The 288,358-nt window shown below is 41.6% G+C and overlaps 2 protein-coding genes across 4 annotated transcripts in view; both read left to right on the top strand.

Annotated features, from left to right (window-relative positions):
* Nucleotides 1-77,777, top strand: part of EPC2 (enhancer of polycomb homolog 2) — a 127,960-nt gene extending 50,183 nt beyond the window's left edge. The window contains exons 2-14 of one of the 2 annotated variants that reach the window (XM_027561240.1): nt 3,378-3,537; nt 36,264-36,409; nt 43,780-43,986; nt 50,715-50,863; nt 51,523-51,655; nt 53,757-53,948; nt 57,153-57,242; nt 60,787-60,932; nt 61,042-61,385; nt 71,934-72,070; nt 73,465-73,624; nt 74,550-74,883; nt 75,882-77,777. In XM_027561240.1, the coding sequence (XP_027417041.1) occupies nt 3,378-3,537; nt 36,264-36,409; nt 43,780-43,986; nt 50,715-50,863; nt 51,523-51,655; nt 53,757-53,948; nt 57,153-57,242; nt 60,787-60,932; nt 61,042-61,385; nt 71,934-72,070; nt 73,465-73,624; nt 74,550-74,883; nt 75,882-75,954 (2,271 nt within the window). In that variant the 3' untranslated portion in view covers nt 75,955-77,777. The remainder of the gene's footprint in view (nt 1-3,377; nt 3,538-36,263; nt 36,410-43,779; nt 43,987-50,714; nt 50,864-51,522; nt 51,656-53,756; nt 53,949-57,152; nt 57,243-60,786; nt 60,933-61,041; nt 61,386-71,933; nt 72,071-73,464; nt 73,625-74,549; nt 74,884-75,881) is intronic. The other variant, XM_027561247.1, reaches the window with a different exon arrangement.
* A 50,646-nt stretch (nt 77,778-128,423) lies between these two features.
* On the top strand, nt 128,424-287,835 carry KIF5C (kinesin family member 5C). Of its 2 annotated transcripts, none has more exons than XM_027561223.1 (26): nt 128,424-128,962; nt 182,952-183,042; nt 191,127-191,200; nt 198,352-198,456; nt 203,436-203,484; nt 203,744-203,799; nt 204,476-204,563; nt 208,440-208,564; nt 211,146-211,250; nt 211,619-211,767; nt 221,931-222,079; nt 232,468-232,643; nt 237,816-237,884; nt 239,509-239,715; nt 241,873-242,019; nt 248,442-248,630; nt 251,998-252,115; nt 254,673-254,749; nt 256,053-256,162; nt 258,127-258,228; nt 258,742-258,802; nt 263,285-263,356; nt 266,291-266,395; nt 268,255-268,471; nt 269,580-269,693; nt 284,074-287,835. In XM_027561223.1, exons 1-25 carry the CDS (start codon nt 128,837-128,839, stop codon nt 269,684-269,686), a joined length of 2,874 nt encoding a protein of 957 aa, XP_027417024.1. In that variant the 5' UTR covers nt 128,424-128,836; the 3' UTR covers nt 269,687-269,693; nt 284,074-287,835. The 2 variants fall into 2 exon arrangements, with proteins under 2 accessions (XP_027417024.1, XP_027417032.1); XM_027561231.1 differs by lacking the exon at nt 284,074-287,835 and adding an exon at nt 279,511-279,980 and having other exon boundaries at nt 128,433-128,962.
* The last annotated feature ends 523 nt before the right edge of the window (nt 287,836-288,358 follow it).

Genomic DNA, 288,358 nt, shown 5'->3' with positions numbered 1-288,358 from the left:
ATGTTAAATCTTAATCTATTAAAGATGTATTTCAAAAATTAGATTATACCTAAAAATGTATTTAGGACAAAGTCAAATATACATCAAAAGAATCTCTTCAAAAAAAAAAAAAGTGCATACTGTTTTTGTTACCTGTGTCTGTAGATTTATTAGCATTATAAGAACCTGTTTTGTAATCTTTATTAGACTTTTCTAGTAAGGGTGGAATAGTCAAGAAACATTGGAATCAGAATCCTGAAATTTCTCTCTCTTATATATCATTACTATTTGCTAAGAGTAAGTCACTTGTTTCTTGAATGCCATTTATAAAAATGGAAAATAATATCTACCCTTGTGTCCCAAGATTGTAAGGAGCTAATAGGCATGTGATTGTGGGTGTACTTTGAGAACTATAAAATATTACATCAGTGCAGGGTGACATTGCATACTGTATCACTTTTTTTAACCAGGAGAGGTGAAATATCATCAAGGTAATAGAAAATAGAGCTTCCCAGGTGGCTCAGACGGTGAAGAATCTGCTGCAGTGTGAGAGACCCAGGTTTGATCCCTGGGTTGGAAAGATCCTCTGGAGAAGGGAAGGGCTACCCATTCCAGTCTTCTTGCCTGGAGAATCCCAGCCAAGAGGAGCCTGGTGGGCTACAGTTTATGGGGTCACAAACAGTTGGACACAACTGAGCAACTTTCACCTTCAATAGGAAAATACAGGCTTAATTAATGCTATAAATTGCTGGCCTCATTCAAGGCCTGGCTTTCTAGTTTCTTGATGTTGTTTGTGTGTTTGATCCCCTCAAAAGTTCTTAGTCAACTCGAAAGTATTTACTCCAAATAACTAAATTGATAGTAATATTTGTATGAAAAGTATACTTAGTGCTTCAGCTTGGGATTCTGTCCTATGAAAAAAAACATTTTCTGAAGGTGAAGAAGCTGTCCTGTCCCTTGGTTCAGCTGGTTGCCTTTTTCTGAATGTCTCTGGGCTCTAGTCCATTTTGGATAGTCTGTTCCCTGTGCCTGGATTGTTTCTTCTTTTCCTCTTTTGCCTTGCTAAATTGCTATTGATCCTAAAACTCTTAGTTTATATTTTACTGCCTTTGGACATCTTCAGCAATATGTGAACCGTCAACTTCCAGATGTTCAAGCTGGTTTTAGAAAAGGCAGAGGAACCAGAGATCAAATTGCCAACATCCGCTGGATCACCGAAAAACCAAGAGAGTTCCAGAAAAGCATGTATTTCTGCATTATTGACTATGCCAAAGCCTTTAACTGTGTGGATCACAAGAAACTGGAAAATTGTTCAAGAGATGGGAACACCAGACCACCTGACCTGCCTCTTGAGAAATCTGTATGCAGGTCAGAAAGCAACAGTTAGAACTAGACATGGAACAACAGACTGGTTCCAAATAGGAAAAGGAGTACGTCAAGTCTGTATATTGTCACCCTGTTTATTTAACTTCTCTGCAGAGTACATCATGAGAAACGCTGGGCTGGAAGAAGCACAAGCTGGAATCAGGATTGCTGGGAGAAATATCAATAACCTCAGATATGCAGATGACACCACCCTTATGGCAGAAAGTGAAGAGGAACTCAAAAGCCTCTTGATGAAAGTGAAAGAGGAGAGTGAAAACGTTGGTTTAAAGCTCAACATTCAGAAAATGAAGATCATGGCATCTGGTCCCATCACTTCATGGGAAATAGATGGGGAAACAGTGGAAGCAGTGCCAGACTTTATTTTTTGGGGCTCCAAAATCACTACAGATGGTGATTGCAGCCATGAAATTAAAAGACGCTTACTCCTTGGAAGGAAAGTTATGACCAACCTAGATAGCATATTCAAAAGTAGAGACATTACTTTGCCAACAAAGGTCCATCTAGTCAAGGCTATGGTTTTTCCATTGGTCATGTATGCATGTGAGAGTTGGACTGTGAAGAATGCTGAGTGCCGAAGAATTGATGCTTTTGAAGTGTGGTGTTGGAGAAGACTCTTGAGAGTCCCTTGGACTGCAAGGAGATCCAACCAGTCCATCGTGAAGGAGGTCAGTCCTGGGTGTTCTTTGGAAGGAATGATGCTAAAGCTGAAACTCCAGTACTTTGACCACCTCATGTGAAGAGTTGACTCATTGGAAAAGACTGATGCTGGGAGGGATTGGGGGCAGGCGGAGAAGGGGACAACAGAGGATGAGATGGCTAGATGGCATCACCGACTCGATGGACGTGAGTTTGAGTGGACTCCGGGAGTTGGTGATGGACAGAGAGGCCTGGCGTGCTGCAATTCATGGGGTCACAAAGAGTCGGACATGACTGAGCAACTGAACTGAACTGAACTGGACATCTTTATCTGTTTTCCCAGAATGAGTGTTTTGACCAATTGTGAAGAGACATGGTTGTCAAGCTCAGACATGATTGCATACTTAGATAATCTATCTTCCACTAGCTAGGTTCTTTAATGGCGAAGTCTGTCTCTGTCTCATTCACTCATAATTCTCAGTGACAGGAATAGTATCTGGTGTCTACCAGGTGCTCTGAAAAATGTTGAAATGATGGCTTCTGATATATAAATCTTAATTTATGCAATGCAGGGTAGCCAGATGAGATTTAAGGAATTTCTGAAGCAATCCATTTAAATATTTAGGAACCTTAAAGAGAGGAGGCAGTGCGGCTAGAATAAAGTTTGGGAGGAGAGAAGTATGAGAAGTCTTGTAAGTCATTGAGTGATTTTAACCTTTGAATATGAAGGGGATCCTGCATGGCCTAGTTTACATTCCAAACAGTAAAGGTGCTTTGTTGGAAATTATTCATAGTGGGTCAGAGAGAAAGTATCTGTTAAGTGGTGAGGTAATGAGAAGTTACTAGAATCTGGATGTATATTATAAGAACTATTTTTTCATCTTTGTTAAAAAATGCTTCTTGCTATGATACTAATATAGTCTGTTGATTATAATTTTCTCTTGTCTTTGAGTTATTGAGAATTTTGTACTTTTGAAGTTTGAGGTGTATAAACGCAGAAGATACTTAGAATCTGATATAAATTCTTTTTCTGTTATTTGCTTTTATTTGTGTTATCTGGTATTGGTGATAAGCACCTCAATTAATTTAACAAACAAGGGATCAGTTTTCTTGTAATTGAGATGTTAAATTCTGCTTTATGAATACTTAATTCTGCTTATTAAAATTGTAGTCATTTAAAGTGATACCAGTATGTATACAAGTATTAAGGGAGAATAATGGCAATGTTTTCTGAAGGTCTGTAGTGTAGGAACTACTGTTTTTTAATTGATTCTTAAAGTACTTTGCAATTATTAAATAAAATAAATTTTAAATAGAATTTTGTATTGAATTGACATTATTGAAACAACTTACATTGCCTGCTTTACATTTTCCAGGAACATCACTTACAGCGAGCTATTTCGGCACAGCAAGTGTTTAGAGAAAAAAAAGAGAGCATGGTCATTCCAGTTCCTGAGGCAGAGAGCAACGTCAACTATTACAATCGCTTGTACAAAGGAGAGTTTAAACAGCCAAAACAGTTCATTCACATTCAGCGTAAGTTTGTTAATTCATTTTTTCTGTTTGTAATTTAAATGTATCAAACAGTGAAAAATCCTTTCTCTCTTTTTACACAAAGAAATTTGAATTTTAAAATTCATACCCACTGATTTATAGAAATGTAAAACATGAAAGAATAAAATTCTTCTGTGCTTACATCTGAACTTCAAGATCATTTTGATTGTGAGTTACATTTGGAACAGTTGATGGTTATGTTGTATAGGATTTTCTGCAGAACTTAAACTTATACAGCTGGAACATATAATATATTACCTTTTTATATATTTTTTTGCATATTATACTGTTTTTATACACTTACTATACAGCTATAAAGTATAATGGATTACCGTACCCAAATAAGGTATGTTTTTCAAGGCCTAGTGGCTATAATGCTGATTAGGGGCAAATCTGAAATTTTTTTAGAATTAGATCCTACACCTCTACCTTCTTGTAATTTTTATGGAATTCTAATTCTTCCTCCTTTGATCCTCTTATTTTTCTCCCCATTGTTATTTTTTAAATGATCACCATCTCTGATCTTAAAACTGTTTCACTAATCTCCTAACTGTTCTGTTATCCATACCCTCTTCTAATCTTCTCCACAAAGTCCACTGGCACCAGAATGGTCTTCCTGAAGTGTCTGTCTGATCAGATTATGACCTGGACTTAAAATTGTACTGTGTTCTTTATTTTATAGTAGCAGTGTTCAGCTAATTTTGCAGACAGATGCTAGTGTCTTAGTTTCTTGTCTGGTTGTATTTGGGAAATAAACTTTGAGTCGTTTGTTAAAATAGTGTTGAGGGCTCTGCTTCACGTGTACCTGTATGAGAGTCTCTTGATTTGCAGCCTGGTAATAGTTATTTTTAAAAAGTTGTCAGGGTAATTCAAAACCTCTCCAGATTTAATACTGACTGTAAAATCTAGTATTTTTCATTAGTTCTCAAGATATACATTTGTCATATTTGAAATGAGATTGCATCTTAAATTGCTTTACTTCTCAATTAAAGTATGGTTTGTCTAAAGAGAATTTCTACTTGTTTTTGCCAGGCATCTGGGGACCAACCTGAGACCACCTTAAAGTCTTTGCTTGTTTTGTTTTATTTGTTTGCTTTTGGACCACACTGGTAGCTTTAGTTTTACTTGTTTGTTTTTAGACCACACAAGTAGGCTGTGGACCTGCTTGGAATTCAGTTCTCAGGAAGAGATTTTCTTCCCCCCTCCTTCCACCTAAGGGCAATTTGAGAAATATAGTTTCATGTTGTTCCTTTCTGCATGGCTGTTGTATTTATCTTATGCTGAAGTTCTTGCCCTTTGATATAAAGCTTTATGTAGGGATATTATATAAATTTAAATATAAAGCTTTTTCTTTTTCTTTCTTGCAGTTCATAAAGTAATGGTGCATCTTGTAATTGCTGGCATTATAGATTTAATAGAATGCAATAATAGCCAAAGTCTCTGATTTGAATGCAAGGCCATTTGTGATTTGTTACCTGCTTCCCCCTTTAACCTCATTTCCAGTTGCTCTTTCCCTCCCACTTTATCCTGTAGGGAATAAAATTATCCACATTTGCCTTGTTTCACACTTCACATTTCCTTGCATGTGCTGTTCAAGTCTTCTTTCCTTTTCTATAGCTTAAGATCTTCGAACTCCCTTTTGCTGCTTAACCCTGATATCTCATTCTACCTCTCCTTTGCTTTATCTCAGTAGCTTGCCTCTGTCAGAGGACTCACCATGCTTTATTGTGATTATTTGTAACCATTCTGTCTCTCCTTTTAGATTGTGAGCCCCTTGAGGGCAGGGACTATGTTTTATTTTCCCTTTGTATCTTTAGAGTCAAGTGCATGGCTTATAAATGCTCAATAAAATGGCATGTTTGTTGACTGGTTGAGTTGTTTTTAAATGGCTTAAAAGCCTTTAGGTGTCAGAACCATTTTCCAGAGACTGTTCCCCTAAGCATTCAAGAGAAACACAGTTGCAAAAATTATTTGTGTGATTTGTTTTCTCTGTGTCTTTGACTTTGAAATCCCTTAGCTTGTTGAATTTTCCTTGTCTTTGTATCAGGAATGAGATAGCTGTTCATAATAGAAATTTTAGGCATTTTTTAAGCCAACATATCCCCACTCTTCCTTTTTTTTTTATTTTTATTTTTTCCCACTCTTCCTTTTTGTGTATTTTAATAACAGTATAGCTGGACAGTAGGACCATTTGTAAAACCCATTCTTGGCAACCAAGAACCAGAAATTGGATGTAACCCATCTGGGTCAGACCCAATAGATACAATAAATATTAATCTTGTGTTGTTTTTTCTCCATTTCATTTTATTCTATTGCTGTAATAAATGGAATAAAAATAATAGAAGATTATTTTAGCTACTTCCTTTTTTCTCATTGAGTCTTAGCATATATATTTTATATATACTATTATATACTAAATTGTGCTGCACAGTTTTTTTCTGCCTTTTCTATTTATATTTTAGTTTCCTCAGGTTTTTATGTAGTCTTCTGTTGTCATTTTCAATGTATATATAATTTTCCATCAAATGTATATTCCATTATTTGCGTGCCTTTTTGCCTACTATTGGGCTTCCTTGGTGGCTCTGCTTTAGTCTTTGTACCTTCCAATCCGTCATCCACATTGCCACTTTTGTGATTGGTACCCATTTAGAATGTTTCCAAGACTTACTGTTGCCTATAGGATAAAATTTTAACTCATCTGTGTGATGTTTAAGGCTCTCCTTTGTGCCTGTCTCGTCACAGTCTGCTATGTGTTCTTCCACCGTGACATCAGCCTGTCATTGAAATGAACTGTTGACAGTCTGTTCCTCCTCTAAACTGTAAGTTCTTTGGGAACAGATGCTGCATCTCATTCACCATACAGTCCCACACTACAATCTCAATATACTGCACACCCAACCTCCCCCCACACCAATTCCTCTAACTCTTCACACTTTCAGCTACAATAATAGATCCTTTTAGCTCTATGATTCATCCCTTATTTTCTCATCCAGGCCTTTACATAGCCCTTTACTTCTCTTTTCCCATTGTTAAAGTACAGTTTATTCTCCAAGGCTCATCTCCAGGGCCACCTTTAAGAGCCTTTTCCTAACCCCTTTAAGCAGAGTTCCTAACAGTGTTTACCTCAAGCCCTCTTGTCGTGTGTACACCCTCACTGTGGCATCAACCACCTGTAGTTGCAATTGTTTGCCCTCTGTTGCTTCACAGGTTATAAGGCTCATTGAGAGAAGGGACTTTTTTTTTTCTTCTTAATTTTACTGCCTACTGTAGTACCTAGCATATGACTAGGTATGAAGTTAAATATTTTGCCAAATAAATCATGAATGAATGGTGAAGATAAAAGCATACACATCTTGACATTTTTGAGACATTGATCTTGTAGGAGTCAAAATTGTATACAGAATTAATAATATAAGAATACAATTATTGACATGTACAGTAAAATTGAGAAGACCTGCTATGTGAATCCAAGTCAAGAATTGAGCTCAGTTACTCACCAACAATGTCATTATGTCATTTTAAAACAAAAAGTGTTTGCCTAGGAGTTAGGAGTGGAATGACTCCAGTGTGGTGTGGATGTGAGATAAACCTGATATTCTTTCCTGTTCCTTTTGGTAATAGTTCTACTTAGTAACCTGTATTAGTGTTCTGGAGAACTTAATCACAACACGTTGTGGTATTTTGCCCAGGTTTAAAGCATTTTGGTGGCATATAGTCTTTGATGACCCAAGATACTCAAACTGTTCCTCATTTCAGCTAATTCTACATATTGGTCAGTTGTGTGACATACGTAGAAAATGCTACCTCCATTTTACTTACTGTTATAATGGATTTACTTTGGGTACCTTCAGTTCAGTTCAGTCGCTCAGTCGTGTCCAATTCTTTGCGACTGCATGAATTGCAGCACGCCAGGCCTCCCTGTCCGTCACCAACTCCCAGAGTTCACTCAAACTCGTGTCCATCGAGTCAGTGATGCCATCCAGCCATCTCATCCTCTCTTGTCCCCTTCTCCTCCTGCCCCCAATCCCTCCCAGCATCAGAGTCTTTTCCAATGAGTCAACTCTTCGCATGAGGTGGCCAAAGTATGGGAGTTTCAGCTTTAGCATCATTCCTTCCAAAGAAATCCCAGGGCTGATCTCCTTCAAAATGGACTGGTTGGATCTCCTTGCAGTCCAAGGGACTCTCAAGAGTCTTCTCCAACACCACCGTTCAAAAGCATCAATTCTTCAGCACTCAGCTCTCTTCACAGTCCAACTCTCACCTGCATACATGACCACTGGAAAAACCATAGCCTTGACTAGATGGACCTTTGTTAGCAAAGTAATGTCTCTGCTTTTCAGTATGCTATCTAGGTTGGTCATAACTTTTCTTCCAAAGAATAAGCGTCTTCTAATTTCATGGCTGCAGTCACCATCTGCAGTGATTTTGGAGCCCCAAAAAATAAAGTCTGACACTGCTTCCACTGTTTCCCCATCTATTTCCCATGAAGTGATGGGACCAAATGCCATGATCTTCGTTTTCTGAATGTTGAGCTTTAAGCCAACGTTTTCACTCTCTTTCACTTTCATCAAGAGGCTTTTGAGTTCCTCTTCACTTTCTGCCATAAGGGTGGTGTCATCTGCATATCTGAGGTTATTGATATTTCTCCTGGCAATCTTGATTCCAGCTTGTGCTTCTTTCAGTCCAGCGTTTCTCATGACGTACTCTGCATATAAGTTAAATAAGCAGGGTGACAATATACAGACTTGACGTACTCCTTTTCCTATTTGGAACCAATCTGTTGTTCCATGTCCAGTTCCCAATGTTAAAATTCTTTCATTCGTTATGGAGTTTAAAAGCTTATTAAATTCAAAATCCAAATTTTTCGTCTTAAGGAAATGACTTTGTTTACATTGCAGTAAATTCTTTATTTTGACTTCCCATTATCCCTTTCATTTAATGTAATATTTTACAGTATCTCAGAATTTTAGAATATGAAGGAACTTGAGATACTGTTTCATAAGTATTCTGAATATGTCCTGTTTTGAACTCAATTCAATGTTTCTTTGAATCAGGACTCCTTTGCATGTTTTCAAATGAAGGTTTACTTAGCCTTCTCAGTGCATTGCTCCCACAAACACAGGTAAGTAGAAAGAACGTCACCTGTTAGCTGAAAGAGTCCAGGAGAAAGGATTGGTGAGATAGCACCCTTTGTTATCTGTCAGGCAGGGAGATGAACCCACTCAAAGGAAATTGAATTCTGCTCTTTGTGTCTGCAGCCCACATCTGAAGTCCTGGGAAGGTACCTGTCTGTGTGTGTACACTACTGTACACGTTCGTACTCTTGAAACTGACTCCTCAGTTCAGTGAAGCCGATCATTGTCAAGTCTTGACTTAAAAAAGAAGAAAAATTACACTTGTTTAGTATCACGTGGATTGTTTATTCTACTACGTTTTCAGCAAGAGTGAGACAGATGCTGATCTAACATCCAGTGTCAATCTCATTATCCTTGAAATGTTTATTGCTGTTCTCCTCATTAAACAAAAATGATGATAACTGACTGTTTGCCTTCATAGGACAAATATGTTTTGATTGGAAAGAGTTGAAAAATATCCCAAATGAAGAACATTGTTTGGTTTTTACAATAAAACTTTTTGGTGAAAAAGATACATTCTAGGAATATCATTTCTTATTTAAAAATTCCTTTTTTTAAAACTGGATATCTGTTAAGAAATCAGGTTGAACAGAAATGATATCACACAATTAAATACCAGAAAAGCCATGCCGGAAGTACAGAAGTGGATTATATCCGATTTGTGGAAAAAACGTTCCAGGTGAAGCTAGATTCCAGGTTGACGTGGTTAGAAAGATACTGGGGGCAGTGAGCAAGGTCAGGCCATGAGGGCAACCTACATTCAGACTAGCTGTCTTTAAGGATCTTCCTATCTTCTCTGAGGAAGCCTATACTTGTGCTGAGCCTCTTATCTTTGGATAAAGATGTGAGTATGGGCACTAGTTCTGAAATGGTAGAATAGTATCTGGGTGAGTACGAACCCAGGAAAGGGTGAAGAGCCCTAAAACTTAGAAAATATTAAATAATGAGTAATGACAGATATTTGGGAAAGCAGTATAATCATTTGACAGTCTGGGATAGAGAGGTGAAAGAGAAGTCTAGAGGATAAGGAGCATGTGCCTTGGGCTTGTGTGCCTTTTCTTATGTCTGCTTATGAAAAATACCAGAGACATTTTTCACAGAACTAGAACAAATACTTTTAAAATTTGTGTGGAAATACAAAAAACCCCAAATAGCCAAATCAGTCTTCAGAAGATTATAGGAATCATGCTCCCTGGCTTCAGACTATACTGCAAAGCTAGAGTAATCAAAACAGTGTGATACTGGCCCAAAACAGCTGTAGATCAATGGCGAGCAAGATAGAGAGCCCAGAAATAAACCCACTTGCTTATGGTCAATTAATTTGCAACAAAGAAGGAACGAATGGAGAAAAAACAGTCTCTTCAGTAAGTGGTGCTTGGAAAATTGGACAGCTACTTGTAAAAGAAAGAAATTGTAACATTCTCTAACACCATAAACAAAACTAAGAATGGATTAAATGTAAGACTGGATAGTATAAAACTCCTAGAGGAAAACATAGAACACTCTTTGACATGAATTGCAACCATATTTTCTTGGATGTATCTCCTAAAAGAAACAAAAACAAATGGGACCTAATTGAATGTAAAAGCTTTTACACAGCAAAGGAAACCATTGTCAAAATGAAAAGACAACCTACTGAATGGGAGAAAATGTTTGCAAATGATAAGACTGATAAGGAATTAATATCCAACATATATAAACAGCTCGTGTAACTCAACATCAAAAAAACAACCTGATTTAAAAATGGGTAGGACTGAATAGACATTTTTCCAAGGAGGACGTGCAGATGACCCAACAGGCATGTGAAAAGAAGCTCAACTAATCATCAGGGAAATGCGAATCAAAACCACAATGGGACATCACCTTGCACATGTCAGAATGCTTGTCATTTAAAATTTAAAAAAAAAAACATTGCTGAGGATATTGAGAAAAAGGAATCTTTGCACATTGTTAGTGGGGATGTACCTTGGTGCAGCCATTGTGGAGAACCATATGGAGGTTTCTCACAAAACTAAAAATAGAACTATTTCAACAGTTCCACTTCTGGGTGTATATCTGAGAAAAGCAACACTAATTTGGAAAGATACATGTACCCTATTGTTTGTAGCAGTATTACAACTGCCAAGATATGAAAGCAACCTAAGTGTGCATGAACAGGTGAATGAATAAAGATGTGGTATATACATACACAATGAAATACTACTTAGCCATAAAGAATGTTTTAAGAGCAGGCTTCAAAGACCTTGTAAGTAGGGGACCCAAAATTTGAACCAGGCAGACAGATTCCAGAATACATGCTTTTTTTCCCCAGCTTTGTTGAGATATAACTGACATACAGCACTGTATAAGTTAAAAGTGTGCAGCTTAATGATTTTCCCTATGCATGTTTTGAAATGATTTGTTGTTGTTCAGTTGCTAAGTTACGTTTGACTCTTTGAGACCCTGTGGACTGCAGCATGCCAGGTTTCCCTGTCCTTCACCATCTCCTGGAGTTTGCCCAAGCTCATGTCCATAGAGTCGGTGATGCCATCCAACCATCTCATCCTCTGTTGTCCCCTTCTCCTTCCTTCAGTCTTTCCTAGCATCAGATTTGAAATGATTACTAGAATGCATTTAGTTAACATTTATCACTTCATATACAGAAAAAGGAATAAAAATATTTTTTCCTGTAATGTGATCTTAGGACTTACTCTCTTAACAACTTTCATATGTAACATATTAGCTGTGTTATATGGTCATCATGTTGTACCTTACATCCCCAGTACTTAAAACTGGGAATTTGTACCTTTTGACTACCTTCATCCCCTTCTCCCTCTCCCAATCCCCCATTTCCAGTAACCACAATATAATCTCTCGTTCTGTGAGTTTGGGATGGTAGGGGGTAGAAATTTTTTTTATATCCACTTGTGAGATCATAAAGTATTTGCCTTTGTCTGTCTGACTCAGTTCACTTAGCATAATGCCCTCAAAGTCCATCCATAATGCCCGTAAATGGGCAAGACTTCTTGTTTTTTAATGGCTGAATAGTATTCCATTATATACATGTACCACAGCTTCCTTCGTTCACTTACTGTTAGGCATTTAGGTTGTTTCTGTGTCTTGGCTATTGTAAGTAATGCTGCTGTGAACATGGTGGTGGGGGCAGGTCAGCGGGGGGTTGCATCATATGTCTCTTACGTAGTTTTTTCATTTCCTTTGGCCATATTTCAAGAAGTGGGGTTGCTAAATCATATTGTAGTTCTATTTTTACTTTTTTTGAGAAAACTCCGTACTGTTTCACAAAGTGGTTGAATTAATTTGCATTCCCACCCACAGTGCACAAGGGCTCCACATACTCACCAGCATTTGTTGTCTCTTGTCTTTCTGATGCTAGTCATTCTGACAGGCATGAGATGATATTGTGTGGTTTTGATTTGCATTTCCCTAATAATTAGTGAGGCTGAGTATCTGTTAGCTATTCATGTATCTTTGTTGGACAAATGTCTATTCAGGTCCTTTACACATTTTTTATTGGATTGATAATCTTTTTAAATTTTTAGATTTACAGAAAATTGAGCAGATAATACAGCAATTCCCCCCCCCCCCCCACACACACACACACAATTTCCCCTATTACTACCTTGCATTAGTATGGTACATTTGTTACAGTAACGTAGTCAGTACCTTATTAACTAAAGTCTGTAGTTTGTGTTACTGTTTGCTGTTTGTTTTGTATAGTTTTAATGAATTTTTAAAAATCCATATCATAGATTCATCATTACATTATCCTACAGAATAGTTGAATTACCATAAAAACTCCCTGTATTTTCACCTATTCGTTCCTCCAGATCCCTGGCAATCACTCATCTTTCTGCTCTTTCTATAGTTTTGCTTTCCAAATTGTAATTTAAGTGAAATTACACATGACATGGGCTTTTCAGACTGGTTTCTTTCACTTACCATTATGTATTTCAGGTTCTCTGTTTTTTTTCTTTGACTTGGTAGTTCTCTTTTTAATTATTGAATTAAAAATAATTATTAATTATTCCATTATATGGATAATTCCAGAGAAGGCAATTGCACCCCAGTCCAGTACTCTTGCCTGGAAAATCCCATGGACGGAGGAGCCTGGTGGGCTGCAATCCATGGGGTCGCGAAGAGTCGGACACGACTGAGCGACTTCACTTTCACTTTTCACTTTCATGCATTGGAGAAGGAAATGGCAACCCACTCCAGTGTTCTTGCCTGGAGAATCCCAGGGACGGGGGAGCCTGGTGGACTGCCGTCTATGAGGCTGCACAGAGTCAGACACTACGGAAGCGACTTAGCAGCGGCAGCATATGGATAATTCAGTGTTTGTTTATTCATTTACCTATTGAAGGACATGTTGGTTGCTTCCAATTTTAAAAAATTATGAAAAATCTCTGTCTTCATTTTTTGTGTGGACGTTGAGTTTTCGGCTCTTTTGGGTAAACACCTGGGAGCACAGCTGTTGAATTATACAGTAAGGCAGTGTTAGCTTTGTAAGAAGCTGCCACACTGACTGCTTTCAAAGTGGCTATTTCATTTCTCATTTTTCATTTTTACTAGCAGTGAAGGAGCGTTCCTGTTGCTCTGTATCCTCGTCAGCTTTTGGTGTGGTCAGTTTTAGAATTTTAGCCATTCTAATAAGATGTAGTGGTATCTCATTCTCTAATAACCTAGGATGTTGAGTACCTTTTCATATGATTAATTGCATTTTGTGTATCTTCCTGGGTTAAGTGTCTGTATCTTTACCCATTTTAAAGTTGGATTCTTTGTTTTCTTATTGTTGAATTTTAAGTGTTCTGTATATATTTTTGAGTACTTTATCAGATCTGAGTTTTGAAAATATTTTCTCCCAGTCTGTGACTTGTCTTTTCATTCCTTTAATATATCTTTCCTAGAGCAGGAGGTCCAGCTTAATTATTTTTCTTTCATGGATTTTGCTTTTGGTGATATTTCTAAAATCTCATCACCAAATATGATATCATGTAGGTTTTCTCCTATGTTACTTTCTAGTAGTTTTATAGGTCAGTGTTTTTACATTTAGGTCTGTGATTCATTTTGAGTTAAGTTTTTTGAAAGGTGTAAGACCTGTGCCTAGATTCATCATTTTTAATATGGATGTCCAATTGTCTCAGCACTGTTTGTTGGAAAGATTATTCTTTTTCCTTTCAATTGTCTTTGCTTCTTTTGTTAAAGGTTGATCGACTGGATTTATACGGATCTATTTCTGGGCCCTCTAGTCTCTTTCACTCATCTTTTTGTCTATTTTTTGGTCAGTAGCACACTGTCTGTATTACTGTGGCTTCACAGTATATCTTGAAATCAGTCCTCTGACTTTATTCTTCAATATTATGTTGACTATTTTGAATTTATTTGCTTCATATAAACTTAAGAATCACTTTGTCAGTACTGACTGATACACAGAATGGCTTGCTGTAATTTTGATTGAGATTTCATTGAACCTTTAGATCAAGTTGGGAAAAACTGATAGGTTAACCAAATTGAGTCTTCCTTCCAGTAACCATAACTCTCTTTACATTTATTTAATTCTTTGATAATGTTTCACCAGAGTTGTTTTGTTCTCCACATGTAGAACTTTATTTATTTTATTAGATTTGTATCTTAATGTATCATTTTGGGGGGGTACTAATATAAATGGTTTTGTGTTTTTAGTTTCAAATTTCACTTTCTCATTGTAGTATATAGGAAAGTGATTGATTTTGTATATTAATTGTGTGTTCTGCAACCATGCTATAATCACTCAGTTCCAGGAGTTTTTGGTCACTTCTTTCATAGACTTTCAAATACAGTCCATGGGATCGCAAAGAGCTGGACACGACTGAGCGACATCACATCACTTCATAGATTGTATTAACACCTGTAGACAACCTTGTCATCTGGGGGCAAAGTTATTTTTTTCGTCTTAAGTATTAGCTGGGGTTTCCAGTACAGTGTTGAAAAGCAGTGGTGAGAGGGAACATCATCCTTGCATTGTTTCTGATCTTGGTAGGAAAGCTCTTAGTTTCATACCACTAAGTATGAAGCTTGCTGTAAGGTTTTTGTAGATGTTCTTTATCAAGTTGAGGAAATTTTCCTATATTCCTAGTTTGCTGTCAGTTTTTATCATGAATGGGTGTTGGATTTTGTTAAATGGTTTTTCTGCATCTGTTGAAACAGTTTTATTTTTTCTTTGTTGATGTGGTAGATTACATTCATTGATCTTTTCCAACTTTTCATACCTATGATAAATCCCACTTGGTCTTGGAGTATATTTCTTTTCATACATTGTTAGATTCAGTTCATTAGATTCAACTTTATTGAGGATTTTTGCTTCTACATTCATGAGTGCTACTGGTTTGTAGTTTTGTAATTTCTTTATCTGAGTTTGGTGTTAGGGTAATGCTAGCCTCATAGAAGGAATTAGGAAGAATTCCTTTGGCTTCTATCCTCTGAAAAATGTTGTAGCAAATTGATACTATTTCTAACTTAAATGTTAAATAAAATTCACTAGTGAACCCACCTGTGCTTGATGCTTTCAGTTTTGGAAGATTATTAATTGTTGATTCAGTTTCTTTAATATATACAGGCCTATTCATAGTGTATATTTTTTTCTTATGTGAGTTTAGGCAGATTGTGTCTCTAAGGAACTAGTCCATTTCATAAAGATTATCAGATTTGTCGGCATAGAATTGTTCAGTGTTCTTTGACTATCTTTTTAATATCCGTGGATTCAGTAGTGATGTTCCTTGTTTTTAAATTTCTGACATTAGTAATTATGTTCGCTCTCCTTTTTTCTTAGTTTGGCTAGAAGCTTATTGATTTTATTGATCTTTAAAAAAAAAAAGCTCTCGGTTTTATTGATTTTCCTCTATTATTGTGTTCACTTTAATTGATTTTACTCTATTTCTCATTCCACATCTTCTGCTTACTTTGGATTTAATTTGCTCCTTTCTTTCCAGCTCTCACAGGTAGAAGACTTGATTTTCTATCTTTCTTGTTATATTTCAGTGTTGCAAATTTTCCTCTATCACTGTTTTTACGTCCCACAAATTTTGGTGTTACATTTTCATTTAGTTGAAAATATTTTAAAATTTTTCTTGATACCTCATCTTTGACCATATTTTTAAGAGTAATGTTTCAGTTCAGTTCAGTTCATTTGAGTCACTCAGTCGTGTCCAACTCTTTGCGACCCCATGAGTCGCAGCACGCCAGGCCTCCCTGTCCATCACCAACTCCCGGAGTTCACTGAGACTCATGTCCATCGAGTCAGTGATGCCATTCAGCCATCTCACCCTCTGTTGTCCCCTTCTCCTCCTGCCCCCAATCCCTCCCAGCATCAGAGTCTTTTCCAGTGAGTCAACTCTTCTCATGAGGTGGCCAGAGTACTGGAGTTTCAGCTTTAGCATCATTCCTTCCAAAGAAATCCCAGGGCTGATCTCCTTCAGAATGGACTGGTTGGATCTCCTTGCAGTCCAAGGGACTCTCAAGAGTCTTCTCCAACACCACAGTTCAAAAGCATCAATTCTTCGGCGCTCAGCCTTCTTCACAGTCCAACTCACATCCATACATGACCACTGGAAAAACCATAGCCTTGACTAGATGGACCTTTGTTGGCAAAGTAATGTCTCTGCTTTAGAATATGCTATCTAGGTTGGTCATAACTTTCCTTTCAAGGAGTAAGCGTCTTTTAATTTCATGGCTGCAGAGTAATGTTTAATCCATAAGTATTTGGGGATTTTCCAACTGTCTGTTACTGACTTTTTTTTTTGTATGACTGAAATTCTAAACAGTTCCCTGTTACACCCTACCTCTAGTACCTGACAGTCACCATTCTACTCGTTTTATCTGTGAATTTGTCTACTTTAAGTGGAATCCTGTAGTATTTGTCTTTTTGTGACTGGCTTATTTCACTTAGGATAGTGTTCACAAGGTTCATCCATGTTGTACCATATGACAAGACTTCCTTCTTTTTAAAGGCTGAATAATATTGCATTGTATGTATGCATCGCATTTAGTTTATCCATCCATCTGTTGATGGACATTTAGGTTGTTTCTGTATCTTGACTGTTGTAAATAACATTGCAGAGAACATGGGTGTTCACATATCCCTTCTAGATCCTATTTTTAGTTCTTTTGAATATTTGCACAGAATTATGATTGCTGGAAGTGATAAATAGATTTAAGGGACTAGATCTCATAGACAGGGTGCCTCATGAACTGTGGACGGAGGTTCGTGACTTGTACAAGAGACAGGGATCAAGACCATCCCGAAGAAACAGAAATGCAAAAAGCAAAATGGCTGTCTGAGGAGGCCTTACGAATAGCTGTGAAAAGAAGAGAAGCAAAAAGCAAAGAAGAAAAGGAAAAATATACCCATCTGAACGCAGAGTTCCAAAGAATAGCAAAGAGAGATAAGAAAGCCTTCCTCAGAGATCAATGCAAAGAAGTAGAGGAAAACAACAGAATGGGAAAGACTAGAGATCTCTTCAAGAAAATTAGAGATACCAAGGGAACATTTCATGAAAAGATGGGCTCAATAAAAGAGAGAAATAGTATGGACCTAACAGAAGCAGAAGATATAAGAAGAGGTGGCAAGAATACACAGAAGAACTGTACAAAAAAGATCGTCATGACCCAGATAATCACAATGGTGTGATCACTCATCTAGAGCCAGACATCCTGGAATGTGAAGTCAAGTGGGCCTTAGGAAGCATCACTACGAACAAAGCTAGTGGAGGTGACAGAGTTCCAGTTGAGCTATTTCAAAATCTAAAAGATGATGCTGTGAAAGTGCTGCACTCAGTATGTCAGCAAATTTGGAAAACTGAGCAATGACCACAGGACTGGAAAAGGACAGTTGTCATTCCAATCCCAAAGAAAGGCAATGCCAAAGAATGCTCAAACTACCGCACAATTGCACTCATCTCACACACTATTAAAGTACTGCTCAAAATTCTCCAAGCCAGGCTTCAGCAATAGGTCAACCATGAACTTCCAGATCTTCAAGCTGGTTTTAGAAAAGGCAGAAGAACCAGAGATCAAATCGCCAACATCTGCTGGATCATTGAACAAGCAAGAGAGTTCCAGAAAAACATCTATTTCTGCTTTATTGACTATGCCAAAGCCTTTCACTGTGTGGATCACAGTAAACTGGGGAAAATTCTGAAAGAGATGGGAATACCAGACCACCTGACCTGCCTATTTAGAAACCTATATGCAAGTCAGGAAGTAACATTAGAACTGGACATGGTACAACAGACTGGTTCCAAATAGGAAAAGGAGTATGTCAAGGCTGTATATTGTCACCCTGCTTATTTAACTTATATGCAGAGTACATCATGAGAAGTGCTGAACTGGGAGAAGCACAAGCTAGAATCAAGATTGCCGGGAGAAATATCAATAACCTCAGATATGCAGATGACACCACTCTTATGGCAGAAAGTGAAGAACTAAAGAGCCTCTTGGTGAAAGTGAAAGAGAAGAGTGGAAAAGTTGGCTTAAAGCTCAACATTCAGAAAACAAAGATCATGGCATCCAGTCCCATCATTTCATGGCAAGTACATGGGGAAACAGTGGAAACAGTGGCTGACTTCATTTTGGGGGGCTCCAGAATCACTGCAGATGGTGACTGCAGCCATGAAATTAAAAGACCCTTACTCCTTGGAAGAAAAGTTATGACCAACCTAGACAGCATATTAAAAAGCAGAGGCATTACTTTGCCAACAAAGGTTCGTCTAGTCAAGGCTATGGTTTTTCCTGTGGTCATGTATGGATGTGAGAGTTGGACTGTGAAGAAGGCTGAGCGCTGAAGAATTGATGCTTTTGAACTGTGGTGTTGGAGAAGACTCTTGAGAGTCCCTTGGACTGCAAGGAGATCCAACCAGTCCATTCTAAAGCAGATCAGTCCTGGGTGTTCATTGGAAGGACTGATGTTGAAGCTGAAACTCCAATACTTTGGCCACCTCATGCAAAGAGCTGACTCATTTGAAAAACCTTGATGCTGGGAGGGATTGGGGGCAGGAGGAGAAGTGGGTGACAGAGGATGAGATGGTTGGATGGCATCACCAACTCAATGGACATGAGTTTGGGTAAACTCCGGGAGTTGGTGATGCACAGGGAGGCCTGACATGGTGCAGTTTATGGGGTAGCAAAGACTGGGACATGACTGAGCGACTGAACTGAACTGATGATTGCTGGATCACATGGTAGTTCTACTTGTAATTTTTGAGGAACATTTTTTTTTTTTTTACAGTGGGAACACCTGTTTTACTATCATATCAACAGTGCACAAGGGTTCCAATTTCTCCATTGTCACACCAAGTGTAATTCTTTTGTGTTTTGTTATATTTTAATAGTGGCCATCCTAGTGAGGGTAAGATGACCTCTCCTTATAGTCTTGATGTATATTTCCCTAATGTTTAGTGATATTGAGCATCTTTTAGTATGCTTGTTGGCTGTTTGTATATCTTTTTTGATGAATTGTTTGTTCAGATCCTTTGCCCATTTTTAAAGTCTGATTGTAGTTTTTTGTTTAAGTTATTGGAGTTGTTTATATATTCTGGTTGTTAACCCCTTATCAGACATGTGGTTTGCAAATATTTTCTCCATGTTTTCACTCTTCCTTTGCTTGTTTTCTTTGCTATGCAGAACTTTTTAAGTTTGATGCAGTCACATTTGTCTCTTTTTGCTTTTGGAGCCTGTGCTTTTGGTATCATATTCAAGAAATCATAGACAAATCCATTGTGACAAAGTTTTCTCCCTCTGTTTCTTCTAGGCGTTTCAAGTTGATATTTGTATATGATGTAAGATAAGGATCCATCTTCATCTTTTGCATGTGGATTTCTAGTTTTCCCAACACTGTTTGTTGAAGAGACTATCCTTTCTCCATTCCGTCTTGGCACCCTTTTTGATCATCTGGTCATATGTTACATGACAGTTTATTTCTTGGCTCCTTGTTCCATTGGTCTTTATGTCAATACCATATTGTTTTGATTATTGTGTTATTATGGTATGTTTTGAAATCTAAAATCTATATTTTAAAATATGGTATTTTATATCTACCATAGGGATGATTTTTGAAAAGAATATTTGGTGACATTTTCTTTAAAGAATCTCTTTTTGTAAAGGAAATTATGTCTTTCTTTCTAACTCGTGTTTTATATATTTGGATTTTTCTTCAGGTCTATTAAGATTTCTATTTTAAATCCTTCTAATATCTTCTGTATATTGAGTTTATTTCCTAGTCCAGTTAATATTTTGCTAACATTAAAACAAGTCTGTTTATAAGAATACTGCTGTTTAATTTCTCAAGTTCCTATCCATTTAGTGGGCTAGAGACATATGTTCTTTTTCTGTGACTTGTTTATTATTTTACACTATTAGATATTAATAGAATGTGTGTTCTTACTCATTTATTACATTTAATTTTAGGATTAGTTTGTACTGATTAAGCCAAGATACTGTATGAACCCAAAGGTCTTGAGTGAGGTTTTTTGCTGATGTACTGTACTGGTTGAAAGATTGACTGAAAGTGAATAAGAAAAATAAGAGGTTTGAATTGAAGAATCTTGGGGAGAATATGAGTACATAGGGTTCACTGACCCAGAATATTTTCTTAGAACACAACATTATTTTTAGAGTCATGGAGTAACATGATTTTTATTTTTAAATAGATAATGCATTTAGAAGTTTCCAAAATAAAAGATATACAAAAACAACCTCATCCCTATCTACTCTCTACTCTGAGTCACCTTCCCTTTATTAGTAATCACTTTTATTAGCCTATCTAATTTTTAGGAGTTTGTGATACAGATTCACATACATAGGAAATTATATTTTTATACCCCTTCTTTCACAAAATTTAGCACACTGTATGTACTCTATAGCATATGTTGTGTGTATGTGTGTATAGGAGTGTGGTCTGGGAATTATCCTATATTAGCATGGAGAGTGTGTCCCCACTCCTTTTTGCTGCTGCATAAATAGTCCTTTGTGTTTGAGATGTGCCAGTTAATTATCCAGTTTCTTATGGAAGGAAACTTGGATTGTTTCTAGTCTTCTGTTATTACAGTTATTGACTTAGTGAATGATGATGAATATAAAGAATTTCATAAAAGTATAATTATATCTTTTCTTCACAGAAGTTGTCAAATTGCCCTCTGTAAGGGTTAATACTATTTTGGATGTCTTCTAGCAAGGTATGAAAGAGCTTATTTCCCCATATCCTTGTCAAAAGACTGCTTTTGAATTTTCTGATTTTAGCAGTTCAGTAGGTACTAGATAATACACCTCAATGTAGTATTTTTTTTTTAATAAACTTCTGATTTTGGAAAAATTTTAGTTTTTACAGGAAGGTTGTGGCAAAGTGTTCCTATATACCTCTCATCTAGTATTACCTAACACACAGACTTTATTCTGATTTCTCAGTGTAGTTTTAATTTAGATTTCTTATAAATGAGGTTGAGGTTCTTTTCATATGTTTAGGATTCATTAGCATTCTCATGTCCTGAACTGTTGCTTATCCAGTTGTCTCTTGAGTTATTAGAAAACAAGGGAGGAAGAATCTGAAGGAAGAGATAAGGGAAGACTAAGAAAAAGCATAATTTGAGAGAATAAAAGGATCATTATCTTGATACACCTGACTTTTTTTAAAAAATCAACTATCACATGCCGTGCTGCTGCTGCTGCTGCTAAGCCACTTGAGTCGTGTCTGACTCTGCCACCCCGCGGACAGCAGCCCACCAGGCTCCCCCGTCCCTGGGATTCTCCAGGCAAGAACACTGGAATGGGTTGCCATTTCCTCCTCCAGTGCATGAAAGTGAAAAGTGAAAGTGAAGTCGCTCAGTCGTGTCCGACTCTTAGCTACCCCATGGACTGCAGCCCACCAGGATCCTCCGTCCATGGGATTTTCCAGGCAAGAGTACTGGAGTGGGGTGCCATTGCCTTCTCTGATCACATCCCTTAGGTCCTCTCTAACATCATTAGGCTCTTTTCCCTCTCGAATGATGAAAATCTCTACCTGAAAGTTTCAAAGTACCCCCTTACTCATTTTCATGGTCTGTAGTTTCATGAAAGTAGCTCATTGCTACCAGTTTTCACCAGTAATACTTGTCGTTTATATGAAATGTGAATTCTTCAGAGTGGGAGAGGAATGTAATTTGTTGGCTATTAGCAAAAAGACTACAGGAATGAATAATCTTGCTGCTACTGCTAAGTTGCTTCAGTCGTGTCCAACTCTATGCGACCCCATAGATGGCAGCCCACCAGGCTTCCCCGTCCCTGGGATTCTCCAGGCAAGAACACTGGAGTGGGTTGCCATTTCCTTCTCCATTGCATGAAAGTGAAAAGTGAAAATGAAGTCGCTCAGTCGTGTCTGACTCTTCGCAACCCCATGGACTACAGCCCACCAGGTTCCTCCATCCATGGGATTTTCCATGGAGTGGGTTGCCATTGCCTTCTCCAAATAATCTTAAGTATGATACAAACCTAGAACACTTATTAGAATAAATCAGCTGGTGGATGGATTTGGATCACTATGTTATCTTGTAGAAAGTAGCCTTGGATGCTTTTGCACTTCATTTTATTTTTTTGTACATTGGGAAGAAAGTGTAAATGAGGTCTCTGGTCAAGTCTTATAACAGTAGAAAATCTCAGAGAAGCAAAGTCAAGAATTCTGACTTAATTAACATTTGTATGATCTATTGGTACAACATTTAGAACTGCTAGGTTTGCAAGTTATCAGAACCTTGGAGAGCTCCAAGCAAAGGACTGGGTTGGTGCTTGGGTTGCCTCTGAACTTTGAAATGTACTAGTTTGTCATTAACTTACTTTGAAAGTAATTTGAAGCCTGAGGATTTTAACAATACATGAATTTCATAAAAGTTATGATGAAATAAAAGTTCATCGTATTTCACATTAGGCATAAGTAAAGTTTTATAATCTAGAGGTTTGCAGAATGTCGTTCAGCATCACTTCGGAACGTGTTCACAGACCCCACTTCAGATCTGCTGTGTCCGAAATTGTTTGATTCAGTCATGCAAGCTCGGCAATCTGTTTGATTCAATCAAATGATTCTGGTGAGTGCTTAAGTTTGAGAAGCACTGTTTTAAAGTCTTTGATAATAATAAAGTAAAAGAGAGGCTTGTGAGCCTTTGTCAGATTCCTGGGCTTCTTAGAGTTAGGTATGTGTGATCTTAGGAAGATGATTTATTCCAACTACTTCTTAGTTCATAGATCTACCTGGTCAGAGCCTATGTTAGTATACACTGGCTTCCATTTCACTGGCATTTAGATATGCAGTAGCACTGCTGATGCTAGGTTTGTGAAACTGATCAACTCTACGTTAAAAATATATATATACTTTTTAATATTTTTGTTTTATATTGGAGTATAGCCAATTAACAATTTTGTGATAGTTTTGGGTGGATAGCAAAGGGACTTAGCCATACATATACATGAATCCATTCTCCAAACTCCCCTCCCACCCAGGCTTCAACATAACATTGAACAGAGTTCTACATGCTATGTAGCATGTCTTTGTGGTTACCCATTTTAAATATAGCAGTGTGTACATATCCATCCCAAACTCCTAACTATCCCTTCCCTGCATCCTTCTCCCCTGGCAACCAGAAGTTTCTTAAGTCTGTGAGTCTGTTTCAGCTTTGTAAATAAGTGCATTTGTATCATTGCTTTTTAGATTCCACATATAAGGGATGTCATACAATGTTTCTCATTCTGTGTCTGCTTTGTTTCACTCACTATGACAATCTCTAGGTCCATTCATGTTGCTGCAAATTGCATTATTTCGTTCTTTTTAATGCCTGAGTAATATTCAGTTGTATATACGCACTACATCTTCTTTACCCATCCCTCTGTTGATGGACATTTTGCTTGCTTCCATCTTTGCTGTTATAAACAGTTCTGCAGTGAACTTTGAGGTGCATGTATTCTTTCAGATCATGTTTTCTTTTTGAGTATATGCCCAGGAGTGGGGATTGCAGGGTCATATGGTAGCTCTATTTTTGTTTTTTTAAGGACATCCATAAAATATTTTCTACCAGTCTGTAGGTCAGCTTCTCATTTTGTTTGTTTCCTTTGCTGTGTAAAAGCTTTTGAGTTTAAGTAGATCCCATTTGTTTATTTTTGTTATTTTCATTATTCTGGGAGACGGATCAAAAAAGATATTCCTGCAATTTATGTTGAAGAGTGTTGTGCCTATGTTTTTCCCTTCATATGTTCATTTTATATATATGCTTACAACTTCAGTGGTCATATGGTTTTGAATTTTTGTCCTACTGTTTGAAAGTGCTTTGTAATCATCTAGCCTACTAGCCAAACTCATCATTGATAATCAATATATTTTGTAGTTAAGCATATTCGCTTTTTTCCTCCTACTCTCTCAGTCTGGAATTACCTTTCATCACTTATCCCGTGTTTTATGGTATTGTTATCTATCTTAATTTAGAAGGGAGCCTGTTACACATGTTGTACAGTCAGTGTTTGTTGTTACTGGATTCAGTGGATTAAAAAACATAATTTTGGAAATTGTATAGGAAAGGAAATGCAGAGCTGGAGGAAGAGATAGATCAGAGTTTTTAAGTGAATGACACTCTTACAAGTGTTACTGTTAAAAGACGAACCTTTACAAAATAAGGTGTACTGGTCCTTCTGTCTTACTTTATTGCTTGCATCAGAGGGATTGGATATTGACAAATAGTCCAGAAATAAGCATTCAGAAAATTTGAAACATGGATGAAAATAGGAGCTTTGTATAATATTGCTTCTTTTAACATTAAAAAAGTATCAATAATTCATAAGTAACTGTTGAAATTTTTCATAATGTAAAATAACTTTAAATGGGGAAGTCTTATAAGAGTTTGTTTTTATTTTAATTTTTAATGTTTGTTTTTAACAAATCCTTGAGTGCCTGGTGCACTGGGCCCACAATAACTTGTTTGACATGCATGGTAGTCAACTTGCATTTATTTGTAAATAAATCTTTTTATTGTTTGCTATTAAATGCTTGTAATGTATTATTTTAAGCATTTAAGTCCATGGCTGAACAGAAAACAGTCTTTTAATTTATCTCCTTTTGACCATGAAGGAGCTTTTTATTATAGTTATAGTGGAAGAATCACTGAGCTCTATGAGTTGAGATCCTGAAACCTGTGCTCAACTCACCACCATTTTTAACCTCATTTTTCTGATGTATTAGATCTAGATATCATGTAGCTTTTGTTATTTGTAAATTTTTTTGGTCTTGCTTTTAAATATAACCCTGGTGGTCAAAATGTACTAAAAAAAAAAAAAAAAAACCTGTAAAAATGAAAATTACCCAGATTTTATGACGCTGAAATATTTACTTTATGAAATATTGCTTGGGTAACCATTTAGTTATGTAATTATGTGATTAAACATCTGGGTTCTGGTCTACGTCTCCCCTTAGAAACTATTACTTTTTAAGATTTTTACCAGCAAAGAGTAACTACTATATGACTTGAGTCATAAAGCTAATTGGCATCTAGATCTCCGAGCATATGTTTGTTTATTCTAGTTTTCCTCTTGACAAGTTGCCATAGATTTTTAAAATTGGGAGAGGGGGACTCAGGAAACAATCTGAGTATCCCTATTCCTTTCTTGTAAATTTTTTGACTGCTTTTGTAAATTTTCTTCTTAGGAGTCAGCTTTTGCCTTTTGCAAAAGCCCCTTTTGCCAGGGGCTCAGGGACTGTGTGGAGTGAGACTTGGGAGTTTACCAAATGTTGGTGCTTATTGATAAGCACAGTGCAGTTTCTCATTACGATTTGGTGCATACGAGCTTATTATCAGATGTACTGTAGACCAGACAGACGACCCTAGTTTACCCATTGTTTTACAAGATCCCCAGTACTCTGTGCTCTGTGGAAAGAAGAAACGCAGAGCCTTCTAGTCTTCATATCTGTAGGGTGTTCTCCAAGTTGTTGAAAGTGAGGATATGTACCTAGTTGACCAGTGTATAGTGCTTCTTCAGGGAATCTTCATATTAATGATGTTTTCTGAATAAGCATGCCCAAATATGGTAGGGTACAGTCCTAATCTTTTAGTCCAGACTGCGTCATTGAGCCTGTTAGCAGATAATATATGAGATGTGTCCATCTCCTTCACAATTCGTTTTCAGATTTCTCAGTATATGATGTATTTGTGAATATTGGTAGTGTATTCTCTGGTCACTGTTTTTTTTTAATAGCAGTATGGCCTTTTTTCTCTTTATTTCCTAGAGCCATATAACCCGGTAATTATTATTTCTGGTAGGAAAAGAAGAACATGAGGGATACGGCCAAGCTTGTTTTAAAAGGGTTTACTCATTTGAAATGGAAATAAGCACATGCTATCCATCAGTGGTGTAAATCCCTTCCAAAGAACTAAAATTCAGAAATATGTACACAAGTTAGCCTCTTTACTATAAGTATCCAAAAGAAGCAGGACATACAGCCATACCCCTCTTCTAAATCAGAGGACAGAAAAGACATTCACTGGGCAATGGTCAATGGCAACCCACTCCAGTACTCTTGCCTGGAAAATCCCATGGACGGAGGAGCCTGGTAGGCTGCAGTCCATGGGGTCGCTAAGAATCGGACACGACTGAGTGACTTCACTTTCACTTTTCCCTTTCATGCATTGGAGAAGGGAATGGCAACCCACTCCAGTGTTCTTGCCTGGAGAATCCCAGGGACGGGGGAGCCTGGTGGGCTGCCGTCTATGGGGTCGCACAGAGTCGGACACAACTGAAGCGACTTAGCAGCAGCAGCAGGGCAATGGTCATGTAATTCAAAGATGGAGCATAATACTTTGTTAAGGCAAACAATGTTCTGAGTCCTGTCTGAGCAAGGTGCTTGGCAAAAATGGAGCTGAGTGGTACTGGAAGGGACTGCTTTCCACATTTCCATCTCTGGACATGGCCCATGCCCTACAACACCTCAGCAGGTCTCTGACAGTTCCCAGGCTCATCTTCAGGCAGCTGTGTTGCTGGACCAGTTTTGAGGTTGAATAATTTTGGAACTAACCAGATGTGGGTGAGACTTGGGACATACTGCAGGAGAAATAAAATAATGACTTTTTAAAAAACATACCCACAGAAACAATGTTTAAGCATTGACCACCAGATATGTGTGTTTGGGAGGAAAACCTTGAGAGACAGGAAGTTCTTTTTGTATACAGGAGTGTTTACAAGTGTAATATTTTCATACTCAAAATGAGGAACTGTGGACAGAGATTCCTCTGTTTATCTCTGGTTATTATACCTAGCTTTCTACCTGACCCATTAAATAAACACTTAATAAGTTGAATTCATGCTAAACCAGGATTTTATATGTTTTACAAACATCTGTTGATTCACTCTGTAAACTATTTCTCTGGTATGTGTAGGAAATAGGTATTATTTCTACACAGTACTTGGTTGGTTGCTCAGTCATGTTGGACTCTTTGCTACCCTATGGGCTGCTGCACGCCACACTTCCCTGTCCTTCACTATTTCCCAGAGTTTACTCAAACTCCTATCCATTGAGTTGGTGATGCCATCCAACTGTTTCATCCTCTGTCCCCTGCTTTTCCTCCTCCCCTCGATCTTTCCCAGCATCAGGATCTTTTCCAGTGAGTTAACTCTTCACATCAGGTGACCAAAGTATTGGAGTTTCAACTGCAGCATCAGTCCTTCCAAAGAATATTCAGGACTGATTTCGTTTAGGATTGACCGATTTGATCTCCTTGCTGTCCAAGGAACGCTCAAGAGTCTTCTCTAGCACCATAATTCGAAAGCATCAGTTCTTCAACTCTCAGCCTTCTTTGTGGTCCAGCTCTAATACCCATACATGATTACTGGAAAAACCATAGCTTTGACTATATGGACCTTTGTCAGCGTAGTGATCTCTGCTTTTTCATATTTTGTCTAGGTTTGTCATAGCTTTTTTTCCAAGGAGGAAGCTCTTTTAACTTCATGACTGTAGTCACCATCCGCAGTAATTTTGGAGCCCCCCCAAAATCAAGTATTGTCACTTTTTCCATTTTTACCCCATCTGTTTGCCTTAAAGTAGTGGGACTGGATCCTATGATCTTAGTTTTTTGAATTTGGGGTTTTAAGCTGGCTCTTTCATCTCCTTTTTTACTTTCAAGAGGCTCTTGAGTTTCTCTTCGCTTTCTGCCTTTCTAAGTTGCTTCATGTTTTTGGCAGCTTGAGCAAGAAATAGTAGTAGGAAATTATGAAACCCTTCCGGTGCTTCTAGAGATGGATGATGGTGATGGTTGCATAGCATTGTGAGTGTACTTAATATCACTAAGCTATATGCTTAAAACTGGTTAAGAAAATAAAAAATTCTCCCTTACATGTATTTTACCACATTAAAAAATGAAAGTACTTTATCTTGCCATGCCCATCCCCAAAAAAAAGCCCTTTAAGTGAAAATTCTATAATTATATAATATAAAACTGGGAATTATACAAAAAAAGATCTTAATGACCCACATGACCACAATGGTGTGATCACACTCATCTAGAGCCAGACATCCTCCAATTAGAAGTCAAGTGGGCCTTAGGAAGCATCACTACAAACAAAGCTAGTGAAAGTGGTGGAATTCCAGCTGAGCTATTTCAAATCCTAAAAGATGATGCTGTGAAAGTGCAGCACTCAATATGCCAGAAAATTTGGAAAACTCAGCAGTTGCCACAGGACTCGAAAAGGTCAGTTTTCATTCCACTCCCAAAGAAGAGCAATGCCAAAGAATATTCAAACTACCACTCAATTGCACTCATCTCACACACTAGCAAAGTAATTCTCAAAATTCTACAAGCTAGGCTTCAACATTACGAGAACCAAGAACTTCCAGATATTCAAGCTGGATTTAGAAAAGGCAGAGGAACAAGAGAAAAAATTGCCAACATCCATTGGATCATAGAAAATGAAAGTGAAAAAGTCAGGTTGCTCAGTCGTGTCCAACTCTTTGTGACCCCATGGACACCAGGCTCCTCCATCCATGGGATTTTCTAGGCAAGAGTACTAGAGTGGGTTGCCATTTCCTTCTCCAGGGAATCTTCCTGACCCAGGGATCGAACCCAGGTCTCCTTCATTGTAGACAGGCGCTTTACCAACTGAGCCACCAGGGAAGTCCATAAGCTACCAGGATCGTAGAAAAAGCAAGAGAATTCCAGAAAAACATCTGCTTTATTGACTATGCCAAAGCCTTTGACTGTGTGGATCACAACAAACTGGAAAATTCTTCAAGAGATGGGAACACCAGACCACCTTACCTGCCTTCTGAGAAATCTCTATGCAGGTCAAGAAACAACAGTTAGAACCAGATATGGAACAATGGACTGGCTCCAAATTGGGAAAGGAGTATGTCAAGGCAGTGTATTGTCACCCTGCTTATTTAACTTCTATTCAGAATACTTCATGTGAAATGTCAGGCTGGATGAAGCACAAGCTGGAGTCAAGATTATTGGGAGAAATATCAATAACCTCAGATATGCAGATGACACAACCTTTATGGCAGAAAGTGAAGAGGAACTAAAGAGCCTCTGGTTGAAAATGAAATAGGAAAGTGAAAAAGTTGGCTTAAAACTCAACATTTAAAAATGACGGTCATGCATCTAATCCCATCACTTCATGGCCAGTAGATGGGGAAACAATGGAAACAGTGACAGACTTTATTTTCTTGGGCTCCAAAATCATGGCAGATGATGATTGCAGCCATGAAATTAAAAGACACTTGCTCCTTGGAAGAAAAGCTATAACCAGCCTAGATAGCGTATTAAAAAGCAGAGATATTACTTTGCCAACAAAGGTCCATCCAGTCAAGGCTATGGTTTTTCCAGTGGTCATGTATGGATGTGAGAGTTAGACTGTGAAGAGAGCTGAGTGCTGAAGCACTGATGCTTTTGAACTGTGGTGTTGGAGAAGACTCTTGAGAGTCCCTTGGACTGCAAGGAGATCCAACCAGTCCATTCTAAAGGAAATCAGTCCCAGGTGTTCTTTGGAAGGAGTGATGCTAAAGCTGAAACTCAAATACTTTGGCCACCTGATGCGAAGAGTTGACTCATTGGAAAAGACTCTGATGCTGGGAGAGATTGGGGGCAGGAGGAGAAGGGGACAACAGAGGATGAGACGGCTGGATGGCATCACTGACTCAATGGACATGAGTTTGGGTGAATTCCGGGAGTTGGTGACGGACAGGGAGGCCTGGCATGCTGCAATTCATGGGGTCGCAAAGAGTCGGACATGACTGAGCGACTGAACTGAACTGAACTGAACTGAGGTAGTAGCCAGCTATTCTAAGTCACTTACATGACCATCTGTTAAAATGTTTATGGTTTCTTTGGATTCTGATAAGTTATATGGACTTTACATAAGCCTGTTATTGTTGATGTACAGTTGTACATATAGAGGATTTTTTTTTTTAGAAACTCATATCATGTTATAGCAGAGATGTGTATAGTTTTCATAGTGTTAATGAAAGTGAAACTATGGTTGTTGTTCAGTCGCTCAGTTGTGTCCAACTTTTTGTGACCCCCATGGACTGCAGCACTCCAGGTTCCTCTGTCCTCCACTATCTTTCAGATATCTTTCAGAGTTTGCTCAAACTCATGTCTGTTGAGTCAGTGATGCCATCCAACCATCTCATCCTCTGCTGACCCTTCTCCTGTCCTCAGTCTTTCCCAGCATCAGGGTCTTTTCCAGTGAGTCAGCTCTTCACATCAAGTGACCCAAGTATTGGTGCTTCAGCTTCAGCATCAGTCCTTCCAATGAATATTCAGTGTTGTTTTCCTTTAGGATTGACTGGTAAAAAGATCTTGCTGTCCAGGGGACTCTCGAGTCTTCTCCAGCACCATAGTTTGAAAGCATCAAGTTTTTGGCACTCAGCTGTCTTTATGGTCCAACTCTCCATGACTACTGGAAAAACCAGTAACCGGCTTTGACTATGGGCTTCCCTAGTAGCTCAGACGGTAAAGCATCCACTTGGAATGCAGAAGACTGTAAAGCATCCACTTGCAATGCAGGAGACCAGGGTTCAATCTGTGGGTCGGGAAGATCCCCTGGAGAAGGAAGTAGCAACCCACTCCAGTATTCTTGCCTGGAGAATTCCGTGGACAGAGGAGCCTGGTGGGCTACAGTCCATGGTGTTGCAAAGAGTCAGACACAACTGAGCGACTAACACACACAGCTTTGACTACATGGGCCTTTGTCAGCAAAGTGCTGTCTCTGCTATTTCATACCCTGTCTAGTTTTGTTATAGCTTTTCTTCCAAGGAGCAAGCAGTCATTGTCCACAGTGATTTAGGAGCCCAAGAAAATAAAATCTGCCGCTCTTTGTACATTTTCCCCATCTATTTGCCATTAAATGATGGGACCAGATTTCATGATCTTAGTTTTCTTGAGTGTTGAGTTTTAAGCCAGCTTTTTCACCCTCATGAAGAGGCTCTCTAGTTCCGCTTTGCTTTCTGCTTTTAGAGTGATATCATCAGCATATCTGAGGTTGTTGATGTTTCTTCTGGCAATTTTGATTCCAGCTTGTGCTTCATCCAGCCTGGGCATTTCACATGATGTGCTCTGCATAGACATTAAATAAGCAGAGTGACAGTATCCAGCCTTGATATGCTCCTTTCTCCATTTTGAATCAGTTAGTTGTTCCATGTCCAGTTCTCACTGTTGATCTACATACAGATTTCTCAGGAGGTAAGTAAGGTGGTCTGGTATTCCCATCTCTTTAGGAATTTTCCAGTTTGTTGTGATCCACACAGTCAAAGGCTTTTAGCCTAGTCAATGAAGCAGAAGTAGATATTTTTCTGGAATTCCCTTGCTTTTTCGGTGATCCAACAGATGTTGGCAATTTGATCTCTGGTTCCTCTGCCTTTTCTAAATCCAGCTTGAACATCTGGAAGTTCACAGTTCTCATACTGTTGAAGCCTGGCTTGGAGAATTTTGAGCATTACTTTACTAGCATGTGAGATGAGTGCAATTGTGTGGTAGTTGGAACATTCTTTGGCGTTGCCTTTCTTTGGGATTGGAATGAAAACTGACCTTTTCGAGTCCTGAGGCAACTGCTGAGTTTTCCAAATTTTCTGGCATATTGAGTGTCACACTTTCACAGCATCATCTTTTAGGATTTGAAATAGCTCAGCTGGAATTCCATCACTTCCACTAGCTTTGCTTGTAGTGATGCTTCCTAAGGCCCACTTGACCTCATACTCCAGGATGTTTGGCTGTAGGTGAGTTACCATACCATCGTGGTTATCCTGGTCATGAAGACCTTTTTTGTGTAGTTCTTCCGTGTATTCTTGCCACCACTTCTTAATCTCTTCTGCTTTTGTTAAGTCCTTGCCCTTTCTTTCCTTCATTGTGCCTGTCTTTGCGTGAAATGTTCCCTTGGTATCTCTAATTTTCTTTGAGAGTCTAGTCTTTCCCATTCCGTTGTTTTTCTCTATTTATTTGCATTGTTTACTTAAGGCTTTCTTATCTCTACTTGCTGTTCTCTGGAATTTTGCATTCAGTTGGATATCTTTCCCTTTCTCCTGTGCCTTTCACGTCTCTTCTTCTCTCGGCTATTTGTAAGCTTCCTCTGACAACCATTTTACCTTCTCGCATTTCTGTTTGTTTGGGATGATTTTGGTCACTGCCTCCTATGCAGTGTTACAAACCTCCATCCATAGTTCTTCATTCACTCTGTCTACCATATCTAATCCCTTGGATCTGTTTGCCACCTCTACTGTGTAATCATAGAGGATTTGATTTAGGTCACATCTGAATGATCTATTGGTTTTCTCTACTTTCTGCAACTTAAGTCTGAATTTTGTAGTAAGGAGCTGATCATCTGGGCCACAGTCAGCTCCAGGTCGTTTTTGCTGACTGTATAGAGCTTCTCCATCTTGGCTGCAGAGAATATAATGAATCTGATGTCTGTTTAGGTGCTAACTGACTCGTTTCTGACTCTTTGTGACCCCCCATGGACTATAGCCCACCAGGCTCCTCTCTGTTCATGGGATTTTCCAGGCAAGAATACTGGAGTGGATTGCCAATTCCTCCTCCAGGGAATATTCCCTACCCAGGGATCAAACTCGGGTCTCCTGCATTGCAGGTGGAATTCCTTACCTGCTGAGTCTCATTCTGTACACTGCTTATGTTTCATTTTATCACGTTCTTCATTCTGACTTGCATTAGAGTTGGAATAAATTAAAAGAATAGAAAGTTCAACTGGAGGTGGTTGCCAGTTCAATTCAAGGAGGAGATTCCCAACAATTTAGACCTTTTGAAAAAGCTTTCTTTAAAAAAAAAAAAGTTCTTTTTTTATCTTAGCTGTGCTCTGTCTTCACTGCAGTGCACAGGGTCTTCACTGTAGTGTGGGCGCTTTCTCTAGTTGCAGTGTGCGGGCTTCTTGTGGAGCACAGGCTGCAGAGCTCTTGGGCTTCAGTAGTTGTGGTGCTGGGTTAGCCGTTCTGGGGCATGTGGGATCTTAGTTTCCTGGCCAGGGATTGAACCCACATCCCCTGCATTGGAAGGTGGATTCTTAACTACTGGACCGACCACCAGGGAAGTCCCTAAAAAGCTCACTTTCTAATATGACTCCCTCACCATACAGAACATTCATGTTTCGGGACTCCTGAGGTCAGGATTGAGTGTAGGTTCAAGAAGTTGAGGACGGCTTCTGCCACTGAGAGACGTGACCTGAGAACTTCTCTAGGAATAAATTTTCATCTCTGAAATGAGGTAGATTGAATGACATATTTCGTCTGATTCTCACATTCCATGGCTTTGAAAATTTGAGAGAAAAGATGGCATGGAGCCAGAAAGAACTTTAGTTTCTCAGTTCTGGATAAGGAGTGGGTCTGACCATGTGTCCTGAATAATCAGGAAAGTTTTTTAGTCGGTCAGTGCCAACATATGTAGAGTTTACCCCAAACGTTGGTAAACTTTGTGTACAGGGACAGATAATACACATTTCTGGCTTTTCAGGCCATCTGATCTGTCACACATTCTAAATTCTGCTCTTGTTTCTTTCTGGATGCACCCTGTGGCAGGATCATAGTTTGCCAACCAGGGATTGAACCTGTGCCCCTTGTATTGGAAGCACAGAGTCAGAATTTACTGGACCACCAGGGAAGTCTTTAAATTCTGATCTTGTAGTGGGAAAGCAGTCACAGATGATTGAGATTTGGCTAACAGTTACTTTGATGACTCCTGGTTTCATTCTAAATACCTATTTTTCTAACTATCTCAAGTTAGGCAGAGAAATCAGTGGAAAAACACTATTAAGGCAATTTTATTAATTCCATGTACATAATATAACTAGTCTTTCATATCTAAAGATAACAGTCCAACCAGTTGTCATAATTTCATGGTCTACATACCTTAAGTTAATGGAGTGGATTTATAAAAGATACAAAAATATTTCACTGGCTTGGGAAAATGTGGTTTTGAGACTTCATTATGAGGAGGGATATAGGATGTGCTAGAGATTTTTCAAACCTCAAAGGCTTTTCAAAATTTATACTGTTAATAAAGTTCTTGCCTATTCTATACTTTATCTTCATTAAGAGCCTGAATTAGAGCAGATTTCTGTATTGACCATCTAGTGATGTCCATGTGTAGAGTCATCTCTTTTGTGGTTCGAAGAGGGTGTTTGCTATGACCAGTGCATCTCTTCGCAAAACTCTGTTAGCCTTTGCCGTACTTCATTTTGTACGCCAAGGCCAAACTTGCCTGTTACTGCAAGTATCTCTTGACTTCCTACTTTTGCATTCCAATCCTCTGTGATGAAAAGAATGTCTTTGGTGTTAGTTCTAGAAGTGTTCTACTTTTGTTTCTTTGGCATTAGTAGTTGGGAGCATAGACTTGGATTACTGTGATGTTGAATGGTTTGCTGGAATCAAAGGAGATCATTCTGTCGTTTCTGAGATTGCGCCCAAGTACCGCATTTTGGACTCTTTTGTTGACTGTGAGGGCTACTCCGTTTCTTCTAAGGGATTCTTGCCCACAGTAGTAGGTATAATAGTCATTTGAATTAAATTCACCCATTCCAGCTCACTTTACTTCACTGATTTCTAAAACGTCAGTGTTTACTCTTTCCCTCTCCTGCTTAACCACGTCCAGTTTACCTTGATTCATTGACCTAACATTCCAGGTTCCTATGCAGTATTGTTCCTTAGAGCATCAGACTTTACTTTCACCACTAGACACATCCACAACTGGGCGTTGTTTTTGCTTTTTTTTTTTTGACATTTTAATTTAATTTAATTTTTTAACTTTACAATATTATATTGGTTTTGCCATATATCAACATGAATCCGCCACAGGTATACATGTGTTCCCCATCCTGAACCCTCCTCCCTCCTCCCTCTCTGTACCATTGTAACATGTATAATATCATGTATGAAACGAGTCGCCAGTCCAGGTTCAATGCACGATACTGGAAGCTTCTTCATTCTTTATGGAGCTGTTTCTTCCCTCTTCCCCAGTAGCATATTGGACACCTACAGACCTGCGCTCTCATCTACAATGTCATATCTTTTTGCCTTATCATACTGTTCATGGGGTCCATTCAAAATTGTGGGGGTCTGTTCTAAATGTTAGTGAGTACCTCATCCTGATTGTTGTCAGTTCATAAAAAGAAGCAGTTGACTTCAGGGGCCCAGAAATGAATTTCTGGCCAAATTTAGAATTCAGCTTCTCAGAGCTAGACAATCCTTAAAGATGATTTCATTTGAAATAGCAAATTTATTGCACACATCACTAAGAATATTTCAAGCAATAACTCTTAATAACCTGCCATATTGGTTGTTCTCTTTGTTAATGGGTGATAAAACCTAACAGCCAAGAGAAGAAACTGTACCCCCAAAAGTGAAATTTTGAAAATTTTAATTTCCTAGCAATTTTTCCTTATCTTTCATGCTCCTCTACCTTCTGTTTCCTCCTCATCCCACCCTCTGCCTCTGGTAACCACAAGTCTGATCTCTTTCTATGAGTTTGGGGTTTTTTTAGGTTCCACATAAAAGTGAAATCATACATTATTTGTCTTTCTTATACTTATTTCATTTAGCATAGTGCCTCAGATCCATCTATAATGTTGCACATGTTAAAAAAATTTTTTTTAAAGAAAATTAGTTTGTCACGTGAGTGCCTCTTTTTTTTTTAAGTCTGTTTTATTTCCAATGATTTGAAATGCCATTCTCATCATATATTTTGTACTTGAATTTATTTCTGGATTGTTAATTTTGTTCCATAACTTCTGATTATGCTGCCAAACTACCATGAGAATAAGTATTATCTTTTTTAATATATTTGTTATTTTTATGTTTTAATATATATTTGTGACCCTTTGTTTTTAAAATAAAAAATTCTAGTTGCTATTTTAGTGTTCTGTTAAACTTTAAATCATATATGAATTAAAATTTATTTTCAGCTAAATCTCTAAAACCAATTTTTTTATGTCTGCTTATGAACTCTGGTCAGTGCTTTATATACTTTGGGAGTATTCTGTGGTCAAATATAAACACTATATAACTCCATGATTTCTCCTGAGTTTGAAGATTTTTTTTTTCTTTTCTAGCCTTTAATCTAGACAATGAACAACCAGATTATGATATGGACTCAGAAGATGAGACCTTATTAAATAGACTTAACAGAAAGATGGAAATTAAGCCTTTGCAATTTGAAATTATGATTGACAGACTTGAAAAAGCCAGTTCGAATCAGGTACTGTACCTTGTAAAAATGTCTCTTGTCTTAACATTTCATCTAATTAGCAGTTTTATTTTGCATTTTATTTAGACCTAAGTATATTACATTTTACTGTCATTTATATTATTTTACTGTCTCTTGAATTTCTTTTCCTAAGATCCTTTAATTTCTATTTACAATATTCCTTGACAGTTCAAGAAATACTTAAGCATACTGTCTTTGAATAAGAGTATGAAAAGTACAGTTCTGACTTTTTTCTTGTTTGGATATAAAAATAATACTAGTTACATTGTTATAATATCTTCTTGATCCTTTTCATAGAACTGTCTTTTTGACACTTCAGTAACTAAATTTGCTCAGTTGAGTTGCATTGGTAGTCATCTCATATCAATAAAGTTGCTCAGATTTGTATTAAGGTGCTTTTACCATTTAAGATTATTTTAGTTTTGCTTATTTATATAACATAGAAAATTTTAAGTGAAAGAATTATTTACAAAAAAAGGAATTTTCTTTAGTGGAACATTCTATACATGATACAAGGACTGTAAAAACAGAACAGAGAATTGCTAAAGTGGAAAACTCTAAGGTTTGTTTAAAGCATTTCTACATGTGCATAGAAAATAAGAATGTGCAACAAAATGCCAGCAATGGTTATATTTAGGTACTGGAATTATTGGTGATTTTTATGTTCTTTTTCTTTGTTTTCCAAATTTATTATAATGAGCATGTATTGATATTACAGTTAAATTTTAAAAATAAAAGTAATAGTTGCTGTGCCTATGTGGTATATTAATATGCTAATTTTTATTAATGCAGTAAGAAGTTACTAATATAAATAAGCTTTTTACACTAGACTGTTAAAACTTTTCACTTGTTTAACTATACAAATTCATTATTTTCTCCCGACTTCCAAGTTAGTCCTTTAAATCCCTGAGGTATTACCAGCTCTTCAGAACATTTCCCACACTTATCCATTGTAGAATGACTTCACTGCATATTTAGCCTATCAGTCTCCCCACAACTCATTTTGATGGAAAGTAATATGAAGTATACTAACCCAAAAAATGCATTAAAACTGAATTTTATAAAATTCAACTTAATTGTATAAAAATTTTAAAAAAAAGAAAAAGAAAAGATGGATTATTTTGACTGAATTATTAATAGGTTTTGTATAGTAAAAGATCTCCTCTATGAAAAATAATTCTACTTGTATTTTTGAGAGGTTGTCTTTTCTTATTGGAAATTTGTTTTAATCATCAAGGTGAAAGTCATTATAATTAGTCCTCACAGTTTTCCTAGGATTTTGATCACTGGCATCAGATATAGTTTCAGTTTTTCTTCTTTATGTGTAAATTTTCCTAGCAATCCTAGGCTTGATCAGACTTGTGTTATTTCTACTGTTTTCCATGATTGCTCAGAAATTCTCATGGTGGCTGAAATTATGTCATCAGAAGCTTGCAGCTGTTTTTTCTGTAGTTTGCTTTCTTTCATTCAGTTAGTAATATTTATTTAATGTTCAAGTGAATAAGACAAGTGATAGAGGCTTTTCCTTTGTGAACTTACCATCTAAGTGAGTACAGGATAAACAAAAAACATGTCAACAATGCAATTAACTATCCACTATAATCAGTATCACCAACTCAATGGACATGAGTTTGAACAAACTCCAGAAGATGGTAAAGAACAAGGAAGCCTGGCTTGCTGCAGTTCATGGGGTTGCAAAGAGTCGGACATGCCTGAGCGACTGACCAACAACGATAATCAGCATCATCCTATTTCAGTTCTCTTTGCTCACATGCAAATTTCCAGGCCATAAAACAATTGACTAGGTTCTCAGAGCATAATAGTATCTACTTTCTGCAAAGAAGATGAAGGTGAAGGTTTTGCCATAGGAATAAAAAGTTGGTCTTATTAATAGAACCAGAGATTAAATAGAACCAAGCAAAAGCCAGACCTTATTCCAAGTGTCTGATCTGGGAATTCATGGGTTTCTTTATTTGCTTATTTTGCAAGGCAGTATAATACCAGAGTCCAGGGCAAGGAATCAAGTTTATGGTTAAACTGGTATTAGATTGGTAGAGAAAGACATAAAAGATGGACTGAGGCAAAAGCTTCTGCTGCCACTATTCTGTGGATACTGTTGCAATGAAGTTATTGAAAACTACTGTTGCCAGCATCCGTGATTATTTTCAGCCCCCATCCTTTTGTCTTATTTGAGCTCTCATTTCTTAAAACTGTCATCACCTTTGGTCTTTCAAATATAGATCATTTCCTTTTGGTTTCCTTAATGATTTTTTATGACCATTTCTTCTAACTTTATTTTACTGGCTCCCTTTTCATTCAACTGCTGTGAACATTAAGGTTTCATAAAATTTTGTTCTTGGTATTCATATCCTGATTATTTGGGGGTTAATCACCTCATTGCGGAGTTTTGTGTGTATTATAAAATACGTATGCCTTTAGCCTTGACCTCTTTCTTAAGCCCCAGGATATTCTTTTTTCTCATCTTGTGCTGCCTTATGGATTCTCCATCTAGACCCACAGACCCTTAAGTTTAATCTTTCTAAAACTTAATCTCTTAACTTCAGATGATCTTATACTATATTCATTCTCTCTTCAGTGACTCCCAAAATTTAGGATCTTGTGGGTTTTTAAAACCCCTTATCTTTAGTTGCTAAATTTCTGACTCTTTGTTGTGCACCTGTGTGTTCCTTGAATACTCAATCTTCAATGATTTCTTCTCTCATTTCTTCAGTCTTTTTCTTTTTGCCCAAAAATGTGCCAAGGGGCCCTATTTCCAAAAGAGCCCTTTCACTTGAGCCTGTCTTTCTCAATAAACTACCACCTTCTGTTTTTTGGCTTTTTTTTAAATCACAGTTACATTTTCAAATTACACTCATTCCACATGCTAACAAGGTAATGCTCCTAATCCTTCAAACTAGGCTTCAACAGTATGTGAACTGGGAATTTCTAGATGTACAGATTTAGAAAAGACAGAGGAACCAGTAGTAAGTTGTCAACGTCCATTGGATCATAGAAAAAGCAAGGGAATTCCAGAAAAATATCTACTTCTGCTTCAGTGACTAGGCTAAAGCCTTTGACTGTTTGGATCACAACAAAATGTGGAAAATTCTTAAAGAGACGGAAATACCAGATCACCTTACCTGCCTCTTGAGAAACCTGTATGCAGGTCAAGAAGCAATAGTGAGAACTGGACATGGAACAACAGACTGGTTCAAAATTTGGAAGGGAGTGCATCAAGGCTGTATATCGTCATCTTGCTTATTTAACTTCTATGCAGAGTACATCATGTGGAATGCCAGACTGAATGAAGCACAATCTAGAGTCAAGATTGCTGGGAGAAGTAACAACAACCTCAGCTATGCAGATGATACCACTCTAATGGCAGAAGGTGAAGAGAAACTAAAGAGCCTGTTGATGAGGGTGAAAGAAGAGAGTGGAAAAGCAGGCTTGAAACTCAACATTCAAGAAACTAAGATCATGGCATCCCATCCCATCATTTCATGGCAAATAGATGGGAAAGCAATGAAACAGTGACAGACTTTATTTTCTTGGGCTCCAAAATCACTGCAGATGGTGACTGCAGCCATGAAATTAAAAGACGCTTGCTCCTTGGAAGAAAAGCTATGAACAGCCTAGACAGCATATTAAAAAGCAGAGACATCACTTTGCCGACAAAGGTCCATATAGTCAAAGCTATGATTTTTCCAGTAGTCATGTACAGATGTGAGAGTTGGACCACAAAGAAGGCTGAGTGCTAAAGAACTGATGCTTTCAAACTATGTTGTTGAAAAGGATTCTTGAGGGTCCCTTGGACAGCAAGGAGATTAAACCAGTCAGTCCTAAAGGAAATCAACCCTGAATATTCATTGGAAGGACTGATGTTGAAGCTGACGCTCCAATACTTTGGCCACCTGATGTGAAAAGCTGACTCACTGGAAAAGACCCTGATTCCTGGGAAAGATTTAAGGCAGGAGGAGAAGTGAATGACCGAGGATGAAATGGTTGGATGGCATCACCGACTCAATGGATATGAATTTGAGCAAACTCAGGGATGAGAGTGAAGGCAAGGGAAGCCTGGCATGCACTAATACTCAGTTCTGAAGTTCTTACGTTGTTCTCTTATTAATTTGTGTCTCTTACATTAATTCCCATATTGTCAGTTTCTTTAGGTACTGGATTTGTCTTAAAGTTTACTTTGTTATCTTACCCACAACCGATAGCACAAATGATGGACTGAGACTTGTTATTGGACTGTTGGGTAGTTGATATAGTAATGTTGGACTTACTGCTTAACTGGCTATTTTATATGTAAAAGCATTAATTTTTACATGTGTTTTATTCATTTGTGTATTAAATATTAAATTTATGCATTTATTGAAATTTCTAAACCATGAATTTTGTATATGTGTGCATGCTCAGTCATGTCTGACTGACTGCCACCCCATGGACTGTAGCCTGCCAGGTTCCTCTGTCCTGGAATTTTCCAGGCAAGAATAATGGATTGGGTTGCCATTTCCTCCTCCAGGGGATCTTCCCTACCCAGGGTTCGAACCTGTGTCCCCTGCATCTCCTTTATTGTAGGCGGACTCTTTACCATTGAGCTACCAGGGAAGGCTGAGTTTTGTATGTAAGCAAAGTAAATGATCTTTGTTCTCATGGAGCTAGTTGCAGTCTGTTGTTTTTCAGTCACTCGGTTGTGTCTGACTCTTTGCAACCTCATGGACTGCAGCACGCCAGGCTTCCCTGTCCTGCACTCTCTCCCTGAGTTTGCTCACTTATGTCCATTGAGTTGACGATGCCATCCAACCATCTCATCCTCTGTCGCCCCCTTCTCCTCCTGCCCTCAATCTTTCCCAGCATCAGGCTCTTTTCCAATGAGTCGGCTCTTCGCATCAGGTGGCCAGAGTATTGGAGCTTCAGCATCAGTCCTTCCAATGAGTATTCAGTCTAAAAGAAGAATAATTTTTATCTCCCATCCCTTACCCTCAAAATAAGTAAGTCAAGTAAGTCAGAGCTGTCTTGGAAATCATAAATTTATCACAGATCCCTTTGCCAATTAAATAGTAGTTTCCACTGCTTTCTAGTGGGTGAAGTGCTAAATGGCAGAACTTTTATCTTAGGATATAAAAGTAGTGGGATTCTGTTTTTGTGGATTTTCAATCATGTGGTTTAATTTGTGGCTATTTTATCTGTATATAGATCTTGCCAGTTAAATTTAATGTTGTCACCATGATAGTAGAGAGGCACTGATACTGGTTGCCCTAGAATAACTAAAGCTAATTTTTACAGAATGAGTAAAACCAAAATTATCCAATAAAATAAAAGTTGGTCATCAGTCGAGTTCAGTCGCTCAGTCGATATAACAATATGAAAACAGCAGTTGACTGAGAAAATACAGTTAACCCAGAAAAGTAATGTCAGGATGTTTAAACTGTGTATTGGGTTCTTGTTACCTCAGCTATAAAGAGGGCGCTTAACCACCAGGCAGGACATTTCTAGCAGGAGCAAGAAGCACCAAGAGAAGAAAATCTGAGGCATTGTTTTAATCTCCTGACATCTCTTGCAGAAAGATAGGAAGCAGTGTTATTTTGATAACACTGTATCGGCAATTCACCATGATTCTTCGGGTTGATGGAAAGAGATTATGTTCCTCCCCACTCCAGGATTAGATTAAGTTCTTGATTTAATCAGTGAAGGTTATAAAATTTTATCAGAAGCAGAATGACCAGAGTTGAAGCACATGCAATGTCACAGCACTGTTCCCCTTGGTCCCCAGAGCTACCAGTTATGCTACGAAGCCCCAAGCATGTGGTGGAATTTTGTTAGATCCAGAAAGCTCTGTTCTTATTCTTCCACCGTCCTTATAGACTTTGAAAGTATGCATCATCATTCCACAGAACTTCAACAGTGGGAGACTGTTCACTTCAGGCTGATGTTTGGAAAATATTCGTTCTTTTGGTTTGGTCTCATGTTTCAGGCTCTGGCTGTCCTCTTTAGAGACCATGTTACTCAGTCTCTCAGATGCACTTAAGCTGACTCCACTGAGACTGAATAAACCAAACAATGGCCATTTATAATTGTATTGCACTAAAAGTAACTGTCACACGGACTGGAATACTTGAGTTGATATTGTCAGTGTAGTCTCTTCCTGTAGTCACACCATCTTGGCAGCCAAATTATAATAAGAAACCAACTAATTAGCTCTAGTAGTCACCATCATAGGACTAAAAGTCCAAATGATCATTGTCCAAATGATTGTTACATTTATTGCATCAAGTAATACCAATATGAGAAATCAGATCATATTAAAAATACGTTTTGTAAGTCATACTTTCTTCAAATGAATTAATACAACCACCAAATTGATTAGTATGCTGATCTTAAAATTTCAGTGATATTTCCCCCCCATTTCCAAGTTTTAGGAGATATTTCAGTTTGTTTTGAAAATGAATCTTCATCTCTAAAGTAATAAAAGTAAAAAGATTGGGGTACCACTACTTCAGTAGGCATTCACAGCCCTAAAACTCCATAATATTTTTCTAAGCTTCACTACAAATGGATCTTTGTAACCCCTAATCCATCTTGTTAGCCTCTGTGATCTTCGCAAAGAGCAGGGAAACAGATGTGACCAAGCAAATTTTTACAAACTTTACTTTTGAGATAATGTCAACATATGTTGGCTGCATTGATAAAGGAGAGAGAGATCTCTGAGATGCCACTGTCCCAGACATGACATTGTCATCAGAAAGATGAATATTGAGAATAAGGATTCTCTAGTATTTAATCAGCTTTGTAGAGAAATTGTTTTGTATGTGACTGGTACAAAAAATTCAAGATTGTATAGTGTTGAAAATTCTGGAAACATGCTTAGTTTGTCCTTTTCAATTTCAGAGAAGTCATGTGTGTATTCAGTTAGCAATATATTAGAAAGTATTCATTTATTTTGGAGGGAGGTAAAAAGAAACCACCTGTAAATTCTATTTTCTGTTGAAAAACAGAAACGCTTAATGATGCTAGTAGACGAAGACTAGTAGGTCCTCCAGTGTGTGGAATCACAGAGTATCAGAATTTCGAAGGACTCTGGATATCTCTAGTTCAAGACTTACTGTAGACTTCTCATTAATTCAGGCTTCTTAAATATTTTAAGTGGTGGAACTCACTACCTCTTAGGGCAAATTTCTAATTTTGGTAAATCTTACTAATAAATTCTTTGTTAGATTGAATTGAATTGTGCTTTTTGCCATCATGATACCTGATCATAACTGTTAGACTGACCACATTTTTTTCCTGTAGACAAAGTTTAATCTTTAAATGTTTTCCCCAAGGATTGTAATTAATGACAGTTTTTATTTTTTATTTAGCTTGTAACACTTCAAGAAGCAAAACTGCTGCTAAACGAAGATGATTACCTTATTAAAGCTGTATATGACTACTGGGTGAGAAAACGTAAAAACTGCAGGGGACCATCCCTCATTCCTCAGATAAAACAAGAGAAAAGAGATGGCTCTACCAACAATGACCCTTATGTTGCCTTTCGGAGGAGAACAGAAAAAATGCAAACTCGAAAGGTAATATGCAAATTAGGTTTAACTGAATGTACCTAGATAGTATTTAAGACCAATACTTTTTTTTTCTGCCTATAGCTTGAGTAATTTTGAGTAATTTGGACATAAAGTGACGCTAATGACATTGTTGAACTTTATATTAGAAAGCCTGCTCTTCAGTAACCTCTATCCTCCAGTTGTTTGCAATGTTTGTTTAATGTTTATTTAATACCGATGAGCTTTATAAATCTATTGATTACATCATTTTAGGCTTGCAGTTGAAGTGATATGAGGAAATTCATGTTATGAGGAAACAGGAGTTTTGAGTTCTTCAGTAAGCTGTACATTCTATACGTATCTTCTATTTGGAAGCTTAAGAGTTCCTTTGAAACCATATTCTAAATCATGAATGTAAAAAAGGACTTTACTCCCTCTAACTCCTGTGGGGTCATGGGAAGTTGGTAAAGGTTCATTTTCAAGCCTGTTCTGCTAACAGTCACAAGTAAGACAGTAAGACGGCAAAATCTTTTTCCCCTTTTCTGAACTGTCAGTTGTGTCAGATTTCAAATTGACAAACTTGTCCTCACCTAGCTTTCACAAGCAAGATGAGCCAGAATTCTAAGAGAAACTGGGTCTCATGCTGTGAAATGATACGGTAAAGAAGAAAACGTTATTTTAGAGGGGGTAGTCACTGTCTTCCACTTCTCATAATAATAAACACCAGACGCAGTAACACATTCTGTAACGTTGTAGAATATTAGGAACATGCAGACGTAAAAAACGGAAGGAATTGTAATTGGAGGTCCAGCGTTTTCTCTGGATTCCTGTTTCTCCAAACATGGAGTGCTTGTCCTTGTCAGCTGTTAATATAACAGCTGTGAAGCATAACAGCTGCCAGGGAAAGTATATTTTAGGGGAAACTCTTCTGCTTAACAACTAGTTTTTATAACTATTTCTTGGATTTCCCAAATGTAGATGACCTTCCCTAACCCAGACTGAGTTTTCAATTTGGTGTTTTGGTTTTTGGCTACGGAGATATTAGATATTTCATGAAGATTAATGCCTTGTTTAGAAAAGACTATATGAGATAAATTTGTAAATACAGTAAGGTTTTATAAATTTAGATATGAGGAAGGAGAGGTTTATCTGAATTATTGAAAAATCTAAATTTCCAATTTTTAAGAGAAATATAATTGGTTCAGATGTATTGCAAAACAGCAATATATTTTGAAGGAAAAGTACTGTTGGGTTTCTTTTAATGGATAAGCATGAATACTTAAAATAGCAGTATTATTGACATAAAAAAACAATATTCCTAATACTTAAATGTGTTTTATTCTTACATAAGTTAAATCACTGTTTTCTAACCAGCACATTTTGCGAATTGCTAGAAACAAGTTCCTGTGTTTAGGCATTTCTCCATTGTATAATAACTAGGCCAGCATTTTCCTGACGCTGTGATTCCTACCCTTCCTCTTATCTGTTATTTTCTTATTCATCTCTAGCATGGTACATTTTCTTTTTCAATGGTCTTTTTATTTCTCTGTCTTTAGTTGTGGGACCAGAGACTATTCCCCTTCACATATACTATTGTTTCTTGGAAATGTCTGAGTTTTAAAATGAGAAAATTGGGAAAGCAGTCGAGAATGAGTACCCTAGGTGTTCAAGAGGTGGTTGGGCACTGGGATATGCAAAAAATGAATACTAGTTCACAGAGGTTCTCTGCTTCCTTTCCTATTCCCACAAACTTAAAAACATTCCAGAGGGGGTAGCTATATAAATAGCTGCTGCAAAGGCTAGAGTAAAGGACTTCTGAAATATTTGCTTAGAAGTCTAGAACTTAATTTTAAACATTAAACTAATGTTTAGTTTGTGAGTGCTTAAGTGCTTTAGGACATTCTTAAGTGAGATGGTGTTAAGGTGCCGGCGTGTCTGAATGCACTGACTGGGAAGGCTTGAATCAGCGTATACATTTCTGTGTTTAACCCACAGGTAAAACTGTTAACATGTGTGCCTTCGTTCTCTCCTCCTGTGTGGCCCAGGTGAAGCAAGATAGGCAGGAGAACAAACTTCCAGGGTGGTGCTTCTCAGTCTGGCTGCACATAACAATCACTTGTGAATTAGCCTTGGTTTACAAAGATCTATAGTTAACTATAAATTATAGCAGTTTGAGAACTGCTTCCCTAGAGATTTGGCAGTTGATCAAAACTGTAATATTTAACTGGAATAGGAAGACAGGAATTTGCTCTAAACAGAGTTGGTTGTGGAGAAGGGTAAAGGGAATGAGTAAATTTGAATATAGGAAGTAGACAATCTTAAAAGCACAGAAAAGATGTCACTATGAACTTACAGATTTTAATATTGCTGCAGCTAGAAATAGATATAAATCTGTGCTTGTTGATGTACATAAATGTATTATAGGCTTATTTCCTAGCTCTGTTCACTTAGAGCGTCTAGAAGCAATTAGTGGACTATAGTCCACGAGGCTCCTCTGTCCATGGGGTTTTCCAGGCAAGGGTACTGGAGTGGTTTGCCATTTCCTTCTCCATCAACCTAGTACCTTACATAAAGCTAAAATCATGACTGCCTGAGTTGGTCAGGTTATAAACCACAGTTCCTCCTCCCCCGCTGCTGGCCCACCACCATTTAGCCTTCTTGTGAAGACAATGTTAGAAATGGTCTTCAAGCCAAGAGACAGAAATGTAACTGTTCTAAAACCGTGAGGAAACCTCAAGATCTGGTTTTGACAGAGATGAATAGTGAACGAGGCCCAGATTACATAAGACTCCAAAAATTCACGAAGAAGTTATCTGAAAGGGAAGAAGCTATGTAGCTGGTATTTTGTTGTTGTTTAGTCGCTAAGTTGTGTCTGACTCTTTGTGATCCATGGACTGGAGCCCACCAGACTCCTCCAGGATTTCCCATATAGAAGCAACTAGAGTAGCATGTAAAAATACTGTTTTAAGGAAACCAGGGCTCCTTAAAAAAAAAATGGTTGATTTCAGGTCTGGTACTAGGAAAGCATACAGGTAAATTTGGAACATTCTGCTTTGCCAGAATATAAAAATGTGATGAAAGAATGTTGGAGCTGTGTCAGAAAGCCTCAGGAGCCAGCTTAAATTAGAGTGACTCTGCTGATCACATCTGGGGAAGTTTGTGTGTCACAATAAGGAGAGTAATGGATTATAACTCATAAAGTAACCCATGCATCCATACTGATATAAATGTATGGATGGATGATAGATAAAAGAGAATGCTTTTCTTTACCATAGATTTCCAACTTACAAATGTCAGTGAAATGATGGTGTTCATTTGGCAACTACCATTGTCTCTGGCAAAAGTTAGAAGTAACGGATGATAAACTGATGGGGGAAATTTGATTATATAAAGTCCCATAGTGTACTTTTTAATTAAAAAAAGAAAAGAAAAATAGTAATTTGACTAGAGAAACCTGGCAAGCACCATCTTAATCGAGTGATCAAAGTTAACATCAGCAGTAATCCGACAAATAGGTATCATTTAGCTCCTGGCATGATGAGCAAGGGACACAGTTTCACTTCTGTAATGGTCATACCAAAAGTTCACAACCCCAATTTAAATGTGGAAAAACATCAAAGAAACCCAAATTAACGAACATTCTACAAAAAATAAATGGCTTCTACACTTCAAAACTGTCAAGGTCATGATCACGATAGAAAGTCAGAGTAAGTATTCCAACTTATAGAAGATTAAAGAGACATGGACCATAAAGAAAGCTGAGCGCCAAAGAATTGATGCTTTTTAACTGTGGTGTTGGAGAAGACTCTTGAGAGACTCTTGGCTAGCAAGGAGGTCAAACCAGTCAATCCTAAAGGAATTCAACCCTGAATATTCATTGAAAGGACTGATGATGAAACTGAAGCTCCAGTACTTTGGCCATCTGTTTTGAAGAGCCAACTCATTAGAAAAGACCCTAACGCTGGGAGAGATTGAAGGCAGGATAAGAAGGAGGTGACAGAGATGAGATAGTTAGATGGCATCACTGACTCAATGGACATGAGTTTGAGCAAACTCTATGAGATAGTGAAGGACAGGGGAACCTGGTGTGCTACAGTCCATGGAGTCGCAGTCGGACACAACTGAGCAACTGCACAACAGCCAAAGAGACATGACAGCTAAATTCAATTTTAATCCTGAATCAGATCCTAGACTGGCAAAGAATTTTTTATTAATAATAAATTTTAATAATAAAAATTATTATTTCCCACCAATGACCTTTATAGCAACATTATATAAATATAGGAAATCTATATACTAACTGTTGTATTTCTAGTTGTGAAGGACATTAGTGGGTCAATTGGTGAAATATGAGGAGAGTCTATAAATTAGATAATAGTTTTTATATCAGTTAATTTCCTGATTTTGATAATGTTACTGAGATTGTATAAGAGACTGTCATTATTCTTAGAAAATATACATTAAAGTGTTTAGGGGATGAAGGCATTATATCTTCAACTTGAAAAATATTTAAAAATACTCTTGCTAATAAGTTATGTATGTATGTGTTTATATACATACATGTATGTGTGTCATAGTCCATTTGTGCTATTGTAACAAAAATACATAGACTGGGTGGCTTAAACAATGAATATTTATTTCTCAGTTCTGGAAGTTGGGAAGTCCAAGATCCAGGTATTATCAGACTCGGTGTCTATTGAGGGCCCGCTTCTTGTTTCACGGATGGTCCTTTTGCTGTGTCCTCACATGGCAGAAGGGGCAAGAGAGTTCTCTGGGGTCTCTTTTATAAGGGCACTGATCCATTCATGAGGACTCACAAAGCCCTCACCTCCAAATAAAAATCACATTGGATGGTTAGGATTTCAACATACGAATTTTCAGGAGATGCAAATGTTCAGTCTGTAACAATGTGTATATACATCATAGAGATACATAAAGCAAATACAACATATTAACCTTTGGGGAATGTGGATGAAGATAATATGGGAATTTTTTATACTATTTTTGTAGCTTTTTTGTAAATCAAATTATTTCACAGTAAAAGGTAAAAGTAGAAGAAAGGGCAGGAGTGGGGTAAAGAAAACTTAGGGAAGCTACTTATTTGGGCCTCGAGAGAGCAGGAGATGAATGAGTAGGAAGGGGCAGAAGTGCAGAGTCCAAGTGGAACATGGAGTGAGGAGGAGGACAGCTGGAAAAGGTGCTGGTGCACTTTTTCTTCAGCTGCTGTTATTTATCTTTGGGACTTACATTTCTTTCATTCTTAGACTTTAAGCCTTTTGAGGATAGAAGACATGTGTAATACTTTTTACAGAGATCAATACTAAAGTATTCAAGTATTTTGTACTTTAATATTTGCTCTTGGTTATGTTCATTTTTTTTCAATCATAAGGTGCAGCTGCTGCCTGGTTACAAAATATTTTGCTTAAAACTGTGCTTTAGATTTTTGTCTTTTGTCACATATATTACTGAAGGGGGAAAGTGATGTATTTCCTTTGGATAAGATTAAAGAGGATTTATTATTAATAACATAGTATTTTTTAATATTCAGTATGCACTGCCTTAATGAGATTTAGTTTAAGTAATGTTTTATAGGTAATGATTAATTTTTAAATGCAAGAAACTACGCAAAAGAAAACAGTAAAACTTTGTATCTTCTTCAAGTTTTATTTTATCTTTTATAATCCTCCAATACGAAACTTGGCTTTCTTTGGGTTCAGATTTCTAATGTCACATTGCTTTATTAAGTCAAGTATGGAAAGCTTGCTTAAATACAGTCTGAACATATAGAATGAGAAGTGGCAGTGGTCTATTTTTAAACAGATAGTTCCACACCTAATAGAAAGTAAGAATTCTGTGGCTATTTGATTGAACAAAATATTTTTATTAACAGTAACTTTTAGATGCAGATGATGCAGGTAATTATAACTGAGCCTTCTCTAGTTATTAGTTAGAACTTTTACCTGTGAGTTAGTTCAAGTTACTTTTGACACTTCAAAGTAAGAATTTATAATGAAATTCAGACCTTTACTAGTAGATCTCTTTTTCTACTCTGCAATGAGGTTATACTATATTCAGCATGGTAATTCCATTCCTTGAGATCCTTTATATTCTGTAATCTGTTTTATATCTGAGTTTTTTTTTTTTTTTTTAAACTTTACAATATTGTATTGGTTCTGCCATATATCGAAATGAATCCGCCACAGGCATACACGTGTTCCCCATCCTGAACCCTCCTCCCTCCTCCCTCCCCATACTATATCTGAGTTTTTAAAGTGAAGCTTTGCTTGTCATTGTGAATCTTTACACTGTAGTGTATTGAACTGTCCAGCCATGATTAGAAGGCTGAAAGGATAGCAACTCAGTTTGGCTATTTTTAGATAACCTTGATTTGACAGAACTGTTTCTCTCTGTCATTGAAAAAGACCTTATAACAATAAGAAAAGATCACATTTTTTGATATAGTAGTTTTTGTTTCAGGCAGACTTTAAAAATTTTATGTTGGAATTATCCCATCTGTGTCATTCCATCTTTTCAACAGCTGGCAACTTTTTTTTCTGAATATTTATTGAGATATTTGCTTTTTTTTGTTTTTAGTTAAATAGCTTGTCTTAATGTAATTGCTGTTTAGATGTGTGTGTGTGTGTGTTTAACATTTTGCTTTTATAGAATGAATTTAGGTCTGATAAGATTTTGATGAATGAGGCTGGAAATCTGGACAGTTGGATTTATTCTTTTAAACTTATTATTTTAAATAGAATCGAAAGAATGATGAAGCCTCTTATGAAAAGATGTTGAAACTGAGACGAGAATTTAGTAGAGCCATAACAATTTTGGAAATGATTAAGAGAAGAGAGAAAACAAAACGAGAATTATTGCACTTAACCTTAGAAGTTGTGGAAAAAAGGTAACATTGCTATTCTTACATACCAGTAATGCTTCAGTCAAATGAAAGGCAAAATGTAACCAAATTTCAGCTTTATAACTATTGAAATTGATTATCTAACAATATCTACATTTTTTGAAAATTGTGATTGCTAGTTTTTGCTTTTTGTTTTTAAACCATTAAGTTGCCAGTTTGGGTTGCAAATTTGGGAGATATTTTTGTGAATAGTATAGATCCTCTGTTACACTTAATTTCTTGTTGTTGCAGAATTATTTAAGTGTATTTAGAAAAGAACTTGGAGATCGTATTAAAGTTTCTATTAAACACAATTTGAGAGAAATAAATGTTTAATTGATTTTTTTTTTTGATTAGTTAGGAAATACTTGTTTCGGTGCATTTTGAAAATGTATTCACCAATGTAATAATCCTTTTCCTGAAAATATGAAATGTATGAAGAGTCCATCTTCTGTGTATCTTAGAGATTAGGAGAGTTTTGTTTTTTACTAAATCCCAAATATGAGCTTCTTTATTCCCATGCGTTTTCTCTCTTAAGAATAATCCGATTAATTGTTGGCTCTGTCTGATTAGTTGTGTTCCAAGTAAATGATGTATCATTGGTTTTTTATTTCTTTTTTATTTTTGAACTGTAACATTTTCTTATATATTATTTCCTTTTCAAGATATCATTTAGGAGACTATGGTGGTGAAATCCTTAATGAAGTGAAGATCAATAGATCAGAAAAAGAATTATATACCACTCCAGCAACTCTTCATAATGGAAATCATCACAAAGTCCAAGAATGTAAAACTAAAGTGAGTATCTTCTGGGGAGAAGCATGTATGATAATATTGACTGGACATTTGGTTTCTGAAATTGTCTTATAATAGTTTGGTTAAGAAGGAAGATTACTAACATGTTTGAGTTCCTACTTTTTGCACTTTGCTAGGATTTTTTATATGCATGTTGATTAATCTTACAACATCCCTTTGAGGTAGATTTTTACCTCTGTGTGACTTTTAGATCATATAGTTATTAAGTGGCAGGTTTAAGATTTTGAGTCTAGGTCTAACACCAAAAACCATGTGTTTTCAACTGTGCTATCTTGTATCCCTACAGAATAATGGTAATTACAGCTTAGTTATTATCACTGCCTTAGCAAATCCTGCATTGTGATGGCAGGCATCAAAATTAAACCTTTCTTCATTGAGACTATTCAAAGTTACTGTCCTCACTATTGCCATAACCAGCATTTATCAGTTGCTGTTTATCTTGACTTGAAAAAGTCCTATAACTTCTAGAACTCTATAGAGACTAGTAATTAGTTTCTTAGACTGAAGAGTTATATTTATTCATTATTCACTTGGTGTATAAACGCATTCAGTTGAGAAATGCAAAAATTAATAAAACCTTTGAAGAGCTTAGATTTTTACAAAGAAACAGGTTATTGGCTGAGTTTTTAGACAGTAGAGCTCTACTATGTAGCAGGATTTTTAAAACGGCTTAGGATGTTTGTGGAAAATTCATCTTTTAAAAATGTGCACAATCCTCGTTTTTCATGGGTTCTTTCTTAAAGGTCAAGGAAGAATGGAGTAGGGAGACTCCTCCATTATTCAACTGTGTCAATTCAAACACCAAAGTTCTTTCTTATTAATCACAGGCATCTAGCCCACCTACCCTTTAAATCACACTTACTTTGCAATAAACTAGACAATAAATGTCATTTTGTACATTATTTTTTTAAATCTAGTTCTAAATCAATGCTTTTCCTAGGAATATTACTGATAGGCATAGAATATGAAAATCTCAACCCCAAATTAGTGCAGAATCAGCCATTGTTATATATTGATTCTTAATCTTAGATCACCTCTAAGATTAAACACCCACACTATTTAAATACTAATTTTAGAAATATGATTGCATTTCACATAGTTAACTATGTTTCCTTTGTCACACATCCTACTTTAAAATATAAGTAATTTCTGAGAAGTTGGGGATTTCTTTTTGATGTCATAGCCATGCCCATTGTATGAAAGCATTTATAGCTCAATAACTCAGTGTTTCAGCAATGTTTTCATCATGTATAACATTTTTGACCCTAAAGTAGTTTTAATGAAAATCTGAGCTACTTGAAAAAATGTAAAACTTCCTAAATACTTTTACACTTTGTTAGCGCTTGTAATTTGATGCTTAGAACAGTCATTTTCAAACTTTTTAAAGTAGATTCTTATTTATTAAAAGGAATGCTAGTATATTAAAACAGAAACAGCTGCTCTGTTGAGGATTGCTGGGTTCTAGACTCCACCCATCAGTTAAGTCTCTGCCAGACAGCCTCTTGCGTGCCACCAAAGAACTCTGGGGTACTTGAAGACAGTTTGATTATTGTTCAGATAAGGTGGTAATTAATTCTAAAAAGTGAAGGTTTTTTCCCTAATTAATAAGCTCTTCTGTCTCAGAAAAGTTATTCTACATGTAGGTATTTTTAAAAATTAGAAATAAACATAGAAATGAATTAATGAATTTATAATCTAATTCAAGTCATTTAAAAAATAAAAATAGTTAATTTTCATCATTAATCAGTAGACTTAAATAAAATTAAAATAGAATTTAAATATGTTTTAAATACTGGATTGCATAATAAAGAATAATTTTTAAAAATCACTAATATCTTAGTTTAAAGTATTGATAACAATATAAAAAAGTAAATTTAAATGTCAGTTATTTTTCACTGTAATCTGTGAACACAAAGCACTTTTTAGCTTATCATCACATAATAGTTTCTGCATATTAAAACCAGAAAATAAAGTCACCTCCTGGGTAAAAATGTATGTTTTTTCAAAGAGCAGTATAGTTTTTTATGATTTCTAAAATGATTTTCATTTCTTCCTTTTGGGGGAAAAATCATCATGTAAACAGCACCCGCATCATTTGTCTTTGAAAGAAGAGGCTTCTGATGTGGTTCGTCAAAAGAAGAAGTACCCAAAGAAGCCTAAAGCAGAGGCTGTGCTAACATCTCAACAGCCCACTCCTGAGACCTTGCCTGTGATCAATAAGAGTGACCTTAAGCAATATGACTTTCACAGCTCAGAGGAAGATGAATTTCCACAGGTGCTTGTTTTAAAACTATTTTACAGACATTTTCTTCTAGTCTTTTATATTGCTCTATTTTAAAACATAATATATTAGAGTTTTGATTCTTGCTTTCTTCACTTAATGTTATAACATAAACGTTTTCCACATTATTTATGTAGTTACTGAAATGGTTTTTGCTTTGTTATTTTCTATCAGTTGAATATATTTTATTTCTTTTGTGTAGCATTTAGGTGGTTTTAAGCTCTCCCTTTTATAAAAATGAGCATCTCTGCCTCATCCTTCCATATTTGAAATAGATGATTAGAAACGGAAATCCTGAGCTAAAGATTATAAATATTTTAAGACATTTAACACATAATTATAAACATTCACCAATAATAATTTCCATATTCCATCAGCATTGTATTTTACAACTTTTAATGAAAATTGTGCTAATTTATTTAACAATAACTATTTGACTCCAAAGAAGATTTAGAATTGGTTCAAATTTTAACTTGTGAAAATAATTCTTTGGTTATATTATAGCAGTTTTATAGCAAATTTTAACAGTTTAAAAATCTCAATTTTTGTTTCGTATGTGCTGTCTTTTAAAACAAAACTTTTATTTTATATTCTAAAGGATTGATTTTAAAAAATACATTGTTTAGCACCTGGTGTAGCAGTGGCCTCCTTTTTTCTTTTTCATACAGTATAGGAAACCTAAAGAAAGTACTATAATGTGTTATTGTATTTCAACATTTTGACTGACTTGCTTAAAAAAATTTTTTTTAAATCAACATGACAGATAAATTTGGAAGCAAGACAGTTTATAAAACTCCTTGTTGTAGTAACTATTTAAAATCTAGAGTTTATATAAAATTTGTCTTCTTTGGCTAGATTATATTAGTTTCACTTTTTTGTAGATGATTTAGTTTTTCTAGCCCAGATAATATTTCAGCATTCACACACATTGTAATAATGCACAAAATGTGTTTAGTATGCTCTTTAAAAGCACTTAAATGAAGTCATTTATTAAAAGTTGTCAGATGGTCTTGCTCAAGGTTATGTGGCAGTCTGGATGGGAGGGCAGTTAAAAAAATATTTAAAAAATAAGTAAAATTGACAGAGGATTATGTTGTTAGACTCAGGCAGGGCTTTGAATAGTCATGGGACATGAATTAGATGACATTTTGAAGGAATGAGGGCACAAATAGTAGGTCTTTTCCAGATAGAAAATGTAGGGAAGGGTCCAAGACAGAGAAAACAGCATATTAGAAGGAATTGCTAGCAGTAAATTTAAGTGAGGAGTGAAATGGTTAGATAAATACATATATAAAAGCCAATAAAGTTCTGCTATACATTCCCAGCCTTTTAAGAATGATGCTAAGGGATACTGTGTTTAGTAGAAACTTTTTCTATATTGCTAGAATCAGTCTATCCAGTCTGATAGATGCACTCAGCATACTAGATATATTCCTCATCTATTAAGGAATCTTCATCTCTGTTCTAAATTCTTACATTTATTCATATAGTCCCCTTCCCACATGAAATTACATTTTGAAACTACTAGGTTCCTCTGAATCCTTGTACTGGGTCCTTGACAACATTAATTTTTATAATGGTATCCCTGGTTGCTAAACAGTAAGTAAGCATGGACCTATAGTTGAACATTATTCAGTGAGGCAGCTATTTAGAATGTGGCTCTTACAAAGTCAGGATTTTATTGTTTAAAAGATAATTAAAATAATCATATGCTTCTTCTGTGTCCAATAAACAAGAATAAAGGAATAAGGAGCCTTAAAGAACTTAAAGAACCAGACTTCTCCAACTGATTTGCAAAAGAGCAGAGTACAAACCAGTCTCTTCTCAGTCATGCTTCTGATTCTCCTAACATCAGCCCTGTCTTCTTAAATCTCAGACTAAATCCTGGAAACCCCTCCTTGGGTAATCCGGAGGAAGGGATGCAAAAAATTTCTGAGACTTTGTTTGTGACACTTTCTGTGTACATTGTAGAAGAGGTAGTTGCTTTATAAAGGAACCAAAGTGTAAAATTCACATTTGGGATTTCCTTTCAAGTTTCAGGTTTGAGTTTGGTTCCCTAGGAAGAAGAATCAGCCCCAGCTTACTGTTTCTGTGTCTCCCCCATAGGGTTGGTGGAGGTATATTGGAACCTCAAACAAATGCCTTTCTCCCCTGGATGATCCTGCTCAGTGGTAATTACCACAGTTTTGAAATAATGTGGAGAAAGCATTTTTCCTCTCAAAATAGGAAGAGAGGGATTTGTGAGGTTCAAAAGTTTGCAAGTAAATGTGGTTGAGCCAGCGTTGTCAGAAAAAGAGATGTACTCCAAAGTGAAATTGCGAGACAACTGAAACTTAAGTACCAAAACTTTTTTTTTTTTTTTTAACCATTATGGGTAGAAATTTATCTAAACCATATTATTTCCTGCCAAATCAGAGTATATTTGTATTTCACTTAATCTGTTTTCGATAACATAATGTTTGCTATAATGTACCAGTGCTGCCTTAGAGATCCGCTCAGATTATGGAGGGGGATTTGTCCTAGTCTCACTTGGTCTTGTGCTTTTAATATGTGACAACTTTTTGAAAGTCTTTATTCTTTAGCTGTCCAATGGTGAGATTAGTACTTCTAAACCAGTCTGCTTACCTTTTAGCAAGTCCTCTTTCCTCTTTTGATTTTCAGCTTCTGATCTGTTAAATTTTAAAAATGATTTTAAAAACAAGTAGGGAAATAAGGGACTCCCCTTTCAGTGCAGTGTATGAACTTTTCAGCTTTGGGGGATGGGAGGTTATTCATAAGCTTTTTTTATCTTCCTAGTTTAAGGCTTTATTATAGAGAAATGAAGTTATTGTATAAAAGCATACCTACCTATAGATGAAGCATAATTATTATTACAAAGTATTTATGGCCACATACAATATTTATAAAATGTATAAATGGGGTATGTAAAAACCATACGAATTATTTTCAAGCTTAAAGCATTTACGTGTTCAGAAACAGTTAAGCAATACCATGTAAACTGCAAGAACTTACCCATTAAAAATGATTATTAACCGTACAAAACTTGTGCTAATCTTTAAATATTTTGGGGAATTCACTACCTACTGTATGTAATGTGGAGTGATTCACTGTTTGTGATCAGATTCTGATTTTAGACCATTACAAAGACTGTTGACTTTTGGTAACTCCTAAATGGAACACTTCATGCTTCTTTCCTAGGTACCGTCCCCAGCATCAGAACCCGAAGAAGAAAATGATCCTGATGGTCCCTGTGCTTTCAGGAGGCGGGCAGGATGCCAGTATTATGCTGTAAGAACTATATTTTTTGTGGTGTTTTGGGAACTGGAATTAACAGATAACTCATGTCAAGATGACTTCAGTTCAATTCAGTTGCTAAGTCATGTCCAATTCCTTGCGACTCCCATGGACTGCAGCACACAGTCCATCACCAGTTCCCGGAGATTACTCAAACTCCTGTCCATTGAGTCACTGATGCCATCGAACCATCTCATTCTCTGTTGTCCCCTTCTCCTCCCGCCTTCAGTCTTTCCCAGCATCAGGGTCTTTTCAGATGAGTCACTCCTTCACATCAGGTGGCCAAGTATTGGAGTTTCAGCTTCATCATCAGACCTTCCAGTGAATATTAAGGACTGATTTCCGTTAGCATGGACTGGTTGGATCTCCCTGCAGTCCAAGGGACTCTCAAGAATCTTCTCCACACCACAGTTCAAAAGTATCAATGCTTTGGTGCTCAGCTTTCTTTATAGTCCAACTCTCACATCTATACGTGACTACTGGAAAACCTATAGCTTTGACTAGATGGACCTTTGTTGGCAAAGTAATGTCTCTGCTTTGTAATATGCTATCTAAGTTGGTCATAACTTTTGTTCCAAGGAGCAAGCGTCTTTTAATTTCATGGCTGCAGTCACCATCTGCAGTGATTTTGGAGCCCCCCAAAATAAAGCCTCTCACTTTTTCCATTGTTTCCCCTTCTATTTACCATGAAGTGATGGGACCGGATGCCATGATCTTAGTTTTCTGCAAGTTGAGTTTTAAGCCAACTTCTTCACTCTCCTCTTTCACTTTCATCCAGAGACTCTTTAGTTCTTCTTCCACTTTCCTCCATAAGAGTGGTGTCATCTGCATATCTGAGGTTATTGATATTTCTCCCAGCAGTCTTAATTCCAGCTTGTTCTTCATCCAGCCCAGAGTTTCTCACGATGTACTCTGCATATAGGTTAAATAAGCAGTGATAATATACAGCCTTGACATACTGCTTTCCCAATGTGGAACCAGTTTGTTGTTCCATGTTCTGTTTTAACTGTTGTTTCTTGACCTGCATACAGATTTCTCAGGAGGAAGGTCAGATAGCCTGGTATTCCCATCTCTTTTAAGAATTTTCCACAGTTTGTTGTGTTCCACACAGTCAAAGGTTTTGGCTTAGTCAATAAAGCAAAAGTAGATGTTTTTCTGGAACTTACTTGCTTTTTTTGATGACCCAATGGATGTTGGCAATTTTTTCTCTGGTTCCTCTGCCTTTTCTAAATCCAGGTTGATCATCTGGATGTTCACGATTCATGTACTGTTGAAGCCTGGCTTGGAGAATTTTGAGCATTACTTTGCTAGTATGTGAAATAAGTGCAATTGTGCTGGAGTTTGAACATTCTTTGGCATTGCCTTTTTTTAAGGATTGGAATGAAAACTCACCTTTTCCAGTCCTGTGGTCACTGCTGAATTTTCCAAATTTGCTGGCATATTGAGTGCAGCACTTTCACAGCATCATCTTTTAGGATTTGAAATAGCTCAGCTGGAATTTCATCACCTCCACTAGCTTTGTTTGTAGTGATGCTTCCTAAGGCCCACTTGACTTTGCATTCCAGGATGTCTGGCTCTAGGTGAGGGATCACACCATGGTGGTTATCTGAGTCATGAAGATCTTTTTTGTATAGTTCTTCTGTGTATTCTTGCCACCTCTTCTTAATATCTTCTGCTTCTGTCAGGTCCATACCATTTCTGTCCTTTATTGTGCTCATCTTTGCATGAAATGTTCCCTTGGTATCTCTAACTTTCTTGAAGAGATCTCTAGTCTTTTCTGTTTTATTGTTTTCCTCTATTTCTTTTCATTGATCACTGAGGAAGTCTTTCTTATCTCTCCTTACTATTCTTGGAGCTCTGCATTCAGATGGGTATGTCTTTCCTTTTCTCCTTTGCCTTTAGCTTTCTTTTTTTCTCAGCTATTTGTAAGGCCTCCTCACACAACCATTTTGCCTGTCTGCATTTCTTTTTCTTAGGGATGGTCTTGATCACTGCCTCCTGTACAGTGTCACAAACCTCTGTCTGTAGTTCTTCAGGCACTCTGTCTATCAGATCTAATCCTTTGAATCTATTTTCACTTCCACTGTATGATTGTAAGGGATTTGATTTATATCATACATGAATGGTCTAGTGGTTTTCCCTACTTTCTTCAATTTAAGTCTGAATTTTGCAATAAGGAGTTCATGATCTGAGCCACAGTCAGCTCCTGGTTACTACTTTGCCAGCAAAGGTCCATCTAGTCAAAGCTATGGTTTTTCTAGTAGTCATGTATGGATGTGAGAGTTGGACTATAAAGAAAGCTGAGTGCTGAAGAAGTGATGCTTTTGAACTGTGGTGTTGGAGAAAACTCTTGAGATTCCCTTGCACTGCAAGGAGATCCAACCAGTACATGCTAAAGGAAATCAGTCTTGAATATTCACTGGAAGGACTGATGCTGAGGCTGAAATTCCAATATTTTAGCCACCTGATGTGAAGAATTGACTCATTGGAAAAGACCCTGATGCTGGGCAAGATTGAAGGTGGAAGAAGGGAAAGTCAGAGGACAAGCTGGTTGGATGGCATCACTGACTTGATGGACATGAGTTTGAGCAGGCCCTGGGAGTTGGTGATGGACAGGGAAGCCTGGCGTGCTGCAGTCCATGGAGTTGCAAAGAGTCAGACACAACTGAGGACTGAACTGAACTGAACTGAGGAAATGGGAAGGCTAAGAAACGCACAGTATGTCGTTAAAAATAGAGGAAGTATGAATTTCATCTGTGCTTGCTTGCTTTTTTTTCCTCTATTTTTCAAATTATGAAAGTATGATAACACATTTACAGAAGACGTGGAAAATACAGAACAAAGTTGCATATAGTTCCACCATATATTACAATTATTTAAGTAGATAAATTAAGATTTTTAGTTGAATTTCAATATCAAACTCTTAAAAATTAATAGAATGAATTTACAGAAAAGTAGAAGCATATAGTAGACCTGAAAAGCACCATGCACCAATTCAACATAATTGAAATTTATACAGTTTTCACACAACTGTGGGATACAAATTCTATTCAGGTTTTCATTGACTACAAACTGGGTGACACTAGAACATACTCAGGTACCTAGAATAAGGTCATGCTTGCTTTCTTGAAGTGCAATTTTTGAAAATCCTATTGAAGTCTCTGTAATATATCTCAGTAGCAAGTTTATAAATTACTAAATTCATTATCTCTAGAGTCGCTGAGAGTTGGACACTACTGAGCAACTGAACAGCAACTCTTCTACATAAATGTTAAAAGCCACATTGTTCTTTAAAGATATATTTCTTTTAAAATATATCTTAAATATATTGATAGTCATAAAAATTTAAGTTATTTTGATGAGTGAACTTCTATATCAGTTTTATAGAATTTTACCTGGTTAACATTTAAATCCCGATTTTAAATTTTTATATCTAAATTTTAATTGTTCTAATACTGTAGTTACTTTATCATGATTTAACTTTTCTTCATTTCAGAATTATTCTATGAGTTTCAGTTTTTCTTTCCATTTTGTGCAGCCTCGTTTGGACCAAACTAACCGTTCATTTGGAAATTCAGAATTGGCAGATTTGGATAAGTTAAGATACAGGCATTGTCTTACAACACTCACAGTCCCAAGACGATGTATAGGATTTGCAAGAAGGCGAATTGGCAGAGGTGGAAGGTAAACTGTTCGTTTTGACATGGTATTTGTTTACAAGATGGAAGGGATGGTATCAAGAAAATGTTATTAACTTCTTGTAGGTAATATTTGGCTTTATATTGCTTTTCAGGGTCATAATGGACCGGATAGCCACAGAACATGACCCAGTCCTGAAACAGATAGACCCTGAAATGCTGAATGGTTTTTCAAGCGCTTCCCAAAATATAGACTTTTCTTCTAATTTCTCTCGGACCAATGCTTCCAATAAACATTGTGAAAATAGACTGTCCCTTTCTGAAATATTAAGCAATATCAGATCATGTCGACTACAGTGTTTCCAGCCAAGGCTACTAAATTTACAGGACAGTGATAGTGAAGAATGTACCTCAAGAAAACCAGGGCAGACTGTGAACAATAGAAGAGTTTCTGTAGCATCTGTAGCTTTATTGAACACCAGCAAGAATGGCATATCAGGTAAGTTGCTACTTGTTAAAAGTATATCCTCTTCTCTTCTTAATTTTTCATTATCCACTAAATAGCCTTTCAGGATGAATTTTGAAGGTTTATTTTCATGATCCTACTGAGGAAAGGAATTTTAGCTTAACCTATGTTTTTTTTTCCCCCAATGTAGGAAACTAAACTATTATTGTGGTTTGCATTTTAACCAAAAGTTCCAAACCAATACCTGTAAAACCACTCACTTTGACTGTGCGTACCTGGTACAATGAGTGTGCAGGGAGAATGTGTAGAGAATTCTCTCTGGGCAGAGTGATTATTAGCTACTATCAGATCATCATAGCACAAAAGTGTTTTTGTTATAGAAAGCTTAACACACTAACCTGACAGGCTCCTCTGTCCATGGAATTCTCCAGGCAAGAATACTGGAGTGGGTTACCATTTCTTTCTCCGGGGGATCTTCCTGACCCAGGGATCAAACCCAGGTCTCTTGCATTGTAAGCAGATTCTTTACCATCTAAGCCACCAGGGAAGCCTCTTTTCCTTTCACTTTCACTTATTATATTAACTTTGCTTAAATTTAAGCATTTGCCCCTCAGAAATTCCATTAAAGCTTTCTTTCTGAAAAATGTAGTTTTGGTCTGATAATATACCTCTCTAATTGAGATCAAGAAGTATTTTTCATTTTAAGAGGCATTGTACTAAAATTAATATACCTCAGCATTGTAAATAATGTGTAACATCTAGAGACTCTAAGATGTAATTTTGATTTGTTTTCTTCTGTGGATAGTCTTCTCTTTATCACATATATATAAGTGTATAATTTGTGAGTGTCTTTATAATGTATAAATTGCAAAAAAAATGCATGGTATACAAAGGCAGAGCTAGATGTGGCTTGACTTAAACTGTTGATATCCTTTCTTTCTGTAAAATGTATTTATTTCTAAATTATTTCCTGGACAGTGTATTTTAGTATATAAAATTGATATGTTATGCTTCTTCAAAGTGATTTTAAATCATTTTAGGTTGAAATTTTGTCTATGTAGTGTTTAGTCCTTTTTAATTACTGAGCTGTTTATTTTCAAACTTTACTTAGATGTTTGTCTATTTAAAGGTTGTTATGGAAAATTGGATTTGTTTGAATGATTGGAAGTTGGCATATCATTTCTCCAACTTAGTTGGTTAATTTTCTTCCAAACGAATTTAGGTAAGGAAAATGGTATCTGATTATACATAAAGTTCATGAGTGTGAAGTTTAATGACCTTTTGAAGCTGAAATGGATTAATACCTAATATGACTTTAGACAGCAGGATTCTTAGAAGTGTAAAAATAGTAGGAGCCAGACATCCTGGAATGTGAAGTCAAGTGGGCCTTTAGGAAGTATCACTAAGAACAAAGCTAGTGGAGGTGATGGAATTCCAGTTGAGCTGTTTCAAATCCTGAAAGATGATGCTGTGAAAGTGCTTCACTCAATATGCCAGCAAATTTGAAAAACTCAGCAGTGGCCACAGGACTGGAGAAGGTCAGTTTTCATTCCATCCCAAAGAAAGGCAATGCCAAAGAATGCTCAAACTACCTCACAATTGCACTCATCTCACACGCTAATAAAGTAATGCTCAAAATTCTCCAAGCCAGGCTTCAGCAATATGTGAACAGTGAACTTCAGATGTTCAAGCTGGTTTTAGAAAAGACAGAGGAACCAGAGATCAAATTGTCAACATCCGCTGGAGCCCATTCATGAACATCATCGGAAAGGCAAGAGAGTTCCAGAAAAACATCTATTTCTGCTTTATTGACTAAGCCAAAGCCTTTGACTGTGTGGATCACAGTAAACTGGAAAATTCTGAAAGAGATGGGCATACCAGACCACCTGACCTGCCTCTTGAGAAATCTTTATGCAGGTCAGGAAGCAACAGTTAGAATTGGACATGGAACAACAGACTGGTTCCAAATAGGAAAAGGAGTACGTCCAGGCTGTATATTGTCACCCTGCTTATTCAACTTATATGCAGAGTACATCATGAGAAACGCTGGGCTGGAAGAAGCACAGCTGGAATCAAGATTGCTGGGAGAAATATCAATAAACTCAGATATGCAGATGACACCACCCTTATGGAAGGAAGCGAAGAAGAACTAAAGAGCCTCTTGATGAAAGTGAAAGAGGAGAGTGAAAAAGTTGGCTTACAGTTCAACATTCAGAAAACTAAGATCATGGCATCTGGTCCCATCACTTCATGGCAAATAGAAGGGGAAACAGTGGAAAAAGTAAGAGGCTTTATTTTGGGGGGCTCCAAAATCACTGCAGATGGTGACTGCAGCCATGAAATTAAAAGATGCTTACTTCTTGGAAGGAAAGTTAGGACCAACCTAGACAACATATTAAAAAGCAGAGACATTACTTTGCCAATGAAGGTCTGTCTAGTCAAGGCTATGGTTTTTCCAGTAGTCATGTATGGATGTGAGAGTTGGACTATAAAGAAAGCTGAGCACCGAAGAATTGATGCTTTTGAACTGTGGTGTTGGAGAAGACTCTTGAGAGTCCCTTGGACTGAAGGAGATCCAACCAGTCCATCCTAAAGGAGATCAGTCCTGGGTGTTCATTGGAAGGACTAATGTTGAAGCTGAAACTCCAGTACTTTGGCCACCTGATGCAAAGAACTGACTCATCTGAAAAGACCCTGATGCTGGGAAAGATTGAAGGTGGGAGGAGAAGGGGATGACAGAGGATGAGATGATTGGATGGCATCACAGACTTAATGGGAATGCTTTTGGATAAACTCCAGATTTTGGTGATGGACATGGAGGCCTGGCATGCTGCAGTCATGGGGTCACAAAGGGTCAGACACGACTGAGCGACTGAACTGAACTGTCAAATATTAGGTCACATCCTTTTTCAGCCAACTCTAAGACATTATTCAAATTATTTAACTGAAATTCCTGTACCAAAAATTACAATAATTTTGCCAAAAAGAGAGTTTAAAAACATATCAACCATAAGCATTTATAAGTAGATTTGACCATAGATTGAATTTTTTCTCTACCAATGAATGTCATAACAAAGGATTGGTTTTAAATGTTCCTTCTCAACTTGAATATGGCCAAATATTTGCAGCTTTCTACTGTACTTTCTTGAAACACTTCAGAACTATTTGACTTGACTCTTCCAGAAAATATATATGTTTCTCTTTATTGTATCATCAGTACTTGGCATGTATGGATTCAGAATATAACAAGTCCATACAGTCAGCTCTAGAATTTTATGACACTACCATGTATCAGCATAAAATAAGCATTTGAAATATTATTTTAGGCTTGCATACACTTCTCAGGGAATTTAAATCACATATATGTGATAGATAATAAGATTTTTTCTATTTTTACCTTTCCCCTGTCATCAGAAAAAAATAGTGGTTTTGGTCTATGCCATTTTTCCTTCTTATGTTTATGTTTGTTATGTAATGGTACTGTGTCTCAATTTAGTACCATTCCATTATTTGTTATTAAAGGATTTTGTTCATGTTTTCTCTCTGCTAACTATAACCCTCTGTAGTCATTGAAGTCACAGGATGGTTTGTTTTTAACAAATTTCTTTTGTTTCAAAATATTAGGCATGGTATATAAATTCATAATGAGACGTGTTTTTAACAGCAGTTTTGTAAACAACTGAAAAGCTGTAGCAGTTATTTGTTTGTTTGGGCCACCCTACAGGGCCTGCGGGATCTTAGTTTCTCAATCAGAAATCAGACCTGGGCCCACAGCAGTAAAAGTGTAGAATCTTAGCTATTGGACCACCAGGGAATTTGCCCATGGCAGTTTTAAGTACGCCCCTTAGCAGTTATGTTCATTACATAGTTTCTCAGTTCTGGATAGATCATTTAAAGTGGATTCAGTTACACTTCAGTAAATATGGATAGAAATTCCTTTTTTACCTAAAGAGAATTTAAGGAATTTCTTAAAAGTTACATTTTTATATTTGATGTGCTTAGTCACTCAGTCGTGTCTGACTCTTTGTGACTCCATGAACAGTAGCCCACCAGGCTCCTCTGTCCATGGGATTCTCCAGGCAAGAATACTGGAGTGGGTTGCCATTTCCTTCTCCATTATATTTGATGGACATATGCAAAAGAATTGAATCCTCGTACATTTGGTTTCTTTTAATCTATGTGTCTGTAACACTTGTGCTTTCTGCTTAATTGTTAGTGGACTTGGTCAGGAGAACATACGTGTCTTTAAGAGTAACAGGACTGATTCAGAACCATGTTTTTACTTGGCAGAGAGTATCATCTGTTTCACAGCTGGGAAATTCACAGCAAATAAAGGGTTTGATCAGAAATAGAAACCTGATACCCATGACCCTTGTGTCACAAGTTCCTTAGTTCTTAAACAACAACCTTGAACATGAGAGCCACTGACAGAAAATTTTCTTACTTTTATGTTGTTAATAACCCAATTAATGTTTTTCAAGTCATAGTTGCTGTGTCCTGAATGTAATCTAATTATTATTTTCGGTACCATACTAAATGGACTTAAAGGGAAACAAATAGAATTGTGTGTCCTAGGTACTAGTAAGAACTAAAACTGAGGACTTCATTTAGTTAATTATTAAATAAAAGTATGTTGTCTTAATTGAAAACCTATTCTCAAAGAATAGAAGTAGGACAGAGAAAGGAAAGACAGATGTGCTAAATAAAGGAAGTGCATAACCAAGGAAAATTATTTTTAATACATAATTATTTAAGATCTAACATATGCAAAGCATTATGTTAAGTGTTTGGAAGTTGCAGAATTTTAGAAGACAATAATCCTTACCTTCAGGGAGCTTATAACAAGCAAATATTATATTATTTAAATAAATAGATGATAAAGTTTTCAGTCATTTGAAACTGCAGTATTTGTTCTTTTGAGATACTATTCTTAAATCCCAACCTTAAGAAAATATATTTCACATCTAAAAGTAGCATTGCTTGTTCAGACTCGAAGGGCAATTTATGTTTAATCTTGCGTTAGACTAATGCATGGTTGCAGTGTCTTTTCCCATTCTTTCTGAAAATGGTATAAAATGTTTGCAAGCATGAAAGTTTTTTAAAAAGGAAAACTATGTTTTAACACCAGCTGAGGTACTCACAAGGACTTATTTTTTAAGTTAGAGTCACTTCCAAAGGTGAGAAATAGATTTAGACTTCAGGAGTTTAAAAGATTTTAGTTTGACTGCTAAAGGAAATCATACTGAAATTTCAATTATAACTATTTAGCTTGGGTTTCAGAAGTTTAAATGGATCTTTATTCTGTTTTATCGTCAAATTTCATTTGTTCCTCATTCCCCACCCCTTTTACCCTCTCACTTCCTGTCTCACCTCTCATCTTCACCCCGGTTAGTATCCCCACAGTTTTGCAGTTTACTCATTAGTTACATTAGAGGATGTGAATAGTCCTGGATTATACTGTCGGCTTTTGTGGATCGGAAGATTTGTCCTCAGAGTAGGTCCAGTGGTTTTTTGTGAACCTTACCTGGTTGCTTGCTATTATCTAGAAGGATTAAAATACGATCTCCTCCTCCATGTAACCCCAGATCCAGCTTTTAAAACAAACAGACATTGCATATAATCAGCATTGTTTCAACAAGTTATATATTAAAACTTTTATAATAGACCTACCTGGTAGATGATGACGTGCCAAATAATCATTTTGACTTTTAGATGATTTTTACTATCACATTAGATGTTCTTCATTAAGCTGCAAAAACTTGGTCTAGGCTAGTATTTTAAAATATTCGTGGCCTCCCAAGAATCACTTTAGCCTACTTTTAGAAAAACACTGAATTAAAAGTTAGAAGATTATTTTTTCAAAGGTAGCAGATACAAGCACAAAAATCATGTGTTTATACTCGGTTGTAGGGTGGTCATCTAGAAAATCCAGATTGTGTTTCTATTCGGTGTTTCTTTTTATTAGTTTATCAATGAAACAACAGTAAAAAGTTGACTGCTGCTGCTGCTAAGTTGCGTCAGTCGTGTCCGACTCTGTGCAACCCCGTAGACGGCAGCCTACCAGGCTCCTCTGTCCTTGGGATTCTCCAGGCAAGAACACTGGAGTGGGTTGCCATTTCCTTCTCCAATGCGTGAAAGTGAAGTCGCTCAGTCGTGTCTGGCTCTCCGTGATTCCATGGACTGTAGCCTAGGCTCCTCCATCCATGGGAGTTTCTAGGCAAGAGTACTGGAGTGGGTTGCCATTGCGTTCTCCGAAAAAGTTGACAGATACTTTTAAAGATTTCACACATACTCAAGAATGTTTTCTCTGGGCCCAAGTTTAAGAAACAGTGATGTAAAGCTTTATCAATATACCAGTGTAAAATCTAGTGGAGGTACCTAGAGTATGTTTGTGTTGGATCGCTGTCAGATTATGAGAGGGAAAGGTGATAAGGGATCAGGCTAGCAGAGCACCTTGTAGGAACCACATGACTGAAAGGTAAAGAACAAAAGGAGGAATGCCTGCGATTTTTGAGAACAGAATCAACATTCTAAGGGTGGTGACAGATATTCTATGAAAAGCTACATGGATCCATCTGAGGCATAGAAGCTGACTGATAAGGCAGGTAGAAAGACAGCCAGAAAGGTTAGAGGCTTTAGTGAAAAACAGACTGTCAGTTATATGCTCAAAATATTTAGAAATGCAAGTGTGTTACTAATGTACAGAATGACAATTTGCGTGTGTAAAAGGGGAAATTCTATAATATGTGTACCTATTAGAATGTGTTACCCAGGGAGATTTGCAAAACCTCTTACTTAGGGAAAGGAACATTTCCTGCCTTTTGCCTTCATAAAACAATCAGATTGTAGTTACTTTTTTTAAAAAATTATTTATTTTTAATTGAAGGCTAATTGCTTTACAGTATTGAATTGGTTTCTGCCAAACATCAGCATGAATCAGTCATAGGTTTACCCATGTTCCTTCCCACCTGCCTCCCCATCTCACCCTTCTAGGTTGTTACTGAGCCCTGGTTTGAGTTCCCTGAGTCATACAACAAATTCCCATTGGCTGTCTGTTTTACATATGGTAATATATGTTTCCGTGTTACTCTCTGCATACCTCCCATCCTCTCCTTCCCCTGCCAGCTGTGTCCATGAGGCTGTTCTCAGTGTCTGTGTTCTCCACTGCTACTCTGAAAATAGGTTCATCAGTACCGTCTTTGTAGATTCCATATATGTGTGTTAGTATATGATAATTGTTTTTCTCTTTCTGACTTACTTCACTCTGTATAATAGGCTCTAGGTTCATCCACCTCATTAGGACTGACTCATTTTATGGCTGAATAATATTCCATTGTATATATGTACCACAGCTTTTTTATCCATTCATCTGTTGATGGACATCTAAGTTGCTTCCATGTTCTAGCTATTATAAATAGAGCTGCAATGAACATTGGGTTACATGTGTCTTTCCTCAGGATATATGCCTTGTAATGGGATTGCTGGGTCATATGGTGGTTTTACTCCTAGTTTTTTAAGATATCTCTGTGTTCTGCATAGTAACTGTGTCAATTTGCAGATTGTCAGTTACTTTTAAACTGACAGGACTTGGACGTGTTGGATAGGGTAGATTTATGACCAGCATGAAATTTACTTTTAAGCTAGCAACTTTTGAGAGCAACTAGTAGAAAGAACTTGACCCTAAGCAAGAGAAACAGATATGGTTTCTTTTTTCATACATTCCCACTTCTTTATGTCACTACAATGCATCACTGACTCGATGGACGTGAGTCTCAGTGAACTCCAGGAGTTGGTGATGGACAGGGAGGCCTGGCGTGCTGCGATTCATGGGCCCACAAAGAGTCGGACACTACTGATCTGATCTGATCTGAACCCTTCCAAAGCTGGGCCCCCATCCTATGTCTCGTTCCTAAAGAGGTATCTTCACACTATAAGTGTGACATTTTCCTGGTGTATTTTAATGCTTACCTCTTGATAACTTAAAGTCAGTGTAAGAAATAAATTTCTTATGGAAGTATTTCTGTAACTTATGAAAGGAAAAATAATTAGTGGAGAAGGTGCTTTCCTTTTGATCAGTACTATGACTGTGCCATTAAAACCATACTACATTTCTGACCACTTTTACTCATCTTAACAAAATGAAAGAGGTCAATTAGGGAGGGTGTTCTGTATGTGTTCCAATTCTGTGTCATGATTGCTATTTTTGTCTGAAGAATGTTTAATGCTCTAGAAAATTCCAAATGAGAAACATAAGCAATTTTCAAGCACAAAACACCTTATAGTGTTTAAAAACAACAACAAACTAGATGTTAAGAATGAATCTAACATGCTGAGTTTGAGGCAAAGGGGAAGAAGAAAAAAATGAATTTACTATTTTAAGCATATCCATATTTTTGAATTAAGTTTTACCACCAGTGGTTTTCAACCAGTAGCAGAATCAGGAATGAGAATTTTTGTATCAAAGCCAGCATGAGTTTTTAAGAAGTTGGACAACACTTGACCATTAATTTGAGTCATTTCAATGATGTCTTGGTTGAGATTTTATACATTTTCTATGGTGAAAAGGATGGAGTTCTTGAACAAATTAATGGTTTCAACAAGTCAGGGCAGTAAGTAGACATGTCCCTCCCCAGACCAGGAAATTTTATTAGCATCCCTTTTTGATATCTACATAAATGATCATCTTTTCATAAAAACAACTAGAATACCTCTAATTGGCAACATTTTGTTAGTTAATAACTACTAACCAAAACTAATTTTTTTGCTAAAAGAATACAATTTGTTCTTTCAAGTAATTTATATATATTTTTTTTCTGAAGTAAGATTTTATGATTTTCTGACTTAAAAGATTTTGAAAAATGAAAAAATTCTCATTATCCTCATTTCTGTCTGAATTTTTAAATAGCTGCTAAAAGTGTATCCTGTTTGGTTTTATTCCTCACTTAAAATTCAGTGCTATGGATTTCTCACCTTTTCATCACAACATAAACCTAAGCTCTGGACAAACATCATGCTGCATTTGAGAGTAGATTATACTAACACCAGATTACAAGTCTACTTCTTCTGAATTGGTACACTGGTTTATATACAGAAGACTTAAATAGATGTATTTGGGCTTAAGGTTTTCCTTCCTGCCTTTGTATGTAATAAACTATTTTTAATCTCTCCCAAGGTTCTCATACAGCTGGAAATTAATGAACACTTCACATTTTCATTTGATTTTGAAGATTTTAAACTTAGAATTTGTTATTATTTTTTATTTAAAAATAGAATACTTGCAATGAATTCAACATGTGCAAAGAAAGACATTTGATTTTGTTGGTAATTCAGTAAGATAACTAATATGTACTTCAAAAATACAGGTAATAGTGAAATTTTAGAATGAGCACTATCATAGGCCCATCTTCGAAAAATAAAATTGCTGTCTGTCTAAGAACTGTTTCTCCATAACAGTCCAATCCTAATTTTAATGATAACGTTGTGTAACAGAAATGAAGGCCTATCTAAAGTTTTGTCCATCTCTGGGGCTTAATTCCTTCATAGAAAATAAGCTGTACTTTGCACAACTTGTTATGTCTAATTTACTATCATATATATAATTTCTCATTTGTGATTATGCTAAATGGAAAACTTTGGTGGGGATTTCTAGTTAAGTAACATTAGTTGAAGGTCGTATCTAAACTCCTTTAGGTCATATTGATTAAGTTAGCTAATTTACATTTAAAGGTTGACTTAAATTAGTTGAGAATTCTTTATATGTATCTTTTCTTCCCAACTACATTATAAGACTTTATAGCAGGGACCTTCTTTTAAATTTTTTTTTTTCTCTGTTCAGCACTTTTCATTGTAGATAGTAAATACTTGCTGATGGAGTGAAATAGCTGGGAGAAAGGAAAGAAAACAATAAAGAAAAATAGAGTAAAATGGCTCTGGTAGTACCTGCATTCTGATATGATTTAATGTTTTGTGGCTCTAATAATATACTGACTTCTATGGAGATAGCTTTGTGTCCTCTAAATAAGTTTATCAGTGATGTACTTAAATATCAGTGAGTGAAAGTTTGTTTACATTGCTTTCGAGAAAAGTGTTTCTTATTATAACTTGATAACTTTTTTTAAAGTAATTTTTTAAATAAAAGTTTTAAATGTCTTATTTTTATTTGGCATTTAGTAACTTAACACAGTTGGTAACAGCATAATTGATTACATCTGAGGATGCACTGTATCTTTAATTTTCTAACATATCTCATTTCTAGCCCATGTTTTTATAGGTAGTACTTTAGGCATCTATTGGCTTAACATGTGGTTTAAGTCTGAATAAATGGAGGAATCCTCAAATTAGAGCTGTGTTATACAGTAAAAACTACAAATGGTAACTTCTTAAGCATGTAATATTAGAAGGTATAAGCTGCTTTGGCTGAAGGGTGTATCATTTTTACCCTGTTCTTTGCTGGTGATGTATAATATATACTGTGATTTGAAATTACTTTTCATCTTAATTGTGGAGCAACTTCAGATTGTATTCTACTTGTTAAAAGTACTTTAAAACATGCATATTTCTAAAATTAATGTCCTTTGCCAGTGTCAGGGGGCATCACGGAAGAGCAGTTTCAGACTCATCAACAGCAGTTAGTTCAAATGCAAAGGCAGCAGCTTGCTCAGCTTCAGCAGAAACAGCAATCTCAGCATTCCTCGCAACAGACACATCCAAAAGCACAGGTAAAGCTGTCTTTGAATCATGGTTATGTCTGTTCTTTCATAATTATGTCATTTTAAAAAAATTTTAGTCAAGTCAAGCAGATAACCTTGTTATTGCTACTCTTGATTTTGAAGATAAAACCTGTGTCTTTTTCAGTTAATTTAACTAATTTTAAGTAACTAGTTTTTGTTTCATGAGAGGAGCACTAGAGCCAAATATAGTATTTTTAATTTAGGAAAGAAATTGCTACATATTTTTGGAAAGTTCACTAAGAATTCATCAGTTCAGTTCAGTTCAGTCACTCAGTTGTGTCCGACTCTTTGCGACCCCATGAATCACAGCACGCCAGGCCTCCCTGTCCATCACCAACTCCCAGAGTTCACTCAGACTCACGTCCATCGAGTTGGTAATGCCATCCAGCCATCTCATCCTCTGTCGTCCCCTTCTCCTCCTGCCCCCAATCCCTCCCAGCATCAGAGTCTTTTCCAGTGAGTCAACTCTTTGCATGCGGTGGCCAAAGTACTGGAGTTTCAGCTTTAGCATCATTCCTTCCAAGTTTTCCTTAGGCACCATTAAATGATTGACAGTAGAGCCAAGACTGTATAAATAAATACCTAATAACAGCGTAATTGCTAGAAGAAAGAAGCCCTGCCAGCACCTTGAGATGAGGCAGTGAGACTCATTTTGGACTTCTGGCCTCCAGAACTGTATGAGAATAAATTTCTGTTGTTTAACCCTCTAAAAAGCTGTTACTAACCCTGAACAAGTTTTATACAGAATCAAAAAGAACATGACCATTAAACTTGCCTTTGTTTGCCCTTTATGAATCTCAGGTATTTCAGCCTACTGAAAAGTTAGGCTAAGATACATTTTTACATTGGGACAAAAATGGCTGTCAGTCATCTTTGTCATTTCATTTTGCCCACAGTATCTAGATTGTCAAGTATTTTTAAAAATTTTATTTATTTTAAATGAAACAAAGATGAATATTTTTAATGATGAAAGGTACAATTCACAAAGAAGATAGACATCATAAACCATTAGACACTTTAGCAACAAAGATATGTGAAGCAAATATCAGAAGAGATATAAGGGGAAAAAATACATAATCATAGATTGTCAAGTATTTTTAAAGGCGTTAACACTTGGAAAAATGAATAGGGCTTAAAGATTTGGATTGTTTATTACCCTAGCTGTTTCTTACAAATAGTTGCTTCCCAGTTTAAGAAATAATAAAAAAGTAACTTTCTTATTTCACAGATGAAAATAGTCTGTGAAGTCCTAGATCTCTTAACATAAACACTTGTTAACTGTTCAGAATGAAAAAGGCAACAGCCTCTTGGGTTTTCTCACTTCTTTAAGTGTTTGTGCACTCACATCTAAAAGTTAGAGTTTAACTCTGTTTCTCTTATAGGGCTCAAGCACCTCTGACTGTATGTCTAAAACACTTGACTCAGCCAGCGCCCATTTTGCTGCATCTGCAGTGGTCAGTGCACCTGTTCCAAGTCGCAGTGAGGTAGCCAAGGAACAGAACACTGGCCACAGCAACATAAACGGTGTTGTCCAGCCTTCAGGTAAGCCTGTTGTTTCAAGTGATACTTACTAGCTCAGAGTTGCAACTCAGTGATTTGAGATATGATTTTTGATTTTTAAATCCAGAGGGGAAACATTGTACAAGAAATCAGTTAGGACTCCATAATTTCTATGGCTATGTGTGGTGGAATAGTTCGATGTTTCTAAAAGTCACATCAAGCCTGCTCCCTGGGTCCTCCCATGCCTAGTTGATACCTACCTGTGTAACAGTCCACCCTGCCTAGTTTTATCTACATACTGTCATTTGCCTCACATCTTAGCAGTCACATCAAGCCAATTGCTAACCATCATTGTTGAATCAATCGTGCATTTATAAAAAGGAGAATTATGTTAATAGTCCCGATGATCTGTCAGTAAGTTGGAAATTGGATTTACCTTCCCAGTCTTACACACTCACAGGCCTGCTTTCTGTGACTCCTCCTTGTGAAATACAGTATTGCTGTGACACTATTTCCACTTCATACTACCCTGAGTCCTCAAAGATTTGTTCTTCCTATCAGCCTTTAACTTCTGCTCAGACCCTAGGGTTTTCCACTTGCTGTTCCATATACCTGTGATTGTGATTCCCCTTCCTTACTGGTGTTCTTCCTTGTATAAATTCTAATGGAAGTCCAGTTTTCATCTCCACCTGCCCTCAGTCTCCAGAAGACCTCTCTGTCCTGTTACACAGTGTCCATATATGAAGGCAGCAGAATACTTTGCAAAACCGTTTTATGCAGGCTAGTAGGAAGAGGGTATCTTTGGGATTGTAAAGATGAATATGTTGTAGTTATCGATTAGAAACTCTCTTCAGAGATTTAATTAGATTACAAATGTTTGCATTTCTTTTTATTTTTAAACTCCTAATTTTTTAGAGTTTAATTAATGTCTCATGAGTTGAACAATTTTTTTCTTCTTCTCCTTCAGGAACCTCTAAAACATTATACTCCACCAATATGGCTTTATCATCCAGCCCAGGGATTTCAGCTGTACAACTTGTAAGGACAGTTGGCCACACCACTACAAACCACTTAATCCCAGCATTGTGCACAAGCAGTCCTCAAACACTTCCCATGAACAATTCCTGCCTGACAAATGCAGTGCACCTCAATAACGTCAGTGTTGTTTCTCCAGTCAATGTGCATATCAATACACGGACTTCAGCACCATCGCCAACAGCCTTAAAACTTGCCACAGTTGCTGCCAGTATGGACAGAGTGCCAAAGGTTACTCCTAGCAGTGCCATCAGCAGCATAGCCAGGTGTGTGTGTGTGCGTGTGTGCGTGTGTGTGTGTGTGTGTATTTCAGATGTCATTCTGTCTCTTTCTGCTGGCTCAGATCCTGTGGGAGGAAAAGACTTTTCCTTTTTTTTATTTTACTGCTCAAGCCATAGATGTCTTGTCAACTGATTGACTTGCTTTTTAACAGATATTGAATATCTGCTTAGTCTAAAGCTGTGTGACTTAGATCATTTGTTTAAGGTCCCTAGTAGAATGTTTAAATGCCAATCAGAACTGCTATTTAAAAAAAAGGGGAAGGATAGTCCACATCAACTTGGGAACCATCAAACTGAAAAAATACATCAGCTTCAGTTATTCTTAGATTTCTTCTTTGTACTTTAGGCAGTCTGGCAGGCTAGAGTTATTGTTAGTTTTCAGAGCTTTAGTTTTCAAATCAAATTTGTATTTTTTTAACATTATACCCAAAGGGAAAGTAAATTATTCTGTGTATATTTTAGAACTGAGAATATCCTGGAATTAACTAAATCTATGATAATGTATTTCAGATTGCTTTTTTCTTTCTATGACACTAATACATGCAAACAGTGAATCAAAAAAATTGATCTGCATAGATTAATAACTACATGATCATAAACCTGTAAAATTAAACTGTAGTGGAAAGTAATTTAAGTAATATTGTGTTCCTCATTATTATTACTTATGAGCATCATATGCTTTGTCTATTGTAAAAAGCTTGAATTGTCCTGTGCTATATGTTTCATAAGTAATTTATCATTGACTGCTACTGAAATACTGTTAAGTTGCTGTTTTTCCTAAGTAAATAATTATAATCAAGTTCATAGGATTTCTTAACTAAAGAAAACTTTTCCTCATTCCTGTATGGAAATTGTAAAAATGGGAGATGTTCTTGTGCAGTATGTTTAGTTGTAATTATATAAAACGCATCTGTAACTACTAAATGAGAAACATCATATTCTAGAGAGTATTAATGTTTATTTTACTCTTTGCCTTATTATAGAGAGAACCATGAACCAGAAAGATTGGGTTTAAATGGAATAGCAGAGACAACAGTAGCTATGGAAGTGACATAACCTAAAACATGTGGCTTTGACCTGTGCTGATGGTGTGCAGTCATTCATATTCCAGCTGAATGCAAAAGGCGAAACTCTGTGGATCACAGAGCATAACAATGGACCTAAATGGACTATAGTATATCGGATGTTAAATCGATATATGATGTATATTTTGTAAAATTGGGAAAATCACTACCTTGTAAAATAGTTTATTTGTATCATCAATATTATTTCTGTTACTTGAATAGTAGATATTCATCATCATGCTTTTGCACTTGAATTTGCAACTGAATGGATTTTAAAAAATAATTCTTTAATGGGATCATGAGCATGAAATGGGATCCTGCATCACTTGTTTTAACTATTTATTTTGCCATGTTTACATTTTGTATCTTGTAAAAATAAATCCAACTTTGTGTCTAAAAAGTTAAAGATTCATAGCTAGGAAATGAAATTCTTGTAATTTTTTTCTAAAGGAACTGTAAAGTTTTCACTTGGTTCATTTTGTTTCACAATTTGACTAGATGGACTTTTTGGTAAATACTTTAGTGGCATTTCACTGTCAAATATGAAGTTCAAGGCAAAATAGTATTTTCTATTACTGTGCAGGGGAAAGGGATGGATCGATACATGCAAATTTAATGTAGTGACTCACTTTTCCATATATTTTGAATGTATATTTCTATTTATAATACCAGTTTATAAAAAATGATTACACAGAAAAAAAGGACTAGGAAAAATTATGCATCTAGTACATTTAAACTGTGCAGGTATGAAAAATTTTCAAGGATTACATTTTATCCGAAGACTGCATATTTTAACTGGCTTTAAAACTGTAACACACCACATAAAGGATATTTTACCAGGTATGTATTGCATTATATCATTGCAATAATTATTGGAAGTCTAGATATCGAGCCATCCCAGGTGTTGGGAGGGGGGGAGGGTTGTGGCAAGATTGTCTTTTCAATTTTGGAGAGATTTCCTGTGGCTACAAGGCAAGTAACGGGTTGGAAAAAGTCTGACTGTAAGCGTTGGACACCTTCATAGTGTAGTGTTTTAGTGACTTTTTTTATACGGTTCTTGTATATTAGATACGTGTAGTGGTGTTTCAGAATGTTTGTTTATGCACTAGTTCAGACAACTTTCCCTGTTACTTGTTCTTGATAAGTGAAAACTGCAGGGAAATAAAAATACATATCAAACATGGACATGCTGCATATGTGTTTATTTCACAATGTGCACTCAGTGTAAGTGAAAATTTAAGGGAGATGATAGCACTTAACAGCACTTTTCATTTTCACAGTGCTTTCCAAGCATTAATGAAAAGAACTATAAGAAGCTCATCTGTGGGCACTATTGGGTTTCAGATAATCCAATATAAACTACCTTTGATAGGGAAAAGTTCTTAAAATATTTTACAGAATGTAAGTAATTTGCAGTGTAACATTCAATGAAATCTCATAAGTGAGCCTCATTTTATAAATAAAAGTTTAGATTATATTGCAAGGGGGTTTTGTCAAGTAAGTACTGGGAAATATTTTTAATGAATATGATTAAAACCATTTCAAACTACATAATTTTATACTTTACATTTTTTATATCTGCAGTCCTAAAGGTTGTAAATTGATATGTCAGTTGAATTAATGGCCAAGATTTCTGCTGAGAGTGGTTTTTATTCAGGTCCTAAATATGTAAAGCAATTTATAGTCAAAACCATAGGAAAAAATAAATTTAATTTCTTCGTTGGTTGTGACCTGATAGGATCCATGCTCATTTCTGCCATACTACCTCTGGAGTTACTCATTGCTGATGATATAAAGAAAATAATTTTGATTTGATATGTAGTTTGACTGTATTCATTCTGCTTTTAGTTGGATGTATCTCCTTGCTATTAACTCAAAACAACTTTAGTGCTGATTTCAGAAAAAAGTTTTATTTCCATTTCACAAAAGTAAAGCATGAAACGAAGTTGCCTTGTGATACACATGTTATAAATAATATAAAACAAAAAACTGTCTACAGTTTCTGGAGATGTGGCGGATTCAGAATTCATCAAAAGCTGATAAGTTTTGTTTTTTAAGTAAAATAGAAAAATAGGCCTTATTTTCATGGGGTTGTAGCTGTTTCACAGGTATCATTTCCGTTACTTACACATACATTTTTCCAATGCTTTTCAAAACTTAAGTGACAGATACTTGTTTTTACATTATCAAGTTGAAGCTTAGTTTGTTTATTTTTATTTTTTTGACTGCGCTAGGTCTTCGTTGCAGCATGCAGACTTAGCCCCATGGTATGCGGGATCTTAGTTCCCCAACAAGGGATCAGACCTATGTGCCCTGCATTGGAAGGCAGATTCTCAATCATTGAACCACCAGGGAAGTCCCAAGAATAGTTTATTTTTACACAGGCCCTCCACTGGGCAGTTCCACCATTTCTTGGTTTTTGTGATTAAACTAATAGTTCAGTAAGCTTATAAAGTCCTTGGAATATGTTTTCTGATGGGATGGGTAATAGGTCGGTTGGTTGTTGGGTGATTTTTTAAACAAAGTGGGTAACTCATGGCTGGGATATCTTGTAATTAAGTATAGGTAAAAATAGTTACAAACTGCCTTTTTCTGCTTTCCTAGAGTACCCTTCCTTCCCTGGTAATTCAAAATCATCATTATGATTAATTAGATAAATTATTATGATATAGCTCTAAGTATATTTGAAGATATGTTGCATATATTTCTTTTGCAAAAGCCCAAGGGAAAAATTAAGATATCTAGAAGGCACATCTTTAAAATACGTATAGTACACACACCATTCTGTTTTTTTTTTTTTAATGTTGACTAGAGTAATTGTAACTGTGCTTAGTAGTTTTTTTTGTTTTTGTTTTTAATTGCAGGATTGTTTTCTTGGGGGAAAGGGGGAAGAGTAATAAGGAGAAATAGTATTTCAGAAATGTCTCCCTTGTATGTACTACTGTATTTGAGTTGAATGATGCTATATTTAGAACAAATTTTATTGGCTGGTAATGCACCTTTGACTGCTGCTGCTGCTGCTAAGTCGCTTCAGTCGTGTCCGACTCTGTGCGACCCCATAGACGGCAGCCCATCAGGCTCCACCGTCCCTGGGATTCTCCAGGCAAGAACACTGGAGTGGGTTGCCATTTCCTTCTCCAGTGCGTGAAAGTGAAGTCGCCCAGTCGTGTCCGACTCTTAGTGACCCCATGGACTGCAGCCTACCAGGCTCCTCCGTCCATGGGATTTTTCCAGGCAAGAGTACTGGGAGTGGGGTGCCATTACCTTTGACTGAGTTGCCCCTTAATCAACTTGGCAAACATACATTTCAAAAGGTTAAGGGTAATAATTCTGAATATTTTATTCTGTTAAACAGATGTTTTTCGTCATTAACCACAACATAATAACAGCAAACATTATGGAGCATGACAGTTCTCTCTCAGTGACTTTCATTTAGTCCTAACAGTTGTGTGAAGTACTATTATTATTTTACCCATTTTACAGATCAGGAAAATGACATTTAGAGAAGTTAACTTGCCTTATGTCACACAGCTGATAAGTTACTAAGCCAGGAATTAGACTTCGGTATAGTCACCACACTTTTAACATTGGCCTCCTATCTTTAAGAAGGATGTACCCTTCAGAGGACTACTTACTGGACTTGTTAGTCCACTTATTGGCAGTATCTGTATAGCAGAGTTTTAAATTTCATCTAGAAAACAACCTCCTCCATTCTTACAGCACCTGGCAATTAATGTTTGTGTTTTGCTTCCCAGACTGAGTCCATTAGATCCACCTGTGGCTTCTAGCCATCGATCGCGCAAACCCAGCCTTTCGGTTTATACTCCTCTGTCTGCCAGACTTAGCCGGTAAGTGTGAAAGCTCTCAACCAGCACAAGGCTTTGGAAGCTGGGTCTGGGCCAGGACTTGGCTGAGAGTAGCCTTTTCTGAACCTTGCTTTCCCCATCTGTAAGATGAGCAATTTCCTAAAACTCTATAAAGGAGACCACACTGACAAGCTTGGTGCAAGTGTGCATGTGGCCAGCATGTCATTGGCTTCTCACCAAGGATGTGGGAGCTAAGGCCCAGCATGCCGTTAGTAGTTTAAGTCCTTATTGTCATCAATGACTGTAAAATATTGACAGTTGGATTACATCATATAATGCAACCTAGCTTGTGCAGAACTAAGAATTCTAATCAACTTCTTTGAGTACAAGTCTCAGAAGGGCACAAGAATTTTATTTTTGGAGGAGGCAAACTCAGGAAAACAGGACAGACTACACAGTGCAGTAGAATATCAGAATTTGTTGAGCTGGGCTTTAATCGTTTCTCTACCATTAATTGGCTTGTGATTTTATCATCTTTATCTTCATGTCTCTGAACTTGTTATCATAGGACACATGGGTGGAATTAGATGACCTCTGAAATCTGCCAGCTCTGATGCCATAGGAATCAAATTTCCCTCACCCCTCTTCCCTCCCTGGATGGCTCCCTTGCTTTCCATTCCATTGTCAGTGTCCTTAGGCTTACCAGCACCATTCAGAAGGGTCAATACCAGATCAGACCCTATGTGCCTTCCTACCATGTCTCCTGTTAATCTGAAAGGGGAATTGTTTCTTATTTCTGCTGTGGTGGTGGGTGGTTTAGTTGCTAAGTTGTGTCCAGCTCTTTGTGACCCCATAAACTCTTGACCACCAAGCTCCTCTGTCCAGGAGATTTCCCAGGAGAGAATACTGGAGTTGGGTTGCCATTTCCTTCTGCAGGGGATCTTTCCAACCTGGAGATCAAACCTGTGTGTCCTGCATTACAGGTGGATTCTTTACCAACTGAGCCACTAAGGAAGCTAATACTGCAAAGCTTGACATTTTAACAGGGAAGAGGAAGGTAACACTGAGCCACATACATCTTTAGCAGTAATTTACTTGACACAGGATTCTAGGCATGGGCTGCCTCAAAATGGGATCTTGTATCAAGATTAAGAGTTCTGTGTGTAATTAAAGATGTGTTTTTATTCTCATGAAACTTCTCTGGTGATACCATATATTTGAGCAAAACTGCTTCTTCCCTGGCTGACTGAGTACAGTAACATTGCAGGTCGAGATGATAAAATATCTCTGAACACTGACTCTGCTGTGGAGTGGACACCTGTTATCCTCAGGAGAGCCTAGAATTCTGAACTTACCTTCCACTGCTAGAACAAGAGAACTTGACTCCAATCACGAAAAAATTATTTCACCTGCAGTGTATCTGCAGCTCTGTTGATCTGATGAACAGCACGTTCTAAACCAATGACATTTGCCATTGTTGAAGACCTTTAACCATTCGCATATAGAAGAACACTGTGCTCTTCCTCTGCTCAGTCCCAGGGCCGCTGGTGTTCATGGGCACACACAGCTCCCGAGTCTCACAAGTAAGCCCACATTAGGAATAGCCAAGATACAAGGTTTCAGCTTTTCACATGAGATGTCTGTATTGTCTACTGCTGAATGATAAGTAATATGAACATCACACACGTTACATTGTGGGGTGGGAGTCCACAAAGCTGAAATCAAGGTGGCAGCTGCTCTTGTGTTCTCTGGAGGCTTAAATAGGGGAGGATCTACTTTGTCAGGTCCCTCAGGTTGTAGACAGAATTCACTTGCCTGTGGCTATAGCGTTCTAATGATTTGCTTCTTCAAAGCTAGCTATGGAAGAGAGCTTCTGCTGCATGCCAAGTCTTGCTTCAGGGAAGACCTAGGCTTTCGTGAAAGACTGGTCTATAATCAAATTCTTGCTGTCTGGTCTGCTTTGATTAGCTTAGTCAGCTGATTAAAGACCTTAGTCCCATCCATAAAATCCCATACTCTATATCTTAGAAGTAAGTCACATGCCTTGCCCATACTCAGTGATTGGGGATTGGACAAAGGCATAAGTTAAGCACTGGGGGATAGGAATTACAGGGCCACCCTAAGTGTGTATGTGCACATCTGTCATTGGTTGAATTGCATCCCACTGCCACTCATCCCAGTCTCCCCATCTCAGTATACCTTGGATTAACATCAAGAAAACTACATATCTTTGTAGGTAAACAATTTAACACTAATGCAAACATTTTGTTATTTTGTAAGTAAGTCATAAATCCCACAGGCCTGGCTATTGGGCAGGGGATCAGATCCAGGCTGGAGATAAACTGGCCAGCATCAGTACGAAGGCCTTGTGGAAACTGGGTGGATGAAACCAGCTAGAGAAAGAGTAGTGGAATGAAGTGTGAATAGCAAAACTATGAGGCCAGTGGGAAAGTTGAGGGAGGAGGAGGTGGAGAAAGAGATTGGTAGCTATCTAGGAGGAAGATCTGGATCCAGGGGGCTCTAGTTTCCTTCAGAAGAACTGCAGAGATAGAGGGCAGGTTGGTAGGGATGGGTGGTTTGGGTTGGTAAAGAGGAGCTAAAGGTAATGAGCTATGGATCGGAAAGCCTAGGCTCAAGCCCTGTATAGTCCTTCTAGCCATCAGAAGCTCCCAGGAGAGCTTTTAAAAGCACAAATGTGTGGGTCTTACCCAGACTGACAGAATTTCCAAGTGGTTTGGGATACCATATCTTGTTTGCTTGCTTATATGATTGGTTGGTCAATGATTTTTTGTAAATTGACCAAATGGTGTTTGCTGATTGCAGCTAAGGTTGGGAATGACTACTCTAATCTTTCTGTTCATTAGTTGTGACCATGGATAAGTAACTTTATAGAAAAGCTCAAAATTTATTTCCTTAGCTGTTATAATAAGGGAGGGTTAAATTATTTGCTCAGTCCCATTAGCTCCAAGAGCGTACAGAGAATGCCTCTCACTAAGTGAGCTCCATGGCTCACTAGAAATATAGAAGCTTAAAACATGCTTCCTTTAAAATTTTGAGATCATATGCTTTAAAAAATAATTCTGCATTGCAGGTTATCACAGATGAAAATTGTGGCTGTGTAAATTCTCTGTAGCAATTCAGAAGTGTACCTCACATCATACTATCTCAAGCACTCTTAAGTCCTCAGATCACCCTCAGAACATCAGCATGCCCAGAGAGAGAATGGTATCCCCACATACCCACACACACACACTCCCCACTCCCCACCCCCCAACCCCCATGATGGTCTAATCATCACTTTTCAAATGCTCAGTTGCCACCAGTGTTAGGTACTTTCAGGTTGTTTAGATCAGCAGTCCCCAACCTTTTTGGCACCGGAGACCAATTTTGTGGAAGACAGTTTTTCCAGGTACTGGGGGTCAAGGGGTGGGGGCAAGGTTTCGGAATGATTCAAATGCATCATATTTATTCTGCACTTTATTTCTAATCTAATGCTGTCACTGATCTGACAGAGAGGTACTGGTCCTTGGCCCAAAAGTTGGGGGCCCCTGGTTTAGACCATGGGTTGTCAGTCTGTGCTTTCTAGTTGTATATTACTGTGGTATTCGACCACATGGACAAAGCTACTGTTCTTAAGAAACCGTCTAAGGAGAATTTTGCTTGCCTAGTATTTGCACAGCATTTGGGACTTCTCTTTTTCTCTCTACTCTTCCCTGCCATGGATTTGTATGCTGTCTTTATCCCAGAACTGTGCTCTGAATTCCATTCTTTTATATCCAGTGCTTTGTTGATGCCAACACCTGAAAGTCACAGACATGCCCAAACTTACCACGTGCTTTTGCCTGTATGTTTCCACCAGTCGCCCCAGTCTTTGCCATCTCAGATACGACATCAAAGAGTCATCTTGATTCCCCCCTTCCTCACCCCAACCCCTAGTACATTCCATTCACAAGTCTTTGGACCTGAGCTCCAAAATGTATATTGAGTTCATCTATTTCTCTCTGCACCGCAGCAGCACTTCTTCCCACCTCTATTCTTGCCTATTTCCAGTCAATTCATGTAGTAGCCAGTGTTATCCTTCAGAAATCAGATTATCTTAGTTGTCTCCTAAAACCCTCCCATTGCTTCTCATTGCATTTAAAATCTAAGATCCTGCCGTGACTGTAAGATCTCTCGTGTCTTGTGCTGCCTTCTTCAAACTCATCCATATTGCTTTCTCACCTCACGACACTTGAGCCCACTAAGGATCTGGTCCAGACTTTAACAAGTTAATTTCCTGCCTCAGTGCCTTTGCACATGGGCATTCCTTCTGCCTAGAGTACTCCTCTCTGCATATTAGCCAGCTCCTTCTCATCTTTTAGCCCTCAAGGATCCCCTTTTCAGAGAGGTGCTCTCTGGCTGTCCTCTGTTATTTTCTATCCTAGTCCCTTATCTGTGAGTGATATAAAGGAAATATTTTATATTATATTTGTCCTTTCATCTGCTCATGTGCCTCATGATGTCAAGCACCGGATATCTGTTGTATTTCCTGCACTCAGTATAGAGCCTGGCACATGGTAGTTGTTGAAATATTCGTTGAATAAATAAGTGAATGAGTAACAATTATTTTTCAGAATAAAAAAATTTACTTTTTATTCTTTTTATTGTTATTTTAAACCAAAATGTGACCACTAAACTTAGTTTTATTTCTCTTGGACTTATTAAACAAACATTTGCAGTCTAAAGTAGTTTAACTATGCTTAAAATGATTGACCCATAACCTCAGAAACTGTTTTTCCCCCTAAAGCTTCCTTAGGACGTTGCTGTCATCTTTAATCCAGAGCCTGACAGATGGTTGTGGGTGGATAGTGGCATAAAATAGGCTTTGTTTTAAGATTTCCAAAAGCTATTTTTCTGCTTATATTTATACAAAATTAGCAGCTGTGCTCAAGTATAAGAAAACCAGGGAGCAGATTGGGCAGCTGCTAGTTTTGTCATTGTGAGCTAGAAATATTTATTCATCAATAATCACTGTAAGTCTCATACCTGGGGTGTTGACTAATCACTATTTCTTTATACACTGTGTTTTCCAGGTGTATTTTTGTCCAAAAACAAAAAAAATCAGGTTTCAACACACCAGGAATGTTGTGCGTTATCAGAGCTTTTCATTTAAGCTATTTTGGAGAGAGAATTCTTGCTCACACCAAAGCCACATCAGATGTTTGTCAAAACATAGAAGTAACATTTGTACCCAGCTATTGATGTTTGACATCATTTCTCTTCCAGATGTGGCTTGACTTGGGACTAATTTTTCATCTGTAAATCATCCTCTCCTGGCTGCTTTAGAAAGTACTGTTGTCTCCAACCTCCATCACTTGTGGGTGAGATTTGTTTTGGTGTTTATGAAAAGTAGCCCTTTAACAAAGACTTTTCACCTTTTTATACTCTGTTTTGGAGAACAGATTGCATAGACTTTTTATATTAGTAACTAAAAAAAAAAAATTAACAGCCTACTGATAATCTTGTCCAACCTTCTCTTTTAAAGAAAGGTTTAACTTCTTATTTAAAGAAACAAAGGCAGCCAGCTGAAGAAGCTTACCCAGAACTACATGGTGCCCAATCTGGGACTAACCCCAGAAGGCGGGACTAATCCTGTGTGCTTAACGAACATTCATAATCTTGATCCAACAAATGCTTGTTTAAGTGATTTCCAGCTCTTAGTTATAAGTTCTGTTCAAAAATTTCAGATGGCCTTGTTACTAATGAACATTCAGAACATTTCATAGATTAGAGACCCTTAAAACTGTGTGGCTTGAAATTAGTGATACTTTAGATGTCTACATTCTACCCCACCTGATAGTAAGGCACAGACCCCTTCCTACTTTATGTTTGAATTCTACGATTTTTTTTTCCTGAGATGACATTCACATCTTAAACTTAACCATTTTAAAGTGAACAGTTCAGTGGTATTTAGTATACAATTCAGTATTGTGTCACTGCCATGTCCATCTAGTTCCAGACATTTCAGCACCCCAAAAGGAAACCCTGTAGCCATCAAGCAGTTACTCACAATTCCCTCTTTCTCTAGCCCCGGCAACCATCAATCTGTTTTCTGTCTCTATGGATATTCAAGATATTTTACATAATTGGAACCATATGTGACCTTTGCGTCTGGCTTCTTTCACTTAGCATAATGCTTTTAAGGTATATATACATCGTAGTATATACCAGTACTTCATACCTTTCTATGGCTGCGTAATATTGTGTAAGTATATACAACAATTTGTTTATACACTCCTTTGTTGATATATTCATTAAGTGCTTCATTTCAGTGCTTTTGAGTACATAACTAAGAATGGAATTGATAGGTCATATGATAATTCTATGTTTAACTTTTTGAGGAAGCAACACACTGCTTTCCACAGCAGCTAAACCATTTTACATTCCCTCCAGCAATGTACAGCATTCCAATTTCTCCACATCCTCACAAACACTTAATATTTTCCTTTAAAAAAATAAACCTAGTGTGTGCAATTGTATCTCATTGTTTTGAGTTGCATTTTCCTAATGACTAGTGACATTGAGCATCTTTGTTTTTTGTCGTCTATTTGTCTATCTTCTCTGGACAAATGTATATTCATTCAAGTCCTTTACTCATTTTTAAATTGAGTTGTTTCCCTTTTCATGTTGAATTGTAGGACTTCTTTATGTATTCTGGATATGAGACCCTTACAACACATATGTTTGCAAAGATTTTCTCTCATTTTGTAGTTTACCTTTTCACTTTCTTAATGTCTTGTGATGCACAAAGAGTTTTTAATTTTGATAAAGTTCAGTTTATCTGTTTTTTCTTTTGTTACTTGTGCTTTTAGTATATTACCTAAAAATTCATTGCCAATCCAGGGTCATGAAGATTTACTCCAATGTATTTTGATAAGATTTTAATGACTGTGAGTTCTTATATTTAGATCATTGATATATTTTGAGTTCATTTTTTAAAATAATTTTATTTATTTTTGGTTGTGCTGGTTTTTATTGGGCTTCCCTTGTGGCTCAGCTGGGAAAGAATCCACCTGCAATGTGAAAGATCTGGGTTCGATCCCTGGGTTGGTAAGATCCTCTGCAGAAGGGAAAGGCTACCCACTCAAGTATTCTGGCCTGGAGAATTGCATGGACTGTGTGTAATCTATGGGGTCGCAGAGTCAGACGTGCCTGAGCAACTTTCCCTTTCACTTGGTGTTCATTGCTTCTGCTTTTCTCTAGTTGTGCTGAGCAGGGGCTGCTCTCTAGTTGCTGTGCACGGGCTTCTCACTGAGGTAGCTTCTCTTCTTGCAGAGCACAGGCTCTAGGGCATGTGGGCTTCAGTAATTGTGGCTCGTGGGCTCAGTAGTTGCAATGTGTGGGCTCCAGAATGCTGGCTCAGTAGTTGTAGTGCACTGGCTTAGTTACCCTGAGGCACGTGGGATATTCCCAGACCAGAGATTGAACCCATGTCTCCTGCGTTGGCAGGTGGCTTCTTTACCACTGAGCCACCAGGGAAGCCCCTATTTTGAGTTAATTTTGTAAGAGGTATGAGTTAGGGGACCAAGTTTATTATTTTGCTTGTGATACCCCAGTCCCAGCTGCATTTGTTGAACTCTGCTTTCCCTGTTGAGTGGTCCTGAGACTTACAGAAAATCATCTGGCTATAGATGTATGGGTCAATCTCTGGACTCCTAATTCTATTCGATTGATCTGTATTTATGTCTACCCTTTACCAAACTGTTTACCATTGCTTTGCAGTAAGTTTTGTTTTATGGTTTTGGTTTTTGGGTTTTAGGGTCATTTGTTTGTTTATTGCAATAAGTTTTGAATCAGGAAGTGTGAGTTGTCCACACTTTTTTTTTAAAATCTTTTTCAAGATTGTTTTCACTATCTGAGGCCTTTACAATTCCACATGAATTTGATTGAGGATTGGCTTTTCCAAATCTGCACTGATGGAATTTTTAAAAATTTCTGTTGGACTGTGATGGAATTTTATAGGAACTTCATTGAACCTGTATGTTTCTTGGGTAGTATTGCAGTTGTAACAATGTTAAATTTTATAGTCCGAGGGCACGGGTTGTCTTTCTATTTAGCTCTTTAATTTCTCTCAGCAATGTTTTGTAGTTTTTCACATACAAGTCTTTCACTTCTTTGGTTAAATTTATTTTATTCTTTTGGGTACTGTTTTAAGTGAGATTTTCTTAACAGATTGTTCGTTTCTGGTATACGGAAATACAAGTAATTTTGCACGTTGATTTTAGGCCCTGTAACTCTGTTGAATTTGTTTATTAGCTCTAGTACTTATTTTTGTGGAATCTTTGAGATTGTCTATATATATAGGAGCTTAACATCTGTGACTAGATACGATTTTACTTCTCTCTTTCCAATTGAGATGTCTTCTGTTTCTTTTCCTTGCCTAATTACTCTGGCTGCAACTCCTAGTACAATTTAAGTGCTTGTGTGTGTACTCAGTTATGTCCAATTCATTGCTACCCCATGGACAGTAGCCCGCCACACTCCTCTGTTCATGGAATTTTCCAGGCAAGAATACTGAATTGGATTTCCATTTTCCTCCTCCAGGGGATCTTCCAGACCCATGGTTCAAACAAACCTGCGTCTCCTTTATCTCCTGAACTGGCAGGCAGATTCTTTACCACTGTGCCAACAGGGATGCCCCACAATATTGAACAGCAGTGGTAAAAGTGGTGAAAAATCATAGCTTCAACTAAATGGACCTTTGTTGGCAAAGTGCTGTCTCTACTTTTTAATATGCTGTCTAGGTTTGTCATAAATTTCCTTCCAAGGAGCAAGCATCTTTGAATTTCATGGCTGCAATCACCATTTGCAGTGATTTTGAAGCCCAAGAAAATAAAATCTGTCACTGTGTCCAATTTTTCCCCTTCTGTTTGAAATGAAGTGATGGGACCCAATGCCATGATCTTCGTTTTTTGAATGTTGAGTTTTAAGTCAGCTTTTTAAAAAATTAATTAATTTATTTTAATTGGAGGGTAATTACTTTACAATATTATAGTGGTTTTTGCCATACACTGACATGAATCAGCCACGGGTGTACATGTTTCCCCGTCCTGACGCCCATCCCATCCCCCAGGGTTTCCCAGTGCACCGGCTTTGAGTCCCTGTTTCATGCATGGGACTTGGATTGTGATCTGTTTGACATCTCTTTCTCCCTCATTGAAAGGATTCTTTAGTTCCTCTTCAGTTTCTGCCATTAGAATGGTGTCATCTGCATATCTAAGGTTGTTGATATTTCTCCTGGCAATCTTGATTGGAGCTTGTGATTCATCCAACCTGGCATTTCACACAATGTACTCTGCACATAAATTAAATAAGTAGGGTGACAAATAACAGCCTTGTTGTACTCCTTTCCCGAATTTGAACCAGTCCATTGTTCCAAGTCCAGTTCTCACTGTTCCTTCTTGGTGCAAATATAGGTTTCTCAGGAGACAGGTAAGGTGGTCTGATACTCCTGTTTCTTTAAGAATTTTCCACAGTTTGTTGTGATCCACACAGTCAAAGGCTTTAATGTAGTCAGTGAAACAGAAGTAAATATTTTTCTGGAACTCCCTTACTTTCTCCATGATCTAATGAATGTTGGCAATTTGATCTCTGATTCCTCTACCTCTTTGAAACCTGGCTTGTACATCTGGAAGTTCTTGGTTCACATACTGCTGAAACCTAGGTTGAAGGATTTTGAGCATAACCTTGCTAGCATGTGAAATGAGCACAATTGTACAGTAATTTGAACATTCTTTGGTATTGCCTTTCCTTAGGATTAGAATGAAAACTAACCTTTTCAGTCCTGTGGCCACTGCTGAGTTTTCCAAATTTGCTGACATATAGAGTGCAGCACTTTAACAGCATAATCTTTTAGGATTTTTAAACAGCTCATATGGAATTCTGTTACCTTCACTAGCTTTGTTTGTAGTAATGCTTCCTAAGGCTCCTTTTTCACAGTCCAGGATGTAGTGAGTGAGCTCTTAGGTGAGTGAGCACACCATCATGGTTATCTGGGTCATTAAGACCTTTTTTTGTGTAATTCTTCTGTGTATTCTTGCCTCTTCTTAATCTCTTCTGCTTCTGTTAGGTCATTAACATTTCTGTCCTTTATCCTGCCCATGTTTGCATGAAATGTTCCCTTGGTATCTCTAATTTTCTTAAAGAGATCTCTGATCTTTTCCATTCTGTTGTTTTCCTCTATTTCTTTGCATTGTTCATTTGAGAAGGCCTTCTTATCTCTCCTTGCTGTTCTTCGGAGCTCTTCGTTCAGTTGGGTATATCTTTCCCTTTCTCTCTTGTCTTTCACCTTTCTTCTTTCCTTGGCTATTTGTAAAGCCTCCTTAGACAGCCACTTTGCCTTCTTGCATTGTTTTTCTTTGGAATGATTTTGGTCACAACCCCTGTACAGTGTTACTAACTTCCGTCCATAGTTCTTCAGGCACTCTGTCTACCAGATCTAATCCCTTGAATCTATTTGTCATCCTTACCGTATAATCATAAGGGGTTTGATTTAGGTCATACCTGAATGGAAGGAAAGTTATGACCAACCTAGACAGCATATTAAAAAGCAGAGACATTACTTTGCCAGCAAAGGTCCGTCTAGTCAAGGCTATGGTTTTTCCACTGGTCATGTATGGATGTGAGAGTTGGACTGTAAAGAAAGCTGAGTGCTTAAGAATCAATGCTTTTGAACTGTGGTGTTAGAGAAGACTCTTGAGAGCTCCTTGGACTGCAAGGAGATCCAACCAGTCTATCCTAAAGGAGATCAGTCCTGAGTGTTCATTGGAAGGACTGATGTTGAAGCTGAAACTCCAATACTTTGGTCACCTGATGCAAAGAACTGACTCATCTGAAAAGACCCTGATGCTGGGAAAGATTGAAGGTGGGAGGAGAAGGGGATGACAGAGGATGAGATGGTTGGATGGCATCACCAACTCGATGGACATGGGTTTGGGTGAACTCCGGGAGTTGGTGATGGACAGGGAGGCCTGGCGTGCTGTGGTTCATGGGGCCGCAAAGAGTCGGACACAACTGAGTGATTGAACTGCACTGAACTGAATGACCAAAAAGTAGTGGTTTTCCCTACGTACTTCAATTTAAGCCTGAAATTTGCAATAAGGAGTTCATGATATGAGCCGCAGTCAGCTCCTCGTCTTGTTTTTGCTAATTGTATGGAGCTTCTCCATCTTCAGCTGCAAAAAATATAATCAGTCGTTTCAGTACTATCTGGTGATATCCATGTGTAGAGTCATCTATTGTGCTGTTGGCAAATGGTGTTTGTTATGACCAGCATGTTCTCTTGACAAACCTCTTTGTTAGCCTTTGCCCTGCTTCTTTGTCTAGTAAGTCCAGTGTCTGTGCCTCTTCAGGGGTAGTTTGTGTTAATTTCTTTTGGGAATGAATAATATTTTCTTGTCCCTTTACATGCTTCATCATTTTTGTTGCAGTCTGGACATTTTGAATATTATAATGTGGTAACTCCAGAAGTCAGAGTTTTCCCTCACTTCAGGTTAATTTTTCTTGCTTGTTTTCAGCTGTACCTGTTTATTCAGTGACTTTTCTAGACTATATTTATAAAGTCAGTATTCTTTGTCATGTATAGTCCCTGGTGTCTGTTTTTATATGAGTTCAGCTAGTATTTTAATAAAGATTTCCTTTAGTTATCCCCTTCCCTGGTGAAGGATGGGGAAAGTTTGAAAAAGAGTGAAGAGAGAAAAAAAATTTTTTAAACACAAACATTTCCCAATCTTTGCAAATGACGTTGCGTTGGAGCACTCCTTCAATGTCTAGGCTATTTATAACACTTCTTTAGCCGTCACTGCCTCTTTAGTCAGCCTGGAGATCAGCCAGAGGAGAAAGCTGAAGGTCTTCTTAGGTGTTTTCTGTGCGTGTATTCTGCCCTGGGCATGTTTGTGGCATTCTAAATTTTCCCTGTATGGAGGGGCCTCTTTGAATTCCCTGATTTCCCAAAGCCCTCTCCCCAGCTTTTCCACCCAAGCTTTGGGCCCTTTATGCTTTCGTTGTAATCTTTTGCTCCAAGTAGCTGCAGACGATTTTCCGCAATATTTTCAGGAATGTCCACCACTTTTCTACCCTGAGCGAGGCCCAGCTCAGGCAAAACAAAAACAGAACATCCGCGTCAGCCCTTATCCTAACTCCTAGACAGGCTAGGGTAGAGAAACGTAATTCCTGCGGATAAGGGTTGTTCTGCTCCTTTGGGAACCAGAGTCCTACCTTGGGAACATGGACCATGGTCTTCAAGACCATTGATGTGCCACAGGGGTTGGTGGGACAAGGGCACATAAAAATACCATAAAGCCTTTCTACCATGTTTAGGCTGCCTTTTCCTTGATATAGGGTTCACTCGCCCGATGTTGTCCAGAGTTGACAAAGTTGGTTCTAAAAATTTTTGCTTAATTTTTTTTTGCTGTTGCTGTGGTGAGATGGGTCCTTGGAGCTCTACCATTTTCACTGATATCTGGCAGATATAGTGTTGCCAGTCACTTTATTTGTAATCTCTATCATTAAAATTGTTTTTGGTTCATCCCTCAACACAGCATTTGGCTATGCAGTGCGACATGTGGTATCTTAGTTCCCTGACCAGGGATTGAGCCCATGCTCCCTGCAATGGGAGTACATGACCATTGGATTACCACAAAAGTCCTGTATTGCTTTTAATAGATCATTTAAGCTCATTTACATGCTTTTATATAAAAGAGATGTTTTGTCTCAGTTCTTTCATATTTTATGTTCAATATTTGTGTGTGTGCATGCATTTCATCATGTGATTGGCTTTCTGTGTTCATTTTTGTTGTTGCAGCCTTCTCTGTGTTAAGGAAGGCTTCTATTTTTTTGTTTTGTTTTAGTGGTTTGCTTCTACATGTTAATCTTTGTATAATTAATATTCTTAGTTCCTTCTTTCTTTAAACTACCTGTTGGTTGTTTAAACCGATTGGTTCCCTGCCATGAATAACAATTCCATTAGCTTGTGTCTTCCTTTGCCTACTGCCCTTCTCTTCTGCAACATTCAATTTTAATCAATAATAACTTTCTTTGTTTTCCCTTTGTATGCTAAAAGCACTTAAGCTAGCTTATATTACACCATAAATGATATCCTTTGATTGTCAGCTATTTCACAAGAGATTATCATTATTCCAGTTTTCTCTCCCAGTTTTGTTAGTTTTATTATTTCATCATTGTTAGAACACATACTATTAACCATCTGTCCCCACCTTTGTTTTAATTACTATAGTTTAGTGATTCTTAATATGTAGTAATTTAAAGTTGCTACTTTCTAACTAACTTTGGTTATTCTTGCAACTTTTCTTTCCATATGATTTTCAAAAAATTTTATTTTATATGGGAGTATAGTTGATTAACAATGTTGTGTTAGTTTCAGGAGTACAGCACAGTGATTCAGTTATAGATGTACCTATTCTTTTTCAAATTCTTTTTCCATTTATTAGAGTATTGAACAGAGTTCCCTGTGCTATACAGTAGGTCCTTCATTGGTTATCGATTTTAAATATAGCAGTGTAAACATGTCAATCCCAAATTCCCTAACTATCCTTCTCTCCCATCCTTCCCCATGGTAAACATGTTTGTTTTCTAGGTCAGTGAGGCAGTGTTTTGTAAATAAGTTCATTTGTATCATTTTTTTTATATTCCACATATAAGAGATATCATCCATATGAATTGTAGAATTAATTTCCTAGATTCTAAGAAAAACTATATAGGCAGTTTTCTTGGATCAGTATTGAATGGAATTTACCCATAGTATTGCATATTTGTTGTTAGCCTTACCCCAGGCATAGTTTTTGCTGCCCTTATAAATTACCTGAAAAACCGTGATTTCTTCATGAACCTATTGCTTGTCTTTTCCATAACACCAACGGATACCCTGACCTTTACTCCCTCTCCTTGCTCATGCGTATACCTCCAAGGGGCTGCCTAGTCCCTGCTCCTCCAGTGCACCTCAACATAGCCAATGGCCACAGACATGATCCGTCTCATCACACTGACCACCCGTCCTTCAATGCTGGCCAGTGAGCACAGTAACCAGTCTATCATCAGGGCCAAGGTTGTTATACTTCTCAGTCTTTTCCAATCTTGTGTCTTAATAAACTCTACTCTTTTTAACAAGGAGGCTGTGGTTTTAATCTAGGAACCCTGAGCTGGCAGTGGGAGATGGAATCAAGACATGAGACCGTATGGAATTAGGACTTCCAGGACTGGTAAGTGGTGGTAAGTGGTGACATGTGGCAAACAAGGAAGAAAGAGGGTCTCTGACCTTCCTTCTCTTTCAGACTCTCAGGGTCGTGCGCCAGGGCCTTTTTACTTTCCACTCATACGCCCGAGAAAGGAGGACACAAACTCAGAAGTGAATACCCTCTCCCCCAATTCCTGTCCTTCCCACAGTTCTCCATTCTCTTCTTCATTCTGCATCTACCATCCTGACATCCCGTGGGCTCTCTGACTGTTGCTGCCTTCTAACGACGAAGTCCCACGCTTGATACATTGCCGATGCCCCATGAATCTATGTGAATAAATGAGTGGGAGCTATTGCCTAGGTTGTTATCTTTGTAACCTGTGGGGCCGGTCAGGATGGTAGGATCATGCCCAAAACATACTTGGCACTAGTGTAACTAACAAATCCACATGTCAGAGATGAATGTGTTGAATCCATGGCGGGCCAGGCGCTTTCTTGCCTCTGGGACTTTGTGTACTCAAGTCCCTCAGCTAGAAGTCCCTCTACCCATACCCTCCTCTCGGGCTGCTGACATTTGCATTTCCACCAGGAAGCCTTCTCTTCTGCGGAAGCAGACTTCTCTTCTCTTTTACAGCGTTTGCCCTTGAATGCATTACACGGTGATCTCATCTGTCTCTAAGCTATTTAAGGGCAGAGGGGACCTCAGGTGCCTTCTGCAGCAGCACTTGGCACATATTAGGCACAAGAATATTACCCATTGGACTGAACCGAATTGGGTTGCTTGTACCATTGGGAACGAGAAGGCCATTCCCTTTTTCAGGATAGTCCCTCTTCTGGAGTACATAGCACGTTCTCTTTCCCATCTTAAGAGAACTCACTCTTAAGGGGCCACACCCCCAGTTCACCAGAGGATGTGACTCAGGATTTCAGGTGATGCTCACACGGAGGCTGGTGCTCCTCACTCCGCTGAACAAAGTGTGTGTGTACACAGACGGCCACTGCCTGGGGTACCTCAGCCGCTAGACCTCTGCCAGGCCCCCTTCCATGCGTGGCCCCCATCCCTGCCCTAGCCAGGCTGCCAGTGTTCCCGGTAGTGAGCCTCTGTCCTTGGCACAGGAGCCCTGGCCCCTTACCCCTCATCCCCATTAGCTGAGATGTGTTCCCGCAACTGACATAGGGCCAGGGCTCTTGGATCCAGTGCCAAGAAACCTTTTGTACTAATTTATAACCACAGTGCCCAAAAGTCTAACCTTGAGGGTATCTCTGAGTCACACACACTTCCTAGGGCTGGCAGCCTCACAGGAACATGTGGCCAGAGGGCTGCCCGGGGGCGGGCACTCAGCCCACTGAAATCCTCGTCTGTCCTCCACGTGCTTCTTTGCTGTCCCTTGTCTCTGCCACACAAGGCTGTCCAGGGAACAGTGTCTGGGGCAGGAAAGATGAGCCCAGGGTCTTGGGTGAGCACTGACCCTCATGGTCTACAGCTTCTGGGAAATGTTGCCGATTGCTTCTGGGCCTCATGGCTGTTGCTGGGGTGCAGGAAATAAGGTAGATTTCTCTCTTGCTCACTCAAGAAATTACTTGAATGTAAATTTTTTCCATCTATGTTAGCATCTACCCACCTACCTCACCACTCTTCCCCAGATGCCGTGGAGCACATGCCGACCCTCAATAGGATGCATGTCACCCTCCAAGAAGAGGAGGGCACGTACTGTGTGTGTTTGCTTAGCACTGCCTCTCGGGCATCCCGCTTTTGACGCAGGTTTTAAGATTTCACTTCCAACCACTGTTAAGTATATAGGCCATCCCTGTCCAGTAAAAATATGATGCAAGCCACATCGGTAATTTTATTTATTTGGCTGCACCTGGTCTTAGTTGTGGCACACAGGATCTTCGGCCTTTGTTTAGGCATGCAGGATCTTTATTTGGGGCATGTAACTTTAAATTACATTAAAAATATGAAAGACAGGTGGAATGAATTTTAATAGTATATTTTATTCAAACCAATATATCCAAAATGTTAGAGTGTCAATATGTAATCAATATAAAAATAATTAATGAGTTTTTTTGACGCAATCTGTTTAATGAAGGATGTTGTTATACTTTTTGTTGTTGTTGAATTGAGTCTTCCTTGCTGCCTGTGTCACCCATTCCTCTTTGTTGTTCAGTTGCTAAGTCATGTCTGACTCTTTGCGACCCCACGGACTGCAGCATGCCAGACTTCCCTGTCCTTCAGTGTCTCCCAGACTTTGTTCAACCTTGTGTCCATTGAGTCGATACTGCCATCCAACAATCTCATCCTCTGTCTCCCTCTTCTCCTACTGCCTTCAGTCTTTCCCAGCATCAGGGTTTTTTCCAGTGAGTTGGCTCTTCACATCAGGTAGCCAAAGTATTGGAACTTCAGCTTCAGCATCAGTCCTTCCAATGATTATTCAGGGTTGTTTTCCTTTAGGACTGAGTGCTTTAATCTCATTGCTCTCCAAGGGACTCACAGGAGTCTTCTCCAGCACCACAGTTTGAAAGCATCAATTCTTTGGCTCTCAGCCTTCTTTATGGTCCAACTCTCACATCCGTACATGACTACTGGAAAAACCATAGCTTTGACTGTATGAACCTTTGTCTGCAGAGTGATGTCTCTGCTTTCTAATATGCTGTCTAGGTTTGTCATAGCTTTTCTTCCAAGGAGCAAGCATCTTTTAAATTCATGGCAGCAGTCACTGTCCACAGTGATTTTGGAGCCCAAGAAAAGAAAATCTTCCACTGTTTCCATTTTTTCTCCCATCTATTTGCCATGAAGTAATGGGACTAGATGCCATGATCTTAGTTTTTTGAATGTTGAGTTTGAGAAACCACGATAAAGACTCTTGTCCATGTTTTCTCCCTGTTCCCTCTGCCTCCTGACCCAACCCAGTGCTTGTGAATGGCCTCCCTGCATGCTGTAGCCTGGCTCCTCTTTCTAGGAAACTGCGAGTTTAATAAACCTCTTCTTTCATGACTTGCAGCCCAGCTGTCTATGTGTCTTATCTCAAGTACCCTTAAACCACCCTCTTCTCGGGCTTATCTCCTTTTTCATCCACCACCTCCGCCTCCCCGGTCCTGGCATCCTCCTCCTCATCTCTCTGTTCTGAGCGTGATGCTCCTTTCTGGCGAAGCTCCTGTTTCCTGAGCGGCCCACCGTGTACAGTTGTGCGGGTTGTCTACAGCAACTGGTCAGGGCTGACAACCCAGCCTGTGCCGGGTTGGCCTGAGCAGGCTCCTCTTTCTGTGGGCTGGTGAGTCTATTCCTGGAAACCTCCTTCTACCCTCCTACCTCCCTAAATCCAACCCATCACGGAGCCCTTCCAGCTCTTTGCAGACCTTGTGCTCCTGAAATAGAAGACGGGATCCTTCTCATGTAGCTGCTCTGTTACCGCACGGGAATGTAGCTTCCTCCCACAGGAAGTTCTGCAGGAAAGTGACCGAGCTGCCTGTGGAGCCTCATTGCAAGGTCAGGAAAGATGCTCTTTTGCCTCCTCAGCGGCTCTGCTTTTGCTGCTTTGTGGACTTCTCCTCATCGCCCACCCCCTTCCTCCCCACTTACACCTGGGAGAAAATGCCTGAAAACAGCTTGAGACAGGGCCGTCACCCCTTGCCTCCTACCTATAATTCAGTAGGGCTCAAGTTTTCCATGATTAGCTCTTGAGAGTCTAGACTAGATCAGTGCATCTCAAACTTTGAGGTGCATCAGACTCACTGGAGGGCTCCTTAAGACACAGATGTCTGGTCCTCACCCCCAGAGTTTCAGACTCTAGGATAGACCCTGAATCTGTATCTCTACCATGACCCACATGAGGCTGGTGCCCTTGGCCCTGGGATCGCACTTGGAAAACCACAGCTCCAGATGTGGTGTTCAGGCATCAGCCCTCATCTTCACTCCCCAAACTCAGATCTCCTTGTTTTGTGAAACATGGTGCCTGAGCTTTCTGGGGAAAGAGTCTGTTCTAACATGGATCATTTGTTTCCCTTCAGCATGTCTTGCATATCCTCTCTGTGAAAGCTTATTGGCCAGAAACAAATATCTGATATTGTTATGCAGACTCTGTGTTTGACACCCAAGTGATGATGGGAAAGCTCCACATAAGTATTACATGGAACTCATCCATTCCCTTATCCTCAACTGAGTGACATCAGGGATCTGATTCCAGAACAAGAAAGGATTTTCTGGACTCATTAGTATGGGCTGTGAACATAACAGGGAGAAAAATCAGAAAGGGTCTTATTCTCAAGAAACTTCTCCCTCCCTGCCTTGCTCTCTTTTGCCATTTCATAAAAATGTTGGCTTTTCAGGAATCCCAGCTCAGCCTCTGAAAGCCACAGGCAGCATTAAATCAGTGGAATACTAAAAAGAAGAGTCCCCCCACCCACTTGGTACCCACTTTCCTTGGAGAGCGAGTGAGGAAGCCTCACTAAATGACAGCAAATTGAAAACTGTCGGCAAGAGAGGCATTGTGCATGCAACACTGAAACCACTCTGCAGTCGTCACTTCAAGCTGTGACGGGCTGTCTGCAAGGACACCTTGGATTCCTCCCCAGCCTGCCGCAGCCTCCAAAATTGGATCTGGTTTTATAAGCTGACGTCTGGATATGCTTTCTCCTGGGGAGGTGGGGGTGGAAGAGAGAGCAGGTTTTAAAGAGCTCCTTAAATTAAAACCCAAATTATCTCCAGTCTGCACAGTGAGAACTGCCTCCACCAGGCACGCGCTGTCTTCGCATAGTTAGTAAATGACACACAGAGATGGCCCCTGGGAAGCCTGTCACTTAACTCTTCCTGCTATGGTGGGCAAGGCAATCTCTTTAGAGCCAAACTCAGCAGCAGTGAGAAGCACAGAGCTCATTTAAAATCAGAGGGTCTGAATGTTAGCATCACTTGGGGAGTTTTTTTAAAAATACCCATGCCCGGGCTCCTCCTCAGACCAATTAAATCAGAGCTGCTGTGGTTGGAGCCTGGGCATCAGAAGTTTTCACCCCATCTCCACCCAGGAAACTGGAATGTGCAGCTAGCATTGAAGAGCAATGCTTTCGAGCCACTTCCTGGCTGGGTGATCCTGGAAGGCTTTTCAACTTTGGTTTCCCCAGTGATTCAATATGGTGGATGTGATTTGCCTCCCAGAATTATAGTGAGGAGCAGGGGAGGTAAATGGGCTCGGTACAGTGGAGGGACCACAGTAAGTGCTCGATAAGTGATATCTTCTATTTTTTTTTGTTTTTTGTTTTTTTTTATTTTAAATTTTATTTTATTTTGTTTTGTTTTTTCTTTTTTTTTAAATTTTATTTTGTTTTTAAACTTTATATAATTGTATTAGTTTTGCCAAATATCAAAATGAATCCATCACAGGTATACATGTGCTCCCCATCCTGAACCCTCCTCCCTCCTCCCTCCCCATACCATCTTCTATTTTAAGCTGAGCGATTGAAGGCTAGCAACTGTTGTAAGATCCTGGAGTGTGGAGATGGAATGAGAAATAAAATTCAAAACAAAATCCAAGGAAATGAAATGGCAAGCCATGAAATACTGTAAATATTTTATCCTGATTTTATTTGATGAAGGACTAGTGCCAGGATATAGAAAGAATCTCTGCAGAGTAGTGATTTAAAAAAAAAAAAAAAAGACCCACTAACAAAGGATCAAAAGACTTCAAGAGACACCTCACAAAAAGAAGATGTAAGATTAGCCAATAAATGCATGAAAACGTGTTCAGTGTCATCAGTCATTATAGGGAAAATGCTAATTAAAATCACAAGAGATCACATCATACCCACTGCAACAGCTGGAATTTAAAAGATTAATAATACCAAGTGTTGGTAAGGATGTGAAGCAATTAGAATGCCCATACATTGTGGATAGAAGTGTACTACGATTTGATCACTTCACAAGTCTGTTTAGTAGTTTCTCATAAAGTTAAGCATATATTTACAATACATCTCCAATCCTAACCAAGGAGAATTAAAAACATATGTCTACAGAAAGACTTGTACAAGAACATTTACAGTTGCTTCATTTACAGGCAAATACTAGAAACAACCCAAAAGTCCATCAGTTGGTGAAAGGATTGACAAATTAATTGGAGCATGCTACTAAGCACTGAAAATTAAAAATAGCACATATGAATCTCAAAGTCTTATGTTATTGTGAGAAAGAAATGAAACACTGAAGCGTTTGTTCTGTATGATTCCCTTCATGTGAAATCTAAAACAAGCAAACCTAATCTTCAGTGACAGAGAACAAATCAGTAGGTATGTCTGAGTGGCTGGATAGGATTGCCTAGAGAGAGGCATGAGAAACATTTTGGGGGATGCAAATGTTCTATTTCTTGTTGGAGGTGACAGATGCATGAAATTTCCATTGTCAAAACCCATCAACTTGCAAAAATTAAACCTGTGCATTTTATTTTATGTAAATTATATGTTAATTAGAGTTTGTGGAGACAATAAAATCTCATACCAGAGACTCTAAGTGTTTGGGTGCAAAGGATGAAAACTGGAAGACAGATGAATGTGTGGCTGCCAAGTTCACCACCAACTGTTTTTGGCCAAATAAGAGGGAGTTCAGTTCAGTTCAATCACTCAGTCGTGTCCAACTCTTTGCAACCCCATGAACTGCAGTATGCCAGGCCTCCCTGTCCATCACCAACTCCCAGAGTTCACTCAAACTCACGTCCATCGAGTCAGTGATGCCATCCAGCCATCTCATCCTCTGTTGTCCCCTTCTCCTCCTGCCCCCAATCCCTCCCAGCATCAGAGTCTTCTCCAATGAGTCAACTCTTCGCATGAGGTGGCCAAAGTACTGGAGTTTCAGCTTTAGCATCAGTCCTTCCAAAGAACACCAAGGACTGATCTCCTTCAGAATGGACTGGTTGGATCTCCTTGCAGTCCAAGGGACTCTCAAGAGTCTTCTCCAACACCACAGTTCAAAAGCATCAATTCTTCGGAACTCAGCTTTCTTTACACAACAACTCTCACATCCATACATGACTACTGGAAAAACCATAGCCTTGACTAGACGGACCTTTGTTGGCAAAATAATGTCTCTGCTTTTGAATATGCTATCTAGGTTGGTCATAACTTTCCTTCCAAGGAGTAAGCATCTTTTAATTTCATGGCTGCAATCATCATCTGCAGTGATTTTGGAGCCCAGAAAAACAAAGACAGCCACTGTTTCCCCATCTACTTCCCATGAAGTGATGGGACCAGATGCCATGATCTTCGTTTTCTGAATGTTGAACTGTAAGCCAACTTTTTCACTCTCCTCTTTCACTTTCATCAAGAGGCTTTTTAGTTCCTCTTCACTTTCTGCCATAAGGGTGGTGTCATCTGCGTATCTGAGGTTATTGATATTTCTCCCAGCAATCTTGATTCCAGCTTGTGCTTCTTCCAGCCCAGCGTTTCTCATGATGTACTCTGCATATAAGTTAAATAAGCAGGGTGACAATATACAGCCTTGACATACTCCTTTTCCTAAGAGGGAGTACCTGTCCCTAAAAGGAGGTATAAATCCTATTTACATGTAATATTAATCAAGGACATATACCCTCCATGAAGAAGTATGATATGCTCTCTACTCACATAGTCCTCTTGTCCAGTTGAGAAGATTTCCATTCTCCAAGATTTGTACAAATGAAATCTTTTGACAGGGCAAAATCATACCATGTGGATTTTCAACTTCAGTATTTCAACAGACTGGTTCCAAATAGGAAAAGGAGTACTGTATATTGTCACCCTGCTTATTTAGCTTATATGCAGAGTACATCATGAGAAACGCTGGGCTGGAAGAAGCACAAGCTGGAATCAAGATTGCCGGGAGAAATATCAATAACTTCAGATATGCAGATGACACCACCCTTATGGCAGAAAGTGAAGAGGAACTAAAAAGCCTCTTGATGAAAGTGAAAGAGGAGAGTGAAAAAGTTGGCTTAAAGCTCAACATTCAGAAAACGAAGATCATGGCATCTGGTCCCATCACTTCATGGGAAGTAGATGGGGAAACAGTGGAAACAGTGTCAGACTTTATTTTTATGGGCTCCAAAATCACTGCAGATGGTGACTGCAGCCATGAAATTAAAAGATGCTTACTCCTTGGAAGGAAAGTTATGACCAACCTAAATAGCATATTAAAAAGCAGAGACATTACTTTGCCAACAAAGGTCTGTCTAGTCAAGGCTATGGTTTTTCCAGTGGTCATGTATGGATGTGAGAGTTGGACTGTGAAGAAAGCTGAGCACCGAAGAATTGATGCTTTTGAACTGTGGTGTTGGAGAAGACTCTTGAGAGTCCCTTGGACTGCAAGGAGATCCAACCAGTCCATTCTAAAGGAGATCGGTCCTGGGTGTTCATTGGAAGGACTGATGCTGAAGCTGAAACTCCAGTACTTTGGCCACCTCATGCGAAGAGTTGACTCATTGGAAAAGACTCTGATGCTGGGAGGGATTGAGGGCAAGAGGAGAAGGGGATGACAGAGGATGAGATGGCTGGATGGCATCACCGACTCAATGGACATGAGTTTGAGTGAACTCCAGGAGTTGGTGATGGACAGGGAGGCCTGGCATGTTGTGATTCATGGGGTCGCAAAGAGTCAGACACGACTGAGCGACTGAACTGAACTGAACCTCAAAATATTATGTTGTGATAGCTTGTCTTAACCCAGCCAATACTCTGGAGCAAACTTGAAGAGGTTCCAACTAGCCAAAGGTGGACAATGTGAACATCACTAAGGATGATGACTGCAGCGGATCAAAGAATATCACATGTGTGTAAATGCATGAATGTATAATAGTATTAATATTAACAACCTCAGATATGCAGATGATACCACTCTAATGGCAGAAACCGGAGAGGAACTAAAGAGCCTTTTGATGAGGTGAAAGAGGAGAGTGAAAAGCTGGCTTGAAACTCAACATTCAAAAAAACTAAGTTCATGGCGTCTGATCCCATCACTTCATGGCAAATAGAAGGGGAAAAAGTGGAAGCGGTGACAGATTTGATTTTCTTGGTCTCCAGAATCACTGCAGATGGTGATTGTAGCTATGAAATTAAAAGACACTTGCTCCTTGGAAGGAAAGCTATGACAAGCCTAGACTGTGTGTTATTTTGCCAACAAAGGTACATCTAGTCAAAGCTGTGGTTTTCCCAGTAGTCATGTATGGATGTGAGAGTTGGACCAAAAAGAAGTCTAAGCACTGAAGAAGTGATGCTTTTGAATTGTGGTGTTGGAGAAGACTCTTGAGAGTCCCTTGGACTGCTAGGAGATCAAACCCATCAATCCTAAAGGAAATCAACCCTGAATATTCATCTGAAGGACTGATGCTGAAGCTGAAGTTCCAATACTTTGGCTACCTGCTGTGAAGAGCCAACTCACTGGTAAAGAACCTAATAATGGGAAAGATTGAAGGCAGAAAGAGAAGGGGAAGACAGAGGATGAGATGGTTGGATAGCATCACTGACTCAAAGGACATGAATTTGAGCAAATTCCAGGAGATAGTGGAGGGCAGAGGAGCCTGGCATGCTGCAGTCCATGGGGTCGCAGAGTCAAACACGACTTAATGACTGAACGACAACATAATAGTATTAAACCAGCAAGGACAACAAAGGTAAACCTAATTGGTCACTATCGGAGGATGCTAGGGAACCAAGCCTTCATTGTGAAAACAGTAAATAAAAGGAAAGAACTAAGTATTTATTAATATCTTGACTTCCCTTTACTAACTGTGCAGGTGGAGCAATGGTACATAAGGTGGCATTTATTTTCATGGAAGTATTCCAGCTAATAAATAGTAGATTTTGAATATCCTAATTTTGGATCTTGGAGTGTTACTAGCTGTTAACATCCCGCAAAACAGCCACACATTGTGTGAATCCTGACAGAAGCACACACCACCATCCAGCAAGTATTCTTGTCAAAAGAATCTAGCATGAATCTGTTCAAGCCTGTATCTGACTACCCATGCAGAGAACAGAGGGCTTGTTCAACACCCCATGAGATGCAGTCAGCAAAATCCCAAGTTGGGAAACTGTAGGATAAACTATCCTTTTTTTCCCCATCAAAATAATTGTAAGAAAAGGAAAAAAAAAAAGGAAAGGAAACCTATTGAGTAAAGAATATGCAGACACATTTCAACCAATTACCATGCGTGGACTTCATTTGGATTCCAATTCAAACAATGTGTTAAAAAAAAAGAGAGAGAAAAGAAAGGAACAGTGAATGACGTTTATGAAACAGAATTCTGGATACTTACTAGATAATTGATATTATTGGTTGATTTTCAGGTGTGATACTGTTATTATAGTTATATATTAAAAAGGAGTCCTTATATTCTTTTGAGACATATTTAAAAATTTACAGGTGAAATAATATGATATCTGGGGTATGCTTCAAAAATCATATGGGAGGAGGAAGTGGATGAGATACAGATGAAATGAAATTCGCCCTGAATTAGAACATGGTCCTCATGTGGAAGCTGCTGAGAGGTATAGAGGAATTCACTGTATTCTTTGGTCTATTCTTGCCTGTATTTGAAATTATCCATAGTGGATACTTTTAAAAAGCAGAAATTTTGGTAATAGCATTACAGTGTTTGAGTATGGATATTATGGATGCTGATTAATTTTCAACAGTGACAGAAGATATATGCTTAAAAATCTTTTGTCAAAATGTAAATGTAACATCAGATAAATAGAAATAGAATACATAATTTTCGAATAACTAAGGTAGGGAAAATAGATCCTTGAAAGTCCAGTGAAAGTCAGAGGGAAATAAACAACACAGTGCTTGGCTAATTCCCCAGTGATTCCATTTGTGTAAAGAAGGCCCTCTGTGTTTATAAATGCAAGAGGAATGGGAATAAAGGCAGACTTTCATCTTAGTTATTTGATATTATTTGAATTTTTAATTTAAGTGTATGCATTTCGAGAACTTCACTGAAAGCTCAAAAGGTGATGACATGTTTCTGCCACACACAGGACTGGCTGGCCGTGAATCTCTGACTCAGTTTTCTGGGGCAGGGCCCATACGCCACCTGCTTGCCTCCACGCCAGGTGATTCTGTCGCGCAGGCCACCCTCTGATGTTTTTCCATGGTGAAAAACACAGTTACTGTTCGGAATTCCTGTTATGCATGGTGGGCCTGCCACGCTCACCCCAATAAAAGCAATTCGAACCTTAAAAAACAAAAAGGGATTTACTGTTATAGTGTATCAGACATGCAGTACCCAGTGTTTATCGGTTCATTTATTTCATTATAATGAACTATTTTACAATAATTTTAGATTTACAGAAAACATAAGACAATACAGAGAGTTCCTGGATCCCCTATCGTTAACACCTCAGGTTATATGGTATGTTCCTCACAATAAGGGAACCAGTGTTGATACATGATTATTAACTAAAGTCAATACTTTATTCAGATTGTCTTGGTTTGTACCTAATGTTCTTTTTCTGTTTTCAGGATCCCACCCACGATACTGCTCTGTCATGGGTGGGATCCTTGTGTCCCCTCAGAGTCCTCTTGGCTATGACAATTCCTCAGAGTTGTTTTGTTTTTGTTGACCCTGATGGTTTTGAGAAATATTAATCAAGTACTTTGTGATATGTCCCTCAACTTGAGATTGTTTGATTTTTTTTTTCATGATTAGTTTGGGCTGATGAGTTTTTGAGAGGCAGACCCCAGAGGTGAAGTGCCATTCCTACCTGGTCTTATTAGGGCTGTAAACTACCACCATGACTTATCAATGATGACGTTAAACTTTGTCTTCAGAGCAGTCTCATACCATAGAAAATAATTGTCCAGGATAAAGTTCCAGAAGAGATTCTTCAATATGTTTACTAGTAGGGTATAATGTCTTTTAAAAAAAAAAAGATAAAGTAAATAACAAATATTCCATTATGCCTGGTAGTTACAACGATCTGTGGGAGGGAGCGAGGCATTGGGTGCTCTGTGGTTTGCACGGGGATAGTATTCTTTTCTCACTTCTTCACAGCATCAGCACGCCAGTGTCTGATGGTGGTATTCTCTGAGATCATATTGTCCAACAGGGGAGCACCTGGCCTGGCTGTGAGAATCAGAAGAGTTTCTAAGAACACTGAGAACAGCCCTGAGCCTCAGACCAGATCTCAGGTATCAGGGGCCCCTCTCTTTCTAGATCACTCAGAGGCTGTTTTTTTTTTTTTTTTTTTTCTTCTAAGAACTTTACATGAATTTTCTCTTTTAGTACTTACAGCCACCTCACAAGGAAGGCATTTGTCTTGGGGGTGCTCCCTGCATGCAGGGCCTGAGACCAGGATGTGTCTGACCTTGTCTAGGGGAAAGTGATCCCAGGAGGCAGGAGGGAGGGAGAAGAGAGAGAGGGGTGGAGACAGGGAGACTCACTCCAGAGGATGTGAAGGAAGTCACTGCTGTGGCTGGACTCCCCAGAATATCTAAGGAGCACACAGAATGCCCCTAGATCTTCTGTCTCAAGCAGGGGAGGTTAACTTCCCCCCTTGCTAGGCCACTGGCCCACTGGCTCCATTCTGCTTTTGGTTGAGAATCACGCTATGGGTATGTGCGCTCAGTTGTGTCTGACCCTCTGTGACCTCAGGGATTATAGCCTGCCAGGCTCCTCTGTCCACGGAATTTTCCAAGCAAGAATACTGGAGTGGGTTGCCATTTCCTACTCCACTGAGAGTTTCTAATGAAGGCTTAAACTTCCCTGCATTTCCAAAGCAAGGCCAGCAGGCTGAGAATGATTAGGTGGGCTCCTCAACAGCAAACCTCTGAGCCCAGAGGGAATCCCACAGAACCGGCCCCACCACCCCCGCCCCAGCTACACCTGGACCCAGAGCTGAGGCTGGGACCAGACAGTGAGAGCCTGAATAGACTTCAGTATCATCCCGAATTTACCCGTGATGGAACTGAGACTGAGAGAGGTGAATTAACACATCCGAGGTCACGCAGCTAGTAAGTTACAGAGCCAAGATTGTCACTCAGGTTCTTGGGAATTCATCTCACATCTTTTAACCATTAAGCTTCTCTGTCCACTGTTTTGACTGCACTTAAAGCAGTGCTGTGTCGTGCTCATGGATCCCATTCAATATCCTCATCTTGATGCACTTTCTTCCAGCCCTGTGCCCTCACCCACCGTTTCTTACCTGGCTAGGCCCTCTGGGTTCCTGGGTTTCCCGGGTTTCCCTTTCCTTCCTTCCTCAATGCCTCCTCATGGCAGGACCATGGGCCCAAGGCTCCTTTTCCACTATTGTCCTCAGCCAGTCCTGTCTCCTATCTAGTCAGCAATTTCCGATAGTCTCACCTGAGCTGTGAGGTTTGCCTGGACTTGGGGAGGGGTGGTGGTGGGGGCTTATTGAGTCGGTGTTCAAGAGGAGCTCTCGACTTTCCTTCACCTGAGCCAGGCTGCACACAGAACTCACAGGGCCTGACTTGTCGCTGGCCCAGAGACGGGCTCACATGGTCCCTGCCCCCTCCCCCACACTTGCTGACCTGTCTGTGGTATCAGTCTTCCTCACTTGGCTTTGGTCTGATGGTTTTTATCCAACTCACCTTTATTCATCTTTCTGTGTTGGTGCTAAATTCCTGGAGGTCATGGACCATCTCTGTGCGTCTGTTCTGAGTCATGGGAAAGGACCTTGCTGACTGCTCCTGTCACCAAGTCAGGTTTCCCAGGTTGGGTCAGAGCCGTATGGACAGAGGTGCAGGCGAGGGGGCTGCGGCGTCAGTGTGCACCCTGCCTGTGCCTTGTTTGGGTTTCCAAGGTGTCCACTTCATCAGTTCCTCAAGCCGAATGACCAGGTATCTGTTCTTTCCTTTCTGTCCCCCGAGGTATGACTGCCACTAGGAGGTGAGTCCACATGGATCCGGGATGTGCAGCAGCCTCCTGTGTCCCAGTCACTGGCCAAAAAGGTGAGCAGGGATGGGTTCCACCCACCACTGGGCTTGGACTCAGGCAGGTAGTTGGTAACCTGAACAATAAGGAGCTGCTGTCAGAAAGGCCAGAAGCTTAGAGAATGATGTAGAAGCTCTGTAAATCTCAGGACCTGAGTCCAGAATCTCAGATCAGGAAGGAGGCAACAGAAAATTACCAGGGGTTGGAGCCGAAAGCTGGATTCAGAATCCAGGAGTGGTCTAGGGACCGCCAGCACAAGCAGTATAAAGGAATGGGGCTGGGTGCACAGGCAAGCCCCTCACTAGGCTCCCTCCTCTGCAGGGGTGGGGTCAGGCTGGCCAGCATGGGTCTGTGACCGGGGGATGTTCCTGACTCAGGCAGAGTGGAGGGTGGGCTGGGTCTGAGGCTCTTCAGGCCTTTTTGTCCTCTTGGCTTCTTCATCTCCTTGGTCACTTGGTCTGACCTTCCCTCTGAAGTCGAAAGGAACTCCCTGGATGTTCACTCCACTGTTGTCCAGAGGAGGGTAGAGTCTGAAAGGAGGCAGTAGGTAAGTGCAAGTGGCCAGTGGAAGCAGAGCCTGGGGGTCAGGAGATGGAAAGAACTGGGCACAGATGCTTGGCTGTGGCCAAAAAGAGAGTTATTGCTGATCCTTTAGGGCTCAGATGTGCAATGTCCATTAGTGCTCAAAGCCAAAAACTCTTTGGCAGTTTCAGCAGGAATAATGGTATTGAAGAGGAAATGGGGTCAATGCAAGAAAGTAAAGTGCTGGCACACTTACCAGCACTCCAGTTAAAGAATTTGGAAAAGCCCAGGAGTTGCTGAAGCAGCATAAGACTTTGTAATAAATATTAAAGGAGGTGAATGGGAGAGGGAAGCCTGGCACTGCTGCCCCAGGCAAATGTGCAGGTTTTGTCTGCAGCTTACCCCTTCTCGTTGGGGCCTCATTCTCTGTGCAAATCTCTCCTATCCACTGTTGTCAGTGATGTCAGCAGCTGTGAACTGTGTGCCCACTGTGTGCACAGCATATAGGCAAGCCCTGAAGAGGCAAAGAAAGAAGTGAGAACGTCCAGGGGCTCACATCGGGGCTGGGGAAGCATCTCCGTGGCTCTTACAAGGGCGGTGGACCCTGGGAGACTGCAGCTGCCTCTCTGTTGTTCTCCGGTGACAGATGGGACAGTGTTTTTTCTTGAATTTTAGTGTCATTCTTGACTGACAGCTCCCATGATGTGACTGCCTTTTCTGGCCTCAGCAGCACATGGGCCAGAGTCCGCAGTATGGTCTCCATTGTTTTTAGAGACATCGAATTAGGAATACTGGACACTTTACTAGCCCTCTCTTACCCTCAGTTTCCTCATCTGTAAAGTGAGGCAGTTGGACTTTGGAGCGGACACTTGTCAAAGTCTTTTAAAGATGAGATAGAGCAGTGCCTCTTATATTCTAAATGCATTTGACTTCCTGGTAGATCTTGTTAAAATGCAGGTTCTGCATTCAGCACATCTGAGTGAAGCCTGAGAGTCTGCATTTGAGCAAACTCTGAGGTGATGCTGATGCTGCCGGTCCATGGACTACACCTTGTGTATCAAGAAAAGAGATCACATCATATGATATGATCCAAGACCTTCCACCAAATAGCCCTGGGTTTGAAGTCCAGTGCTGCTACTGTGTGATCTTGAACAGGTTCCTTAGTTTCTCTGAGCCTCAGTTTCCTCATCTGTAAATTGGGACAATACCAGTAGTAATAACCGCCTCTTTCATTTATGATTTTAGTACTTTGAGCCTTCTCTTTGTTTTTCTTGGTCAGTCTAGGTAAAGGTTCGTTGATTTTATCTTTTTGAAGAATCAACTATTGGTTGATTACATTGATTCTGCTTTTCTGTTCTCAATTTTTAAAAAATCTCTATTGTAATCCTTATTACTTTTATCCTTCTGCCAAATTGAAGTTTAATTTCTCTCTCTCTCTTTTTACCCACTGTCTCAAGTTGGAATATTAGGTTATCAGTAGACTCCAGAACTTCAAAATTGCTTTATTGGGCAATTTCTGCTAGATAGTCCTTGTCCAGGTGGGGAGACAGATTTTTGGAGCTTCCTATTCTGCCATGACAGAGTTTTTTTAGGCAAGACTAGTTTTTTAAGGCAATCTTTGAGGTTTGTTTAGACCCCCAGTTGGGCTATTTCTATCAGCGTCTTTCCATAGTTCTGTCTCGTGAACTTGTTAGCCTATGTTTAGGCTTATTGTTCTTAATTAAAAGGACCCATTATTTTCTATAGGGGGCTTCCCTGGTAGCTCAACTGGTTAAGAATCCGCCTGCAATGCAGGAGACCCCAGTTTGATTCCTGGGTTGGGAAGATCCTCTGGAGAAGAAATAGGCTACCCGTTCCAGTATTCTTGAGCTTCTCTGGTGGCGCAGCTGATAAAGAATCTGCTTGCAATGCGAGACACCTGGGTTTGATCCCTGGGTTGGGGAGATCTCTGGGGAAGGGAAAGGCTACCCACTCCAGTATTCTGGCCTGGAGAATTCCATGGACTGTATAGGGTCGCAAAGAGTTGGACACGACTGAGCAACTTTCACTTTCAATGTTTTCTACAGCACTCTTAGGCTTGAACTACTGCACACTCTGTTTTAAATAAAGTTCTTTGGTGAGAGCTTTGAAAGAAAGAAAGTGAAGTCGCCGACTCTGCTACCCCCATGGACTGTAGCGCACCAGGCTCCTCCATCCATGGAATTTTCCAGGCGAGAGTACTGGAGTGGGTTGCCATTTCCTTCTCCAGGAGACCTTCCTGACCAAGGGATGGAACCTGGGTCTCCCACATTGCAAGCAGATGCTCTACCATCTAAGCCACCATGGAAGCCCTGATGAGAGCTTTGAGCTCTCTTTTCTTACGGAATGCCTTTCCCTTGGGCAAACTTCTGAGCCACAACTCAGCAATGGCTGGTATGGTAGTCCCTAGTCTTCTTGGCTTGCTGCTACCCTACAAGTGAGCCCTGGGATGGGGGTGACTGAGGCCCATGTGCTTTTGGTTTGTCAAGCCTGAGATAGAACCTCCATACTAAGTGTTAAAGCTGGATAGTAGGAAAGCTTTCAATAGAATCTAGCGCCTGTACCTGGAGTTGAATGGAATGAGAAATGTGGGAGAGTGGCTTGCCTCTCCCAGTGAAACACAACAGCCGTTGATTGGGAGATGAGAGGAGAGGAAGTCCTGTCTTCTTGATCACACCTCTTTTGAGAAGAGCTTCCATCAAGCTGAGATGGGATAAGGAGAGCGAGGACATAGGTCATGGCTCATATGCCTTGGACATATCTTATCAAGTTTAATATATTTTCTTGAATAAATATTTATCCTATTGTTCTTATCAAGGTTAATATATTTTCTTGAATAAATGTTTCTTCATTTGTTGTATGCCCTTAGGACAATTTCCAAAGATTTCAAATGATTATTTTAGAAATGATTTTCATCAGCTTCGCTTGTTTTACTGGGGACTGGATCTACTAGCTCCTCGTGATACCATCCTGGAAGTGAAATTCCCACCAACTGGTTTTATACCCCATTGATAAAGTATTTTCTTTGGGGCATTTTGATCGATATTATTACTTTGTTTAGAAACGTTCAGAATTCCTGTGCCAGAGACCACGAGTTGGTCTCTGATTTAATAGCCATTTTCTCCTTCTTCCTCAAGCACATAATTCCAATGTTATTTTAGGCAGCAATGTACCCAGATAAAAGACTATATAGTAGTTAGGTGTGGCCAAGTGAGTTCTGATCTTTGAGTTGTAAGTAGATGTATTGCCTGTGTCTTGAAGAAAACTGCTTAAAGGGGGTTGTTCAGTCAGGCTGTGAGCCTTCATCTTTCTTGTTGACTAGAACATGGTCTTGATGGCTGGAGTGCTAGCTGTCATCTTGGACAATGAGGCAGTTCTAGGGGTGGAGGTCACACGGTGAGGATGGCAGAGTAGAAACATAGGAAATGTTTCACTGTCATTACTGAGTCCTTTGTCATTTCCCAAAGCCGCCATATCAGTCCTAGGTTGCTTTCTTACAGTGAGTATGAACCCTTGTGTGTTGAAGCCACTGTTTTCAAATATCTCTCAAATGTCACCTCCTCTAAGAAATTGTACTTGACCCCTCAACATCTAGAAATGGTCTCTCTTTCCTTTAAATTCTCATTAACACTTACCTCTAATTCCCTGAGCCCTGATACCTAATATAAATTCCTCCTTGGATCAATACTACTTAGTTTTAGACTGAAAGGAATTAGATGGCTAGCCTAATAAAATCTAGTCCAGATCATCTAAGGCCAACTATAGGGGATGAACCAACAAGTGAGGAGTGCTAACCAGACCTTGAAGCCCTCATCGCCTCTCTGAGATTCACTTCTCTCCTGCAGCTTTCTCACTATTACCTATGGGCTGACTTTGGGGACCACTGCTTTACTTTTGAGGGTTCAAACCAAGTATGAGGCCATACAGCATTCAACTATTCCCTTAATTCCATCTGGCACAGCTGAGAAGAGGCTAGAAGATATTCTTTGAAGATAATTGAAAGCTCAGAGTAACAAAGGAGAAATAAACAGACAGTAAAACAACACTGCTGCTGCTGCTGCTAAGTCGCTTCAGTCGTGTCCGACTCTGTGCGACCCCATGGACTGCAGCCCACCAGGCTCCCCCGTCCCTGGGATTCTCCAGGCACTAGATAATCTCTTTTACTCATCTTTAGCTTGGAGGCCCTGCTGCATACTTTGCGGCCTCCAGGTAGCAGATAACTTTGGTTCCTTGTCATCTTGATGTTCCAGTGGCCAAACTATCCAGATGCAGCCATTACAGTATCTTAAAACCTTTGGAATGTGAAGGTAATGGACGTCTGTATCTGGCATGCCCAAGCTGAGACCTGGATCCTAATAGTTTTTGGAACTTGATAATGAAAAGGATAAAAACAAACAACTTTTGTCATTTAAAATCTCCCTTGTAGAGGTAATTATTTTGGACCTAGAATTACATTCAAATGGAAATTTTATAAATGCAAATATACAGCAAAGATCCTCTTCTAAATGAAGGTATTTGAGACTAGTTCCCAGGAGCTAAACTTAGAACTGAATATAGTAAAATGTCATCCTTGCTGGCTGCTGAGTGGTATCTATCACTGCAAATTTGGTCGCTTTGGGAGAAAATACCCTTAACTAAAAAGGGGCCAATAATGATAGGAGAGCTAGCATGGTGCCTGAGTCTTGGACTTGCACTGAACCCCTGTTTTAATCAAGAGATGGAGGTTAGGAGATCACAGGACTGTTTTCAAGGAAGGATTTGTGAGACTCAGGGCTTAAGGCAAAATTTCAGGGCAGGTGACAGCTGGCTAACAGCCAATAATAAAAAATAAAAATAACAGCAAACACTTCTATACAGCTTATTCTGCTACACATTGCTCTAACACATAATACTTGATGTGTATTATTTTATTAATCCTCATAGTAACCTTTGAGGTAGTATGATTATCATCCCCATTTTATAGATGAGTAAATTGAGGCACAGGAGGTTCACTGACCTGTGATAAAGTGGAGTTGGAATTGAAACCCATGCAGTGCGGCACCAGAGCTTGGGCCCTTCTCTATTGTTTTTTTTTTTTTTTTTTTAACTTTACAATATTGTATTGGTTTTGACATATATCAAAATGAATCCGCCACAAGTATACATGTGTTCCCCATCCTGAACCCTCCTCCCTCCTCCCTCCCCATACCATCCCTCTGGGTCGTCCCAGTGCACCAGCCCCAAGCATCCAGTATCGTGCATCGAACCTGGACTGCTGACTTGTTTCAAATATGATATTATACATGTTTCAATGCCATTCTCCCAAATCATCCCACCCTCTCCCTCTCCCACAGAATTCAAAAGACTGTTCTATACATCAGTGTCTCTTCTGTGGTCTCGCATACAGGGCTATTGTTACCATCTTTCTAAATTCCATATATATGCGTTAGTATACTGTATTGGTGCTTTTCTTTCTGGCTTACTTCACTCTGTATAATAGGCTCCAGTTTCATCCACCTCATTAGAACTGATTCAAATGTATTCTTTTTAATGGCTGAGTAATACTCCATTGTGTATATGTACCATAGCTTTCTTATCCATTCATCTGCTGATGGACATCTAGGTTGCTTCCGTGTCCTGGCTATTATAAACAGTGCTGCGATGAACATTGGGGTACATGTGTCTCTTTCAATTCTGGTTTCCTCAGTGTGTATGCCCAGCAGTGGGATTGCTGGATCATAAGGCAGTTCTATTTCCAGTTTTTTAAGGAATCTCCACACTGTTCTCCATAGTGGCTGTACTAGTTTGCATTCCCACCAACAGTGTAAGAGGGTTCCCTTTTCTCTACACCCTCTCCAGCATTTATTGCTTATAGACTTTTGGATCGCAGCCCCTTCTCTATTGTTTACATAAGGCAAGTGTCTGTTTCTTTCCACCTTTACATGAAACCCTGAGCTCTTGTTAATGACATTTCATCTTCCTTATGAAGCTGAATATTCCTGATGGGCAGAAAAAAATCAGTGATTTCATCCACTTATTCTTCATCTGACCACTTTATTGAACTTGCATATTTGGTCTATTAGCTTTGTAGCTAACTCATTATTTGAAGGTGGTGTTGGTAGTAATCATTTTTCCTGCAATTGTGTATAACTTTGCTTTCCCTTTCTCTATAGTTGTGCCTCTCATTTTTGTATGTTGCCTTATGTATGTGTAATTTATGGAATAGTAAAAATGGAATTAAGTTTTAGAGTGGCCATTGGACAGATAAATGTGAGATCACAGTATATGGTGCAGAGAAAGCAGTTAAGCTCCTGCAGTAATTTAGGTGGGGTGTCAAGAGAGCTTAGTCTAGGATAATTGCTAGGCATGTATAAGGAGGGACATACAGGAACAATATTTAATTATTTATTGCTTCTATACTTCATTTTATTTTTTTAGCTTTTTATTTTATATTGGGGTATAGCTGATTAACAATGCTGTGACAATTTCAGGTGAACGGTGAAGGGACTTAGCCAGATATTTACATGTTCTCCCACAAATTCCCTTCCCATCCAGGCTGGCACATAACATTGAGCAGAGTTCTCTGTCCTATATAGTTGGACCTTGTTGGTTATCCATTTTAAATATAGCAATGTGTGTATGTCCATCCCAAACTCCCTAACTATCCCTTCCTATCACCCTTTCCCCTGTGATTGTCAGGAACGATATTTTGCAGAAAGAATGCACTGGGCTTAGTGATGTGGGTGAACAATTAAAAACATCCTACCTGAAATCTGAAATCTAGTCCTCTGCCTGATGGTGATGATTTGTAACAAATGTTAGTATCAACTGAAAACATATGTCTGGTCATCTAAAAGGGAGTAAGAGGAGAAAAATGAATCCCAATTTTCAGTTTATGACAGCATTAGCAGATATAATAAATTCTATTAGATAGATTACAGATCAATAATCAGATATATTTATATACAGATAGATTCTATCTATTCTATCTTTATCCATCCACCCATTTATCCATGGATCTATCCACTTAACAATCTATCTAGTCACATCTTCATGGTTCAGTCTTTGATCCCTGAACTATCCAGCCCCATTGCTTATCTACCTGCTCCAGAACCACAAGCTTCTCTTTTTTTACTCAAAACCACTGCCATCCTTTCCCCTGTCACATCTACCTCAAATTCTATCCCCATCCTTCCTCCCATCTTAGTTTAAATGGCACTTGCTCCAGCCACCACCACCACACACTCTGCACTTTTCTTTCCAAAGTATTGATACTTGCCACAATTGCAGTTCAATAGGCATCTGTGGAACTGTGTGTCCATTGCCATCACTAGACCATAAGCTCCGTGAGAGCATATTTGTTTTTGCTGAATCCCTAATGCCCAGCACAGTGCCTGGAATGTAATTCCTAATCCACAGTCCTTCTTGCATGGATTTATGATATCAAAAACAAATCTTGAATTATTAGCCCCTGGGTATAGCTCTTCTAGTTTCTAGAGTACCATTTTGTCCCTCGTGCGCCATCTGGTCTTCACATCAGACCTGTGAGATCTGGGACATGTAGCTGGCGTCTTACAGGTGACTGTTTTCTCCTGCATCATCTCATTCCGTGCTCACTTACAGCCTCGTCATTTACACACCAGCACTGTGCTCTGAACACAGCACACTCACAGGTCCCTCTCTCTGCGGAGCACGTGCCTCCGTTGTGGACGCCCTGGTGCCCCACACATACCCCCTTACCAGCTTGCGCTCCCCTCCCCCGGTGCTGGGAGCTCTCTAGAGCTCCTCTGTAGAGAACTGACCTGCTCTTAACCTGAGAGAGGACTCCTCACATCCAGTGACTGACCAATACCGGGATACAAAAGACTACCCCCTTCCTCACGGGGGTGTAATTATGTGTCAGAGTTTCCTCTTGGGACCATTCCAGAGCCAGTCTCCTGTGGCCTTACCACACCTCACTCATCTGTTCCCTTCACTCTTCAAGAAACCCCTACCATGGCACTGCCCACCCTGGGCTCTGCTTCTGGGAAACTCTTCATCCTACCAAGCTTTTCCACCAGAGACAAACTTCTGCCTGGAGGTGGTAAGACTGGTGAGTGCAGGCAGCCTGGTCCTCAGAGAAGTGGCACCCAAGGGTTGGGTGGTCTCTGCTGGCGGGTGTGGTGGGATCTTTACAGAGTTGGCATTTCTAGATGATGACAAGTCAAAATGACAGAAGATGTTGCTTCTTATCTGTCAAATCTACCAGAGATACCACTTGTTACAGTTTTCTGTTAACCCTCATCATCCCCTACTTTCTAATTCTACCACTGCCGGAGACTCTTCTCAGTGTCTATTTCTGACGTTGATTCTTCCCCCATTTCAGTCTCCAACCCCCAATCATATTTCCATCTAGATGCATCATTTTTGCTCCCAATATGCTGTAGAGGTATTGGGATGAAGCGGCCAGGAGTGACCTTCCCTGGGTGACTGAGGCACCTCCCTCCCTTCCTTGGTGAGCTGACCTCCCTCCCCCAGAGGAAGAGAAGCAATACTCGCTCCTCAGCCTCCATTCTCTCACTCCTGACACGTGAACACAGAAGGGGAGCTGTGGTTACACACAGGAGTTTGCATTCATGCAGCCCGGCTGTCTCAAGTCCCAGCACTACTGGCCCCCCTTGATGTCGAGGATTCCAAGCAGGGAGCCCTGAGAGAAGCTGGAGCCTTCTCCTACCTGCCCGAGGCCTGCCACGCTTTTCCGGGGTCTGGCAGTGGAGACCCCACCTCTCTTCCACAAGGACATGGCCTTACTCTGTGACCATGACAGGTTGACTCCTCTGAAACCCCAGATTCAGTTATTTTCCAGGTCTCTGTTTCTCCCCTGGACGGTAAATTCTAGGAAGGCAGGCGCCATGCCTTGCTTATCTTAGTAGCTCCTGTGGTAGCAAGAATATACATATTATTTTTGAGTTGAAAATTCTTAAAGCTCTGCAGTACAGTTTCCTATGGTGGAGTCTTACAATCAGTATAAATATTTTCCTTTGATTTGGATCTTCCAATAACTCAACCAGAAGTATATTAAAGTAGAATTTCCCTGGTGGTCCAATAATTAAGACTCCTTGCTTACACTGCAGGGGGTGCAGGATTCCCTGGTAGGGAAAGTTCCACATGCATTGGTGGTGTGGCCAAAAAAAAAATATATATATATATATATATATATGTGTGTGTGTGTGTATATATATATGTAGATTTGCTCATTAGAGCCATTTTTTAATATTTATATTTTAGGGCAGGGAGGCCTGTAGGTATCCTCAAACTTTTTTTAAATAGGAAGACACATTTTGCTTTTTAAGACTCCTCAGGCTTACCTGACATTTAGAAGATAGGCAAAGAGTGGGCCGTGATGAGAGGCCTCCAGGCAGAACAGGAACCTTTCACACAATTTATTTTGTCCCACGCATGGAAAATCCCCAAACCATTTCAGTGTCTTTTTGAAATAAATCGAATCAGTGTCAAGGCCCTTCTTGCTCCCTGATCCTGATCCTCACCTTCTGACCGCACCCTGCTCGCAGATGGAGACTGCAGATGTGTGCAGGGCACATGGTCCACTTTGAGATGAAAGAGGATGGAGTGTATTCATTTCCCCAACTTTACACATGCTTTTTAACTGGTGTACAGTTGCTTTACAATGTTGTGTTAGTTTCTGCTCTACAGCAAATGCATATATATAGCTCTACAGCTATGCATATATATTTCCTCTTATTTTGGATTTCCTTCCCATTTAGGTCACCACAGAGAATTGAGTAGAGTTCCCTGTACAGTAGGTTCTCATTAGTTATCTGTTTTATGCATCGTAGTATGTATATGTCAGTCCCAAACACCTAATTCATACCACCCCTGCCTACACATATTTAAGAATAAGTATCCCTCCCTCCTCCCCTCCCTTCCTCCCTGCTTTCTGTTTCCTTCCGCCCTCCTCATGGTAGTAAACGGCCTCTGTGTGTCCACGCCGTAGTCGGCTTGGGCTGCCATAACCAAATGCCATAGACTGGGGAGTTTAAACAACAGAAAATTATTTCCTCACAGTTCTGGAGATGGGGGCATCTAAGATCAAGGTTCCGTCAGGGTCAGGTTGTGGTGAGCGCTCTCTGGCTACAGATGGTCACCTTCTCACTGTGCCTTCACATGGTAGAGAAAGAGGAGGGTATTTCTCTCTTCCACTTCATTTTTTTTGTTTTTTTTTTCACTTTCAGTTTTGTATTGGAGTATTTCTGATTAACAATGTTGTGATAGTTTCAGGTGGACAGCAAAGGGACCCAGCCATACATACACATGTACCCATTCTCCCCCAAACTCCTCTCCCATCCAGGCTGCCACATAACATTGAGCAGAGTTCCATATGCTATACAGTAGGTCCTTGTTGGTTATCCATTTTAAATAGACCAGTGTCTGCATGTCCATCCCAAACTCCCTGTCTCTTCCTCCCATCCCCTCTTCCAACAACTGTTTGTTTTCCAAGTCTGTGAGTCTCTTTCTGCTTTGTAAATAAGTTCATTTGTATAATTTCTTTTTAGATTCCACATATAACGGATGTCATACAATATTTCTTCTTCTCTGTCTGACTTACTTCACTCAGCATGACAAGCTCTAGGTCCATCCATGTTGCTACAAATGGCATTATTTCATTCTTTTTCATGGTGGAGTAATATTAGGTTGTATATATGTACTATATCTTCTTTATCCATTCCTCTGTCTATGGACATTTAGGTTGCTGGTAGAACTCATGAATGAATTTGGTAAAGTTTCAGGTTACAAAATTAATACACAGAAATCTGTTGCATTTCTATATACTAACAATGAAAGATCAGAAAGAGAAATTCAAGAAACAATTCCATTTACAATTACACCTTCCTCTTCTTCTAAGGCCACAATCTATCAGATTAAGACCTTACTCTTACGACCTCATTTAACCTTAATTACCTTTCCAAAGACCCCATCTCCAGAGATGGTCAAATTAGGATTTCAACATATGAATTTGAGGGGGACATTGTTCAATTCATATTTACAGCCTTGCCCTGGGATTTTGCAGTTCTCTCTCACTCTGTCTTGGCCAATGTTAGCAAGTATGAGGCTAGTAGAGGCTTGGAAAGTACATGCACATTTGTACCTAATCTTTTACATAGTTGGGCTTGGTCACTCTACCTCACTGTGAAAATGTGCCAAGGCTTGTTTCCTGGGGTCGTGGAGAGACGTGGAGAGGAGACTGGACCATTTTAGACTAACTGACAGCCAGCTGATCCCCTGAAATGTGAGAGAGTCCAGCCAGGTCAGCAGAAATGTGCAGTGAGTCATAGATTGGCAAGAAACAACACATAGTTGTTGTTCAGGCCTCTGTGAGTGAGACCAAAAGGCTGAAGCTACCATCTGATCCCCATTCAGTAGGAAGGGCTATTGCTTTGGCTCTGCTGTACAGTGAAGCCAAAGTGGATCCATGGGATGAGAGAGTGATGAGTCTCTCCAGTTCTTTCCCTGGATTTGTATCTCATTGGCATTGCTAACTGGACTTAGAACTCTTTTCTCACTTGGTCACTCCTCTCCTTAAAAACCTCCAGTGATTTCCCACTGTCAGCTGAATGCCACCCAGACATCACCACCTGTGGCCCAAGGCTCTCAGTAATTTGGCATAAATGCACTTTTCCAATTTTAGTTCTCAGATGTCTCCTTTCAAGTTTGCACTTCTTGTTCCCTGAAGGTACAAATGCTTGCTTGCCTGGTATTTCTGTCACTTTCAGTAGGAAGTCTGCATCTGTACACATTTCAGGGTTTGATTTATGTTGCCCTCCCAGAAGAATTGTACATATCTCCCCTCCTATCAGTAGGGTAAGAGAAAGTTGCCTTCTTTGCGTTACAACATTGGGTGTTGTTACTCTTCATAATCTTTGCCGATTTACTAGGCATTCCTTTGGTTAATAATATGGCTGAATAGTTTTTCATGCATTTAATTCTTTTGTTTCTTGAGTGTTTATGCTCTTGGCTATTTTTTTTTCTGTTGTACATTACAACTGTCATATTGATTAGTAAGCATCCTTTATTAATGATATCGACTCTTTGTCATATATGTTGCAACACCTTCCTTAGCTGATTATTTACTTGTTTGTTTATTATATTTTATGGCTGTACTGGGTCTTCATTGCCCTGAGTGTGCTTTAGTTGCGGTGCGTGGACTTCTCATTGCAGTGGCCTCTCGTTGCAGGGCGTGGACTCTAGAGTGCAGGCTCAGTAGCTGTGGTGCAGTTGCCCCAAGGCATGTGGGATCTAGTTCCCTGACCAAGGATTGAACCTGTGTACCCTGTATTGGCAGGTGGATTGTTAACCACTGGACCACCAGGAAAGTCCCTGTGTATGATTTTTGATATATAGCATTTTATATTTTTATGAAGTTTAGTATATTTTTTCCTTTGATAGGAGCCATCTTAAGTTTTTTGTTGTTTAGAATGGCAGTTTCTCTTTTAATCTCTGTATATCTTGTCTCCCAATTAGACTGAAGCTCTTTGAGTGAAGGGTCTGTTTCCAAAGTTGTACTCCTTAGGTCTACTCTCTGCCCTATTTCAATGTAAATTACAGGTAAGTGACAGCTAATTCATTTATTGGTTGTTGTGATAGGCAGCCTTCTAAGATTGCCCCCAATGCGCCATGCCTCCTGATAATCACACCAAAGTGTAATCTCCTCCTTTTGGAAGTGAGCTAGACCTAGTGATTTACATCTAATCAGGGAAGTATGGAAACATCACTGGATGAGATTAAGCTATGAAAGACTGTGATTTTGGTCTTGTTTTCTCTCTCTCACTTGCTCTGTTGATATCTACAGCTCTTGAGAGGCTCACTGGACAAAAAACAAAGGGTAGCCTCTGGCCAACAACCAAAGAGGAATGGAATCCTGCCCTAAACCACAAGAATGAGCAAGGAATGGATCCTTCCCAGTTTGAGCCTAGAGATGGTTGCCACCATGGCTGCATGAAAGATGAAACCTGGGCCACAGGACTCAGCTAAGGGATGCCCAATTCCTGACCCACTGTGAATGTTGTTCGCTAGCTGTTGGGGTAATTTGTTATGCAGCAGTAGGTAACTAATACCAGTGTTGAAGAAAAGGCTTCTCATCTTTGGGTACTTTCTCTGACTTCTGTTGAAGAAAACTATCTCACTCACTGTTTCAAAAGGTAAAGGAGAACCTCCATAGGAACCACATCCATCTTGGAATTCTTGGTCTTTATTTAACATATTTACAACGAGTTGATTTGCTGAGGATGCTGCTATGTTTCTCCATTGTTGGTGATAGGAGATGTGTTTATATTTATTCCTTTTCTGATGGTATCTGAGGAGGATGGGGCTGCTGACTAGAGAAGCCCCATATATTTGCCGAGCACACTGATAAGTTAGAGGCTGCAATGGAGCTGGGACACCACGGACTAGCTCTGCATCAGGCTCGCATGGGCGCTGGGATGAAGAGACCCTCCCTGGTGCACGATGGAGGTGGAACTTCAGAGACATGAGTCTGATTTTTAAATAGTTCTCTGTGGAGTGTGCAATAGAAATCCCTAATCTGTGATTCCTGTTACATTTTCAGTAAAGTTGAATTACTTCTAATGCTTTCCTGAGAGTGGATTTTTAGAGGAACTAGCAATGTTGAAGAGAAGGAAACGGCAACCCACTCCAGTGTTCTTGCCTGGAGAATCCCAGGGACGGGGGAGCCTGATGGGCTGCCTTCTATGGGGTCACACAGAGTCGGACACGACTGAAGCGACTTAGCAGCAGCAGCAGCAGCAGCAGTGTTGAACTCTGTCTCCAAGTAGGGACTGAATGAAGTTTGATACAGTTGCTAAAAAATGAGGGAATCACTGACATTCAGGTCACACTAGGATTGTGCTGCCAGCCCGGAGAAGGGCAGGGGCCCCCATGCCCCTCACCTCCTGTATCTTGACTCCTAACTAGGCCTGGTGCCTGGTAGCCAGAGTCCTGCACAGGTGGGTCCCTACCTCCACCCTTAGGACATAAAAGAGTTTGGCTTTTCTCTCTCCTCTCCCTCTTTAGAGTCAATAGTTATCCATCTTATTCATCCAGTGCCCTGGATTTTTTCTCTCTCTCTCTCTTTTTTTTTTTTCTGCAGGAATTAATAGTAAAGGTTTAATCTAGTAAAATAAATCTCAGTTGATATGTCAGCTCCTCTCCAAGGAAACAGGCAAGAAAACATGCTTTCTCTTTCAGATCAGCTAATGTCATGACAAAAGGAAGTGAGTCTTTGCTTCTTCCCCGCAGAGCTGGGTTATCTGGACATCTTGAGGTGCTATAGTTTAAAAGATATCCTGATTTTCCATTCCGTGGAAATAGACTTATTTTTTTGCAAGTTTTAAAGGGATTTTAAACACTAAAAAACATTTCCACCTGTTCATTTGGTTTTTAATCTTCACTAGGGCCAGATATTTTTTGTACTTACAGGAATGGAGCTGGGCGCAGGCCATCAGAAATGATTAAACCCACATCAGAACCTGCAGACCCCAGGGTTTAAGTTAAATGACAATCCCAGTGACTGCCTAAGATGGGGAGCTGATGTGAAAATTGAAGCAATTACCTAGATCACTCAGGCAGAAGGATTTCTGAGGCTTTTTTTCCCTTGAACAATCCAGATAATTGCTTCAATTTGCACTTCTCACTGGCAGTGGAGACTGGGATAGAAACTGTTATCTAGGACTGAGCTGAAAGAGAAGCAGAGTGTTCAGAAAATGACTCTGATCACTCCAGAGACAAGGGGGATGGGGTGGGATTCACATGCCTTGATTTCTATCAGGCTAAAGTCAGTCAAAGGGAGACTGTTCACTTTTTCCCGAATGATTCAGAGAATTCCTTATTTATTTTCTGTCTCATCTCAACACTGAAGTTTTAGGGTCAAGCAGGTGTTACTTGTGGAGGTGTTGGAAGAAATAGTGGCTGGGGAACTTGGAATCTGTTTGAGGCCCTTTCCTTGTGCCTTTACCCGTAATTCCTCAGTTCATTAACTGCCCTCAAAGGGCCTTTACATTCCAGCTTCAAGAAGGCTTTGCTGGGCCAGGAAGGATAGCAGTGGAGTAGGTGCTGTCCTGAAAGCGTATTGCACCTCTTAACTTTATTTTGGCTGCACTGGGTCTTAGTTGTGATGCTCTAATCTTCAATCTTCAAATTGCAGCATGTGAACTCTTAACTGTGGCACGTGGGATCTAGTTCCGCGACTAGTGACTGAACCCGGGCCCCCAGCATTGGGAAGGCAGACTCTTAGCTACTGGACCACCAGGGAAGTCCCCATACCTCTTCACATAACCATGAGCAAAATTCAGGACAGCAGGACTGGACCCAGCCCTGAAGCAGATGGTGCCTTTACCAGGACCCTCAGGGATTCATTGCTGCAATGGGAAATTCACGTTTGTTGAATAAATGAGTAAATAATGCATGAATGCATGAAAGACATTTACTGAGTTGCCATTTTGAGCCTGTTCTTAGGCTGGGCCTTGGAATAATTCCCTTTGTACTAATACATACTTTTCTTTCTTCTTCTCATGTTTTCTTAGAAGCAGTGATTCTCCCAATCTCTTCACAACTTCTCCTGGACTTTATTTCCAAGCATTTGGGCACATACTTCTCTTTCAATTCTCACTCATCCAGAAGAGATGATATTTTCAGCACCATTTCAACAGATGGTATAAAAAATCATTCAGTGAAGCTGAATATCGTTCCCAAAGTCACAGAACTTGTTAGCAGCAGAATGAATGGAAATGCAGGTCCAAGAGCTTACCTGGTAGTCCAGTGGTAGGTTTCTGTGTGGTCAGTGTAGGGACTTGGGTTCAAGTAACAGATCCCACATGTTGTGGGGCCTGGCCAAAATAAATACTTAAAAGAAAGAAAAGAAGAGAAAATGAGCTTCCAAATTCTATTTAAAAATTGTAGGTCCTAAGCCCAAGGCTCCACCTACAAGGCAAGATCATTATTTCCAGGTTCATGTATTCATTCATTTGTCCTTGCCATTATTGTGATCACGGTGGGCATGGACCGATGATCCAGAAAATGTTTTTATAAAGCACATAAATACTGCATGATTTCCACAACATAGATAAGGCAGCAAGACATATTTAGCAGAAAGAAAAATGCTATGTAGACAAAGGAACTAGAGGACTGAACCAGACCACAGTAGGAATGTCACTGCAAGATAGTTGAGCTCAGGTACAAAATCAAAGGACTGACAGCCTGAGAGAGCAGAGGCTTCTGTGGGCCAGAGTGGTTCAAGAAGTTTTTCTAAAAATCAGTTTCCTTTCCCTTCACTGTTAAAATAGTTTTAAAAATTGAGATATAATTGACATATAGCATTGTATTCATATATGTATGTATTGTGAAACCATAAGTTTATTTAACATCCATCCCCATATATAGTTACAAATTTTTTTCATGATGAGAATTTTTGAGATTTACTCTTAGCAACCTTCAAACATGCAACGCAGTATTGTTAACTATAGTCACCATGCTGTACATTATATCTCTAGGACTTATTTATCTTAAAAACATTTTTTTAATTGGAGTATAGTTGCTTTACAATGTTGTATTAGTTTCTGCTGCACAGCAAAGTGAATCAGGTATTCATAAACATATATCCCCTGCTTTTTAGATACCCTTCCGACTTAGGTCACTGCTAGTGGTAAAGAACTTGCCTCCCAGTGCAGGAGACATAAGAAACACAGGTTTGATCCCTGGATTGGGGAGATTCCCTGGAGGAGGAAATGGCAACCCACTTCAGTATTCTTGCCTGGAAAATCTCATTGGCAGAGGAGCTTGGTGGGCCACGGTCCGAAGGGTTGCCAAGTCAGATACAACTGAAATGACTTAGCATGCACATAGGCACAGAGCACTGAGTAGAGTTCCCTGTGCTGAACAGCAGGTTCTCATTAGTGATCTATTTCATACATGGTATCAGTAGTGTATATACATAGGTCAATCCCAGCCTCCCAATTCATCCCACCCTTCCCTTCTTTGATATACCCATAAATTTTTTTCTAGGATTTATTTATCTTATAGCTAGAAGTTTGCACCTTTAAAAAAAATACATTTATTTACTTATTTGACTGTACTGGGTCTCTGTTGTGTCATGTGGGATCTTTAGTTATCACAAGTGGGATCTAGTTCCCTGACCAGGGATCAAACCCCAGGCCGCCTGCATTGGGAGCTTGGAGTCTTAGCCACTGGACCACCAGGGAAGTTCCAGAAGTTTGTACCTTTTGACTTCCTTCACCCATTTCATCCCCCACTTTGGCAACCTACCAATCTGGTTTCGGTATCTATATGTTTGGTTTGTTTTTCTTAGATTCTGCATGTAAGTGAGATCATACAGTATTTCTGTCTCTGGCTTGTTTCACTTAGCCTCTGATGTAACTGCTCATGAATTTCACTCTGGTCACATGGGTTTTTTCACTGTCCTGGGCATGTAAATTTAATCTGACCTTCAGACTGTCCCTTGCTCACCTCTTCCCTGCATATCTTCCGGTATCAGATAATACCCTTTTGCTGCGATTCACAGAAAGCTGACTTGAACAGGCAAATTTACTGGCTCAAGAAAGAAGTCTAGAGAAGGGTGTGCTTTGGGTTGTTCAATCTCGGTGGCTTGATCATATAATCAAAGACCCAGGAGTTTTGGTCTATTGGCTCTGTTGTCCAGAGCTTGGCTTCATCCTAAGCTTTGTTCTCCACACAGTCACAAAATGTTTCAGTAGCAATTGAATGTGGAATGTTATCCTCCAGACAGGGAGAGAAATTTTAGGAAATAGAATGTCTTTCCAAAAATTTGGCAAACTTTTCCTCTATCTCCTTGGCTTCATCCTGCCCATCCCTGAGTATGGAATTTTGATGAGACTAACCAAAGCCATGCCCAGAGGTGGGGACATTTGTCCACAGTGTGTTCTAGCTTTTCAGTAGGGAGGGGTGGGATGGATGTCAGGGAATTAACCAGGGACCTCAATGCCTCCCCCCACCTTTTACTCCTTCCCCTGGGGAAATCTATTACTAATTTGTTTGTTTCTCCAGCTTTATTGCAACATAATTGACTTATAATGTTGTGTAAGTTTAAGGTATCTGCTGCTGTTGCTTAGCCACTTCAGTCTTGTCCAACTCTGTGTGACCCTATGGACTGTAACCCTCCAGGCTCCTCTGTCCATGGAATTCTCCAGGCAAGACTACTGGAGTGGGTTGCCATTCCCTCCTCAAGGGGATCTTCCCAACCCAGGAATTGAACCCAGATCTCCTGCACTGTAGACAGATTCTTTACCACTGAGCCACCAGGGAAGCTTGAGTTTAAGGTATACAGCTTGTTAATTTGATACACTTATAATTTGCAAGAGGATTATCACTATAGTGATCTAAAGCCTATATTGTCTGTGTGTGCTCAGTTGCTAAGTCTTTTCCGACTCTTTTCTACCCCAAGGACATAGCCCGCCAGGCTTCTCTGTCCATGGTATTCTCCAGGCAAGAACATTAGAGTGGGTTGCCATTCCCTTCTCCAGGGGATCTTCCTGACCCAGGGATCATGCCCTCTGCAGTGGAAGCACTGAATCTTAACCAATGGACCAAGGAAGTCCCAAGTTCTCCTTTAGACTCAGTGGCTCTGGGTGGATTTCTATCACCTTCCATGGTAAGAGCCCTAGTATACATACTTACTGATAGGCATGAATGCTTGACTTCAGGAGAGTAAATGCTTAAACAAAGTACAAGAAGCAAGCAGAGCAAGAGGTAAATTTAAACAGAAGAATCCACAAGTAGTTTGGTGTTTATCAGAGTGTAAATGCCAAGACAAGAAGCAGTAAGAGATGAGGCTAATTAAGTAGACAGAAATCTGATCGTGGGACCTGGATGTAGTTTGCAAAGGACTTTGGACTTGATAATGTATCTGTTCATTCTACAGGATTATAAATAGGTGTTAGGGAGAGGGTGTGTAAACTATACAACAGTTAGTTGCTTAGTTGTGTCCGACTCTTTGTGAGCCCATGAACTGGAGCCTGCCAATCTCCTGTGTCCATGGGATTCTCCAGGCAAGAATACTGGTGTGGGTTGCCATTTTCTTCTCCAAAACTATACAATAAATACTAGTAATTAAGAGTTTCTTAACCTGGGTGTTAAAGGCAGGGTTCGATTGTCCCTGCTGGTGCTAAGTCGCTTCAGTCGTGTCCGACTCTGTGCGACCCCATAGACGGCAGCCCACCAGGCTCCCCCGTCCCTGAGATTCTCCAGGCAAAAACACTGGAATGGGTTGCCATTTCCTTCTTCAATGCATTAAAGTGAAAAGTGAAAGTGAAGATGCTCAGTCGTATCCGACTCTTAGCGACCCCATGGACTGCAGCCTACCAGGCTCCTCCGTTCATGGGATTTTCCAGGCAAGGGTGACCCTCTAAAATAGCATGAAAAAAATCTGTGGGTGTGTACAGGTTTATTTGTCTTTGTTTCCGTTATGGAAAAGGTCCCTAACTTTCATCACATATTAACGGAGTTCCCGACCCCCCAAAAAATGTATGAACAAGCTTTTTCAGGAATTACTGGCTTCAAAATCCATGCAAATCTCAATTCCCTTCTAATTTCCTCACAACGCTTAAAAACTGTTGAGCACAAAGAAAATGCTCCATAACTGTTTGGTTGGACACGGTCTTAAGAGGGGACTTTCCTGTGGGATCATGAAAAGATGTAAGGAGATAATATAGACCTTGTTATAGAGATTTTGACCGGGAATATTGGATGTGACATTCATCGTTTTATCGACTTGGGCAGCCACCCAAGATCTGCAGGTTCTCGGAAGCGTCACCCTAGGCACCGCCGCTATCCCCTAAAGCCAACTCCAAGCATCCAAGTCTTCTCACCCGCAGGTGCAGCGACTACAAGTCCCAGGATGCTTCGCTCTAGGAGCCTGAGCGAGGGTGGGGCGGATCCCCGCAGTGACGTAACCGACCAGGGCTGTGCCCAGGCAGGGCGGGGCGAAGGGGCGGGTCGGGGAGGCGACCGAGCGCGCTGGTGCTGATGCAGGATGGCTGAGCTCGCAGGAGCCCGGGAGGTCTGAGTAGGGAGAGGCTGGCTCCCTGCGCATCGCCTCGTCCGCCCGCCGCGTGGTCGTGGGCAGGTGGGCCTGGGGCGCAGCGCAGGGTCAGGAAAGGCAGGTCTGCAGCCGGCTGGGCCAAAGGTTAATAGGCTGCCCACCTACAAGGTGCCGGAGCGGCCGGAGCTGCCCAGCCAGCCGAGTTCGCGATGACCTGCTGAGAAGCGTCGTCTAGGCTGCGGGAGGCGGCCTTGTTGGGGGCGGTGCGGTTCTCAACCGCTCTCCCTCGTTGTGCCGAACCGCGGCCCCCCACCCATCCCTGCGCCCCCTCCCTGCCGCCGGCCGAGATGGCGGATCCAGCCGAATGCAGCATCAAAGTGATGTGCCGGTTCCGGCCACTAAACGAAGCAGAGATCCTCCGCGGGGACAAATTCATCCCCAAATTTAAAGGCGAGGAGACCGTGGTGATCGGGGTAAGTGGCTGTGAAGTCTGGCCTCCCTGATGCTTCGCGCCCCAGCCGGGCGCCCCGATGCCCCAGGCCGGGCAGAGATGCTCGGGCAGCCCCTTTGGACATCCCTTGGGAGCTGCCCTCTAGGGTGGACTTGAAGAGAATCCCCCACCCTGTAGTTCCCTCCTGGGCGAGTTGAGGGTCGACTGGAGGCCCCGGGGCGGCCCCAGGTGGCGGCGGAGGGGGTAGGGGGCGAGCAAGGGTTCGGCGCCGCCATTGTTATTGGGGTGGGGGCCCGAGTGGGTCTATTGTTCCCCGCCCTGGCCAAGTCGCGTGGGTAGTGTGTTCGCGTTATCCTCAAGCTCAGACTCCCCTTAAAGTATGAGCTCTGTAACCCACAAATGATTCCAGGTATCGTTTTGATTTATCGAGCACTTTGCCTCTTCTCACAGTTTTGGTAAAAGAAGGAAAAAAGCTACTGGAAAAATCCTAGCCTCTGCACCGAGCTCCCACAGCCGTGTCGAATTGGCTCCCCGCGGCGTTTCACCTTGCTCTGCACGCGGAAGGCGGGGGCTGGGGGAACACTGGTGGCCTCTCCCGGAGGCTTCGTATGTCTCCTCTTGCTTCCTCTCAACCCAGGCTGTCCTGACTTGGACCTCGAGTCTCACTCTTCCCCGGTGGGGCGACCCCCACCTGGTGTCCGCAGACCCTCGGGTGTGTTTCATGTTGGGCGGTGAGGAGGCTGTACGCCCACCCGCATCTGTGGGACCGGGGGTCCCAAACGAAGCCAAATAGCCTCTGTACTCAAAGAACAAGTTACTTTGTGTGGCTGGGGCCCCCTCGCTTTTGATCTCCCTTCCCAAGTTTCCCTTCCCCAGACTTGGCTCCATTTCTGCAGCGCGGCTGCTGGTGCGGGGAGGGAATACCTTTGGGTTTTAGTTCTTAAAGGAATATGTCAAATGAAATAAACCAGCTTTCCCCGCCCCCACCCCCACCCTTCCCCCTCCTCTGTTCCCAGCGTGTGTAGCTGACGGTACCCTCTTTGTATGCGAGTCCCGTGGGGAGGGACCGAGTTAATGGGAGCCTCCCGATCCCCGCTGACACGTTCCTGGCAGCCTGCTCGAGGCTGCTGATGCAGCCTTCCCGGCCTCAGCATTGATTAAATGATGTCATCCCGATTACTGAGCATGCTCAGACTACCCCCTCCCTCCTATTTTCCCCCAGTGGCTGGGGTATTTAGGTCAAGTGATTGACAGGTGACAGTTTACTTAGGGTCTCTGCTGGAGTCAGGTCGACTCTTCTTAAGCACCAGAGGCAGACATTTGCCTGCCCAAACAGTCCCAGCATCTTTGCCAAGGTTGTGCCGCAGTCCTTGTGAAGGGCCCCAGGGACTAGCAGGTGCTGGTCGAAGCGGAAGGCAGGCTTTCTTTGCAAGGCAGGCTTTCTCTGCGGAAGGAGACCAGAGGCAAGGCTCCGGCATTGCCAAAGGACTTCATCGTGTACCTGCCTTAGAAAGGCATTTCCTCTTGAAGACCTCCTCTCCTCCTCATTTTCACAGTCATCAGAAAACCGTGACCTCCAAATGCTATGGGGGTGGTCGTTCATTCTGAGAGCTGGCCTGAGGGGCTAGGAAGGAGGGGTTTTCTATCTGCTTTGTGTTAAATTGAAGGAAAGATGTATGCTACAATTATTGATGAGGAAGAAAATTCTATACTTGATGGCTGACATTGGATAGTGACGTATCTATGGATAGTAGCTTGTTGGTTACACATCTAAGCTGGGGTCAGCCTACAGGGCGATTTGCTGTTTCCTGAGCCAGCTTGTGGTTTGGATAGAGTGGGAGTTACTGGGGACATCTAGCCCTGCCCCTTGTCTGGTAACGGTTTTTTAACCAATAATTGTTCAGTCCTAGAACATGTTCTGGTGACCCTATGTTTTCAGAGGTTTTAAAGAGAGGCTCAAGCTGTTTCTTTTCTTTCTCCTCCTCTCCCTCCTACTCCACCTTCTTCCTTTCCATGCTCTTCTCTTTCTCCGTCTTCTAAGGGTGACATACCAGAACTAATGAAGTGGAGTAATAAATCATCCCTTTGATCTGTGTGCAAGGCAGAGATCCTTAATTTTATGGTTATCCTTCCTTAATTTTATGACACTACTAAAGTATATTAAACAAATGGTTGTGGATGCGAATACACATGTAGCTCTTCAACTGTAAATCTGGGGTAAATTGAAAATTTTTTTTATCTTACTATAATCCTTTAGTACAACACTTTTCAGTTTTCTTTAAGATAAATTTTTCTTTGAAATAAAGCATTCATATAGAAAATAAGTGTATATAGCTTTTCTTTTTTTATATAAAGTAAACACTCCCGTAACCACCTCTTAGGCTAGGAACCAGACATTTTCAGGACCCCCGAAGTCCCTCCCAGTCACTAACTCCCTGTGCCTCAGAATAACTGCTATTTTGACTTTTAGTTTTTTTTTTTTTTTTTAAGCTTTAGATCCATAAAACCACACAGTATGTTCACCTCTTTGTGTGAGTTCTTGTGTTCAACATGATGGTTGTCAAATTGGTCCACGTTGTGATGTGTGGCTGCAGTTGGTTCATCCTCATTGACCTGTAGTATCTTATATGAATATACCACAATTTATTTATCCAGTAACTGTTGGTAGTAACTGTTTGGGTAGTTTCCACTTCGAGGCTAATATAGATGGAGCGGCTATGAACATTCTTTTGTGTATCTTTCAGTGAGTTTGGTACAGAACCGAAGACTGCCAAATGCTGAAGGGTGTTGGGACTTGAGTTGGCATGTGCTAGGACCCTTCCCATTCCTACTTAGAAATGTGTAACTAAAGGGAGTGACAGTTCTTGCAGCCTGTATCATCCTTTGTCGTCTGAGTAGAAGGCTCCCAGGTCAATTCAATTGGAACCCGCCCACCTGGCTCGGGTGCCGGTGGAGGCTCTCTTAGGTGGGCTCTCCCCTCCTTGCAGGGCCATAGATTGTGGGGATGACCAAAGAAGCCCAGAACCCAACAGAGATGAATGAAGAATGAATTTCTGTGCAGTTAACTGTGAGTCCAAATTCAGAATCTCAGAAATTCTTTTTTTGTTTTTGAAACTGGGGTGATTGTTTTTCCTTTAAAGTCTTGTTCATTTCTTGTGGAGATGTATGCTGAGAGGAAGATTTTGCAGATGGAGTTCCTAGATTTCTCTTTTTTTAAGAAATGTCATCTTGAAGTACGTGCTTAGTCACTCAGTCGTGTCTGACTCCTTGTGACGCCATGGGTTGTAGCCCACCAGGCTCCTCTGTCCATGGGATTCTCCAGGCAAGAGAACTGGAATGGGTTGCCATACCCTTCTCCAGGGGATCTTCCTGACTCAGAGCTCGAACCCAGGTCTCCTGCATTGCAGGCTGATGTTTTACCGCCTGAACCACCGGGGGTAAAGCTTGAAGAGATTCTCTCTCTCATTCTTGCTTTTCTCCCCCGTGCTCCTGTGCAGAACTTTCTTTCCCTCACTGCCCCAGCCACAGTTTCTTCCACTGCGAACTCTTGTAGCATTCATTTTGTATGTGATCTCATAATTTTTTGCCTTAGATGATCATTTTTTAATTTTTAAGAGATTCTTATTTATTTTACAAATTTTTGTTTATTTTTGGCTGTGCAGGGTCTTTGTAGCTGTGTGTGGGTTTCCTCTGGTTGCAGAGAGTGGTAGCTTCTCTTGTTGAGTACGAGCTCTAGCGCAGGTGCTCAGTGGTCGTGGTGCGTGGGCTTAGTTGCTCTGAGGCATGTGGAGCCTTCCCTGACCAGGGATTGAACACTTGTCCCCTGCATTGGCAGGCAGATCCTTATCCACTACGCCACCAGAAGTCCCTCAGATTATTATTAATTTTGATCCCGTGTCTAATGACATTGTAAAGCAGGTGTAGAGCCAAGACCCATTCATGTTTTGCTTCTTGTACTTCTCAGGGTGTTACCCACAGAAGGCACTTAATAAATATTTATTGATCTCTTTGTTGAATCTAGAAGTCTTTACCTTGGTGTATTTTAATGACTTTATGGACTTTTCATTGACTGTAGGCTATGGGGAGTAGTTAAAAATAATTTTAAAGAGATGTGCTATGTGCTATCTCTTAAATGTCTTGGTAAAGAACTGTATTCAACCTTGTTAAAAATTAGGTCTGCTAATAACACTTGTGATGAGCTAGAAGTGGAGGGTGGGGGTGAGGGGCACCACATTAATTCTTTCAGAGAAAAATATTGGATTTAGAGCATTTCTCAGAACACTTCTTCATTAACTGCTAAAAATCCTAGTGAGTCATCCATTACTTTGAGTTCTGCCTGTTGGTTTTGATGTATCTGCATTGATGGAACTCTGTCTTGAGAGAGTTCTCAGTAGGTTTCTTTGAAATGGACTTTCGCATGTCAGTTTTGGGCTTTCCTCTTGTTTGCACTCCTGGGAAAGCAGGTCTTGTTAACCAAGGGTGCCTCCCCTGAGGCAGTGTAAGTTTTGACTTGTTTGAAAGCCAAAGCAAAATATTAGCCACAAACCCTGAGCTGGCCTTTGGCGTGGAAAGTGGCCTTAGGCTCCAGGAGATTAGATTAGTTCTGGTCAGTGGATGGGTAGGGAAGTCAGGGGTGGGGACAGAAACCAAATTCCAAGCCTGAGTTACTGTTGTGGAGATTATGGGCTGAAGATGTCAAGAAATATGGCCAGAATTTTTCTTTCTGTCTGTAGTCATGATTTTTAAAGGCAAGAATATTTTAAAATTTATACAGAGTAAAATGACTCTTTTCGGTTATAGTTCTATTGTAGGGGATGTGAAAAATACATAGAATTGTGTAGCAATGCTGTATTAGTTTTCTGTTGCTGCTGTAACAAATTATCACAAATTTGAAGGCTTAAAATGATACAAATGTATTATCACACAGTTTCCATACGTCATGTGGACAAAGAATGTCGCCTGCAGTTGGTGGTGCACCCTGAGGGGAATTCAGGACAGAGGAAAAAGGATACTGGTTCTGGATAGTTAAGATTCATATCAAAGGAATGTTTTCAATTAGTCCAGACTCTTCCATCTTCCCATACACAGAAAAGCACTAAAATCATTAACTTGAGATGTCTGTTTTTTGTGATTAGCAGTAATCTTTTGAAGTTCCACTACTTATTTTCTTTTTTCCTTTAACCCCCTTCAAAACCTCCTGTATATCCTGGCTCCTTTCTTACTCTTTAGAACAGTCCCTCAGAGCTATCTGACAGGCTGCCATCTCCTGCTCTAATCCTCAGTAAATGCCTTACATAAAACATAATTCTCAACTTTTAGGTTGTGCTTTTTTTTTTTTTTTTCAGTCAGCCGAAGTCCATCAAGTCAGCTGGTTTCTCTGCTTAGAGTCTTACAAGGTCAAGACCAAGGTGTTGACAGGACCATGTTCTTTTATGGAGGATCTGGAAGAAAATCCATTTCTTTGCTCATTCAGGTTTTGGCAGAATCTGGTCCTTGTGGTTGTAGGATTGAGGTCCCGTCCCCTTGCTGGCTGTCAGCCTGGGGCTGTTCCTAGCTGCTAGAGGCCACTCTCAGGTCCTGGCCATATGGCCCCCTTCCTATACCATAAGAGCCAAGGGTGGATTGATCCCCTCTCATGCTTCAAATCTCTTCTGTCTCTTCTTCCATGGCATATCTTTCTCACTGACTCCTCTGCCTCCCTATTCCACTTTTCAGGGCCCATCTGGTTACAGTGAGCCCAGCCAGATAATATGGGATGATGTCCCTATTATAAGGTCATCTGATTAGCAATCAGTTTAATTTGCAAATTTCCTTTCATCCTGTAACTTTCATATATTCACACGTTTCGTGTAGACATCTTTTGAACCATTATTCTACCTACCATATACCACCATACTCAAGATACACAACAGTTTCATCACTCAAAAAAACAAAACCAAACCCCAAAATCTCTCATGTCATCCCTCTGTAATCAAACCTTCTCCCCTCTCTTAACCTCTGGCAACCACTTATCTCTTCTTCTTCTACATAACTTTGCCTTTTCCAGATTGTCATAAAAATGGAATCATAAATTTAAGTATCTTTCTGAGATTGAGTCCATTGAGGTTTAGGTTGTTGTTCCATGTATCAATAGTTTATTCCTTAAAAAAAAAGTTCATTACTTTTTATTGCTTAATGGTATTCCTTTATACAAGTATATCACAATTTGTTTATCCATTCACCTGTTGAAGGACATTTGGGTTGTTTCCAGTCTGAGATGATTGTGAATAAAGCTGCTATAAACCTTTACATATGGGTTCTTGTGTGAGTATACATTTTTATTTCTCTTGGGTAATCAGCCGGGAGTGGGATTACTAGATCATACCATAACTGTATGTTTAACTCTAAGAAATGGCCAGTTTTCCAATGTGGCTTAAACTAAAAAGTGGTAATATTTTATGCCAGACTTTTTAAAGAGGATATTCATCACTGTGTCTAAGTGAATATTAACAGTAGTGTTTAATAGTGTGGAGATATGTTCTTCCTAAATTTGGAAGTGTTTACATCACCTGAAAATGAATTCGTGGTTTCCTGTAAACCTGCCCTCTGAAATCCTGGAATGAGTGAACACAAGAGAGTAATTATAATCTGGCTTGTGTCGCTGGAGGTTCCTCTTGTTTATGGTTGAGCACGCAGTTGGTGCTAAAATAAAGGATTGGGGTTGGTAGAGGCACTGGGGAGAGTCAGATGGAATTGCCTATGAATTTACTAGCTCACTGTGGGGCTTTTTTCAGGTTGCTTAACTTTCCTGGGGCTCAGTTTGGTCATATTTCAAGTGGAGATAATTACTTAACTCACAGGATTGTTGGAATGAAATGAAATGAAGTGGTCAAAACAGGGTCTGGCACAGAGAAAATGCTCAGCATATGCTAATTATCTCTCACGTTCCTCTTCCTCTTGTAGGTCTCCTCATTTTCAGAATTAGCCTTGCCCCCCAAAATTATCACCCTTAATTCTGGCTAGCCCCTGAAAATGCTTCTTGCATCCTTGTTTCCTACCCACTAGTTCACACCATTCTTATCTGTGGAATTCCTAACCTTCAGAAGGCAGAGCTCAGGTTCCATTTACGTACTGTATCAGCTGTTCCTGTTGTCTGCAGTGATCACATATTGGTGTGTGCATGTGCATGTGCGCTTGCGTGAATATCCTCCTCGTGTAAATTACAAGCTTCTTAGAAGCAGAAGCTGTTTTTTTTTTTTTTTTTAACATCTTTGTGCTTTTTACTGTCGTTGTCAAGTTGCTTAGTAAGTGTATCTTGATTGACAGTTCTGTCTTCCGCTGTTTCCTTGCCTAGAATCAAGTCTCGCTAAATGCCAATTTCTGCATTTCCTTGAATAACTTGGGCATCACTGGGGATTTCCCTCTGCCTCCACCTGTGCTTCCCTGGCCCGACTCCCTGGTTTAATGACAGGGTTTTGCCTCCTTGACTTTTCTCCTCCCTTTAGAATAGGAAACTTCCCCCACCTTTGGGCTCCCTTTAGTGCCTGTCTCAGATTTCTCACCTGTGTCTCCTTATTAAACAAGCAAAAACAAAACTACCTACTCCCTAATGATTTCTCTTGAGTTAAAAAAGAATAGCTCCTTGACAGATCCAATTTCACCTGATTTCTCTCAGGTTTTCCATAAAGTCCTATCTTTGTGGCCGAGAAAGCTCCTCCCTTAACCTACTTGCTGCGTATCCACCAAGGTCCTTTTACAAGGAAGAAAGCTGTTGAGTGTGTGGTTATTTGAAAATAATGCAGAACTTGAGAGAAAATAGAGTTGTAAATTCATTCTACTATCCCCAACACCAAACTTGGACGCAAGGCAGACAGCCCAGGACCAACTTCCCAGCTCTATGACTTCTTCGCTTTATGTACTTAGACACATGGCCACACCACACTAAGTTCCAGTTTCCTGGCCTGTGAAATATGGATGATAACACTCTCCACCTTGTAGGATCCTTGTGATGGTTACATGAGCTGATGCGTATAGATTGCCGAGTATGGTGCCAGGTTCAGAAAATGTACACTGTGAGAAGACCCACAGTGGTTATTTCTCTGCACGTTTGTCAGATTAACTAGGTTTTAGAAAGCTTAAGACCCTTCATAGGTTCCCTGGTATCTTCAGGTTGTGTTAAAGAAAAAATTATTCTCACATTTGTAAATACAGTAAGGAAGACTATTATAGTACGGGTTGATACTGTTCCAGTAGGGGAGAGAAATCAGGGTCAATTTCAAGTACAAGGGGAGCAGGTTGGTGGGGTGCATAGGTGGAAGGACAGTCACTAAGAGAGATGTGAAAAGTATGGGGGATTCTTGGTACAGGCAGGCCAGATATAAAGCTTTTAAGATACAAGCATTGAAGTATCTGGGGTGATGAGGTATTGATGGCGAATGGGGCGGATTCTCTCTAAACTGCTTTAGGAGGAGTCTTGCTCACACTGGACTCTGCAAGGACAGACGTGGAAGTCCAAGTTCAAGGCCCAGTTGAGAAGAGGGCTCAGAGGAGCCTGATTAAAATATGGTCAAGGAGAGAGTCTTGGTTGTTTGGAACCCAGATTCTTCAGGGGCGCATCCGTAGACCTTCCATACTCTGGGCCCAGGTACCTTCCTAGCCTCACCCTTTATCTTGCGTTCATCTGTGGTTCTATTCCCCTAGGTTTCTCAGTGCCCTTCTCCACCACAGCTGACCACACCCCACACACCTGGGATAACCATCCCTAAATTGTACCTGCACGGCATTAGACTTAAACCCCTTGCAGGGCAGGAAGACTTATTGCCATTTCAGTTCCTGGACTAGCACTTGGAACAGAGTAGTTGCTCAGTATAAGATGTCTTTTGAACAAAGTGAAAGAATGCTGACCTTCCTAGACTGTCTGATGTCCAAGCTTAGGGTATTTTTCTTGGATTTTTATCTTTGACCTCTGTCCAGCTCTGGTGACTTTTTCCCTACTTTGACCATCTTCATCATTTTGTTGTTATTGTCTTGAAAGAATAGTTTTCTCTGGGGTCCTGATATATGCTCATTGAAAAAAGACTCAGACCATACAGAAAAATATGAAGGAGAAGGTAAAAAGCACTTTTAATTTTATGAACTAGAAAACATCATTGTTAACATCTTATTGTTTATTCCAGCTCTTTTCTACTTTATAGAAAACACATTTTGTTTTAAAATGAAGATACAGTTTTATAAAGTCTGCTTTAAAAGCCACCATTTTACACAATGGTATACCTCAGACATCACCATTTATTAAAGATTATATATAATTTCATTATGTGTCTAAAGTGAAAGTGAAAGTCTCTCAGTCGTGTCCGACTCTTTGCAATCCCATGGACTGTAGCCTGCCAGGCTCTTCTGTCCATAAAATTCTCCAGGTAAGAATACTGGAGTGGGTTGCCATGCCTTCCTCCAGGAGATATTCCCAACCCAGGAATTGAACCCAGGTCTCCTAAGTAATACTTTATTTTCCACTGATAGTCATTTGATTTTCTGTTTTCTTTTTCTATTATAAACAAAGGTGTGATAAACATCAGTTTATCAGTACATATCTCTTTGTATCCTTGCCCAATTTTTTGTTAGAATACATTCCTAGGATTGAGATTTCTGGCTAAAAGGATATAGCTGATTTTAAGGTATCCACGGGTTTTCAGAGGGAGCAACTTAGAGATGGTGAATTGTCTTCTATTTTATATCCTCACTTCTTTGCCCACCCCATAGAGTTGGTGCCAGTTTGTTTCATAAGGCATCCCTTCATACCAGAGCTAAATTAAATTCTCACCAAGAGTGTGTACTTTGTCATGCACTGTTAACCCACAAATCCAGGACATGATAATGCCTTCAGACTTCTAATGTAAACCATAGGTTTTTGTAGGCTGTCTCTTGTCAGGTTCAGTATCCTAAAGGATGTTGTTTCTTGGAGGTGATCAAAAGCTAACTCTCTTGAGACATAGAGAGATAGAGGTCAAGATTGTAGTCTTAAAACTAGGATGGATGTGTGCTTTCTTCTTGGAGCTAATAGTGAACGGCCTGTCATACCTTCGGGCAACAGTAAGTTGAGAAGGGATATAATAGCCCTCCCAAAAAAGCCCTGGAAAGAGCTTTTTACCACCGTCTCCTTTGATTACTAGGTACTCAGAAAAAATATAAAATTTCAAGCACACACCAAAGTGGAAAGAATATCAAAATGTACCCCCATGAGTCTGTCAACCAGTTTCAGCTGTCATCAACAGATGAGCTAATCTTATTTTGCTATATGCTATATACCTCTAACCTTTTCTCCCCAAATCGCTCAATTATTTTAAAGTGAAATCTCACGTCACATTATTTTATCCCTGAACTTTAGTATTTGTGCTGCCTAAGCGAGTACTATTTTATCCCTAAACTTTTGATATCTCTAAAAGATCAGGACTCTTAAAACCACAATAACATTATCTCAACTAAAATGTGCACAATTCCGTAATGTCTGATACCCAGACAAGTTGTCCCCATTGCCTCTTAAGTTTCTTCTACAGTTGTGTTTGCTCAAATCAGAGTACTAGGTACCATAGACTACAAGTGTGGAGAAAAAGAAAAGCTTGTCCATACTGACCCTGAAAGAAGAGGGAGGGAGGCTTCTGCTGTAGAATCATGTGTGGCCGTGGAGACGCACACTGAGCAGTCAGGGCTAATCAAGATTTCCAGCTTGTCTTCCTTAACAGTGGTCACGCCCTCGTTATGCTTTTTAATAAACCAACTCCAGCATTGCGGTGTCACCCAGAAAAGCTGTTTAAAGAGCTGCATGCCTTATAGCTCTCCCTCACCCCTACTCTCCCATTGTTTTAGTTGACTTGTATAAATGTCAAGAAAGCAGGCAGATGTGTTACTCATTTGTCTTCCAAGCTCAGTACTCACCCTTATAAAATTGGTATGTGTGTGTGTGTTCAGTCCCGACTGACTCTTTGCGACCCCGTGGACTGTAGCCTGCCAGGCTTCTCTGTCCATGGGATTTTCCAGGCAAGAATACTGGAGTGAGTTGCCATTTCCTCCTCCAGGGGATCTTCCTGACCCAGGCATCACACCTGAGTCTCTTCTATCTCTTGCACTGGCAGGCGGATTCCTTACCAGTTGGCCACCTGGGAAGCTCCATAGAATTGTTGCCAAGTACATTTAGAGCAGTTCTTTTAGGTGTGTCTTGGTATGTTACTATTTACTATCTTGTCAGTCAATGGACACTCATCCTTTATGTGAATTGGATACAGGAACATAAATCCAGAGAGGTGAAGGGAACATGTGTAAGTGAGAAGAGAATTCAGCGCAACACAGTACTTTAAGGAAAAAGATTTGAAGTTCTCTTTTTATATTTTTTAAAAAATTCCTTTTATTCCTGTATCCCCCTTTTCTTATAAAAAAAGGGAGTTGGGTTGGAGAAAAAGTGCGAATAAAAACCAAATCCAATGATTGAGACTTTAACTTCTCTGACTACAGAGTCTGGTCTTGAGAGCGGCTGATCAATAATGTTATTTTAGAAGCATGTTGTTTAAAGAGCTTGGTTACGCAATTCTCGGTTGGCAAATCTCAGGGAGTCTCCTCAGGCTCTCTGACAAGAGCCGTCCCTCCCACTTCTAGGTTTCATTTTGCCTCAAGGGGAAATGAAGAACAGCCCGCTTCAGTCCTCTGAGGAGGTTACATCATAGTTTTTTACTGATGACCTGTCTGGTACCTCACTCCACTGAGATTGTTGACTTTCATCTGGGAACACGGGTAAACAACTCCATCTGACGTCAGAAACTTGGGGGAGTCTTGGGGGAAGGGACTTCTGTTCTTCTTTCATAGCACCCCCAGCTCCAGAGAGAGGAACAAGTGCCCATTTGATTGGTCAGTGTCCAAAGCTCTGTTGTTCCTGGTTACTGGTAGCAAGATCCCATGGGTAGCGTTCAGCTCCTTCCCGTGTCTGCCTCTGGTAAGCTGACCCCTGCAGGGTCTGGCTTCCCGGGCTGGCTCCCAGGAACTGGCTATTTTTCCATCTCAGCATCACCCACTGCTGAATGGATAAGTAGTCTGGACCCACAGATTCAGGCTCATGTGGGCTGGTCTCAAGGTTCAGAACAGGTTGGGCTGTAGGAGGGTTGGGTGGTGGGGTGAGGAAAGTAGGAAGACCACATAAGCCTTCTTGCTGGAGACTGGCCAGGTTTGACATTGGGTTGATGCATCCTATCACCCATCAGGTGGTACTTGGATACCTGCTCTGTTCCTGTTCCTGTGTGGCGCAAACTTACCCACCCAGAAGGGGGAAGACTCTTAGGCAGAAGACTCTTAGGTGAGGCTTTTGGCATTCCAGGACCCCTGCTACTAATGTCATCACGATAGCATTGAAACTATCTTCTAACTACTAATGGTTTGTTGATATAATATTTGTGAAAGTAGACTTTAGAAGGGAAGTGCTTAGCTCTTTATAATAATTACTAAACAACACAACCTACTAATTATCTGCTCAGACAAGTGGGGAAAAAACACCGAAGTACTATATCCTAGAGTAACGCTTGCTCATGTGCGTTGTTAAATTTTCCTTAATGAATATGGCTCTTGGAAAAGACTGGCTTGAGGATGTATTTTTTTTTTCCATTGGAGTATAGCTGATTTACAATGTTATGTTTATTTCTACAGTATAGCAAATTGATGCATATATTCTGTATATGCTCACCCTCTGTGAGGGCCCACACTCTATCTGTGGAGTGTGCTTCTCTCTGAATCTGAATAAATCCACTTCTTACCTATCACTTTGTTTCTCACTGATGTCTTTCTACAATGAGCATCAAGAACCTGAGCTTCATTAGGTCCTTAAACCAGATACCATGGGTTTTAGCTGGGTTTGAGTCCCACCCATGTGGGTTCAAGTCCCAAGCAGGGTTTTGGCTGGGTTCGAGTCCCAGCACATGGGTTCAAGTCCCAATCTGAGGTAAATGGTTTCACTTGTAAAATATTCTCTTTGTCTTTGTTTTCTGTAGATTACTGTGATGAATTTAGATTTGGCGGAAGAGGGCTGTTTTACGGATATTCTTCAGTCTGTGGCTTCATTTTGAAATATTCTAAGGTTTAGAATACTTCTCTGTGAAGTATTTCTTCAAATACTGAATCTGTCTTATTCTCCCTCAATTGGCACTACAGTTACGGGCACGTTGGGATTTTAACTGTGCACTATATGTCTCACACATTTTCTGCCCTTTTAGGGGGCATGTGAGGACTTCGCAGGTGGCGCTAGTGGTAAAGAATCTGCCTGCCAATGCAGGAGACGCTGGTTCAGTCCCTGCATTGGGAAGATCCTCTGGAGTAGGAAATGGCAACCTGCTCCAGGATCCTTCCCTGCAAAATTCCATACTCTGCACTGAGTTCACACTCACTGGAGAAGGAAATGGCAACCCTCTCCAGTATTCTTGCCTGGAAAATTCCATGGACAGAGGAACCTGGCAGGCTACAGTCCATGGGGTTGCAAAGAGTCAGACACGACTGAACACACAGGATATATATATACACACACACACATGCACACATTCTTTTTTATATTCTTTTCCATTATGGTTTATCACAGGATATTGAATATAGTTCCCTGTGGAGGATATATTTTAAACTATATTTTCTGATTTACACAATTATCCAAACAAGTTTGTAAAGGGGAAAATGTACACCTATCTTGCTTCCTTAGTTCTATTAAAAACAAATATAAAGAGGTAACATACAGGTTAATGTAAAACTTTAAATGAGTTCTTTATTACCGTACTTCTCTTTATAAAGAGGCATTTTTCTGTACTGTGGACTTTTTGGAGCTTCACTGCAATACTGTGCTGTCCAAAATGGTAGCCACCAAGCCCCTGAGTGTGGGTTGTCCAAATTGGGGGGTGCAAGAGACATAAAATATTTGTAAACTGGCTTTCAAAGTCTCTGTACAAAAAACGTAAAATATTAATTTACTCATTTTTTTTTTTTTTTTGGTATTCATTACATGTTGAAGTAGTAACATTTTGGATGTATTGGGTTAAATAACATTAATGAAATAAATGTCCCCTATTCTTATTACTTTTTAAAATGTGACTACTAGAAAATTTAAAGGTACATGTGTGGCTTGCATTTTTGGCTGGCGTTATATTTCTATTGGTAATATATTTCTATATCAGATGGCTGCGCTAACATTTAGATGCCAACATCTTGATTGTCCAGGAGAAGGCAATGGCACCCCACTCCAGTACTCTTGCCTGGAAAATCCCATGGATGGAGGAGCCTAGTAGGCTGCAGTCCATGGGGTCACTAAGAGTCCCACACGACTGAGCGACTTCACTTTCACTTTTCACTTTCATGCACTGGAGAAGGAAATGGCAACCCACTCCAGTGTTCTTGCCTGGAGAATCCCAGGGAAGGGGGAGCCTCGTGGGCTGCCGTCTATGGGGTCGCATGGAGTCGGACACGACTGAAGTGACTTAGCAGCAGCAGCATCTTGATTGTCTTTTGCGTTTAGGAATTTTGGTTCCAGTCTGGCATATTGAGGGATTATTGTGTGCTAAGATCAGTTCTGGTAAGCATTGTGAACTTGCTGTGATAAGTGAGACGAGATCCCTGCCCCCACCCCACCCTCAACCCCGACCCGCCAAAAAATTAGTGTGCTGAATGTCCAAAGAGAAGAGGAAACAGTGTTGTTGGAGTTAGAAAAAGAAAGGACATCCCACCTCAAGCAGGGGGATCCTTTGATCCTTACCTTGACACTCGGTGGGGAGTCTGCTCTGCAAATGTAATATTTGTTCCTTACCTTGAGACTGGGTGGAAGTCTGCTCTGCAAATGTAATATTTGCTTCTTTATCTTCAGTTACTTTACAATTATGTGTAGCCGCTTTACAGATTTCTGTTTTAAATATTATTGAGAAAAGACCTGAGTAGGGACCTGTGCTATAGCCGGGCCTCTCTCCTTTCTCCCCTCATCAGTGCTGTGCCGCCGCTGCTCCCGGGACAACAGCCCACCCTGAACTCTGTAATTAAGTACCAGCCATTTACAGCCTGTGTGTGATGGGGATTTGTGATGCGTATGTCGTGGGTGACACCGAGAACACCAAACGGTGAGAGGGTGCGGCGTCTTGGGAGAAAAAACGGCACCGTGCCCTCCTGCCGCCTGGCTCCCGCCGCAGGGCAGCAGCCCGGGGCGGGGGGAACCCAGCCTCCGGCCTCGCCCTGGCCAGTGTGTTTTTAATTTCCGGCATGATGATCAATCTGCCGCGTACCCTGTCTCCATTCTGCCGCTAATGCTGGGAATGATGAAACCTCTTGTCCTGAAAGTGCATTCCCCTTTAGCACAGGCACCCTCTGATGTGGTCCCTCCCCCCAGCTAAACAAAAGCTCCTGTGCCCATTAGGATGTCAGGGTGGGCAGCGCTGCGAGGGAAGAAGGCGAGGGAGGGCTGCCTTTGTCGCTCACAGGTGCGCCTCTTCTTTGTCCTGGTATCTGAGGAAGAGGTCGCCTTGCAGGTGAAGGCCACACAGCTCTTTGCAGAAGGAGCTGGAAACTCTTTTACACCCATTTATGTCCCTGTTTGTATGGGTTGGGACAGAATTGATTTTTCCTCCTTTGTCAGTGGCAGAACTGCTTTTTCACATGATGGTAACGTGAAAGCATAGCAACAGCAAAATCAGCCATGGTCTTACCACCCTACATCATCCATGTTAATTTTTTAATATCCTCCTTTTCCTGCTCTTGGTTGATACTTAAACATTTTGGAAAATTAATGTATTTCCAACCATAGATATACAATTCTTTCTTAAAAAAAAAAAAAGAAAACATAAACCAGAGCCTACTCCATAAGTGGTTTTCCATGTTACATAGTATCTTTATGGTTATAATGTTCAGTGGTGACCTAAGTGATAGATCACTGCTTGATCGTTCAAATCTCCTTTCCCCTTACTCTGGGTGCTGGTGTAGAGATCGAATGCGTGCACAGAGCTGTTTTCTTTTGCCGAGTTATTTCTAGAGGATACCTTCTCCAGAAGTCAGTTTACTGGACCCAGTGCTGTGAACATGTGAATTGATGCTGTCCAGTATTATCCTGTTGTTTCTATAAAGGTCTACCATCCCTATGGCCTCTGGGGATTTATGAGCTTCCCGTTTGGCAGGGAATTAATTTTTAAGGTAAAGGAGATAATCCTTTGAGAGGGTGCTTACAACAGTACAGTGGTCTGGGATTCATGTGTCTTGGGTTTTGTTCTGGTGTTTGCTCTGATTTATATGAATTTTAAACTAAAAGTGTAACTATTCAGTAATCTGTTTTAATTTGGAATATTGCTGTCAGTGGGCACTTCTGGGGTCAGGCTGGCAACTAAGGAGTCTCCTGGTCTTTATAGATGAAGGAAGGACTTGGAAGGGTAGCAATACTCTACCTGCCAACATTCATCAGAAGAATTGTTTGGAGGTGGTGATTTATACTTATGTTTAACTCAGGGCACTTCTCACGTGCTCACAGATATAATTATTCAAATATGCTATAGCAGTGAATGAACCACAGACCTTCTCTAACCTAACAGCAGCACATGTAGGGATACATTTTGCTGGATGACTCAGGACATCTTGTAGGCATCCTTCCTTCCAGGAGGTGTGGTGACACCTCACAGAAAGCATGACTTTGTGCTTTGATAGTTCTGTATATCCAGGCACCAGCATGCTCTTCAGTCTGTGGTAGCCCTCTAACCAGGCTCACCACCCTGTGGGCATCACTGACAAACCCAGCACTGGGCCGTGAGAGCCTAGGTAGGGTAAACGAAAAAGACCTTGACTGCTTCTTATTGTAATACTCTTGGGAAACAATTCTGTTTGTTCTTCACTCTATGTAGTCTTTTGAATTTCCAGAAGTTCCATTCAGAGTATGTCAGTTCTCTGCTCAAAACATTTAAGGACTCTTCTTTGCTAAAATAAATATGAATTCATCAACTTGTTCCTGAAATTCACCAAAACTCTTCACAATACGTTCCCCCAGCCTTTCTCAAACCTAACTATACACTGTATCCTGACCTCAGCCTGGGCTTTCACTCTTTCAGCAGTTGTTGGTGAGGTTCCCATCTCATGGAGTCCCATTCTGATTTTTTTATTCTCCTGAACTGCTTTCTCACCCTAGAAATTCACCAGGAGGCATTTCCTCTTGTCTCTAATCTTGGAATTACCACATTTAGATGTGAGCTCCTTTCCAGGTTGAGGTCTATTTGATTAATTTTCTTTCTTTTTTTTTAAACAGTTTTACTGAGGTATGGTTGCTATACGTTGCTTGATTTATTTTCATACTCTCAGCATGTGATTCATAATGGGTGCATAGTATATGATGGTGTGTATGAATGACACTGAAAGAGTATTTCTTGTAGACTTATTGTTCACTTTTATGATTGTTTTTATTTCATTGTGCCCCTCTTCCTTTCTCTGTCAATCCTACCTGAGGACTAAACATGCCCACATGTTTCTCTGTGAAATTTACCATAATTGGGCCAAACAGCGAACAGGCATTCCTTAGGTACACAGTCCACTTATCCAACCTCAACCAACTCACTGTCTAGTAAGAGAGATAAACAGAGACACACACATAATGGCGATGTGGCTAATAAGTGATGGAATAGTACTCAAGGTTTATTGAAGACGAAACACCTTTAAGGTTGGGGCAAATTTTGCAAAGTGTTTCCATTTTCCAAAGGAAAAGATTGTTTTGTATTGAATATCCAAACTATTATGTTCTATTCAGCTATTCAACTGTCAGAAGCAAAAAGGAAAGAAATTAGAGACTCATTAAGTACAGAAAATGATTGCTTTCAAACAATTTTCTCTTCTTCTAAAATGTAGAACCCACATGTAAAACACTCTTCTCTTGATTTGCAACTTACTAGTCTTACAAAGTTATTTTAATATGAACTGAAACCTGGTATCATAAAGAAAGAAGGGTCCAAGAAATTATAAATTGAAGACATTAATATAAATGAGCCATACTAAGAATTCCACTGATAGTCTTCAACCCTGGAAGGGAAGTATCTGTAATTTACCTAAATTGCCTTGAAAGGAAAAGAAATAAAAGACTTCCTTCCTTGGATGCCTGTTTCCTGGTATTTTCCTAGTAACCAGGTTATGGAGTGATTGAATTATTATTATTATCCCATAGCTGTTATTTTCATTTCAAAAGAGGAGGGTTAATTCCAGCTGAAGCTTACCTTTCAAGTAAGTTTATCCATAATACATTTAATAAATCAGTACTGAGCCATATGGTCTGGGCCCCCTACATTGGGAGTACAGAGTCTTAGCTACTGTATCACTAGGGAAGTCCCTAAAATTGCAATTTTTAACTTATGGTAACTCTGTGATGTGAATGTCTGACTTTGGTGTCCCATAAGTCACCCTGGGGCTGTGTGCTTTAGGGAGAGGTGTGACTGGTGGGGAAAGCCTGGGGTTTGGGTCAGTAGAGATGAATTAGGCCTTGACTTTATTGCTCTGAGAGCATCATCTTGGGCAAATTGACCAATTTAACATGTCTGCAGTGAAATGGAGATGCTGAGAAACCTGGTGGATGGGAGCGAAGGTGAAATGATACCATTTGTGAGAGGATTTTGCACTCTGTGCCTGCAGCCCCCACTCCTAACCCCCTCTGCATGTGGTCCATGGTGTGAAGTCCTACTTCTGTCCTAGACCTCTCTCCTACCAGACATCCTGTCCAGTCCGCATGGGAACAGAGACCTTCAGGCATCTCGGCAGTGAAAAGTCCTAGACAGAGCAGCTTTTTCCACTCTGAAAAAGCCAGAGTTTGTTAATTCCTCTGCAGCTGAGTAGGCTTGTTCAGCTTGTATGTCCCTGTGACTTCAGTTCATGTCATTAAGATCACCACCACACCATTTATCAGATACCCAAGGTCCCGGGACCCTGTGAAATGAGTATCTCCTGAGACAATTCCCATCTTCTCTGTGGAAGGCAAAATAGTAACCCCCAAAGATGTCCATTTCCTAATTCCTGGAGCCTAATTCCTGGAAATGTTATGTTATATGATAAAGGAGAAGTAAGGTTGCAGATGGAACTGAGGGGATTACTTAATTGACTTTAAAATAAGGAGATTGTTCTGGATTTTCCCTATGAGCCCAGTGTAAACAAAGGTCCTTAAATGGGGAAGAAAGATACAGAAGAGTCAGAACCAGACAGATCACATCTTGAGAGAGACTGGAGTGGACTCAGCTGGTCATGGCTGCTTTGAAGGTGAAAGGAGAGCCTGAGCCAAAGTATGCAGGAGGCCTTTAAGACATGGAAAAGGCAAGAACACGGAGCCTTCAGGAAAGAAATGCAGCAGGAACCTTGCCATTTGCCCAGAGAGACCCACTGCAGACTTCTGACCCAGAGAGTTATAAGATGACAAAGCTATATTGTTTTAAGCCACTAACTTTGTGGTAATTTGGTACATCCCCAGTAGGAAATGAATTTACTATCCCATTTTTAAGTTTTTTACAAACAAAATGCACATGTATTTGCCAGAAGTGAATGTAAGAAAAACAGCAATATTTGAAGGGCTTATTTTCATATTGACAGTAAAATATTCAACATTCAGAAGGAAATTTTACCTGAAATGGAGTTGTGTACAATCCTTCTAAAATAAAAGAATTATACTAGGTGCTTGCTGTATAGAATATTAATTAAATAGTATATTTTTCAGAATTCACAATTATTGACCTATATAATTTTTTTGACAGAGAAACATTTAAAAAATTTTTTTAAAAAGATTCAGTGGCAAAGCATATTCAGCTATAGCCTACCATTTCCCTTTATTTACATTTCAAGACTTGTTGCTGCTTTTATTGTTAAAAACTCTTGGCAGTTTCAGCTTTTGGATAATTAAAAATGGAAACCAGGTGAAGTAAAGTAAATTAAAAGGGATTTATTTTATTCTCTTGAATGAGAACATCATGGACATGCATGTGCTTTGCACTGAAATGTTCGATAATTAATATCCACTTACCTACAGGCTCCTTAAAAACTAGTTCAGTGTATTTCCTCAGCCAGGTCATGGGAATCTCTTCCTCCTGAATTCTTTGAGGTTGGGTCTCCCTATCTCCCCTGCAGCCTCGTGTATAGCTCCTGCTTTCATGGCTCAGTGTAGGATGCCCCAGGGCACCGAGGCAGGAGGATGACTTCGGATCCCATCGAAGAACAAGTGAGCTTTTACAGCCATTCATCCTGCCCTGCTTCACGCTTGGCTCAAACCAACACAGAAACAATTAAGGTTGGTAGCTGCCCTAGAATCTGGCTGCACAGTCAGCTTTATTGAACCATTTTTCTACTCTTCAGGTACCTTGTTTGATTATTCCTTGGAAAGCTATTCTGCTGATTTTGTGGTTTTTCCCATTTGCCTTCTCTGCAGCTCAATTTTCAGTATTCCCCAAAGATCTCTCTATTTTGACAATACCTTCTACTTCTCAGACCTCAAAACAGATGGTTTTCCTGATAATTTATCTCCCCTCATTCTTAAACCCACATCATTGTGGACACTCTTTGTCCGATACCCTGCCTAGATTCTCCGTTCTCCATTTAAAGTTTACATTCCAGCGATCTAGTGATGCAGAGAGTGCCTTATCTGGAATGTTTCATGCTCATCCTGAGGAAAACCTCTGATTTGTTTTCAAAACATTGGAAACCAATTTTGAAAATGTCCCTCATTTTTTCTTTCTTCAGCAAAGCAGGCAGCTGACACAGTGGCCCCTCCCTGTCTGCCAGCAGAATCTGGTGAGTGGCCCTTCCCCATCACAGGGCTGACCCACCTTTGCCTCTTTACAAGTGTCCTGCCTCCTCTCTGACAGTTACTTTAATTGTGAAGTTTGCATTCAGTCATTTCCATAGCAACAGTGATCAGGGAATTGATAGTTTTACTTTGTAATTACAACCTGCCTTGGGGAAAGGGTTTAGCAGATATCTAGTTGGTGCTTTCTCAGTAGACACTGGCGAGACATTGGTGACAAAGAAGGGAGCTCATGCTTACAGACCAGGGGAGAAAGATCATTTCAGAGGCTATGATGGTGCAGGGTTAGAGGGCAGATACAGGTGTGGGAGCACAGAGAAATGAACTTAGCTCTTGAAATTCATCTCTTGTCTCTTAACAGAAGCACGATATCTTATGATTGTTATGACATGGATGCAAAAACATTGCATTGCAGTTACAGAAATCAAAACTGGCGGTTATGAGGTAGGCTTGACTAGAAAGGAACACAGTACAGGTGACCTGTTATTTTGTTTTAAGTGATGGTTACACGAGGGTACATGATTGTCAGAATCAATTGGTGGAATATTGGAATATATCAGATCTATGCATTTATTATATGTAAATTTAAAGTTTGTTGTAAGACAGTGCTCTGTGTACTAATATATGGAAAGATCTTCAAGATGTATGAGGTGAAAAAAGCAAGGTGGTCCCACTATATTTCATGACACCTGGAGGGTATAAACATGCCCCAAATTAAAAAAAAAAAGTGAGGTGGATACAGGTGTAGATCACACACCACCTTTTAAGGCATAAAGAGGGAAAACTAAGAATCCATGTTTGTCTGCTGCTTGGTGAACAAGAACTCAGGAAGCCAGGTGGGGAGCTGGTAGCAGAGGCTGACCTGAGAGGTGAGGAGGTGGAGAGCAGCTAGCATCTGGGGGGTGGAAGGCAGGGTTGTGAGGAAGATTTCTCACTGTACTATATACCCTTTTGTGCTTTTTGGTGTTGGAACCATGCAAACATTTTTCTTATTCAAAAAATTAAAAAGAAAATGCATTGAAACAGAACTGAGAAGGTTTTAAACTGAGAGAGAAATGGTTTCATTGTTCTTTATAGCAGGTTATTTACCAATTGAATGTTTTTGAGCAACTTTCAGTGCTGCTGTGGCAGCTAGCCTGGGCATATGTCCCGCCCCCATGCCAGGCGCCCTGTAGCAGGCCCCTCTCTGCGTATCGCCCCATCCCAAGTCTGGTTTTGGGAACCTCTCCCCATCATTCTCTTTGGCTCTGAAGAGAAAACATTATTTGCCATCTGGATAATGACTTATGTGAGACATGGCCTCAGTTAGTCTTTTTTTTTTTTAAAAACACATTTACAGAGCCAGTATCTTCTACCGTATTCTATCTCTACTTGGAACAATACAAGCTTTGCGATCCCATGGACTGTAAGCCCGCCAGGCTCCTTTGCCTATGGAATTCTCTAGGCAAGACTACTGGAGTGGGTTGCCATGCCCTGCTCTAGGAGATCTTCCCAACCCAGGGATCAAACCCCAGTCTCCTGCGTTGCAGGCAGATTCTTTACTGTCTGAGCCACCAGGGAAGCCCCCAATTATAAACAAGGAATTCTTTTTAAACAACATTTCTGGTTTGAATTAGGTAGGGTCTTCTTGCCTCTCCTGTGGGTGGGCTGTGCATGGAGGTGGCCTCTTACTGAGTTCATTCTTTCTAACAGTTAGAATTGGTCCTGGACAGACAGAAATCCTGGCCCTCTTTCCTTACATTTCAATGCCCCCTGTCTTATATGAGGAGCCTCAGCAATACCTTCTCTGGTTGATAGGCCAGTGGGAGCGCCATTCACAGGCCTGGATTCTGCCTCTCCTGGTTTGTTTCATTTCTTCTGGTTCTGAGTTCTCCTCCCACTGGTCCTACAGGGGGCAAGACCAAGATAACTGCTAACTGCCAGAGTATCTTAATCAGAACCTTGCAGTCTTTGTTCCTTTACATGTCTTATCTTTCAAATGAAGATGCTGCTAGTTTTTCTTCTGGAAGCCTGGAGAGAATGAAGATATTTTTGGAGTGCTTATGTATTCTGACAAAAGACCTTATGAGAACATCTCACATGGCTTCTATCTATCATTGTTTGGATGTTCTGAACCTTCACCCTGAAACACACACAAGATGAAATCTGTGTACTTAGCTGTTTAGATATAAGTGTCTTATCAAAAGAACCTAAGTAAAAATAGTTGTTGGCCCCTGCTGAGTTTTAGTTCCATGCATCAGGCTTGGGTTTCCTGCTTATACTGTCATCCCCAAAAAGGCAACGCCTGTGGACTGGCAGTGGAGCGCTGGTTTGAGAATTGTACTTGAGCTGTATTGAGCTCTGAGGGCAAGCATGCTGTGATTGATTAGTGATGTCTGCCACGGGAAAGAGATGGGACGCAGTTCAAGGGACAGGCATAGCTTGTTGTTTTTTGTTTCGCAATAAACCACTTCACATCGTTGCATTTTTTTGTAAATTGAAGGTCTGTGACAAACTTGTGTCAAGCAGGTCTATCAGTGCCATTTTTCCAATTTTCTCTGTCATGTTTTGGTAATTTTCCAAACATTTCAACCTTTTTCATCGTATTGTAATGTTTGTGGTGACCTGTGATCAGGGATCTTTGATGTTACTATTGCAAAGAGATTATGGCTTACTGAAGGCTCAGATGATGGTTAGCATATTTTAGCAATATTTTAAAATTAAGGTATATACATTGTTACTTTTAGATCAATGTTATTGCACAGTTGGAAGACTTCACTGTAGTATAAACATAACTTACAGGCATTGAGAAACCAAAAAATTTGTGTGAGTCAACTTAATTGTGATATTGCAATTGCAGTAATTGTGACATTTCTTTTTTGCAATGGTATGGAAATCCTATGGGTCCTGTGGAATCCAACCCACAGTATCTCTGAGTATGCCTATATTTGCCAAGCTTGCCTTTGTTGGCCCTGCCCTAGTTTTTTTTTGTATCTTATATAGTGCCTAGTGCTTTTTACTAAGTGTGTGTTTGTGTTAGTTGCTCAGTCATGTCCTACTCTTTATGACTTCATGGACTATAGCCCACCAGGCTCCTCTGTCCATGGGATTCTCCAGGTAAGAATACTGGAGTATTCATTCTGTTCTCCAAGGGGTCTTCCCAACCTAGGGATTGAACCTGGTCTCCTGCCTTGCAGGAAAATTCTTTACTGTCTGAGCCACTTAATGGGTCAGTTTACTAAGTATATATTCAATAAATATTTGCTCATGTTACTTTTTTCTTTTTGAATTTGCTTTTCTAGAAATATGATTATCCAAATAAGCAAGTGTATCTGTGAGATCAGGGCGTCTGACACTGATACTTACAGTGTTTAAGTAGCACAGTACAAGGAGCGAAGGTCTGGCTCTGTGCCCATCTCCCTCCTTAAATGAACCTTGGCTAAACTCCTTTGGTTCATAGTTTGAGCTCTGTGTAGTAGATGTTGGCCATCTCCTCTAACAGCTCCTCAGCACATAATACATACTTATTACTGTTCATGACATCCCCAGTGAGTGCTTTAAAATATTTCCAAGGCCTGTCAACCACGTGTAGCTTACTATTTAAAGTAGTAGTATAAATGGCTAAATGTATTGACCAGATGTCATGTACCCAAGTAGCATTTCAAGTGTTTGCATGTATTAGCTCATTAAAAAAAAAAACACTTTTAATTTTATATCGGAGTATAGCAGATTAACAATGTTGTGATAATTCCAGGTGGATAGCAAATGGACTCAATCATATATATACGTATATCCATTCTCTCCCAAACTCCCTTCCCATCCGGTCTGCCATGTAACATTCAGCTGAATTCCCTGTGCTATACAGTAGGTTCTTGTTGGTTATTCATTTTAAATGTAGCAGTGTGTACACTGCGGATCCCAAACTCCCTGACTATCCTTCCCTCTCATCCTTTTCCCCTGGCAACTATAAGTTTATTCTGTAAGTCTGTGAGTTAGTTTCTGTTTGGTAAATAAGTTCATTTGTATCATTTCTTTTTAGAATCCATAGGTAAGGGGTGGATATTTCTCCTTCTTTGACTTACTTCATTAAGTATGACAATCTCTAGGTCTGTCATTGTTGCTGCAGATGGCATTATTTCCATATATTAGCTCACTTAATCCTCACAAAGTCCTATGAAATAGTTATTCTTATCTTTCTAACTTGAACTCAGAGAGGTTAAGTAGCTTGCCCAAGGTCACATAGCTACTGAGTGGTAAAGCCAGGTTTTCAGCTTTAGGCAGTCTGATATAAACCTGTCTAAACAGGGAGATGTGCTGAGCACTTGAGCAGGAGGCAGAGACCTGCATGTTCTTGGGAAATTTCTTCTCTGGGCCCTGACTTCCCCATGTATAAAATGCAAGGTTGGACGGGATGGCTAAGATCCCTCCAAGCTCTACCTTATTTGATTCTGAGTTACATACCAAAGATATCGTTGAGCCATGCTGGTGCATGCATCTGTGCTCAGTCGTGTCCAACTCTTTGCGACCCCATGGACTGTAGCCCTGCAGGCTCCTCTGTTTATGGGATTTCCCAGGCAAGAATACTGGAGGGGGTTGCCATTTCCTTCTCCAGGGGATCCTCCCAGCCCAGGGATCAAACCCACATCTCCTGCACTGGCAGGTGGATTCTTTACTGCTGAGCCACCTAGGAAGCCTCAAGCCATCCTACTACTCACCCTGAAATCTGACCAGTGTTCCCTGCATGTGTTGGAGATTCACAGACAGAAGTGAAGACTCAAACATTCTCCCCCCACACACCAGAATTATAGCTTGTCAAGTGTGAGAAACTTATTTTCCCAAACAATTAGAGGACACCAGTAATTATGTTTAATTCTATATTGAACAGTTTTCCTGTTGTGTCAGCCCATTGTTTTAATTGTGCTTGAGAGCAGCAGGCTGTTATTTTGAGGTTTGTGAAGTTTAAAAATGGCCTTGTGTCTGAGCATCGGGGAAGCAGAAGAGTTAAGAGCTTGGGCTGTGGAGTCAGACACACTTGGTACAAAGCTGGATCTGCCCCTTATTGGAAATCTTTAGCAAATTTCTTAACTTCTTTAAATGTTGGTTTCCTCACATTGGGGGTAATAATGGCATCAAACTCATAGGGGTGTTGTGAAGATCACAGAGCACATATATGAGGTGCGTGGTGTGGCATTTGGCATGTAAATTTTTCAGATGTTGGCTGTCCTGTGGTTTCTTCTTGATTGATTAGATGCTGATGACGGGCAGTCTCTGGACACATTCCAGCCTCCAGCCCTGATGGATGGCCCTGTCTGGGGTAGATCTGGGCTCCAGCCAGGATGGATTGCTGGTGTTCTGCACTAGTTCTGACCTTTGAGGTGTTTGTTGCCTATCTTGTGTCAATTTTATGTCTATAATTTCATTCTCTAAGGACAAGTAGAATGGAGCTAAGAAATATGGTCAACTATTGGAGAAGTCACAATTGTAAGTCCCCTGAAGAGAACCATGGGGGAGTAAGAGCTAATCCTAGCTTTGAGTAGGGGTGTTATCTCAGTAGCTGATAATTTTAAGCTGTACGCAGACATGACCTTAGAAGATATTGAATTACATAATGAGAAGTTATTTCCCTTTCATTCCTCTTTCAATCCATCTGATTCTATCAAAGAGAAAGCCTCAGTGTTGTACTATCCTTTAATCTCAAATACTTTGGAGTTTCAAATTGTAGTGAAAGGAAAAAGCAGGTCTTAGGTTTGGAGCCCCTGATGGGCAGTGGTATCTGGCTAGAATTGATTAATATGGCTTTACTTTCATTGTATTTTTTTTTTTTACTGCTTTTTACTTATAGCACTTAATACTACTGTTTCACTTATAATAGTAGTATGAAAGTTTCATTGAAAGTGTATTTAAGGAAAGATGAATTGATTTAAAGAAACATGGTAAATTAAAAGTGAATGGGAAATTCCCTGGCTGTCCAGTGATTAAGACTTCACATGTTGGTGCAGGTTTGATCCCTGATCAGGGAGCTAAGATCCCATATGCCTCACAGCCAGAAAACAGAAACATAAAACAGAAGCAATATTGTAACAAATTCAATAAAGACTTTAAAAATGGTCCACATCAAAAAAAACCTTAAAAAAATTTGAGTGGGTAGTACATCACAAAAATTGTGATGCGTGCGTGCTCAATCATTTTCAGCTCTTTGTGACCCCATGAACTGTAGCCCCACCAGGCTCCTCTGTCCATGGAATTTTCCAGGCAAGAATACTAGAGTGGATTACCATTTCCTCCTTCAAAAAATTGTGATGGTGGCACTCAAAGCTCTAAGTTGGGGAATGATGCTTTAGAGAGGGAAGGGGGACAAAAACTTTACCCTAGGGCAGGCCAGCATTTTGAAAGAAGTGAGAGGAACACCTAGAGAATGCAGAGCTGCAGGAGAAATCCTGCTGGAAGCGGGAGGTGGACACACGGGCAGACATTGCAGAGGGGGCTCTACAGTGATGACAGAAGCAGTGTAGCTGGGTTTGCCTGTGGGACAATGGAGAGGCCTCTGCTGGTACCCGTTTAGCACAGGGACCAGCATTGCTCGAGGAATGAATCAGAGGCAGCAAACAGGCAGTGTTTTCAGCTTTTTTCTAAGAAGCTTGGTATGTTGAGGTAGAAATAAGGTGGATGGGAGTATTTGTTTTAGAATAGTAAAGACATGGGCATGTTCTTAATGAATGGAAGAGGAGCTGGCAGAGACACATGTAGGAGGGGATAGATGGAGCCAGGGCCAGGGATGCAGGAGGATGGGTTTCCCTAGGATGGAGGGAGGAAGAGCAAGACTTCCCCTGGGTGGGAGGGAAGGGGAGAGACAGAGGAGAGAGGCGGGAAGTTGCTTCTCCTTTCAGTAAATTCTGCAAGTAAATGCTAGCCAAGTCTTGATGTTGAGACTATTCAGCAGGAGAGGAGGGAAGAGAGCAAACAAGAGTGCCTAGGGGGAAGCAGGTGGCTGTGGAAATGAAGACTGAGGCGATCTAGGCAAATACCCGCTCATTGATCTTTTGGAAGCACAGGGAGGAAGGGACTTTTCCCGCAGGGAGTCTTGGTGCTCAGGGCATGATGTTGTTAGAAAACCGAGGGCAAAGCAAGTAGCAGCTGCTTTCCAGACCCATCAAAAAGAGATTAATCCAAAAGCCAGCCCTTTGGGGCTCTCTGGTGCTGTCTTATGAGGCTTCTTGAATTGAGGAAGACCGGTAGAGAGGCCTGGGGTATACATCCAACTGTAGCCTCTCGGCCCAACTGGGGCCTCTCCTCAGGCTCTTTTAGAGTAAGAGCAGTGATTTCCTGTCATTTGAGGGCATCTGGAGATCCAGCCCGTAGTCTCCAGGCCGGAAGTCCCTGCCCTGTCTCAGATCTTTCCAACCTACTCAAGTGCTACTGCTTACCATTCACACTGAAAGTTTTGGCTGGCCTGGCTTTCCTTATATTATAGCATTGCCCACGGTCCCAGAAATGGAATCGATGTGGTAAAGTCATTCTTGTTCACCAGCATGAAAAGTAAAGCTTTCCAGGCAGCTCAGATGGTAACTTAGAGAATCACTATCCATTTGCATTTTCCAGAGAAGTGTGTCAGAGACAGAGGAGATGGGGTAGGGCCTGGCTGCTTCCCTCCAGAGAGTTGCCATTCAACTGGGAGAGAAAACACACATTCTCAAAAGAAGAAGCAAATAAACAGAGAAAAAGACTTCTCAGCAGATGGGATATGAAATGGCCGTTGAAGAAAGAGTAGGATGAAGAGGAAGCATTTGCGGTTTGACAATTAAAGGGACACCATAGCTTGCCAGTGTCCATCAAGACCCCACTGGCTGGACATTCAGACTTCACCTGTCAGGCTGAGGGTGAAAGTCTTTTCTTCTCCCCTCAAGGGAGATGGAGAGCAGCTGTCTCAATTTATTTGAAAAATATCTTAAATATGCTATCACGAATCACTCTCTAGGATTTCTCTCCTCCAGACAAAGCTTGGTCCATCAATCCCCACTTTTATATTTCGAATCCCTTAGTCACAGGAGATGGGTTAAGAGTATGGTCCTGGTTCCATTCCACACTTACTCACTGGACAGCTTGCACAGGTCATTTCCACTGTAAGCCTCGCTTTTTCTAACTGTGAATCAGGCATTCGAATATTCTCTACTTCCTGGGGCCATCCTGGGATTCACGGAGATGATTTCTGCCCTCCGTGGTGCTGTGGCTCCAACAGCTGAGAAGCGTCCTGTCTTTCTACCCTTCTCAGCAGCGCTCTTAGGATCAGTCCCAACTGTCTGGAGAGGCGCTGCTCGCCCTGCAACATTCCGAAGGCTGATTAAAATAGAAAAGGACTACTTTGTCTGAGACTTCACATTTTTTAAGCTGACAATTTTTTTTTTATTAGAACTCCTGCAGAATAATAAAATGGAATGAATCTGTGAAGCTATCTACGTAATGAGGCCAGTGTGCACCAAGTCCCTGAAAATATCAGCCAGATCTCCAGTTTAACTTTAGTATCAGTTTAACTTTAGCATCCATGGAGTTTAAAGGACCTCAGAGGGGAAAACCACTTTCCTTGCCAGCTGTTTTGCCTCCCCAGTCAGACCCTGGACTCTTGGTTCTTACGGACTGTGTCTTTGTCACTGTTGGCCTGCTAAGATTTGGCAGGTTGCCTGACACAAGAGAACATCAACAGTTGTATGTTAAATAAATAAACAAAAGTATTTTTAAATTAGAAAATTTTGGAAAAAAGTGAAGGAAATGGAAGTCAAGGAGTAGAACCCAGAGTAGTTTCAGGAATGAGTGTTAACTCATAGTCACTCCAGATGCTTTGAAGTTCATTCGCCCCACAGTGAAGTCTCTGGATTCTGTACGCAGAGGAGCATGGGCAATGGGGTCAGGCAGACCTGGGCTTGATTATGGATCTGCCATGTCTCAGTTGAGTGGTGTTAGGGAATCTGCTGCCCCTGTCATGTGGGGCTATGTGTGATAGCGTTTCTTCTGTGGGATTGTTGTGGGCATGAGAGATGTTGACTTGAGGTACTTGGTACCTTGGGCTTTATTCTCACCTTGATTTCTGGACTGTTTGGATGATGACTTCAGTTAGCATGCTTGAACTTTGAGGCTGAAGGAGGAGAGGCAATCTCTGAAGAGTGTTCTGAGAATAAGGATGAATAAGGCCTTCCTGGCCTGGGCAGCCTTGATGTTGGGTTGACTTTAAGTGACCTGAGGTCTCTGACTCTTGTATCGAGATCATTGTATCCGACTCTTGGACATTTGCAAGAATCCATCCAGTGGTTCTTTGTCATCCATGCTTGCAACATGCATTTCACCCTCGCCCCCAACCCACCTTCTTTCTTTCTCCATTGCCCACTCCACCCAAGCTGTCCTCTTCGTGGACTTCTAAAAGACCTCTTAAGTGGTCTTCATGTTTCCTTTACTTCTCACTGCCTCCACAAACACCAAGTCCCTACAGAGCATACAAAGTCATATTTTTAAAGGAAAACGAAAGTGTTCGTTGCTCAGTTGTGTCTGACTCTCTGTGACCCCATGGACTATAACCCTCCAGGCCCCTCTGTCCATAGAATTATCCAGGCAGGAATACTGGAGTGAGTTGTCATTCCCTTCTCCAGTGATTCTTCCTGACCCAGGCATTCAACCCACATCTCACACATTGCCAGCAGATTCTTCACCGTCTGCGCCATAAAAGCAGAAGTCAAATCAGGCCATTCCTTTGCTTAAGAGTGCATTAAAAGGTATGATAATCCTTAGGTGCATCCATGTTACTACAAATGGCATGCTTTTGCTTTTTTTGTGGCTAAGTAGTATTCCATTGTATATATGTGCCACAGCTTTATCCATTTGTCTCTCAATAGACATTTATGTTGTTTCATATCTTAGCTGTTGTGAATAGTACTGCTATGAACATAGGAGTGCATGTATCTTTTTTGAATTAAACTGTAATGGAAAAGAATATAAACAAAGAATGTATATAACTGAGTCACTTTGCTGTACAGCAGAAATTAGCACAACATTGCAAATCAACTATGTATGTGTGCTCAGTCATGTCTGACTTTTTAGGAGCCCCTGGACTGTAGCCCCCAGGCTCCTCTGCCCATGGAATTTTCCAGGCAAGAATACTGGAGTAGGTTGCCATTTCCTACTCCAGGGATCTTCCCAGTCCAGGGATTGATCCCATGTCTCTTGCATCTCCTGCACTGGCAGGTGGATTCTTTACCCCTGCACCACCTGAGAAGTCCTTAACTATATAGCAGTTTAAAAAAAGAGTACATTACAAGGTTGGCTTTCTAGCACCGACCCTCTTCATGGCTCTTTCCCATCATCTCATACCACCCTGTTCTTTGCCCTCCAAATACATCAGCCCACTTTCCAATAAGCCCAGTGCTTCCTAACTCAAGGCTGCACTGTCTTGGTTGCCTCTGCCTGGAGTACCCTGCCTGTTGCCCTTCCTGTGGCTGGCAAGCCTTCAAGCCCCCATTCTCTGTCACATGCTCCATGCCATGGTCCTGACCCTCTGTATTTCCATCCCATCAGAACACCAGCAGAATTGATCTCTGTTACGATCTCACTGCTTATAGACTGTTTCTTACCACTCTGTTTGAATAAAAGCTTCCCTGGTAGCTCACATGGTAAAGAATCTGCCAGTAGTGCAAGAGACCCGGGTTCAATCCCTGGGTCAGGAAGATCCCCTGGAGAAGGGAATGACTATCCACTCCAGTATTCTTGCCTGGAGAATTCCAGAGAAATTCCAAAGGAATTCCAGAGGAGCCTGGCAAGCAACAGTCCATGGGGTTGTAAAGAGCTGGACATGACTGAGTAACTAACACTTTCAAAGGCAGGGAACCCATATCTTATCACCACTGAATTCCCAGTGTCTAGAACAGTGCCTGGCACATGAAGGAGTCTATTAATATTTGTTGAATAATGTGGTAAGAAGAGGAACTCTAGGTTGGTAACACTATACAAAATATATCCAGCTGTGTGATGCTATTGAGGGGAATCTGAGAGGGGAGTCTCAGTGCTTGTGGGTATAAGAGAAAATAATGTTTCTGTCCTCATAAGGGACAGGAACCATCTCTGATGCAGAAACACTGTTGGACTGTGATGGTATGTAGGTGAATTAGGTGGATCTTTGTGGCCCTGAGTCTGGAATGGGGGGAGTCATGAGCTCTGAAACCCCATCCCCTTCCTTCTGCTCCTTACTAGCTGTGTGATTGTTCCCGATTATCTCTGGACTCTGATTTTCCCATCTATAACATGGGACAGTAATAGCAGCCTCCCTCCATTGCTATGGAGATTAGAGATAGTCTGTGTCTGGCACATGCAGCTACTCAATAAATGGCAGCTTTTATTTTGGGGGAAATTTTAAAAATTCTAGTAATTCAAGACATGACATCTGAAATCCAAATTGAACAGCTATTAAACACTTTTAATAATTATCATAAATACTACAGGGAATCCAAAGATGGGTAAGATAGAAAAATTGTCCTTTAATAACTAAAAAATATATGAAAGGGTAATATTAGTTATTATGCTGATAACAAATATGTGTACAATACTTTGCAGTTCATAAAGTGGTTTCGGCTGCTTTTTATTAATTGCTTCTCACTGACACTGTGTGCAAATGGAATACAGGCTTTGTGACCCTGTGCAAGGCGGGGACTTCTCTGAATCTGACCTTGTCACTTATAAAATTCAAAGAGTGATAGTTATTTTAGAGAGTAATTGTGCAAAATCTGTGATGACCCAGGCAAAACATAGAGTCTGGCAGGTGAGAGTCACTCAAATAAATTTTCTCACCCTAATCTCTGACCTGGATCCTGTTTTCTTATAACATAGTGCTTCCAGGTGACTGATATGAAGGAGCTTGTGATCAGAGATCAGAGTCTTCCTGGAAGCATATCAAAGTGTCATAGAAGTTCAAAGAAGCAATGAATGAGAGAGAGAGAGGGAGAGATGAAATAAGAGACAGCAAGCATCTATTCGAGAGGCTCAAGAAAAGGCTTTATGTTGGGAGAGATAACGTTGGTATGAGGTTGAGAGAACAGGTTGTGCTTTGACAGATAACAAGGTGAAGGGTATCAAGTTCCCAGTTGGAGGGAACAGTTATAACAGTGAGGCGTATGCGGGCAAGTTGCTGTGAGCGCATTGCTGGTATGGAGTAGGGACGGACCCACCATGAGGTGGTTCTGCATTTTGCCTGGGTCATCACAGGAGGAGGGGTGTGGGCAGGGAGAATAAAGTGTTGGGAGACTGCTGTTTAAATCCTGCCTTGTTTGTGGCCAGTTAGCCCTTCCAGTACCTTCAGTTCAGTCCAGTTCAATTCAGTCGCTCAGTCGTGTCCGACTCTTTGCGACCCCGTGAATCGCAGCACTCCAGGCCTCCCTATCCATCACCAACTCCCGGAGTTCACCCAGACCCACGTCCATCGAGTCAGTGATGCCATCCAGCCATCTCATCCTCTGTTGTCCCCTTCTCCTCCTGCCCCCAATCCCTCCCAGCATCAGAGTCTTTTCCAATGAGTCAACTCTTCGCATGAGGTGGCCAAAGTACTGGAGTTTCAGCTTTAGCATCATTCCTTCCAAAGAAATCCCAGGGCTGATCTCCTTCAGAATGGACTGGTTGGATCTCCTTGCAGTCCAAGGGACTCTCAAGAGTCTTCTCCAACACCACAGTTCAAAAGCATCCATTCTTTGGTGCTCAGCCTTCTTCACAGTCCAACTCTCACATCCATACATGACCACTGGAAAAACCATAGCCTTGACTAGACGAACCTTTGTTGGCAAGGTAATGTCTCTGCTTTTGAGTACTGATAAATATGATGTCCTATCCTCCAAGTAAAATTTTAAAATCTTTTGAAAGATGCAAGGCTTCTGTGTCCTTTACACTTAAAACAACTTCTTTTAGATTTACTGATTACAAAATCGTGGCTGAATTCAGCAACACTATATCTTTAAAACAAGTACATTTTTGAGGCACGTCCCAAGAACCCCATTGGCTAACTGGGTAAGTCTGCCTCTATGGGTCAGAGTCCCCTTCTCCTGGATGAGGATATGGTCTCATTGGACTGAGACGCATGAGCCTCATGCAGCCTGAGTTGTAGCCCATCCATTCTAGACTGCTGGCTGTGGAAGAGCTATTAAAGTCTGCACAGAGCAACTCACCTTTATAGTGATAGTGCTGTCTACTCACACGGGGCTGGCACCCTAGACTCAAACCGTGACATAGTTACCCTGAACTTAACAACTACTGCTGGTTTGGGTTAATGTAATTATTCTATTTTATGCCACATTTTTTTCTCCTGTAATGTATGGGAGTCATTTTTTCAGTACTATGTAAAAGAAGCCATTGCTTTTACATATTGGATTATACTGTGTCATGTCCTAAACCCAACTATGTGGAATTCTTAGAAAATCTATAGTTGAAGGTTAAATATGTTCTTGGAGGATCAGTGACAGGATGCAATATGGTGTTATGGGTGGAAGGCTTGGCTGGGAACCAGACATTCTGGATCCTAGTTTCGGCTCAAATTGTTGCTTTGCACATGATCTTGGGAAGTTATTCTCCAGAAAGGGAAGCTAATATTCCCGTTTGGCTTCCAAAATCATGAGGAACAAATAGAGACAAGGGACCCGAACATACCATAAGAGCAAAATTGCCATCTAATACATGGGAGAATCATAATTATATAAGCTGTTTCTGAAGAGTGAAAAATGAGTAGAATGCTAATTTCTAGTAAATATTTGCAGTGCCCATTTGTCAGAAGCCTCTGTATGCACTGTTAACCAAGGGAAGGTTTGGGGGAAAGTTTTGTTTCATTTTTTAGGTAAAGGGAACAGAACATACGTGTGTTACCATGTGGCTTCCATGTTGTTGGAGGTGTCACCTGGAGCCCTGGCCTCCCGGGGGGAGGTGTGCAGAGGGGCAGTTCCTGGATTGCCCAGTGCTTTACCCAAGAGGCTGCTCCCAGGGCAACATGCCCCAGTAAGAAGGCTCACAGTCAGTTTTACTCTCTTCTATTTGGCAAAATAATACCTTCAGTGAAATAGCTTTTCACCTCTTCTCCAGTGAGAAAGGTTTGGTTTTTCTTTTTTTCTTCAGAATTGACTTGTCAGAAAACCACATCTCCTGAAATAACCACAGCAACAGTTTTATTCAAGAATGTTGAACTCAACTCCCAGTTTAAAGATTATGTTCTCTCATGCTCTATGTATCAAGACAGAAGCCACCCTTATGGGGAAAAATTCCAGAACCCTGTGATCTTCAATATTATTACAATGAGCCAGTTGGAATGGCTCTGGAGCTGGAATGAGCCAGTCTTTTACTTTACAGAGAGGAGGAGACCCGGAAAATAGAGGTAAATTGTTTAAGGTGACAGAGTGTGTGGGTGTGAGGTCTGGGAGTAGAACAAGTTCCTCTGACTCTCTCCTAAACTGCCCGTGTTGGTAGACGAGGGTACAGAACAGTGAGTGGAGACTGAGGGGAGCTCATTGTATTTCAATATGAAATAAAAATCACATACAAATAAGCATCTTACTTTTGAAACACAGACTTCATTAATTTTTCTAACAAAAGTAACACTTCTATCTTCATTTTTTCCTTTAGCCAGACAATAATTCTGAATTTCTTCATTATCACTTGGGCAGTTTGCCTTCCCAGAGTGTTTTTTTTTTTTTTTTTTTTCATAGCTGTCTGCGATCTTGACAGGGCTTGTGTGTCCACCCAGCAGGACTTTGGGTTGAAAGGAAAGAACTGAGGCTGCTTTCCTGCAGGAGGAAGGCTTACAAGACTCACACTTGTTTGTTGCTTTTGTTCATTCTCAAGACTTGGAGAGGTTGGCATTGCCTTGGCAGCTCTGGTGGAAGCCGATTGCTGCTTGGTGGATGTCAGTTTTATGGCAGCCTCTCCTGGGAACAGCCCTGGCTTTGGCCAGAACTGGCACCAGCCACCTTCCTTGGGGCACAGAGCCAATGTGGGGCAGGAGATGAGAATGTCTGGGCCCAGCTCTGGTTTAGTGTTTTATACTCAGTCACGGAGTCATCCCAGCACAGATAGGGCAGGCGATGGAGTGGTGGGGAGAAGATGGAGCTGGAGGGTTCAGCTGATAGGAAACGTCCAACTGATTGGCTTCAGGGTCTCCCTGTGAGGCTACATTTACAGGTTAGTGGATCCAACTAATATAACGGTGGTTATGTAGGGTTTATCGGTGATGGGAGAGAGCTGGTCACTGCTGGGTATGGGATGCTTCTGTGCAGTGGGGTTTCTTTCTGCTTTGGGAATTTGCTAGTTCCAGAGACTTAGGAAGGTAGGGGATGGGGTAAAGAGGAGTAAAGGGATGCAGAAAGAGGGTAATTCCATGGCTGCTAAAACCTTGGAGGTCAGGGATGAGAATGGTTAGTAACAAGTGACATTTCTGATACGTTGGAGAGAGATTGGGTTGGCCAAGAAGTTTGAGTTTTGCTGTAAGACGGTGCAGGGAAAAACCCTGAACAAACTTTTTGGCCTACCCAATACAGTGAGTGTAGATTGCCTCCCTCCCTCCAGCCCCCAGCACCACAGGACATTCCACAGTGTCCTGGCACCCTGGGTGCTCGCCTGCAGGTATTAGTCATCGTCAGCAGCAGCAGACTTGTACTGAGCGCCTACTTTATACCATCATGTGCAAGGCGCTCTGCTAGGTCAGGGCCTTCGGGAGCTTGGAGCCCTCCTTCGTGTAAGTGAGAAATTGGGAATCCTCCGGGCACCCCACGGGCCCAAGGTTTGGCAAGTGACCAGCACTCTTTGATGAAGAAAAAGATTCTTTTTCTAGGATAGTGTCCCAAGCCCACGGCTTGTTAAATTTTGATAAGCATTTCAGTTTCCACTTACCCTCCTGTCTGGACGTGAAGCAAATGTGATGGCTCCATATTTAACAGTGACTCAACAAACCCAGAATCTCTTAGGGCCACACTTACTGAATGAAAGAGCAGAACGTCTGGGATTTCGCCTTACCTTGGGCCTTCCCAGAAGCAAACACAGAGAAGGGATTTGAGTGCACATTTCTATGGGAGGTGACTCCTGGACGTACCGAAGAATGGAGAAGTAAGGCAAGGAAGAGAAAGAAACCAACAGAGAGCGTGTCATCACGCAGGTTACCATCATGGACGATGCGAGTTCTACCCCAGTGGGGACTCTGGGAGCCAGTGTGGAATACTTGCCTCAGAGTCACCCCACCTCCACTGGTACCTCTGGGTGAGGGAGCTGAAGCCCCAACTCCTGTCAGTCAGTCATTGACTGAGGACTGCTGGGCTGCTGCTGGGGAGTCCTCTGGCCTGCCGCAGGTGACAGAGAGGGCTCTGAGCCAGAAAAGTCCTCAGGCAGAGACCCAGGTGCTGGAGGTTGGGCCAGCATGCGTGGAGATGAAGAAGACTGTGAGGATGCCGTCAGGACCCTGGATGCATCTGCTTTAGGTTTGCAGTTGGTAAAATCACAGACGTTTCCTGGAGGCTCCAGAGCTGTGATCGCAAAGCTGGCGTGTCCAAGTACCTGCACCAGACTCAGCTCCTCCCCTTCCCTGAAAAGTCTCTGTGGCTGAACATGGAAATTCTATTTATTTTTAAAGAGTGTAGAGGGTGGCCTTAGAACAGAGTAATATTTTTGAGGGATATCCCCACCCTGGAAATTAAGGGGCCTCAGAGTTCTGCGGGTGCAGAGCTCACGAGTGGCAGACCTGGGGGATTGGATGCCCAAGGTGTCCTTTGGCACTTGACTGTGGTAAGGGCACCAGCACGCCAAGTCTTGGAGTTACTACATTGTGAGTAATTGTCACATATTGCCATTCCTTCCTTTAAAGGGTCATTGCTCAGTAATTTTGCAATACAAATGCCCAGTGTAAATGGACTCAGGTTTTTTATTACAGGATAGCACTGACCATGTCTTGAGCGTCTGCTGTAACAGCAGGCATATCACTGGATCCTTTCCTGCACGAGCATCTGATCCTCACAGGAGGCCTGAATTGTGTATATTATTGGCTTCGTTTTACAGATGAGGAAACTGAGCTTCAGAGAAATGGGAGCTATGTTGAAGAGTATTTGGCTTCATTTCCACCTTTTGGCAGTCTGCTTTCTTTGGGCAACATTCAGCATAGGCTTCTGGAGTGAGAAGTAGAGAACGCCTATTCTAAATCCTTTTATAAATCCCCTCCTCCTGGTCCACTGTTCTCTTTCTTAAAGCATGTGGATGCGTACAACTTATAGGTTTCATAAAATGATTCTTTCATCCTGGGTCATTGTATAAATGCTAAGATACCAGCAAAACAATGTGTTATAATGCCTGGGAACACCTCTGTATCCACAATATATATTGAAATCATGTGTCAATTTAAAAACTTCTTCTCATGTTACTAAGAAACACTGCTGCATGCCCACTAGAATGGCTATAATAAAGAAAACAGATAATACAAGTGTTGGCATGGCTGTGGAGAAATTGGAACCCTGATATGCTGCTGGTATGAATGTAAAATGGCAAACAATTTGGAAAATAATTTGTCAGTTCTTCAAAAAGTTAAGCATAGAGTTATTGTATCACTTAGAAATTCTACTCCTAGTTATACCCAGGAGAAATAAAAATAAATGTACACATAAAGACCTCCCATGAATGTTTATAGTGGGACTCATAATAACCAAAAACTAGAAACAACTCAATGTCCATCAGTAGGTGAATGCATTCATAAAATGCATACAATGGAATTTTATTCAGTCTTGAAAGTGAATGAAGTGATTCATGAGACAACATGGATGAACCTTGAAAACATTGTATTTGAAAGAAACTTGTCACAAAAAGCTACATATTATATAATTCCAGAACAGGCAAATCTGTAAGGACAGAAATAGGTTAGTGGTTGCTTAGCTGCTGTTGTTCAGTCCCTCAGTGGCGTCCAGCTCTTTGCAGCACGCCAGGCCTCCCTGTCCATCACCATCTCTTGGACCTTGCTCAGACTCATGTCCATTGAGTCGGTGATGCCATCCAAACGTCTCATCCTCTGTCATCTCCTTCTCCTCCCGCCTTCAATCTTTCCCAGCATCAGGGTCTTTTCAAATGAGTTGGTTAGTATCGAAGCTTCAGCTTCAGCATCAGTCCTTTCAATGAATATTCAGGACTGATTTCCTTTAGGATTGACTGGTTGGATCTCCTTGCAGTCCAAGGGACTCTCAAGAGTCTAACACCACGGTTCAAAAGCAGCAGTTCTTCAGTGCTCAGCCTTCTTTATGGTCCAACACTCACATCCATACATGACTAATGGAAAAACCATAGATTTGACTATACAGACCTTTGTCAGCAAAGTGATGTCTCTGTGTTTTAATATGCTGTTTAGGCTTGTCATAGCTTTTCTTCCAAGGAGCAAGCATCTTTTAATTTCATGACTGCAGTCACCATTTGCAGTGATTTTGGAGTCCAAGAAAATAAAATCTGTCGTCACTGTTTCCACTGTTTCCCCATCTATTTGCCATGAAGTGATGAGACCGGGTGTCATGATCTTAGTGTTTTGAATGTTGAGTTTTAAGCCAGCTTTTCCACTCTTCTCTTTTCAACCCTCATCAAGAGGCTCTTTAGTTCCTCTTCGCTTTCTGCCATAAGGGTGGTGTCATCTGCATATCTGAGGTTATTGATATTTCTCCCGGCAATCTTGATTCCAGCTTGTGCTTCTTGCAGCCCAGCATTTCACATGATGTACTCTGCATATAAGTTAAATAAACAGAGTGACAATATACAGACTTGACATACTCCTTTCCCAATTTTGAACCAGTCCATTGTTCCATGCCTGGTTCTAACTGTTGCTTTTTGACCTGCATACAGGTTTTGTCGGAGACAGGTAAGGTGGTCTGGTATTCCCATCTCTTTAAGGATTTTCCACAGTTTGTTGTGAGCCACATAGTCAAAAGCTTTAGCACAGTCATGAAGCGGAAGTAGGTGTTTTTCTGGAATTCTCTTGCTTTTTCTATGATCCAGTGGATGTTGGCAATTTGATCTCTCGTTCCTCTGCCTTTTCTAAATCCAGCTTGAACATATGGAGGTTCTCGGTTCATGTACTGTTGAAGCTTAGCTTGGAGAATTTTGGCATTACTTTGCTAGCTTGTACATAGTTTGAACATGCTTCGGCACTGCCTGTCTTTGGGATTGGAACGAAACCTTACCTTTTCCAGTCCTGTGGCCACTGCTGAGTTTTTCAAATTTGCTGGCATATTGAATGCAGCACTTTCACAGCATCATCTTTTAGGATTTGAAATAGCTCAGCTGGAATTCCATCACTTCCATAGGCTTTGTTTCTAGTGATGCTTCCTAAGGCCCACCTGACTTCACACTCCAATATGGTTGCTTAGGGTTGGGGAAATTGAGAGGCTGCGGAGTGACTGCTGATGGGTACAGAGCTCCCTTTTGGGATGATGAAATGCTCTGAAATTAGACAGTGGTGATGAGTGCACAACCTTGTGAGTGTTCTAACAACCACTGACATGTACCTTCTTATTAAGTGGTGCATTTCATGGGATATGAATTGTATTTCAATAAGCAACACAGAACTTCTTCTCCCAGAATACTTGTGTTGATTAAAAAAATAAATATCACCATTAACCTAAAGACTTCCTGCTTTTTAACTAATGTTTTGGAAACATTCTTTCAGATTGTTTGCCTAGTCCTGGACAGTTTGGAAGCTTATCTTATTTGATTTATTCTTGTGCAAGCTAATATAATGTTTTACTGATGTCTTAACTTTGGATATCTTTGGAGTCCTTCAAGCAAGACAAATCTATACCCCTTTCATGAAGGGGGCACATATGTCTTTCTCCAGAGAAAAGAGATTTGGACTTTGAACACTCGGCTCCCAAAGTGAAACAAAGCTACCGTGGTGGCAAGGGAGGCAGGTCTCTCAGCCTTGGTCTGTCTTGTTCTGACACTTGGAGGATAGTGTCAGATCTAATGCTTCAGAGAGGCAGATTTTAAATCAATACAAAGGACTTCTCTGGTGGCACAGTGGATAAGAATCCACCTGTCAATTCATGGAACATGGGTTTGATCCCTGGTCGGGGAAGATTCCCCATGCTGTAGAGCAATTAAGCCCATGCACCACAGCTACTGAGCCTGTGTGCTGCAACTGCTGAAGCCTGCATGCCTCGATCCTGTGCTCCACAACAGGAGAAGCCTCCATAATGAGAAGGCCTCGCACCACAACAGAGTAACCCTGCTCCCTGCAACTAGAGAAAGCCTATGCAAAAAGCAGCAAAGAACCAGCATATAAAAAAATAATAAATGAAAGCATTTTAAATAAATCAATACAAGAACAAACTTTCTAACAGTTAGAGCTAGTTGAGTTTCAAGTGGGTTCCCTGTTGTCTCTTAGACTGTGGAGATGAGTTGTGCTTAAAAGGGGATGGGACAGACTGACTCTCAAGTTCATGTTAACTCTGAGAGGTGGTGATTCTGTTGATATTCCATTGCTGTACTGCTCCAGCTGTCATAGCAAGGACTCTTTATTTGTTGAACTAATCAGTTGTATATTTGGAAATAGTATAGAAATGATGGAAAGGAAAGCAGGGGGAAAAAAGTTCCAGGGTCTCATGCTTGTTGTTTCTTTGATGTTCAGGGAGAATAATTGATTCTAAAGCCAGAACTCAGAACACAAGACAGGGAGCCAGAAGGTCTGGATTCTAGACGGACCTGCCACCTACCCAATTAACTAGGTAACTTTCTGCAGATCGTCTACCCTCTCCCAGTCTTGTTTATTTGTAAAACACAATGTTGGGTTTGGATGACCTGGAAGGACTGTTTGGCTCTGAAAAATTCTAAAAATTTTCTGAGTAAGTCCTTCTTTTCATAACAAGTCTTAACATCTGCTTTTTCCTTGCCTCTGGTTGGCTTTTATCTGTTTTTAATGTCTTCTTTTGCAAGGAAGGCTTGCTGTGTGCATGCCCACCACCTTCTTGCCAATCTTGACCTTCTTCCCTGATCTTAGGCCCTTCTTTATTCAGTGGATTCCTGTCAGTCCCGTCTTAATGCTGAACACTGTCTTGACTTCTGCTGTGGTTGGGCTGTCTTTTGTTACCTCATTAATCACTTTGCTTCAGTCTTTCATGTCTGAACAAACATCTTTTGTTTCGTGTGTCTCCTGTTTTTCCATTAGCAATTTAGGAGATCGGCATAATATAAAGGAAGAATTCTTGAAACCAGAGACTTAAAGTTATTTCACCAGACTGACAGAGCTGATGGTGGCCCTGGGCCTTAGTTTTCCAGTTTATAGAATGGAGCTAATAATATCTAAGAAAGCCTTCCTCAGTGAGCAAAGGAATAGAGGAAAACAATAGAATGGGAAAGACTAGAGAGCTCTTCAAGAAAATTAGAGATACCAAGGAAACATTTTTGGGCTCCAAAATCACTGCAGATGGTGATTGCAGCCATGAAATTAAAAGACGCTTACTCCTTGGAGCCAAAGCGAAAACAATACCCAGTTGTGGATGTGACTGGTGATAGAAGCAAGGTCCGATGCTGTAAAGAGCAATATTGCATAGGAACCTGGAATGTCAGGTCCATGAATCAAGGCAAATTGGAAGTGGTCAAACGAGATGGCAAGAGTGAACGTCGACATTCTAGGAATCAGCAAACTAAAATGGACTGGAATGGGTGAATTTAACTCAGATGAACATTATATCTACTACTGCGGGCAGGAATCCCTCAGAAGAAATGGAGTGGCCATCGTGGTCAACAAAAGAGTCTGAAATGCAGTACTTGGATGTGATCTCAAAAACGACAGAATGATCTCTGTTCATTTCCAAGGCAAACCATTCAATATCATAGTAATCCAAATCTATGCCCCAACCAGTAATGCTGAAAAAGATGAAGTTGAATGGTTCTATGAAGACCTACAAGACCTTTTAGAACTAAAACCCAAAAAATGTGTCCTTTTCATTATAGGGGACTGGAATGCAAAAGTAGGAAGTCAAGAAACACCTGGAGTAACAGGCAAATTTGGCCTTGGAATACGGAATGAAGCAGGGCAAAGACTAATAGAGTTCTGCCAAGAAAATGCACTGGTCATAGCAAACACCCTCTTCCAACAACACAAGAGAAGACTCTACACATGGACATTACCAGATGGTCAACACCGAAATCAGATTGATTATATTCTTTGCAGCCAAAGATGGAGAAGCTCTATACAGTCAACAAAAACAAGACCAGGAGCTGACTGTGGCTCAGATCATGAACTCCTTATTGCCAAAATCAGATTTAAATTGAAGAAAGTAGCGAAAACCACTAGACCATTCAGATATGACTTAGATCAAATCCCTTATGATTATACAGTGGAAGTGAGAAATAGATTTAAGGGCCTAGATCTGATAGATCGAGTGCCTGATGAACTATGGATGGAGGTTCGTGACATTGTACCAGAGGCAGGGATCAAGACCATCCCCATGGAAAAGAAATGCAAAAAAGCAAAATGGCTGTCTGGGGAGGCCTTACAAATAGCTGTGAAAAGAAGAGAAGTGAAAAGCAAAGGAGAAAAGGAAAGATATAAGCATCTGAATGCAGAGTTCTAAAGAATAGCAAGAAGAGATAAGAAAGCCTTCCTCAGCGATCAATGCAAAGAAATCGAGGAAAACAACAGTATGGGAAAGGCTAGAGATCTCTTCAAGAAAATTAGAGATACCAAGGGAACATTTCATGCAAAGATGGGCTCGATAAAGGACAGAAATGGTAGGGACCTAACAGAAGCAGAAGATATTAAGAAGAGGTGGCAAGAATACACAGAAGAACTGTACAAAAAAGATCTTCATGACTCAGATAATCACGATGATGTGATCACTCACCTAGAACCAGACATCCTGGAATGTGAAGTCAAGTGGGCCTTAGAAAGCAACACCACGAACAAAGCTAGTGGAGGTGATGGAATTCCAGTTGAGCTATTCCAAATCCTGAAAGATGATGCTGTGAAAGTGCTGCACTCAATATGCCAGCAAATTTGGAAAACTCAGCAGTGGCCACAGGACTGGAAAAGGTCAGTTTTCATTCCAATCCCAAAGAAAGGCAATGCCAAAGAATGCTCAAACTACTGCACAATTGCACTCATCTCACATGCTAGTAAAGTAATGCTCAAAATTCTCCAAGCCAGGCTTCAGTAATATGTGAACCATGAACTTCCTGATGTTCAAGCTGGTTTTAGAAAAGGCAGAGGAACCAGAGATGAAATTGCCAACATCTGGTGGATCATGGAAAAAGCAAGAGAGTTCCAGAAAAACATCTATTTCTGCTTTATTGACTATGCCAAAGCCTTTGACTGTGTGGATCACAAGAAACGGTGGAAAATTCTGAAAGAGATGGGAATAGCAGACCACCTGACCTGCCTCTTGAGAAATTTGTATGCAGGTCAGGAAGCAACAGTTAGAACTGGACATGGAACAACAGACTGGTTCCAAATAGGAAAAGGAGTACGTCAAGGCTGTATATTGTCACTCTGCTTATTTAACTTATATGCAGAGTACATCATGAGAAATGCTGGGCTGGAAGAAGCACAAGCTGGAATCAAGATTGCCGGGAGAAATATCAATAACCTCAGATACGCAGATGACACCACCCTTATGGCAGAAAGTGAAGAGGAACTAAAGAGCCTCTTGATGAAGGTGAAAGAGGAGAGTGAAAAAGTTGGCTTAAAACTCAACATTCAGAAAACGAAGATCATGGCATCTGGTCCCATCACTTCGTGGGAAATAGATGGGGAAACAGTGGAAACAGTGTCAGACTTTATTTTTGGGGGCTCCAAAATCACTGCAGATGGTGACTGCAACCATGAAATTAAAAGACGCTCACTCCTTGGAAGAAAACTTATGACCAACCTAGATAGCATATTGAAAAGCAGAGACATTACTTTGCCAACAAAGGTCTGTCTAGTCAAGGCTATGGTTTTTCCTGTGGTCATGTATGGATGTGAGAGTTGGACTGTGAAGAAGGCTGAGCGTGGAAGAATTGATGCTTTTGAACTGTGGTGTTGGAGAAGACTCTTGAGAGTCCCTTGGACTGCAAGGAGATCCAACCAGTCCATTCTGAAGGAGATCAGCCCTGGGATTTCTTTGGAAGGAAAGATGCTAAAGCTGAAACTCCAGTACTTCGGCCACCTCATGCTAAGAGTTGACTCATTGGAAAAGACTCTGATGCTGGGAGGGATTGGGGGCAGGAGGAGAAGGGGACTAAAGAGGATGAGATGGCTGGATGGCATCACTGACTTGATGGACTTGAGTCTGAGTGAACTCCGGAAGTTGGTGATGGACAGGGAGGCCTGACATGCTGTGATTCATGGGGTCACAAAGAGTCGGACACGACTAAGCGACTGAACTGAACTGAACTGAACTCCTTGGAAGGAAAGTTATGACTAACCTAGATAGCATATTAAAAAGCAGAGACGTTACTTTGCCAATGAAGGTCTGTCTAGTCAAGGCTATGGTTTTTCCAGTGATCATGTATGCAGGTGAGAGTTGGACTGTGAAGAAGGCTGAGTGCCGAGAATTGATGCTTTTGAACTGTGGTGTTGGAGAAGACTCTTGAAAGTCCCTTGGACTGCAAGGAGATCCAGCCAGTCCATCCTAAAGGAGATCAGTCCTGGGTGTTCATTGGAAGGACTGATGCTGAAGCTGAAACTCCAATACTTTGGCCACCTCATGCAAAGAGTTGACTCATTGGAAAGGACCCTGATGCTGGGAGGGATTGGGGGCAGAAGGAGAGGGGGACGACGGAGAATGAGATGGCTGGATGGCATCACCGGCTCGATGGACAGGAGATTGGGTAGACTCTGGGAGTTGATGATGGACAGGGAGGCCTGGCATGCTGCGATTGATGGGGTCGCAAAAAGTCGGACACAACTGAGCGACTGAACTGAACTGACTGAAGGAAACATTTCATGCAGAGATGGGCACAATAAAGGACAGAAACGGTATTGACCTAACAGAAGCAGAAGATATTAAGCAGAAGTGGCAAGAATACACAGAAGAACTGTACAAAAAAGATCTTCGCAACCCAAATAATCACAATGGTATGATCACTCACCTAGAACCAGACATCCTGGAATGTGAAGTCAAGTGGGCCTTAGGAAGCATCACTATGAACAAAGCTAGGGGAAGTGATGGAATTCCAGTTGAGCTATTTCAAATCCTAAAAGATGATGCTGTGAAAGTGCTACACTCAATATGCCAGCAAATTTGGAAAACTCAGCCATGACCATAGGACTGGGAAAGGTCAGTTTTCATTCCAATCCCAAGGAAAGGCAATGCCAAAGAATGCTCAAACTACTGCACAGTTGCACTCATCTCACGCTAGCAAAGTAATGGTCAAAATTATGCAAGCCAGGCTTCAACAGTATGTGAACTGTGAACTTCAGATGTTCAAGCTGGATTTAGAAAAGGCAAAGGAACCAAAGATCAGATTGCTCATATCTGTTGGATCATCAAAAAAATCAAGAGAGTTCCAAAAAAACATCTATTTCTGCTTTATTGACTATGCCAAAGCCTTTGACTGTGTGGATCACCACAAACTATGGAGAATTCTGGAAGAGATGGGAATAGCAGACCACCTGACCTGCCTCTTGAGAAATCTGTATGCATGTCAGGAAGCAACAGTTAGAACTGGACATGGAACAACAGACTGGTTCCAAATCTGGAAAGGAATACATTAAGGCTGTATATTGTCACCCTGCTTATTTAACTTATTTGCAGATTACATCATGAGAAATGCTGGGCTGGAGGAAGCACAAACTGGAATCACAAGCACAAGCTGGAAGCACAAGCTGAATATTGCTGGGAGAAATATCAATAACCTCAGATATGCAGATGACACCACCCTTATGGCAAAAAGTGAAGAACAACTAAAGAGCCTCTTGATGAAAGTGAAAAAGTTGGCTTAAAGCTCAACATTCAGAAAACTAAGATCATGACATCCAGTCCCATCTCTTCATGGCAAATAGATGGGGAAACAGTGGAAACAGTGAGAGACTATTTTTGGGGGTCTCTAAAATCACTGCATATGGTGACTGCAGCTATGAAATTAAAAGACACTCCTTGGAAGAAAAGTTATGACCAATCTAGACAGAATATTAAAAAGCAGAGACATTACTTTGCCAACGAAGATTCCTCTAGTCAAGGCTATGATTTTCCCAGTAGTCATGTATGGATGTGATCGTTGGACTATAAAGAAAGCTGAACGCCAGAGAACTGATGCTTTTGAACTGTGGTGTTGGAGAGAACTCTTGAGAGTCCCTTGGACTGCAAGAAGGTTCAACCAGTCCATCCTAAAGGAGATCAGTCCTGGATGTTCATTGGAGGGACTGATGTTGAAGCTGAAACTCCAATACTTTGGCCACCTGATGCAAAGAACTGACTCATTTGAAAAGACTCTGATGCTGGGAAAGATTGAAGGCGGGAGGAGAAGGGGACGACAGAGGATGACATGGCTGGATGACATCACTGACTTAATGGACAAGAGTTTGAGTGAACTCTGGGAGTTAGTGATAGACAGGGAGGCCTGGCATGTTGGAGTGCATGGGGTTGCAAAGAGTTGGACACGACTTAGTGACTGAACTGAACTGAACTGAATAATATGTATCTCATGGAGTTGGTGTGAGAATTAAATGAGATAAAATATAAAAGCATTTGGAAACAAAAGTGTTTGGTGGTGGTGTTGGTGGACATTAATGAGAAGGTGGTCAGTGCAGGGAGAACTTCTCATCTTCTGTTCCTTCAGGAGTGAAGTTACACAAACACCTGGGACAGAAAGGGAGTGATTACTCTCTCTTTTTTAAAAAAATAGTTATTTGTTTGGCTGCATTGGGTCCTCATTGCATCATGTGGGATCTTTTATAGTGGTCCATGGATTCTCTAGTCGTGGCACGTGGGCTTTTAATTCCCTGACCAGGAATTGAACCCATGTCCCTGACATTGAAGGTGGATTCTTAACCACTGGGCCACCAGGGAAGTCCCAGTGATTATTCTGAGTAATCACTTCCTCTACTCAGTGTCTGAAGATAATTCCACAGAGTGAGTTTTAATCTTGCTGGGGAAATTTTTTTTCTTTCTTTTTCTTTCTTTCTTAAAGATAGAAGAAAAATCAAATAAGTCATTGCCACCGCACCCCCCCCCCCCCTCCTACTTTGGTCACTACTCTTGGTTGGTCTCAGAAAGACCAATAATCTTGTTATTAGATAATATGCTAATAAAAATGTTAATCTTGTTAGATTATCTCTTTTTAAATAATTTTTTTTGAAGTAAAGTTGAATTACAGTGTTTTGTCAATTACTGCTATACAGCAAAGTGACTCAGTTATATATATACTTTTTTTCGTGTTCTTTCCCATTATGGCTCATCACAGGATATTGGTTATAGTTCCCTGTGCTATATGGTAGGACCTTGTTGTTTAGCCATTCTGTATATACCAGTTTGCATCTGCTAATCCCAAACTCCCAGTGCTACACTCTCCCACCCTCCTCCCTGTTGGCAACCACCAATCTGTTCTCTATGTCCTTGATTTTGTTTGTTTCATAGATAGGTTCACGTGTCATATTTTAGATTCTGCATATATCATATGGTATTTGTCTTTCTGACTTACTACACTTCGTATAATAATCTCTAATTGTATCCATGTCACTGCAAATGGCATTATTTCATTCTTTTTAAATGACTAGGGAGTATTCCACTGTATGTATGTACTACGCATGCGTGCTTGCTAAGTCGCTTTAGTGGTGTCTTGACTCTTTGCGACACTATGAACTGTAGCTCTCCAGGCTTCTCTGTCCATGGGATTCTCCGGGCAAGAATACTGGAGTGGATTGCCTTATCCTTCTCCGGGGGATCTTCCTGACCCAGGGACTGAACTCACGTTTCTTAGATCTCCTGCACTGGTAGACGGGTTCTTCACCACTGGCGCCACCTGGAAAGCCCAATGTATGTACCGTATCCTCTTTGTCCATTCTTTGTCCGTGGGCATTTAGGTTGTTTCGATGTCCATGAATAGTGCTGCTATGAACACAGGAGTGCATGTATCATTTTTATTTATTTATTTTTTTCATGTATCATTTTTAAAAAATATTTATTTATTTAGGCTCTGCTGGGTCTCAGTTGCAGCATGCACATCTTCAATCTTTGTTGCAGCATTTGAGATCTTTGGTTGTGGCATGTGGGATCTGACATGCTCCTCTGCATTGGAAGCTCAGTCTTAGCCACTGGACCACCAGGAAGTCCCTCGTGTATCTTTTTGAATTATGGTTTTGTCTGGATATATGCCCAGAAGTGAAATTGCTGGGTTTATTTTTAGTTTTCTGAGGAACCTCCAAACTGTTCTCCATAGTGGCTGTACCAGTTTACATCCCCACCAGTAGTATAGGAGGGTTCCCTTTCCTCCACACCTTCTCCAGTATTGTTTATAGCCCTTTTGATGATGGCCATTCTAAACAGTGTGAGGTGGCACCTCATTGTAATTTTGATTTGCATTTCTCTAATAAGTAGCAACGCTGAACATCCTTTTATGTGCCTATTTGCCATCTGTATTTCTTCCTTGGAGGAATGTCTCTTAGGTCTTCTGCCTGTTTTTTAATTGGGTTGTTTGTTGTTGTTGTTGTTGTCAAGGATTACCTCTTGATTATCTCTTCTTGGGGATAATTAATTTAAGTTTCCTTCACCTTCCTTCTGCTGCTGATTTTCTAAATCTTTAAGGGGGTCTTTGCTTTCCTCTGTCTCCAGTAGTAATATTCCTTCCAGGTTGGGGTATTAATAGGCCATATGGTTCATAGACACTTTGCTCCCAACCACTTGATAGGAATTCTGGTGGCTTGGTTTTTTGTTTTGTTTTGTTTTTTTAATTTCAACTATAAAAATGTAAGAACCATCTGCTGTTATTTTTTTGTATGTGATCTTGGTAAGTTATTTAGCTACACTGCTCCCATGCAGTTAGCACTGCTCCGCTGAAGGCTTTCATGGCAAAACTGGGTTACTTCATTTTCAGTTGTAATGTATGTGGAGTCTGTGTCCCACCCAGATTCCTTTCATAAATTGCAGCAGCTTTGCATATCCTGCACTTAGGTTTTGGCATTTATATGGCTTCTGTGTTAGCTGGTTAGATGCTTTAATAGTAGTGGTCCATTTGATTGGTTGAAAATGGGTCACATAGTAATTGCTATGGAGCAAACCAAATAGAGTGATGTGATAGAAAGTGATGTCGGGGTCGGGTGCAGTTGCTTTTGTTAGGGCCATGGAAGCCTTCAAAGGAGAATTTGGAGGTGACGTCTGGAAGGTGGTAAAGACAGTCAAATGAAGACCTGTGGTGAGCCCAGTGAAGATCTGCTGTGAGAGAATTCCAGGAAAAAGGAAGAGTTAAGAGCAAAGGCTCAGAGCTGAGGAATAAACAAGGTACAGAAGGAAGTCCAGTGGGCTACACTGTAGTCAGATGGAGGAGAGTGCAGGGAGCTAAGGGTGGAGAGGGTCTAGTCTAACAGGAACCATTGGGGAGTTTTAAGGGAGATGGGGTCATTTGGTTTATCGATCTCAAAAGCTCACTCTAACTGCTAAGTGAACACTGGATTGTTTGGAGCAAGAATGGAGGCAGGGAGACCAGTCAGGAGACTAAAGCTGTGGTCTTGATGAGAAATGATAATGGCATGAACTGGGGTTGTGTGGTGCAGATGGTGAGAAGTGATAGAATTTGGGTTTTATTTTGGATATGGACTCTATGGGACATAATAAATGATTTTGACTTGAGTACTAGGTGATTAGTGGTGCAATTCTTATTCAGATACAGAGGGCTTGATGGTTCTTTTTTTGGCCAGTTAAGCTTGAGATGGCTAATGGACATCAAGTGGAAATGTCCAGCAGGTGACTGGGTGTATGAATCTGGAGCTTGGGCGAGATTTGAAGGCTGACATGTTCATTTGAAGTATAGAGAAAAGGCTGAGGTCTTGGGCCAGACACACTGTCGCTTGGAAGTCTGGAAGAGATGTCAGGAAAGGACATGGACAGAGTAGCCAGAGAAGTCTCAGAGGACCATGAGCTAAATAGATGCCCGGAAAGGAAAGTGTCTCTGGAAGGAGTAAATGGCAACCTAGTCATTCAGGTTCAAATGTTAGCACTCAGCACCCATATTAAAATGTAAATCCAAAAATTTATTCTGCAGCTGCAAACAGTGACAGCTGAAGCAGGCTGGGCCCACTGCCTGCCCACTGAAACCCTCAGCTATAGTGGGAGACTCTGAAACAGGGAGACTCCCTCAGAAACAGGGAGACTCTGGTTTCCTAGGGGTCTTTGCTGCAGTCTCAACCAGGATTTGTGAGATTTTCATTCCCTTACTAAAACAGCAGTGATGAGTTGGTTGTTATTGTTGCTTAAATGTATGCAGCTGTATACAGCTGGTACACTGTGCCATAAATCAGTTCTTGAAAATAATCAGTAACAAAATTCTAATCCAGATTCTAGTGCCTTGACTTTAAGGTTCACCTAAAATAAAAGGCTATGACCAACTCAGTGCATGAAAAGACACATAGAAATGCTTACAATTTTAACTAATTTATGCTCTGATCCTGACAAGATAAGTTTAATAACAAATCATTTTCTAAATTTTATCTTTTCTCAAAGGCAGTTTCTGTTTGGGAATTAACTTTTGCTTATGGAAAATCATTGTATTATATGTTTGTCACTTGATAAATGTGATATTATTGAAATGAGGAGTTAGAGATTTTTTGCTTTCTACCTCTCTTAAAGTGAAAGCATAACATACCCAACCAACATTTTAAAGGGCAAACTCGGGGAGTCCTAGTTTTGTACCATAAGCTATAATAGGTCTCTTTCCCTGCTGTGTCAAGTGCATTTTCTGTAAAACCTAAAACCGAATCATGCTGTAAACAAGCCAGTTTATTTGGGTGACTTTCATTAAGTTTGGAGGAATAATGGATTTGCTTTAAATTAAGCAGAGCTGCATTTTCTTTCCAGAAGGTTTAGTGGATGACACAAACTTAGGCAAACTCTGTAAATGTTTATTCAAACCTTTTACCCTGCTGACATTCAGTTGGATTTAACAAATAGGTGAATCTAGTAAGAATGTGGTGGGCTGATCACTGGCTATCGATTGTCGTGAGGAATATTCTCTTGATTATTAAGCCAAATACTGGGTTCACTGATTGAATGAGACTCGCTGGGAACAAAGCATCAGGAAATAATCCCTTTGCATAATTTTAACATGGCTCTGCTCTTTGTGAAATGCAAACTTTGATGGTACCTCCAAATTCTCCATTTTTTCCCTAAGACTCGGCTGGAAGTAGCTTGTCTACCTGGTTGGCACGGTCTCGTTTTTTAAAGGCTGAAGTGCAAGCACGGCCGTAACACACAGGGCCTCACTGGTGTGTGGCTTTCCCAGTCGTAAAGGAGTGAGAGAAACGTTAAGCCAGTCTGACACTTGTGTGCTTCCTTTTGTGTGAAGGTTATAGGATGTAACAAGCCGTGTCCTTGGATCCCCCATGAGCGGTTATCTTTTTGAGGGATCAGACTGGCTGTGGGTGGTTCCTGGCATCCAGAGCCACGTGTGGAGGTGCGGGCTGAGAGTGCAGGAGGCTCTGGGCTCTCTCCTTCTCTCTCCTCGCTGCTCCTGTCCTTGCTGCCGCACGTACTTGGGGAAAATGAAGGTGAAGGGCTGCCTGGGTGGAGCAGGCTGTGGGAAGGGAGATGTTGGTGGGTAAAGTGTTGTGATGGGGGTTCTCTGGGGAAAAGGCCCTGTCTGTCCTCCTCCTGCCTTCCCAGGGCGCAGTGCCTGGCACAGAAACTTCCAGTAGTTGCCTGCTGAATGCTGAGAGGCAGAGAATCAGGGCTTAGGGCTTACGTAGCAGCACCGCAGACCTCTTCCCTTCCCTCTGACCCTTCTCAGTTGCACACAGCCCAGCACCGTGGGGCCACATCCCAGACCCACACCTGGAGAACTCACGTGACTTTCTTTATAGTGTGTGTGTCAGTAGCACTCGGTCGTGTCCAACTCTGTGACCCCATGGACTGTAGCCCTCTAGGCTCCTCTGTCCATGGCATTCTCCAGGCAAGAATACTGGAGTGGGGAGCCATTTCCTTCTCCGAGGGGAATCTTCCCAACCCAGGGATCGAACCTGGGTCTCCTGCATTGGCAGGTGGATTCTTTACCATCTGAGCCACTAGGGAAGCCCTTACTTTATAGATGCCCCCCCTTTTCTCCAAAGCATCTACACAGTTAAGGTACCACCTGTGCATGTGAAGAAAACACTAGAATAATCTGGGACAGAGAACAATAATATCTGGCTATTAAGAGCAGCTTCTTAAATCTGATTGTGGCATCTTTCTAGTGAATAAAATCCAAGTGCATTACAACCCTGGCTAGCTACCTGGCATGCACTGGCTCCCCATTGCCTTTCCATCTCCTCTTGTCCACCCTCTAGGTCAGGGGACCCCAACCTCTGGGATTTAATGCCTGATGATCTGAAATTAAGCTGATGTAATAATAATAGAATGTACAATAAATGTAATACATTTGACTCATCCCCAAACCATCCCTCCTTGGTCCATGGAAAAACCGTCTTACACAAAACCAGTCCCTGGTGCCAAAAAAGGTGGAGACCACTGCGCTGGTTCCTTGAGCCCCCAGGCCCCTTGCTGTCTGCTCCACCCTTTGCCTCGATTAGTCTTCAGATGTCTCAGCCTTCCTGATCCTTTAAAGATCCACTTAACCGGTACTGCTTCACAGAGGTCTTCTTTGGCCCTCATGTCCCTTCTGTCCCATTAATTTATACCCCGGCATTTTGCATTTTCCTGGGTGTTTGTTTTCTTGCTTATTAGCTATCTGTCATGCTTGATTGATGCTCTCCAGGAAGGACTGTTTTCTGATTTGGTTAGCATCTAGTCTATGCCTGGCTCAGAAGAAGCTCTCCATAACTAAATATTTATTTAAATAAATGAATGAATGTGTCAACCCATCTTTCATCAGAAAAAGTGCTTCAAGTAAAAAAAAAAATGTTTTTCTTTCTCCTCTCCAATCTCAATATACAGTATACATACACACAATGAAGGTGTCGTTCATGCTGTAAAATTTCCCTCATCTTGGTAAGGAATTGCCTTGACAAGTAGCATTGGTGATTTAATGCTTATGGTGCTAATATTAGTAGTGCTTTTTATTCATGAATGTCTAATGTGTTTTTTTCCACCTCTCTTTTTCTTTTGTCTTTCTTTTTTAGCAAGGCAAGCCGTATGTCTTCGACAGAGTGTTGCCTCCCAGCACGACTCAAGAGCAGGTTTACAATGCGTGTGCAAAGCAAATTGTCAAAGGTAAGTGCTATTTCTTTATTTTCTCCTGGGCCTTTCAGAATAATTGAAAATGTTAAGTGGTATTTGCAGCCTAGAAATCAATGTACCTTGACCGTAAGCAGAGGCCTGCTAATTGGAAACACTGAATTATAGCAAGCTCTGGCCCTGATTTGCTATGATGTCAGGATTTAACTCCTCGATACCTCCTTTCCAAAGAGATTTCTTTATTTCTTTTGCCACCTTTTGGGCAGAGTTATTCTGTCACTTAGAAGCTTAAAAGCAGGGTAAGATATAGTCACACTATTTTTGTAATGGCTTTAAAATATTGCTGAAGCTATAGTACCTCCTCAGGAGAAAAACATCTATTCTGATGCTCCAGTTGTATATTTTTTGGTTGATCTATTTTGTGCATCTGTCTCTTCAGAAAGAAAATTTATTTTTTTTTACTTTTAATTTTATTGGAGTATAATTGATTTGTAATATTGTGTTAGTTTCAGGTGTACAGTAAAGTGATCTGTTATTTGTATGCATATTTGCATTCTTTTTAAGCTTCTTTTCCCATCTAGGCCATTACAGAGCTTGGAGTTGAGTTCCCTGTGCTATACAATAGGTCTTTATTAGTTTTTTTCTATATAGTAGTGTGTATGAGTCAGTAGAAATGGTTTCTGAAAGTATAGTCTTCAGAAAGAAGCTTTAAATGTGGAAAATTCTTGGGCATCAAGGAATTTTCTGCAGCATCCTAAGATCACACATTACCTTGCTGGTTAGTAAGTTGTTCTTACTACTCAGCATTCCTTAATAATACTTTCATCTAACCCACTTTCTGTCTTCCCACCCAGACCCTGACATTTGTTCTTCCACGTAGGTAGCCTAAAGCGTGAATTTGTGTCTTAGAGATCAATTCTTTTTTTCTGGGACTGGCCTCGGCCCTGAAGGATTCGTGTCAAAATAACAGCAGGGAGCCAAGCAATTTATACGTTTCTCTGCCTTGCCCTTTCAAATCAGGGGCAGGACAGAGCTTGCCCTTGGGGAGCTCGCCATCTGGACAGAGCTGACAGAGCTGAAGGGGCATCTCCTGCTCCTTTGCTTTTCATCACTGAATCCTTCCTTTCAGATTTGAATGCTGCAGTAATGGTGTTTTCAAATGTCTTGATGCTGCCACTTTGATAGGTAGCGCTAGATTTAAAGAGTGAAAAGTGAAAAAACAAAACCCAAAACACCTTGTCCTATTAGATCTGCTTGTTTTTAGAAGGTGAGCTGACTAACCTAACTATTTGAAAGGCATGAAAATCAGCCCTGGTTACATCTGTTAGATTCATTCTGACCTTGGACACCTGCGTGGGAGACGCCTGTCAGTATGTACCATCTCTTGCTGAGGTGTATGGTTATTTATGTTCTTGTTGCAGACATCAATTCAATTAGAAAGTCTTTACCGTAAGATTATTACAGAAAATTGAAGAGAAAAAAGTATGCCAGAATGTGAGATTTTTTTTGAATTAATAGTTTGGGCTTATATCTGTGGTAATTTTTGTCTTCTTTCTACTTCTACTCTTTTGCTTCCTTGTCTAAACATATTTGCTCTTTCTGGAGTATATAGTTTTGCTCCTAGGCAGCCCCCCTTCCCCTCTATTATCAGTCTCTTTTATATTTTTATTAAAGTAATCACATACAAGCCAGAATTCGTTCTTTTTCTCTCCTCCTTCATTATCAGAACCAAATAGTATTTACTGCTTGCTGTGCTAAGCACGAGGGCTATTTAAATACACACCCACCCTCTCTAAGTTGACATCGTAATTAGAGATGGATGCACTCCATTTGTAAAAAATCCTGTGATTAACAAATAATGCTAATAACCCTGAAGTTTTTATTTACTAGATAAGTTTGGGTCCCTTTCAGTGTTTGGGTTTTTTTATAATATGAAACGTCAGAAATGGACAGTCCCTAGGTGTGGGGGGCGGTTCTTGTGGACTTCCTAACTGTGGATAACTTGAGTCCCCAATAGACAGTGAGTCACAAAGAAAACCATCGAAAATAAAATCAGGCTCTGACATGATATAGTACACAGACATTTCTTGGGCACCATAAATATAGCATCAACATGCTCATTTTGTAGCAATAAAGAGTGTCTTATTCTCCCTTAAAAGGAAATTATTAGGGGCATAATGGAGACCAAATTTAACTTTTTTTTTTTGGTATCCACTGAAGCTGCCATGAGGGGAAGTGGCCGTGTATTTCTGTGTCAGCAAGATAAAATGTAGGTATAAAAGAAAGAACTGCTTGGCATAGATTACTCAGGTACAGCTGAGGTTTCTCTGGCCATGATAAACCTTGTTTACATCAGGAATGGAAGGTGGTACAATGGGAATCTTTTTTTCTAGAGGCCAAGATTTGAACAAATGACTTCTAAAAGTCCCTTAAGCCTCTGCAATTCATGGTGATATAGTAGATTGGTGAGCTTTCCTTTCAAGTCTATCTAAACCCATAAATGATTTTGAGATCAGAGAGACTCCTTTTAACTGGACAGCTTTATTCTCTCTTGGTCCTTGCATTCCCTTCAACTTCACTGGGTTTAAAAAAATATATTTTGAACATTTGATTGTAGCGTCCTGGCATCTCCTACGCTCCCATCTTTGCCTGGTGTGTGTTTTTCAAAATGTCATCTGAAAGAGTGTAGAATTCTCTCCATTTCTTCTAGAAGAGGTGATAGGGTTTGTGGGTACCAGCATGGTAAATAGGAAGGTTCCTATGGATGCCCTAGGATTTAAAAACTGGTCACTGGGCACTGTTACTGAAGTAATCGGAGAAACTGTTTCCCCATGTACAGAAGCCTCCCCTGGCATTTGCCTTCCAGATTAACTGGATGTAGATCCTCCAGTGCTGGAGAAGACGGTTTCTTGTTTTCCAGTTCTAATTTCTTTAAACTGCATCCATTTGATTGTTTCTTTCATTCGTGTTTTGATGTGAGTATACTAGGTATTTGCCATATGGTTAAGTATTGCTAAGGACTGAAGTCACTAAGACACCTAAGACTCTGCAGAAATCTTTGAGTATAGAGAAGGAGCAGATGCTTGCGTAGTTATTATACATGTGGAGATTATGTGCTTTAAGATGCGTGTGTGCAAAATGCTATGGGAGCACAGAAGAAAGTCACTTGATACTGTTGATTTTGGTGAGTGGGGAGGAGGATTGGAGAATTGAGGAAGGCTTCTTGGAAAGGTTGGGATCTGAGGAGCATAGAATATGCGGGGCTGTACAAGCAGAAGGAACAGCAAAAAACCAAAGCCTAAAGCTTAGGGTGCAGAGTGATAAGCCCTAAAAAGTTAGGCTGGGGACTTCCCTGGTGGTTCAGTGGCTGAGACTCCACTCTCCCAATGTAGGGGGTCCAGGTTTGATCCCTGGTCAGGGAACTAGGTCCCACATGCCACAACTAAGAGTTCACATGCTGCAAATAAAAATCCCAAGTGCTCCAATGAAGACCCAAATAAACAATTAATAAATAGAAATAAATATTAAACAGTTAGGCAGGACCAGAGTTGGATAGAAATTGATGGACTTTATCCTGTAGGTGATGTGGACCCACTGAAGAGTTGTGGAATTTTTTCTTTTTTTGGCCTTGTTACAAAGCATGTGGGATCAGAGTTCCTTAACCAGGGATTGAACCCGTAGCTCCTGCAGTGGAAGTACAGAGTCTTAACCACTGGACCTTCAGAGAAGTCCCCAATGGAGAATTTTAAGCTCAGGGATATTATCAGATCAATTTTATTATTCTATTATATATGACTTTTAAGAAGAATTACATTTATTTTGCCGCTGTTATCTGTCAGGTACCCTCTATGCATTCTACATATGTTACTGCATTTTAAATCTTTACGACTTTATAAGGTGTGTGAGTATTATTATTCCCATTGTACTAAAGAGGAAATTGAGGTGAAGTAACTTGACCAGGTAGTTTAGGGACTAGTGAGGCCGTGCCTTGAACCTGAGTTTGTCTGACTTGAATTTTTCTGGACTATCCTGCCCCCACTTGTCTTGTGGGCCCGTAATGAGCATTTGGTAATTATTTTATGAGTTATTCCTTTTCCACCAGGCCATATGGACTACCTTGCAGAAAGGCAGGGGTAGGAACGGGAGTAGAGAAGGGAAAAAGGGAAAAAACAGAGACTGGGTTCCCAGGGCTGCTGGGTGACCCTGGCTGCTGCCAATGAGGAGGCACGCTTCCATTCTGAAGATGCAGCATGCCCTTGCCTGGGCACAGTGGCGTGGGTGCCCCCAGCTTGGCAGGCCCAGCATCCTGGCTGGCTGTTGGTGTTTGGTAGGATGGTCTCTGCAATCTCTGGGCACAGCCTGCTTGAGTAGTGTGGTTGGCTGGCGAGAGCCTTAGGAGTCCAAGCCAGGGGTGGCTTGTTAGCCACTATTGCCAGAGGCTTTGGTGCTACTTGTGTTTCCCTGGTAGCTCAGACAGTAAAGAACCTGCTTGCCAGTGCAGGAGACTTAAGAGATGTGGGTTCAATCTCTGGGTCGGGAAGATCCCCTGGAGGGAGGGCATGGCAACTCACTCCAGTATTCTTGCCTGGAGAATTCCATGGACAGAGGAGCCTGGCGCGCTGCAGTCCATGGGGTTGCAAAAGAGCTGGACACGACTAGGCAACTAAACAACGGCAACAGCTGGAGCCACTCTTGGGCCACTGTTTCACAAGGAGAGATGACAGGAGGCCACGACAGCCTCCCCACGTGCCCCGATGTGTAGCTGTGATTCTGTCCTCCCCGAATTCTTACCTGCCACTCAATGGAACTAACTCTTCTGCTTCAGCAAGACCTAGACTCAGAACTGGTAAAGCCTAGGGAGGGCAGCTCGACTCTGAGGCCACACCAGGAGGCACAGAGTATTTTCAAGGACCCCACTCCCCTCTGCTTTCCTCCCGGGAGATGACAGGACTCTTCCCGCGCGCTATGGGCTCTCTTCTGGGTTTGCTTGGCTGCTGGATGGACGTGTGCTGTATGGGGCCCCGCTAGCCCTGTGGTGTGAGCTGAGGTCACATCACGCCAGTCCCTGTCACAAAGAAAGGTTCTGTCCAGCTGGGCTGGTCTCTGGCTTTGTGGCTGGTGTACAGAAACAGTCATCCTGTTATGACAGAGACCCTGAAACAAATGCTTTCCTTGGGCCCAGGACCTGGCCTTCAGCGTGATGAAAGTGCCTCTCTGTGGGCTCTTTCTGCAGAGGCGGGCGGGTGGTGATGTGGCTCAGTGGCAGCAAGCACAGGCCTGTTCCCCTCATCTTTCTGTCCTTGGCGGGTGTCCTCCATCTCCCCGCATTTGTGGTCCAGCCTCATGTGCATTTTGGTGCTGTGCCCCGCTCTCCATGTGTCTTCTCCCCTCATAAGCAAATGTGGATGCAACAACAAGCAAGCCCCCCAAACCCAGAGTTTGGAAGGAAATAGAGGACACCAGGTTAGAAGAGCTTCTTGTTTTCTTTTTAAATCACCTTCTGATTCAGAATCCAGTTGATAGAGGGTGACATCAGCCCTCTTCAACCTTGAACACCGAGATAGGTTCTCCAACAATGAATTAATTGTTACATGATTCTGAACACTTAAGGCTAAGTGGAGTTTGTCCTAATGGTGTTTTGTGTGTTCTCCTTTTCTTTAAAAAAAATAAATAAATAAAAAGCAATTGCCCACAGTGTTGCCATAGCAGCAACAAAGAATCAGGGATTCTCCAAGAGTCTCACGTGCCCTTAGCTCCCTACCCTAAACAAGCGATGCTGTCCACGAGCATTATGTGTTTGCATGTATGTGTCCCAGCCCTTAGCCTGAGGGAGTCTGGTGAGCAGTGTGGCTCCCTAGGATTTAGTGAGGGTGGATTAGATGGGGGGACTGGGGATGTCTGTGGGGCACAATTCCAGAGCCCTCGCCCTCTCACTTCCTGGCAGAGGAAGAAGTACTGGGTTTTCCGCTGTCAGCAGAGCTGGACTCTGAGCTGAGGTTTCTTCCGGGGGGCAGCTGCTCAGGGCCCCCTCTGTGCAGGTGGGCGTGTGGGGTGGCCAGTGGCTCTGAGGAGGAGCAGAGGGACTGGACCTTGGCCTTGGCTCCCTTCCTCCTGTCCTAATGCCTGAGCTAATGGGTCCCAGGGTGCTTCCTCCACAGGGACTTAAAATAAGGAAGCCCTTTCAGGGTGGGGGGAGAGGTTTAATTTCTAATCAGTTAGGAGCTTAGGTGCTGTGATTGTGGCTGGCATTGAAATTGTCTGGAGGTGTTTGTGCCGTGAACATACAAAATGTTCAAACATCCAAGGATGGAGACCTCTTTCTTTCTTCAAGTCCCTCAAAGCATGTCATTTGTGGTTGTGTAGAAGCTCCCACTCCGACTACTGTTTTCTACTAGAGAAACCTTTTCTCTGAGCAGGTTGGCATTTTCAAGAAGACTGAAGCTTGAACCTCCAGCCCTTACATTGTAGTCTTCAAGCTTTTGCTTCCCCTGTTACCAGGGAAACCATTACCAGAAGTCAGATATGTGTGAACATTTTTTCTCTCTCAATATAGCTTGACACAAACTCTTGAGAGCTGCTATGATTAAAAAAAAAAAAAAAATCCTGCCATTTAATTTTTCTTTTTTTTTAGCTTCTCGAGGGAAAATCCCAGTTTCTTTTCTGATCCCAGTTTACACTCCAAAGCCTCAGATCAGTAAACATGTATTAAAAAAAATTTTTTTTAGGAGACTCAACAAAATAGCAAAAACTAACCACCATCATAAAACTGAGGGAGACCAAAAAAGCAAACAAACCAACCTAATCAGGGCCTGAAATAGACGGAGTTGCTTACCTGGCTTGATTTTTTTTTTTCTTTGTATATGGCCTTGGAGAGGACACCCTCTTATAGGGCTCCTCTCCCCACCCCTCTGTGCTTTTAGGAGTGAGAACTTCCTCCCTTATGTAAAGGTAGGGGGTCAGGGATATTAATCATGCATCATCCCGCTTGTCCGTGCTGTTTATGTGGGTGAAGCAGATCGAGGGAAATGAGCACTAAATATATTTTAATCACCTCTGCCGCTTTGAAAGAATTCCCACAGATAATTGCCAGCTCATAGCAACGTCTGTCCGACTGTCCACACGCCACCCCCCGCCCCCAAATCGTCTCTGTGTGATGGAAGCAGCCTACAGCGTGTGGGGTCAGCACAGTCTGCTCCTCCTGTTGCTGTTGTTGTTTTAGTCACTAAGTCATGTCTGACTCTTTTGTGACCTTATGGACTTGAGCTCGCTAGCCTCCTCTGTCTATGGGATTCTCCAGGCAAGTATACTGGAGTGGGTTGTCATTTCCTCCTCCAGGGGATCTTCCTGACCCAGGGATCAAACCCACGTCTTCTGCATTGGCAGATGGATTCTTTACAGAGGGGCTACCAGGGAAGCCCCTGCTCCTTGTGTAGTTAAAGGAAATTCCCAAAGCTCTTGGGCCAGGGCCATCTTCCTAGCACAGTCACTGGAAAAAGAGAGGCATTAAATTTGAGTTAGGACCCAGTTGGTTTCCGGGCTCACTGGATTGTCACCATGTGTCTCAGTATATGGAATGGGGCCCTGTGCCTCCCAACTCTGGACAAGCTCTGCTCTGAATGGGCTCCGGGTAGCTTCTCAAGAAACCTCCGCAAGGAACCTGCTGGGGCCAGGTTTAACCCAATCCAAATCAGATCTTCAGGAGAAGAATTCTACATGCACCTCACTGCAGAGACTCAGGGCATGATAATATTTTCCCCCCTTGACAGATCTCAAGAGATCAACATGGAGAAGAAAATTCAAATCCCTTTCTACTAAAAATAAAATACAGTGCTCGATATCTGTTTTGATTTTGATATAACCGGGAGAAAGTGTGTCCGCCTTTCCCTTTATTAATATATTCCATAGGCATGTGAGTCCATTTATTTTTATTTTGTGGAGCCGTGGAGGCCCTCATTCCTGCTTTTATCTCACAATTCTACTTAAAATGCAAATGGAATTGAATACATCATTTGTGTGAAAAATGAGATGGGCCATTTGGAAAATGTAATTTTAAAACAGGCAACCGGCACTGGCATGCAATCAAAGTAATGAGTTACTTTTAATTTTTTTCTTGCTTGCAGATGTCCTTGAGGGTTACAATGGGACGATTTTTGCGTATGGACAGACGTCATCAGGAAAAACACACACCATGGAGGTAAGGCTTCAGTGTGCTGTCGTCAGTCTCTGAGATGACTGAATGGAAGTGGCGCTTCCTGCAAAATGTTAGGTGCATGTGGCTTTTTGACTGAGCAATAGAGATGGTTAAGGGGATGTTATATTTGTGTCACAGTTTTTGTGTATCTTTGAGGTGTTTTAAAAATAGTGGTGAGTAATAAAGTCTCAGGAGTTCAGTATTAAAAAAATCCTCTTTTGATAGCTCTGTGAAAATATTAATAATAAATTCTGTTTACAACAAGCTAACCAGTGGTGTGAGTATCCCTATGGGCTGTCAGCCCCATCTTGCTGAGAAGGTCTGTTGTGAAAATCATTTACTCTCTAAAGAGTCTCTGGGGAGGCAAGTCTCTTCTGGATAAATAAAAATTTGTAGGTCAGAGGTTGAAAGAAGCTGGCTTTTGGACCACATTCAGCCCACAGACACATTTCTGTATGACCTGCAGTGTTCTGTGGTTTTTTGGTTTTTATTTGTTGCTTTTTTACAAATTGCAGGCAGTGTTTAAAATGGGAAAATTTCAAACAATTCTAGGTTGAAGATTCTTAGATTCTTATACATTTTGGTTGAAAATTCTGATGATCCAGCAGTTCTGGGTGCAATTTCACCATGATATGAGGTGTAAGTTTCATTGGAGCAAAGCTGTTCGTTGTCTCATTCACTTCTTTACTCACATTGCTGGTGTGTGAGACCACGGCTGTCACATAGGAGGGCTTCGATAGAATATTTGTGAAAATGGTATCCTCGTGGGGGCCCTGGCTGACCCATGAGTGTCGGGCCAGCCCTTGTGGACCCCTGGTCCCCTCCATGCACATCGTGAGTGAATGTTTAGCATCCTTCCCCAGAAACATACACCCCTGGTCCCCTGTGCCCTTGAGGGTGTGTCCCCAGCTCTGACTGTTGGCCCTGGATTTCTGTGGCTCCAGGCAGTTTTCCAGACAGGGCATGCCTGCAGAAAAAATTGGCCCCTTTTACCTCTTCTTTTCCTGCTTTTTGCCATGGATTTGACTCCTAAACAACCTTTGGGGCTGGATAATTGTTCTAAAGACTGGGCCCACCTGACAGGTGAGGAGAGGTGAAGAGTGGTTATTATAAGCAACTACACAGAGGAAGTTTGGGGAATTCATCTTACAAGCAGCAGGGTAAGATGAATCCTTAATCCTTCAAGCTTAGGTTTTTCATTTACGGTCCCCTCTTGGGACTGTCACTGAGTTGCCTACTGCAGACTCGGTTTAGCTTATGAATCATTCCTATTGAAGAAGAGATTTCAAAGGCACGAGGCTAATATCCTCAGGGCTCTGGTGTTCTGCTCACACCGACTTCCAAGTATGGGGCATGACTCTGGGGGACCTCATTCCTGTTGTGTTGATTCACTTCCCCCTGTTTCACTGAGACAGAGGGGTTCAGAGACTGCACAGATTAAAGGAAGCCCCGGGTTTATTTGCCACCTTTTCCAGGTGGAGCAGGACTGTTCCTGGTCACCCGAGCCTTTTGGTCTCTTCCCTGCATCTTACATCCTGTGGCAGTGCATCTCACATCCTTGGAAATGGGGTACAGGCATGGGTGTACCCCACGCTTCTGCTTTGGCCCCTCTCCTGCCTCTCTACTGGGCCCCAGACACTTAACCTGCTAGGCACTAGAAAAACTGCAGTGATCCATTGCCTGAGTTTCACCCACCCCAGTAACCATGGGCAGAAACTCCTTCATAACACCTGAGAGAGAGAGTAGGAGACGGCTTCTTATGAGGGAATCATTCCTTAGTTATTTGGAAACTTGCCCTACCATATACAATACAAAAAAATGCAATATTTAAACCCTCCCCCCCAAATCTTACAAAATGCCTACACTAGTGACCTTTTAAGCTTTGGGATTAATTCATCTTTGAGAAATAAATACAATGTATTTGCTAAATGGCAAAAATTTAAATTGTAAATCACCAAACAAGAGACCTGTCCCCAGAGTAGAATCTTTGTTTGTGTTGCATATGGGTGGCCAAGGATATAGGTGGATGTGCTGCTGCTGCTGCTAAGTCGCTTCAGTCGTTTCTGACTCTGCGACCCCAGAGATGGCAGCCCACCAGGCTCCCCCATCCCTGGGATTCTCCAGGCAAGAACACTGAAGTGGGTTGCCATTTCTTTCTCCAATGCATGAAAGTGAAAAGTGAAAGTGAAGTAGCTTAGTTGTATCCGACTCTTAGCGACCCCATGGACTGCAGCCCACCAGGCTCCTCCGTCCATGGGATTTTCCAGGCAAGAGTACTGGAGTGGGGTGCCATTGCCTTCTCCAAGGTGGATGTGAGGAAATGGCAAAGAGGTGTGCCATCCCCTTCACACTAAAATTGGAGACGTTGCATTAAATGAGAGCCTCTCCAGCTGTCTGTGACTCACTGTGTAAACCCTGCACCCTGGGAGTGGTACCGTGGGTCTGGAGGGACTCATGGGACCTAAAAGGAACAGGATGCTGTTCGGGTGGCTCTCACAGTTGCCTGAATTCTGTTGCTTTTCCTTCCTTGTCCGTTTCAAAAGGTTGCTGAGAATGAGCTGCTTTCCTTTACTGTGACTCTGGGGGACCACATGCTTATGTCTGCAGGAGGAAGGAGTGGGGTGGATGGGGGACCCTAGTGCCTTGCCACCCCCTCCATACTCTGCATCTGGCTCATTCTGAAGGGGGATGGTAGTTGGAGAAAAGGTAGGAAATATTTTAGAGGAAAACAGAGGAAAGGGGAATCCCCATACTGAAGTCTGGACATTGTAGGAGACCAGGAAACCCAGGGCCCTGAAATACAAAAAAAACACAAAAACCAACAAAACCCTTCAGGGCTCTCACCTTCTACAAGGAGGATTTTATATATTCGGCATTATACATTGTGATCTTTTAAAAGCTCTGGGAAGGGACTGTTAATTCCATGAATGGACAGAGCTGTCACATTTAAAAGCTGTTTTTCATTTTAATCCCCCTCCCTGCCCCAGTTTGGGGTCTGGCATCCAGTGGTGATTCCATTACCTTCTATTGAGGGGAGCAAACAGATAAGCCCACATAAAATTGGAAAGATTAGCTTCTGAAGATGGTGCGTTTCAGGCGGATTTTCAGCACAAATGGGAAACACTTGGCAGTGTTGGTGCTAAGCTGAGGGGACCCTCGGTGTGCTGGGCCCTGGCTGGGCTCTGGTGGGCAATGTTCAGGGGCTGGTTGGAAGAGGGGTCCTGGGGTGCTGGCTGCACGGAGGAGAGAGGGCCAGACCTTTGTTCGGAGCGGGAGGCTGGGAAGGGCTTCTCTCGCCCCGTGCCTTGCTTTTTGGCCTGCTTCTGCACACTGATTCAGATGGATGCAGACACGCTGTGTTTTTCCTTCTGCCCAAAGGGACACCTGGAGGCCCTGGGAGGGTGCAGGCTGTCCTGCTGCGAGGAGCTGCCAAGTGGATTTTCATGAGCCTGTCTGCGTGCATTGGCGCTTGTGCGCTGACGGGCCCCCACTCTCCCATCCTAAGTGTTTCAGGAAACTCTGTCCTGCTTGGGAGGCTGAGGAGGCCACTGGGGCTGGAACAAAGGGAGTCTTGTTCCATGGCCAATGGCCTGGGTCTGGTTTCTGCTTTCACATGTGCTCCAAGAAGGCCACCTTCAGAAGTGGGGAAATTATACAGGATTTGAGGAAGATTATACAGGACGCAAGTATTAAAATGTCTCTTTTGCTTTCTGGGAGAAACAAGATGATGGAGTGGTAATGTCCACTCGAGTTCATCCCTGATCCTCCAGCCGACTAAACTTGTCACGTTCTCCAAACAGCAGCGTGCTCTCTCAGTCCCTCCCCCGTTCTCTTTCTCCTGTTTCCTCTGCCCACAGTCTCACGTCTCCTTAATCTTACTCATCCCTCCAGATCTGGTGTCTTTCAAGGAAGCCATCCCATGTCACCCCAGCTGCAAGGGATGTTTCTGTTCTCTGAGTTTCTAGAGTTCATTGCCTCTTTATTACCTTTTTTGCCTGAGGTGACTATTTATTGTTTGTGTACGTATGCCTTTCGTTTGCCACTTCGTTTGCAGTGAAGACCTTTGTGGAATGCTTGTCTCCTACACACACCACACAAATCCATCATCACTGCACCACACGTACACCACACACACCTCCACACCACACACACCTCCACACCACACACACCTCCACACCACACACACCTCCATACCACACACACCTCCACACCACACAAATCCATCATCACTGCACCACATGTACACCACACACGTCTCCACACCCCACACGCCTCCACACCACACACGCCTCCACACCACACACACTTCCAGACCACACACACCACACATACCACATGGAGCTTCACACCACACACAGATACGACCTGTCTCCACACCATACACACCACACACATTCATCCTCATCACACCTCACATACCTCCACACTACACACACACCCCACACACACCACACACACCACACACATTCTTCCTCACCACACCTCTCATTGATAGCCTTCCCCACACATCCTCATGCCTCTCACACCTACACACTGTGTGCACCACACACAACACAAATACACACACTACACAAACACATATCATCTCTTATAAACACACACACACACTACATACCGTGTACACTGACACCAGACATATGCACACACTGCACACTGTGTACATTGATACCACACACACACCCACACACAGATCATTTTGGCATCCTCAGTTTACTGAGCATAAAGGGCCTCACCGCTCTTGGGCTTATGAGCTAGAAGAAGGCATCCTAGCCCTTAAACCTCTGGTAGCTTTGGGTATCACTGCGTCACTATGGGAATGGGGGGTATTACTAGGCCTTTCCAAATGAGCATGTGCTCCTTCTTGTATGATTTTTGGGTTGAGTCTTCAGGGAAACAAAATAGGGAGTGTCCAGGCTCATCCTGATTCTGCCTTGGTTCACACCCCGACGAAGGCAAAAAAGCGATGTCAAAACTTGTATGCACCCAGAATTAATTGGAAGGTCAGTCTGTTGAAAGCAAAGGCATCTAGGGAAAAGATTTGAGTCAATTATAAATGATTTTTGTATTATCAATCATTCCGCTTTGGCTGTGGGCCACTGAGGAGAAGCTGAAGTGTTGTGATGGATTATTCAAGAGCTCCAGGGCGGGGGTGGTGGAGGAGGATACTCTTCGGACTTTCTGAGTCAGATTGGCCCATTGGTGTCACATTTGATAGAACAGAGATCTGTGTTTTCAGTGTAGGTACCATTTCTGCCAGCAGAGTCCACAGTCCAAAGCAGGTGGGGTCCAGTATTTTGATTTGTTACATGTTTATGACGGCCAATAAGAAGTGATGGCTCAGTAATTTGGCTTTGTTTTCATTAGATACATCTGGGGTAGTAACATGTTTTAAGACTCTTCAGGTCAAATAAACCCTAACAACTGCTTAATGAGAACGTTATTATGAGCTGAATAACAACATTTATTGTCACTAAGCCCATTATATATACTTTTCAATTTAGATTCTATAGTAATTCTATGCAGTAGATATTGTACTGAGTCTCATAAGCCCTGGAAAGAAATATTTACTGGCCATCCTGCCTTTAGGGAGTATACAGTTAAACTAAAAAAAACGAGAGAAATACATCAAATGATTTAGGATTCTTGGCAGATGAGGCATTCCAGGAGAGTACCTATTTTCCCGATAAGAGAGCTTTGCCAGAGGCCAGAAGTGTCTGAATTCAGCGTTTCCCTTGCTTTGGACAGAGTGGACGGTCAGGAATCAGGTGCTGAAGGACGGCTCAAAATGGAAAGTGTTCTATGGCCTGAAGTTAGTGCTGGGGTTTGTGTGACTTCTTGCTTTTCATAACTCAGATATTGGCCTGAAAGTCATCTGAAAGAAAAAGAGGACTTGATTGAAGAAAACAAAGCAGATCTTTCAGGTATTGGGCAGATTTGGAACAAAGATATGTGAGTCAAATTCATGAAGACTGTTGGGCATTCCTGGAAAACCAGAGAGCAAGTTGGCTTTTCTGCCAGCTCCATTTCTTCCTAGAATTTTAGAACTTCTGAAAGGCAGAGTGATCTGGGTATGCAGTTATTGACAATTGCTTTGATATGCAAACCCTGTGTTTGTGAGCTGATAGGTTATTCAACATGGAACTTAAATGTTCCTTTGGTGTGTGTGTAGAGCAGGCCCTCTGGAAGTTGTATGCTGAGGTCCTTTGTAAGTCTGTTGCTTTAAACACTTCTAGAACTCCTCTTGAAGAATTAGTTTCAGGTACTACGCTGTATCTTTTTGAAAGTATTTGAAACAGCAAATTCTGGATTTTGAAAATGGATTTAGTGATAATTGAGATAACAGAGAAGAACCCACCCACTCCAGTATTCATGCCTAGAAAATCCCATGGACCGAGGAGCCTGGTGGGCTACAATCCATGGGGTCGCAAAGAGTCGGACACGACTGAGCGACTTCTGTGTGTTCTGTGTGAGATAACAGAAACATTCATCTATCCATCCATGTATTAGGTAAAATGAATACAAGTGGGAAAAAGGGGGGAAAAAGTTTATAAGCAGATTTACATATTAAAAACAGCCAAAATATTTGAAACAAAACCTGGGAAGTATAGATTTTAAAAGAAATTGATAAAATGGATTTTCTTGATTGGTTTTTAAAGTGCTACTGCAGGTATTTGCAGAATCAGGTTCTTGGAAATGTTTAGGCAGTGATGATGTGAATAAAACTATGTCTATCAGCTCTTGATGTGATTTCATTAAGGCAGATGAACTTGGATTTGTAGGTTCTGGTCAATGTGTAAACATTCTAAACCAAAGCCCACATTTAGTATGTTACAGTCACACGTATAACCTCATTCATTCTCTTTCTCTCCCTTCTACCCACAAGCTCACCTGCATACACACTGATCTGCTGCCCCCAGTGGCAGCAGGAGGGGATATTGTGGGTCTTCAGAGCCACACGGGCTTGAGTTATCCTGCTAACTGTTGGTCTGTTGGCTTGTGGGGTGGATCTGCAGGGGAGCAGGCAGTCTCTGCGTCCTGTTTAAGCGTCTCCCTGCTCCTGTTTAAGAAGCCCGGGTATGGTCCTCTCTCTCCCCCACACGGTGCTCAGGTACCCAGCGCCCTTTAGATACCTGTGTTGTGTTTTCACTCACTAGGGGAAGCTACACGACCCTCAGCTCATGGGCATCATTCCAAGGATTGCGCACGACATCTTTGACCATATCTATTCCATGGATGAGAACCTGGAGTTCCACATCAAGGTAAGCGCAATTGGTTGAGTCCTGAAAGAAGAAACTGACCCCCAGGTTGTGTTTCTTTGCTTTCCTCTTTTTTACATGCACGTAGAAGATGATTTTATTGATTTTAAGTGACATTTCTGTGGTCAGCAGAGCCATATTTATTATTTAATGGCTTAGGCCAATACCAAGGAAGTATTGAGATAAAGGAAAAGCCCTTTTTAGGATGGAATCATCGTGACTGTGGTCTAAATTCTCCCCTTTACCCTGTGGGTTTCTATAGATATGACTGGCGTGTGTCCATAATTGGGCAAGGACAGCGTTTCCCAAAGTGTGTCTGGGGAACCCAGTCCCTCATATCATTACTCAGTGGGCTGCCGTGGAAAAGGCTTATGTGGCCAAATTAGCTGGGAAAGTGCTCTTGTTGAACAATTTAAATTTACCCCATGCTCAAGTGCGCCTCTGTGTAATGCACTGTGCACAGTGGACCTGTGGTGTCACATTTCCCAGCGTCCTTGACTGTGGACCTACTTTTCCCTCCTTGGAGGGCAACAGACTAGCATTTGGAGGAGCGCATTCTGAGAAGTGCTGAGAAAGGGAATTCTTTTCCTTCTTGTTTTTGTTTTTCATACCTATGTTCTGGCTTAAATTTGAACTGAAAAAGGGAGGTTTCTACTCTCTTAACTATAGCTGTTAATTCTTAACATTTGGTACGAGGGGTGTATTCATTGGAACTCCTTTGTTTGCAAGTGACTGAAAGTCACTTGTTTAAGCAAATAGAGGAAGTTGTTGTCGATAAAGCATCTGGCAGCAGGTGTGGGGGCGGGGAGTTGTGGAGAAGTAAGAAATCCAGGCTCTGCTTTTCCTTAAGAAAATTGTGATATGGTTCACATACCATAAACTTAATCTTTTTACAGTGTACAATTTAATGGTTCTTAGTATGTTTTCCAAATTGTACAACCACCATCAGTGAATACTAAGCAGATTTATTAAGTAAGTGTATAAACAGTTACATGGAAAGTCTTACAACACATTTTAAATGAAAGGGGAATATATGATTTCCGTAAAGAATATTAGTAGCATCACCTCTGAAAGGTGAAAATACAGATGTTTAGTTAAATCAAAGTTTTGTACATGTTTATCCTAGAAGGTGGCAAGAAAACTAGGCACTAAGAAGGCAAAATGCAAAATTAAACATGAATTTTGAAAAGTACATTCTGTAAGACTTACTGTAGTCTTTTACCAGCAAAAACAGATTCTGACACCTACTTTCCTTTCTACTTTTGGTAGTCCTATTATTCAAAAATCTTTTGTGAAAAATATACCAACGATAAAGTACAGACTTCTACTGGAAACATCAAATTAGCTCTGTATGATGCCTTCAGGATCACTGGTTAATTCCAGAACATTTTCATTACTGCCAAAAGAAACTCCATCCCTGTTAGGGTCCCTGTCCCTGCCCTCTTGCTTTATTTCTTTCCCTTGTTCCAGACCATCTTTCTCTTTTGTGTGTGTGGTAAAGAGGGTGACATCACAGCTTCTGCTCCACATCCCCTATTTCCAATCCCTCATTCTCCTGGGAAGGAGCCCATTGGCCCAGCCTTGGTCTGATGAGCTGTATCCAGGATGCACATGGCTGTGGGGTCCCTGCCACGGTGACTGTCACAGGGATAGGGTTGACAAGGGGATGGGGAGGAGAAGGGGGCATTTCTAAGATGACTTGGAGCTGAGCAGATCAACCAAGAGGCAGATGATCCTTGGAAACTGGGACCCAACTGCCTCAGTTCAGTTCATTTCAGTTCAGTTCAGTCGCTCAGTCGTGTCTGACTCTTTGCAACCCCTTGGACTGTAGCACGCCAGGCCTCCCTGTCCATCACCAACTCCCGGAGTTTACTCAAACTCATGTCCATTGAGTCGGTGATGCCATCCATCTCCTAGGCCCATCATTTTAGAAATAAGGAAACTGAAGTTCAAAGATATAGAGCCCAATGGCCCAAGTGACATCAAGTCCTCAGCACAGTTGAAATTAGACTGACCAACCCCATGTGTAGTACCTGTTCCATTATATTAAATTTCTACCATCACTTATTTCTGTGGTGCGTGCATGTTAAGTTGCTTCCATCATGTCCGACTCTTTGAAACCCTATGGACTGTAGCCCACCAGGCTCCTCTGTCCATGGGATTCTCCAGGAGAGGATACTGGAGTGGTTTGCCCTGCCCTCCTCTAGGGGATCTTTCCAACCCAGGGATCAAATCCTGTGTCTCTTCTATATCTTGCATTGGCAGGCAGGTTCTTTACCACTAGAGCCACCTGGGAAGCCCATTTCTGTGGTACCTTCCCCAGATTATATAAAAACAAAGCAACAACATTTATAAAGTACATCTGGCAGATCTTTTTCCTTACAGCTCCCTTTGTTGGCTGAAGCCAGCTTCTCCTCCTTGCCAGAGTTCTTTATAATTGAGGATGCAGAAGCTTGTTGCTTTGATGGGATCAAGATTTAGGAGCTTAATGCATCTTTAAGGCTGTTTGCATTTAAATACCTTGAACAACTGCAGGGTTCTTATGGGATAATCCTGGAGTAAGATGTTAAACCAATTATTGCCCTCAAAATAGGGTCTCACATTAGAATCTTATTAAGATAAAAATAGCCCCAGCATGAAGGGAGGGAGGAAAGGAGGAATGACACTCATGTCAGGGCAGAATTTTACAATCTAGGGTCCTGTCCTGCATTTGTTAGTTATGTTCTCTTATTTCACAGATAATAATTGTTAAGTAGGCAAGTTTGCTATTGATTACTCCATATTTTGAACTGAATAGTGACAGGCTGAATCAAGAAAAAGAGGCATGATTAAGACAGTATTGAAAATCTGCTCCTTAAAGTGAGCCTCACAGAGGTTTTAAACATTATTTCTGAACATGCTTTTAAATGCTTATTTATTTTTCTTCCATCTGGTCTTACAAAGTATTTGAGGTGACAGAAATAACAAAATTCACCCCCCTCCCAAGAAACCACTATTTGCTATGGTAAAAAATGAGTAAATCAGAATTCTCTGTATACTTATATTAAATATGAACAAGATTCTAAGTGCCAGATTTGCTAATATCTACTTCATGAGTGGTCTTCAGGTGTCATTAATTTTCTCTGTAACCTGTGGAAATAAGGACACATGCTTAAGATCTCAGAGTTAACGGAAAAGTCTTAATGAAAACCAGACAATTCTGAAATACAAGAGTGGGTTGCAGAAGGACTGGGTTAGAGATGTCTAAGGTTTAGAGACCAAGCAGACCCTAGAATTGTGGCCTCAGGGAGAGGTTTCTGGAGCAGTGGGTAAGGAATGTGTGTCTGCGACAGAGAGAGCCAGTAACAGGGCCATTTGACCGGCATTCAAGCAGGCAGAGGTTGTTAGGGAGAGGATGCTCAGCTATAGATTCCAGGGTTTGAAGCCAGGACCCCAGATTTCAGAGAAACGAGGAGTCAAGAGGTTCCAGGCTGAAACAGATGAAAGATAATGAACCAGGCCTGAGCTGGGTTGGGACTAGTGCTGGGTTAGGGAGTTTTTACTTCTCCTGGTCTAGAGCCAAGACCGGTGGTGCAGGGCTGAGGTTTCGCCTGTAGAGTTGCATCTCAACTTTACAACTATTTTTTCAGCTTTTTAGGAAACATCTTTTTGATTCAGTCCTCTGTTTAGATTTCCGGGGAGGGGGAATTGGGGGCGGAGACCATGAACCTGAGGGAAGGAAAAGTTGATCTGGTTGGCAGAAGGCAAGTGTAGGTAGAGTACAGAATCCTAGAGGGAATTTTTGCTATCAATGGCTTCATATGACAGATGGGAGTATTGAAGTCTAGGTTCTTGATTACTTGTGAATTAAATCTCCAAGATCACATATCTAGTTAGAGTTGTTCCCAGATGTCAACCTGGGTCAGGGGTCACCTGGGGAGTTTAGAAGTGGATTCCCAAATCCTATTCTTGGAGATTCTGATTGAGGAGGATTACAGTAGGGTTCAGGGCAATTTAAAGAAACGCTGAGTGAGATGCTGGTACAGGCAGTGCTGGGACTGAAGTTTGAGAATAATTCATTGGAAGGCTTCCTTTCCCTCTCACAGATTAATTGTCTTTTATTAAATTACATTTTGTTCAAGTCCTTCCTGGACTCCCCAAAGCTGGCCACTGTCACCAGCTCTCTTCCTGTTACTGGTTCTGTAGTTCTAAGCAACTACCCTTATTCCCCCTCCCCACTTCTTCATTTGAATGTTTGGAGCATGCCCCCTCCCTGGTCTGATGAGGCTGTGAGTGTCATGCCCAAGGTGAGGCCTACTGGTTTTTTGACAGTTGCTTGCAAAGGACATGTTCTGCTCTATGCTATGCTAAGTCACTTCAGTCGTGTCCGACTCTGTGCAACCCCATAGACAGCAGCCCACCAAGCTCCCCCGTCCCTGGGATTCTCCAGGCAAGAACACTGGAGTGGGTTGCCATTTCCTTCTCCAATGCATGAAAGTGAAAAGTGAAAGTGAAGTCGTTCAGTCGAGTCCAACTCTTAGCGACCCCATGGATTGCAGCCTAACAGGCTCCTCTGTCCATGGGATTTTCCAGGCAAGAGTACTGGAGTGGGGTGCCATTGCCTTCTCCGTGTTCTGCTCTAGCTGTTGTCATACCTAGCAGTTTGCTTGGTGGTCATCTAAGGTGAAAGGTAGAGTCTTCCATAAGACTAGCACAGGATGTGAATAGCACCTGGTTGGGAGCATGGGGACCTCTGATGCAGGGGTGGGGGTGGGGCCTGGGCCGCTGAGCAGGGACCCTTAGAGCAAGCTGACAAGCAGGAAACAGAAGGCCGAGAGGCGGGGGGTTGGCCGGAGCGCTCCTCTCTAGACTCTGAATCTTCATTTTGTAGCCTTTTTCTTACTCTTCATAGCATGACAAAAAAGCTTTTGAAAATTCTAATAATGATGTTATTGAAATACAGGGTGGCATTTCTGTTTCAAAATCAATTTGTTTTTAATCAGGTTTCCTATTTTGAGATCTACCTGGACAAAATCAGGGACTTACTTGATGGTGAGTAACCCGAATTCTTGTCCTTTGTTCTGTAACTACAGTCCAGGGAGGTTGAAATGTTTTACAGCCCTTCTGCTTCAGGAATTTATAGAGACGTTCTGTTGCCTTCAGGCTGTCTGCTTATTCTCAGCCAAAGCTTTAACTTGAGTTATTGCAGATTAGATCTGCCTATCTTCTGTAACAATTTCTATTTTTCCTCCAATACAGGGCCTTTAACTTTTCTTTTCTTCTTTGCATGTCATCATTATCGTCTCTGTAGTATCCAAGACAAACTTGGCTGTTCATGAAGATAAAAATAGAGTCCCGTACGTAAAGGTATGAGGAAATCTTGACTGATGATGCAATTGATTTCCCTCCAATCACTGTCATAATGATTATTACCTAAGATGCCCAGAACATTACCTAAAAAGTACATATCCATATTTAATCGTTTCTTATATTTAATATTCATCTGGTTAAAAAGTTGGCATTTAATTTCTTCAGTTGTATCTATGTAAGTGTATCCCAGATGTCAGATCACAGAAGGTAAGAACTAGAGAACTGAACAGACATTATTCACATTTAAAGAGGCTTTGGGATTGAGTACAGTTGTTCATACTTGGCACTTAGAAGAAGCCTATCGTAGCATTATGTCTACAGCTTCAGTATCTAATTAAAGTTGGTGGCTAGATTGAAAGGCAAAGCAAGACTTCATCCGTTTCTTTCTCCATCATTGGTTTTCTTCTTTATTTTCTGTCTCCCCTGCTATTAAGTGTGACTGTGTACTTAAAATCTGGCATTTCTTTTATGGTTTACTTCTGGGTTTCCCAGTGTTTCTCAGACTTCTTTTGAATGTAGAATTCAAGCCCTTGGTGAGGAGGAAGAGTTTTTGGGTCAACACTGTATCCTTTCTCTGCATCTGCAGTTCCAGAAGTGGGAAAATGTTTAGCTGTTTTAAAGCCTTGTTGCTTTTCAGTTTTTCAGTGACCAGCTTGCTCTGGCTGTCTTGCAGGGGTGCACCGAGCGATTTGTGTCAAGCCCGGAGGAAGTCATGGATGTGATAGACGAAGGCAAAGCAAACCGCCACGTGGCTGTGACAAGTAAGCCTGGTGTGGGGTTTCCTCCCCTCTAACCTAGGACACAGACATCTGCCTACCAGCAAGGTTGGCTGCGGGTAATGAGGTCCAAATGGAGTAATGCCCAAGAAGGCAGTTATAAAGCAGTGAGTGGCACTCAGACACAGGGGTGTGTGCAGTACCAGCGGGCCTGGGCAGGTCCTGGCACAGCGCCTGAAACAGCGCCTCCAGCCGTCCAGGGCCTGTTGGAAATGTTGGGTGACATTGGGTCTGGGTAACAGCCTGAGCCTGAACACTGGGGATAAGCAACCAGCTAGCCAACTAAAGTGGAAGAAAGTAAGCTGCTAAGCTCATTTATTTTAACTCTATTATTGTTTAAAAAATCCAAACTGACAGATTCTATATGCTAGTCATACACATCAAAAGAAACGATGTTAGATTTATATCCTCTGTAAACAAGGAGAAGAAAGACGCAGAGGAACTCAGAAAGTGGGGCCAGGTGCTTTATTGTAAACTCTTTGCTGTCTTGTCCATAACCGACACAGTCAGGTCAGCTGGTTGACCTTGTGGGGCCTTCCTCAGGGAAACAGGTCATGTGGTGTTAGAGCTGCAGAGGTTCTATGAAAAGATGTCTGTCTTATTCAGAGCGGCAGGGACAAGTGAGAGTGGCTTCTTGTGACGATCTCCTGAAAGAACAAAGAATTTCTCGCTTCGAAGAGAGAAGCTTATCTGGGCAGGGCCTGTAGATATATCTTAACACAGTCTTGATGTCTTCAAGGTGCTGACCTTCAGAGGGGCAGCTTGCTTTGTTTGATCTGAACGAGTAGACCATCCAGGACAGTTGATACTGCAGAGAGGCAGATTTTGACCTACTACAAGAAAAACCCTTGTCCTTATAGCTGCTGCACGTAAAGCCTGCTACTTGGAGAGGTAGTGAGTCCTCTGCATGGTGTAGAGAGATTCAAGTACTGCTTGGTTGTTGACTGGTTCTATGATTTTTTGATCCAGAACTGTAATTCTCAACTGTTTCTCTACTGCAACGCATGTATCAGATGATATTCATCTATGTGGCAAGTTCCATACCTGAGCCTAGACTTGTATACAGTATGGGTTAAACTCTATTTCTTTCTCTTCTGCTTAGACACTTACAGAAAGAATGATACACTTAACACTAACAGCATCTCTTGTAAAGAAGTTTCCACTCTGTTTCCCTAGTTACGAATTATTTGTGATATACCTGATAGTCTGTCTTGGCCCTCTGCTTCAGAACTGTTGGTACAGAACATTATACTATTTTTTCTTATTCTGGTAAGATGTTTTCTTTTTAAATTTTGTTATATTATGCATAACATACAATTTACCATTTTAACCTCTTTTAAGTGTCCAGTTTAGTGGCATTAAGTACATTCACAATATTTGCAACCATCACCATTTCCTGTTTCCACAATTTCTAATTATCCCAAAGTGAAACTCCATACCCATTGAATACTAATGGCCGGTACCATACTCCCTCCTCCCAACCCCTGTTAACCATTGTCCTACTTCCTGTCTCAATGAATTTGACAACTCTAGGTACTTCATATAAGTGGAATGATACAAGTCCTTTTGTGACATGCTTGTTTCCCTTAGCACAGTGTCCTCAAGATTCATTCGTGTTGTGGCATGTATCAGAGTTCCCTTTCTTTTTATCAGGCAGAGTAATGTTCCATTGTATGCATACACCACGTTTTGTTTATCCATTCATCCATAGATAGACACTGTATTGCTTCTGCCTTTTGGCTGTTGTGAACATGGGTGTTTAAACATCTGTTCAAGTTCCTGCTTTTAGTTGTTTTTTGGGTATATACACCCAGAAGTAGAATTGCTGGATCACATGGTAATTCTACTTTTAATTTTTTACGGAACAGCTATATTGTTTTCCATTGCAAGTGTACCATTTTGCATTCCCACTAACAGTGTACAAGAATTTCAGTTTCTCACATCCTTGCTGACACTTCTTATTCTTTATTTTTGTTTTCTTTTTAATAGTCATCTGTTGTGTAATGATGTAAAATGATATCTATTGAGATTTTTGATTTGCATTTCCTGAATGATTAGTGATGTTGAGCATCTTTTCATATGCTTCTTGGCCATTATGCATCTTCTTTGGAGCAATGCTATTCAAGTCCTATGGCCTGTTTTTAAAAATTAGGTTGTTCGGCTTTTATTGTTGTTGATTTGTAGGGATTCTGTATATATTCTGGATCTCAACCCCGTATCAGATATATGGTTTCAGGTATTTCCTGTCATTCTGTGGGTTGCTCACTCTTTTGACAGTGTCCTTTCATACACAATGTTTTACATTTGATGAAGTTACATTATTTTTTGTTGCTGTTGTGGTTTGTTTTTTGGTGTCATATCCAAATCATTGCCAAATCCAGTGTCATGAACCTTTTCCCCTATGCTTTCTTCTAAGGTTTTATAGTTTTAACTTTTACATTCAGATTTTTTATCCTTTTTGAGTTAACTTTTATGTATGACTTAAGGAAAGAGTCCAACTTCATTCTTGCTTGTGGATAACCAGTTTTCAATTTGGTGAAGAGACTGTCCTTTCCCCATTGAATGGTCTTGACACGCTTGTCAAAAATTACTTGACCATATCATGTGAGGTTTTATTTCTAGGCTTCCTATTCTGTCTTATTGGTCTATATGTCTGCCTTTATGACAATACCACACTGTTTTGATTACCATAGCTTTGTAGTAAGTTTTGAAATCATTAAGTGTGAGACCTTCAACTTTGTTCTTTTTAACGATTGTTTTGGCTATCCAGGGTCCCTTGACATTCCATATGAATTTTAGAATGGACTTTTCTATTTCTGTAAACAATATCATTGGGATTTTGATAGAGATTATATTAAATCTGTTGGTAGTATGGACATCTTAACAATATTAAGTCTTTTAATCCAAGAACAAGGTTAGCTTTCCATTTACTTGTGTATTCTTTAATTTCTTTTGGCAGCATTTCATAATTATCATTATTTGCCTTTCTTTTCTTGGTTACATTTATTCCTCAGTATCTTATTCTTTTTTCCTATTTTAAATGGAATTGTTAATTTCCTTTTTGGATTGTTCATTATCATAATATATAATGCAACTGATTTTTATGTATTGCTTTTGTATCCTGCCAAATTCATTAGTTCTAGCATTTTTCTGAAAACTTTTAGGGTTTTTTTCCCCCATATAATCTGGTTAGATGGTTTGGAGAACTGATTACCAATGTGGGTTGAATAAGACCGTCACTGGGGTCCTTGTCTGCCTGGTGAACAAAGACCAAGATCCAAGAAGATTTTGGTTTTTGTTACTTGGTTCTAATGAAGCATATTTCATCTCTGAGACTTTCTATGTTCCTAGCATGGGTTATAAAAGAAATGTATGTCTTAATCCTTCTTTCATAACGTCATAATTCTTCCTTAAGAAAGGTTGTGATGTCACTGGTAAGTCAAGGCCTGCACACATGAAGAAGATGGAATACATCAGGTACTAATCCTGGTGATCAAGGCTGAGGGACTTAAAGTCAGGCAGAGGTGGAAGCCTTGAGCTCTTCAAGGAGAGAGTCAGACTGGACAGTCAGACTGGAATGTTGGAGGATGGACACTTCATGCAGAGCTTGAGAATCTGTTGTCTTAAGCCACTGACCTCAATTTTTAGATTAATTTCTCTGCCACGTGAAGGTATTTTAAATCTTTCATTTCTAGAATGAGCATTGATTTTTGGAAGAAGTGGTCTCAGATAATTTTTTTAAATTGAATGGACTTAAAAAAAAATGGAGCTATTAGGCATGATTTGTTGTATTTTTGATTGAGAGGCTTACTACTAAATTTATGTGTTCTCTGTAGAGCAGTAAACTCTTTTCCTTTTCAGACATGAATGAACACAGCTCTAGAAGTCACAGTATCTTCCTGATTAATATTAAGCAAGAAAATGTAGAGACTGAAAAAAAACTCAGTGGGAAGCTGTATCTAGTTGATTTGGCTGGGAGTGAAAAGGTAATTGGTTCTTTATTTGTATTGTCCACAGTTTCCCCCTGCAATTTGCTTCACTGTGCAGTGGTATAATTTTTATGTCTTTCTAGTCCCTGGTTTTAAAGAGCTTTTAAAGTTTCTGATGTTGTGCCAAGATGTTATTAAATTTAACCTTCATTTCCCTGCTCTTTCTTTTCTGGTCCTGAAGTTCCCTATTCACGTCACAGGAGGTGCTTTGAATGCAAACCCTGATTTATGCCTAATAGACTCTGATGATGACATGAGGCGAGTGTTTGGTGTAAACTTAGCTTGGTGAAGGCAGCTGTTCAAAGGTAGGAGGGACGTGAACTTCTGAGGGCAAGAAAAATCTCTGTGTTGTAACAGATTCGAATAGGCCAGGAAGGGGCTTTGCCATTGGAATGTGGCAGGCTTGCCTCTGCAGGTTTGTTTGCTGATAAAAGATCTGGAGCGTGGGGCTCTCCCTGCCTTCCTGGCTTCTCTCTCCAGCAGGTGTGAACTGCCCCAGTCCTGCATGGGCAGCCTCACTCCCTTCAGGCTACAGGGCCTGAAGCCCGTGTTTAGCCACAAGCCCTGACCTTTCTGTGATTTTGTCAGGATTTTCTTTCGGCATCTGGACCCTGTCAGTTCTCTTCCAGGCATACTCGGCCACACTCCAGATCCAATAGGCTTCCCAGCACCTGCCCCCTGCCCTCCCACCTCACCTCCCCAGCACCGCTAGAAGCTCCTGTGGCCACACCCGAGCTGGGGGCACTGCCCGCCTTGGGTGACATCATAGAGCAAGTCTCTGCACACAATACCCTGTGGCCTACCTCATCGCTGATGTCATGCAGACTGTGTCCCCATCAGGGCCAGCCCTGAAGCTCGGTCAGTCTCCCGAACTGTGTCACTGATCCCCACTTACTGCTCCCACCACTGAGTTACCGAACACCAAGTTATGGCCACTGTCATCCGTGTAAGTAATGGCTACTTGGGTTGTTCTCCTGTCTGCGTTTGTACAGCCTGGAGCAGAAGATCATCTGGATAGTCCTAACTGGAACTTGAAAATCATTCTGGCCCAGCTTGAAACTGTAATTAAATAGACGCCCACCAGCACAGAAGTAGAGAGTAGCATTGCTCACCTCTAGACTGGCCATTAGCAGCCAGCATCTACTTTGCTGCCCCACCTGTCATGTGGGTCCAGACAAAGCTCTTAGGGATCCTTTGCCTCATCCCGAGCTTGCCCTATTTCCCTTTAGAGAACAGAGATAAGTACTCAGGGCCTAAATGCAGTGGGAAAGTGCTTCATGCAGGCAGCTGAGCGTGGAGGCCTATACAGCGTTGGCGGTTATTGCTTTGGATATTTATGAAGTGTTTTAAAGTTGTGGACCTACAAGTTGTTTCCTCTGCTCATAGCTGTGTTCCTTGCCCTAGATGTATGCGCATGAATGTGTCAGAGTGATCTAGTGGAACAGAGCTCTGGGGCTTAGTCCCATCTCCCCGAAATGTGTTCTCTTGGGTGAGCAATTTGACATGCCCGGAGCTCAAATTTTTCTTGTCTGTAAAAGGAAGGTGCTTGTACTTGTCTTGCATATTTCATGGAGCCGAGATGCTCAAATGTGACAGCACCTTAAACACCATGAATAGACCATTACTATTTGTGAGCCGGCAGCTCCGTGATTTCTCCATCTGTAAGCAGGGGACCCACACACAATTTCTGGAGAAATACTTGAATTTTTCTTTGAAAAAACCCTCCCCTGCCCCCTGGACATGCATTCATCTCTGTCATTGGGAGTTCCTCCTTTATATGTAATTGAAATCCATCTTCGCAGTTTAAAATCTTTTCCCCACTGTTCTTTCTTCAGAGAGCAGCCGCTCCCCCTGTGTCTTTGGTCCAGTCAGCAGAGCTATGAATCATGTTGAGTTCCTTTTTTTTTCCTAACATCAGTGAACTGCTTTGTACCCAAAGCAAATGCTGTATATACGAAATTACCAGTAATAACAGAGCCGAGGAGGAATGGTGCATGGTTCTTCTAACTATGGAGAAAAAAGACAGATTCACTTATATAATATACATTTTTTTGACTTTTCATGTCTTGTCAAGTATTTCTCCCTTTGGCTGATTACTCCTTTTTTTCTTACTATGGGAATAAGTAGGGAAGGAACACAGAGTCTGGATAACCATCCCCAGCACCTCTTGACCTTTGCTTGAAGTTGGAGCTTGTAATGTCCATTCATTGTGGCCAGGACATCGTTTTCTCTTTGCGCATCCCCAGCGTGGGGATGGTTCAGTCTCGCAAGACCCCAGCCTTTCTGTAGTGACAGTGCTTTTGGAGCCTGGCATCCCCAGACAGACGTCCCCTGGGAAGTATCTGCAGCTCTACACTCGAGGTGTCCCAGCCATTCCTCTAAAACCTAATTGAGAGGAAAATGACAACAGGAGAGAACCAATCCCCTGCCTCGGGCACCATGCGTCTTACTTACTTGTATTTTCCCCAGCACTCCGGGAGGGTTCACCTCGGCTCCCTCCTGCACGCGTGCCCTCTTGTAAGTTGGAGTTTTCTCCTCTGCACCTGTGCAGCTCACTGCTTTCTCTTCTCTCTGGTAGGTCAGCAAAACTGGTGCCGAGGGAGCTGTTCTCGATGAAGCTAAAAATATCAATAAGTCTTTGTCTGCTCTTGGAAACGTGATCGCTGCTTTGGCAGAAGGGACGGTAAGTGATCGTGTCCCCATCTATTAAATGATATCATGAGAAGTTGCCTCTTGGGTCCATGTACTCTCTTTGCCACACACCCCAGTGATTCATTTGTTTTTGTTTAGAAAGGGACAGGGGGGGAGTCCTGGCTATGGACACCCTGCTTGCAGGGAAATCTAGCTCATTAAAGTGTGTGAGTGGTGATGCTAATTTCATATGACCCAGGTCCCACAATGGGCATGCTAAACTTTGGCAAGATGCAAAACCAGGCCACAGATTTTTATTTCACATGTTTCTAAGCCCAGTTCCCATCACTAACTTGCTGGCCTCTGTATTTTCTCTTTGAATTGGCTGTAGCAGACAGTATTTTTTCTTTTCGTAAATAGAAAACACACGTGCCATACCGGGACAGCAAGATGACTCGGATTCTTCAGGACTCTCTGGGTGGGAACTGTAGAACCACCATCGTCATTTGCTGCTCTCCCTCAGTCTTCAATGAAGCTGAGACCAAGTCAACACTCATGTTTGGACAAAGGTGGGCATGACCTTCTTAACCTGTGCTCTGAGCTGGGTCTTAGGTGTTAGGGGTGAGTGGTGAGGTTCTTGGGTCAGAGAGGAAGCAGAGGGAGGGGGCAAGCAGCCTGTTAGTAATTTGCATCTAGCAGGTGACCTGTGAAACTTGAGGCATCATGTATTGAGGCCGAAAGAAAAATTACCTTTTAAAACAATAGGTATGAATATGTCTATCAAAGGTATGATGTTAAAAAAAAAATCCAAGCTTATTATAGATGTGATTGTTAGTAATTCAGTGGAATTTTAGTTTTGTTTTCATGGAATTAATTCTAACTCTCAGGTTCTTCGGAATTAAGTCTGACTCTCAGGTTCATGGAATTAAACCTTAACTGTCAGGTTCAAGCATATTCAACTCAAGACTGGCAACTACCAGTTACAAGTGGTAGTACTACTACTACTACTACCACCAGTAACTACTTCAATATTTGGAATCCATTGCAAATTTGCTGATAGACTAAATATTAGACTGAATATTAAAGAGCAGGGAAAAGAAGTCCTGATGCTCATCCTGGGGGTAAGAAATACAGCTGTATGCTGAGGAAAGGGGAGGATGGCCTCATCTTCTCGTCTTCAGAAATGTCTGAAGGACATTTCCTAGATGTCTGGGGAGCGTTACTAGGTAGGCAGCAGGGACAGCCAGTAATCCTCCAACAACATTCCCTGGTATGCGTTAGTTCATCCCTTCCTTTTTTTTTTGGCTCTGCTGGGTCTTCACTGCGGTGTGCAGGCTTCTCTGGTTGTGTGAGCAGGCTTAGTTGTCCTGCGGCATGTGAGATCTTAGTTCCCCACCAGCGGTCGAACCTGTGTCCCCTGCATTGGAACGAGGATTCTTAACCACTGGACCCCCAGGGAAGTCCCATCCCTTTCTTTCTTGACCTTCAGTCATGGTCTGTCAGTCAGTGGTGTTGAGCCCCATCCTCCCTGCATGGCTGCCTGAAGTGCTAGTCCCTAGAGTGCTTGCGTCCTGTGGATGGGGGCGATTCTGAGCATCTTCCGTGTCAGTGGGCTGAGCCCAGAGCTGAGGTTGGGAGATGCAGACTTACTGACATCATCCCCTTCACGCAACTGTGTTATCTTTGGACAAGTAACCAGGTCTCTTCAGGTTCTGCCTTATGCCCGGAGCACTCCCTTCTCCCAGGAGTGTGTGGTTATGCCTGAGAAGTAGTTTAAGATGCCTAGAGAAAAGACAGATGGTGGTGGGCATTCTGGATGGGAGATTGTTATTGCTTGTTGAAACCACATTAAACCCCAGTCATTTCCTGAAACCTCACAGAACATAGAATTAACCAGTTATGGCACCTGTGGGATGTCTAAATAAATAATAATCACCCTGAATTGTTGTAGAACTCGTATATCTTTTAAATTGGATTTGGGTCCTTTATTTCCTCTGAAATCACTTCCTTGATTAGCCAAATGCTTAGGTCAGTGGGTTGCAGAAGGATAACACCTTCTTTTCTTAAGGGTCACGGGATACCTATAAACCAGCATCTGCTTGTGAGAAGCATAGAATACTGTGGTGATCATCTTGCCTTCCCCATCTCTCTTGGTTTCTTTAAAAAATTTTTTTGGCCACGTCATGCGGCATGTGGGATATTCGTTCCCCAACCAGGGTTGAACCTGGGCCTCCTGCGCTGGAAGCATGGACTCTTAACCACTGGGCCACCAGGGAAGCCCCTCTCCTGGTTTCTTAAACTTAAGCTTTGACAGTTTCCTCTGAAGACATATTGGAGGAAACCAGCCCTGGATGCATTTATAAAGGCAACATCTCTTAAAAAAAATATTCCCACCCATAAAGCAAAGATACTTTACATCTTTGCAACCCAGAGTCTTCCTGGGGCACAGGCTCTGTCTCAAGGCTGTTGTTGGTGGTGGGCATGTCGCAACTGTCTAGAGGAAGAGTTTTAGGTGTCAGTGAAAATGATGATTTACTTTCTTCTAATCTCAGTGAGGCCATCATAGCATCATCATTATCACTAGCACTTGTTTTAAGGAACTAGCATGTGCCAGACATGTCAGAATCCTCATGGAAATTGTGTCAGGTAGGTGTCTCTCCCTTTTGTACAGAGGATGGGATCGAGACCTAGGCTCCAAGCCATTAGGTCCTGCCCCTGAGGCCACAAAGCTGGTTAATTGTGAGATGTTACTGGACTGAGACTGCATCACCTGACCCGCAGCCTCTCCCATGCGGGCTGCTTGATCAGGAATCTAGATGAGCATAGGCCTCTGGGGCCGGTTACTCCAGCTTTGAACCTCAGCTCTGCTCCTGACTTTTTTCTCCCTTTTCCTTCTCTTGGAACCTCAGTCTCTTTGCCTGTAGGAAAAAAACATAATAATATAATAACGCCTACTTCTGAAAATCATTGGGAGGATTAGATGAGTTGCTTCAGTTTTTACCCAGCACAAGGGCTGGCATGGAATATGGTGTCCCGTAATTGCAGGTTCCTTCTTTCCTCCATCTTTGAACAGGCTTGGGAAGGTCACAGTCATGCATGGGGCTGGGCCAAATGTGACCTAAGGTACAGGATACAGCTGTAATATAAGGATCAGGACTGAATGAAGCAGTAGAATTAGATATCTGCAATGAATGATGAACGAAATCTGATAATCTGATGATTAAATGCTGATAATTTGGGATGCCAGGAAATAAACAGTAGGTCAATTATATTTTCAAATGAAATAGGTTGGTTTGTAATCTTTTGTCAGAGTCATCCGAATACTGGGCTCCATAAGGATAAGAATTAATTTATTACCACATCAGTGAGTGGCACCAACAAGCTCCTAGGACAACTGGGACACAGTAGGTGGTCAGTAGACAAATGTCATCAAACGAATGAGCAGACGAATCTGGTGCTTATTATGTAGGAATAAGACCACTGGGGCGGTTGCTGTACTATGACACCACTATGTCCAAAAATTGGTTGAGGTTTAGATCTGATTTGTTTTCCTGCTTATAATTAGAAATGTGTTCTGTTTTGTTCCCTTTCCTCCATCTTCAAATTAGTTAATGGATTCTTCAAGGACATCTAACTTCTCTACGGGGCCAATACTTGCTTTATTGTTAAATACACACACTGAACCCAGTTACACAGCAGACATGAATCTGAACCTCAGATTTGACATGGTACTGATAGCTAATGAGATTAAGCACTTTGAACTCAAAAAGGACTGCCGGGCACCTCCCAAATTCAGTGTAATGAGCGTTCATTATGTTCTTGCTGCAGGGGTGGCCACACCTATGGGCAGCACGAAGTTCCCTGGTTATCACCACATGGTTCTTTCAAGAATACGAAGAAAGTCCGTGTTTGTTGTTAAGCCATACTGTATGGATATTCTGAATAAAACAGTAGTAGGTCCTTTGAAGCAGCAGAAACATGACAGTGTACAGAGGCCTGAGGGCAGCTTCCGAGTCTGCACTCTGCAGGATTCTAGATGAAGTCTTAGAATTTAAAGGAAAAGATTTCACTGTGTCTGTTTCTTGGTTTCCGTGATGGTGGCTCTTCTCTTGGGTCAGGCCTGTCGCTTTTTGTCCCCTGAATGCCCTGCATTGTGCTAGGAAAGTGGTAGAGCCATTTCCTGAGTTGTCATAGAGCTTTCAATTTGGTTGAGGAGGCAATATGAATTTCCAGGCGATGGAGAGTCAAAGAGCTGTCCTCTGTCAGGAAGCTGAATACTTGCAGCTTTAAGGGCTGGGGACTCAAATTAGAGCAGTTTCATCGATTCTTCTTTTTCATCTGGCTTCTAGCGTTTCATTTTCTAGTCTTTAATTATTCTTCCAAAGTACTTTATAGCACCATTTGAAAAGGATATTTTGAAGTTTTAGAAGTGTAAACTCAAATCCCCCAATTATCTCGCAAGCCTGTTTAGTGTACCTTGATTTGGGGCAGTAATGAGGAAAAGGGGAGGCCCCTGGGGAGACCAGTTTAGAAACAGCCTGAATCAGCACATCATTGACACCAAGTGTTTTGATTGATCCAGCATGAATAATTCAGAGGCTTTGTTTTATATGTTAAATGTGGAAGAAGAATGGATAGTTCAGGAAAAGTAATATTCTTTTTTCTTTTTCTGATACGCACTTTTGGGGGAAAAAACACAAAACTGTGCCATTTCATGCTCAGTTTGATGGTAGCTGGATTAGGCAGAGCCTGAGTGGTGTATGTGCAACACGCATGTGTGCAGAGCTTGACAAGTTCCCAGCAGGACCAGAGCGAGAGCTTTGGCCAAGGGAGATGCTAGGTTACAGTTTTGACATACAATGGATTAAGACTCAAATCGGTTCCTGTTGGAGAGTTGCCAAAACACCCATAGGTTAATTTTTGCTGTTTGGAGGATGAAATGTTGTGGATGAGAGTTAATTTACCTGGATGCCAAATCCTCATCCACGTTGGTCATTTCTTAATATTTCTTGGGAGACTAGAGTTTTTCAAAAGACCAAATTTAAAGCTCTTGGTTTCTGCTTCCCTACAACCCCCACTCACGAGCAGGGAAATGGCCTTACCGGGGAACGGGAAGGTGCTTTGTGGCAGGCACGTTTCCAGAAGAACGTTAGGTGTCTTACATGGGAACTAGGACCTAGAATAGAGTAGAAGGTGTGATGGTTTCGTGTGTGAGCTTGATTAGGCTGTAGCAGCCCATTATTTAATCTAACACTGACCTGGGTGTTGTTATGAAAGTGTTTTGTAGATGTGGTTACCATCTAGCAGCAGTTGACTTTAAGTAAACACATTATCCTCCGTAATAGAGGTGTGCCCCATCCAGTCAGATGGAGGCTGTAAGAGCAAAAAATGAGGTTTTTTGGAGAAGAGGAAATTCTTCCTGAAGAATGCAGCAACAATTTCTTCATGAGTTTCCAGTGAACCAATTTCTTTAAATAGATAGCTATACAGATGGATGGAAGGTATATCTTATGTATATATCAGATAGGGTATCTACTCATCCATCCATCTATATGTCTGTTCTGTTGGTTCTGTTTCTCTGGAGAACCCTAACTGATAGAAAGGGATGCTAGACTACCCTCTCCCAACCCACAGTGGGAGGATCTCAGTCTCTGACATACACCAGTCACAGTGTGGAATCATACATTACAGATTTATTCTATACAGTGGAGGTCTGGGTTTGTCTAGAGCTCCTTGTCCAACTGTGAGAGGGAAGGAAAATGCTGAAAAACAAGAGGTAAGAAGGTACCAAGAGTAAACATCTTCCTGGCCTTTCCAGGGGAGGCCAAGGTAATTTGAAGAAACTCCAATAGTTTGTAGTTTCTGTATCATTTAGAAGTGATCTTGGCCGGAAAGATGAGTACAGGCAATTATCGAGGCATAGAGGTTTACTGTCTCTTAGTAGCTCTTATTTATTTCACAATCTGGAAATTCTTATCTGACTTGATTTCTTTACACATCAGTTTATTTTTCTTAACTTACTTATATTGAGTATAACACGCATACAGTAAAGTAAATATAAGTATGCAACTCAGTAAAAATTTAACAAATGTATATACACATGTATCTATCACCCCAGCATCTTAGAAACCTCTGTTTTACACCCTCCCAGTCAGTACCCAACTCTCAGGGGTAGATTGCATCCTGACTTCTGTCAACATAGATAACTATTTCCTGTCTTTGAACTGTTTACAAATAAAGACATACAGTATTGTTTTGTATCTGGCTTCTTTTATTCAACATTGTTATCTTTGAAGTTCACTACATTGTTAGATTATGAGCAGTTTATTTTTTGTAGGTATACAGTATTTTGTTGTATCAATACAGTATGTATGTATGCATTCTATTGTTGATGGATATTTGGATTGTGTTCATCTTGGGGCTATTATAAATGAAGTTGCTATGGCATTGATTGCCATGTCATTAGGTGAACATATGTCTTCATTTCTGTTGGTTATATACCTATGAGTATTTAGTTTTAACAGATAGTACCAAAGAGTTTTCCAAAATGATTGCAATAGTTTACACTCTGTCTAGTAGCAGGTGAGTGTTATAGTCATTGCACATCCTCACCAGCACTTAGCATTATCAGTTTCAAAAATGTTAATTGTTCTATTAGGTGTGTAAATATATCTTTTTGTTATTTTATTCCCTGAAGGCTAATGACATTTGACACACTTTTCTGGGTACAATTTATTGGCACTTCTTCTGTGAAGTTCCTATTCAAATCTTTACCTGGTGTTTTCACCAATTGTGTGCTTTTTTCTGATTGATTTATAGGGATTATTCTGGATAAGTCCTTTGTGAGATACATGGATTGTTTGTATCTTTTCCCACTTTGTAGTTTATGTTTTAACTCCTTTAATGGTGACTTTTAATGAAGAGAGGTTTTTAATTTTAATGAAGTCAAGTTTATCTTTTCTTTCTGCTCTATTTAAGAAATAAATCTTTATCTACCCTAAGGTCTTAAAGATATTCCCCTGTTTTCTTCTAGCAGCTTTGTTGTTTTACCTTTCACATTTATGCATGTGATTCATCCGCATAGAATTTTTTATATGTTACTGGGGGAGTCAGTAAAGCACCAGACATTGAAAGGACCGTCCTTTCCCTCTGTGCTGGATACACACCTTTGTTGTATATCAGATGGCTACATGGCCGAGTGTCTGTGGATAATCTATTTTGTTTCTATTCTAAAGTTTCTGGACTATTTAATCAGTTTTAATTACTGTGGCTTTATAATGCATTGATATTCCATCCTCGTTGTCCTTCAAAATTGTCCTTGCTATTGTTGGCCTTCTTTATTTCTATTATAAATCTTAGAATCAGGTTGTCAATGTCAATACATACATGCAAATCTGGAGAAGGCAATGGCAACCCACTCCAGTCCTCTTGCCTGGAAAATCCCATGGACAGAGGAGCCTGGTAGGTTGCAGTCCTTGGGGTTGCTAAGGGTTGGACACGACTGAGTGACTTCATTTTCACTTTTCACTTTCATGCATTGGAGAAGGAAATGGCAACCCACTCCAGTGTTCTTGCCTGGAGAATCCCAGGGACGGGGGAGCCTGGTGGGCTGCCGTCTATTGGGGTCGCACAGAGTCGGACACGACTGAAGCGATTTAGCAGCAGCAGCAGCACGCAAATCTCCTGAGATTTTATTTCAGATTATTTTAAATCTGTAGAACACATTTGGGGATAATTAATATCTTTCTAATCAGTGCTGGCTGGTTTCTTCATGTTCTCCATTTAGTAGATGGAGAGGCATGATGGTCTGCCTCATCAGTGACTGAATGGAGTCTGTTTAGGGCAGCAGCAGAAGACATATTATTCTCGGTTCCAGATGGGAGTTGGGCTGTGTGTCTTCCGTCTGCTCCTCTGCATTGTTTCTGTGCCATCTCTGCTCTCCTCTGCCCTGCTCCCTGGGTCAGTGACCAGCTTGGACAACTACAGTGGGCTCCTTTGCCTCTGGCTTCCAGTTAGGTTCCACCAATGGGAGAGGAACAGGCAGGACTCAGAAGGAGAGAACAGAGTGATGTCAGGGTATTAATTTCATGGCTCCTTCCATGAAGGGTCACTTTAGATTGGCTGTGTTCCTAGACTAAAGGCTGTTAACAGCTTCGACAGGGCAGCATTTTTCTTTTAAGAGTTTAACAGTTTTTTAAATTTATTTTTTTTAATTGAAGCATAGCTGATGTGTGATATTGTCAATATATAAGTTAGAGATGTACAATACAGTGATTCACAATTTTAAAAGGTTATATTCTTTTTGTAGTTATTATAAAATATTTGTTATATTCCCTGTGCTACACAATGTATCCTTGTAGCTTATTTATTGTATACATAGTGGTTTGTCCCTCTTAATCCCGTAGGGGTTAGGTTAGGTAGCCCTGCCTTGCCCTTCCCCCTTCCCTCTCCCCACTGGTAACCACTTGTTCGGTCTCTGTATCTGCGAGTGTAGACAGCTTTCCTCTTATAGTTCCCTTCCTCTGGGCCCCCTTCAGCCTAAGAGTGGTAACGGATCCCCCCATCACTATTGTGTGTATGTGTGTGTGTTAGTCGCTCAGTCGTGTCTGACACTTTGTGACCTCATGGACTATAGCCTGCCAGGCTTCTCTGCCCATAAAATTCTCCAGGCAAGAATACTGGAGTGGGTTGCCATTTCCTTCTCCAGGGGGTCTTCCCGACCCAGGGTTTGAACCTGTGTCTCCTGCATTGCAGGCAGATGCTTTACCATCTGAGCTACACCTGTTATCCCTTGTTATTTCCCATCACCCTTACCGTACTTTTGTTAAACTCTTCCCTATTTGAGAAGACTATTCCCTGCCAGGACTCTGATTACTGCAGAAGTGGGAGAAAAAGAATTTTCTCAACAACTTAAGAGAACTTTGAGAATGAGGATCAGTTATACCAGTGATAACCTTGTTGGGTCCGCTCACAGAATTGTACTTCTGGCTAAACCTGCCAGATTACAGCATAAAGGCTCTATGCTTCTCCTTCTGGTATCATTGGAAATCATCAAGAGACTCTGTGGTATGATAAGTAAGATTAGTAGCATCAAAGTACATCCTTAAATGTCCATAAGCATTTCAGCCATAGGTTATTTTTCACTTTTTGACTTAACTCAGTTAAAATGGATGCTGCAGTGTTTGTGCTTGTATCTGAGAAACATCCATGACACTGCCTGAGGGTGTTGGGGTGAGAGTGTCAACTTGGCACAGACTTTAAAGTAGCAATAAAGTTGCTACTATTTGAAAACAGAGTCGAAACACTTCTGGAGACAGCAGCCATAAGCTATAGTGAGTGAGGGAGACATACTAATTCTTGAATCTTGCATAGAGATCATTTTAACTCTTCTTTTGACAGTTGGGTTATTTAATTGTCTGCTTTAGAAATTAATTTACAGGGTGACATCTGCTGCACTGGTGAGGATTGCTGAATTTCTTTTACTGAAATAGAAATCATGTCCAAAATGTCATTTCATGACAACAGTGATCAACCCGAATCACACATCAGATAGTGCTGGCAAATGTGGCAGGACAAGAACTGGTGGGAGTTAAAAATGAAAAAGTCAGTAGCAAATAAAACAGGATAGCACATAAATGAAGTTTTTACTTCTTAAAAAGTATGTAACAAGTAGCGTCCTGCCATCATGAATTTGCTTTTCAATTGGACAAACCTTATGTGTTCATTTCTGTGCATACATTGGTGAATCACGTATTTCGTTTTCATTACTGACTGGAGCTGGCACAGCCTTGATTTACTGTCCACAGTTCCACTGGGGCATCACAGCCCGCTCTGGGCCATCTGGCCTAGGTGGTCACTCTTTATACCACAAGGGCCAAAATGGTGGCCATTAGACTTGTTTGTGTATGCCACACATCAGTTTGAAAAATTATATTGAACTGGGATATGCAAAGAAAAATCTCAATTTCTGACTTTTCTTGAAAAAAATGGGATGATCTCAGAAAAGTGGGCCCTCCGCTCCTTCTTGCTGACTGGACGGTGGGAGAGGATGTGCTCAGCTCGGACCGTGGTTTCACCTGGCCACCCTGAGTTGGTAAAGTGACCATCTGTCCCTGGAGGCATGTGTTGACATGTGTTCAATACCGTAGGGATGGTGCTAAGGTACCAAATGTGAGTAAGAGAAAGAATTGATTTGTCTGTATGTATATTGTTATGAGAAACTGTAAACTCTAAGGCCAGAGACCTTGTCTCGTTTATCTTGATAAATCCCCAGTGTTTCATAGACGTTAATTGAGTTGAAAGGAAGCTCTTCTTGGGCAGATGAATCTGAAAGTGGCATGCAAGATGCTTAAAGAGGATGCTGAATGTCTGAAAAAGCTAGGCTATAACCACAGGTGGGTTCTAAGAACATAGGCCAAGGTGGTAGCGGGAATAGAAATGGTGGCAGAGGGAATAGAGAAAGACTCGAGACAGTTTAGATGAAAATCCCGTTGGGTCTAGAGACAGGCAGGAGGAAAAGGAGAAAAGAAAAGGAAAAAGGTGAGTTTGGAGCCTTAGAAATAGTGGGGCCACTAAAGCAGCTAAGAGGGTGGTGGTAAAAGCTCTAGCATCCTTCCTGCTCCCTAAGTCCTAATCTTCTGGTGTGAAAGGAATTTGAAGTTTAATTATATTCATGATTTAGCAAATGCTAGCAACTCTGCTCAGAATTTTTCCCTTATGTTTTTCACACCAGGGCTAAGACCATCAAGAATACTGTCTCTGTGAACCTGGAACTGACAGCTGAAGAATGGAAGAAGAAATACGAAAAAGAGAAAGAGAAAAATAAGACTTTGAAGAATGTTATCCAGCATCTGGAGATGGAGCTAAACAGATGGAGAAATGGTAAGGAAGAAGGAGAGGAAGGAGGAGGTATGAGTGCGTGTTTTTTTCCCCCCATGACTGTTGATGTCCTGGGACACTTGGGAAAGAGTGGGTGATGGTGGAGCTTGGTCCGGCCTTTCAGCAAGCTGTGTGAACGAGCAGATGTTTTCCCTAGCACTGATCCCTGCCCCCACCCTGTCACTTGACCGACATACATTCTTAGTGTGGCCAAGTGACTGTTTGCAAGGTTGCCTTAATCTGCTTCCATTGAGATGCGCCTCTATCCATTACTCTCCGGTAGCCACATTTGAGGTGTAGAGGGTAGTGTTTGAGATTTTGGGGTTTTGATTGCTTTTGATTAGATGAAAAGTGTCATTCTCTCCTCTGTGAGTTTTATAATTGATTTGGAGTTAAAAGTCACCTCTGGTAAATGTTTGCTTTTTTTTTTTTTTTTTGGCTCAACTCATCTTCATGCTTTGCTTCTTCAGAGCTAGAAATAGAGGATTCCTGAAGAAGCTCGGTCCTAAAATGGAGTCTCAAAGGCTTGTTTCGTGACTCATTTTTCTTTTTCCCTAAAGCATTCTCTTTGGTGTGTTCTCCTCAGAGAAAATATCTCAGAGAGCTGACGTGCAGTGGTGGGTGGACTATGGGTGAGGCGTTGGAGAAGGGTTTCCACGTGCAGACAGATCATTTCAGTGGTTTTTGCTTTGTGTTGGAGGTTAGCATGCACAAGTCCTTTTTCAATCCACAGCCCCCCTTTTTTCCCCATGGAAACAAGGCAGCTTGGTGTGTATAGTGGGAGATAGTGGATGGTTGGTGTTGGTATTTATTTCAGATGCTGCATCAGGTCTCAATCTTGGGTGACTGTGGGAGCCTGGTGGCCACTGTGCAAAATCCAAAAGTAACCTGCCTGCTTGGAAGTGCACAGTTAGCAGCAGATGTCTTATGATTATATGTTTGCCTCTGTTTTTGCTAGGAGGGGTGGGTGTCAATGAGCTACTGTTCAATTGAAGAACAATTACGTGGCCAACCAGGATTCAAGAGAGGTTCAAGAAATGACCTAGTAGCCTAAATAACACGATTCTTTTCTTTGGGGGCGATTTTCTAGCTGCACATGTGTTTTGAAAGCTGCTAGAATAATTGAATAATTCAGCATCTGTGGCTGGTGGATGCCTTCTTGCAATTTGGCAGGGGTAGGAGAGTGGGGAGGGGTGCTTGGAAAGGTGTGGAGCGCCCTATGAAATTTTGTTCTATTTCTGCGATCCACTTGGGTCATTTCTCTGCTGGATACCTGGAACATTCAATGAAACCTTTTGGCAAAAGAGGGGCACTGGCCTTAGAAACATCATGGTGTGGGCAACTAACCTTGTTCTTTTCTTTCCTGTCCTTTGCCAAGCACCAACCAGCCCTGCAGTTTTCCATCCCTCAGTCACTGTCCTCTCGGGTCTGCCCACTGCCCTTTTTGCCTGGCTGATGCTTATCTTTTTATCTCTTTTGGGTACTCTCCCCTGCTCTTGAACTAGTCACTTGGCCTCATTTTAACTGTTGTCTCATTTCATCCACTTTGCAAATCTACTCAAAAATCTACTGTTTTTCACATCCTGTGAGGTGAGATCCTACCTAAGCCCTTAACTTACATAATTCGGGAAAACTAACATGTGGTTTCTGACACATGATAGATTTTCATAATTGTATGTTAAGTAAACCTGTGTTAAAGGCAGTGCTGGGGATTAAAGGGTGAGCAGTCAGCCATGGTCTCTGCCCTCACAGAGCTTACAGGCTGGTGAAGGAGATAGTCTCCAAGCACGATCAATACATGTATCAAGAAGGGAGAGGATAAGGTGCCGAGAGTTATTACAGAAGAAGGCCCTGAGCTTGACTCAAGTCAGCAAAGGTTTCCTTCAGTAAGTTCCAAGAGAAACAGAGCAGTTTGTTGAGCAAAATAGGAGGTGCGGGTGGAAATGGGGGTGGGGTAAGGGAGCCAGGCTTACATGCCCTGAGGGGCGGGAGCATGAAGGCCAGGGTGGAGAGCTGGGGTGGGCCATCTCCGAACTGCGACAGGCAAGAGCAGCAGACTAGTCTGGGCAGTACTCATTCAGGATTCTGGTCATTATCTCAGAAGCAGTGAAAAGCCATTCAAGGATATCGGATGATGAGATTTGCCTTTTCGAAGACCCATTGGTTGTGCTGGAGGGTGGACTGGAGGGTCTGGGAAGAGCACTGGGACCTGGGGTGGCCCTCCAGGCCTGAGACTTAGTTGTTGAATTGAGAGGGCGGTGGAAAGGGAGAGAGATGGGCAGACCAGAAAGGTATTTAGGAGGTGAAACCAGCCAGGCTTGGTGGGGCTGGTGGCTGTAGGGAGAGACAGCGTCAAGGTTTCTGGCTTGCCGAGTTGGATGGAGGACAGAGCCACTCACTGAGACAAGAAATGAGGGAGGAGAATTGGAAATGAGACGTGGGAGATGATGAGGGGAGTTTGAGGGGAGTCTATGGAACATCCAGCTGAAAATGCCAGATAAGAAGTTAGGTCTGAGTGTCTGGAGCTCCGGGGAGCTACTTGAGTGACAAAGAAAAATATGTGGGTCATGGATTTTTTAAAATTTATGGTTAGCATAATTTTTATGTACATTAAATGTGAGGCATTTTTAAAGTCTTTATTGAATTTTCTACAGTATTGTTTCAGTTTTATGTTTTGATTTTTTGGCTGTAAGGCATGGGGGAATCTTACCTCCCTGACCAGGGATCGAACCCACAACCTCTGAGTTGCAAGGCAAAGTTTTAACCACTGGACTGCCAGGGAAGTCCCCGGGAGTCATGGATCTTTAGGACATAATTGAAGGTATAGGTAGGGATGAGGTCCTCTCTGGACTCTGAAGAGAGGAGAGGGAAGAGGAGAGGGAGGGTCTTGAGAGACCCCTGCATTCATCCCCATGTTAACGTGTAATCACTGAGTGATTAAGAGAAGGGAGCTTTCTGGACTTCTGTCCTGCAAGCTCACATTTTAAAGGATTTTTTTTTTTTTTCTGGAAGCGAAAGTTTTCAAATATAGAGAGCCTACTGAAGTGGTATAAAACTTTCAGACAGGAAGTTAGGCAGGTGGAGGCATGGTGAGGTGGTCCTTTGACTGGATGTGAGTGAAGGATTATTTTAAGGATTAACTGCTCATCCAACAAAAATCCAGAGGCTTTCTGTTCTGTTTGGAGACCATGTGTCTCTTTTAGGCAGGATATGAGACTTGCCCAAGCTGACTCCACAGGGTGCTTGACTCCTGAGTTCGTTCTTTTTCTGTTGTGGGTGCAGTCTGCACGCTGCCCTTGTGGTTTGTGTTTAGGCTGGGGAGATGAGTGTGAAAAGAAGGGACTGGAATTTCCCCCAGTGTGTCCTGTGCATTCTGATTCCTCGTGGTCATGAGGGCACGGCTGGGTGGTGTCAACTAGAGAGCTGGAATTTTGAAGGTTCGATCCCTAGATTTGGGCTTCCCTGGTGGCTCAGAGGTTAAAGTGTCTGCCTGGAATGTGGGAGACCAGGGTTCGATCCCTGGGTCGGGAAGATCCCCTGGAGAAGGAAAATGGCAACCCACTCCAGTACTCTTGCCTGGAGAATCCCATGGAGGGAGGAGCCTGTAGGCTACAGTCCATGGGGCTGCAAAGAGTCTGACACAACTGAGCGACTTCACTTCACTCCCTAGATTAGGAAGATCCCCTGAAGAAGGAAATAGCAACCCACCCTGTATTCCTGCCTGGAAAATTCCACAGACAGAGGAGCCTGGCAAGCTACAGCCCATGGGGTCACAAAGAGTCAGACATGAATCAAGTGATTTAGCACACACATGGAGAGGGGTGGGAAAGGTAAAAGAATATGATGTCTCAGTGGCCAGTCTGGTCCAGGCAGACTGTAAATAAGTGAAGGGAGGTACATCTGATACAGTTGCCGCAGGAGAGAGCATTTCCTGCCCAAAGTCATTCAAAAGCTGTGAAATACTCTGTTAAATGCTGGTAGTCCGGTCCCTACCCTACCCCACCCCACCTATATGCTCCTAGCTTAATGGGCTACTTCAGATGCGGGCCTTGTCGTTTTCTCCTCTGGGTGTAATAGAATATTGATCCTCAGCATATTGACCTGTGACTCATAATGCGTGTACTACACCAAGCCTTAATTCATTTCTGCCACTGCCATTCCAGCATTGTGGCCCCAAGTGCTTGGGGGCTTAAGGTGGGGGGCACACCTTGTTTTTATAAATTAGGAGTGGGGAGAACCACCCACTCTCCTGGCTTCATTCCCCACTGGTCCAATGAGGGTTGTGAAGATATAAACAAAAAGAGAAAGCGGAAACTGTATTCCGTATCTTGTAATAATCCATAATGGAAAAGAATCTGAAAGGAGTATATATATATGTGTAACTGAATCACTTTGCTTTATACCTGAAACTAAGACAATGTTGTAAACTAACTATGCTCCAATTAAAAAAGAAAAAGCTATGAGAGACTCACAGAACTAAAAGAACAGCTGAGGACCCGGGCTTCTGAGGGGCCACACCTCGAGTGAATCCTCTCTGGATGTGTTTCTGTCCTTGTCATGTATATTGGAGACCCAGAGCCCCAGGAGAGAAGGAGGAGATTGTGCTGGGTGGTGTGCTTGGGCTGGGGAAGGACAGGGCACCCTAATGTGTTGTCTGACCACAGCTGCACTCATACGGGAATGGGGGGTAATTCTTCACAATGCAGTCGAGGTGCTGTTATGAGAATGGGTGTTGAGTGGCTAAAAAACAACGCATGTCCACCAGAATGTACTAGTGACATCTTGTGGGCTGAAATCCACGGGCAGACTCTCTTCAAATCTGGAGGCTCTGTTGGCAACTTTTAGCCTCATGGAAATGCGTTCAGCCTACATGCTTAAGGACAGATAGAGGGAGTGGGCAGCTGTCAGAAATAGGATCTTTCTTTTTTTCCCCTACTCTGTTGCTTGTTGATCATATGTATGGAAAGGACTCAAACCATCCTGTAAAGGAGTTGAATTCAGCTTCCAGTCCACCACTTCCTGCCCCCCACTCCCATCCCTGGTCCCTGCTCAATCCACCAAGAAGACTCTGGACAGGAGGATGGGGAAGGAAGGCCGAGGGCCCAGGGCCATGATGCTAGAGCAAAGTTGAGTCCATTGTTTCCTGTTGTTGCTAGGTCAGCCTTTACCCATGCCCTCTTCTCTGGTACGTCTTTGAATTTTGGCCTTTAAAGAAATGACAGCTTTTTACAAGAGCTTAAGTCAGAGAAGGATTCCTGAAAATCTGAGTGTCAGAAGTGCAGGGAAATAATCTGATGATATGGCACATCTACAGTGTCTCTTGCATAGTTAAATATAATAATAATGAACAGAGTGGATATAGTCATGCAAAGAAATTATTTCATCACAGGCTGAGAAGGTGTGGAAAAATCAGCAATCTCTAAAGCAGATTGGCTCTCCAGATTTAAAACCTACCAGGACAGCAGCCTTGGTTCTCTAAGCTAAATCTGTAACCTTGAGGCTGGTGGGTGCTTTGTGGAACTGTGTGGGCTCTGTAGTTGGAACACAGTTTGCTCTTGGGGCATTAAATATTTAGAAGATGTGCCCCTCCTTGGATTTCTGATTATTGTAGAAGCTCAGAAGTTAGTACTTCATTTGAGAGACCTAATTTGTTAGGCTCTCTTCCTTCTTTCGAGAGACAACCAAATACTTGTAGAAATGCTGACTGCTAGGAGAATCGTGTGGCCTGTGTAAGAAGAATGTAAAGCAGATGCTGACTCCTGGGTAAACCAGTTTATTAGAAAATTACTGTAGAAGGGATGAGAGAATGTCTTAAGCTTCTTACAGTATTTTGAGCAGCTAGGGTAAGAGATGCTACGTGTGTGCAAAATAATCCCATAAAGAAATGAGTTGCTTTTTTTTTTTTTTAAACCTTCCATTTATATAATGACATCTTGTATCCTGCTGCTGTCACCCTTCTGGCAACTTAAAAGATTTCCTTTTTCGTTTCTTTGATATAGAAATTACCTGCCATTAGGTCTGCCACTGGGCCTGTTTAATTGGTATTAAAAGAAAGTACCTCCTTTGCCAGATCTGATCTGGTTTCTGGCGGAAGCTGTGAGTGACCAGCCAATCTATGCCCTGGAGTTGCAGAGAGAAGGCAATTACCTTACTATATTCTCCGGAGGCTTTAGGGGCTTGACTTATGAAAAGGATAACTAGCTTGTTGCTACTTCATGTGTGAAATTTTAATGAATTACTGGCAGTCTAATGGTTTTCATTCTTTTTTATTTTATTTTTTTAACAAAAACCCAAAAAGCCTGTTTTAGAATTTTTTAACTAATAGTGCTAACAAGAATTTTTGATTAGTCTGTCATTCTTACTTATTGCAATTGATGGATTTCTATTTTTTGTGGAAATGTTATTTATGCCCTCTGGGGGTTTTGATTTTATAATTAAAATGCTCTGTAAACCTTATAGGTGTGCTCCAACTGAACACTCCTGTGTACACACAAATCTCTTTAGTCCTTAAAGGTAATTACATCTGACAATAGGAAATGCCAGAATGCTTATGTAAAGAAGGAAATCTTTTCTTGAGGTAGGGGTTGGGAGGGAACCTTTCATTCTAAAAAATAAGATGCTTTACAATATTACATGCCCTTTCTCTATGGACAGCAAGTATAAATCCTCAAGGGATAAACCAAGAGAAATTTGCTTTTCACATAAAGGAGAGTAAAAATAAAAATAGATACTGATCTTCGTTTGTGGTCCTTTCCCCTTCTCCTACCGCCAGATTTCAGGGCATGCTTTCTCCAGGATTTGTTTGCAGCTGTCTTCCACGTTATGATTGGTTGTTCTGCAATCACCTGGTGGGGGCTCCTCTGGACACCCGGTCCACTGCAGTGCAGGGAATATTCTCCATTAATGCCGTGAGATTGCCATGGAGACAGATTGCCTGGTGTCGGGTCCTGCCGAGGGTTGGGAATTTACAGTCCCCAGACGTGTTTGTGAGCTGGACGGTGTAGTTACCAGGGACGCTTCTGGAAGTCATTTTCTGGGTCCTTTGAAGGGCAGCAGTGTTTGGGAAAACTGGCTCTTGATTTCTCCCTGGGCAGGAGCTGTACTCTCCCCGGCAGATACCCGCTGCTTTTGTTGCTGCGTGTTGCTGCTTTGTTCTTCTCAGCTTGAAAGACTGCTGCAAAAAATAATCTTGACTGCCTGACCTTTAGAATAAAAACTGGGATGGGCTCGCTGTTCAGATGTAGCTTTGTGGGGGACATGTTGACGCTTTGATTGAGAGAGTTGTTCAAGGGAAACCAGAAGGCCTGGTATAGGTTTCAAATATTGTTTTCATAATAAAAATAACCCGAAAGGCACTCTCATGGCTATACTGTATTTTATTTTGGGAACTGAGCTCTAACCACTAAAGGTATTGTCAGGACCCCAGAGACACTAATCTCAGAATAAGTAAAAATAATTTTATGTACAAAACCTAAAATGTTGACACTTGGTCAGGGAGTGGAGGGGATAAGAAATGGATTTTTGTGTTTTTTACACACACTGTTTTAATTAATCTTTAGAACAATGCTGTGTTCAAAGCACTGGCATTTCCTTGCCTTTACAAAAACAAAGCAAGAAGTTAAGTGGGAGATGGCTTGTGAGTAGCTGAATCTGTGGAAGGTGCAGGTGGCTGAGTGTCCCGCTATGGCCCTGACCATATTTATGTAGCATCTGTTGGTCACTTCAGGTGCCTCTCAGAGCAGTGTTGACTGGCTCGTTGAACCTTTCTAATCTGGAACAACCGTGGTTATACTTTGTGATGCTACAATTTTTCAACGCAAGAAGAGGGCAGCTTTAGGGGTAGTCAAGCCTGTGGCTTTGGTTACAGCAGGTCACCCACTGCTAGGCTGTGGGGTTCATCCCTGACTCCTCCTTCCACCAAACAAATGGAAATATGCACTGGATAACTCCTTGGAAACAAAAAAAGTGAAAGTCATTCAGTTGTGTATGACTCTTTGTGACTCTATGGACTGTAGCCCACCAGGATCCCTTGTTCATGAAATTCTCCAGCCAAGAATATTGGAGTGGGTAGCTATTCCCTTCTCTGGGGGATCTTCCTGACCCAGGGATAGAAGCTGAGTCCCCTGCATTGCAGGCAGATTCTTTACCATCTGAGCCACCAGGCAAGCCCCAGGCAACTCTTTAGCTGACCCCAGTCTCACGATATCACTGCCTCTCTGGGCATTTGGAACCTAAGAACACAGGGTTTCGGATGTCTCTTTCAGATGTTTTTAATATCATTTCTCTGGACTTGGGCTGAACTGGCCTGTGGATAGTATGACTATATTCTGCCTGCTTTCTGGTCCAGTGCAATTAAGAATTTCCTCTTTATTAAGATTTAACTGGAAGATCAATTCATACTGCTCTGGATTGCCCTGTTCATAAATTTCAGAAGCTAGAACCGAAAAATTAGATGTACAGTCATGATCCAAGTGGGAGAAGGACATTTACAAAGTGTTAATGGTGAAATTCTCTAACAAGGAACAGAATTGGGAGGTAGAGGTGAAAGAGAGCTTTCAAATTTTAGTATATACTCTATGGTTAGAAAAAGACACATATATATTTTTATAATTTTATATTTATAATGTTTTAAACAAACAGAAAAACAAAATTTGGGAACTAAATAGAACACGGTACAGCTTTTATAGCCCATGGACTTAGCAGGCTGTAGAGAATATAGGTGCTTTAATTGGATGAAATCCAGTCTGCACACTAAGGTTGCTGACGGATGCTTTAAACCAAGAATTGGAACTGAATGAAATATTGATTTGGTTCAGGTTCAGTTCAAAGGCTACTCTGATATTCTGGTTTTGTTTCAGGTCAATAATTTTAGAAAAGGGCTTAGGTACAGTACAGTCTGGTTGAGCTTTGGAAGAAAAAACAGTTGGCTCAGTTTTATATTCAGCAAAGTAATAATTTATTCCAGGTTTTGCTTCAAGTTGCTGCTTCAGATGGAACTGTGATATCAAAGTGAAATCATTGAGTGTTGATTTTGTTTGAAGTGGAGGCCTATGGTACCATTTGGTGATTATCGAATGAGATAATGGAGTCTTAAGCAATAAAGCTAACCCATCACAAAGTGCTTGGTTTGTATTGAGATAAATGTACACAGTCAGTGTTCAGGGGGGTTTCTCGAGAGGTAATGTATACTGTTCATGAAGCCATGGATTAGGAGTTACATTCTGTCGTTTGTCTTTGGGTGTCTTTTGTTGTTGTTTTTTCTTTGAGAAATTCCCTCTGGCTCCGGACAGTTTTCCTGGGGAATTTCCACAGAATGCATTTTACAGGCTGAGAACCGGGTGAGGCCTGGAACGGTGCAGACGCTCACTGATTGTAGCAAATTGAGTGTGAAGCTGATGGTAAACATTGTGATGGAAAAGTATGTTTGGTTTTGGTTTGCTTTCCAAGTAGATATTTAAGAGAGACAGTTGAGCTGAATGGTTTCCATAGATCCTTTTTTTTCATTCTGTCTTTGCAAGTTGGTTTTCTTGTTGGGGATAGCCCTCGGCCGGTTTAAGAACTTCCCCTTTTCGCTCAATTTGCATGGTCACATTTGGTACTGTTTCCTTCGAAGGCGCCAACAATGCTCCTCTGCAGACTGAGAAGCAGGGAGGAGTCTGCATGATATTCTCGGTGGGCTGCTTTTTCTTTTCTGGGACTACCTGATATCACAGGAAATTATTCTATTTCAACTTTCCAGTCCGCCAATTAATTCTGACTTCCTGGGGGAGAGAGTGGTAGTGGAAGAGTGTGTGTGTGTGTGTGTGTGTGTGTGTGTGTGTGTGTAATGTCAGTCAGAGTTCCTGGGTCCTGGGGCCACCCCAACTTCCTCCTTCAGAGTCAGGGATTCTCAAAGCGTGAATATTTGGGCCCTACAGTGTTCTGTTAACAATGGTGAATTTGTTCCTTGATTTGGCTGTTGCTGTTAATGAAACAGTAACCTAATTAATTGTAATTAGAGTGCCTCAGAGGTCTGCTTCCCTTTGAATCCATCACCAAAGAGAACATGATTCTAGTAAAGCCCCAGCATATTCCTCAACAAAAGAAAAATGTTTGCAAAAAATTCTGGGTATCGCTGAAAAGTTGGATTAAGTTGAGAGCTTGCGTGGTTGATGGAGCCAGTTTACATCGGGAGCAAGGGGGTGTTACGTAATCTTCCTCTTTATACTCGTTTTGGTCAGTTAACTACGACCTTTCTCGTCAAACAGGAAAGCGACAGACTATTAACTTTAAACAGCTCCTCATTGTGTCCTTTGTGTCTTTTTTGTGGAGTGACTGTTTTTGTAACTTTTTCTGGAGGGCTGCACGCTAAATTTCTTCAATGCCTAACTCCCCTTGGCTGTGCTTTGCAGGAGAAGCTGTGCCTGAGGATGAACAGATCAGTGCTAAGGACCAGAAGAGTCTAGAGCCCTGTGATAACACCCCCATCATAGACAACATTGCTCCCGTGGTTGCCGGCATCTCTGCAGAGGAGAAGGAGAAGTACGATGAGGAGATCTCCAGTCTCTACCGACAACTGGATGACAAGGTCTGTGGTCAGAGTTTATAGACCTCACACTGGTACAAAAGCTAAAGGTAGCAGGTCCTAGACTTACTGGCTGGAAGCAGCTCGAGCCCCATGGAACCTGATGTAAGACTGAAGACTGTGTTCAGTCTTCCTAATGTGTTCCTAATGCTTACCCTAGCTCTTTATTGGGTTGTGCTGTGTGCTAAGTCACCTCAGTCCTGTCTGACTCTTTGCGACCCCATGGACTGTAGCCCACCAGGCTTCTCTGTCCCTGGGATTCTCCAGGCAAGAATACTAGAGTGGGAATGCCAGGCCCTCCTCCAGGGGATCTTCCTGACCCAAGGATTGAACCAGCGTCTCTTATGTCTCCTGCATTGGCCGACGGGTCCTTTTACCACTAGTGCCACTGGGGGAACTGGATTCATGGGGAATGGAAACTTTCATGGAAATTTGATTGAAAGATTGGCCTCGGCAGACAGAATCTTCACATCTAGAAACTGGATGGGACCTTATCATAGCATGAGGGTGGAGGGTGAGTGAACTTTGTTTAATTCTCTCTTCTTTTCTTCTCTGGGCTTGTCTGTCACCTCTTGGAAATTCCAGCAATGTCCCAGCTCTAGGGGCAAAGGTGGTGGCTCCCAAAACTCAAGTGTGTACTTTGGTCATGTAGCTCTAAGGTCCGGAATGAGGAGCCAGTAATAGCATCAGTAAGGGGCATCCTCTTGAATGAAGTCGTTTGGATATGCTGATTAGGGATGTCCAATTTCTTGGCAGACTTTTGGGACTCAAAGAATCCTGTCTGTGCACAAATTGGAATAAAGGAAGAGAGATCTTGGAGAACACTGTCTCACTCATCCCCAGTGAAGGTCAGGTTAGGAATCCCAGAGGCAAAGGAAATTAAATTGATGTTTCACGTGACCTTGGCATATTGCCCTTGGAATACTTAAATCCTTTCAGTTCATTTCATCCGGGTTGCTGATATTTTTAATCTGATTTCATCTTTCCTGCTGTGGTTCAGCTCAGAGAGCTTGGGGACACCTCTGGCTTGGGTAGAACAGCTTTGTTATGTTAACATTGTCATTAATCTTACAAGCCTCTTTCTTCTGAGTAAAGCTCAGAGTCTGGTCTCACCTTTACAAGGGAAATGTGACTGCTTGCCCTAAGGAAGCTGGTTCTCTTTGTGCTTGTGGTGTTGGGAGTTTGCATTATAACCACAGTGTTAAACTGGGGTCACCCTACCCTTTGGGTGACATATTTAATAAGATATTCATGCTGTGCGAGCTGGATTAATTACTTTTTAGGCACTATACATACTGTTACCCTTCTCTTTCTACCCAGGTATTTTATGTAAAACCTCAAACAAAGTGAGAGAAAAGGGAGATCAATAAGTAAGTGAGCAGTCTATGTGGATTTTTTTTGTTTCTCCAAAGAAATGTTATTGTTGAAGCATATTGCAATTTTTTTTTTCTCATTTAGAATTGAAGAGTTCGTTTTTAGTGTCCCCAAAGAATCCTGGATGTGGGGTGATAACCTGATTCTGCTCTCTGTTCTCTACGAATAGAAACCAAACATGGTTGGAACTGGGATCTTTTTACCCTGGTAGCATGAGGATTTTTCACAGATCTGAGAAAACTTTAGAGTCTTGAATTCGGCATCTGAAATGTAGGCAGTGCCAGGCCTTGGCAGTTTTCAGTTGGTAGCTGGCAGAGCTGACCCTGGAGCTCTGCCTCCTCGTTCCCAGCCTAGGACATTTTCTGTCACATTCCTTTCCTTTAGTATATGTTTTGAAAACCCTGGTAAGCATACATTTTGAGATTAGCATTTGTGGTCCATCACAGGGTGATGCTGAGAGATCTGGGAAAGGACTTGAGCCCCAAAGCCTCAGCCCGGCGGGGGGACACCAAAGCTTGTCATGCCATTTGTATCTCTACCCATGGATGGCCTGGGTATGTCTTATCAGGTGTCATTTTTTTATTTGTCTGCCTTTTAAAGGTTCTAGAAGCGATTTCATGTTTCTGATGATGTTGATGGTTTGATACTTTTAAGAATACATGAGTTGGGACAAGGCACCTTCATAGATTATTAGTGGCAGCACTGAAAGTATCTAGGTTTAGATAAGATGCTAGCCCAGGGTGCTCAGATGACTTACATCGCCTGGAGGTGGCAGAGCTACAATGAGCTTACACATCTTCTGACTCCCAGTCCAGTGCTCATCCTATTTTGGCTTCAGCCCTTGAAATGAGGAACTTGTCAGTCCTAATGAATTTGTCTAGAATGTGCTGGAAGAAAGATTTTATGTGCTCTCCTTCCCGCTGCCCACTCTGTCCCTCTGTGCTGCCCCTCCAGGGGTCGAAGGACAGGTGCTTTTCTAAGGCGGTGCTGTGTGATGGAAAAGCAGCCACTTTAGAGTCAGTCCCGTGGCTTACCAGTGCTGAGCTGGGCTGATGCCCCATCTGCTGAAGTTGTGTTTCTTACCTGCAACATGGAGCTCATGTCTGTTACTTCAGAAGGTTGCACTGGGGAGTAAACGATTCCAGGACATAGCAGATGCTCACTAAATATTAGTCTCTTTCTTTTCTGTCTTCTCCCTTTGTTTAAGGGAGAAGCCACATGATGGGGGTATCCGAGGGTGGGGGTGAGAGGTGGGCTGAGAGCAGAGTTGTTAAGACAGGCAGCTTGGCACTGGCACTGTCTCTCATTCCCCATCACCTCTCCAGTGCTTCTGTACTGATGGAGATGTAAGAGCGGAATTAAGTGTAAGTAGGAGTTGAACTGATGGTATTCATTGAATCATTTCACTGAGCACCATTGCAACAAACACATCTTTGTCAGTAAGGGTGACCAGTAACCTACTGACAACTCACTTATTTCAAATACCAGAATATTTTCTGAAAAGTGTCTGCTAATCCATTATCCAGACCAGATTTTAACAATTGGCATCAGAGTGAGCATGTATAAACATATTCTAAAAGATGCGCTTGAATGTATAGATATTGACTGCACAGCACATCTTCCTCTGAAAATTTTGAAAATTAAAAAAAAAAATCACAACAGACTATGCTAATTCCTTAGAGAAGTTTCCTTAAGAAAGGGTAAGTGTAGGTTTGGAAATGTCTCTGACATAAGCGATTCATGTTGTTATCATGTAGTCCTTGGTCATCATCCTTTCCAGACAGGCTAAGGGCCCTTGATTTCTCATGGTACCTCAAACATAGCCGCCTCTCAGCCCCTCACCCATCAGGAGTGAGCCCACGTCGTCAGGCTTTGAAATGAACACAGTATAATAACAAAGCGCTTGAGCCGCTGTTCTGTCTCTTGTGATTTATATCACTTGTAGCCGTTGCTTATACATCCCGGGGAAGAGGTGGCAGCTCTTCCACGTTAAACTTCTTGAGTCTTTCATGTTAAGTTGTTTAATATTTGTGCGCTGAGGAACATAAACACTAAAACTGTTCCTGGTAACTGACATTCTAAGTTTATATAGAAGAAGAGAAAATATGTCCAACATGATAGTCTTCTAGTTGGGGAAATAACTTTTTTTTTTGAGAGAGAGAGAGATTTCACTTACTCTGGTATAATTTCCCTAATTCTTCTGCCAGAAATCTGACTTCAAGAGGAAAGCCATGAGTATTTTTTAGAACCATTAAAGAATTTTTAACTTGTAAAAAAATTTTCAAAACTTTGGGGTAAGATGTGCTATGGAGTCCGTATCTATACATTTAAGTGCATCTCTTAGAACCTGTTGACACAGGCCTGATGCCAGCTGTTAGGATCTAGTCCATGGATAATAGATTTCTAAGCACTTTTCAGAAAACATTCTGGCATTTGAATTTTCCTATATATAAAATAGTTGAGTTGGTGTTAAAAAGTTCAGTAGAAACACGATCTCCCTGAACAGAGAAATAAGCCCAAAAGATATTCTATACAAAGGAAAAGAAGACACAGCCCTCATAATATTAAGGTTAGAATTTTCTTGCTCTGTGGAAAGCATCAGGCTGTGATACTGGTTAACCTGATTTAAGTGGATGAACTGACACAACCAAACAGGCAGGAGAGTATCCTGGGGAAAACTGAGGTCCTGCAGCCCAGGCCCTTGAATTTACCCTCTAACCCCCACTCTGGAAAAGGAGGACAGTGCGGTACAGGTAGGTGTCTTAGGGGCTGCTGGTGGAGACACCTGGGCAGCTCCTGGCACAAAGAGGAGCACAGGACTACTGAACTGGACTGAACTCTGCTCGGGGTTTAGACCCCAGAAGCGGCGTCACACAGGATGTTCTCTTGCTCCTAAGGGAGAGGCATGTGGGAAGCCGCGCTGTCTTTCTGCACAGGCTGCGCTTCACAATTTCCTTTGAATTCATGAACACCTTTGTAACCAAAACTGAATCTCACGCGGTTAGGCGCTGGCCGCCTGCCGCTTTGGACCACGTCTAGGGAGGGGAGAGGCGGAGCTGCTCACACTGGGCCGTGGGAGGCGGTAGCTCTGGCTTTTGTGGCAGCAGCACCTAGTGGCAGAAGCTGAGAGCAAGAAGAGCGGACTAGCCTGTGGGGAGATCCTTGCCCACTTCAGTGACACACAGAAACGAAGCGGTCGTGTTTCTGCATGCCAGCTTCCTTGAGGTTTTTTCAGACTGGTAAGAAATTTAGCTCCTAATCAAAGGCAGCTCTCTAATGCCAAAGATGAATTCTCTAGTAAATGTTTCCTAGTCTAAGTAAGAGGTTTGAAGTGGAAATACTGGTCTCTTTCACCCGTCACATGGCAGTGTTCCCATTCACAGACGTGTTTGACAAGGTTCGGGACGCGTACCTGTTATAGTACAAGTGGTTAGAGATTCACGCCCTAATTTTTTGAGCTAGGAATTCACTGTTAACATCTTTGAGTTGGAAGGGATAACTCCAGAGTCCCTTTCAGTTTCCAAGCCCTACATCGCTGATTTCTGGATGAGAAGGAATTGAGTTGAATGTGGAGGATATTGATTTCCCCAGAATATCTAAATGTTTCATCGGCTGAGAAAGGTGGGTGAAGTCGTATTTGAACCAACCTCTCATCTGCGAGGAGGCACCACACCATTTGCTTCATCTTATTAGCAAGCTTACAGCTGGCATCCTGGTATCCGACTGCCGTCCATCGAGAAACCAGGCTATCAAAAATGACATAACCAACCACAAAAAATTAAACATGATGTTTCGTTTCAGGATGATGAAATTAACCAACAGAGCCAGCTGGCTGAAAAGCTAAAGCAACAGATGTTGGATCAGGATGAGGTAAAGAATGCAATAAAAATTTTTTTTGCAAAGTTCTTTTATGACTGTCTGTTGTGGCTATTCCAGAAATTTAATTTGCAAAGAATTTTTTTTAAAAAATCACTGAATCGTGGAAATTTCTTGGTAGATTTCCTTTCAGTGGCTGCTAAAAGCTGATTTTAGCTGAGTTTAGGAAATAAATGTCTGACTTGGTAGAGCTCTAGGGTTTTGAGAGTAAGTAACTGGTTGCTACACAATCTATGAAGAGCAGAGACAGAGGAGCTTGGTAGTGGGGCAAGGATGACCCTGCTTCCTCATACCCGGGGCCCAGCACTCCTGGTTCATTCCATTTCAGCCTTTTCTCAGCTTTGCAAATCAGGTAACTCAGGTCTTTGATATACACCATGTTCTTGTGCTGTCTTGTAGGGAAAAAAATACTCAAAGAACAAATGTAGAATGTAGAGAAGAGGAAAGCAACACAAGATAGGGGTCCAAGCACTGTGTTAGTATATATGTGATACACTTACAAGGAGGCAAATTTTTTTCAGTCTCTCCCTGGATGGCACTCAGTTCTCTAGTAGATGTCTTTTTTATGTTGTATTTTTGCCAAGTATTTTACAAACAGGAACCTAAGCAAAGAACAGGTAGCCAATCTATCAAATACAGATGGTTCGTAATTCCCTTGCAGAGGGCCTAAGTATGTTTTCTCTTTTGTGCTTTAGAGTGTTTTCTGCTTTGTTGCTAAAATGCTATGGATTGGCTCATATGATACAATTATAGCAAGTGGCTATGGTTCATGGCCCCAGTCCCACCCCTCTCATAGATGTAACACACTCTCTCACCATTTTCTTCTCTTCCTCTTTGTTGCCCTTCATCTCTTTAGGACAGTGATTATGCCCTCTGCACAAACATTTCTCTTGGCAGGAACCATATTTAATTGATTTTCCTCTTAACTATAGTTGAGTCTTCCATTTGTTCAGCGTTTCCTGCCCTCTCCCTCCCATTCTGTTGCTGTGCATCTCCAACTTCGTACAACTGCTGTGATAAGCTTTCCTTTTTGTTACAGTAAAGACTCTTAATATTTTTCTATACTGTCAAGACAATATCTGTTCACTATAGGCAAATCAGAAAATACAGTAAGCACAAAAATAATGAAAGTATCCATAAAGTCAGTCATTCACTTTTTACTAGTGTTAATGTGGGGGGCAAACTCTTCTGTAATCTATGATGAATATTAAGAAAAATTAGGGACTGCTCTTTTATACTGTTTTGATTGATTCTGAAATCGACCAGTTTACAATGTGAAAAAATGATAATAGTAAAAAGCCATGTAAGTATTATTATAGTCCTTGGAAATTACTCCTCCTCATCCTTTGTTCAACATGTGGAATAGCCAGTCAGCTAAAAAGTGTAATTCTTGATCTGTAATCAGTTCTTGGAATTAAGCTTATGCAGCTTTAAATACGAAAGAAACAGAAAGAAAGAGAAACATATTTTCAAGACAACATGCTGTCTTTTCATTTAGCATATGGTTTCTAGTTATCCTGAGCTTTTTCAACTTATTTTCTCTAATCTTTGAGTACAGCACTGAACATAAACCTTTGAACATTAGCGTCACCAATTCCGTGTCATCTAATTTCCCCAGCTTTTAGCTTCCACGAGAAGAGACTATGAGAAGATTCAGGAGGAGCTGACACGTCTCCAGATTGAAAATGAGGCAGCCAAAGACGAGGTGAAAGAAGTTCTCCAGGCTCTGGAGGAGCTGGCTGTCAATTACGACCAGAAGTCACAGGAAGTGGAGGACAAGACCAGGGCCAATGAGCAGCTGACAGACGAGTTGGCCCAGAAAACGGTTGGAGCATTTGTGTGTGGGGGCGGGACTTCCTCGGGTGCCATTCCTGTACTTCTATTGATATTTACTGACAAGACACGGCATAGCATGGCAGTTGGCTGAGTGGTTTTTCAGTGTTAGGCACAGATGCCTTCTGTGAAATCCTCCAATAATTGAAATAGTTTGTGTAAGTGACTTGTCCACTTGCCCCAGATCTTCATGTCAGGTCTGTTTTATATCTAGGGGATTTGTAACACCAGAAGTGATGCTTTATAGGATACTCAAGAAAGTGCAGACTTTGGAGCCAGAAAAATCCTAGTTAGAAATCTGACTTCACAACTGTTAAGCCTTAGTTGAGACATTAACACTTCAGTGTTCATTTCCTTATCTGTAAAAATGGTGATAGTAACATGTTCCTTTCAGGGTATGGGAGTTCGTGACAGTTTACATAAAACACTTAGCGTGGACCTGTGCGTCATGCTACAGTGTAAGCAAATAAATCCCCGAACATTGTATTGACGGGGAGCGTGCAAGGCACGGAGTCCACTCTTCCTGTTTACACCTTCCTGAATGCAGCCCGTTCCTTCCCCAGCGCTGCTTGTCCTCGCCTAGGACCTAGCTGTCCTGGTTTGTCTGTTGTCCTGTTTTTCAGCTAGTGCTTCGATCTGCACGTTTCCTAATTTTCAGAATCTCCCAGCGAGAGATACTGCTGGTTCTGCACAGGGAGCTAGTGGCAGAGGGCCAGTGAGCATTTGGTGAGGCGGCTGCTGGTGGAACGCATCCATTTTCGCTTTTTCTACTTGGAAGATGGGCAGTGGGCAGCCGAGTGGCTGTAACCAGCTGCCCTTGGCACCTCAGTCCAATGGCCTGGTATCATGGGATTGTGCCCATTCTGCTTGGTGGAAAACCACCATCCTCCCAGCAAGGGGAAGTAGCAGATGGTGCAAGAAAGTGCCGATCTGTTGACCGTAGATGCTGTGGATGGAAAACGCTGCTTATTCCATACATTCAGCTGCATGTAGGAAGGCTTTTTAATGTTTCCCAAGATAGGAACTACTGCTTCTGTGGATTTTGAAAACAAAATGAAATAAGCAGTGGCAATGCCTAAATAAAAACAAAAATGAAAAATAGAAAAACAAAGCAGAAGTTACATAGGAAAGAAGGAGACTTAGATTTTTCGGGGCTTACTGTTTTCTGCAAGATTTTTTAACTAGTCTGTGGTATATTTGCTTCCCAAAACAATGAAACATTTTCCATGATACAAGTTTTATTTTCTGTCAGACCAAAGTACTACTAGACTAGTTTAGAATACTATTTTTAGTTTGATTATCAAGAAATACTCGACTAAAATAGTTGCATATGGAAGAATTACATAAATGTCTTTGCATTAACCTTTACAATTCCATAATTTATGCATATTATTTTCTCTTTTGGCTGCGTTAATACCAAGAAACCAAAAGATGGCAAATTTGTTGATGTTGAGAGTTTGTTAAGTTAGGTAGTTAAAAATATATGCATATTGGTAGCATACATGAAGAATGGGAAAGGGATGAATTTGTTAATGTTTGGTGGTAAAATGGGGTTTCTGATATGTATATTTAGAAGCCATCTCCTGTTGAACCAGACTACATTTGAAATGTGATGAAGAGTGTCCAGTTCTGGTTCACTTGAAGATGGAAAGACTTTTTCTTGGTTGTTCTCTAAACTCATTAATGTCCCTTTGGGCCTTCCAGACCCATCTGTTATCAAGTCAGATGGGAATTTGGAAGTGGTCCCAGGGAGCAGGTTTGTTTAGAAGTGGAGGTGGAGACATTTGAAGGTATGTTTGTATCCTGAAGAATGTGGACTGAAACAGAACATCTGGTAGGTAGGATTAGATGTGATTACACATGATAAACATAAGGACTGGTTTTGAGCTTTATTTGTTTTTAATAACTTATTCCACTGACCTGGAAATTATCATCTGATATGCAGACAAATGACGTATCAGGCCAAGACGACTTCCTCTTCTTATCAGAGAATGCAGAGCTATACCGTAGTTTGGCTTAAAAGGACTCCTGTCGAAATTACATGAGAGGACAAAAGAACTCCACCCTACGTGATGTTATTCTTGATGACACTGTGTGTATGAAATTGATGGGTGGCCCTTTAAATCTGTTGTTAAAATGTGTATTTCAGACTACACTGACAACCACGCAGAGAGAACTGAGCCAGCTGCAGGAGCTTAGCAATCATCAGAAGAAAAGGGCCACCGAGATCCTGAATCTGCTGTTGAAGGATTTGGGGGAGATAGGAGGAATCATTGGTACCAACGACGTGAAGACTGTAAGCCAGCCCTTCTTTTATCCTCTCTACCTTCTCTTATAATGGCACGAATCTGAGCAAGCAAGGTCTGTGTTTATTCTCCTAAGTGTCCAGTGCTTAGCACGCTGTCTTGCATCTGCTATGTGCTTGATCATATTTGAGTGAATGAACGAAAGGCTGATTGAGTGACTAAGTAAATTATTATTTTGGTTAAGGAGCAGAAAAGAAAAATTACCTTTCAATTATAGGAAATGTCCTCAAATCTTGGTTGGCCTTCTGTGAGTTGGTTTAATCCTCAGAATTACATGCCAGTGTCACAGAGTTTTGGGATTGGATAGGTTAAACAAAAGTTCTACTCAGAAATGTTTCTCCCTTTTTTTTTTTTAAAGTTATGTATTTATTTTTGGCTGTACTGGGTCTTTTTTGCTGTGCGTGGGTTTTCTCTAGTTGCGTTGAGCGGGGGTTACTTTCTGGTTGCAGTCCACAGACTCCAGGTGCACGGGCTTCAGGGGTTGTGGCCCACAGGCTTAGCTGCCCTGCAGCATGTGGGATCCTCCTGGACCCTGAATTGCAAAGTCGTCTCAACCACTGGACCACCATGGAAGCCCTCTCCTTTTCTATGAAAATACAACAGAATGAAGGTCCCCAATCAATCAGTATGAATTAGGAAAGCTTTCAGCTGGAAATTAGAGGATTCTAACGGTGGCTTAATAAAATAAAGCCACATTTATTATTCACCGTATAAGAAGTCTAGACTCTTGTTATTCAGGTTGTGAGCTTCATCACCCGGGAACTTGTTCCAACTAGAGTCTCTCAGGCCCACCTCAGACCTACTGAATTAGAAGCTGCATTTTAACAAGAGTCCCCAGGTCATTCCTATGCTTCTTGAAGTTTTAGAAGCAACTTTTGGTACAGGATCTCAACAATGTCAAGGATCCAGGTCTTTATTTTCTTTCTGTTTTCCTCAGCCTATGACCTTTTCACATCTGTAGATTTTTGTCTCTTGGTAGCAAGATAGCTTCTATAGCACCAATCATCATGTCTGAGGCAGGACGGGCTGTAAAGCCAGACAGCTTTCATCCAGGAGAGAACTATATCCCAGAAATCCCCAATAGGCATCCCCTTATACTTTATAGAGGCCAGAATTGGGTCACATGGTCACCCCAAATTGCAAGGGAAGCTGGGAGAGCAAAGAGAAATAGTTTTACTACAATGGGCTTAAACCAACCATGATTAACCCCTGGGGTGGTGTACATTAGTGCCATCGATAGCAAGGTTATAAGGGACGTGGTGTAAAGTTGTCTATGAGTTTAGGAATACAGGGAAACGAGAGTAAATACTGCTATCAATCAAGAACAATTTGCCACAAAATAGACAGGACATTGGAAAAATAAGAGTGACATCAAACAAAATAGCTCTCTTGAGGTATAATTGACATAAAATAAGCTGCATGTATTTATTTATTTGGCTCTGGTAGGTCTTAGTTGCCGCAGGCAGAATCTCAGTTTTGGCATGCAGGGTCTTGTTCCCAAGCCGGGCCCCTTGCACTGGGAGTGTGGAGTCTTAACCACTGGGCTACCAGGGAGGTCCCAGCTGCACATAAAGTATAGTTTGAGAAGTTTTGACATATGTGTACATTCATGAAACCATCATCCCCACAATAAGATAATGAGCATGTCTGCCACCTTCAAAAGTATGTGGGGCTATTGCTGGTCTCTCTGGTCTATTTCAGTGATCTAATCTTTATACCAGTACCATACTATTTTGATGATTGTTGTTGTTGTTCAGTTAATTACTGTAGGTTTATATGAACTCAAGACCTTCTGTGGAGTAGCCATTGATAAACATGTGTGGATTTTATCAAGCTAGGGAATAGTGTTATAGTATTAAACTTCTACCTCAAAGGTTAAAACCAAATTCTTGGAGTTTAGCCTGTTAGCCTTTAAAAGGCCGAGTTATACTTCAGTCTGCTTTGGAGGAACACTCAGGTTTTGAGTTGGGATTGTTAAATACTAGACAGGCCTCCCCAAATTACTTTTGTTTATGGACATTTCTGGGAACCACTGAAAGCTCTTCTTAGGTGGTATAACAGATCGAGGTTTAGAGCATATGACCTCTTGTAAACTCAATCGTTCTTTCATAGAATCTCTGTTGTAACTGAATATTTCATGAATCTTTGCAAATGAATCTAATTTTAGCATAAAATTCTCCGGTACTATAAGATTAACCCTATTAAGTTCCAGTTCAATGATTTTATATTTGAGGATTTATTTTTAGACGCATATGTTGGTGTTGAGCTATAAACTTCTGAGGTTGGGGTGATTAAATGGTCCTTGCAATATGAAGGTGCAGTTGATTTATGGGAAGTTGGTGCCTGCCGCTGATAATGATAAAGGAAGATATTTTTATGCCAAGTTCTAAAATAGAGCTGATGAAAAATGCTAATGAAATCAAGGAGTGTCTGGGTGGCTTTGGAATTAAAAAAAAAGAGTCTTTACCTTTAGGAATATGAAGTATGATTGAGATTATTTTTAAGTACTTTGAATATTTTTAAGATAGCTTTGAATTCCAGACATTGGATGCCCTAGTTAATTTCATTGATAGCTAGTTAATTTCATTGATAACTTTCACTTAGATAGCATCATATTCTTAATCATTCTGTTTTTTTCCTTACAATTATGATTTAATTCATAATTGTAAGGAAAAAATTCATCATGGCAATGAGCATTAAAGGGGAGTAATTATGTGACTTTGGGCAAGTTACTTTATTTATCTGGGTTTCGTATTCCTAATTTGTAAAATGATAAGATGAGTCCAGATTATCCTGAAGATGGTCAGCTCAGGAATTGCATGAGTTATGCATATATTTCTTAGATCTATCATTGTGGGTACAGATACTTTTCTTATTGGCGATGAGTATTCAGTTGATATAATTGTTTTGATCTAAAAAATGAGATCAAGGAAATCTTTTTTGGTGGTCTTGTGTTTTTATTCCTAAAAATCCTATTCAGTCCCCCTGGTGGTGTTCTGGGGTGAGAGGGAAAGATGGCTGCTGGAGTCTCTCTCAGCCCTCAGTTCTAGGATACAGCAGGCCCAAACAGCAAAGAAACAGAAGAACTCATATTTCTCCAGCTCAGTCATGTCTTGGGGCATTTTCAGAGTCCGGGCAATACTTAAGTCAACAAAACAAGATGAGAGCAGCAAATGACAAGATGAGCCTGGTGTTGACTTCATCTAGGTTTATTAGTGAGCCTCTTCTTTTCATGTTCCAATGTCACCGATTTTTCTTTAAGGCAGAGATTTCCAGATTTCTAGGCACAAGCAGAATAACAAGTTGAGGTTGAGTAAACGAAATGGATTGGATTAGCTGCCTAGTTTTCTTCCAACCTCAGGTCTAGCTGAGATGGAGGTGAAGAAATTCAAGCAGGTGACAGAGACCCTGGGCCCCACCTCCATGAGGGACCTGGCTGTGGATGGACCAGAGATGCAGATAAAACCGTTCTGGATCCTGGGCCTGAAGTCAGCCTTCATCACTGATAGCTCCCTTCTCATCAACTTCTTCAGCACAGCCTGGGGTCTGCTGGGGCTAGGGTGTGAGTTCCAGTCCCCACAGAATGGTGGCTGGGGCCCTCACCTCCAAGAGGGCTTGCTTCTTCATTCCCCTCCTGCTCCTCAGCCTCTTGGAAGCAACTTTATCATGCCTTGGCTCTGTGCTGCACTTGTAAATAAAACTGACATTTCTAGACGCTTTTTCTAATAAGGATTTTTTAATTCCCATTATGACTTTGTAGGGCTTCATTGATGGCTCAAGCAGTAAAGAGTCTCCCTGCAATGCAGGAGACACAGGAGACGGGGGTTCGATCCCTGAATTGGGAAGATCCTCTGGAGAAGGAAATTGCAACCCACTCCTGTATTCTTGCCTGAAGAATCCCATGGACAGAGGAACCAGGCAGGCTGTGGTCCATGAGGTCACTAAAAGAGTTGGACACAATTGAGTGACTAAATAGCAACCACAAACGACTTTTTAGGTCTTAGAATGTGAACAGTCACTTCACTTGCCTTTTACTTGGCCCAGAAACGGCACCTTGGGTGACTGCAGTATGCTCCAGACACGTGGGTGAGGGTGAGTCCTATACAGGCAAGATGGAAGGGGAGGCAGTCTCTTCTGCTGAATTAGCCATCCACACTGGGCCTCATGGTCTAGTACATACGTTTCAGTCACTGTCAGACTCAGAGGAGAGTTATTAAATAATCCTACAGCAGCAAACTCTGATTCTTCTTTTTAAAATAACAGTATACTGGAATTACTAAAAACTCTGAACTTATATGACTACATATATGAGCTCGTAAGTGGTAAGAAACCTTGCAGTTAATATTTGCTTGGAGTGCTCTTTTGTTTTGTTTTTTTCCATCAGCCGTAGATTCAAAATCTCCTTTTTGACCTCCTAGAATAAGTATGGCTTCAGAAGTTATGGTTCTGGTTTGAGGGAAGAAATACCCAGTTCTCACTTTGGAGAATGCCCATTTTTGTAATTTTTTTTTTTTCTACTCATCTCCAATTCAGATGTCACCTGGGCATAGAACACAACGTGCCCTCAGCTGAAGAACGTCTTAGAGGAGGAGGTGTTTGCTCCCTTCCCACGACACCCTAACTCGGTTCAGCAATGTTCTCACCTCCAGGAGCTGGTATAGGTTGTGAATTCCACACAAAAGAGCTGGATGTCCTCTTACCCTTATACAGAAAGACAATACACAGGGCACACTTGGTCAGGCTAAAGAATGAGTTTCTCATCTCTGTACCATGTTGGACCAATCACCAAGGCATGAGGATAAAACTGAACTTAAAGATTGTGGGCTTTTCTCATCTGTTACCTCCATGATACTGGATTATGAAAGGAGTGTAATGAGTGGTATTGGTAGGCAAATCACTGGCAGTCAGAAATGTAACTGATTATTGAGAACCTCCATTAAAGTAAGGGGCTTCCCTGGTTGCTTAGCTGGTAAAGAATCCGCCTGCAATGCGGGAGACCTGGATTTGATCTCTGGGTTTGGAAGATCCCCTGGAGAAGGGAATGGCTACCCACTCCAGTATTCTGGCCTGGAGAGTTCCATGGACTGTATTGTCTGTGGGGTTGCAGAGGGTCAGACGTGACTGAGTGACTTTCACTTTGGCTTCTGTTCAAGTAAGATGGAGTCAGATGTTGATACTTGTGGATTTTCTTGCTGTGAACCTGGACTCTGCATTGTGTTGGTAGACCCTGATACATTTAGCAACATTGTTGGGGAATTTTTAGGGGAAGGTTGACACCAGATTACAGGCATTCAGCCCTGTCCAGTGTACTTTTTACCTGCTGCCAATTTTCAGGGTTGATAGACCACTCCGTGTTCCTAGCTCTTAAATGTTTACTGAAAAAAATAGTCATACGATGAGTTAATGACAGCAATAATGACAAAAGTGGGCAGATGGAGTGTATTATGAAACATCAAAAAAAGAGTTGGAATCACTGTCTTAGAATAACTGAAGCCTCTGTTTGTGGGATGGGTACTGGAGAGGGCTCTTGTATTCTCCTGAGGTGCTAGGATGCCCTCTGGTGGTTAAACAAAATATTCGCAGTTACTTTGCTCCTCAAGGCTATCTCTGCATCTCAGCAAATGGGTTTCTATCCCAAGTATCTTGCTACATTATTTGTATCCTGTAGAGCTCTGAAAATTAGACAACAAATATGAGATGGGGCAAGAATTCTGGTTGTCAGAATCTTTTCTTCTAAAGGTGAATTTAAACTGTTATTCTCAGGTGATCTTAACTAAGCGAGATTCCTGTGTGCTTGGATGGGGCAGGCATGCAGGGGCAAGGAAACATTGGTGATAATGAGAAGTCATGCAGGAAGACTTTCATCCAGAGGTGTTTCTGGTGATAGCATGTTCCTGTTCATTAGATTCTTTAATTGAGAACTATATAGAGAATCCTCTGTACTTCAACCTTTGCTTATAGAAACATGTTCAAGCTCTTAGACTGCTGTTTCTCTGGATAACAGACTGTAGAGAACATAACTGAAGTTTTGAATGATTTCTTTTGGGACTCAGGATCACCTTTAGGAACACTGGGTTTTGCTGCCCTTCCAGAAATGTAAGGAACACCTCTTCAAAGTTATCTCTTTTTACAATTTCAATATCTTTTTCTACTGATACCATCTCTTTCATTCTAGAAAATCAATTGTAATGAAAAGCCTGGTTAATTGAAGATTATACTAATTGAAGTTTTATCCAAGGTTTCAGAGAATGTGGGATTGAACCTATATTTCAACTTCTGGTTCTCAGCTTGTGGTCCTGTTATTAGGGATTCTTAACCCAGAAATCCACAGACATCCCCATGGACAGGTTTCAGGGCCCTGTGAACCTCTGCTAATCGTAGGCATCATTGAGTGGTTCCCTCCTGTGCTCAGTTGGCAGATGTGAACGGAGTCATTGAAGAGGAATTCACCATGGCCCGACTGTACATCAGCAAGATGAAGTCGGAGGTCAAATCTCTGGTGAACCGCAGCAAACAGCTTGAGAGCGCCCAGATGGACTCCAACAGGAAGATGAATGCCAGCGAGCGGGAGCTGGCAGCCTGCCAGCTGCTCATCTCCCAGGTAGGCCACCCCTTTGTTCACCATGTCACACCCTTGTGCTCTGGAAATCTGTTTCCTCCACGCTCTTACTGAGGCTGATGGTACCTAATAGGGACAACTGATGAACGTATCCATGGCCTCCCAGGCAGTAACCGGCCAGGCTTATTCTTAAGGCTAGGTTTAGTCGTACAAATTACATGAATTACCTTTAGTCTTTTTTTTTTAATGGATGTGTCTACATATCTTTATCTAGCTATTTATAAATAAGGTAGGTAGGTAGGTAGGATAGATAGTGATGTATAATGAGTGGAAAAGATTCAGTCCAGTTCAGTGGTCAGTCATACCCGACTCTTTGCCACCCCATCGATTGCTGCATGCCAGGCTTCCCTGGAAAAGTGGAAAAGATTGGGTGGCATCTAAAACACCTCTCTGCTAAGGCAGCACTCTTCGATCTTTTAGTCTCTACCACAGATCCGGTTTAATATGGGACAGCAGAAACTGCCGCCACTACCAGTATAGCAGTAGCAGGAAGCATTTTACTGAGTGCTTACAGTGCCCTATATACTGTTAAGCGCTTTACCTGCATTCTCTCACTTGATCTTTAGAAGAATTCTGATAGGCAGGTGTTATGACTGTCCTTGCTTTTTAGATAAGGAGAATGAGACTTGAAAGATTAAATATACTGTCCAGACTCATATAGCCAGTGAAAGGCAGAGCTGGAACTCAAACCTTTGTGTGGGAACTCAAAGCCTGGAAGGGATTTTCAAGCCCCAGTGATAAGGTACTCTTCTGTCCGTTAGGAAGCATTTTCAGTTTAGCATGGTGGTTTCAGAAAACTGCAGCCTTGTTTCTGGTCTGCCCCTGCACCTGAGGCTGGTATTTGGGGCTGAGGCCTCTGTGAGTGGTCCAGTCTGTGCTGCACACTGCCTCAGTCCAGGCATTAACATAGCTAAAGTCATTTGGGGAGAGCAGATACCAGCGTGTAACGGCACATCTGACAGTGCTGAGGAGCAGATGAAAGCATACTTCATCCTGTATGCTTTTAAACATAGGAATGTGTCATCATACAACCATCTCCAGCCTCGTCTCCTACTGTAATCATTTAAGAGATGCAAATTAAAGCATCAAATTTCCATTTTATAAATAACATAGTAAGCAAAGAAGCGTTGAAGAGATTAGTCAATGCTAGTGTGTAATAGTGAAATTTATATACATTGTTGAGAAAAGTATAATTTGGTCAGTCCCTTTGGAAAGCACCTTGGGAATCAAAACCCATAAAAACGTAAGTATACTTTGGCCAGTAATTTCACTTATAGCATTTTTCATTGGTAATGAAAGTGAAAATTTTTCATTTCATATGGTATTATCATTCCCTGATTTAAAATATTAGCACTTACATGGAAGATGTTGATTGCAGTATTACTTTCATTTTAATAAAATAAAATAGGCAACTATTTATAGAGAGACTAATAACATAAAGTTACATGAAAGGATATTATGCAGCTCTTACCAAAAATGTATGCAACCTAGTCATTTGGAAAGTATAATTATATAAAGTTAAATAAAAATGGAAATGCTGAGTGACAGATCTATGCTATACCTTGCAACTTGATAAAATATGCATTTATATAGATAAGACCAGGAATATAGGGGGAAAGTAGTTGATAGAGTGGTTTATGGGTGAAATTTATACTACTTTTTCTGGATTTGCTGGACTCTTTGACATTTTTATAATTTATGAAAATTGAGAAGAACAATAAACATTAGGGCATAGTACACTTCAGGTCTGATTTCCAGGTCACCTGTTACTCTGAGAGCATGTGCTTCTGAAGTACTCTGTCCCTAACATTTGAAGGCCAATGCAAACGCACAGACAGAGGCCCTGCGGCCCAAAGCCCTCTGTCTTTCCTTCCATCTGGACACATCAGCCTCCACATCCAAGTCAGGCCCCTTCCACACGTTCTATGAGTTGATGGAGCTGTGAAACTGTGTCAGCTGTAACCTATGTAAATGGATGATGGAAGCTGCACTGCTGCTCCTGGGGGTGACCTCAGGGTCATTAGAGTAACAAGTTTCTAGTTTTCCAGACTCACTGTGATCTAGAAGAGGATGTGGGTTCCAAGTGGGCACGCTCCCTTGGCATAGAACTTTGCTCGGTAGACTGGGGTACAGCCAGAGGACTGCCCAGTGGGGTGCTCTGAAGTGTCAGGCCCAGGATTGGGGCCCTAGTTGCCAAGATGTTAAGGTGACACACACTCAGGGTGTGTGAGATTGGACTGAAAAATATTAGGATGGTTTGGGGTTAAAGAATAACCGTGGTTAGACAGTGCTTTCTGCATTAGGAACAAATACAGTTTTCCCTTAGGTGCTATTTTGTACTCTGCCACAATTTACACAAAACCAAAGATTTAGTCATTGTTGCCTGGGGTTCAAAAGTAAGAAAAACCTTGTTTCTTTATTTTCTGACATGATCTAAGGAACCTGACAAAATATTTCCAGCTAAAATGCTGTTATCTCCTTTGTTTATACTCATCCTTGTCACCAAAAGCTATGCTTATAAAATATCTGCTCCAACAAAGTCCCATTTCCCAGAGGTTATTTCATTACATTAGAGCTCCATCTCCAGGGTCCTCCTGCCTAAATATGATCCATGTAGATATGGGGGAGGAGGTGTCTGCATATTTCCATCTGCCTCGAGGTGACTACTGTTCCTGTTTAGTCACAAGCTCTCATTCATTCATTTATTCCTTCGCTCCATTATTATATATTAACTCTATGCTTTCATGGAGCTAACAAGTAGAAAAAAAAATAGATGAATCAAATAGAAGTTAGGTGCTATAAGAAAATGTTGGGGCCCAAGTAAGAAGGATCCAGCCAGGCCCATGTCTGGCAGGGTGTTGGGGAGAGCTTCCTAGGGAGAGGAAAAAGAAACAAAGCCTCTGAAATAGGAATTGCTGTGCTTGAAAGGCAGAAAGTGTAAAGACATAATACTGGAGTTCCAAAGAAGAAATCCAAAGGTGCAGGTTCAAAGAATGAAGCCCGCAGCCTTGACACTTTTCCAGCCCCTTTCTTTCCAGCAGACTCTGTTTTTTACAAAGCAGAAAACCAGCCTGGGGTTTGGTATTTCTATTTAATAGATGGTAAGGAAGGACATGGTAAGGAAAGCCACGCGCAGGGGGATGAGGCAGAGAAGCTCATGGGAAGAAGAAGACTTAGTCTGTGGTCCCAGATCCCAAGCCAAGGGCGGAATTGGCACTTGGCTGTTGGGACTCGAACAGAGGAGTCAAGAACTCCTCTTCTGTTGCGTTTTCCTGTTGGACAGTCCTGGACAAGCCAGGATAATCACTCGCTCGTCATTCATAGCCCCTTTCTGTTTGCTCATTTAAAGCACGAAGCCAAGATCAAATCCCTGACGGACTACATGCAGAACATGGAGCAGAAGAGGAGACAGCTTGAAGAGTCCCAGGACTCGCTCAGTGAAGAGCTGGCCAAGCTCCGAGCCCAAGGTGAGCAATCGACCACTTTGTAGGTGTCCAGCGATTGGCCTGAATCAGACACACTATAGTTGGCTGGACTCTTGATGTTTACTTTTGCTCAATTAAACCATTTGTATGTCTAGTGAAAACAGTGGCCTAATTGGAGTGGGGTAGGGGGTAGAGAACCATCTAGAAGACTGCCCCCATCCTTTACCTGCTTCTCTGCATTTTCCCTCAGTCCACCCTGCTGCCCAAGTCAGAATCCTCTCCCTTCTTCACCTCCTGCCTCCACTCTGTCACCAAGGCCTGTCCATTCAACCTGCCAGATGCTTCTCTGGTTCTGTGCATCTCCAGCTTCATTGTCACTATCCTTAATCCTAATTAAGAATTGTGGCTCCGTTCATTGACCGAGGGGCTAAACCTTAGCCTGTTCAAGGCTGACCACTGTGCTGTATCCCAAGGGAGGATTCCAAAATCAAGTTCTACCTTATTCCAGCCCCAGACCTCCAGCCTATTCAATATTCATATTCATATTCATATCATATTCAATAAATATGAATAAATAGAAGAGATTCGAGAGAAATGACTGGAAATGTAGAAACCAGGATAGGATTAATGATGTATGTGTTGTGGTGAAACGGGAATACAGATCTTATGAGTTGCAAAGAAAGCTGGTAAAATCCCTTTGGGAAGCACTTTGAAAATACATATTAATTATGCTAACACTTTTCATACCTTTTACTCCTCAAATCTCAAATATTTGTTGCAGAATTCTCGAGAATTCATTGTTTATATTAGTGGGAAAAAAGGAAATCACCTAAATGTCCAGCAGTTAAATGAACTATGGTATGTGGTTTAAAAGAATAGGGTTTTTTTTCATCTTGGAGATGAAATACATGAAGACCAAGCAACAGTATTTACAATGCATTAGATTTAACATCATAGTATGTAATTTTATCTTTACTGTGGTTATAACATTTAAAAATCACTGGATACTTATGTTTGAAGGCCTATAAAATTAATATTTGAAGGGAACATGGTTTTAGTAGGGTAACAGGATTGGTGACAATGCTATCCTTTTTTATTTATTGTTGTATTGTCTGTTTGCTCAGTAAATACATTTTGCTTCAAATGGCAATGTAAATTAACAAAAAAGGATAACACACCCACCCCCACTATGACCTTGTAAGGTTTTCTTTATGAGATGAGGGATGTTGGGAATAGAACGCTCTACCCAAAAGTTGACATAGAAAAGCAGCTTTCCCTCTGGTCAATGGCTTCTGCAGTGGTGCCACTGAATGGAAACAAAATCAGAGCAAGAGTAGCTGATGTCCACTAAAAAAGATGCATAACGTGAAAGTTGCCAGTTAAGTTTTATTTGGGGCAAGATGAGGACTGCAGCCCAGGAGATAGCACCTCAGATAGCTCTGAGAAAGTGCTCCAACAAGGTAGTGTGGGAAGGTCAATATATATGATTTTGGTGAAGGGGGAGTTCACATAATCAGGCACTTATCTTACATAAGGTTTTCTGCTGGCCACGAGGAGCTAAGTTTCACCATGAAGGTATTTAGTGCTTTTCTAGATATGAGGAGATGCAAGGATTGGGATCATGAAATCAGTTCCTGAAAATATCTATCTAAAACCCCATTCCACCGGTTTCCTTGGAACACAAAATGCCTCATTTCTCCACCCTGAGCTCCCTTCAGGGCGTGTCGAAGGTCAACAGCTGCAGCAACACAGGGTTCAGTCTCTGCAGAGGCAGATGGCAAATGCCCTTGGCAAGTGCCAGTTTGTAGTTGACACTGAAATAAAGTGAAACAGAATGGAGAGAATACTTAAGGACTTGAATGTCACTGTCGGAAACCCTTTTGAAACCCTCCACCTGAGGCTGCCCATGGTCCACTGGGCTTGGTGAGACCACTGACCAAGAGGAGGGTGGGGCTGATGCCCCCTCCCCAGAGGGGTATCACATAGCACCATGCCCCCAATACACAGCGTGGGCTTCCTGCTTAGTCTGGAGAGAGTTATTTTACGTTTCTATTTTCTTTGCGCTTGTCCCTAGATTATTTTCCTGCTCCAGATTCTTAGAGAATACCCATGGGAGGTAAATTAGCTCTTTCTAAAACTCTAATAGTGGCAGGAATCCAAATACCACTAATATTTGCAGAGAGCATTGTCGGTGACCATGCACGTTTATGCAGGAGCGGCTCACCAGGCCTGGTGGGGAGCAGTCCTCTGAGGGCATGGAGTGGCAGCCCCGTCAGGTACAGCATGACTGCTCCTGGATCACATGTCCCCTCCAATCGCCCTTCTCCCTGGAGGACTTCCACAGTCTCCCTGGAGAGATCAGCCTTGATTTAACAAGCTGGAAGTCCTGAGGTGTGCAGGGTATCTGAGAGTGACATTCATGAAGTCCCCCTTCAGAGGCATGTTCCTTTATTCCATGGTGGTACCTTGGTGAGATAAGCTGATGTTTCACCATATTCCTTTCTGTTGTGTTTTTTTTTTTTTTTTTTTTTAATTTTTACTTTTGGATGGGAATCCTGCCAGTTAAATCTTTTTCATTATCCTTTAAAATTCAAAACAGAAAAAATGCATGAAGTCAGCTTCCAGGATAAGGAAAAGGAGCATCTGACCCGGCTGCAGGATGCTGAGGAAATGAAGGTGTGTATGCAGCCCTTTCCAGGAGCCCCGCACGCCTTGGGACTGGATTTCCTTCATCTGGGAAAATCCAGCTCCTTTCCAAGATGTGTAGGTGAGGTAGGAAGGAGGGGGGCGGGGCTGGGGCTGGGCATCAGAGCTGCTCTCAGAGGGTGGCTGGACTTAGAAGTGAGATGGACATGCAGGTGTCCAGGCCCGCTGAGATGTCTGCAGACAATAATTGCATTGCATCAGTACATTTATCTTCCTGCTCATGAGCAAGAGGGAGAGAGTGCACCTTCCAGTAGCCATGCTGGCCAGCTGTCACAGCCTCTGCAGAAACAGTCACCCCTCTTTTGAATGGAAGGAAGCACCTCCCCTCTATCTTTTAAAGAAATACCCTCAATTTGAATTTTCATCTCAAACACAGGGGTCTTTATTTTGGTCACATTTTAAACAGAAATGGAAATGTGGGAAAGAAGATTGGGAAATAAGGGTTTTAGGTGGATAAAATGAGATAGGAGAAAATGTTGAACTTTTGATTGTGTGTGTGTGTGCATGTATGCACACGCTTATTTGCTCAGTCATGTCCAACTCTTTGTGACCCCATGGACTATAGCCTGCCAGGCTCCTCTGCCCATGGAATTTTCCAGGCAAGGATACTGAAGTGGGTCGCCATTTCCTTCTCCAGGGGATCTTTCCGACCCAGGGATTGATCCCTCGTTTCTTGTGTCCCCTGCATTGGCAGGTGGGTTCTTTACCACTAGAGCCACCTGGAATAGTTTTTGACAAACCGGTTCCAAGCTCCACTGGGTGTGAGTCCCATAGTTGAAGTGATGCCATGCTGTTCAGCCAACAACCCTGCCTCACCTGGCTGGGCCTCTCCTGGGTTCACATCACTTTGGTGGAAAGGTCTGCTTGGAGCATCATCATAAATCCATGCAGTGGACAGGGTCGAGAGATTATTAACATTTTACTGGTGGGGAAGTGCAGCTCAGAGAGGTGCCATGGCCTGAGGTCAACCAGGTAGTAAGAGGTAAGTGACCTCAGGGTGACCTGGTGAGAGAAGCTGTGTGGCTCAGGTGAGCTGTGGAAGGTCAGAGGCAAACCCTTTCCTCATGAAATATGGTCATTTGCCCATGGGAACTACTCAATTTTCTAACAGGTCCTTGGATATTGTTGTCCCTATAAAGCAGGGTAGGTCCTGGGCCCTGGTGTGGGGATCTGACAGCTGAGGGAGGTGGGATAGGAGGTAGTGACCCAGTCTTGGCACAGCGTGGGCTGAGAACCAGCAGCAGCTGACACATTTCCCTGGCCTGGGTTGCAGAAGGCTCTGGAGCAGCAGATGGAGAGTCACCGGGAAGCTCATCAGAAGCAGCTGTCCAGACTCCGGGATGAAATTGAGGAGAAGCAGAAAATCATCGATGAGATTCGGGAGTGAGTTGCCCCAGGGGACTCGCAGGGCATGGAGGCGGGCACAGGCCTTGTGCCAGCCTGGAGGGACATAGCGTCTAGCCCAGGTCTCTGCTTTCCCTGCCCTGTGGGCGCTGGGCTCCGCCCTGGTGTCACAGGAAGCTGGGTTGTGATGCTTCTGAGGTCTGTTCCTCATCTGGAGTCCAACCTCTGGGGGCTCTGGTGGGCAGGTGGCAGGTTGGCCCAGCTGCCCTGCCTGGTGCCCTGCAGAGCAGGACACATTGGTGACTCACATGGACAGACATGTGCCCCTGTAGGTGGGGATGAGTTCCTATGAGAGTGTGAAAAAAACTGATTTGGTCCGACTCGGGGGATCTGCTGGGTTAATAAATGCTCCAGAGGAGACTGTCAGCTCCTGCTGCCTCCTCGACCAACACATACCTGTGTCTGTACAACCTGGAGCCACCAGGTCACACGTGGACTCTTAGGGACCCACGCTGTTGTGTGTCTGCGCTCGAGGACATCATTGCAGCTGGGCTCCAGTGACACCTTCTCAAGGCCATTCTATTGCAGCTGCTGCTGAACACCCCCCTGCTCAGTAACGACCCCTCCCCACTCCTCTCACCTTCCCATATCATCAACACAAGTCCCCAGGCTGAGAGGCACCTTTAGGATCCTCTCCTGAGGATTCTTATCATTTTTGCACAGTGAGTCCCTTTGCAGAACAATGTGTTTACGTGTCTCAAATAAAAGAAGAAAACAAAGAAAACCAGTTATATTGAAATATATTGAAATACAGTTCATTCCATGCCCCCATGTCCTCCGCCCCAGTCTAGACTAAAGGCTCCCTCCTTTCTGTTTTTATATAGATGAAGAAACAAGATTTCTATACAGAATCAAAGCTAAATGATTTCCTTAAGGTCATACTGTTAAACAGGAATCAAACTGGAGTTGGAGTTATTCTCCAGACTACTGATCCAAATCTCTTTGCTTGTATCGCACATTTGCATTTTAAAAGCAAAAGTGTAAATGACGCCATGGGTAGACTCTGTGCAGTCTGCCTAGGAAAGCACTTAGCACTGTCTCTCTCCTTTCGGGCCACCCCATGCTCCCTCTCAGGTTGTGCCTTCGCCTGTAAGCACGGCTTTTATTTGTTATTCTGGTGCTGCTGCTGCTAAGTCACTTCAGTCGTGTCCGACTCTGTGTGAGCCCATAGACGGCAGCCCACCAGGCTCCCCCGTCCCTGGGATTCTCCAGGCAAGAACACTGGAGTGGGTTGCCATGCCCTCCTCCAGGGGATCTCCCCAACCCAGGGATCCAGCCTGCGCCTCTTATATCTCCTGCATTGGCAGGTGGATTCTTTACCACTAGTACTACCTGGCAAGGACTGAGGTACATAAAATGACCCAGTGTTCCCATCCAGGTGGTGAGTTTCTTTTTTGCAGCAGCCCAGACTTACTTTGTGTATCCTCTCTCTGACCACTGCCCCGCTTCCCCCTCCTCCCCCACCCAAAGACCTCACAGAGCAGAATGGTCCCTATGTCAGCCAGGGAGTTGGACTTGGGAGATGTTTTCAGAGCACCAGACCAGAGAGGAAGGGAAGGTCAGAGTAGCCAGATGAGGTTCCAGGAGTGCATGCGTACCATCTGTGGGGCAGAAAAAGAATTCTTACTGGGCTCTCTTTTCCTGTTTTAAAATTTTGGCCCCTTTCCCATTTCATTTTTTTTCCTTTCCAGAGCTCTTGCATAAGCCAGCTATAAATACATTCTTAAAGCCTTATGTTTCATGCCTCTTAGATGTTCCCAGAAATTAGTTTTCACTTGGGCAGGGAGGAAGCTGTGAGGTTGTTCTCTGATCTCTCAAAATCCCCCAGAATTGTCACCTTTATTGCACAGAGCTAATGGGCTTGGAACAGAATTATGTCTTCAGTCGCATGACTCAGACTCTCAGGGTGATGTGGAATGCGTTGCTGTTTCCTCTCATTTCAGTTTGAATCAGAAACTGCAACTAGAACAGGAGAAGCTCAGTTCTGATTATAACAAGCTGAAAATAGAGGACCAAGAGAGAGAAATGAAACTGGAAAAGCTCTTGTGAGTACGCTTTAAATATTTCCTCTATTTTCTCTCATCCCCATGAAATCTCTGCCAGTCCACACTGGTGATTCAGGTACCAAGATATTCAGGTTGCTGCTGCTGCTAAGTCGCTTCAGTCGTGTCCGACTCTGTGCGACCCTATAGACAGCAGCCCACCAGGCTCCCCCGTCCCTGGGATTCTCCAGGCAAGAACACTGGAGTGGGTTGCCATTTCCTCCTCCAATGCATGAAAGTGAAAAGTGAAAGTGAAGTTGCTCAGTCCTGTCCGACTCGTAGCGACCCCATGGACTGCAGCCCACCAGGCTCCTCCATCCATGGGATTTTCCAGGCAAGAGTACTGGAGTGGGGTGCCATTGCCTTCTCCAGATATTCAGGTTAGGTTGGGCCAATTTAAGAACAGACCCTGAGTTGGTGAGTTGGTTTGTTTTGTTGATTTATCTGCAGATGCATGGTGTCTGTGAAAATCTCTGATGCCCCTTTGGTGGTTCATGGTTCCTTTCTGTTTTATAGATTGCTCAATGATAAAAGGGAGCAAGCCAGAGAGGACCTCAAAGGGCTGGAGGAGACAGTGGTATGTTGACGTGTTTCCCAACTCATTTTAGTCTCAAAGACCAGATTAGTTTATGATCTTTTGAATTTGTTTCTTCTAAAATTTTATCTGTGCATGCCTTTCTTGAGTATCATTTTAAACATAAAACTTCCTATGGAAACATGAAAGCTGTAGAATTTATTCCCCAGGTCTTGGCACAGTGACTAACCATCCAGCCATCCTTAGGAGTGTAACCCTGGAGTCCTGATGAGATTTAAACTCAACTCAGTGTCTGCAGTTTTGCTGCCTCTTGTACATTGTGCTTACTTCCATTTAACAATCAGTGGATATTTGTTGAGCACCTGCTAAGGACTGTTTTTTTTAGGTGCTTGGGTTGCATCAATACACAACAGAGAAGAGGGTGTCCCTTGTGAAGCTGTCCTTCACTTGGGGAAGACAGACAGTGAACAATAAGGAGGTAGATCGTTGTCTCCATTAGATGGTTATAGAAGGGGCACAGGATACTGGCTGGGGGAGGCCCCACTGGGAAGTAACATTTGAGCAGGAACTTAAATAGGAAAATGAAGGAGCCGTGGGGATATCTGGAGGAGGAGCCTGTGCCAAGGCCCTGAGGTCAGCCCACGACCCACATTTGGGGAACAGCAGGGAGATCAGTCTGTCTGTGGCCAAGAGGAGAGGTGGTAGGAGGCAGGCACAGAGAGGTCAAGACAGAAGGGGAGCCAGGCCAGATTCGGCCTTGAGACCTGCAGGGTTTGTGGCGGAGGAGTGGCAGGTCCACTTCCCTGTGGAGGAAGAGCTTGCCATGTGAGACCCTGGTTGCTTTGCTCTGTCCTACATCTGAATTCATTGGGTTTGTCTCCTGGTCTGCTTCTGTTTTATTTGCCCTTGGGGGTGGCTGCCTGGTGCCAAGGGCTCTCAAGAGCCCTTCAAAGTGCCATACAGCCTGTGTTAGAAGACAGACATCCCGACATAGTTTCTAAATCTGGTGAAAACACATCCAGTCATTGCACATGACATATTGCTTAGATATAGGCAAGCATACTGGTTCCATCCATACGTCATGTGAGCTATTGCAGGACTGAACCAGAATCCAAGAATTCGGTGACCCCAGACTGGAAGCAGGTGATTGATCAGGGCTGGACCTGAGGCTGTGCTCGGGCCCCTGGGTGAGAGTTGGCTGCTCCTCAAGGGTGGATGGGGGCTCAAAGGGCACAAATTGTTCAGAACAGAAGTAGAATGACTGTTGAGAGAAGTTGGGCCTCTTGAGCCTGGTGAAGACAGTGGACAGAGCGGCTGGAGGGGAAACGGAAATGAAGCCATGAAGTTGCTTTATCTGTGTCTGTTTTCCTGGAGAAGTGATACTCACAATCATAGATAGTTTATAACAATTCAGAAAAATATTGACCATTAAAATGTTCCTATATTCCCACCAGCCGGAGGTCAGTATTTCCGTATCTTCTTTACACTCACGTGCTCTCTCTCACAGTCCGTCACCTAGCACACCTTTCCTGCTCACACCTAGAAACTCACTGTTTACCTCTCTCCCTCTCATGGTCTCACCCACACTTGGGCATAATTGCTTGTTCTCACTCACTCACATGTCTTCACATACACTCACACCCACAGGTCCCCACTATCACATGCTCATGCCTGTATTCATCCACTCACAAGCTTACACACTCAGCACATCCCCATCGCATGCTGACACACACATGCACAGACACCCGTGACCATCCACATACTCTCACTGGCATACTCTCACTTCTGCTCATTCACTCTCACAACCCCCTCACGTCCACTCACAGACCTCCCAGACTCACAAGCTTTCTCTCTTTTATACTTACATGTGAGCATGTTATTTTGCTCTGTTGAATGCATTTCTTTCTTTTTTTCGTTTTTTGGGGGAGGGTGTGTGTGTGTGCTCAGCTTGTGGAATCTTAGTTCCCCAACCAAGAATTGAGCCTGTGCCCCCTGCAATGGAAGCGTGCTGTCCTAACCACTGGACCACCAGAGAATTTGCTTGAATATGTTTTTAATAACACCTTTTCCTCACTAGCCTCCTCAGATACACTGGTTCTCCCTGCCACACCCACATTCCTACCCTTGCATCCATTCCCCACCCCCACCCCCACACCATACACACACTCAGACACTCAGTCCCTCACACGTGGACAGACTCACCAATACAGCCTCCCATGAGCTCTCGCTCTCCATCCATGTACACACACACGCATCACACACCAACATTTCAGTCCCCACACTGGAGCTCCGCAGTCTGTGCCAGTCTAGACACGGGTGTTACTACTTATCCTTCCATCACATCCTCCCCACGCTGTCAGTGTTCCTCAGAGGTGGCTCACTGTCTTTGGCTGACCCTTCCTGATCCTCAGCTCAAGCTGCTCTGCCTCCTGGAGTGTCTGGGAAAGGTCAGGGTGGGACCTGCCACGAGGGACCAAGGTCTGTAAAGCCCACTCCAGGGGCGACATTTGGGAAGGCCAGCCGGCCAGTGGGGACGTCTCTGGGACCCCAGGCAGCCCTCTGGCTTTAGCAGGACACTTTGTGTGGACTCTGGGGCTGGACCCCTCCTCCTTCTGTGTTGGTAAACCTTGTGTCTCCACCGCTCGGGTCCCACCCTCACCGTGACAGGAAGCTGAGCCCTGACTTTTACACAGAGGGCAACACCTGTGCTGGGAGAGACCTGAAGGAAAGCAGTCAGGGTGGAGGAAGAAGTAATGCACGTGATGGAGGACAATTCACGGCCCCAGGAAGCCAAATGGGAGTTGCCTAGGCATACATGTGTGGCTTATCAACCATCTCCAAGGTCTGAACTGCCTGTGTTAAACTGTTTATAGAAGTTACCCAAAACCGAATGAGAATGAGAGAGAGTCACCAAGCTCAGGACTCTGGACTGTGTGGTGTTTGCCCCTGAAGAATCGCCTGGCCCTTTGACAAGGCAGCTAGGTCTTCTCTTCTCATTTCCCTGTGGGGTGGTGGTGTTTTTCATGGCAAGTATTTTCTGTGATTATAGTTCAGTCATTAATCAACTACCTGAAGCAGGAAGGAGAGCTCGCAGAGCAGAGGGCCAGGATTGAGCTCCCTGGGACAGAGGCACAGACAGCGTGGCGGTGTCACTGACAGCGTGGAGCTGTCCCCGCCACACCCCCATCTGCTAGCTGGCGGCTCCACCCCAGACATGCACTGTGCAGGGCGTTCCCAACAGCAGGCCCGCTGGGCCTCCCGCAGAAAGTAACTTGCCTCATCTGAGAAGGCAATTGACTTTAGTTGCTTTTTATTTCAGCACTATTATGGAATTGGACCCAGTAATAAGACCTAAAATTAATATAGAACCTTTATTCCCAGAAGCTTATTGTTTCCATGGGCTTTGGAGCCTGTTTTGTCTTTTTTTCTGTGAGCTTCTGTTAGTTCCATCCCTTGACATTCTGTGTGAGAGTAGGTCAATTTTAACAAATTGAAAAATACAAATGCGAGTGTATTTCTCTCCTCATAGGAAAATATTTTTCACAGAACTGGTTGTAGGTCTTGTGGTGAATACATGGAGACTTAAATGGAAGGAAACATTTAGGTTTTCTGACTCTGTTAACAGAGGGCACCAGGTTTGACTCAGACCTTTGTCTTAGCAATCTAATTCCTAAGTGTTCATTAGTAGAAAATAATCCAGAATTAAGGGGGGAAAAATGCTCCCAAGAAGTTAACTAGAGGAAAATTATAGCAACAACAAAAGGAAACAGTAAAAGCCTAATGAAATAGCTGCCAACTATGATGCATCAATAAAGTAATACTAGCTAATATTTATTGAACACTTACTATGTGCCAGAAACTGTTGTAAGAGTTTTATAAGAATAATCTCATTTAATCTTGATAACAACAACTATGAGGCAACTACTGTTTTTATCCTCATGTTACAGATAAGAAAGCACAGGAAGGTTAGATACTTTGCCCAGGGTCACCAGGTGGAATGTCCATTAGCTCAGTGATGTGAGGCAAAAAAAGCTTATTATGGATCAGGGCCAGAGGGGTGTGGAAACATGAAAAATGTTGGTCGGCTCGGGTGGGAGAAATTGCGGCTAACTTTTCATTAAAACTTGTTGGCATTTTCTGTACACCAATAAATTAGAGTGAAAAAAGAGTCCATTCTGTTATAACATAGCTCACTAGGAATTTTTATGAGAAAGCTTGCAAGTTTTCGTGGTTAAAGGGAGGAAAATGTTCTACTTAAAACAGAGCAAACGAGCAGGCTTTGGTGTAGTTTCCATATCTTTGTTTGAGTTCCCAGGCTCTGTACCTTGGGGTAGCCCTGGGAAGATGCCAGGTGGAAGGGGGGAGCACGAGGGTGGGCAGGTCACAGGAAGCGGAGGGCCCCATGGCCTTGACCGGCGGCTTGCAGAGCTTTGTGGAGGCATCTGGGGTTGATGGTCTGGTGCCAATGGTGTCATAAACTGTGTGCCTTCATTTAAGTGGTGTTTTAACGATCTTCTCTTCCAGTCTCGAGAACTGCAGACTCTGCACAACCTCCGTAAACTCTTTGTCCAGGATCTGACTGCGCGGGTTAAAAAGGTGAGTTCTAATTCACGTGAATGGGATTGAGGAGAAACGAAAAGTTGGCCAGAAGAATCATTTTCAGTTGCTTAAATCATTATCACTTGCTTAAATCCTAGCTGGTGATGCTTAAAAATTACTCATACCAGAGAATGTGATTAAAAGAATGTGCCAGAGGGGGGAAAAATATTTGGGAACATTTTTCCATCTGACTTTTCGTTCTTAGTGAAAGGAAGCTATCATCCTTTCCTTGGCTTTTATTTCAAAGGAACACATATTTATCTGGTTGCAGTGTGAAAACCTCTGAGTGACGCAGGGAAAACCCAGAGGGCTCTCAGTAGACAGCCTGGCCCTTAGCCTGGTGAATGATGCCAGGAACCTGGAAATGCCAGGGGTTAGACCCTCCTGTTTCCCTGTTAGGAGGCTGTGAGGGGCTGGGCCAGAGTGTATGAAGCACTTTAACATCCCGTGTCTTGCCTCCTGTCCCCAGCAGCCACGTAATTGGTCCTTTGTGTTCTGTTTTATGGTTGTGGAAATGGGCTATGCTGACCTGAGATCACAGAGCTGGGGAGAGCCAGAGATAGGACTGAAATCCAGGTCGGTGTGACTTCTGAGTCTGAGCATTTTGTGCCACATGCAGTGGTGATCTTGGGGAATTGCCAAATGGTGAACCCCCAGAGCAGCTAGTAGAGGTCTCAGGAGGGAGGAGGGAGAAGCAGCAAGGAGGCTTTTGAAAAAGCGATGGATGAGGAGCAGTCAGCAAACCCAGAGGTAATAGGATGGACAGAGGCGTATTTAAGTGTGTGCATGGGGCTCTGTGTGCAGGAGCCAGGGAAAAGAGATGACGTATATTATTTAAGGGAAAAAAAAGAGGAGGTGATTGATAGGGTCAGATCTGAGAAGATAGAATTGATAGCATGCTGCTGCTGCTGCTAAGTCACTTTAGTCGTGTCTGACTCTGTGCGACCCCATAGACGGCAGCCCACCAGGCTCCCCCGTCCCTGGGATTCTCCAGGCAAGAACACTAGAGTGGGTTGCCATTTCCTTCTCCAATGCATGAAAGTGAAAAGTGAAAGTGAAGACGCTCAGTCGACTTCAGGCTCCTCCATCCATGGGATTTTCCAGGCAAGAGTACTGGAGTGGGGTGCCACTGCCTTCTCCGAATTGATGGCATAGAAGAGTATATATGGCTTGGTAAATGGAAGGGACACACTTTCCCAGAGAGGAGAAGTGGAGAAACCAGACATTAGTAGGGAAATATATGACAGGGGAAAAGATACATTCAACGACTCTGACTTTCTCAGTTAATGTGGAGAAGGAGGAAGAGAATGGGGAGGCCATGGAGGCTGGAGGAGGCTGGGGCAGCTGTGAGGGATTTGCTGGAGATAAGCAAAAGGATGCTGAGCAGTGGTGGGAGTGTCCAGATGAGGTTCAGAGCATGGATTTGCCTTGGCACTTGGCAGCATGATTCTAGTGAGTTTGGAGGGCTGGAAATCAAAATAAGGAAAGAGAGTGGAGAATGATGGGAGATTTCAAGGCCTGAGTGGCAGGGATCAGGAAGGTAGGTAGTGACCACAATCATCAACATAGAAATGATCAGAGGACCTGGACTGGGGAGTAAAGAGAGGCCAGAGCAGGGGTGATGAAGACAGAGACTAGGGAGATTATGATAAGAACTGAAAAGACTCAGCTTGGGGGAGGAAGTATTCCAAGGAGGATGCAGAGCTTGGGACCAGATTTCAGGATGTAAGACTCTCTAGGGAGGATCTGCTCTCAGACCAGTGGTTCCAAAGTGTGGTCACCTGGCCAGCAGCACTCGCATCACATAAGAACTTGCTGGATGTGCAGGTTCTCAGACCCACCCTGGATCCACTGACTCAGAGACTTGGGTCAGTGAAAGTCGCTCAGTTGGGTCCGACTCTTTGCAACCCCATGGACTATACAGTCCATTGAATTCTCCAAGCCAGAATACAGAAGTGGGTAGCCTATCCCTTCTCCAGTGGATCTTCCTGACCCAGGAATCGAACTGGGGTCTCCTGCATTGCAGGCAGATTCTTTACCAACTGAGCTATTAGGGAAAGCCCTAGAGCTTGGGACCAGACTAAAGACTTGGGTGGGGCCCATCAATCTGAGTTTTAACAAACCTTCTGAGTTTAAGAGCCCTAGATTGAGACCCAGGAGACAGGTTTGAGATGCTCGTATGGCCACCACCTCTCAGAAAGAGTGATGATATCTTTTGTAATCAGACAAAATAAGCATGCTTTGCCATTTTTAGACTCCAGGATGTGTTTGTACATGTATTTCCTAACTTATGTGGCCACTCAGCTTGGAAGTGTTGGGAGAACAGTGCTTTTGTTAATCTCAAGATCTGATAAATTTTGAGTGTCAATCCAGCACAGCACACAGATGGCCTGACTGGTCTGGGATGGATTCATCAAATAATATGATGTAATTGAAAGCTGAAGGGACAAGCAGAGACCATGGAGACTGCCCAGTGGGACCACAGACACTTTCCTGCAGCTTGATGACTCATTATCTCACTTGTGATATTTTGAAATCAAATTTAGGTCTTGGGCTTACGTTTTCCCATTAGTTCTTCTTAATGAGTTTTGAAACACTTCCTTTTGAAAAGAAAAGTGTCTGTTCACCTACCTGCAAGGGAGAGGTATATTCACAAAGAGAACTGTATCTAATCTGTATCTTTCAAAAGTAGATTGCAGTATTTTTGGTCAGCTATCTAAAAAATAGAATGTTTGATACCAATAAAGGGAATTAATTGGGAACACTGTTGAGTCTCAACTTCTAGAACCTCTATTTTCATTTTCAGAATAAACCTTTAGTAGGATCGGGGATTTCTTCCCAAGGATATTTAGAATGGCTCTTCCACATGATGCTGGGGCTGCGGGTGGGCAGTTTGGAGGCTGATTCTCCTGACCCCTTGTGTTGATACAGAGTGTAGAGCTGGACAGTGATGATGGAGGAGGCAGTGCTGCCCAGAAGCAGAAAATTTCCTTCCTGGAGAATAACCTGGAGCAACTCACCAAGGTTCACAAACAGGTAGGAGGGCTGTGCCAGCCTGCCGCTGCTTCTCCTTCTCCCCTGGAAAGGAGGCTCGCTGCATTTGGCTCCCTTGAGGGAGGCGCTCTGATACGGAAGGGGAAAGGACTACAGCATCCCCAGAGAGCATCAGTGTCAGAAGGGACCTTGAACTTAGTCTTCAGTGACTTCCTTTGTCTATAAAATACTTTCTTTGAAGGAATCCAAATATAAAGAATTGTGTGTGAGCTCTCTGGGGTTTGGGGAGCAGGGTGTTCAGTCGTGTCTTTTCATTCTGCCTCCCTTTCCAGCCTCTGAGCCCAGCTGGCCCCGGTGTGTCCCGTGATGCTTTTGAGGACACTCTGTAGACCCAAAGACTCCACAGAACACGAAGCAGAGGACACTGAGCTGGTTCAGGCTTCCTGTCTCTAGAGACGAGAAACAGACTAGGAGGGGAAGCCACTGGCTCCATCCCACAAGTGGGAGAACTGGGGCTGGCACCAGCTCTGCTCTGTTTCTTGGGCATCCTTTCAGGTTCCCGTGACACCCCGGAGTTTGTTTAGAGCGACAGACAGCGATACCCATGTCCAAACCCTGATGATTTAGGCAGGTTGTTTGTCTCCTTTCTGTTTATTTTTTAAAATTTGCTTTTAATTGAAAGATAATTGCTTTACAGTATTGTGCTGGTTTCTGTCATACATCAACATGAATGAGCCATAGGTGTACACATGTCCCCTTCCTCTTGGCCCTCTCCTTTCTGTTTAAATGCGGAAATGTTCATGATGGTTTCCCCTCAATCCTCAAGATTTGGGATCTGAAAAAAGTGGTTCAGCTTTGCAATGGACCACATACTCTAGGGGATGTCATTGCTCTTTGACTTGTTACATGCTCTTCAACGTTACTGATGATGGCACTTTCGCCCAAAGGGAGTATGACAGATTCAACGTGGTTGAAGTCATTCAAGCAAATTGTTGATGAGAAACAGAAAAGCAGAAACTGCTGGGCACTTGAAATGGAGCTCTGAAGTTCATTAATTATTTTATTCATGAATTCAGTGAATATTTATTAAAAACCTACTCTGTACCAGGCACTGGGGCTGGGACTGGGTGGGGAGATAGGGGTAAAGAAAACAGGTGTGGACCTAGCAATAGTTTAACCCATATAGCACTCCTGATTTTCAAAGCTTTTCCTGATCCACTTGCATTCCCACAATGGTCCTTTTATGTGGTATGTGGACTTAATGGTGGTTGAATGACTCATACCTGGTCAGATGACCAGGAGAGAACAGAACTGGCTTTTGGCCCATCCTTCACCTAGGGTGAGTCTGTTCCTTCTGAATTGAGAGTCTTAGATCATAAAGAATGAGCAGTATTCCTGAGTTACTTAGACCCTGGGTACATTCCAAACCTTGTGCTGGTGTGGACAGCGTGGTCCTCTCTGAAGGAGGCCTTCAGAGAGCTCTAGAACATGAATGCCTTTCATAGAGCATGTCTGAACTGGCTTCACGTTTCTTAGCTTTCACATAGGAGTAGTCAATTTTCTCCTGCAAGTTCCCCCTCACCCCTCAAACAAAAGAGGAAGCAAATCCCACCCAAGCCTGAATGTTTCCCACAGTTGGAAATGGCTTCTAATTCTAGCCTACTCCCCTCTCCACTTTCTCCAAACTGTGAATACTGTGTTTGGCAAATCTGAGTCTCGGGATGTTGGATTTTTATTCCCCTCGGGTGCTCCCAGAGTTTATGGTCTTACGCACTTTCCAGAACAACCTGGCAGGGGGTGGCGGTTCTAACTGCTCCTCTGTGGCCTTCTCAGCCCCCAGCACGGGGTCTGCTGCTCCTGCCTCCCCTTCCGCTAACTCCCCACCTCTTCCTTCCCTGCAGCTGGTCCGGGACAATGCAGACCTGCGCTGTGAGCTGCCCAAGCTGGAGAAGCGCCTGCGCGCCACGGCCGAGCGCGTGAAGGCGCTGGAGAGCGCGCTGAAGGAGGCCAAGGAGAATGCCATGCGGGACCGCAAGCGCTACCAGCAGGAGGTGGACCGCATCAAGGAGGCCGTGCGGGCCAAGAACATGGCCAGGAGGGCTCACTCAGCCCAGATCGGTACGTGCGCCTGCACCCGGGCCCTTGATATAAGGTGAGGGCTCCGTGGGCCAGATGCCCTGTGCAGGCCAGCTGGGGCCTCCCAGCACCCGGCGTCCATCCTGGGAAGATGGGATCACCAGATGCGTGCTTCCTTGAGATTCCAGAGGACATGGTGATCTTCAAAATTACCGAGCTGACCAAAGAAGCCAGCAAGTCCTGGCTACAGGCAGAGGGATTTAGCTGTAAACAGAGATACACTCTCCCAGCGATACCAGAATATATGCAGAATATATGGCTTGCTCAGCAAAGCCTGCAGGCCCCTTGTGGTTTGCACCTGGCAGAACCATGAAGGAGCTGCATGTAGCTAGAAGCCTCAGGGAGAGCCTCTTGCAAGTACAGGTTTGGAAATACCCTGGAGAGAGCCAGGCCCGGCATCAGTGAGTGCATGGGGGGTTGGACATCCAGCCCCTTCCATGCCTGGATTTGGATGTCTACCTGCAAAGACTGAGAGCATAGCTGTTGAGTCATAGTTCCTGGGATAGAGCCATAGGAGGAAAAGAGATTTAGGGGTGTTCTCTAGAGAGCATTTTTTCTTCTTCTTACATGGAAATATCTCCAATAATATGTAATAATATTTCTTATCAGATACTGCTCTGCATATGTTTGGGAAACCAGCAGCTCCTTGTTTCTAGTTTTAAGATCATAGATTAGTGCTTCACTGCATTTATTGGATTTTTATACCCTTGGAAAATCTCCTGAAACCTGTGGACCTCTTCCCCTAAAAGTGCATCATAGACAGAATTCTGCATCCAGTTTTAGGGAGATGCTGTTGGAACTCATCGGGACCTATGGATCTGCCTCAGATAAAACTGAAAGTCTGTTGTCTCTAATTTTCATTAATCAGAAGTGAAGTAACTGATATATATTGGGTGGCTTGGATTAGCTAAGTGTGCTAATAGAAGGGCAAACCTCCTGTCTTCAGAAAAGTCTGGTGTCTGATAAGAATTGCAATGTTGATGAGAAGATTGTGCCTCTTGGTTTTTGCATGTGACCAGGAGGTATCTGGATGCAGCTGTGTAAGCCCTTTCTGAATGTCTCTTCTCTCTTTTCTGTCTGTTGGACACAGCCAAGCCCATCCGCCCTGGACACTACCCTGCATCATCTCCAACGGCAGTCCACACCATCCGAGGGGGAGGAGGTGGCTCTTCAAGCTCCATTCACCACCAGAAATAAATATGAAGTGAGTCCCTGGTGTTGGGTGGCTTCTGTCCGGGGCAACACCAGGGGCTCTCCTCACCTCTGCCAGGAGCTCAGCCCCCCATGTGTAGACAGCTCAGCTCCGCCTAGCACAAGCCCTGGGCCTTCAGGTTATTGGGGGCTTGCGTTTACCCCCAACTCAGTCTAGAGCCTTTGGGTCTTCCAGCTCAGGCCACCTGGTGCTGGGACCCTCTGGAGGTGGGGAGGGCATGGTGAATGAGTCATGCCAGCCTCCTTTTGTCTGTGGGACTCCCCTCTGTAGCTGGCATCCGCAATGGCATTACCTGTTTGTCAGGTGCTTTTGCCCAGAGCAGGCAGACATGGGTGGTTGCTCTAAGTCTCAGGAACCGAACCTAAGAAAGAGCCAGATAATCGAAAGTCATGTGTTTATAATTACTACCTGAACTCAACAAATGGGGTTTTAAAGAATTGTGCAAATTTTCATCTAGCTAAGTCTGGACCACTTTTTTTCTTTGAGATGCTGGTCTGAAAACTGCTCTTCTCACAATCCACATACCTGACTTGGCTGTACCATGTCAGCACAAAGGAAAAAGTGGTGTGCTTGAGAAAAGAGAGGGCAGTACAGGCCTGTCCTCTTGTGCTTGAGGGAAAGAGTTTACTGGTTGGGCAGGGCAGAGAGACAGCTCGGTGGCCAGAAAACTCTGTTTAGAGAAACTGACTTCATGCCAGTAACCTATAGATGGGAGGAGGTGGCTCCTAATGCTGACCGTGGACTCTGAACCCTCACTAGGAGAGCTTGCAAAATGGGTGAGCTTGGCGACAAAACCGCAATGATCGGGGCAAGTCAAGAAAGAGCGGGTCCACATTTAGCCTTCCCTGATAGCTCAGTTGGTACAGAATCCACCTGAAATGCAGGAGACCCTGGTTCGATCCCTGGGTTGGGAAGATCCCCTGGAGAAGGGAAAGGCTACCCACTCCAGTATTCTGATGTGGAGAATTCCATAGGATCCCAGAGTTGGACCAAGTGACTTTCACTTGCACTTCAAGGCAAGTGAAGATGAAGGGCTGGAGCCCCCCTCACAGGCTACGACAGTATTGTTAAGGCTCAGACAAAACTTCCAAGGAGGAAGCTTTCGCATGGCCTGCCCCAGCAGCATGTCAAGGAGCAGGACACACCATGCCCATGGTGGGCAGTGTGCCCTCTATCTTCTGCTGTATCCTGGAAGGGTGGATGGGAAATTATCTTGGTGATGGGTCACCCTATTCAGATGTGATCTCTGCTTTTAATCAGAAGTGAAGGCAGCCCACTCCAGTATTCCTGCCTGGAAAATCCCATGGACAGAGGAGCCTGGGGGGCTATACTCCCTAGGTTGCAGAGTCGCATGTGACTGAGTGACTAAACAACAACAAAGTAAAACTGGATGTGAAAAAATTGTTTTTGACTCCATCTTATCGGTGTTGGGGTTGACACTTGAAGGGAGCTGTAAGAGCAAATTGGGCAACTTAGTTCAGAAAGCCTAATGGGCTCTCGACCTTCGGTGAGTGTCAGCATCACCTAGCATCCAGAGACCCGGGCTCCTTGAAATAGTGTAGGGTTTGGACCTTCATGTTTTCACCACATGCCCCAGGTGACTGCTGCCTGCATGCTCTCACTCAGTTGTGTCCAACTCTGGCAACCCCATGGACTACAGCCGGCCAGGCTCCTCTGTCCGTGGAATTCTCCAGGCAAGAATACTGGAGTAGGTTGCCATTTTCTCCTCCAGGGGGTCTTCCCGACCCAGGGATCAAACCCATGTCTCTTGTGTCTTCTGCATTGACAGGAGGGTTCATTACCACTCACACCACCTGGGAAGCCTTTGAGACCTGGTAGCCTAAAGTATCAGAAAGTGGCTTATACAGGATGGATGTTTATTTCTCTGTCACATGAAGGACATTTAAGGGTGGTCTGTTAATGGCTGGGGGAACTGCATAGTGACAAAACTTAGGCTCCCTGACCTCAGCAAGTGCCTCCCTTCCTCACGGTCACCTAATGACTTCTGCAGTCCTAACTGTAGTACCTGTGCTCCATGTTAATATATGATATTTGTTTTTCTCTTTCTGACTTACTTTGCTCTGCATGACAGACTCCGGGTTGATCCATGTCTCTACAAATGACCAAGTTTCGTCCCTTTTTATGGCTGAGTAATATTCCATTGTATACGCATACCATATCTTCTTTATCCGTTCCTCTGTGGATGGACATTTAGCCTGTGTGCTGTGTTGCGCAAGCAGAGAGAGCAGCTGGGGAAAGGTGGAAGCAGCTCATGCAGTTGAATCAGCTTCCTTTAAGTTGCCCTTCCAGAGGTGCCAGCCAGCTCCAGTGCCTGCACCCCTCTGACGCAACTGAGACACACGATCACATCTGCTTCAGGGGGGCTGGAGAAGGTGGTCTTTGGCTGGACTCATCACTGCCCCAGATAAGAGCAGTGTTCTCTTGCCTGGAATGATGAGTTTGGATGTTGGATAGGCAGCCAGCACTCTGGTGGTTCTTTTTTTAAAAATTTGTTTGGCTGTGCTGGGTCTTAGTTGTGCTATGTGGGATCTTAGTTCTCTGACCAGGGATCAATCCCTGGCCCCCTGAGTTGGGAATGTGGGGTCTTAACCACGGGGCCACCAGCAGAGTCCTCCCAGCACTCTGTTTATTGAACACACACTCTGCAGCAGCTCTGTGCAAGATGTAATATCTCTATTACCCGTTTGGTGGAAGCACCGTGTTCATGTGTGTGCTTGGCTCCAGCAAGCTCCTAAGGAATGCACCAGCCCAGGGATTCTGGCTCCAGAGACTGCTCAGTGGAAGGTCCCATTCCTCGGGCACTCCCAGAAAGGCCTGTGAGACCCACTCTTATGTAAGATACATACAACCATATGGCAGCCAGCCATCACCCTAGCCTGAAAGTCTCAGAGTCTTGAGACTTTCAACACCTTCAGAGTATAGACGCACCCTCACCCAGCATGGTGATTCGTTTCTTTTGTTTCTAACTCAGAGTGCTAAGAGTGGTTTTGATGATTTTATCTGAAATTGGAACCTTCTCCACCCACCTTATTATCTATTCATATGACTCCCATGGCTGAGTGTTCTCACAACGTCACCAAACAGACCCCATGCGAGTGTCAGGGTGGCGGAGGGGTTAAGGGGCTTGACTTTGGACAGAGACCTGGGTCAGGTGTCAGGCCTTTCGCGTTCTTAATCTCAGAGTCAGTCTTGTCATCTATGAGATGGGGAGAGTCCTTTCCCTGGGCACTGCAGTGATTTGAGGGCTAAATGAGGTCATGCTTCTGAGCGGCTTGGCACATAATGAGTGCTCAACAAAATGGCAGCTGTGGGAGAGGTGAGCAGTGCAAGTTTGGCACAAGGTGGGTGGTTAATGAATGCTGGTTTATGTTATCTTCTAATTCTCATAGTTGTTGCAAAACAGTTTTTAGTCTCTGTAGCAATAGATTATAAGCACTAAGTGGAGAAGGCTGATGTCTGAGTATTCTGTTTGGTGCTGTGACCAGATATAAGGGGTTTAAAATATACTAGCGTGTATTTATCCCAATATTATAAACAACAACATTGACTATTTTTATGAAAATAATTGGGCATTGGTTAGTGGAGTTGAAAAAAAAAGGATGATAACCAATGGAGTAGGGAATTATAATTGGAACTGAGGAAATGCTGATTAAAAATAAGCTTATTTAAAAAAATAATTGGAGGAAATTCCCTGGCGATCCAGTGGCTAGGACTCTGCTCACTCTCTGCTGAGTGCCTGGGTTTAGTCTTTGGGGAACTGAGATCCTGCAAGCCTCACAGCGTGGCTTAAAAAATAGACATATGGAATTCATTTATTAAGTGGATCAAAGCCTTTTTGAGATGATCTTTTTTGGGTTTTCCTGGTGGCATTGCAGGTCAAGAATCCGCCTGCAATGCAAGAGATGCGGGTTCTATCCGAAGGTCAGGAAGATCCCCTGGAGAAGGGAATGGCTACCCACTCCAGTATTCTTGCCTGGAGAATCCCATGGACAGAGGAGTCTGGTGGGCTATAGTCTATGGAGTCACAGAGAGTTGGACACGACTGAACGACTGACACTTTCTGCTCTTTGGATGCTTATTCTGAAGTGTGTCTGTCCTGTAGCAACAGTCTCAGCTGCTGATCTTCCCAGCCCTCCTGTTGGAGCCAGAATGGCACCTTCATATTCAGGCAGCATCTGGGTCCCTTTGGGATTTCTTTCCGCTTCATTTCAGGATGCAGAGAATATAGTCACAATGCATCTCTGGGTTTATGCTCAGAGTTTCAGAGCCACCGAAGAGGCCAATGTGTGGAAATCAAAAGAACCCAGGACAGTGCCAGCTTTGATCTCATATTAAAATCTGGGGGCCAGGGTGCCAGCTTTGATCTCATATTAAAATCTGGGGGCCAGGGCTGCTTCAGCAGGATGGGGACCATCTTTTTCAAGCACCAAAACCAGACATGGGGCAGCATGGTGCAGCAGACTGAGGACACGGGGGATGGAATTGGCCACATGTGGGTTCCAGCCCTGACCTTGGCTCTGTTCTTTTGTGACATTGGGCAAGTTGCTTGACTTCTTTTAGCCTCAATTTCTTTATCTGCCAAATGGGATCAGGCATTTTATACTTGCTCTGTACTTGGTTTAACAGTAGAGAGACAAAGGCTCTGTTCTTGTGTACTGACATGCTTGTAGGGGAGAGATAGCAGATAAAGAAGGTAGCTGCAAATAGTGGTCAGTGTTCTGAAGAAAATAAGAACAGCTTAATGAAATAAAGATTAGGGACACTTATTTAGGAGAGGGGGTGACTTTTGAGCTGAGAACTAAATGATGAGACATGCCAGCCCCATGGTGATATGTGCACAGACACTCGCTGGAAGGTGGGTCCAGATTGCGGCACGTTTGAGGAACCACAGGAAGGCTGATAAGGCTGGAGCACAGAACAGGGGAGAGTATCGTAATTTGGGGAGGGAGATGGAACCAGATAAATTGAGACCGAGATGAGCAGTTTAGAGTGTAAGCTAAGCCTGGGGTTCACTGGGGCCTTTGGGCCTGGGAGTGATGGGACGGGTTCATGACTAGGAAAGGTCTGCGAGAGCTGGACTTTGGAAAAAGGATAGGGGTGGGGTGAGAGTAAGTGCAGGGGATTCCCCTGGGGGTATTATTGTGGATGTCCACTTGGGCGGGTGTCGGGGGAGTAGCCCTGAGCTAGGTGGTGGTAGCAAGTGGTCAGAGTTGGCCTGTGTTAGAGAGCTGAGGGTGGGAGGGTGAGGAGGAGGGGTAGGTGGGAATCAAAGGTGGTCTCTGGGCTGGGGCCCTAGCAACCGGGTAAATATTGGTACCTTTTAGCAATGACTGGGAAAATTGGGCAATGCAGGTTTTATGGAAAAGAGAGCTTGGTGGATTGTGAGATTCCTCTGAGACAACTCAGCCTAGCTCACCATCAGGCAGGTATGCTGAGTAGGCAGAAACCTGCAAGCTCAGGCGAGAGGTCAGGTCTGAGGTCATAGAGAGTTATGGTCTGTGGATTGTGTTTAAGACCACATGTCCAGGAGGTCACCTGGAGAAAGGGTGGACAGAGGCAGAGAGTGAGGAAGGTTTGACCAGATCTGGGGACTGGCCAATGGAAAGGGCAGAAAAAGGAGGTAGCAGCAATAAAGGGGCCTGAGGAGGAGAATGTTAGGTTCAGGGAGGCAGAGTGAGGCCCGGGCTCCTAAGGGGAGGTGGTCAGCTTTGCTGAAGGCTGCTCAGAGCTCCAGGGAGATAACCACAGAGACTGATGGTTGTTGGAGGCCCGAGGGCAGAAACCTCAGCTTTAGCACTAAGAGGGCAGCATGGAGCAGAGTGTGGGGGTGGGGAAACAGAGTCAGTACCTGCTTGCGGCTTGGAGTTCTGTTTGAAGCAGCAGAGAAATGGAGGGATGTGAGATTAAGATAGGGTTTGCATTTTTTTTTTTCAATTTTTTTTGGCCGAACTCCACAGCATGTGGGATCTTAGCTCCCTGACCAGGCATCGAACCTGTGTGCCCCCAGCAATGGATGTGTGGACTCTTAACCACTGGACCAGGGAAATCCCTGCTTTTCTTTTTTAAGATGGCAGCTATTACAGCTTATTTACACAGTGATGGTAATAACCCAACTCAGAAGGGAAATTGATAACTTTGCAGCCGGAAGAATTACAGTAGAGAGTATTGGCTTCCTGTGAGATGCTTTGATCTGAACATAAACGAAGGCAACGCTGTACCCAAGGCAGAATAGAAAGTTCTGGTAAATGGGGCATGCAGGGAGGTGAAAACAGAGCTCATATTAGTGCTTGTTTTCCTGTGCAAGTAAGTCAAGTCATCTGCTGAGAGGGTTGGGGGACATGGGGTTGCAGGCTGAAGAGAGGTATGAAATAGGCCTCTTGGGTAGTGCTGAGTGCTTATTCCAGGCCCTGCGTTTAATTAAGGTAGACACCGTTTCAGTAATTGTCCAGCTGCCTGGTACCCAGGGCCCTGGAGCTGGGATTGCTTCCTTTGTTGTGCAGTGTGCACTGGTTCCAGTATATCCACCAGATGGCACAAGTGGGGCATTACTGAAAGCTCAGCCTTTTTCTGAAAGGCTTTTTGAGGCAGAATCCATCGTTTTTTGGTTTTCCTCTCTTATTTCTCAAACTTGAGTAGTAAATAGAGTACTTTTAAGGAAATAAAATTCTCACAGATTCCTGTAGTTAATTTAAATTTATTAGTTTTTAATTTTATCTATTATTTATTTATTATAGTGCAAATTAAAAAAAAGTGTTCACTCCTTAAACTGGTAGATGTTCCACAACTATCAAGTTGAAAAAGATTTACAAAGTAGATTTAAAAAGTCGAAAATCCAAACCACCAACCTTTACTAAGCTTTACTAACTTAACAATGACAGTCTTCTGCTGAAAATGAAGAGCAACGTGACTGTAGTATGTACTGCATTCGGTGGAGTTCATCATGTGTGTCAAGACATGACAGTTCTTTCACCCTCTTTTTCTGTTAAAAATCCCTGCAGGATCACCCCTTGCTTTCAAGTCATTCTGTCTTTTCGTGGCTGGAAGGCCTCATCTTCCCATTGTCTGGATTTTACCTGAAGATGATAAAAGCTGTGACAAGAAGCACCAACTTGGTTTTGGCATAAAGCAGGTGTGGGGCTGAAGTTGGTTACAAGGTAGTCAGCTAGATAATCTAGAAGATGCGTATATTAATGCTTCAGATTTTCATGACAAGGAAAGCATACAGTTGAAAATATAGTGAAAATGAACCAAAGACCTCAGGTGCCTTTCAGTGTTGATGTAGCTGAACACTGTTATTTTGAGGACTGTACATATTTCCTACTGTTCATGGGGTTCTCAAGGCAAGAATATTGAAGTGGTTTGCCATTCCCTTCTCCAGTGGACCACATTCTGTCAGACCATGACCCGCCCATCTTGGGTGGCCCCATACGGCATGGCTTAGTTTCATTGAGTTAGACAAGGCTGTGGTCCTAGTGTGATTAGATTGACTAGTCTTCTGTGATTATGGTTTCAGTGTCTGCCCTCTGATGCCCTCTTGCAACACCTGCCATCTTACTTGGGTTTCTCTTACCTTGGATGTGGGGTATCTCTTCACGGCTGCTCCAGCAAAGCACAGCCGCTGCTCCTTACCTTGGATGAGGGGTATCTCCTCACCGCCACCCCTCCTGACCTTGAACATGGAGTAGCTCCTCTCGGCCCTCCTGTGCCTGCGCAGCCACTGCTCCTTGGACGTGGGATACCTCCTTCCGGCCGCTGTCCCTGACCTCGGGCGTGGGGTAGCTCCTCTAGGCCGCTCTGGTGCCGTCGCAGCCTGGCGCACTGTCATTATGATGCGGTGAAAGTGCTGCACTCAATATGCCAGCAAATTTGGAAAACTCAGCAGTCGCCACAGGACTGGAAAAGGTCAGTTCTCATTCCCAAAGAAAGGCCATGCCGAAGAATGCTCAAACTACCACACAATTGCACTCATCTTACACGCTAGTAAAGTAATGCTTAAAATTCTCCAAGCCAGGCTTCAGCAATATGTGAACCGTGAACTTCCAGATGTTCAAGCTGGTTGTAGAAAAGGCAAAGGAACCAGAGATAAAATTGCCAACATCCACTGGGTCATCGAAAAAGGAAGAGAGTTCCAGAAAAACATCTATTTCTGCTTTATTGACTATACCAAAGCCTTTGACTGTGTGGATCACAATAAACTGTAGAAAATTCTGAAAGACTCAGGAATACCAGATCACCTGACATGCCTCTTGAGAAATCTGTATGCAGGTCAGGAAGCAACAGTTAGAAGTGGACATGGAACAACAGACTGGTTCCATATAGGAAAAGGAATATGTCAAGGCTGTATATTGTCACCCTGCTTATTTAACTTACACGCAGAGTACATCATGAGAAACGCTGGACTGGAAGAAGCACAAGCTGGAATCAAGATTGCCAGTAGAAATATCAATAACCTCAGATATGCAGATGACACCATCCTTATGGCAGAAAGTGAGGAGGAACTAAAAAGCCTGTTGATGAAAGTGAAAGAGGAGAGTGAAAAAGTTGGCTTAAAGCTCAACATTCGGAAAACGAAGATCATGACATCTGGTCCCATCACTTCATGGGAAATAGATGGGGAAACAGTGGAAACAGTGTCAGACTTTATTTTTCTGGGCTCCAAAATCACTGCAGATGGTGATTGCAGCCATGAAATTAAAAGACGCTTACTCCTTGGAAGGAAAGTTATGACCAACCTAGGTAGCATCTTCAAAAGCAGAGACATTACTTTGCCAACAAAGGTCCGTCTAGTCAAGGCTATGGTTTTTCCAGTGGTCATGTATGGATGTGAGAGTTGGACTGTGAAGAAAGCTGAGTGCCGAAGAATTGATGCTTTTGAACTGTGGTGTTGGAGAAGACTCTTGAGAGTCCCTTGGACTGCAAGGAGATCCAACCAGTCCATTCTGAAGGAGATCAGCCCTGGAATTTCTTTGGAAGGACTGATGCTAAAGCTGAAACTCCAATACTTTGGCCACCTCATGCTAAGAGTTGACTCATTGGAAAAGACTCTGATGCTGGGAGGGATTGGGGACAAGAGGAGAAGGGGACGACAGGATGAGATGGCTGGATGGCATCACTCATCGATGGACATGAGTTTGAGTGAACTCTGGGAGTTGGTGATGGACAGGGAGGCCTGGCATGCTGCAATTCATGGGGTCACAAAGAGTCGGACATGACTGAGCAACTGAACTGAACTGTACACATATTAAAAACTATATATATATATATATATCAGGTCTAGAAATTATATCCTATTTAATAAAGTTTTGATACACTTTGATAAAATATTAGGCAAAATCGTGGTGGTAGAGCCAGAAGGCACTAACTGGGCTCTTGAAGTGCATTTGAGGATGCTTTTTTTTATTAACCACTGTGATTTCATGTTTTGAGGCATAAAGAAAACAGCTCTGGAAAAGCACTTCTGCAGTTTATAGCAGGGTCACCCAGGTGAATGTAACTACAGAAAGCCATTGAAGAGCTCAGGAGTCTGTCCTGACCCCTGGGTCTCTGATTTATGTGACATTCCCTGGATCACTGACAGTCGTTGCAGAGTAGTGCTACCTCTTTCTGGTTTTACTACTTCAGGATCTTATTGTGAGTTTATTTGTTAATTGTTTTTCTTTCTCTTTCTTCTTTTTATAAAAGTTTCTAAGTGTTTTATTTATTTTTTAATTTAGTTTTTATTTTATATTGGAGTATATAGTTGCTTTCCTGGTGGCTCAGATGATAAAAGTATCTGATTACAATGCAGGAGAGCTGGGTTTGATCCCTGGTCCCAGAATATCCCCTGGAGAAGAGAATGGCTGCCTACTCCAGTATTCTTGCCGGGAGAATCCCACGAACAGAGGAACCTGATGGGATATGGTCTATGGGGTCGCAAAGAATTGGACATGACCTAGTGACTGGCACTTCTCATAGCTGATTTACAGCGTTGTGATAGTCCCCAGTGAGCCCTGCATCCCGCTTCATTCGACATCCTGCAGAGAGGCAGAGTGACCCGTCAAGATCTGGACAACTTGTTAGTGGGGGATCCTGGTCTGAGAGCTCTGATCTGCTCTGCAGCAGTTCTCAAGGTTCCTGACCTTAGGACCTTTGACACTCCTAAAAAGCTTGGTGAACTCAAAGAGCTTTTATATTAATATTTCTGAGTTGTATCTGCTGATTGGTAGTATAAAATGCCATTTTTAATGAAAAGTAATAAATTTCCAAAACAAAAACTTAGAATGGCACTGGGTTTTGTTTTGTTTTGTTTTTACAGTTTTTTGCAGATCTCTTACTAAGCTTAAAAGACAACAGTTGGTTTCTCACATCTCCTGCAGGCCTTCTGTCTGCTGCAGTTGGGTTGTTTCAGTTGAAATATATGAAGCAAATCCAGCCTTGTCCCTCCAGACAAGGTTCCTGTCCGTTTAACAGCTAAAAAATCCATGGCGTGAAATTACGACCAGAGTACCTTTATCACGGGCTTGTGCTGGGAATTAAATGAGATCATGTGAAAGTAGAGTGAAAAGTCAATAGAGTATCTGGAAAAAATTAGACCCTGACAAATTAGACCATGAATGTTATGGGCGTGGGGACAGGCCTAAAAGGAGTAGGTGAAGCAGGACCTGGGGGAGAAAGGAAAGAAGTGACTGCAGACAGCACTGGTGTAACCTGGGACTTTGAAACTAGCATTGTGCCTTCCAAGGTGGGGATCATGGAGGAGCTGAGGGAAAGAATTCCTTCCTTCATCTCCAGCACAGTCACTGGACTTGACTCTCCCCAGTGGTACGCTTCTCAGAGTTACGAATTCAGAGCAAGTAAAACTCTCCCTCAACAGCAGGTTGCACGAGTGCCCCCGTGGGACAAATTTGGTTCTATTCAGCAGTGGTACATCTGATACAACTGGTAATTCTTACAATGTGGGGACTGAATTGTAGAAAGGCAAAAGGAAAGATAAAACTGTGTATTATTTGGATTAAGCATAAATCCACTGCAAGCAATTGCAAAAGCCAAAGTTGGTGGGGGGAAGTCTCTAACGGCTTCTTGCAAAACCCATATATAATTAGTTTCTTTCTTCAACCTTCCCCACCTCTTCTAAAGGAAGGTGATTTTATTTCTTGCTCAATCTGGTCACACATTGCCGCTCTGAGTTACTATCCCCAGTGATGCAGAGGCCCACAGACAGTCCAGTAGCAGGATGCTTGGGCCAGTATGCTTTTAGGTGAGTGAGTGGCTCCTCTGAACCATCTAAGGAGGGTCAACAGTGCCGGGTTCTCAAGGTTCACCAAGCTTGTCTGGATGGCCAGTCTCTGTTCAGAAGTCAGAAATGGTTTTTTGGGGGGCTAACCCACTGGCCTCTATATGTTATATCTGTCTTCTCCCCGGAGTTTGTCAGAGGAGGTGAACATCCAGATAGTTAGGGGATGGATGGGAGTATCCAAGTCCATCCTTGGACCTGGGGAAAAGACTACTTTGGCATACATGCCCATGAAGATCTTTAACTCAGGATGAAAAAGGTGTACCTCTAAGTAATAAAGGGCGTTTTCTTGGTAGAGTTGCTGTGTTTCCTTTCAGAACCCCTCACAATTTCAGTTCCCTCTCTATCTCCTAGAGGCGGTTAAACTAAGCAGGTTGGGCCTCCTTTGCGAACCCCCGTTTCTTCCAGACTGTTAGCCAAAACGTGCAGCAGCTTGCACATTTAAGGGAGCTGGGGGATTTGAGTGAAAGGCCTTCTATGGAAATTGTGTCGCTTCATGGTCCGCTGGAGTTATTGGGGCCGCCCCGTAGAGTCTGTGTGTCTAACGCTCAGCTCTGTCAACACGGGTAGGCTGCAGTCATCACGTTAAGCCATAATCCTACATGTAAAGTATGTGCTCAGTCTCTCCTGCAGGCATGCAGGACAGCAGCCTCATCTGACCAGAGTGAACCATGAATGATTCTGAGATCACTTGGAAAAATGAACCTGTAAGGAAAGTGAAATGGGCATTTCAAAGGTACTATTTAGAAAGCATTCTTGAGCCTATTGGTTTTCAGCTCAAAATAGATTTAAATGACAACTATGATTATGCTTTTAGGGTTTTCATTTCTGGTGCTAATAAAGCACACAGTCTTACCAGAGAGTCTCCTCTGGTAAAGATGCTCTTTCCAAAAACAGATCTCTTTCCCTCTATCTGACTTCTAAAAATGACGGGAATATAAGATGGCTTTATATTTTTAATGCAGCAGCTTTGTAATTGTGAGCAATTGCACTATTGGGAACAAGAAATGGTAGTTATTGTATGATCTCCCTGACTATTTGTTTTTTGAGTGGGAGAAGAGGTAATATTCTAAAAAGGAATGTGTTCTCTTTTTTTCTACTCAATTTGTATTCCTTGTTCCCTTTCCCCCACCACCTACTTTGCTCTTATCTACTTTTAAAATCCCTTTTCCACACTCTGATTTTTTCCCCATTTATTTATAATTTATATCCTACTTATTTATACAAAATATGTGAGGTTTCTTACAATATTATAACACATGAATCAGGAGAGTGAAGACAAAAAAATTAGGGAGAGAGCGTTGTAGTAGGAAGCTGAGATATTGATCACAGTTGAGCACCAAGTTTGAATGTAAGGCTCCTCGGGGCAAAAACAGATGTGTGTCCACTTGAAGTCCCCTCTTTTTTTTTTTTTTAGGTATAATTGCTTTATGATCTTATATTAGTTTCAGGTGTTCAACATAGTGATTTAAAATTTTTATAGATTGTACTCCATTTATTGTTGTTATAAAATACTGGCTATTATTTCCTGTGCTTCGCAGTATATCCTTGTAGCTTACTTATTTTTTGCATGGTGATTTGTCCCTCTTAATCCCCTCCTTCTGTCTTGCCCCTGCCCCTTCCCTCCCTCCACTGACAATTGCTCATTTGTTCTCTATATCTGTGCGTGTGTTTCTTTTCTGTTGTGTTCACTAGTTTCTGTTTTTTAGACTCCACGTATAAGTGATAGCATACAGTGTTTGTCTTTCTGTCCGACTTACTTGACTTAATAATGCTCTCCCAGTCCATCATCCATGTTGTTGCAAATGACAAAACTTCATTCTTGTTGATGGCCAAGTAGCATTCCATTATGTATCTACATGAAGTTTTTACAATCAAAAGAGCAGTTGGGTTTTTCTTAGTGACTGTCACATTTCCTGTGCCTGGCACTTCCCATGTATTCCTTAAGGATGAGGCTGTACTAAGCTCTCCTGTCACCCACTCCCCACCCCACAAGCACCATGATCTCTGCACAAAACCCACAGGCAGGACCCCAGACAGACCGGGGCTTCCAGCTGGTGTGAGGAGGTTGAGACTTTTGTTTCTTGCTGAAAGTAGAGTTCACTGGAGTTGGTCCGAAGGCTGACGAATGGCTGGCCTCTGAGTCAGAACTGGTCACATTTCATCCTGGAGACTTGACAGTGATCAGATGAACATCTGGTGGGACGTGGAGTGACATCAGAGAGGGCCTACTGTGTAACTTCATCACCCTGGGGAGACAAAACAGTGCCTTTCAGGACTGGGAGTCTCTGCCTTGAGAGAGCTTGGCTTGGGGGGCTTTGTCTGACCTGCCTGGATGTCTTCAAGTGCTGGCAAGTGAGAATTGGTGTTTGAGTTCCCCCAAGGATGAGAAAATGAATTCTGTTTCTCCAAATATCTGTCATTTCAATAGGCACTGACTTTTGGAAGACACTGTGAAAAGTGAAAGTGAAAGTGTTAGTCCCTCAATCATGTCCAACTCTTTGTGACCCCGTAGACTGTAGCCCACCAGGCTCCTCTGTCCATGAAATTCTCTAGGCAAGAATACTGGAGCGGGTAGCGCATTCCCTTCTCCAGACGATCTTCCCAACCCAGGGATTGAACTTGGGTCTTCCACACTGTAGGCAGATTCTTTAGCACCTGAGTCATTAGGGAAGAGACTATTGTCTTGGAGCAAAAGCACGAAGTAGGAGGCTGTGCTGTCCAGTAGGCTCACTGCTCAGCACACAGGTGACTTCTGAGCACTTGACTTGTGGCCAAGTCCACCCTAAGATGTATGGAAAGTGCAAAAACACACCAGTTGACAAACACTGGCAAAAAAGACTGTGAACTATCTCAGTAGTAACATTTTAATGTAAAACATCTCAATCTCTAATAATTACTTATGTGGCCACCTGAACATTTATTAATAAAATTAAATGTGTGGCTCACATGGTATTTCTGTTGGGACAGCTCTGGTCTAAATATCTAAAATTAAAACTTTTTTTCCCCCTAAGGAGTGAATTTCTATTGTGTTCTCTAACTCCTATGTTCTTTCTCTCTTTGATTCTCTTTCAACAGATATGACTCTCCACGTAGCATGTCAAGGACTACATTAATCACCAGTTCCGTTATTTTTCTCCCTTCTACACTTTCCATTTTCTTTTACACTTGCTTACCCCAGCCATCTGCAGTACACCAGTTTCAGATATTTGAGCTGTATAGAGTTTCTGTGTACAGATGCGTGCTTGGACTTTTCTCAAGAAATCTGAAGGGAACGCTGACAGAAGACCCACTTACTCCTGGGACCCGTTGCTCTGGCCTTGGGCCTGGGGCACTGGGTGGTCCCTGGGTGGTTCTTGGAGACTCGTTTCTCGGCAGCCATGTCCCAGCAAACACCACTCCCTGAGGGGGAACAACCAAGTGCCGTGGAGGTGGGGACTCCTGCTCCACCACCACAACTGTCTGGTTTCCTGTAAAATAAACACATTACTTTGTATTTTTAGGGAACACAAAAATGCTGCTATAGGGTTTAAATTTTTCATTCTGAACACTTTTCCAAAACAAGTCACCCCAAAGATGCATTTTGAATACCCTGGTCACATCTTTGGATCTGTAAAATACACCTTTTAGTATGGCACCCTTTAAAATGCAAAGCATATTTGTTCAAGGCAGAAAAACAATCTGACAGTAGCATTGTAGACAGGGTTCATTCAGACACATCTGTGTAAATGCAAAAAGTCATAGCATTCACCTCTGAGCTGCTTGTTACTGAACCTGCAGTGACTAGTCTCAGACAGCCCAGGTAAAACATCATTCCTTCAGACGTGTTGAAAATACTGCAAAGTTGGATGAGTGGAAATGGGGCTGCCTCCCTCCTCACTTCCTCCTCCCTGAACACAGGAGCTAGCTTAGGGGATGGCCTCTTCTCTAGGGAACCATCGTAAGCTGGTGGGGATACTGCTGATGAAATCCAGGATCGTTCCAGCCGTTTAAAAAGAAGCCCTAGAGGGAAAGTGACATATTTTTGTGCCTATGAATGTTGTTGTATTAATCCATCCTTACTGACTGTTTAGGTGAGTTCTCTCTTTGGCAGCAAATAGATAGGTTTCTCTTAGGCAGAATTTGAAGAAATCAGTGTGGGTGGATTTTTCAGTTCAGCTGTCGTTTCATTCAAATACATGACTCTAAAGCTGATTCAACTTTTATTTCTAGTTGTGCATATTAAAATGATCAATGTCCAAGTAGTAAAGTTTCCAGGGAAACTGACAAGGATTCACTTCAGTTAGTCTCATGTGCTGCTACTTGTTTGGGTAAATCTGAGGGTTAAGTCAACGATGACCAAACCCATCTCATTGAAAGAACTCATGCTATGCTTGTGCCGACCTGGGATGAGTGAGCTGGTTCTATCCCTGCTGTTTTCACCATTGGAATGAAATTATGCCAGGAGAGACATGGTGCTTTCTCATTGCTGGTGGGTGGGAGATAGTTCGTGTGTGTGTGCGCTCATGCATGTGTATAAAAAGCACTAAAAAGCGAATTGATTTCCAAACTTCTTGTGTAAAATTTCTCTAACCAAGAAAAGCTGCTTTGACTTAATTTATTTGTTAAATGTTGCACTTTATGTGTGTTTTGTTTTGAGGGGCAGGTAGTAAGGCAAGAGAAGAGGGTGAATTCCACTGAAGTATTTATTTCATAAGAATGACAGGTTTGCATTCATTTACATTTTTAAAGCTTCTTGTTTGATTTTTTTTTTAACATTGTTGATAGTGCTCCAGTGCTATTTGCTGTCTGACAGAAAGATCCTTGTAGAGCAGGTTTGACAAACCTTATCAGATAATAAATAACATATGCCATAGATTATAACCTTGCTGTTAATATGGTTGCCTCTGATTTTAGAAGCTAAAATTGGTCCTTAAGAGGATTGCCAGTTAATAAACTGTCATAACCACTGTTGTGGTTATGCTGTCTTATGCAACTGTATAACTCTGTGTTTGGAAATTGAACAAAGGTGAGGAATTCTTCCTTTTGGGTTTTCTTGGTAATAGATTATTTTAGATTCTTTACAAAGTCATTTTTCCCTGGTCACCCCCTTTCTAATTCTAAAGGAGTCTTTGACCTGTTCATGTTTCTAAAAGAAACATTCACTTGTAGTTCCATATTTCTTGACCTCTGTCAGGGATTCACGAAATTCAGTTCACTTTTATTCATAGAGAAAGTTGGCTTTGATGTCTCTTAAAGATGATTCTGCTAGTTGCTGATCAGCCAGTCAGTTCACCTAGCTTCAGTCTTTCAGGACCTCTAAACTAACTTTCCTACCCTGTGACTAAAAGGCAGATCATTGGAATGGATTATGCAGTATAATCAAATGAATCCCTAAATGTTACTTTGCTTAATAAGGTAATATCAGGACGATATACTTTATAGAATCACTTTTGTTAAAAGCCACATTTATGCAATTTTCACTTTCTTAGACTACCATTCTTTACATTTGTACTCCAGATGTGAAAACTACGTTTGTGAATGGCTGAGCCTATGATGATATTTTTTGGTTGTATGCTGCTTTTTGCTAGAGTGTGTATGTATGTGTGTGTGTGTTTCTCCTCTATGAATAATTTTATATTTCAAGCTAATTCTTGAAAGTTTACTCTTTGACGCTAAAAGGGAATAACCAGATGATTTCTACAGATAATCTCTCCCTGCAGGATGGTGGATTGTTGAATCAGAGGAATGCTGTTTGAGATATCAACATTTATGGTTGGAGACAAAAATATATTAATGCCAAGTAGGTTTTTGTCAGTTACTGGAGAATTCTGTATAAATGCATCATCTCTTCCAATGCTGTACAATTTGCCTTGTGGAATGGCAGATAGTAGGGAAGACAATAAGTGTGGATTAAGACTTTAAAGGAAATAGTATTATATGATTAAGAAAATTAGAATTTGTAGAAATATTGGGATAAATGAAGTAAAAAGGACTGTCTAGAATGTAGCATCCATCTAGAGAGTTTTTGAAGCCCTACTTTCATGGGGGGAAGTGATTTTCCTGTCCAAAGGCCAGACTAAGCCATCTCCAAGACTCACGGGGAGATTATCACTTCTTTTTTCCTGGTGGAATAACTGAAAGCAAATAAAAATTCTCAACAGTCTCCTTTTGAAGTGTATTTTTTAAGCTGGGCAGAAAATATTTAGACTCTGCCTTTATGACCCAGTAGGGAAGTTGTTTGTTGGCAGGGGGTAGGAGGTAGGGGACTGGGGTAAGATTTCATTTCTAAGTTGTCTCACACTGCATATCTTAAGCAAGCTACGGGAACCGTCATAGTCTAAAATGCCTTCACTGAACATTAACAGCTTAGACTTTTTAAAAAATCCTGAATAAGGTCAAGGTAACAGCCGAAGGAAGCACCATTCCGTGAAGTCTACTTACATATTTACAAATCTGTTCATCAGTTTAAATATTTTTCACTGTGTGTGGATATAAGGGGAATAGGGCAATTCTGTAGAATTATCCATGTCTAGTTTGTAAAGTATGTTGTGTGTACTGCAGATGTGTGTTCTCTGGGCTTTATGTATTTGTACAGTAGCTTTCATTAAAAAAAAAAAAAAAACTTGTGGATGAATTTGTTTTGGTGGTGTGAGGGGGAGAATGGCAGTTTGTATCGAGTTATGATGCTGTAATATAGTACATGTAACAAAAGAGCTGGAAGTAACCCTCCCCTGGCCCATGGACAATTTTGGTTATCTTCTAGGTTCTAAAATGAAGATCTATGGATACTCTGGCAGACTGCATGTTGTATAATTTGAAAAATACTAAAAGTGGAAAATAAAATTGAATTAAACTTTGGCTGATCTGTTTTTTCTTATCTGAGTCATCTTAATGGCACTCTCCTTGCAGTCCTCAATGCCAGTGTGAGGATGGGCCATTTTCTGGCCTCGAAGGAGTTCATTTTAGGGAACAGGGCTCAAATTCAAAGCCTGAGCAAAGTCAACCTTTACCTCTTTGTCTTTTGCTTTGCTTGAATGTCTGTTTTTAAATTTTTCCTTCATTGAGGATCCAAGAAAACCTGACCTTTGTTTCTTCAGCACTGAAAAGACGGCCACTGATGTCAGTAAGTGTCTTAACTTTTTAAAAAGTATGATTGAGTTAGTGCGATAGACCAATGTATTAGCTGAATTTCTGAATTTCTTCTTGAACAAGAAGGATTTGTTCTAATAATATGTTTTACTTCATGGGCATTCTTCAACTAATGCATTGGAGCTCTGCATATGTTGAAAGGTTACTGGCATCTTTTGACAATTGTTGGGGTGTTTGAATTCCTGTTTTAACCTACTGATTATTGCTGTTTTGTTTATTTGGCTGTGCTGGG

The sequence above is a fragment of the Bos indicus x Bos taurus genome, chromosome 2, assembly GCF_003369695.1.
Source record: "Bos indicus x Bos taurus breed Angus x Brahman F1 hybrid chromosome 2, Bos_hybrid_MaternalHap_v2.0, whole genome shotgun sequence".
Classification (NCBI taxonomy): domain Eukaryota; kingdom Metazoa; phylum Chordata; class Mammalia; order Artiodactyla; family Bovidae; genus Bos; species Bos indicus x Bos taurus.
This window is presented reverse-complemented; position numbering and strand designations above follow the sequence as displayed.

Bases quoted from the DNA above. Each gene is read 5' to 3' on its own strand.
- KIF5C (XM_027561223.1), top strand. From the start codon at position 128,837: ATGGCGGATCCAGCCGAATGCAGCATCAAAGTGATGTGCCGGTTCCGG. The intron at 203,485-203,743 runs GTGAGTAACCCG...TCGTCTCTGTAG, and splicing joins AATCAGGGACTTACTTGATG to TATCCAAGACAAACTTGGCT. The intron at 252,116-254,672 runs GTGAGCAATCGA...AATTCAAAACAG, and splicing joins GGCCAAGCTCCGAGCCCAAG to AAAAAATGCATGAAGTCAGC.